The 288358-nt window shown below is 43.5% G+C and overlaps 2 protein-coding genes and 1 long non-coding RNA gene across 4 annotated transcripts; 2 read left to right on the plus strand and 1 right to left on the minus strand.

The window, feature by feature from the left end:
• Positions 1-28631: 28631 nt before the first annotated feature.
• On the minus strand, positions 28632-146777 carry LOC142499720 (uncharacterized). 2 transcript variants are annotated; one of them, XR_012802720.1, is made up of 4 exons: positions 146655-146777; positions 102737-102836; positions 37372-37540; positions 28632-28846 (listed from the first exon to the last, which is right to left on the minus strand). It is a non-coding gene; the product is annotated as an uncharacterized LOC142499720 (long non-coding RNA). The 2 variants fall into 2 exon arrangements; XR_012802721.1 differs by having other exon boundaries at positions 37292-37540.
• LOC142499714 (NADP-dependent alcohol dehydrogenase-like) lies at positions 46009-118190 on the plus strand. Its single transcript, XM_075609503.1, has 9 exons — positions 46009-46113; positions 48520-48621; positions 77364-77505; positions 78656-78743; positions 81082-81298; positions 101628-101888; positions 102713-102848; positions 104158-104296; positions 117705-118190. Exons 1-9 carry the CDS (start codon positions 46096-46098, stop codon positions 117727-117729), a joined length of 1128 nt encoding a protein of 375 aa, XP_075465618.1. The 5' UTR covers positions 46009-46095; the 3' UTR covers positions 117730-118190.
• Positions 146778-151978: 5201 nt separating the features above from the next.
• On the plus strand, positions 151979-241275 carry LOC142499723 (NADP-dependent alcohol dehydrogenase-like). Its single transcript, XM_075609529.1, has 14 exons — positions 151979-152612; positions 196541-196642; positions 204811-204952; positions 206303-206390; positions 216605-216821; positions 221256-221516; positions 222334-222469; positions 223818-223956; positions 230064-230207; positions 231883-232099; positions 236534-236794; positions 237612-237747; positions 239096-239234; positions 240795-241275. Exons 1-14 carry the CDS (start codon positions 152448-152450, stop codon positions 240817-240819), a joined length of 2172 nt encoding a protein of 723 aa, XP_075465644.1. The 5' UTR covers positions 151979-152447; the 3' UTR covers positions 240820-241275.
• Positions 241276-288358: the final 47083 nt, after the last annotated feature.

A 288358-nucleotide genomic window follows, 5' to 3' on the forward strand; every position in this document is an offset into this window, starting at 1 on the left:
ATTTAATAAGCACTGTTTTGGCTTCTAAATCAACTTGGCACATTTTTGAAGAGAGTAACTGCATATTGGAACCCATTTTGTTACAATAGATTTTTGCATGTTAATTACATATTTTTCTTCGAAGGCTAAAAACTGTGCAGTTAAGCTCTGGAACTATTTTTGTGACAGACTGAGGGAAGATATTACTCATTCTTGGGGCCATTCAGGGATATTAATGAGTCAGCTAGAGAGCTGTGTGCATTAGTACTTGTCACAAGGTGCACCACCTTTGGAAAGGTCCCGTTTGGGGACTGAAATGTTGTTTTTTGTAAAAAAAAAAAAATAACTAGAGTTCCAGCACTCTCTGACTCATAGAAAGTCCAAAAAACATAGGTGTATGCCATAAACATAAATAATTTAATATATGCACAAGATAATGTAGCACAACTTGGAGTAATGCGGCGCAAATGAATAAACAAACACGGTGGTAGGGGTGACAATAAACAGGGATAGGGAGTTTGACAGACACTAGGGGCCTCATGCAGTAAGCGCCGAAAATGTGAAATCGGCAAGCTTACCGATTAGCCATGTTGTTGGCGATTTTCCCTCTCCGTATGCAGTAAGTTCCGAATGTCTTACGAATCAAGTCGAAAACGATTCCGCCCACTCTCACGATGATTTGCCGATCACACACAGGTGTATCAGCGTGCATGGCGGACTGCTGTTAGGTTCGCCAATCAAACTTCTAGCTGAATCAGGCGAAGCAAGCGTGTTTTGGATAGTGCGCCATATTTAAAGGCAACGTGTACTGTTAATCATTCTCTGTGTTGTTGGGAGTGAGAGAGAGAGAGACGCACAGAGCTGGGCGATTTAATATTTGCATATTGACTGCGAGACTTGTTGTGTATTGTGAGTGCTTTGTCCTTTGTTGTTTTGTTTACATATTTGTCTTGTTTTGTATGTGGAAGTGTTTTGTGTGATTGGCTGTACATTTGTTTTTTGTGAGTGCTAGATGTATGGCCGCAAAGCGTGGGAAGAGTGATGCTGGTGTGAGTGGTAGTACTAGTCATGCGAGTACGCGTCGGAGTGAACGTACTGTTCAGGGGAGTGCTGTTGCTGGGAGTGCGAGTGCTGTTGCTGGGAGTGCGAGTGCTGTTGCTGGGAGTGCGAGTGCTGCTGGTGGCTCTGTTGCTGGTGCTGCTGGTGTGTCTGGTGGTGAGGTGCTTGCTGGGGCCGCTTTTGGAGTCTCTTCCATTGGAAGAAGGAGAGTCCAGTCAGCAGCAGGCAAACTCTGGGCGTAAAACTGGACGGAAGAAACGTGTGGATCAGCCACGTAATCCTCGCTACAATGACCAGGAAAATACATCTCTTGTCACTGGGATTCTGGAGCACTATGACAGTCTGTATGGCCATTTAGTAGGTAAGTGTACCTTTGCATTCATTCTTCAAATACATGTGATCCTAGGTCATGTGAGTTGTGTTAATATGCAAATATGGGTCCATAATATCTAGCAATGTTAATTATTGTGGAAACACATCTTTTATCATGCGTTACAACGACAAGAACACTCAGGCGTTCAATTTTCGCTAACTGCATACAATATTAATGCAAGCTTACTTACATGTCTAGGTTTAGAAGTGAATGCTCATGTGCTTCACATATTACACCTAAACCAGCATGTTTGGTATCTCTTGGAACAGCTAGCAGTGTAGGAAACTGGTGGTTGTATTATTATGAATTAACGTCATATATTTTGTTTGTATTTCAAGTGCTGACAAGTTCATCAAGCAAAAAAGAAATGTGGGACAAAATAATATTTGCTGTGAATGCGTGTGGGAATCGTGTCAGGGACAAGATTAATTGTCGCAAGAGATTTGACGATATTAGGGCTAAATTAAAAAAGAAAATACAAGACCAACGCTTGCATGCTTCTGGTACTGGAGGTGGGCCGCTAGCACAACGTCTCATCTTAACTCCATTGGAGGAGCAGCTTCGGGAAAAATTACTTCCCGTCGTCGTGGAGGGTTTGCCCGGTGACAGGGACATCGGAATTTATTCCTCAGAATTTCCACCAGGTGAGAAATGTTACTGTACTAGGCGTGTCGTTGGTTACAGTTATGTTACACATTTCCGCTGCTATTTATACTTTCTTCCCAATATAAGCATACCTACATCTATATATGTATATATGTCTCTGTCTCTATATATCTATCAAAATATATTTATATTTTGTAGTCCTACTAAAAGCATTACATAATATACCACATGGCATTGCGTGCTCATTTGCATGTCATTTCCCACAATCCTTTGCTGCTGTGGAAGCAATTTATGGTGGCCGAGGATGGGGAACAACAGGGTAGCACACATGTGTAAGACATGCTAATGAGAAAATATTACTATGTACTGGTGCAGAACATACATATATATAATATTAATGTGTATTTTATGTATTTAACTCCTACAAACACGACATTACTGCCTCTTCAAATCATGCATCGAATATATTGCATGCAACGGCCAACAAACATCACTTGCACTAACAAATGTGTGTTTGTTTTGAAAAAGGTCCTTTTTTGCTTCATGTCATATACAGAGAGCATAATGAGGCACACGTAGCATATGTTATCTCATTGTGTTCATAGCTTGCACACTTCAGACTACTATTTTGCTCATCTACCATTGTTAAAGCAGCTGCAATTAATATGTCATCACAGCATACACGTCAACACAGGGGGTGGGGTTCAGCACACAGCCAAATAACAGGGTCATGTTACGTTCAACTTTGTTGGCAGCATTTTTCACCTGCTTGAACTAATTGAAAGGTCTGGGTGATTAGTGTTTTTGGGGGAGGGACTGCCGTTCTTACAACCTGACTAGTAAAACAGAAGTTAATCACAGTCATTTGAAAGGTTAACTCTATGTACTAATTAACCCAACAAACCATTAGGTATCAAACCGTACGTCACACATTCGCTCAATCAGATCTATAGTTCAACTGATATCAACACCACATTATCACACACCTAGCATCTGTGAGCGACACACTGCATGTGTTGTGTTGTTGACTGGCAGCCACATTCAGGGCTGCAACAGCTTATATTAATGTACCACACATATCCTGTAACAAAAACTATTTTATTTCCAATATGAGCAACTTAATGATAATCATTGTGAAAGTTCATCTCATGATAGTTATGTACATTATTATTGTGATATGACTACACAACATAGACAGTGTAAGTCCAATATTAATAATATTATCGTAACGCATTACTGCATAAACATAGTATGTTGTATGTTACTGAACTCAAAAGTCCTAAGTACACTGGCATGTACATTGTTATAACAACTATTTATGTTCATTTTGCCACACACATTTTCAGTTCAGGAACTGATGGTGTTAGTTAGCCATAAATACTCCACATACACTAACTCTATGTTCACAATTTACATATGTCAATTAACAACTGATGTTATTGTTCTATATAGTTGCTCCTGGAGGACATGTGTCACCTGAGACGAAACAAGTGTCTTCACCTGGGTCATGCAGCTCATCGCACCTGTAAGAAGAGTGTATGAGGTGCAGGGCATATAATATGTTCACTTCTATATGTTATGTTGTCATGTTTCTTATTTATTTTAAACATGTTATTTAAATAGGATTACTTACTGTCAGTGAAAAGGAATTGTTTTAAGAGAAAATGTATTGTGTTTGTGATGTTAAGTATCATGTAGGAGTAGTGAGTTTTGAAATAATTTTCATTCATTCTTATTTCACACTGAGTCCAAACAGAATTCGTAAGTCAAGGTACATTTTAATGTGACGTTATAAAACGTATGGAAACATGTTAGGTGTTACTTATCACAGTGTATAATTACATAGTAAAACATCTGACATTAGCATGCCATTTCATTATGTGTACATTTATTTTTAGCACATGATGATGATGATGGCAAAGACACAGAAATGCAATCAAGTGTCCATCAAGAGGTTCCCATTCAAAGAGTTACACAGGCAATTACTCCAGCAACTAACACATACGCTGCAATAGTAGCTTCTGAAGAAAAAATTGTTGAAGCAGAAAATCTTCGACATTCAGATCTGATGTCAGTGCACGAAAGGATGATATCACTGCAGGAAGAAACGATATCACAATTGTCACATCTCCACAGAGTCTTCATTCAAGTGCCTAAACAAATGCAAAAAATAAACCCAACATTAGAAGCAGTAGTTGTTCAGCTAACCCAAGCTAATCACTTGAGAATGACTACAGCAGCACATCAATTCAGCTTTACACCATCAGAGGATGGATCTTTACATGCTGCTACTTTTTCACCCCATGCATCTGATCTTCATTCCCCAGGTCGGGATGTTACCGGTAAAGTAGCTGAAAGTTCTGTGCATGTTCCTGTCAACATCCTACCGCTGCCATCTGTAGAAAATCTGGAGCTGACACCTACAAAGGAGGCACCAAAAAGAAAAATGCACAAGCAGTTACTATTGACCAGTTTTTGGACACAAACAAAAAAAAACAAACATGAAACGGAGCAAGCATCAGTTGTGCAGTGTGTACCAACTTGTTCACAAGTGTCACAGCCCACAAGCCCTGCCCGTGAACTGTCACACGCCACAAGCCCTGCCCGTGAAGTGTCACAGGCCACAAGCCCTGCCCGTGAACTGTCACACGCCACAAGCCCTGCCCGTGAAGTGTCACAGCCAACAAGCCCTGCCCGTGAACTGTCACACGCCACAAGCCCTGCCCGTGAACTGTCACACCCCACAAGCCCTGCCCATGAAGTGTCACAGGCCACAAGCCCTGCCCGTGAAGTGCCACAGGGCAGTCAAAGTGGCTCTGTTTTGCTTAAAGTTGTAGCCAAACGCAAAAGAAAAATCCAAGAGACAACAGCAGGCCTGTGACTCGGTCTCAAAAGGAAAAAAAAGAATAAATGTTATAATTAAGAAAATCTGTATTTGGCCTTGTTTTGTTGACTTGAGATTATCTAATGACTATTGTATGTATGATGAAGACCTGTTGTTTCCAAACGTTCAAGTATGTCCTTGTACACGTGAAGGTTTGCAAATGTTCACAGTCCGAATGAATGCATAATGTAATTAATATTTATGTATTAATCATCTGTTCAGTAATGGTCCAACATTACCCAGTTGCTATGTTTAGATAAGCTGACATTCACTTAGCTGCTAAACATTGTATTTGGGTGTGTTTGATAGGTATTTTAGTTAGTCATTGCATGTTAATATTATTTACATGCAACTTAAATCAAACATCTATTTAACTACTAACATCTTAATTGTCCTTTTAGAGCAGGATTAAGTGTAAAATATGACTTACCTTCACCTTCCTTGAACCTTCTTAATGTTATCCTTTCATCATGTATGAGTACTGGTTTCAAGAACATATCTGTGAATGTTTAGTAATATATATGTAGTATGTATGGATTTATGTACACACACAGTGTATATATATATAGTTTAAATATCTAAAGTGGTATATTTTTATTTTCTCACAACATAGACTTGATGCTTCCTTTTGAAAACACAGTATTATAATAATACAGGCCTAATGTTAGTGAAATATACATAATCTGAGCCTATAACACTATGGGCCTAAAATTATTATTAATCACATAATTCACTCATCTTGATCAGCATTTAAATAGGTTTCATACAAGGGCTACTTACTGCCATCAATATGTTCAGTGTACAACTGGATTAAAAATATATATTATAGGTTACAACACTACAGGCCTTCAAAACTAACAAAAGGCCTTGTTTGATGGTAACTCTAAATTGGACACAGCTGACTGTAATAGGCCCTCAAACATACTAACCCTGTAATATTTAAACCTTTAAATAAGTCTGAGCAATATAAAAAAACCCTGTTGACATATAAGCCCTTAAATACAGTAATATACACACACATCTTTCAAGATTGTGTTTAGATATATATATATATATATATATAGTACAATATACATATGTATCTGTGTTTATGAGAGACATATATATATATATATATATATATATATATATATATATATATAATCAAAAAAATAAAAAAATAAATAGATGATACCGTTCTGTGGCTAACGAAATGCTTTTATTTGTGCGAGCTTTCGAGATACACTGATCTCTTCTTCCGGCGATGTTACAATGAATGAAGCAAAAGGTAAACTTAAAAACAGTGTCTCTTGGAATGTTATCTGTGCTGTTCCTTCCCCCGGTGTGGATGTGTTTTATGGCTAGAGGTGTTAAATGGTTACTGAAAGCAAGTGAAGAAAGAGTGTGTATGTGTATCAGTGTGAATAAAAATGAATGGAGAGCCCACAGTATAGACAGTGCTTTACACAAGGTGTGTGTGGAGTGGGACTGGATATAAATGGTGTGGGTGGGTGGGTGTGGAAATGTGAGAGTTAGTAGCACAACTAACAGTGTGTGTGGATACTTAGTGGTCCCTATTGGTGTATAGGGATGGAAAAACAAGGAGTATTAGTATGTGTGAGAGACAGCTGTGTGTGCATACATATAGCACAGTATGTACAGACATGGCCTTTAGCGCTTATGGGACGAGAGTTCACTACTGTCAGTAATGACTCATAAAATTTCGACTCTGTTTAGGCCACCGCTAAGTGTCCCAAACAGTTGCATAAATTTGTATTCATGCAACCGTCTCTCTTTCGGGGTTTTAAGATTACCTTTGAGTATGGCAACCCTCAGATCGTTCATCTTATGGCCAGAGTCAGAGAAATGTTCGCCAACAGGACTGTCTCTTGTACCGCGTGTGATGCTGTGGCGATGCAGGTTCATTCTCTTGTTTAGCCCCTGCCCTGTCTCACCTATGTAGTAGCAGCCCGCTGGGCATTTCATGCACATGATGAGGTACACGACATTGCTGGAAGAACAGGTGAACCTTCCTCTGATTTTGTATTCCCGATTCCTGTGTGGTATTTGTATTGTGTCCACTGTGTAGAGCATTGCGCAGGTTTTGCATCTTGGGTCCTGGCATGGTTTTGTCCCGCATTCAGTTGTACTGCTGAATACTTTACTCCTCACCATAATATTCTTGAGATTATGGGGTTGTCTGTATGATAATAAGGGTGCTTCAGGGAAGACCTGTTGCAGTCTTGTATCTTCCTGGAGGATGGGTTGTAGTTTCCTGGTGATCTTGCGTAGGGCTCCTAGGTGTGGGTTAACTCAAAGGTATATATATATATATATCTACATATACACACAGTTAAACTCAGTGAGTCAGACAGGGAGTTAACCAGACAGAAAGATACACAGTGAAATGTTGCAAAAAACAGAGACAAAAACATTAGCAGGTGTGTGTATATATCTCATTATATGTCTGTGTAAGCACTATTTTCATAATGACAACACTGTTTATTTTCTCACCCACATTCTGTTTTAATAAAAATCCATTAATTGGACTTTCACATTGAAATAGCAATCAGAACCCACAAATGTCTGCCAATTATTTCTACACAATCGAATTGGTGTTTGCTAAAAGGAGTGAAACATGTAACTTTTCTGCTGAACTTGAGTACAAACCCACAAAAAAGATAACATTTAAATTGTTTCACATTCACAAGACCAAACGTAGAACTCCACTCACATTATTTGAGAAGCTGCAATGGCAGAGGTTATAATGATGAACAGCCATCCACACAAACAGTATAAAGTTATGATAGCGGAGGCTATCATATCAACTGAACAAAACAAAGCAACGTGGGCCAGATCTATGATTTGATCAGAAGAAAATATCCTTATTACCAAGACCCTGGCCGCGCTGGAAATTTTAAATCCTCAGTAAGATTCACTTTATCAACAAATGAATGTTTTGAACGTGTGCTGGATAACCTACATGAAAGGTATGGATTTTGGCAGATTGCACCGCACTTTAAAATCACCATGGAACATGACACATATCTTCTGATAAATAGCATATTTATTCCTAATAACAATAGCAATATATTAGCTACTACTGTTCCGTGTGAATCGATACCTGCTGCAATATCTGCACCCTCCATTCCTGAAACACACATGCTACAAGAACATAACTACTATGATGTTTAACCAAGCCTTTGTGCTCCAAACGAATTCGAATGGCTAAACTAAGACATGTACCTACCTCCGGACCAATTGTTGGAAGAAGGCAGTGGCGATTCCTATGAGCGCCTCATGGAGATGTGTGTCCTACAGGATTCAGCGGTTGACTCAACCATGGATGCAAATGCATTGTCTTTCTGGAGCGACCAGTTGCAGCCAAACGAAGTGTTACTTCTACAAGAATGGTAAATATAACAATCGTTATGCGTTGCCTCACCGTTAAAAGTTTACACGTTTTTCTATCCACCATTTTTACTTTAAATATGTGGATACAGCGTAACATAGCAGACTGCATAACATGTTGCGTTCACAAACACATTGTTTCCTATTACAATATACTAGAACCAGAAAGATTAGTACACATTGGTCAGGGAATAAATATACCTACTTTCCTATCTGTTAAAACATATAATAGCAACATGTTACCATAACTGTAACACACACCTGTTTCTTTATCATGCAACATCTGGAAAAAAAAACGGGTCGGCCACATATGACGTGGGACCCTTGTAATGTGCCAAGTCGTCCTTAAAAAGGATTACGGATGTAAGCCCCGCCCCCAACTGACGTGTGCGCGTCAAAGCCTATTGGCTGTGTCGGTTTGTTAGAGTTACGGTCACTGCATTGTGTCATGCGCGCGCGTCTGTGTTTGTGGGCGTGCACTGTGCGTTAGGCCAATGTTAATTCTATGGTAGGAGTGTTTGTGTGCACTTCACGCTGCCTTAACATGACGTCACACGTATTGGATTCGCTCTTTGGGTGATCGGCCGTTGTTTCCGTCCACACACGTCTGTTTAAAAAGATTATTGAACTACGCGTTTAGAACGAATGTAGTTTCGCCTTCATTGTATTTGAAATAAATATTATATGGTTAATGGTAGTTACAACATGTATTGAACGCCCAACGTACACATTGTTTAGCGCATGCGCTAACACTTTGTCGACCCAATCGTGAAGTGCGTGCGCAAAGTAAGATGTGCGCGCACATTATTATGTATACAGCCCACGGAAAGATCATATACATAGTTATGCGTGCAACGCAATTAACAAAAGGATACATAATGATGTTTACTTGTAACCTTGTACTTCTAACATATAAGTGAATAACGCGTGCATATACACAATAATATAGAGATGTGTAACGCGTTGTCACGGCTACACATATATTAGGGTGCCATCTTTGACCATCATGTGTTTGCTGTATTTCAGAGATGTCGGGGAAGATTCAATGGGATCAATGTATGATTTCAGAAGAGTCTAACGTTATATGAGATGATTGTGAGGAGGACCAACCGACTAATATACTAAATATGGAACAATTTTTATTATGTTTGCAGTGCATATTAACAAATAATACAAAATGCTATCAAATTATGCCTATATTGCATAAGCACTTAATTAACATAATGATGTTGCTAAACAGTGCCTTTAGAAAGTTTAATGTGTGTTCTTAATTTTGTACAATCATTATATGCCATGATCTGTTTTATATATAACAACCATTCCCACTCAGCAAACACATTTGTGTAGTATATTGTCTAATGGAACGTATGACTGTAGAAACTATGTAAAGGAGATTTATAACCAAGTAGCCATTTCATGTAAAATTACGCTTTTAACATGGGGATGTTGTTAAAATGTTTTTGTACTGTTGCAAATAATGTTATTGGCAAGATGTAGTGGTCAACTAGAATGCATGATGTTATGAATATTAGGTCAACATCATGTAAACAATTATGTTTATGTGTATATTTCATGTACCAAACTAACTATACTTTTATTTGTTTATTAAACGTTCAACACATACATAGTAAAGTGAATATGATGATATAAGCTACCATAATAAACATGATTTAATCATTTGACGGTGTTATACATGCATCATACACAAATTGATACAGACAGAAACAGTTGTCTTGAAAAGTGTGCCTATGCAACTGTGCACATGTTTGACGTTCATATGTTCAGAATACTTGTAAATTATCATCATAATAATGATGAAGTGACGTGAATGACATTCCAACTATATTAACACCATTGTCATTGTGTGAAATTAATTATGCAAAATGACACATAAATTTGAGACACAATTGGGTTTGTGTTAACAGTTTGACACTTGTTACATGTAGGTCACATCAACACACATGTGTGACTTATACATACACATGTGACAATGTTAAAGTAATGTTTACAAATAATTTACACCATTACTAAGCACATACATTTCAACATATAAGATGTACAAAGCATTGGTGTGATTACAGGCATTCATGCATGGACTGTTATGAACACTCAATTGCATCCGTGATTAATCAGCTCCCGTTAAAAAAAAACTATCAGCATTTATCCCCTTCTCTCCACCCACCTCTATATTACAGTAGAGGCAACGTTTATTCTAACATTTGCTGTAAACTAGCCGGGTTACATTCTGGGTATGTGCTGGGTATGTTCTGGGCTAGTTTGAGGCACGTTTAAGGCATTTCTGCATTGACTAACGACCCATAGGATTAACACAGCAGGGATCCCTGGCAGTCCAATTCAGTTTAAATGGGACTGCCAGGGACCCCCGCTGTTAATCTGATAGGCCATTAATCAATGCAGAAATGCTGGGGCTAGTTTAAGGAAAGTTTAAGGCATGTATTCAGAATGTACCTAGGTGTACCTGGGTCTTTTGGGGAATTGCCACTGGTTTTTGTTAGAATAAGAGTTGCCTCTACTGTACATTAATGAAATATTTAATGGAACATACATTAAATGTGATGTCATGGCACTAATCATTTTCTAATACAATACTCATGAAACCTCTATAGTAGCTAAACGCATGTACATGATACAGAAACTACATGTATGTAAAATTTCACGTTTACCAATATGTTGGGTTTTTACATAGTATAATTAAACGTATATTGAGGTAGGCACATCATATGACAGATGTCAGTTAATATACATACCATGATCAGTCAGAGGAGATATACTTATAATACAATGGAACAATATATAAATTGCAAACATTGACATGACATCTTCACTAACGTAAGCAACACAGCAAAGTGTGTATTTGGTGTTAAATGTGAAACACCATGTATATTTTATCACTTAAAAAATGAAAAGAAGCCTGGTTAACACATCATATGGATGTGCATGTTACACTGTAACAATAACATTGTATGTAACCATACTGCAAGAATGAATGACTATGGCCATACTATGTGTATTGTGTTAGCATAATCAACAGCACAATGCTAAAAAATTACTCATTTGTTACACCAGTTGTATTCACATACACAAAACTAATTTACAATCGAAGAAGGATTATATAACCTGTGCAACAATAACATACCTGTGCCACATGGCTTTGTGCACACAGCAGAGAAGAGAAAGGAGTGCAACCCATATTCATCTGTGTCCTAACAGAAGGTTATGTAAATAAAAATTAGTGTTAATATAACATAATTTATATATAAAAGTAGTACTAGGAACATATATGTTTTTACTTACAAGAAAAAAACGAATTTATGAGATTCTGGCGTGTCTGGCCACCACTGGCTGTTTGTTGATTTTCAGCAGCTACATGGGTGGGATGCTCCTCTACCAAAGGCTCAGCTATGTCTGATTGTACATTATGTGTGAGTGCCACATTGTGCAAAATGCAACAGGCAAGGATAATATCAGACACTTTTTGTGGCTTGTATTGAAGAGCCCCACCAGTTCTGTCGAGACACCTAAATCTGGTCTTGAGTAGGCCAAATGCCCTCTCTATAACAGATCGCGTAGATATATGGGCTGCATTGTACCTCTCCTCTGCTTCAGTTTGAGGGTTTAGCACCGGAGTCAAGAGCTAAAGCCTAATTCCGTATCCTGGGTCACCTATAATGAATGGAGCATACATAAGGTAACATTAGTGATAACATTCTAAAATGAAATTATTCCTAAAGAAAAATGTGTTTTGTGTTACAACATCCAAATATGTACTCACCCAGCAGCCAACCATGTCCAAAATGGGCTTCTTCGAAAGCATGGAAGACTGAAGAGTTCCTCAGGATAGAGGAATCGTGACTGGAACCAGGGAATTTGGGTACCACATGCATTATCCTCATCGTGGCATCACATACCACCTGGACATTCAGTGAATGGTAGTGCTTACGGTTGCGGTAAACATGCTCACTCTGACTAGGTGGAATCAAAGCAACATGGGTGCAATCGATTGCACCCAGCACACATGGTATCCCTGCTATGTTATAAAAGCCATTCCGACTTCCAGCCACTCTGTCGCCTCTGTAGGAAAATGAATATAATTCCTAGCGCGTCTATTGAGTAAAAAACAGAGAAAATACTGTGCGCTACTATCTAACCAAAAATGTAGAATATAAATATAGTGCAGTGACTAAACCACATAAATAAGTGACCAAGAAATAAATCACAATAACCACAGTGAGGGTGTATATATGAAGAAATTATATCACATAACCGTGTATTTGTAGAGGCGTCTGCTGCTATAAACACAGGGGGTGGCTCAGCACCCCCCACACTCTAAGAAATGGAAACAAAAGAAACAGCGCACAACGCCAAATAGTGAAGCAAGTAATGCTATATATTAGTAATTACAGGGTAATAAATCTGCGTACATCAAAACAGTGGAATAGGTGCATTTAGTGTGTTTCACACAAGTTACCACTCAGCAACTGTTGTCAGAAGAGTCTGCAGCTTGCTTCTCTCAGCGGGGGCGCTACGTTGGTTCAGGAGCAGGATTAATGTCCATAACCCCTCATCCCGCAGTACATCGCTCCCAAGGGGATTTCCCTTTACAGCAACCAGGCGCCGTTGCAGGTATTGGTGCTTGGTGGGACCGCTCGAGCTTCCAGGCCGTCTGGTGCAGCTCGTGTGGCTCAGCGAGCAGATCCACTGTACGGGGGTGAGACCTCAGCTCTGCAAGGGTACACTCGGCGTGCCACGTTGTCGCTCCGTCACGGGATACTGCGTGATGACGTCACAGTCTACGCAGCAGCGAGGGAACCGGCAGGGAGGCAGTCAAAGTCTCTCAAAGTCTCTCATATGCCCAAAATTACCACCGGGAGTAATACTAACAGGGTGAAGCCAATGGAGGCAATGGCAATATTAAGGCACTAGATAAAAATCATCCAACATGTTTCGTAGAATAAACTACTTCTTCAGGGAATAATTTAGCCATTACCCAGAGGTCTTAAGTACCTAACAAAGATGTCTCATTGGTCAAACAATTAAAAATGGACCAATCATCTAGACTAGGTAATGGTTAAAGTGATAGGGAAGATGAAATCATTACTTTTAAAACAACAACTTTATTAACTACATACATAATAAAAAGATTTTATAAACATAAACTAAACCTAGCATAAATAATTAAAAGCATGCTGGAATAAAAGAAACACAATATTAGTACTAAAATAGATAGTATCATATAAAAGATGCAACTAAAAGTAACAATATAAATACGTATAGACAATAGAACAGAGCAGGGAAAACAGAGATACATAGATCAGTGATATCCCTTGGGTTTAAGTGGAGAAGGGGGCTAGAATTTTTTATTTTTTATTTTTTTTTTTAATAAAAATTCCTCTTAATAAAGTGCCCAGATGTCAACATCCTCATTAAACCCCTTAGGGGACATAGTATCTAACTTGTGTATCCAATATGTCTCCTTAGATGATAGTGTTTTAACTCTGTCCCCACCTCTTCTATTTACAGGAATAAACTGAATCCCCTTAAAAGTGAGACTGGACGGATCTTTGTTGTGGTGTAATAAAAAGTGTCTGGAAACACTGTGTTTTTCAAAACCGTTTTTTATATTTCTGACGTGTTCCTGGATACGAACTTTAAGGCTGCGTTTGGTTCTGCCTACATACTGATATCCACACGCACATTCCAATAAGTAAACAATGTGTGTAGATGTACATAAAATAAAGTCATCAATATTAAAAACTTCTTGTGTGTTTTTAGAATTAAATGTATTTTTGTCAGGATGTTGGTACTTACAAATACTACACTTACCACAAATATAATTGCCTTTTGGTTTAGGCCCTAACCAGTTCTTTTGTACTGTAGTTTTATTACTTAAAAAAACATCACTAGGTGCTAGCAAATTTTTAATGTTTTTGGCTCTCCTATAGATAAACCGTGGTTTAGTGTCTAGATGTGATCCCAATATGGGATCATTGCACAAAATACCCCAGTGTTTATAAAAAACCTTTTCGATGTCCCTATGTACAGAATTATAATCCGTAATGAAGGCCACATTTAAAATGTCATTTTTCATTATTGGGCCTATTTTATTTCTTGTCTTGGTTCTATTTTGAATTAACATATCTTTACGATCCATGTTACGTACCCTTATAATCTCTCTTTCGAGAAGTTCCTTAGGGTATCCCCTCTCTCTGAATCTCAAAAATAGTTTATTAGCCTGCTTGTCAAAAACCTCTAAACTACTGCAGTTACGTCTGAGTCTGACAAATTGCCCTCCTGGTATATTTTTTATCCATGTACTTTTGTGATTACTATTCGCCATCAGCAAATTGTTAGTATCCACCTCCTTAAAGAAGGTTTCAGTCTCCACAGTGCCATCCGCTCTGGAAGTAAGTCTTAAATCCAGAAAATCTATCTGGGTGGCATCCACCTTATGTGTAAACTCAAGGTTGAAATCATTCCTATTCAGGTTATCTACAAATGCACTGGCCGATGCATAATCACCGTCCCACACGCACAGGATGTCGTCTACGTAGCGTTTCCACACAACGACATTCCTGTGGTAGGGTTCCTCGGGCACAATGAACTGAGACTCCCACTTACCCACATACAGGTTTGCGAAACTGGGGGCAAACCTAGTACCCATTGCAGTTCCGCAAACCTGCAGGTAGAAAGTGGAAAGAAACAGAAAATAATTATGTTTCAATATGAAACTAATAGACTCGAGAATAAATTTCCTATTTAATGGGTGCATTGTGGGGTCTACTTCCAAAAAGGAGTTGACTGCATCCAACCCTTTCTGATGGGGTATATTTGTATAGAGGGATTTTATGTCACATGTAATCCATACATATGAACTCTTCCATTTGAAATCTTTAAATAAATTTAAAACTGCAGTAGAATCCTTCAAATAAGAGGTTAATTTACCAACATACGGTTGGAGAAAAAAATCCACGTATTGACTAAGATTGGCTGTCATAGATTGTATACCTGATACGATTGGGCGTCCGGGTGGATCCACCAAGGCCTTATGTATTTTCGGCAGGTGGTAAAATATGGGGATCCTTGGGAATTCAGAAAATAGGAAGGCGAACTCTTTTGTAGTGATGACGGATAGAGTGACTGCATTATCTAATAGCGCTTTTAGTTCCCTTAAAAACTCGGCTGTGGGGTCCCTCAATAATTTGACATAGGAAGATGTGTCGTTAAGAAGCCTTAAAGCTTCTTTTTCATAATCACACCTATTTTGGACTACTACGCCACCACCTTTGTCCGCCTGCCTTATAATTAGGCTTGCATCATCCTTCAATGTTTTAAGGGCTAGGGACTCGCTTACACTGAGGTTATGTTTAATGTTACCTGACTTAAAATTACGTGATAAAATGTTAAAATCATTGATGACCATATTAAAAAATGTATCAATATGATGACCCTTGGAATGTGTGGGATAGAACTTAGATTGGGTTTTGAATTCAGTATGTCTAATTTCTATTTCTTTATCAGAATTACTTGCAGCAACCATAGCAGCCTTACCAGGAATACGGTCCATATCTTGTTTCAGAAAATGTCTCTTTAGGGTAATATTGCGAGTGAACTTGTGTAGATCTTTGAACAACTGGAAGGAGCTTGGTCCACAGGTTCTGGAAAAACTCAAACCCCTTCCAAGTATGCTCAATTGATCCTTACTTAAAACTGTGGAGGAGAGATTAAAAACCCCTTTGTTTGCTAGGGTGTGCTTTCCCAAGAGTACTCTCTTCTTTTGTGCTCTGGTCCCTCCTCATGTTCCTCGTCTGATGTAACCCTTTTCTTCCTTTTCTCTTGGGGGGTATTCTGTATATCTTTCATTGTTATTACCTTCCTTTCTAGTCTTGTTCTTATCAAGTCTAAAAAAGAAGGTGAATCTGTAGTGGGTTCAGGTCTAACCGGGCGTTTGGGTGAGTATTTAGGGAAGTTCCTGGGTGAGTATCTAGATGTCCTCGCATGGGGGTCTTTGTGCTCATATTCATAATTTCTATGCTGTCCCTGTGGCCTTGAGCCATACCTAAAGCCCTCAATGTAATTTTTCCCTTTATAATTGGGATTGCGATACCCATTACCACGGTTAGAGCGTGAGCGATCTCTATCTGATCGATCATTTTTATTGGTTCTGCTCTCTCTCTTCTGTTCGTAGGTGTGGTAATTTTCTTGTCTGTTCTTTGAATGTACAGACCCCCCTCTTTCTTTTTTATGGGGGATATACTCATCGCCTACTACCCTTCCTCTATCTTTTTTAGCCCAGTCCCTCTGTCTTCCTTGCTGGTAATCTAATTTGTCTCTTAAAAATTTATTGTGTTTCGTTTTTAAAAGTTCATCTTCTTCATACTCTAATTTAACTTTTAAATCATGCTCAATCTCCGAGCAATCAGTTTCTATCACTATCGGTTCTAATGCTTTAATTGCTTTCAAAATCTCCTTTTCTAAGTCTTTGATCTCACGGTTCCTTTCATATATTATTAACCTAATGAGATCATTAGAACACTCGTCCTGTATTCTGTTCCACTCCTGCATAAATTTAGGGTTATCCTTACCGAAGGTAGGGCTTTTTGAAAACCTGAGACCTCTTGGTATTCTACCCACATCCAAATAACTTTGTAGGGTTTTGGTCTCAAGCCAATGTTTACCCTCGGTAAGTAATAGCCGTTCTAATATTTTAAATTGTTCTTTAGCTGTTAAATTGATTGGTTCATTGGGCTGACCATGTAACACTTCGTCTGTAAAGAGGAGTTTAAAGTGTTCCTCCCTTTTCTCCCTACAATTAACCAAGCTCCAAACCATATTGATATACTAACGATGTAAGCAGAAAAATATTACTAATAATGGGTGATAAAGATAAGATGTGCAGCAACAGTGAAGAGCAAAGACAGTAAAAAACAGAGAAAATACTGTGCGCTACTATCTAACCAAAAATGTAGAATATAAATATAGTGCAGTGACTAAACCACATAAATAAGTGACCAAGAAATAAATCACAATAACCACAGTGAGGGTGTATATATGAAGAAATTATATCACATAACCGTGTATTTGTAGAGGCGTCTGCTGCTATAAACACAGGGGGTGGCTCAGCATCCCCCACACTCTAAGAAATGGAAACAAAAGAAACAGCGCACAACGCCAAATAGTGAAGCAAGTAATGCTATATATTAGTAATTACAGGGTAATAAATCTGCGTACATCAAAACAGTGGAATAGGTGCATTTAGTGTGTTTCACACAAGTTACCACTCAGCAACTGTTGTCAGAAGAGTCTGCAGCTTGCTTCTCTCAGCGGGGGCGCTACGTTGGTTCAGAAGCAGGATTAATGTCCATAACCCCTCATCCCGCAGTACATCGCTCCCAAGGGGATTTCCCTTTACAGCAACCAGGCGCCGTTGCAGGTATTGGTGCTTGGTGGGACCGCTCGCGCTTCCAGGCCGTCTGGTGCAGCTCGTGTGGCTCAGCGAGCAGATCCACTGTACGGGGGTGAGACCTCAGCTCTGCAAGGGTACACTCGGCGTGCCACGTTGTCGCTCCGTCACGGGATACTGCGTGATGACGTCACAGTCTACGCAGCAGCGAGGGAACCGGCAGGGAGGCAGTCAAAGTCTCTCAAAGTCTCTCATATGCCCAAAATTACCACCGGGAGTAATACTAACAGGGTGAAGCCAATGGAGGCAATGGCAATATTAAGGCACTAGATAAAAATCATCCAACATGTTTCGTAGAATAAACTACTTCTTCAGGGAATAATTTAGCCATTACCCAGAGGTCTTAAGTACCTAACAAAGATGTCTCATTGGTCAAACAATTAAAAATGGACCAATCATCTAGACTAGGTAATGGTTAAAGTGATAGGGAAGATGAAATCATTACTTTTAAAACAACAACTTTATTAACTACATACATAATAAAAAGATTTTATAAACATAAACTAAACCTAGCATAAATAATTAAAAGCATGCTGGAATAAAAGAAACACAATATTAGTACTAAAATAGATAGTATCATATAAAAGATGCAACTAAAAGTAACAATATAAATACATATAGACAATAGAACAGAGCAGGGAAAACAGAGATACATAGATCAGTGATATCCCTTGGGTTTAAGTGGAGAAGGGGGCTAGAATTTTTTTTTTTTTTTTTTTTTTTTTAATAAAAATTCCTCTTAATAAAGTGCCCAGATGTCAACATCCTCATTAAACCCCTTAGGGGACATAGTATCTAACTTGTGTATCCAATATGTCTCCTTAGATGATAGTGTTTTAACTCTGTCCCCACCTCTTCTATTTACAGGAATAAACTGAATCCCCTTAAAAGTGAGACTGGACGGATCTTTGTTGTGGTGTAATAAAAAGTGTCTGGAAACACTGTGTTTTTCAAAACCGTTTTTTATATTTCTGACGTGTTCCTGGATACGAACTTTAAGGCTGCGTTTGGTTCTGCCTACATACTGATATCCACACGCACATTCCAATAAGTAAACAATGTGTGTAGATGTACATAAAATAAAGTCATCAATATTACACTGGCGACACACTTTATTCGAGCTCGGCTAGTCCCACGAATTCGGGTATACCCGGGTGTATTGAGGTTTGTGACTGTTTTCTGCCCGAGTGCATTGAGGTATTTTCCAGGCAGGGATTGAAGCATTTTATTCCCGCTGGCTGCAATACTGCACAGTATATATATATATACTGCATTACAATTCATGAATTTATGCCATCTGGTAGACACGCGAAGCATTGCAGCCTATAAAATCCTAATCATTATCATTTAACAAATCAGCCGCCCGTCAGCCAGGCATGAACCCAGGCTGGGAAGGCAAATGCAACGGGGCTTGTTAGAGGTGAGGAGCGGCGCATTCCAGGTATCTGCCAGGTACATACTGGGTATTTGCTCGAATAAAGTGTGTCGGTGCAGTAAAAACTTCTTGTGTGTTTTTAGAATTAAATGTATTTTTGTCAGGATGTTGGTACTTACAAATACTACACTTACCACAAATATAATTGCCTTTTGGTTTAGGCCCTAACCAGTTTTTTTGTACTGTAGTTTTATTACTTAAAAAAACATCACTAGGTGCTAGCAAATTTTTAATGTTTTTGGCTCTCCTATAGATAAACCGTGGTTTAGTGTCTAGATGTGATCCCAATATGGGATCATTGCACAAAATACCCCAGTGTTTATAAAAAACCTTTTCGATGTCCCTATGTACAGAATTATAATCCGTAATGAAGGCCACATTTAAAATGTCATTTTTCATTATTGGGCCTATTTTATTTCTTGTCTTGGTTCTATTTTGAATTAACATATCTTTACGATCCATGTTACGTACCCTTATAATCTCTCTTTCGAGAAGTTCCTTAGGGTATCCCCTCTCTCTGAATCTCAAAAATAGTTTATTAGCCTGCTTGTCAAAAACCTCTAAACTACTGCAGTTACGTCTGAGTCTGACAAATTGCCCTCCTGGTATATTTTTTATCCATGTACTTTTGTGATTACTATTCGCCATCAGCAAATTGTTAGTATCCACCTCCTTAAAGAAGGTTTCAGTCTCCACAGTGCCATCCGCTCTGGAAGTAAGTCTTAAATCCAGAAAATCTATCTGGGTGGCATCCACCTTATGTGTAAACTCAAGGTTGAAATCATTCCTATTCAGGTTATCTACAAATGCACTGGCCGATGCATAATCACCGTCCCACACGCACAGGATGTCGTCTACGTAGCGTTTCCACACAACGACATTCCTGTGGTAGGGTTCCTCGGGCACAATGAACTGAGACTCCCACTTACCCACATACAGGTTTGCGAAACTGGGGGCAAACCTAGTACCCATTGCAGTTCCGCAAACCTGCAGGTAGAAAGTGGAAAGAAACAGAAAATAATTATGTTTCAATATGAAACTAATAGACTCGAGAATAAATTTCCTATTTAATGGGTGCATTGTGGGGTCTACTTCCAAAAAGGAGTTGACTGCATCCAACCCTTTCTGATGGGGTATATTTGTATAGAGGGATTTTATGTCACATGTAATCCATACATATGAACTCTTCCATTTGAAATCTTTAAATAAATTTAAAACTGCAGTAGAATCCTTCAAATAAGAGGTTAATTTACCAACATACGGTTGGAGAAAAAAATCCACGTATTGACTAAGATTGGCTGTCATAGATTGTATACCTGATACGATTGGGCGTCCGGGTGGATCCACCAAGGCCTTATGTATTTTCGGCAGGTGGTAAAATATGGGGATCCTTGGGAATTCAGAAAATAGGAAGGCGAACTCTTTTGTAGTGATGACGGATAGAGTGACTGCATTATCTAATAGCGCTTTTAGTTCCCTTAAAAACTCGGCTGTGGGGTCCCTCAATAATTTGACATAGGAAGATGTGTCGTTAAGAATCCTTAAAGCTTCTTTTTCATAATCACACCTATTTTGGACTACTACGCCACCACCTTTGTCCGCCTGCCTTATAATTAGGCTTGCATCATCCTTCAATGTTTTAAGGGCTAGGGACTCGCTTACACTGAGGTTATGTTTAATGTTACCTGACTTAAAATTACGTGATAAAATTTTAAAATCATTGATGACCATATTAAAAAATGTATCAATATGATGACCCTTGGAATGTGTGGGATAGAACTTAGATTGGGTTTTGAATTCAGTATGTCTAATTTCTATTTCTTTATCAGAATTACTTGCAGCAACCATAGCAGCCTTACCAGGAATACGGTCCATATCTTGTTTCAGAAAATGACTCTTTAGGGTAATATTGCGAGTGAACTTGTGTAGATCTTTGAACAACTGGAAGGAGCTTGGTCCACAGGTTCTGGAAAAACTCAAACCCCTTCCAAGTATGCTCAATTGATCCTTACTTAAAACTGTGGAGGAGAGATTAAAAACCCCTTTGTTTGCTAGGGTGTGCTTTCCCAAGAGTACTCTCTTCTTTTGTGCTCTGGTCCCTCCTCATGTTCCTCGTCTGATGTAACCCTTTTCTTCCTTTTCTCTTGGGGGGTATTCTGTATATCTTTCATTGTTATTACCTTCCTTTCTAGTCTTGTTCTTATCAAGTCTAAAAAAGAAGGTGAATCTGTAGTGGGTTCAGGTCTAACCGGGCGTTTGGGTGAGTATTTAGGGAAGTTCCTGGGTGAGTATCTAGATGTCCTCGCATGGGGATCTTTGTGCTCATATTCATAATTTCTATGCTGTCCCTGTGGCCTTGAGCCATACCTAAAGCCCTCAATGTAATTTTTCCCTTTATAATTGGGATTGCGATACCCATTACCACGGTTAGAGCGTGAGCGATCTCTATCTGATCGATCATTTTTATTGGTTCTGCTCTCTCTCTTCTGTTCGTAGGTGTGGTAATTTTCTTGTCTGTTCTTTGAATGTACAGACCCCCCTCTTTCTTTTTTATGGGGGATATACTCATCGCCTACTACCCTTCCTCTATCTTTTTTAGCCCAGTCCCTCTGTCTTCCTTGCTGGTAATCTAATTTGTCTCTTAAAAATTTATTGTGTTTCGTTTTTAAAAGTTCATCTTCTTCATACTCTAATTTAACTTTTAAATCATGCTCAATCTCTGAGCAATCAGTTTCTATCACTATCGGTTCTAATGCTTTAATTGCTTTCAAAATCTCCTTTTCTAAGTCTTTGATCTCACGGTTCCTTTCATATATTATTAACCTAATGAGATCATTAGAACACTCGTCCTGTATTCTGTTCCACTCCTGCATAAATTTAGGGTTATCCTTACCGAAGGTAGGGCTTTTTGAAAACCTGAGACCTCTTGGTATTCTACCCACATCCAAATAACTTTGTAGGGTTTTGGTCTCAAGCCAATGTTTACCCTCGGTAAGTAATAGCCGTTCTAATATTTTAAATTGTTCTTTAGCTGTTAAATTGATTGGTTCATTGGGCTGACCATGTAACACTTCGTCTGTAAAGAGGAGTTTAAAGTGTTCCTCCCTTTTCTCCCTACAATTAACCAAGCTCCAAACCATATTGATATTCTAACGATGTAAGCAGAAAAATATTACTAATAATGGGTGATAAAGATAAGATGTGCAGCAACAGTGAAGAGCAAAGACAGTAAAAAACAGAGAAAATACTGTGCGCTACTATCTAACCAAAAATGTAGAATATAAATATAGTGCAGTGACTAAACCACATAAATAAGTGACCAAGAAATAAATCACAATAACCACAGTGAGGGTGTATATATGAAGAAATTATATCACATAACCGTGTATTTGTAGAGGCGTCTGCTGCTATAAACACAGGGGGTGGCTCAGCATCACCCACACTCTAAGAAATGGAAACAAAAGAAACAGCGCACAACGCCAAATAGTGAAGCAAGTAATGCTATATATTAGTAATTACAGGGTAATAAATCTGCGTACATCAAAACAGTGGAATAGGTGCATTTAGTGTGTTTCACACAAGTTACCACTCAGCAACTGTTGTCAGAAGAGTCTGCAGCTTGCTTCTCTCAGCGGGGGCGCTACGTTGGTTCAGGAGCAGGATTAATGTCCAAAACCCCTCATCCCGCAGTACATCGCTCCCAAGGGGATTTCCCTTTACAGCAACCAGGCGCCGTTGCAGGTATTGGTGCTTGGTGGGACCGCTCGCGCTTCCAGGCCGTCTGGTGCAGCTCGTGTGGCTCAGCGAGCAGATCCACTGTACGGGGGTGAGACCTCAGCTCTGCAAGGGTACACTCGGCGTGCCACGTTGTCGCTCCGTCACGGGATACTGCGTGATGACGTCACAGTCTACGCAGCAGCGAGGGAACCGGCAGGGAGGCAGTCAAAGTCTCTCAAAGTCTCTCATATGCCCAAAATTACCACCGGGAGTAATACTAACAGGGTGAAGCCAATGGAGGCAATGGCAATATTAAGGCACTAGATAAAAATCATCCAACATGTTTCGTAGAATAAACTACTTCTTCAGGGAATAATTTAGCCATTACCCAGAGGTCTTAAGTACCTAACAAAGATGTCTCATTGGTCAAACAATTAAAAATGGACCAATCATCTAGACTAGGTAATGGTTAAAGTGATAGGGAAGATGAAATCATTACTTTTAAAACAACAACTTTATTAACTACATACATAATAAAAAGATTTTATAAACATAAACTAAATCTAGCATAAATAATTAAAAGCATGCTGGAATAAAAGAAACACAATATTAGTACTAAAATAGATAGTATCATATAAAAGATGCAACTAAAAGTAACAATATGGGATCACATCTAGACACTAAACCACGGTTTATCTATAGGAGAGCCAAAAACATTAAAAATTTGCTAGCACCTAGTGATGTTTTTTAAGTAATAAAACTACAGTACAAAAGAACTGGTTAGGGCCTAAACCAAAAGGCAATTATATTTGTGGTAAGTGTAGTATTTGTAAGTACCAACATCCTGACAAAAATACATTTGATTCTAAAAACACACAAGAAGTTTTTAATATTGATGACTTTATTTTATGTACATCTACACACATTGTTTACTTATTGGAATGTGCGTGTGGATATCAGTATGTAGGCAGAACCAAACGCAGCCTTAAAGTTCGTATCCAGGAACACGTCAGAAATATAAAAAACGGTTTTGAAAAACACAGTGTTTCCAGACACTTTTTATTACACCACAACAAAGATCCGTCCAGTCTCACTTTTAAGGGGATTCAGTTTATTCCTGTAAATAGAAGAGGTGGGGACAGAGTTAAAACACTATCATCTAAGGAGACATATTGGATACACAAGTTAGATACTATGTCCCCTAAGGGGTTAAATGAGGATGTTGACATCTGGGCACTTTATTAAGAGGAATTTTTATTAAAAAAAAAAAAAATTCTAACCCCCTTCTCCACTTAAACCCAAGGGATATCACTGATCTATGTATCTCTGTTTTCCCTGCTCTGTTCTATTGTCTATATGTATTTATATTGTTACTTTTAGTTGCATCTTTTATATGATACTATCTATTTTAGTACTAATATTGTGTTTTTTTTATTCCAGCATGCTTTTAATTATTTATGCTAGGTTTAGTTTATGTTTATAAAATCTTTTTATTATGTATGTAGTTAATAAAGTTGTTGTTTTAAAAGTAATGATTTCATCTTCCCTATCACTTTAACCATTACCTAGTCTAGATGATTGGTCCATTTTTAATTGTTTGACCAATGAGACATCTTTGTTAGGTACTTAAGACCTCTGGGTAATGGCTAAATTATTCCCTGAAGAAGTAGTTTATTCTACGAAACATGTTGGATGATTTTTATCTAGTGCCTTAATATTGCCATTGCCTCCATTGGCTTCACCCTGTTAGTATTACTCCTGGTGGTAATTTTGGGCATATGAGAGACTTTGAGAGACTTTGAGAGACTTTGACTGCCTCCCTGCCGGTTCCCTCGCTGCTGCGTAGACTGTGACGTCATCACGCAGTATCCCGTGACGGAGCGACAACGTGGCACGCCGAGTGTACCCTTGCAGAGCTGAGGTCTCACCCCCGTACAGTGGATCTGCTCGCTGAGCCACACGAGCTGCACCAGACGGCCTGGAAGCGCGAGCGGTCCCACCAAGCACCAATACCTGCAACGGCGCCTGGTTGCTGTAAAGGGAAATCCCCTTGGGAGCGATGTACTGCGGGATGAGGGGTTATGGACATTAATCCTGCTCCTGAACCAACGTAGCGCCCCCGCTGAGAGAAGCAAGCTGCAGACTCTTCTGACAACAGTTGCTGAGTGGTAACTTGTGTGAAACACACTAAATGCACCTATTCCACTGTTTTGATGTACGCAGATTTATTACCCTGTAATTACTAATATATAGCATTACTTGCTTCACTATTTGGCGTTGTGCGCTGTTTCTTTTGTTTCCATTTCTTAGAGTGTGGGGGGTGCTGAGCCACCCCCTGTGTTTATAGCAGCAGACGCCTCTACAAATACACGGTTAGGTGATATAATTTCTTCATATATACACCCTCACTGTGGTTATTGTGATTTATTTCTTGGTCACTTATTTATGTGGTTTAGTCACTGCACTATATTTATATTCTACATTTTTGGTTAGATAGTAGCGCACAGTATTTTCTCTGTTTTTTACTGTCTTTGCTCTTCACTGTTGCTGCACATCTTATCTTTATCACCCATTATTAGTAATATTTTTCTGCTTACATCGTTAGTTTATCAATATGGTTTGGAGCTTGGTTAATTGTAGGGAGAAAAGGGAGGAACACTTTAAACTCCTCTTTACAGACGAAGTGTTACATGGTCAGCCCAATGAACCAATCAATTTAACAGCTAAAGAACAATTTAAAATATTAGAACGGCTATTACTTACCGAGGGTAAACATTGGCTTGAGACCAAAACCCTACAAAGTTATTTGGATGTGGGTAGAATACCAAGAGGTCTCAGGTTTTCAAAAAGCCCTACCTTCGGTAAGGATAACCCTAAATTTATGCAGGAGTGGAACAGAATACAGGACGAGTGTTCTAATGATCTCATTAGGTTAATAATATATGAAAGGAACCGTGAGATCAAAGACTTAGAAAAGGAGATTTTGAAAGCAATTAAAGCATTAGAACCGATAGTGATAGAAACTGATTGCTCGGAGATTGAGCATGATTTAAAAGTTAAATTAGAGTATGAAGAAGATGAACTTTTAAAAACGAAACACAATAAATTTTTAAGAGACAAATTAGATTACCAGCAAGGAAGACAGAGGGACTGGGCTAAAAAAGATAGAGGAAGGGTAGTAGGCGATGAGTATATCCCCCATAAAAAAGAAAGAGGGGGGTCTGTACATTCAAAGAACAGACAAGAAAATTACCACACCTACGAACAGAAGAGAGAGAGCAGAACCAATAAAAATGATCGATCAGATAGAGATCGCTCACGCTCTAACCGTGGTAATGGGTACCGCAATCCCAATTATAAAGGGAAAAATTACATTGAGGGCTTTAGGTATGGCTCAAGGCCACAGGGACAGCATAGAAATGATGAATATGAGCACAAAGACCCCCATGCGAGGACATCTAGATACTCACCCAGGAACTTCCTTAAATACTCACCCAAACGCCCGGTTAGACCTGAACCCACTACAGATTCACCTTCTTTTTTAGACTTGATAAGAACAAGACTAGAAAGGAAGGTAATAACAATGAAAGATATACAGAATACCCCCCAAGAGAAAAGGAAGAAAAGGGTTACATCAGACGAGGAACATGAGGAGGGACCAGAGCACAAAAGAAGAGAGTACTCTTGGGAAAGAACACCCTAGCAAACAAAGGGGTTTTTAATCTCTCCTCCACAGTTTTAAGTAAGGATCAATTGAGCATACTTGGAAGGGGTTTGAGTTTTTCCAAAACCTGTGGACCAAGCTCCTTCCAGTTGTTTAAAGATCTACACAAGTTCACTCGCAATATTACCCTAAAGAGACATTTTCTGAAACAAATATGGACCGTATTCCTGGTAAGGCTGCTATGGTTGCTGCAAGTAATTCTGATAAAGAAATAGAAATTAGACATACTGAATTCAAAACCCAATCTAAGTTCTATCCCGCACATTCCAAGGGTCATCATATTGATACATTTTTTAATATGGTCATCAATGATTTTAACATTTTATCACGTAATTTTAAGTCAGGTAACATTAAACATAACCTCAGTGTAAGCGAGTCCCTAGCCCTTAAAACATTGAAGGATGATGCAAGCCTAATTATAAGGCAGGCAGACAAAGGTGGTGGCGTAGTAGTCCAAAATAGGTGTGATTATGAAAAAGAAGCTTTAAGGATTCTTAACGACACATCGTCCTATGTCAAATTATTGAGGGACCCCACAGCCGAGTTTTTAAGGGAACTAAAAGCGCTATTAGATAATGCAGTCACTCTATCCGTCATCACTACAACAGAGTTCGCCTTCCTATTTTCTGAATTCCCAAGGATCCCCATATTTTACCACCTGCCGAAAATACATAAGGCCTTGGTGGATCCACCCGGACGCCCAATCGTATCAGGTATACAATCTATGACAGCCAATCTTAGTCAATACGTGGATTTTTTTCTCCAACCGTATGTTGGTAAATTAACCTCTTATTTGAAGGATTCTACTGCAGTTTTAAATTTATTTAAAGATTTCAAATGGAAGAGTTCATATGTATGGATTACATGTGACATAAAATCCCTCTATACAAATATACCCCATCAGAAAGGGTTGGATGCAGTCAACTCCTTTTTGGAAGTAGACCCCACAATGCACCCATTAAATAGGAAATTTATTCTCGAGTCTATTAGTTTCATATTGAAACATAATTATTTTCTGTTTCTTTCCACTTTCTACCTGCAGGTTTGCGGAACTGCAATGGGTACTAGGTTTGCCCCCAGTTTCGCAAACCTGTATGTGGGTAAGTGGGAGTCTCAGTTCATTGTGCCCGAGGAACCCTACCACAGGAATGTCGTTGTGTGGAAACGCTACATAGACGACATCCTGTGCGTGTGGGACGGTGATTATGCATCGGCCAGTGCATTTGTAGATAACCTGAATAGGAATGATTTCAACCTTGAGTTTACACATAAGGTGGATGCCACCCAGATAGATTTTCTGGATTTAAGACTTACTTCCAGAGCGGATGGCACTGTGGAGACTGAAACCTTCTTTAAGGAGGTGGATACTAACAATTTGCTGATGGCGAATAGTAATCACAAAAGTACATGGATAAAAAATATACCAGGAGGGCAATTTGTCAGACTCAGACGTAACTGCAGTAGTTTAGAGGTTTTTGACAAGCCGGCTAATAAACTATTTTTGAGATTCAGAGAGAGGGGATACCCTAAGGAACTTCTCGAAAGAGAGATTATAAGGGTACGTAACATGGATCGTAAAGATATGTTAATTCAAAATAGAACCAAGACAAGAAATAAAATAGGCCCAATAATGAAAAATGACATTTTAAATGTGGCCTTCATTATGGATTATAATTCTGTACATAGGGACATCGAAAAGGTTTTTTATAAACACTGGGGTATTTTGTGCAATGATCCCATATTGGGATCACATCTAGACACTAAACCACGGTTTATCTATAGGAGAGCCAAAAACATTAAAAATTTGCTAGCACCTACTGATGTTTTTTTAAGTAATAAAACTACAGTACAAAAGAACTGGTTAGGGCCTAAACCAAAAGGCAATTATATTTGTGGTAAGTGTAGTATTTGTAAGTACCAACATCCTGACAAAAATACATTTAATTCTAAAAACACACAAGAAGTTTTTAATATTGATGACTTTATTTTATGTACATCTACACACATTGTTTACTTATTGGAATGTGCGTGTGGATATCAGTATGTAGGCAGAACCAAACGCAGCCTTAAAGTTCGTATCCAGGAACACGTCAGAAATATAAAAAACGGTTTTGAAAAACACAGTGTTTCCAGACACTTTTTATTACACCACAACAAAGATCTGTCCAGTCTCACTTTTAAGGGGATTCAGTTTATTCCTGTAAATAGAAGAGGTGGGGACAGAGTTAAAACATTATCATCTAAGGAGACATATTGGATACACAAGTTAGATACTATGTCCCCTAAGGGGTTAAATGAGGATGTTGACATCTGGGCACTTTATTAAGAGGAATTTTTATTAAAAAAAAAAAAAATTCTAGCCCCCTTCTCCACTTAAACCCAAGGGATATCACTGATCTATGTATCTCTGTTTTCCCTGCTCTGTTCTATTGTCTATATGTATTTATATTGTTACTTTTAGTTGCATCTTTTATATGATACTATCTATTTTAGTACTAATATTGTGTTTCTTTTATTCCAGCATGCTTTTAATTATTTATGCTAGGTTTAGTTTATGTTTATAAAATCTTTTTATTATGTATGTAGTTAATAAAGTTGTTGTTTTAAAAGTAATGATTTCATCTTCCCTATCACTTTAACCATTACCTAGTCTAGATGATTGGTCCATTTTTAATTGTTTGACCAATGAGACATCTTTGTTAGGTACTTAAGACCTCTGGGTAATGGCTAAATTATTCCCTGAAGAAGTAGTTTATTCTACGAAACATGTTGGATGATTTTTATCTAGTGCCTTAATATTGCCATTGCCTCCATTGGCTTCACCCTGTTAGTATTACTCCCGGTGGTAATTTTGGGCATATGAGAGACTTTGAGAGACTTTGACTGCCTCCCTGCCGGTTCCCTCGCTGCTGCGTAGACTGTGACGTCATCACGCAGTATCCCGTGACGGAGCGACAACGTGGCACGCCGAGTGTACCCTTGCAGAGCTGAGGTCTCACCCCCGTACAGTGGATCTGCTCGCTGAGCCACACGAGCTGCACCAGACGGCCTGGAAGCGCGAGCGGTCCCACCAAGCACCAATACCTGCAACGGCGCCTGGTTGCTGTAAAGGGAAATCCCCTTGGGAGCGATGTACTGCGGGATGAGGGGTTTTGGACATTAATCCTGCTCCTGAACCAACGTAGCGCCCCCGCTGAGAGAAGCAAGCTGCAGACTCTTCTGACAACAGTTGCTGAGTGGTAACTTGTGTGAAACACACTAAATGCACCTATTCCACTGTTTTGATGTACGCAGATTTATTACCCTGTAATTACTAATATATAGCATTACTTGCTTCACTATTTGGCGTTGTGCGCTGTTTCTTTTGTTTCCGCGTCTATTGAGTGCATAGAGAAACTGGGTAAAGGCCCGCGAGAATGTAGATTGGGAGACCCCGCCCACTATGCCCACAGTTGTCTGGAATGACGCGGAAGCAAGATAATGTAATGAGCACAGCATTTTAACAAGCCCAGGGACTGCACGACTTCTGGCTGTCACAAAATCTAAATCTCCCCTTATCTCTTCATAAAGAGATAAGATTGCTGCTGAACTCAAACGATAGCGACTTACTATCTCCTCCTCACTCATCCCATCTAACAGGGTTCTCTCCCTGTACACACGCGGACGAGGCACTACTTGTCTTCTCTGTCTTCTCTGATCTCCTATCCCTCTACCTGTCCCTCGCCCTGTCCCTCTCCCTGTCCCTGTCGTATCCGCGTGCCTGTCCCTGTCACTGTCCCTGGCTCTGTCCTTCCCTTGCCCTATGTCATTCTCTTCATCTGCAAGCCACTCATGCAAAAGAATGTTCCGACGTCTCCTAAACAATCGCAACATTTTGAAATCAGTAGCTGTGAATGAGCAGGTAATGGGCGTCCTTTAAATAGGTATGTGATGATGTCAGGTGACATACTAAAATGCTACGTGTTACATTAACATATTAAAGTACTTGGCTCCCAAGCTGTCTCCATTTGATCTAAGAAATATTTTTCCTGTGTGTTCAGCAGGCAATCATGATATTTGACAATGATGTAACGTGAAGCTTTGTACAAGCATTCATTGTAAATTATTAGTGTAATGTGTAATGCATGTAACACTTCTGAACGCAACACTCAGTCATGTAATTAGGCAAAAAGCCTGAGATTGATGTAGAAAAAGTTTGCAGCAACATGTCTAAGTAGCCATGTTAGTGTCACATGTTCACAACAATGAATTCTCGTGTGCATATGCATTAATTTATGTCATGAGGATAGTTGCTATTGAATCAGTGTGAAATGTGTAACAATGATTAACTAGTGTAGATGTGTGTATAAGTTAGTATGAAGTGCTTGTAATGCAACGTTTACAATGTAAACATGCAATGTGATTGACTGTCCAATAACGGACGTCATGAAAAAAGGGAGGACCCAAAGTACATGTAAACATGAGACGAAAGATGTACATGAACGTTTAAACATGCGTTACACATTACAAGCATTGTGTTATGTAAAGCAACATGAACATACGGTGTATGTGTTACATGTGTGACATGGGTAACATCATATAATAAATTGTCGCACAGTTCATTAACATGTTTGATGTGATGTGATGCTCTCCTTTAAGAGTTGAGTATAGGTTTTTCCCTTGACACATCATCACATGATGAGTAATGTGACACGCAAATGATGAAAACATATAAAAGTTCTATGTTATACAAATAATCAGTGAGGTGTGACACAATGCAGTGAATGGCCCCCACACTGCTCAACACATTTGTATTGTGAGCAATCGAACGTAAACAGTACTATACTGTTATACGTCCCCACTCCATTGACTCCATTGATGTACAGATGAGTTTTTTTTTCTAAGTGCCGTTCCGGCAGCCTTAGCAATCGTTCTCCCCTCCAACTTGCCAACTTTATTTGGCGGGACAAATTGGCCATGAAGTCTCAATTTCTTAGTGCCGATCAGCCCCGATAAGCTGATTTTGCTACTAGAATACAGCCGAATTAAAAAAGTGGCGATAAGTGCCGAAAACCGGCTTATCGGCAGGCGACTGGCCATAACAAAATTATCGGCTACGAAAACTGGGGAAATCAAGCAATTATCGGCGCTTACTGAATCTTAAACCCAATTTTGGCAGTAAAATGGCGAAAAAAACCTTATCAACGCTTACTGCATAGAGCCCTAGGTAAGGAGAATGGAGACAACACAAATGGAAGGAGGGAGGAGGGTAATCAAGGGAGCAACGTTTCCGTGGGAGACCCCTTCCTCGGGCCCGTTCCCTCAGGTCTATAAAGACCACAAGGTACTCCTTTAACCCTTATACCCCAGCCACCAGAGCAGCAATCAATAAACACAACAAATGAAATTTGAAAGCTCAAATGGGCAAAGTCCTGAGTACACCAGAGTACATAAGCAATAAGAAAAAATGAGTCAAACCATTCGGTTCACCGACAACACGTTTCTCTTTCTCCCTATCCTTTCCCTGGAGGGCTGCTGCTGCGCACATAGCTTCTCCATTTTGGCTTTATTTTTGTTAAATAAATCATGATACAGTGTAATATGTCACGTGTTGTTGTTCATCTGAGGTTGTATTTACCTAATTTTAGGACCTGCCAAGGAACAGATGATTGTTATTATGTACTGATATGTAAAACCATAGAATTCAAAGAGGTGTACTTTATTTTTCACACAACTGTAAAAACAGGAACGGTTTATTCACTCTTCGCAGCACAGTTCACGACAGTCTTCTACCGGATACAGTCTGTCAGGTTAGCTATCACTGAAGATGGTCACTGGACCGTCACTACAGGCCAAGGGAACCCGGAGCTGTCCTAGCTTTTCCCCACCTTCCTAGCAGAGGCAGAGGTATGTCCACACTCACTCTCCCCGGAGGGAAGAGCACATGGGAAGGCCCAAATCTCAGGCTCCGAGTGGTGGGACCTGCCTTCCTCAGAGGAAAGGACAACCTACTAACTGCCAGTAAACTGGCTGGCAGTAAACCCTATACAATCAGGTTGCCAGTATTTGGTATGGGGTTCTCCCCCTCACCCTTGGTCCGGCCCTTAAGTATAGCTAGGAGGCGGCCACCCCGTTGTCCCAGCTACAACAGGATGTACCACCCTCCGCTGTCACTCAAGTGCAGTACCAAGGGGGAGGGGGAGAACCCCATACCAAATACTGGCAACCTGATTGTATAGGGTTTACTGCCAGCCCAAGGGCAGAATAGTAGCCAGGGAAGAAAGTCCAGGGCATTCAGAGTGAAAACCATATGCAGATAAAATTGAAAAAATACTTAACTTAAGCAGACAGGGTGCTTGCAGAGGGGCCAGGTCCCCCATCCAGCTCCAAAATAGATACAAACAAAAACAGGACTGCCGCACTCACTGAAGAAATAGTAGAGATTGTATTGCATCATAAAACAGGAACACATAAAAAATAGAGCGATGTTTCGGGCCTCCTGGTCCTTCATCAAACTCTAATTGCAGTGTACTGTATAAAACTCTGCTATTTTGTATAGAGATGTCAAGAAGCCTAATGTTGCACCTGAACAGCTTCACAAACAGCTGACTATGGTGGCTTCAATAGTTCAAAAACAGTAAAAAAAATGGTCAAAACTGAGCAAGAGCATCATGATAGGTTCTTGTTATTTCAGTCTGTTTGCTAGCACTGCGCAATGTGAACGCTTCCTAAGATCAGAACTGCACCTGCACATCATGGTGGATTCTTGTGGTTTCAGTCCGTGTGCCTGTACTAGGCTTGCCAATCGCATCATAGAATCAGAACTGCCCATGTGCATCATGATGGTTTCTGACGGCTTCGGTGAGAGCGCACGCGCATCGCATTGTGATCACATAGTAGTTATGCCACTCTCATGCATGTGCAAGACCCATCCTACTGGCTGTCATATTTGCATTAATAATTCTGGACGGGACACGCTGGAAGCCTCCCTGCTGTTTCTTGATGACCTAAATAGAGCTAGGTCAATGATTAAATGTACACTCCTACAAGAACTACAGGAGGTGAGCTTTCTTGATACCCAAGTGTATAAGCCGGATGATAGAATACAAATTGATCTATTCACTAAGGGCACTGATCGTAATACATTGTTGAAGTTTAGCAGTTTTCATCCACCGAGTACAATCTTCTCCCTCCCGAGAAGCCAGCTCTATAGGGTGAAGAGAAAAATCAGCCAGCCAGCAAGAGGTGGTTATGGAAAGATTGCTACAGATGACAGAGACATTTAATGTTAAGGGGTATCCTAGCAGTGTTCTGGATGACGAACTAACAAAGCTAGATAATCTGAGCTGGGAAACACTGCTTATACCGAAGCTTAACAGGATTCCATTTGATCACGTTCAGTACGTCTTGTCCTAGAATTGGTACGGCAATTCATAAACATTGGCATTTAATTGATTCTGATGCAAGTTGGCGACAAGTACTGAAAGCACCCGCTTTGATGGCATATAGGAAAGCTCCAACACTTAGGGCTGGGACCCGCTGCGCCCGGCGGCGCGGGCGGCCGCATGAGCGTTCCCACCAGCAGGGGAATCCTCCCGAGCCGGTCCCAGTCCCCCCTGGCTGCACAGCTCACTACACGCTGGGACGCGTCAGCTGCCAGGGGATTCAAGAGAATTGTAATCCCAAGCGGCGACGCGTCACATGGTGTGGCTGTGAGCCAATGAGGAGGGGAGGCTTCGGGGAGCAGGGAGGAGAGTGTGGGGGGAAAGCAGCGATTTTAAATAAACTGCAGCACCAAGGAAGTCCCCCCTGCTCCTTCCCACAGACTCTCTCCTCTTTGGGGGGGGGGTCCCCCTTCCGATTCTCCCCCTGCTCTGATCCCCCGGGCTCTGATTCACCCCCCACCCACCCCCCGTGAGTATTTGTGAGAGCGTGAGTGCCTGTCTGTGTCTGTGTGTGTCTGTGTGTATGCCTGTCTGTGTGTGCCTGAGTGCGTGTCTGTGTGTTAGGAGTTGAGGGGCTCAGCGACAGCGGTTGAGGGGTTGAGGAGTTGCGGGGCTGAACGGCTGACGGGCGGTCCCGCCCCCTCACGTCATGGCCGTGCCCCCCACGTCATGGCCGTGCCCCACCACCTGTTTTTGCCACGCCCCCCCGCTCGCAAAAATGGTCCCTTTGGACCGGAAAAAGGCCCAAGTGCCTCTCTATGTGCCACCTGTCTGCAGTGTGGGTGCGTGGTCTGAGGCAGCGGGGCCTTAGCCTTAGGGATTCCCTAGTAAGAGCTGACAGGTTCTGAGAAGACTGTTGGATCACAGTTCAAGGGTGTCTATATCCAGGGAACATTTCCCTGCTTATCCTGCACACAATGTGGCAATGTCCAAAAGGGGTCCACATTTACACACCAGGCAGAAGTTTAACATTAAGGGTTATGCAACCAGTAACTCAGATTATGTGGGTTGGCTTATGTTGGTGAAACAACACATAAAGCTAAGGAACGGATTAGCCAATATAAATCCACTATTAGGTGCAAAGTGTGGGACCAACCTTTGTCCGCTCACTTCCTACAGTCTGGGCACAATGTGAGTCAGCTGCAATAACAAATCATTGAAGTGGTTCCTAAACTACGGAGAGGGGCAATCTGGTTCAGGCCTTAAAGAGAAGAGAATCCTTCTGGATTTGTAAACTGGATACACTTCATCCAGGAGTATTTAAACAAGAATATAATCTCACTAATTTGGTTAAATTAATTTTACCGAGTGTTACCATGAGGATTAGTTCATCGAAGCTTTCTGGTCTCTACATATTCTCGTGATGAGTGACAGTTGACATTTACATATTTTATAGGAGACTCCGATTCATGTTATGTCTCATTTGCTCCACCCTTTACTGTATATATCCCTGCCTGCTCTTGTCCTCCCCTTGGAGACTTTTATACTAGGTCATTATTTTTTTATTTGATGTGGTTTATATAACTATCTTAAAGCTGCCATTGTCGCCCTTTCTTGGAAGTGATGAACGGTGGAGATCAGACTGTCCTGGTGTGAAATAGCCACCGCATATTCTGCTGTGTGGGTGAGTAATAATTACAAAGTGGTATATAATGACCATCCACCTATTTTGGCAGATCACTGGTGGCTATCTATATGTGAAGATTAAAGCGCAATTGAGAGAGAGTTGTTTGATATACAAACATATAAACCAATAAGGGCAATACTGTTAAGTAAATAAAGCACTCACAATAGTACTGGTGTTGGATGTATCTGCAATCTCCATGGTTCCTCAAAAGATACACATAGGAGAAAACATAGCATAATACGTTTTAATAACACAATACACTAAGCTGGGAGAAGAAACAAACTCACATTCTCCCAGTTGTAAGATGCATTAGGTGTGTAGCAGGGTTCCCCCTGGGCCCCCCTTACCTCCCCTAATTGGGGGAACCCCTGCGCGGTGTCAGGGAGCTGCAGGGGTGAGCGCTTTTCTGGGAGCTCTAGGCGGCATCTACAGCCAGGCACCGCCATTTTGTGTGCGTTCGCGCATACGTGGAAGCTCGCGTCTGCGCAGTTTAGCCTCAAGAGATGCAGCGACCATTACAGAGAGGGAGGCAGGTCATCGATGGTGCTCCGTAGTGCAGAGACCCCTAGAAGTCGCGCATGAGCATTTAGGGCGATGCGGCAGCCATTACAGAGTTGCGCAGGCTCAGTGGAGAGTAGCGGCGGCCATTACACATAGAGCATGCGGCCCCAATGCTAAAGAGGTCCTGATAGGACTACAAATCCCAGCAGCCTCTGGGGATTGCCCTTTCACACAGATCACATGCAGCCAGAACAGCCACTAAGGCTGACAGATTCTCATGCTGCATTTCCCCCTGCATACTAGGTTACCCCCCCAGGCAGGCCCTGAGCCATACCATAGATTGTGGTTGCGACAGGGACAGGCCCTAGGTAGGTGCACTGCCCCTTTAGTTATTTGTTAGGTTCAAGGACACAGCAGCAGTGCTGCGAGCCCCTGACAATTGTGTCTGGACACAGAACATCACTCAAGATAAAGACTATCTTCCTGGTGGGACTGTCTGGCGGGACGCCACCCCACGCATCAAGAGCGGAAGCATCGTGGATTACACTTTCAGATTCATCAGCCAAGTACAACATTTGCACGCCCGGTTGTGGACACACCCGGCAGGTACCATGAAGTCACCAAGTGCACCAACTACACACCTCATATTAGTGGGCAGTGCTGTTCCACACTTGGGTGGGGTTGTGGGACTTTTGAGACACTTGGGTGGATGGTGCTGGGGTTGAGGCCCAGTGAGGCCAGGTTAAAGGGTGACACTGCTGTGTTACCATTGTTGATGTATTGTGATGTGTTATGTGTTAGTGCATATAGTAAACTATTTTATCCATACCCTGGTGTAAGTACTTACTGTATGTGGTTCCTGTGTAAGGGGTTATTCTACACACTAGAATCCCTGTACAGGTGGAGGCGCTGTAAGCAGTACATTCCAGGATACACCCCAGGCTCCCAGTGGCGGAGGTTCAGGCCTCCAGTGAGCCTATCAGGTATTGCACCACACCTGGTAACATATATAGATTTCCCCACATGGCCCCTATCTGCGATTGGAGGGGTGAGGGGGTTGGGTTACAGGTGTATTAAGGGTACACCCATACCACTCTGGATGTCTTGTAGGATTCAGCCAACTTTTTAAGTCATTTTCTTCCACCTCAGTTGCCTCACTCGTCTGTTTCACCTGGTAGTAGCTCCTGGCACTTCCGCGTCTGCGTGCACTGCAGTACAGTGGCTCGATGGGGTCAGACATTTCAGTTCCTGAAATTCCAATCTACTGCTTCCTCAGGGGATAATCTCCATTGACTCTCCATGGACCATTTATAGAAGCAGTGGTCCAATCAAAGCAGTGTCTAAAAAATATTTTAAAATGCTCAAATTACATCCCCACTCTAATCTTATAGAAAGGCATTGCCATGGCAAAACAAATGCAAGTGAATAGAGCTACAGTTACATAACACACATATACTAATTTCTTTAATAACACAATACAAGTTAAAATATATTAAAACTACCTAAAATGCATAAATACAGACTGAATGCTTAAAATAAGCTTCACAGTCAAATGGAGCTAAACTATAAAAAGAACAGACAAATGTTAATGCAAAATTCAATAGTACATAATTACTTCCCATGTACTGTATATAAAAATGCTTGTTTGGCAGCCAAAAAGAATTGATATACTTTTTCATGTAATGCAATTTGAGTCTGATTAAACCAACCAATAGATATACACTGGCGACACACTTTATTCGAGCTCGGCTAGTCCCACGAATTCGGGTATACCCGGGTGTATTGAGGTTTGTGACTGTTTTCTGCCCGAGTGCATTGAGTTATTTTCCGGCAGGGATTGAAGCATTTTATTCCCGTTGGCTGCAATACTGCACACTACATATATATATACTGCATTACAATTCATGAATTTATGCCATCTGGTAGACACGCGAAGCATTGCAGCCTATTAAATCCTAATCATTATCATTTAACAGATCAGCCGCCCATCAGCCAGGCATGAACCCAGGCTGGGAAGGCAAATGCAACGGGGCTTGTCAGAGGTGAGGAGCGGCGCATTCCAGGTATCTGCCAGGTACATACCGGGTATTTGCTCGAATAAAGTGTGTCGGTGCAGTATTGTTATTGATATTGACCTTAGAGAGTCCACATGACCAGTGTAGTCCAATGAGATGTATAATCACAGTAACACAGGCTCCAGGATGCTGCCATGTTTGTAAACACTCTCTGCTCATACAGCTGCTTGCAATCCATTTAATTTTGGCACGATTTTTGTAATTATGATTCTCCCTATAAATGCTAGCTCTTTGCTCCCCTCACCACTCCCAGAAGAAGACAGTTTCCCGTCGAAACGCGTTGGAGTGGGAGTCCTGCTGAGGGGGGCCCCTACCTTTCCTATCTACAACATGGAGTATTGACCTAACTATTTGTGACAATCACCTGCTGAGTGGTAACGTATTTTTGCAATCTGTTACCTTCAATTCCTGTGTACCTCTATCATGTAATTATTGCATCAAATTATATGGCATAATATCCTTTACATGTGGTCACAAGGTCTCAGTATAGGTAGATTGTCACGTAGGTGTGCTTAGATATAGCCACCTACACCCTGTATGTGTCTTGATTTTTATCTTTACTTGACTCTTGCCTCCATGTCCAATATGTTTAGGTAGCGCTGAGCCCCCCTCTTCTTTTAAAATTTCATCCCCTGTTTTAATCAACTGAATAAAATACCATTTTTGTTACACTTTCATTCATGTCCGTGTGCTATTTAAAGGTTGCTTTCCTCTTGTTGTTTGCATATATATATATATGTTTAGCTGATGCTCTTAAACTGATGCAGTAGATACCTGACAACCCCTTGTAGGCTAAGAGCCTGAAAACAGAGATCACATGTATGTGAATACTACCAAGCAGTATTAAATTCAATGAATAATGTCATCTGATATGTACTAAATATCTGACAAACCATTGTAGGCTAAGAGCCTGAGAGCAGACAGCACATAAATGAAAATACTATTAATGAAAAACAGTCTGTGCAAGTAATGCAACAGTCACTACCAATGAATCACTAAGGCACAAGCAGGCAACAGTCTTTGGTCTGTGTCTCTGGTGTTTGTTGTACAGAGTCCCAAATGCTCGGTGTGTGCTGTAAAAAGTCCCAGGTGCTCAGTATCACAAGATCTCCTCTCACCGCTTAATCACAGTTACTGTATGCCTTGCAGCTTGGTGCAAGGAAAGTAAGCACAAACCTTAATATTATATTAATAAATAAACAAAAAACAAATAAATATCACCAAGAGGAGATGCAGCTGGTGTGAGAGATTTCTCAATCACTCAAAGTAACATCTGCGGGAGGACACAAAGCGCAAAAACTTCCTCTCCAGGGTGGAAAGAATCACAATGAATCATAAACCGATGTAGGCAGCATATGTGGGGAAAGAAGAAAAAATATAGTGCTACAGTACACAGTTTTAATTAATATAAAAATACTAGAGCAAGGAGCTCCAATATACTCACATGCTCCAGAACAAATAAAAGCAGTTTAACCACTCTGGGTTCAGACGCAGGTAGGTAAGGCTCTAGTCAGCTACAACACGTCCTCTGCTTCCGCACTCGGGTGGTGTCTGACATCACGGACCGGTTCTTCCAATCATCCAGCAGAAGGAGAAGTATCATCTGGCTCCGTTATAGTCAGCAACAGCGCAGGCCGTGTGGGCGGGAAGACATGAAAGCAACACAGCTGATGTCACAGCAGAGAGTCCGCAAAGAATCTCACTGCTTCACAGGTCAGAGCGTACAGGTAACCCTACGCGTTTCATCCGGTAGTTCGGACTTCTTCAGGGGTGTTTATGATTCCTTGTGATTCTTTCCACCCTGGAGAGGAAGTTTTTGCTCTTTGTGTCCTCACCCAGATGCCTTGCAGCTTGCAGTGCATCTCCAGGGCTGGTCAAGGGATCATCAATCAATGGTTCTGGCTCCACTTCCCTGTTATGGTTGGTTGAGAGTTCCTCACTGTTGGCACTGAACAGACACTTCTTTGTGTTATACAACTTCTGCATTGGGCTATCTGGATAGTCTATCATCCGCGTGATGAATCCTCCATTTTCTCTAGGCTGCAGGGCATCTCAGACCCCGTTTTTCTCCACGAGATCTGCGGACATGTCTGTCCCTTCTATGGTAAATGAAGCACCACTTTTCTTTTTCCTTTTACACCTTTTTGTTTTGGACGACTCCGTCCCATCAGAGATACTGGGGTCTCCGTCTTTATTTGAAACTTCAGCAGCTTCACTATATCTGCCAGGCTTTTCTTGCAGTTGCTTTAGCTAACAGGAATATTTGGTGTCATAGAGACCTGTTTTTTTGGTGTGTACCGAGTTTAGGCACCTCCACCATTCTTGTGGTGTTTTGGGGGTGTGACTCGGTTCGGGTTCCCCATATCTTCATCCTTATCCTCATAGGACCGGAAGGGCCACACTTCTGTGAGGTAGGATTCATTACAGGAATGCACATCTTGTCCTTCACTTTGGGGCTATCATGTGTATTTTTCTTTCTCACATCGGGAGGCGATATTGCAGCTGTTTTCACTGTTTTTGCTAGAACCCTAGCTGGTAGTCCTACAGGTGGGCACACTTTTCTTGCAGAGTTTGTAGCTTTCACAGGCATCTCTGTAAACTTTTTCTTCTTCTCTATTTTTGCAGATTCTGAGCCACCACAGTACTGTGTACACATTCTTTCTAATCAGTGATACTGGATGTGCACTTGCTAAGAAACACTTCTGTGTTTTCCTTATTACCACAGCACATTGCTTGCTGCTGCAGTTCCTTGGCACATTGAAAAAAATATTCCTCATGCTGCTGCCCTTTTTCTGGGGTCACATAGGAATCACCCTCATCATCCAAATTAGGCCTGAACGGACATTGCTCCATGTGGCGGGGCTCTTTACGCCAGGAACACAGATTCTTCCCCATTCTTGCAGAGTCTGGTGTTTGACTGGTGGGGTAGACTCTGGTCACAGCATCAGTCCCTTGGGTGGGTCACCGTCTGGTCTCTATCCTGCCTGTATGTGTAGCCCTTTAATTCTTGTCACTGCTGCAAGTGATTCTTTTTTTGTTTCTCAGGCTGTTGCAAGAACTGTATGCAGGCAAAAGCAAAAAAAATTCACAGGCAGTCTCTGAGGCACCTTTGAAATTCTAGGGCCACCTTTCTTACCACTTCTGACACCATATGTAAGAGATGTGTGCAGAGGTACATATAATGGAGACTGATTTGAGTGAAATTATATCCTGGCTTTATTGAGCCTGTTCCTTTATCCAGACAAACACATACAAAAACAACAAAATAACAAACCCCTTTCCCTTTGCAAGGGCTAAATTGCTTCCCCAGACCCTATCTGCAGGACTATCCCCCCAAAGTCTAAGGCGGTACCTTAAGCAGGTGGCCCTCCATGTCAGTCTCTGGCAGGATCCTGGGTTCTCTGTGTCGAGGAAATATAGGTCTCTGGGTGTCTGGATGTCTTGATCTCAGCACAGCCTTTGTACTCAAGACAGAGTCTGTGTGCAGACTTCTCTGTTCTACTATCAGCCCAAATGTGAGCTAAGGAATCTCTCTCCTGTTTATTACATCAGGCTTTTCTCAGAGTCCTAATAAGCCAGGTGGAGTCTCATTGATTGCCTCTGTGCAAAGAAAATTGGGACTGTTCTCAAGCACATTTGTTTCGAATCTGTATTTTGTTTCACTTTTTGATTAGCAGTCAAGACACTGAGGGGGTTATGCACAAAGCAGTAATAAGTGTTTTTAAGTAAGATAAATGCCTTTATTTCTCAATATTGCATGCAGCGTGATTCGCAAAGCAGTGATAACACTGCAGGATCGCGCTTAAAAGGCTTTTTATCATCAAAACACAGTCATTGCTAAAAAAAAATGCGCCATAAATTGCGCCATAAAGCACGTATCTCACTTAAAAACACTTATCACTACTTTGTGCATAACCCTCTTAGTGCCAATTTGTTCTTAAAATTGGGTGCCTTTGAGAATATTATTTGTGGCCTCACTGGTAAAAATTCCCCCTAAAAGTGGATCTTGTTGTAGGATTCTCCAGGGCTTGTTTGAAATATTTTTAATTTTCCCCGACTGGGTACTATACTGTGTTACAAATGGGATCCAATCGCCCTCAAACCTTTTCAGTTTGTTGTTAGATTCTTTTTTTGGTAATGAGATATCTTTCCTTTGTAATTTACTGTCTTTTAACATCGCATTGTCTAGTAAGTTAGGATCATATCTCTTCTCCAAAAAACAATTTTTTCAAGAACCAGAGATTGCTCCTGACATACTGTATATTGTCTGATGTACAATTTATTTTTACCCGCCTTGTTGCCCATAGGGAATGTCATTTAACCAGTCCCTATGTTGACAACTTGTCCGGTCTATATAAGTATTGCAATCTATGGACTTGAAGTAGGTTTTGCATTTTATTATACTTTCCTCTACATACAAATGCAAATCCAGGAACTGAATCTCTGTTCTGCTGAGATTGTATGTGAACTTCAAGTTCCAGTCATTGCAATTTAAATTGTTGATAAATTCTATAGCACTCTCCTGGGTGCCACTCAATATAAAAATTACATCATCAATGTAGCGGTGCCACCAGACCAGGCCCACGCCTGGAACACCCCCTGTCCAAACATGATCCTCTTCCCAGGCCCCCAGGAAAAGATTGGCGTAACTTTGCGCGAACCTGATGGCCATGCCACACAGTTGGAGGTAAAAATGCTTGCTAAACCAAATGTAAATATTTTTAAAAATATAATCTATACTTGAGATCAGAAAGTCTATTAGTTCTTTTTTTAAGGAATCATCTTTGTTCAGTCCCCTTTTTATTGCTTCCAAGCTTTTGTTATGATCTATGCTCGTATAGAGCGATATAACGTCACACGTTACAAAGACAACGTTTTCATCCCAATCCGTTCAGTCAAAAATATTAATAACCTGCATAGTGACTCTTAAATAAGAGGGAAGTTTAACAACATAATTTTGGAGAAAAAAATCATTATAGTCTGACAGGTTTTGGGATATTGAGTTTATCCCGGATATTATATGCCTGCCAGGGGGTTTATCTAAACATTTTTTAATTTTGGGGATAAAATTAAATAGCGGGAGTCTGGGAAACTTGTTCAAATATTGATATTATAAATAATTAATCCCTAGTGATTTCCCCTTTATGAGTAATTTTCTAGAATCTTTTGGAAATTAATTGTTGGATTACTTTCCAAAATTGTATACAGGCATACCCCGGTTTAAGGACACTCACTTTAAGTACACTCGCGAGTAAGGACATATCGCCCAATAGGCAAACGGCAGCTCGCGCATGCACCTGTCAGCATGTCCTGAGCAGCAATACCAGCTCCCTACCTGTACCGAAGCTGTGCACAAGCGGGGAGACTATAGAGCCTGTTACACATGTGTTATTTACATCAGTTATGCATGTATATGACGATTGCAGTACAGTACATGCATCAATAAGTGGGAAAAAGTAGTGCTTCACTTTAAGTACATTTTTGCTTTACATACATGCTCCAGTCCCATTGCGTACGTTAATGCGGGGTATGCCTGTATGTTGTTTTATCACCCAATATTCGATTGGCCTCATCCAAGAATTATTCCTTGGACTTAATTACTGTCCATCCTCTTTTATCGGCCTGTTTAATCACAATTTGCTTGATGGATTGCAGTTCTAAAATTGCTTGGTGTTCTTTCTAGCTCAGGTTAAACTTTTTCTTGTTTTCTACCTCTTGTTACTTCTCAAAATCACTTGTGATCAGTTAAAAAAAGCTGACTCTTCCTCCCTCCAAATCGAGTCCTCCGGTGTCAGGATCACTGCTGGGCTCCGCCTCCCGGATGCATCATGCAGCAATGCCTGCGCGCTCAGACCCTCTCTGCATGGGCGCGCCAACACAACAGTGCACCCACGGAGGCACGCTGTCGTCACATCTCCACAATGTCTACTCACATTGGCGATTCACTCGCTCCATGCCGCATCCTCCCTGCATGCGCACGCTGCTCAGCAGCTAATCCCAAAACACACATCAGCTATGTCTCACCTGCATCCAATCCTGCTTCCTCCTATTAGCGTCCAACCTGGGTCTGATGTCATCCTTCTGCTACCTCCTGATTGGTTCCTCCTCTTTTATTTACCTTCCTGATTCCTGTCAGGTAAGGGCAGAGTGAGGCCAGCGGTGTAATGGCAATGACTCTTCGCGTTTCGGAGGAACTGTAATGCTTGCGCTGCCCACGAACAAAACAGGACCACGTTACTGAGGTGGGGAAGTATTGAACCACGCACCCACAGCAGCGGAAGTGTGCATGGCAGGCGGAGGACATGATCCCCGATTCCTTACAGGAACAAAGGATTTGCCCTGCAGAGAGCTCGTCCCTGGACCTGATAATCAGACCTTCCCTGCTCGCTATTTGTTCAGGTACTTAGCTTCCCCAAGCCTTTGTCATGATCCTGCATTTGTCTGCAGACAGCACAGCTAATTGAATTGCTGGGTCTGCATACAGAGAAATGTTTACTTCCTGTTTTTTTAATGGAGATTTAAATGATTTTCCAACAGAAAGCCACAACCGTTGACATTGCAGCTTTCTATTGGTCTGAGATTTGGCTGTTGGTTTAGTATTCTCTGAATAAATCCTGAAAAAAACATTAGTGGTAAAAATAGAAAATGTTTAGGGGGGATTGTTGCTTTAACCTCTGTAGTATGCCTCAATACTGTAGTCTGATTATTTGTTAGTATACTGGAGCAGAAAAATGAATTGTTTATACCAGGGGTGTACAAAGTGGGGTGTGCTACATTTTCGCGGGGGGGTGGGGCCCGGCTGTTACAGAGGCCTGGCGCTTCGACGAAGGCATTTAAAATAAATGCTGTGGAACTGCTAAACTTACCTTGGTTCCAACCACACATTTCCATGGCAACCGGCGTCAAATGAAGTGATGTCACACGACCCCACAACGTCATTTGATGCCGGAGCTGTGCAGGTGGGGGGGTGCACGAGTAGGAGGGGATAGGAGAAAGGGGGGTGCATGAAGGTAAGTTTGCACACCCCTGGTTTATACATTTGCTCCTTCAGCAACAGAATGACCTACAGCATTAAGGGCCTCATGCAGAGAGCAGCGCAGTAACAAACTGGCGGATTGAAGTATTTCCACATAAAATGGCGAGATTTAGCCTCCGTATGCAGAAAGCAACGGTACCCGACATTAATCGCATGAAGGAATATGGAGCGTTGAAATTGGCGCGAATCGCGCTGTTTGAAAGTGCTTTGAAACAGCGCGAGTTTAAAGTTCCAAATTTTTTTTTTTTTTTGCCGCCCAACTGAGGCGCCAAGGGTTTGCCAACTTTTTCTGGCGTGCAGACTTGGAGAACATCTCTCCATTTCTTTGGCGCAACTCTCTCACACATGCTGTTCGCCCCTTCCTGCATATGGCGGCTTAAAAAAGTGTCAAAATGTAGGTATTCGCCAGCGGCGCGGCGCGTTTTAACAAGGTTAAAAAAAACTGGCGCTTTTTTCTCATTTTCCCTATTACGCGCCAATTCTTCTATTTCTACTTACAAATCTCTCTGAAAACTGGCGAAACCGCGAGTTGCGCTGCTCTCTGCATAGGCCCCAATGTATTCCAATGCAATACACTGCAGGTGCCTTGGCCCTGCGGGAGTTACAGAATGTTCTGATTACATTCAATAATTAGGCATGGAAAGTGATTGATTGAATGATAATCACAGGGTGTAGCCTTAATGCAAATACTGTTTGTTATTGTTAGTAAAGGCAAACGCATAGTCAGAAATAAAAGCAGACGGTTTCGTGTTTGGAAGAGAGCAGTATTACTACTGGACTACACATGGACACCGCAGGAAAAGTATCCAAATCTTATTTTATATACAGTATATATATATATATATATATATATATATATGCATCAGTTTAGAGAGAAAGGAAGGTTCTTTCTTTGTAAAATATAGAATTACAAATGTACTGTATGTCTATCTCTTGAATGAAAGTGCAGATCTAAGATTTTAGTAAATACATCCAATGGGGTAATTGGGTAATATGCATTTGTAGTGTCTGTGCTGTGTCATTACATTCTGTAGCTTGTGTGAAGGGTTGAACTATAATTATAGATTCTTTAATAAAAGTAAAATGTACATTTTTGCAATTTATTCTAATGTGTTAGGTATTTTTATTGCTGTATTGATAATATTACCAAAGTTGTATTTTGTTAAATAATCTGCAGTAGAATTAGATCGTTTTCTTAGCTATTCTTTTTACTTATAGTGATGTGTATTTTGTAAATTGTGGATCATTTTCTTGGTCTTAATACCTGAGTTTTTACTCAATTTGTAGATCAAATTAAAAATAAAAACATATGTATCACATTCTGTAAAGCAAAATGATTTATTTAAGAATATATTAAGTAATAAGATTAACAAAAGGCTGACAAGAAATATATTTTTTGTAAATGTACACTGAAATGCATTTGCCTTTTGTCATATACTATTAGCCTGCTGTATGCAGTGTAAAGACTGAAATGCATTTGTTTTCTGATAGGTTGATGGACTGCTCCATACAAGGTTATCATCTCTTTAAAAAAATATTAAAATAATAGTATATGCAGCATGCTATACTATTCCATGCTCAAGACAGTAAAATAATAGCAAACATTTATTGTAAAGGGAGGTACGAATGTCCACTAATTCCCAAACCGGGCAATGAATTATGTTGTAGTCTCCGGTCAAGCTGTAGGGCTGGAACTTACCGCATGTTTCTAAAAAGAAACTCTAGCAATATTTATAACATTTTCAGACTGGGTCGTTGTGAATCATATAATACAGAACAATGCTGTGATATTTAAGTGCAAAACAGGAACTGTGAATGTCCAGTGCTGTAGAGCCTAAAAAGCAATGTCGAAGTAATTTTCTTTGTATAAAATCACTGTGTGATGAGATAAATCTGCTGGAGACTATATTTGTCTGCACACACCAGTAGCAGGAGATTCCATAATATGTGTATGTGTACCTCCTATATGTGGGTCTGGAGACCTGGGGGAGATACATAGAGACCACGTGCAGCCCAGCTGGTAAGGACAGATGGAGGCAGGTCCCCTCCCCTCTTATTTGGTTAACCAGCTCTGGAGGAAAGATCTATGTGATCGTCAGTCAGTGGTTTCTTGTAATGAATCTGGTAAACAGACCATGTAAAAGGAAAGGATTCTCATGGCTTGGTGCAGAGCTAATCTTGATGTACAGAAAGAGATATCCCCCGCGGTAGAAATTTGCAGTACACTGCCAAGAAAACGGGCTATAGCGAAAAACTATTTCAAAATAATTTATTAACGTCGTGGCATGAATAATAGAACTGATCCAGGAAACCTCAATGGCCAGGTCCATAGTAGGCGCGCGTGCGACGTCACACGCACCTGCACTTGAGGAGATTTGTGTCCTGCAGGGTTACGCTATGGGGGCATGGTGAGGTTGTGTCTAAGGCCTGCCGGGGCCGTGGCCGTGACATCACCTGTGCGGTTCGCCCTCATTAGCTGAATCGCACACGTGATCCGGCCGTCGCGTGGCAAATACAAACAAGTTTCTGTCTTGCCATTAATCGACCACCTCGGAGCACATGTGCGGACTATAGACATGCGAAATGGACTTCATGGGTTCGAAACGACTATGGACGCAGCCTAACATGTTTCGTGCGGCCTGCACTATATCAAACAGTGATTATCTCTGGCGTCTGGGTTGTTAAGTAGCCTTCACTGAAGGAGGAGCCATTATGCACACGTGACAACCATCAGCGGCAGGTCATGGCGATGAGCGCGGCAGGTGAGGGCATAGAGGTGATGGCAAGCGGCCCCTCCAGGTCAGAGGACACTGCATTATACATAAAGTGATGTAAAACAAAATACAACAGAGAGAAACATAACATGAAAAATATAAATAAAATATGGTAATATGTGATATTTATTGTCTATTCTTATCATTTTATGCTAGTAACGACTGCTCCTTTAAATAGTTATACAGGGGTTAGGGGGCTGTTTTGCATTGTCTGATTAAGTTATCGTGAAATAACTTTACAACAGTAGCTGCATCACAAATTGAAAATGTTTTTTTTTATTTACTAGGCAACCTTTCTTTAATTATGCCAGACCAAATATGAATTGACGACTTGGTTTATCTTAGTTCTTTCAAGGCAGGGATTGACCATTTATATGCATTACATTATGCTGCTTCTTTTTATCCTTACAAGTGATATGGTTTTGTTTTTTTAGGTTATTAAATGTCGGGCAGCGGTTGCCTGGGAGCCTCACAAACCCCTTTGTATTGAGGACATTGAGGTTGCTCCGCCAAAATCTCATGAAGTTAGAATAAAGGTAATTACTGTATATTCAACATAATTGTATGCATCGATGACTAAAGAACAAATAGAATTATTTGTTGTGAAGTACAGTATTAGAACAGCGGTTCTCCACTTTGTTCGAAGGTGCATATCTGAAGGATTTTTACATCTCAGGGCACTACTGCTTTTAGACCTGACTCACTCCCTCCTTGTGTACGTGCCCTCACCTTCATTTTCACAAGCACACACCCCAACACTTACCCACCCTCTTCTGACTCATTACACACTCACCCATCATACTCACCCTTTTACTAAACACACACGTCACTTGTATCATCCCTTTTCACACGGCACACACCCTCTTTCTTAATCATAAACTCCACATTCAGCCCCCCTTCTGTTACTTATACCACATACCTACCCACACCCCCCCCCCCCCCCCCAAAAAATGCCTCCCTCACCCTCCTCATACAAAGCAATCACACATCTCCCACACAAAAAGTAATCACATATCCCACACACTTCAAACATGTCAGCTGCTCATCGCGTACATCCTGCAACGTATTGAGGTAAAGAGGCTTCTCTCTCCTCTGTGTCAGCTGAGATACTGTAGGAGAGACAGATCGCAGCCTCTACATGTCCAGGCAATGCAGAAGGTGCCAACTGAGCAGTCAGCTGATTTTTTCCCCTGGAGCAACCACACTCTTGACAGAGAGTCTCGATACAACAGGTTTCCCGAGCACCCTGGTTGAGAAACACTGTAATAGAGTAATATAGGTACACCTGTAAAAAAAAGTTACATGGTCATACTGTAAAAATCTAAAGGGTCACTTACGGGAACACATTTATTAAATTGTGTGCAATCGTGAGGCTATAACCGAAATACAACGAAGTCTACTTACGGCAAAATCAGAGCAAAACTATAGCAAAACAAGTGAGCCAAATTTATTAAAGCAAAAAATACTATTGCTTCCTATGGGGCTTTGTACTATAATAAAACTGGGCTGTTTATTTTTTGGGCTCCAGTTTTGCCCCAGGAGAATTTAATATGTATCTCTTTTATTTGATGTGTGGTTAGTCTGCCCTGCAGCAGTTACTGTAATCATCGAAACTTCTTACCATTGTAGCAGAATACAAAGATAACCATTCATTACTGTAGCTTCCAGATTGCTTATACTGGGAACCTAGGTCAGCTCTAGACTGATTTTTGCCTTCTCTACATAACCAATTATTTTGACTCTGCTGCCTTATTCTCCATGGATTCTGCATGCTGCCAGCTATGTCTAATCTGGTGTGGCAGGAAAGGCCTATAAAAAGACTGCCTTTTATATATACCAACCCTGGCACAACACCTTCTACCAGCACAAGCTGCTAATATCACACTTTGACATTCCTCCCCCTGTACCAAGTCAACATCTCTAATCTCTCGCTCTGTGCTTCATGTGAGTTTAAGGGGGTTTCCTGCTGAATCAACTCATAACTAGCAATACATAATTATTGTGCATTTTTTGATAAATCCATATTATGCATAACATTAGAATTGTGCGATTTTGAAAGTTACACGATTTAAAATGTTCTTCTTTAAACAACATTGTTATCATTTTTGTATACCTTTATATAATAATAATAATAATAATAACTTTATTTATATAGCGCTTTTCTCCCAATGGGACTCAAAGCACCTCACAGTTACAAATAGGGAAAATAATGCCTAGAAGAAAGCGCAAAGAAATGCCTCCATGGCGAAATAAGTTTGGGATTTAATGGATAAAATAATAATTAAAATACACCACATTTATTTTAAAGAATTATTATTTATTAAAAATAAAGCACTTAATATTAATCTACTCACCACCCACTACTAGCATTCAGGGGTATTTGAGTGCTGACTCATCTGGGATCATTTTCTCCTTTTTTGCTATAATGATCAGTTATCCCAGCTAGCACCTACCCAATATCCCAAAATATTTATTTCAATATAAGCAAAGCGAGGGTTCCCATTCCCCTTTACCCTAGTATACTGATTAATGTCATCATATCACCAGAAATTCCAAAATCTAAGTAGACCACAGAAACTGCATTCCATTGGTCTAAATTCCACATGTTAGGGTCATTAGCAAGTATGGATCACACTAGCATAAAATTAGACAAGCTACAAAAATGTTGGCATCTTTTATGGCAAGATCAGGAAGGATTTAAGAAAAGTGATTGGAGAGGCTGCTTTAAATGTAGCGACTGTTAAGCCTGTAAATATTGTGAATTTTGATTTGAATAATGAGAGAAGGTATAAGATTAATAAACTGTAAAAGTTGAAGCATTGTTTACATGTTTAAATGCCCCCAAAATAAGTTTCGCGGTGTATAATCCGCAAACGGATTTGGTCAGGTTCAAGCCGCGCGGATTCATCAAAATCAACCATTGGATATAATCTGTTGATGGATTTGTTGTATCATGTCCGCGGAGTCAGCAATCCGTTGGCGAATTTTTAGGAATCTGTCAACGGATTGCTGAATCCGCAGAATGGATTCTACAAATTCATCAACGGATTGCACAATCCGTGGTGTGTACAGTATTGGCAATAATAAAAATCTGCAAACCGCAAATCACCCTTTTTGAGATTGATCCGCGGACCAAAGAAATCGGCCAATTCGCTGCGGATCCAAATCTGCCAAACAAATGTGCCCATCTCTAGAGACCAGTAGTGTTGCTAGATATTTTAATACTGCACTGTAACAGGGACTTATCCCTGTTTAAATAAAGCAGATTCAGGGCTCTGAGAATCCAGCAGAGAGATAGTTAATTGCAGCCACTCAATTAACTAGTCTCCACCTGGACTAATGAGAGCTCTGTAAAAAGTCTCATGTGAGACACAGAAGAGAGATTTCCTTCGCTCACATTTGGGCTGACAGAAGGAGAGCAGAGAAGCCTGCACACACTGTCTTGAGCACAAATCTGTGGTGCGATCAAGACATCCAGACACCCAGAGACCTACTGTATATTTAATGGATACAGAAGACCCAGGCACATGCCAGAGACTGACATGGAGGGCCACCTCCTTAAGATACCTCCTGAGACTTTGGGATGATAGGATGGTAATGGGAATATCCCTCCCGTCCTGCAGGTAGGGTATGGGGAAGTAAGTTGGCACTTACAAAGGGATAGGGGTTTGTTATTTTGTTTTTTTTGTATGTTTTGCCTGGATAAAGGAACAGGCTCAATAAAGCCAAGATATAATTTCACCCAAATCGGTCTACATTATACTGTATGTACCTCAGCACACGTCTCTTACATGCACATGTACAATCTATATGGGGATTTAATTGTTTAGATCTTGAGTGGGTTGATGTGAGATTTAGACAAGGTGATCTTCATTAGACTCTTTTCCAACATTAAGCTAGATAGATTTACATGCTTGGCAGTCTGCCACCACATAGTTTAAATTGAAAGAGAATGTTTTCAATGTTTCTGTGAGTGCCATCTTTCTATTCCTCATGGTTTATATGTATTAATTAGTGTTGATTTGTTTGTTATTTATTATTTTTTTATTAGATAGCTTTTTTGGATAGAATAAATTAATAATAGGATATTTTGCCTCAGCTTCCTACATGGGGTCATATTTAATGTATGTGGGTCTTTCCTCATGGAAAAATCCCCCCTTAAGGGAACGTGTGTCACTAAGTTCCAGCGTTTCTCCTTGGAGCAAAGTCCACAGTTTGTGGCTGTCTAGCCTGTGTGTATTACTTTATTACTCCCCAGTTTAGGAGATGATGCTGATTTATCAACAGAGCAGATACAGTATAGAATTGATGGTGATGGAAGAGCATAAGGGAGCTGATAGTAGTTGGAGTGTGATGCTCAAGATTGCTCTGACCCAACTCCTGACATTTGTAGTGTGGTGATGTTTTAATTGGCCCCTTTGAAGCAGACAGCTTGGCTGAGCACACAACAGCTACTGGGGGTCAATGCATGAGAGTAAATAAGGCCCAAGAACAAAAAACAGGTTCAGCCCTTTGAATACCAGGGGGCCTATTCTAGTAGCTTTGATAACCCACTCAACAAGGATTTTGAGCAGTTGTCACAAAATTTTGCAAGCTTGCTTTTCAGAAAACCTCGATGAGTTAGTGAAATCGTGCCGGAAAAGCATTTTCTCGCAATTTCTAGCTCCTGGCCAAACATATCGTGCGGGAGCCAGCGATATACTGTACATGTGGTATATCTCGCCATTCCATTGGTTCCTTTACCATGTGATGGCAAAAAAAATTTTTTTTAAAGGATGTCACATCATCCCTTAAAGTGATGTTACATCCTTTAAGAAAAAAAGGGAGCATGTCACATAGAAGTGGAACCAATCGAATTGTCCCAAATCCGATTGACTGTAGTACCATGTGATGGCAGCCATGTAGTTTGAAGGATTTTTAAAAGCCTGTCACATGGTACAACGTCCAATAGGATTGGAGATGTACCATCTAACCCTAAAATGTGACATCACAGGCCTTATATAAGGTCTGTTCAGTCTCATTTTAGCTTGAGAAGCCGACGAGACAACATCTGATGATGGATTTAACATGGGGTTTCAATGGATTAAAAAGAAAGAAGATAGAAAATAGAAGATTTTTTATCCGATGCGAAGGATCTTGAACCATGCTGAGGATCACGGAGGATGATGTCGCCGATCGAGAGCTTCCTGATATGCCAGAATCGGTGGGTGGAGACTTCTAAAGGTAAGAAAAATATTGAATGTATGTAATTTTAATTTTTCATGTTTTTTTATTGTATTTTTTGTTTGTTATGTTTTTTCTTGAATTATTGACTGTCAATGTATTTATCTATGCCCCTTTAGGGTATAGATAAATACAGTGACAGGCAATTCATTTTTTGCCAAATGGTTGTTTTGAATGATTTGTTATGTTTTCTATTTCTGTTTGTTGTTGTGTTTTTGTATGACTTATTTTTATTACAGTTTAGGTGTTTAATTTAGTTAATTGTTCTGTTGGTTAGGGGTTTGATTCATTTTATTCTTTTGGTGATTTGGTATTAGATTAATTTTATTGATGTGTTGTTTCAACTTTTTAGTTCTTTTATTCTTCAGGTGTTTAGGTGCTTGTGTATTTCTTTTATTGCCGTGTCTTTTTGGCACTGTTGCTTTCTTTTAGGTTGACTGCTAGTGGCTTATCATGCCCATATTATATGGGCATGATGTACCACTGTGCTAATCAGTGGGTAGAGGATGGGGATACTGTATTTGCTCTGGGGTGGGTGGTTAGGCCTCCCAGGGTTGTAGCGGGGGAGGGTGGTTAACCCCTCAAATACTTTAGGGGTTAATAACCGCTACAGTGATTAAGTGGTTAGGGCCCTTAGATTGTATTTTTTCTTGTTGTGTTCCTGCCAACAGAGGACATGGTTGCGGAGGATGGTGATGAAGATAGCCTGCATCCTGGCAGGGGCACGTGCAAGATTTATTTACTTTATGCTGCTGGCTAATGTTTTATTTTAAATGGGCAAATGAGCTATTATCCATATCTGGATAATTGTTATTTTGCCCATTACTGTACTGTATGTGTTGGTGGGGTTGTTTGGGGTAGAGGAGGTGGGTATTAGTGTTGTTGTGTTTTTTAAGGTTTATTGGGGGTAGAGGGATTGGGTGAAGGGGTAGTTGCCCCCAAGGGGGGGTGGTTAGGCCTGCCGGATGGGTAGCGGGAGGGGTTAACCCCTTCTTTACCATAGCGGTTCTCACTGCTATGGTAGTGAAAGGGTTAACCACTCCTGCAACCTTTCCGGCAAGCCAAACCACCCACCCTGGGGCTACTACCCCCTTCATCCAATCCCTCTTCCCCCAATAAACAGGATATTCTAATTTTACCACTTCATTGCCTTAGCGGCTAGCCGCTAAAGTAATGAAGCATTTTTTTATTAAAATGTGAATACCAGTGTGTGTGATCAGGGGTCTCCAGAGCAGAACCGTGTTGATTTCAGGTCTGTGGACCCCCTGCTTCTAGAGATACAGGACCCGTTATGGGGTGCCGGTATCCCCATGCAATGTTTAAATGTCCCGTGTCATGTGACCGGACATTTAAAAGCATAGGGTCTGTATCTCGGGAAGCAGGAGGTCTCCGGACCTGAAATGAATGCAGTTCTGCTCCAGAGACCCCCTGCTCATGCACACTAGTATAAAAATTTTAATAAAAACACTTTGATCGCTTGCAAGAGATATGTAGGGAGAGGCGGCTCTCTCTGTGCAGCTCTCTATGCAGCTTTACAGCCAGATCGTATGGGGGAGAACTTTGAGTGAGGCTGAGATCTCATTGCTGCTGTCCCGAGCGGTTTAGGCATTTTCCTGCCACATGGTTTGAGAGGGTTTCAGATTTTTTCTGAATACCTTGATAACTCAACTGACAAACCATTGTCGAGAACATGCCAAACCTTGCGAGATAGCAGAAAACTCATCGAGGCCAATAGAAGAGGCAGCCCTGGCACCAGATGAGTCCATCTACTGTGCCTGGTTATCTTGGAGTTCAACATCAGCACCTAAAGGGTTATCTACTGCACCGACACACTTTATTCGAGCAAATGCCCGATTTGTACCTGGCAGATACTTTGAATCCGCCGCTGCTCACCTCTTGCATGCTGCGTTGCGTTTGCCTTCCCAGCCACGGTTCATGCCTGGCTGACGGGGGATCTGATCTGTTAAATGATAACAGAAGAATTTACTAGGCGGCAATGTTTCGTTTGTCCACCAGATGGCATAAACTCATGACTTAAGTAATGTGTGGACTTTGCAAGTTGTTTCGTTTACTATACCAAAAAAGATACTTTATCCCAGTACAGTATGCTACAGTATTGTAACTTGTCCTTGAGACTGAAGGAAGAGTTGCAAAAAATGTATCAATTTAGGCTTTACATACAGTACTGTATTAAATAAAGACAAAGATCATTTTCGCTTACACTATTCTACAGAGACATGAGTGTTCAAGTGGAGCCCGCTTTCCAAAAACCTGACAGAAGTTATGCTTATTTGATATGGGCCGCTATTAATGCAACAGAGGATAAGATGGCAACAGTTGTTCAAATTTATCAGTATTTTATCGAAAATTATGACTTTTACAGATTTTCGCCAACTCCTCATTTGTGGAAGCGCGCAATAAGGAAAAGGTTATGTAGTGACCCCTGTTTTCACCGTATTGAGCCCCAATTTGTTGGAGGGTATTGGTGTGTGGCACCGGGTTTTTCCCGTATCTATGATAATGGAGGCGGCAAAAGGCGAAGGGTCGTGTTAAAACGAAATAAGAAGCGACAGTCCCTGCCAAGCAATGCGCCAGAACCAGAACCAGAACCAGCAGCAGCACCAGCTTATCATGATGCCATCTCCATCGGTGACAACTCTGAGATGGATTTCGCAGCCAGTTTTGATGAAGCTTGCATGTACCTAAGCGATTTCCCGCTGACTACAGGTGGGCTAGTCCCTCTGCAAACTATCGACGTGGGTGATGATGAAAGCTGGACTGGAAGTGGGCCGGCGCCGGCGCAAGCTGAATGGGAAATTCAGTAATACAGTATGGTGAGTACTATTATTTTGGTGGGGCTGGCTGGGTACTTCTTTAGGGGGCTGACCATTACTGTACATTAAAACTTTTCATTTTGTTTTTCCTCAGAAAAGAAAAGAAAACGGCTAATGGGGGGATTTCGATGGATACAGTAATATTGTGCTGTACAGTATGCTGATGTTTTCCAGCCGAACAGTATACTGTGTAATAAACCCGAATAAATAAAACTATGCATTTATTCTACAGTACATGTTCAGTAAATTACTGCACATACTGTACTGGGGGCGAGATGTGTTTGCAGCAGAGAGAGATTTAATAATATTGTACAGTGAGCAGGGGGCTCCCTGAGCCAGAAATTAATGCTCAGGGAGCCCCCCCCCCCCTGATCCTGATCAATATTATTAAAAAAATACACACAGCAGCCGCCAAAAAATAAATGAATAAATGACAATAAATACATTTGAAATACATTTTTATTGATAGTGTAGATGTGCAGGGGGTCTGCGGAGCTGAACCGCGTTGGTTTTAGGTCTGGGGACCCCGTGCCCCCCGAGATACAGGCCCCTTTAGGGGGTGCCGGTATCCCTCTGCGTTTAAAGATCCCGATCACGTGACCGCGGCCTGTAAACCAAGCAGAGCAGAGGGATACCGGCACCCCCTAAAGGGGCCTGTATCTCGGGGGGCACGGGGTCCCCAGACCTGAAACCTGTGCGCTTCTGCTCTGGAGACCCTCTGCACATGTACACTATCAATAAAACACATACAATATACAGTATAAATAAACACTCGTTCTTTACCTTAGCGTCTATGCGCTATGGTAAAGAAGCATTATTTTAATAATATATTAAAGTGAGCAGGGGGTTCCCTGAGCCAGAAATTAATGCTCAGGGAACCCCCCCCCCTGCTCCTGATCAATATTATTAAAAATACGGAAAATGCTGCGTCATTACCATAGCGGATAGCCGCTAAGGCAATGAAGGGGTTAACCCACCGTGCCCGCTTTATTGTGTGTAGTGGGGATTGGTGAGGGGGGTATTTGGCCCTTGGTGTGAGTTTAGGACTTGCGGGAGGGGGGGGGGGGTTGCGGGTGCACTTAACCCCTTCACGACCGTAGCAGTTAATACCGCTACGGTCATGAAGGGGTTAAGCCCTCCCGCTACCCCCCCCCCCGCAAGCCCTCCCCAACCATCGTTGGGGCGAATACCCCATTCACCCACCCTCCCGCAACCCACAACAATAAAATACACACAGCAGCCGCCAAAAAATAAATAAATAAATGACAATAAATACATTTGAAATACATTTTTATTGATAGTGTAGATGTGCAGGGGGTCTGCGGAGCTGAACCGCGTTGGTTTTAGGTCTGGGGACCCCGTGCCCCCCGAGATACAGGCCCCTTTAGGGGGTGCCGGTATCCCTCTGCGTTTAAAGATCCCGATCACGTGACCGCGGCCTGTAAACCAAGCAGAGCAGAGGGATACCGGCACCCCCTAAAGGGGCCTGTATCTCGGGGGGCACGGGGTCCCCAGACCTGAAACCTGTGCGCTTCTGCTCTGGAGACCCTCTGCACATGTACACTATCAATAAAACACATACAATATACAGTATAAATAAACACTCGTTCTTTACCTTAGCGTCTATGCGCTATGGTAAAGAAGCATTATTTTAATAATATTGTAAAGTGAGCAGGGGGTTCCCTGAGCCAGAAATTAATGCTCAGGGAACCCCCCCCCCTGCTCCTGATCAATATTATTAAAAATACGGAAAATGCTGCGTCATTACCATAGCGGATAGCCGCTAAGGCAATGAAGGGGTTAACCCACCGTGCCCGCTTTATTGTGTGTAGTGGGGATTGGTGAGGGGGGTATTTGGCCCTTGGTGTGAGTTTAGGACTTGCGGGAGGGGGGGGGGGGTTGCGGGTGCACTTAACCCCTTCACGACCGTAGCAGTTAATACCGCTACGGTCATGAAGGGGTTAAGCCCTCCCGCTAACCCCCCCCCCCCCGCAAGCCCTCCCCAACCATCGTTGGGGCGAATACCCCATTCACCCACCCTCCCGCAACCCACAACAATAAAATACACACAGCAGCCGCCAAAAAATAAATAAATAAATGACAATAAATACATTTGAAATACATTTTTATTGATAGTGTAGATGTGCAGGGGGTCTGCGGAGCTGAACCGCGTTGGTTTTAGGTCTGGGGACCCCGTGCCCCCCGAGATACAGGCCCCTTTAGGGGGTGCCAGTATCCCTCTGCGTTTAAAGATCACGATCACGTGACCGCGGCCTGTAAACCAAGCAGAGCAGAGGGATACCGGCACCCCCTAAAGGGGCCTGTATCTCGGGGGGCACGGGGTCCCCAGACCTGAAACCTGTGCGCTTCTGCTCTGGAGACCCTCTGCACATGTACACTATCAATAAAACACATACAATATACAGTATAAATAAACACTCGTTCTTTACCTTAGCGTCTATGCGCTATGGTAAAGAAGCATTATTTTAATAATATTGTAAAGTGAGCAGGGGGTTCCCTGAGCCAGAAATTAATGCTCAGGGAACCCCCCCCCCCCCTGCTCCTGATCAATATTATTAAAAATACGGAAAATGCTTCACGTCTGTGTTAAAACTCCCTGCCTTCTCTCTAATCTATGTAAAACCCCCTCCCCCTATTCTCGCTTTTAAAACGCCCTGCCTTCTCTCTAATCTATGTAAAAAACCCTCCCCCTATCCCCCTATTGTGTGTGTGCGTTAAGCTTCCCTGCAAGCTATGTAAAAAAACCTCCCCCTATTGTGTGTGTGTGTTAAATCTGCCTGGCCTGTGTTTCTGATTGCTGAGTGCTCTGCGTTTAAAGGTCCCGATCACGTGATCGCGGCCTGTAAACCAAGCAGAGCAGAGGGATACCCGCACCCCCTAAAGGGGCCTGTATCTCGGGGGGCACGGGGTCCCCAGACCTGAAACCTGTGCGCTTCAGCTCCGGAGACCCCCTGCACATGTACACTATCAATAAAAATGTATTTCAAATGTATTTATTGTCATTTATTTATTTATTTATTTAGATGTATTTATTAATTGTGCTGCTGCTGCTGCTGCAAGTCGTAAACTCACACCAAGGGCCAAACACCCCCCTCACCCCCAATAAAAAAAATTCACGCACAGCAGCCTCACAATTAATAAATAAATCTAAATAAATAAATAAATAAAGACATGAAGAGAAATAAATATATACTGTACAGTATATACTTTGTATATATACTGTATATACACTGTATATATATATATACAGAATACTGTACATATAAACACTGTGTATATATATATATATATATATATATATATACAGTATATATATATATATATATCATACAGCTATATTTGTATATATATATATATATGTATATATATATATATACAGTATATACAGTATATATATATATATATATATACATACATACTGTATGTGAGTGAAAAGAGAAAAAAGTAACCCGTATGGGAGCACTCAGGTATGCAATTGATATATTTGTTTATTTATTTGACACAGTGCAAAAAGGGATGAATAAACAGTACATGATTTAAAAACACTTAAAAAAGAGGCATGGACCCTTAAACACTAATGAACAGCACTAGGGAACGACACACACTGTCGACCCTAAACATGAAAAGGATAGTGACTCAAAAAACACTAGGGAGAATCAAAGTGAATCACAATAGGTTACTGGGTTCAAAGGCACCTACAGTATACAACGCTAAGGATAATGCACACTACACACCAAAAGGTAGACTTGTCAAAGTATAAATGACAGTCTCAAAGCATCACACATCTGCATTAGCAGACAGTGATATAACCAATGCCTACAGCACAAATCATGTGTAGGAAAGGTGGTAAGGTGGAATGAAATCCCTAGATGTGTAGAGCAATGAAGTTAATGAATAGCATACAGTATAAAACATAACATTACAATCCACACAGTACATTGCATTTACAGTACATTGTACACTACCGACACACTTTATTGAAGTGTGGTCGGTACCGCAAGCCGGGAAATCTCCCGGCTTGCTAGTGGCCGCCCCTCGGCGTGCCGCGCGTCATAGACGCGCGGTCACGCGTCATCGGGAGCATGCGCCCCCTGCACGCGTGTCCAGGGGCTCCCCGAGGGTGCCCTGGTGTCCCGCGATCGCGGGACAGCGGCAGGGGGTTCCGGGGGACCCGGCGGACCCGGCAGCGGTAGGGAGAGCACCCCGATCGGAGGGCGCTCTTCCGCTGCTTCGGCGCGCGCCCGTCACACTCGGGCGCGCGCCAGGCTACTGCTGCGGCACAGAACGGGCAAATGCTCGAATAAACTGTGCCGCAGCAGTATACTGTAAATGATGCATAGCATTAAATCTATGCACCATATACAGTACTGTACATTCTGCAAATGAATGTTAACAATATAATTGCAAGCTACTCTACCAGTAAATACTGTACAAACACTTCCAAACAAGTCAACTACAGTATTTTAACCAATCAATTAAACCAAAATCAATATATACTGTAAGTACCAACCAGAAAAGACAATTTAAAACCAAACTAACCCTTACAATACCAAGGATTACATCTATCTAATTGTAAAAAACCTTATACATTATACATTATACAGTACACAGCATTGTTTAAAGCCCCCTCCCCCCTAATGTTTCTGTTAAGCAGATTACACTGAAGGGAGAGAGATATAAAGGCCTAAAGCCCCTTCCCCCCTAATGTTTCTGTTAAGCAGATTACAATGAAGGGAGAGAGATATAAAGGCCTAAAGCCCCTTCCCCCCTAATGTTTCTGTTAAGCAGATTACAATGAAGGGAGAGAGATATAAAGGCCTAAAGCCCCTTCCCCCCTAATGTTTCTGTTAAGCAGATTACAATGAAGGGAGAGAGATATAAAGGCCTAAAGCCCTTTCCCCCCTAATGTTTCTGTTAAGCAGATTACACTGAAGGGAGAGAGATATAAAGGCCTAAAGCCTTACCTGCATTGGTAAACCCTCCCTGCATTGGTAAACCCTCCCTGCATTGATGTCGTGCAGTGTACAGTATGTAAATGTGGGGAGGGGGGGGGCCCAATGTGCATAATGTAGTGTGAGGTCTAACCACCCTCACCCCCTACCCACATACTGTACCGTTACCCCCCCCCCCCCCATCCTGGCCATGGCCCCTCACGCACAGCAGCTCCACAATTAATAAATAAATCTAAATAAATACATGAAGAGAAATAAATATATACTTTATATATAAATGTGAGTTTATAAATAAAATAAAGAATATTATTTCTAGGGGCCCTAGAACAGAAGTTCCCACGCCAATTTCGCGCTCATTGCTCTTTTTTTGCTCTTTTTTTACAATGTTGCTGGTCTTGCGGCTTTGCAGTCTGCAAGCAAAAAGCGCAAAGTGTACAGTATGAAGTCTGGGTGAGCGCTTTCCACATTTGATGCCTACGGCACCTTCCCATTTCTACACACTTCAATACCTGCACAGTTGGTAGCGCTTTCCATCCCAGCTACCATTCTGGATATTCACCTCTCACAGGCCATTCTTGCCCGAGTCTGTCCTATCAGACAGGGGCATTAACCTGTATCCACACCACCTGGACAATTTCTCTCTGTCAGAGACTTGTGCTATTTATTTTTTATATTTTTGTGTAATTATTCATGCAAATTTATGCTCATTTCATACTGTATGTGGTTTTCAACATAAAGTGGCTGCTGGGCCTGATCCTAACTCATACAGTATAGCGCTTCCCTGTTTGTTTGTTTATTGCAAGCAAAAAGCAGTTTGTAGTACTGAGTGTGAGATAAATTACTGTATTTATCAGTGTTGATCAAAGAGAGTTGATCAGAAGGATTCCCCTTATATACAGTACGTAGAATTAATAAAATTGTATTATTTTCCGATATCCGCAGTGATTCTGGTCAACCTGACAGATTTTTAGTAATACAGTATACTGTACTGCAAGACCATGTGTTGTCTACCTTTTACTACAGTATACTGTACTGTATGAATGACAATAGAGTGCTGTATACTTTATAAGGGGAATCCTTCTGATCAACTCTCTTTGATCAATACTGATAAATACAGTATCATATTTATACCCCTTTAGCACCTGTCGTTCCATCCTATGCACCCATTTACTGTACAATGGTGATTGCGGTCGTATTCACGTACTTTATGTGAGATAAATTAACCAGTTCTTTTATTGCTGAAGTCGCCACAAAATACTTTTATTTACAAATACAGTACAATACAATGGTGAAACTTTTCAAGTTAACAGCAATTCAAAACATCAACACACAATAATACATACTTTACAGTACTGTACAGTATACTGTACTAGTATATTTGGGCCTTGTCTTTGGGGGTTTATTCATGCAATTATTAGGGTGACCTGGCGTTGGAAATACTGACACAGTACAATCCTACAGCTACACCACCCACCCCCTCCCTTAGAGTTTTTAATCCCGCCCTGGCCAAGCATCAATCGTCTGGCTAATCCAATCCAAGCCATTGTTTTGTTAATCTGGCCCTGGGCTGTTCAGAACAGCCACTGCTTCTAAATTACTGAAAATATACAGGATAAATATACAGTGATGTGAAATAATCCTTTCTGTGTGTCTGAGAGGGTTGAAAGTCACCAGGTCCTCATCTAGTAGAGTACATTCTCGAATACCTTTAGAATAAAAATACAGTATATATAAATATACAGTATAAATATTGCACAGTATACTGTAATGTTAAATAACCCATCCTGTTCTTTTTCCCTTCATACTGTAACAGTATCCTCATTGTGTCTGCGGTACAGTAGTTCATTGAGAGAGGAGAGGTTTTGTGTACATCATTACTGCTGTTTATATACTGTACATTTGACTGCACAAGCAGATTTGACAAACACAAGGCCCCCCCTCCCCCCTGGTGCACCCTTTTTCCTGGAACGACAAGAAAACAAAAACTTTGTTCAGTTACTGTACTGTACTGTATGTGTGTACTGTATTATGGTAGAACTACTGTACAGAAGGTGGCTGGTGCAGCTTTCTCTGGAAAGAAAAAAATGGAGCAGTTAGTAGGCACTTACTGTAGTATGTCAAACTAGTCTACTGTACTGTATACTGGAACTACTGTATACTCTGACTATTGGGAAAGCTAAAATCTGTGCCATACTTACCTGTATCATACTGTACCTACTGTACAATACTACAGCACTGTACTACTTTCCTGATGCTTGTCCATTGCGCGCGATGACAATGGGCAACACAGTGGCAATATGGTCTATATATTTATTGCATCGTTCCTCGGTGAGTACATCGTTCCAAAAACTCATTATGGCTGTATACAACTCGTCCTTCTTGGAGGGTTTCGCCACTTTACGGATGTGGTCCTTCAGCTGATGCCAGACCATTTCGATCGGATTGAAGTCTGGCGATCTGTGTTTGGAAAGAAAGGACAATTAGTTTAAGAGATACAGTACACAGTACAAACAGTGGGGAACATAAATGGGACACGGTCTACTGCACTTACTCCGCTGGCGTCTTCAACCAGTTGATGCCGCGCTCAAGGATATGCGCCGTCGACGCGGTGTGCTTGGGATCATTGTCCTGGTAAAAGCGATGACCATTGGGAAAGTCTTGTGTGATGTATTGCACTATCACGGGCACAATGTTGTCTTGGAAGAAATCTTTATTCATGATTCCTATAGCAAGAAAAGAAAAGTGCTCAATAGTACAGTACAGTGCATACGGTAAGGCAACACTAGTCAAGTACAGTGCATTAGGCGGCATTATATTTGAGAAATTGTACCTTCAAAGACGACAATGCATCCCGGTCCACGCCTAGAGATGGCACCCCACACATGCAGCTTCACAGGGTGTTTTGGCCGCGGCTTCAAAGTTATGCGGCCTTTTTTTTGGAACGCAAATCTTGCAAATCTCTCCAGCGACACAGTAGACTCATCAGTGAAGATGCAATCCTGGAAAGTCTCACCGCTGTCGATCCATGCTTGGGCCTGGAGCACTCTTTTGATTTTGTTTGCGTCCCGTATCATGGGGTATGCTCTGTAATGACAATGAATAAAAAAAGTTAGCGTCACAGCGCAGTACAGTTTGCAAAACAACACTTTTACTTTACAGTACAGTACCTCCTGTACTGTCCACTACTAACCTCACACGTCCATATTTCCATCCAATTCTGCGTCTCATCTTCTTTATGCTGCTCTCGGATACAGTCAGATTGTGGTTTTCCTGAAGAGTGTTTTTAACCCTTAATGCGCTCCTCTCATCATTCTCCTCACTTATTCTGTCCACCAGAAGAGTAGTCTCCCTACAATGCAAAGAAATTATATTGTGTTATTAATATGCAGCAATATAAAATGTATACTGTATACTGTACATGTAATGTTGTAATATACAGTAAATATAAATATACAAAAAATGTATACTGCTGTACTATAAATATAAATAGACAAAATATACAGTATACAGTACTGTTGTAATATAAATATACTATATAAATATACTGTTATTATATCATAATAAATACACATCATACTGTATACTGTATATTCCGTTGTCAGATGAATTGCAATATACCAAAAGTGTATACTGCTGCACAAAAAATATAAATTGACCACACATACAGTACACTACAGTATATACTGTTGTAATATAATAAATATACTATATAAAAACGGTATACTGTTGTTATATCATAATAAATACACATCATATACTGTATATTCGTTGTCAGATGAATTGCAATATACCAAAAGTGTATACTGCTGCACAAAAAATATAAATTGACCACACATACAGTACACTACAGTATATACTGTTGTAATATAATAAATATACTATATAAAAACGGTATACTGTTGTTATATCATAATAAATACACATCATATACTGTATATTCGTTGTCAGATGAATTGCAATATACCAAAAGTGTATACTGCTGCACAAAAAATATAAATTGACCACACATACAGTACACTACAGTATATACTGTTGTAATATAATAAATATACTATATAAAAATGGTATACTGTTGTTATATCATAATAAATACACATCATATACTGTATATTCGTTGTCAGATGAATTGCAATATACCAAAAGTGTATACTGCTGCACAAAAAATATAAATTGACCACACATACAGTACACTACAGTATATACTGTTGTAATATAATAAATATACTATATAAAAACGGTATACTGTAGATGTACACTACAGTTTTCTATATTTTTTTTGGTTAAGTTTTATAAATACAGTATACTTACGCATTTGTTATCTTTGGTGCCTTTTTGCGGTCTCTGTTTTTTCCTTGTGCATGATAGCACACGGTGCTTGATGGCACAACGAGGCCAGAAGCAGTTAACCAGCGCTGGATATCTGCAATTCGTTTTCCGCTCGTGTACATGTCCTTCATTCTCATGCTGAGATCCTTTGAAATCTTCTTAACAGGCATTGCTGCGAGTACTGTAGAAAGAAATACAAACACAAGAATGTATATTCGATGTTTAGTCGATGTGTATTCAATGTGCAGTGAATCCACAAAATGGATGGTGTATTTATATGTTAATGACTCACATAACAGACCACCCACTTTCAACACCTGTACCTGGCAGCCATGCATAAAAGGTTGTACACGTTGCATAGCCCACCACTTGCTGATCTTTATCTGAGCCATTGTCCAGATACTGCATTGTGTCTCCCGCTTACATGGAGCAGCCCCGGTTCTATGGACGAAAGAATCATCTCACCTCTGCTGTGCCTGCCACACTGAAAAAGAGAAAGGCAGTTACCGTTTCCAAGCCAAAGGCAAAGCGACAGGCTAAGGCCAACAAAGAAAACCTTCTGCTGACCCCAAAGGCTAAGGCTTTTAAAACACGTCAGCCTTATTATGTGAAGAAGAAATACGGTACTGTGCTCGGTACGCAAGACGCATGGCAGCCAACTCACCGAATCCGCAGACCACTTCCCATAAGCTTCGACGACTCTGCTGTAGCTGTCCCGGAAATCTTCAGCCCGGCTTCTCCACCCCCATCTTCTCCGGTTCCATCTGAAGATGCTGCTGCCTCTGAAATCAACGGGTCACTGTCTCCTTTGCTCTTGGACGACTCTGCTTCTCGCCCGGAAATCCAGCGGTCACCTTCTCCATCCCTCTTCCACCACGCTGCAGCTTCTCCTGTACCGGGCATCCCCAGGTCACCTCTTCCACTCTCCATCGATGCCGCTTCTCTCCAGGGAACCCCCATCTCATCCTCCGTTGCACCCATCCCCCCAGATCTCCAGATGCCATGCACAAGCAGCTCGTTGGACCGGATCCTGAATGGGCTAAGTGTGGATCTCCCCGGGAATTCTAGTGTGCTGGCAAAGCTAGATCTGCTTCTGGAGTCGGTGCTACATATGGAGCAAGGGATGCTACAAATGGAGCAGCGGCTGGATCAACGGATGCTACATATGGAGCAACGTATGGATCAACAGATGCACAAGATAGAGGCAGACATAGCGGGCATACATTATTTGCTCGGTGTTAATGCCCCTGTTTCCCCGACGCTGGAGCAGGGGGGTGACATGGATGTGATGCATGGTACCTTCGACCCCCTTCCATCACCAAGCACACCCCCTCCACCACAAGATACAGTGTACTATGCTATTGAGGAGGACATGACAACCCCGTCAAGACCACGCCAGGAGACAACCCGGCGACCACTACCGGAGGAAAGCTTCCTCCCAGACACCCTACCATTGCCCATCGCCTCAAGTACACCCGCTCCCAAAAGACTTCCTACACCCGCTCGCATACAAACAGTGCCCGACATCTCCCTGTGCGATCTGCCACCGGCGCTGAGGGAGAAGTATAGGGTGAGGAGTGCTGGTATACCACACAAGTATGCCTTGATCATATTTAAACACCATGTTCCCTACACATTGTACTGCGAGTGGGTGTTCAAAGTGAACTATGATGGGAATCGCCAAAAAAATGCCCTTCCTGACAATTTAAGGAAAAAGATTGTGGAAGAAATGCAGCGCTATTACCCTGTTACAGATCCTGTAATGAGAGGCGTTAGAAACTGCATTAATGGCGTTTTGCGCCATGCAAGGCATCGGCCATGGCTGGAAAATGGGGAGAACTTTCAGTGAAACCATACTGTAATATTGTGCTGTACTGTACAGTACATGTTTTACCCTATAGTACCTGCTGTACTTAAACAAAGGATACTGAATGTTGTTGTGTGTTGCACGGTTTTTGTACTGTATTTGTAAATAAAAGTTTTTGGTGGCGACTTCAGCAATAAAAGAACTGGTTACTTTATCTCACACTCAGTACTACAAACTGCTTTTTGCTGCCAGACTGCAAACCCGCAAGACCAGCAACATTGTAACAAAAGAGCAATGAGCGCGCAATTGGCGTGGGAACTTCTGTTCTAAGGCCCCTATAAATAATATTCTTTATTTTATTTCTAAACTCACATTTATAAACCCCGTCACCCACCCCCGCTAAACACAATAAAAAATAATCACACACAGCATCCCCGCAATAAATAAAAAAATAAATACAAATAAATACATTTGAAATACATTTTTATTTATAGTGTAGATGTGCAGGGGGTCTCTGGAGCTGAACCGCACTGGTTTCAGGTCGGGGGACCCCGTGCCCCCCGAGATACAGGCCCCTTTAGGGGGTGCCGGTATCCCTCTGCGTTGAAAGCCCCGATCACGTGACCGCGGCCTGTAAACCAAGCAGAGCAGAGGGACACCGGCACTCCCTAAAGGGGCCTGTATCTCGGGGGGCACGGGGTCCCCAGACCTGAAACCTGTGCGCTTCAGCTCCGGAGACCCCCTGCACATGTACACTGTGAATAAAACACACATCATTAAAGAATCATTCTTTAGCTTAGCGGCTATGCGCTATGGTAAAGAAGCAGCATTTCTGTCTTTTTAATAATATTGTACAGTACAGTGAGCAGGGGGTTCCCTGAGACAGAAATCTAATCTCAGTGGACCCCCTGCTCCTGCACAATATTATTAAAAGTTCAGAAACGAGGCTTCATTAGCATAGCGTATAGCCGCTAAGGTAATGAAGGGGTTAAGGCATAATAACCAATAAATACATTCAATACACTACCCACTACCCATGGCAACCTCCGCTGCTGTACAGTAAAACAGAGAAAAAAAATAACACTTTCAAAGTAATGTCCCCTAACCCCTTAATCACCATAGCGGTTATTAACCGCTACAGTCATGAAGGGGTTAACCCACCCTCACCCACCCACCACTCGGGATGCCTACATACCCTCCCACACTAACCCCCCCCCACCCGTGAGGCCTAACCACCCAGTCAGTACCCACAAGGGAGGCCTACCCACATACCGTTGGGGAAACACCCCACCCCCACCCCAGTACCCACAATAAAAACAGTACAATGACCCACAATAAACAGCATTCTATTTATTAAATACATTACCCACCCCCTGTGCCCCCCCCCATAAATACAAGATTTATTCTTTTACATTCAGGGTCCATAACGCAGCCCCACGCTAGTCCCCGGTGGGCTGGCAGGGCACCTGGACAGACCTACAGTTTACCAGCAGCATTCCACAGGTTCTGGAGGCCTGCTGGTGGATCCTGCCTGCACCATGGCGCCCAGGTGGTCTCCTTGGGTCACCGTGAGCCACAATTGGGTCCACACGGTAGGCCCAAGGATGTCTGGGAGCCCCGGGTCAAACCCACAGGTGTCTGCGGGGCCTCGGGTGGTTCCCATGGGGGTCTGGGGAACTCATGGGTGCTCACTACGGGTCCGCGGTGCCCCCACAGAAGTGGGACCACACATCATCATCCCCGCACCTACGGGTCGGAGGTGCCCCCACAGAAGTGGGACCACACATCGTCATGCCCGCAGACTACGGGTCCGCGGTGCCCCCACAGAAGTGGGACCACACATCATCATCCCCGCATGTGTCACCCGTGGAACCACCAGCCTGCTACCCTTTAGGATACCCGAGGATTCCCCGCGGGTGGTCTCCAGAGGTCCCACGCAAAACCACGGAAGTAACCCTGAATGTAAAAAAAATAAACCTGGCCTATACATTCAATACATACACCCTCCCCCCCAACACCTACAGTACAATAATGTGCAAAATAACTATTATCCAGATATGGATAATAGATTAATTGCCCATTATTAAAAACATTAACTAGCATATACAAATAAATAAAGTACTACTGACCTCATCAATACGAAGTGTCCGACGCCAGCGCCTTCCTTCTCTTGCCCACACAAAACATAGCCAAAACCAAGCCAATACATTGCAATTACATTCAGATATCAATTAACCCCTTAAACACCTTATCGGATAATAACCGCAAAGGTAATTAAGGGGTTAAGCCACACAGGCACGATACCCACCCTTCACCCATGAATTTGTACTGTGGCTTCATCATGCAACTATATATATATATACACTGTATATATATATACAGAGAGACAGAGAGAAAGAGAGAGAGAGAGAGATATATATACAGTATGTATATATATATATATATATATATATATATATATATATATATACATATATATATACACACACGTTATATACACACCCATGATAAACCAATATACAGTACAAATAAATGTAGAAGGGTTATCAAAAGCATACTGCCCTACAACCAAACACGTCTCCATACAGACACTACATTAAAATCAATTTCCTTTAAAAATCCTAACTGATCTCACAATCTACTGTACTGTATATGATCACAAACCAATGAAAAAAGTCACATTCCAAAATGCATAAAATCTATGCACCATACTGTATACATTCTGCAAATTAATCAACGTAAACAAAAATCAATTAGCAATCATTATTTAGATCTCTAAACATTTCACACTCAATCATGAACAATGAAACCATTAACAGATTCACGCCTAGAGCAGAACAATTAAGCCTTTGAAAAAATATAAGTACCGACAAAAATACAACCTTTCCAAACCAAGCCTACCTACAGTATCCCTGACCTTCCTCAAACACACAATACAATACCAAGGAATACATCTACAGTATCTAATTTTAAAATACTTTAAACTCACAAAATAATTAAAAACACATCTAATCCAGCTTTTAAAACATCATCATTTCTTACCCTGAATGTATACTGTACAGTATATCTCTCTAGACATATATATTGTACTGTACATACATACATACAGTGGCAAGAAATGATATACCACAAAAAAAAAAAATACACATGTTAAAAAACCTTTTGAAAAAATTAACAAGTTAAATAAAATACATTTCTTTACTGTAGTTCACTTACCATTACTTGCCCCCACCGACTCCCGTTGCCCAGCTTACTCACGAACCAATCCACGATCAGGAACCCATAAAATAATAAACCATTGAAAATAATAAACATTAAACTAAAAATCCAAACCAATCCACGGGTCTTCTACTTGTAATACATCTTCATCTGTATTCTTCTTTCTTCTATCTCCTTCCGGGCGGGGCAGGGCGTGGTCTTCTTTCCATCATCGGCCACGCCCTTGTCTTTTTTCTTCTCCGGAGGTCCTTCCTCCGCGGCGTCTGGCTGCAAAATGAGACGACATAGGCTTTTAAAGACCTATGACGTCACATTTTGCGTCATGGTTCCCACGGTCCTGATTGGGCCGTGAAAACCATGTGTTTTGGCCGATAAAAAAAAAATGATGACGTCACTTAAAGGGAATGAAAGCACAGCCAATCAGAATGGCTTTGCTTCAATTGCCTTTAAGTTGACGTCATGAAAAGGCACATGGCCGTGCACACATGGTACTAGAGCCAATCAGAGCGTGGGAACTTTATCCCTACTCTGATTGGCTCTGGTATACCATGTGTCAGGGGCTTGGGGGAGAAAGGATGTGACGTCAATGAAAACCTGTCACGTGGTACGGTAGCCAATCAGAGCGTGGGAACTTTATCCCTACTCTGATTGGCTCTGGTATACCATGTGTCAGGGGCTTGGGGGAGAAAGGATGTGACGTCAATGAAAACCTGTCACGTGGTACGGTAGCCAATCAGAGCGTGGGAACTTTATCCTTATTGACGTCACATCCTTTCTCCCCCAAGCCCCTGACACATGGTATACCAGAGCCAATCAGAGTAGGGATAAAGTTCCCACGCTCTGATTGGCTCTAGTACCATGTGTGCACGGCCATGTGCCTTTTCATGACGTCAACTTAAAGGCAATTGAAGCAAAGCCATTCTGATTGGCTGTGCTTTCATTCCCTTTAAGTGACGTCATCATTTTTTTTTTATCGGCCAAAACACATGGTTTTCACGGCCCAATCAGGACCGTGGGAACCATGACAAAAAATGTGACGTCATAGGCCTTTAAAAGCCTATGTCGTCTCATTTTGCAACCAGACGCCGCGGAGGAAGGACCTCCGGAGAAGAAAAAAGACAAGGGCGTGGCCGATGATGGAAAGAAGACCACGCCCCGCCCCGCCCGGAAGGAGATAGAAGAATACAGATGAAGATGTATTACAAGTAGAAGACCCGTGGATTGGTTTGGATTTTTAGTTTAATGTTTATTATTTTCAATGGTTTATTATTTTATGGGTTCCTGATCGTGGATTGGTTCGTGAGTAAGCTGGGCAACGGGAGTCGGTGGGGGCAAGTAATGGTAAGTGAACTACAGTAAAGAATTGTATTTTATTTAACTTGTTAATTATGTCAAAAGGTTTTTTAACATGTGTATTTTTTTTTTTTTGTGGTATATCATTTCTTGCCACTGTATGTATGTATGTACAATATATATGTCTAGAGAGATATACTGTACAGTATACATTCAGGGTAAGAAATGATGATGTTTTAAAAGCTGGATTGGATGTGTTTTTAATTATTTTGTGAGTTTAAAGTATTTTAAAATTAGATAGATGTATTATTCCTTGGTATTGTATTGTGTGTTTGAGGAAGGTCAGGGATAGATAGCCTTGGTTGTACTGTAAAGGTTGTATTTTTGTCGGTACTTATATTTTTTCAAAGGCTTAATTGTTCTGCTCTAGGCGTGAATTTGTTAATGATTTTACTGTTCAGGATCTAGTGTGAATTGTTTAGGGATGTAAATAATGATTGCTAATTGAGTTTTGTTTACTTGGTTGATTACAGTAATTTGCAGAATGTATATGGTGCATACAGTAGATATTTATCATTCATTTATATTGGAATGTAAGTTCTTTAAATGGCTTTTCAGAGGTTTAGTGATGATTTACAGTAGATTGAGAGATCAGTTATGAATATTAAAGGAAATTAATTTTAATTTAGTGTGTATGTATGGAGAAGAGTTTGGTTGTAGGACAGTGCTTTTGATAACCCTTCTACATTTATTTGTACTGTACAGTATATTGGTTTATCATGGGTGTGTATATAACGTGTGTATATATATATACTGTATATATCTCTCTCTCTCTCTCTCTTTCTCTCTGTCTCTCTGTATGTATATATATACAGTATATATATATAGTTGCATGATGTAGCCACAGTACAAATTCATTGGTGAAGGGTGGGTATCGTGCCTGTGTGGCTTAACCCCTTAATTACCTTTGCGGTTATTATCCGATAAGGTGTTTAAGGGGTTAATTGATATCTGAATGTAATTGCAATGTATTGGCTTGGTTTTGGCTATGTTTTGTGTGGGCAAGAGAAGGAAGGCGCTGGCATCGGACACTTCGTATTGATGAGGTCAGTAGTACTTTATTTATTTGTATATGCTAGTTAATGTTTTTAATAATGGGCAATTAATCTATTATCCATATCTGGATAATAGTTATTTTGCACATTATTGTACTGTAGGTGTTGGGGGGGAGGGTGTATGTATTGAATGTATAGGCCAGGTTTATTTTTTTTACATTCAGGGTTTGATTCCGTGGTTTTGCGTGGGGCCTATGGAGACCACCTGTGGGTATCCTCGGGTATCCTAAAGGGTAGCAGGCTGGTGGTTCCACGGGTGACACATGCGGGGATGATGATGTGTGGTCCCACTTCTGTGGGGGCACCTCCGACCCGTAGTCTGCGGGCATGACGATGTGTGGTCCCACTTCTGTGGGGGCACCTCCGACCCGTAGGTGCGGGGATGATGATGTGTGGTCCCACTTCTGTGGGGGCACCGCGGACCCGTAGTGAGCACCCGTGAGTTCCCCAGACCCCCATGGGAACCACCCGAGGCCCCGCAGACACCTGTGGGTTTGACCCGGGGCTCCCAGACATCCTTGGGCCTACCGTGTGGACCCAATTGTGGCTCACGGTGACCCAAGGAGACCACCTGGGCGCCATGGTGCTGACAGGATCCACCAGCAGGCCTCCAGAACCTGTGGAATGCTGCTGGTAAACTGTAGGTCTGTCCAGGTGCCCTGCCAGCCCACCGGGGACTAGCGTGTGGCTGCGTTATGGACCCTGAATGTAAAAGAATAAATCTTGTATTTATGGGGGGGGCACAGGGGGTGGGTAATGTATTTAATAAATAGAATGCTGTTTATTGTGGGTCATTGTACTGTTTTTATTGTGGGTACTGGGGTGGGGGTGGGGTGTTTCCCCAACGGTATGTGGGTAGCCCTCCCTTGTGGGTACTGACTGAGTGGTTAGGCCTCACGGGTGGGGGGGGGGTTAGTGTGGGAGGGTATGTAGGCATCCCGAGTGGTGGGTGGGTGAGGGTGGGTTAACCCCTTCATGACTGTAGCGGTTAATAACCGCTATGGTGATTAAGGGGTTAGGGGACATTACTTTGAAAGTGTTATTTTTTTTCTCTGTTTTACTGTACAGCAGCGGAGGTTGCCATGGGTAGTGGGTAGTGTATTGAATGTATTTATTGGTTATTATGCCTTAACCCCTTCATTACCTTAGCGGCTATACGCTATGCTAATGAAGCCTCGTTTCTGAACTTTTAATAATATTGTGCAGGAGCAGGGGGTCCACTGAGATTAGATTTCTGTCTCAGGGAACCCCCTGCTCACTTTACTGTACAATATTATTAAAAAGACAGAAATGCTGCTTCTTTACCATAGCGCATAGCCGCTAAGCTAAAGAATGATTCTTTAATGATGTGTGTGTTTTATTCACAGTGTACATGTGCAGGGGGTCTCCGGAGCTGAAGCGCACAGGTTTCAGGTCTGGGGACCCCGTGCCCCCCGAGATACAGGCCCCTTTAGGGGGTGCGGGTATCCCTCTGCTCTGCTTGGTTTACAGGCCGTGATCACGTGATCGGGACCTTTAAACGCAGAGCACTCAGCAATCAGAAACACAGGCCAGGCAGATTTAACACACACACACAATAGGGGGAGGTTTTTTTACATAGCTTGCAGGGAAGCTTAACGCACACACACAATAGGGGGATAGGGGGAGGGTTTTTTACATAGATTAGAGAGAAGGCAGGGCGTTTTAAAAGCGAGAATAGGGGAGGGGGTTTTACATAGATTAGAGAGAAGGCAGGGAGTTTTAACACAGACGTGAAGCATTTTCCGTATTTTTAATAATATTGATCAGGAGCAGGGGGGGGGGGGTTCCCTGAGCATTAATTTCTGGCTCAGGGAACCCCCTGCTCACTTTACAATATTATTAAAATAATGCTTCTTTACCATAGCGCATAGACGCTAAGGTAAAGAACGAGTGTTTATTTATACTGTATATTGTATGTGTTTTATTGATAGTGTACATGTGCAGAGGGTCTCCAGAGCAGAAGCGCACAGGTTTCAGGTCTGGGGACCCCGTGCCCCCCGAGATACAGGCCCCTTTAGGGGGGGGCCGGTATCCCTCTGCTCTGCTTGGTTTACAGGCCGCGGTCACGTGATCGGGACCTTTAAACGCAGAGGGATACCGGCACCCCCTAAAGGGGCCTGTATCTCGGGGGGCACGGGGTCCCCAGACCTAAAACCAACGCGGTTCAGCTCCGCAGACCCCCTGCACATCTACACTATCAATAAAAATGTATTTCAAATGTATTTATTGTCATTTATTTATTTATTTTTTGGCGGCTGCTGTGTGTATTTTATTGTTGTGGGTTGCGGGAGGGTGGGTGAATGGGGTATTCGCCCCAACGATGGTTGGGGAGGGCTTGCGGGGGGGGGGGGTAGCGGGAGGGCTTAACCCCTTCATGACCGTAGCGGTATTAACTGCTACGGTCGTGAAGGGGTTAAGTGCACCCGCAACCCCCCTCCCCCTCCCGCAAGTCCTAAACTCACACCAAGGGCCAAATACCCCCCTCACCAATCCCCACTACACACAATAAAGCGGGCACGGTGGGTTAACCCCTTCATTGCCTTAGCGGCTATCCGCTATGGTAATGACGCAGCATTTTCCGTATTTTTAATAATATTGATCAGGAGCAGGGGGGGGGGTTCCCTGAGCATTAATTTCTGGCTCAGGGAACCCCCTGCTCACTTTACAATATTATTAAAATAATGCTTCTTTACCATAGCGCATAGACGCTAAGGTAAAGAACGAGTGTTTATTTATACTGTATATTGTATGTGTTTTATTGATAGTGTACATGTGCAGAGGGTCTCCAGAGCAGAAGCGCACAGGTTTCAGGTCTGGGGACCCCGTGCCCCCCGAGATACAGGCCCCTTTAGGGGGTGCCGGTATCCCTCTGCTCTGCTTGGTTTAAAGGCCGCGGTCACGTGATCGGGATCTTTAAACGCAGAGGGATACCGGCACCCCCTAAAGGGGCCTGTATCTCGGGGGGCACGGGGTCCCCAGACCTAAAACCAACGCGGTTCAGCTCCGCAGACCCCCTGCACATCTACACTATCAATAAAAATGTATTTCAAATAATTTTTAATGTGCGGATGTTTGCGCAGAGAGAGAGCAGCGGATCTCTCTCTGCTGCAAACACATCTCGCCCCCGCCGCCCATACAGTAGTATCATTTATGTATGTGCATATACAGTACAGTACTGTATGTTAGGGCTTACAGGGGTTGTTGTTATACAGTATATACAGTATATAGTATACAGTATACAGTATACTGCATTACAATTCATTATAGGGGACGGCTTCACAGAGAATAGCTCGCAAGCGCCACCATGTGTATTTTGACGGCATTGCAGTATTGTAACCAGCCGGAATAAAAAGCTTAAATTCCGACCGGAAAATAACGCAATGTACTCTGGCAGAAAACTATCAGAAACCTGAATACACCCGAGTATACCCGAATTCGCGGGACTAGCCGTGCTCGAATAAAGTGTGTCGCCAGTGTATATGATTACTGTACCATAGACACCCTGTTTCTTCTGTATCTAACAACATCTGGTTGTTATACCAGGCACAGCCATTTGGAACTGAGAGTGAGCATTTACAATTTCAGCACCAACATTGGAGCGGATGAGCATATACTCTGCTTGTAGTAATAGTGCGTTTAGTGCTTCTATCGACCATTATTTACCTTTGTTAAGCTACTATGTCTCTGTTTGCAAACTTCTAAATTTATGTGTGATTAAGCTTTATTTTGGAAAAACATATGAGGTATGAGGAATAATATTGTATGATGTATCGATGCAATGTTTTTATGATTTGCATACTTTATATGTGGCGGTAACGTTACCAATTTATTTATGTCTTTTTAGGCCCTGGCACTTTTGTTTTTTGTATATATAAATATATATGAATTTGTTTTAGGGCTTAATGTCATATCTTATATAAAATTTTATATATATCAAAAAATAAATAGATGATACCGTTCTGTGGCTAACGAAATGCTTTTATTTGTGCGAGCTTTCGAGATACACTTCCGGCGATGTTACAATGATATATATATTATTATTTTTTTAATACATTCATTTTGGCTTAAAATATTTATGTTGAGATTTTTTGTGTTGGAAGTGCGCGAGGCTTTTCTTTTTTTTTTTTTCATTTTATTGGTACCACCGCCAATATTTACGATTACAACCCTGTTAATTGGTTGGACTTACAGTAGAGTGGTTTGTTTGCTCTTTATGTATAAACCTGTGTAAGAAGCCTTATTCCATCACCCAGCCTCTCCCACATATTAAGAAATCCACTCTGGCGCTTGCATGCTTCACTTGAACGGATCATGGCCAATTGGTAAGTGAGTGCTACTGGGGTTTTGTGAATAACACTCAGTATGTTGGTCTGTATTTATATTTCCCATTTTTAGTTTTTCCATTGTAAATAAGTATTATTTCTTTTTCATTTTAACATTTTATGTTGTTTTACCTTTTTAACACAGATTGAGGCTTCTGGTATCTGTGGTGCAGACAACTGGGCACTTAACACAGTCTTAAGCAATATTAAGTTTCCAGTGATTTTGGGTCATGAAGCTGTAGGAATTGTGGAAAGTGTTGGTGAGGGAGTGACTCAGGTAAAACGAGGTGAGTCTAATAATATTATTGTTACGTAATTTTATTATTGTAATATTTCTATGCATGTGTCCTTTTGAGGAACAATATATAGTATAGACATTTGGGTAAACTGAAAGGCCTGATAACTAAAGTCAACCATAAGCAGTACATTTGAGAAATATCTCACTTAAAGTGTATTATGTCTAGGTAGGTGGCAGATGCACTACAAAGCAATAATGGCTGAACCTTGTAGCACCACAGGGTAGATTGAATATCACAAATATGGTCCTATTTGCTAAGTGGTGATATTCCATCCGACAGCTTCCAGCACCATAGGACACCATATGGTCCATTCACCAAATTGGGATGTAAGGTGTCTTTTGGAACCGGAAGGTGTAAATATAGTAAATATGGTGCTAAGGCCTAGATACATCAAGCTCCATATTAACTTTTAAACTTAAACAAAACATTTCTAACATTAACAAATTGATTGTCAATGGTGGCCACCTAGACCCTCTCAATGAGAGCCTAGATGGCCACATTGGCACTCACCGGCAACCTTTAATAAAGGTTTCACTCTCATTCCGACCATTATGAAGCACCCCAAAACCAATCCTAAAAAAAGCAGATGCCCAACCATAAAAGAGTCCCAAAAACACAATCAAGGCCCTATACTCTTCTCCCCCCCCCCCCCCCAAAAAAAATTAATTCCAAACAAAATCAATCCATGTCTGTTGGCATATTTGTACTCCAAATTCCTGATGGCATATTTTTAGTTTGGCCCCATACATGGGCCTGCGATGCGGAAACCCCAATTTAACCCCACACGCTTGATTCTCCATCAATAATATTCTTTAAGTTCTGTAAATACAGTATTTCTTGTCTTCTTTCCAAGTCGTTTTCTTCTTTAATCTTCAGCCATCCGATGTGGCTTCTCAGCGTACTTCTGCGAGGGCCCTGGCCTTTAATACTGGCTAGGCCCATCACAGAAGACATAAATAAAGACATACAATACAATACATGGTACCATTCCATCCATTTTGGAGCACACATTTTGCCAACCATGGGGGGCTTGGCCATTATATACATAGGCAAGATAGGCATAGTATCGTATTAGAATTAATTGTGTGGCAATTTTAATGTTTTCTGGTTTCGTAAAACGTGATCTTTGTTTCTTTAGGTGACAAAGTCATCCCACTTTTCGTTCCTCAATGTGGTGATTGCAGAAGTTGCCAGAGTCAAAAGAGTAACCTGTGTCATAAAAATGAGTTTGTTTTCAATTTTTTTCATTTCATAAATAATTAGCATGATAAAATATTCACTATAATAGAACTTTTGTTTAAGATAACTGCAACATGGCCAAAATTAAGCAATTAGAGCTAAACTTAATTTGTCAAATTACTGTCAATTTTAAGTCATATTTTGCAGTTCTGCACTGTTGGACTAGAATCTGTAGAACATTCAAAGCAAACCTTGCACTAATCTGAAGCAAAAATAGGATGATCAGAAGACCAGCTGCCCCTGATAGAAACTGAACTCACCAGCAAAAAAGTGATAAAAAAAACTTTTATTAAACTACATAAAACGGATACTGATCCACAGACAAAAAAGTGACCTCCTCCCACGCGTTTCAAGCAACAACTGCTTTTCTCAAGAAGTATGGTAACAGAGGGGGGGAGGTAGTATTTAAACTTCTCCTCCAATAATTCTAATCAGTGTCAAACACCTGCAAAAACTTAACACATAACAAAGAAAATACATAATTTGACATAATTTGTAACATAAGATGTTAAGGAATAATAATAATAACGATGATGATGATAATAATAATAATAATTGTTATGACTGGTGGATGGGGTGAATAATGACACTGACTGAAAAATATATTGTATAAAGTTTATACGGTATAGGTACAATCAAAAACCTCATTGAGGGGTGACAAGCACCATTCATGAAGTTAATGTTGTCCACGTAATATAGTCAGAAACCATTAGACCACCCAGTGACCACCTGTCAAACCTGCAGCAGTTTTACCATCAATCTAAAAAATTAGTGTGATATTGCTGCAAATGAAATAATATAAATGGCTGATATAAACATGAATAGAGATAGTAAATTAATGAAAAGAGTTAACATAAGGTATCAATGGATATCAAATCCTAGATAATCAAAAACCGAAATAAATCTTTCAGTGTACAGAACAGAAATTAAGCTATAACAAATCTACTGATGGATAATACAAATTATACAAATGTATACAGTAGACCAGGCATTTATGAGTTTATAAAAATTAAAATATCAATTTGGTCTATTTGGCCCAAAGAGATGCAACTCATATACTTAACATGTAAAAGTCCAACCAAAACCAGGAGGTGCGGTGGGGAGGAGGCAGAGGGGGAAGAGGAGGGAAGGAAATGAGGGGGACAGGAATGCCTGGTTTACTGTATGCATTTGCGTAATTTGTATCATCCATCAGTAGATTTGTTATAGATTAATATCTGTTCTGTACACTGAAAGATTTTTTCGGGTTTTTGACTATCTAGGATTTGATATCCATTGATACCTTATGTTAACTCTTTGCATTGACTCCTGTGTTAATTTACTATCTCTATTCATGTTTATATCAGCCATTTATATTTTTTCATATTGCAGCAATATCACACTAATTTTTTAGATTGATGGTATAACTGCTGCAGGTTTGACAGGTGGTGACTGGGTGGTCTAATGGTTTCTGACTATATTATGTGGACAGCATTAACTTCATGAATGGTGCTGGTCACCCCTCAATGAGGTTTTTGATCATACCTATACCATATAAACTTTATACAATATATGTTTCAGTCAGTGTCATTAGTCACCCCATCCACCAGTCATAACAATTATTATTATTTTTATTACGATTCCTTAACATCTTATGTTACCCATTATGTCAAATTAAGTCTTTTCTTTGTTATGTATTAATTTTTTGCAGGTGTTTGACACTGATTAGAATTATTGGAGGAGAGGTTTAAATAGTACCCCCCCCCCCTCTGTTACCATACTCATTAAGAAAGAGCATTTGTTGCTTGAAACGCGTGGGAGGAGGTCACTTTTTTGTCTGTGGATCAGTATCCATTTTATGTACTTTAATAAAAAAAATCATCACTTTTTCGATGGTGATTTCAGTTTCTACCAGAGGCGGCTGGTCTTCTGATCATCCTCTTTTGGCTTCGTTTTGCCGATCGGAGAGACGCCATGGAGGGACGCTGAACACCTACAGTAGATTAGGTGCACCGCAAAGCAAGGAGGCAAGGGGAACGGTAATCTATTGTGAGTACATGGTGTACTCCATACCGGACATTTGGTTGGAACAGGGTATTTATTGCAGCCACAGCTGATTTGCCGTAGATCATCCTCTCTCCACTGGCTTCACCGTCAGGTAGTGCGGGTCTGCACCCGATTCCACCCTTACATATACCTCCGTATTAGGCATGTTAAACTCCATTTATGCTCCTTTTCACACTCTACATTATAATGGATTATGCACTTGTTGCTTTGTGTGTCCTTTAGAGCTTATAGACTGTTTCTGCATGCACTAATCTGTTTTATAATATGTTTGTCTAACAGTATTTGTAACAAAACGGGGCTTATGGATGACAACACCAGCAGGTTTACTTGTAGAGGCAAGAAGATCCACAACTTTCTAAGCACCAGCACTTTTACGGAATACACTGTCGTAACTGAAATGTGTGTCACCAAAATTAATGCTGATGCCCCTATGGAAGTCTGTCTTATTGGTTGTGGATTTTCAACTGGATATGGTGCTGCAATTAATACTGCCAAGGTAATTAATAAGATAATCTCACAACTTGAAAATCTATGATATGTCAAACCAATTAAATTTATACGAAAAATTAATATTCTGTAATTCGTATTTCACAAATTATGCCCATAGATCTCTTAGCAAAAATATCCTTTACATTCTACATTGTATTTTATAAATATAGAAAGTTATAACATATTAAAAAAACTGTATAGACAGAAAGAATAGAGGAGCACAGGGTCAGATCATACAATAGATGATATATATCATGTGTTAATACAAGGGTTGAATTTGGTTTCTTTGGGTTGCTCCTTGCCCAGCTTTCTCTCTGATTTTCTATAGATGACTCAGTCATTGTATGCCGTTGGTCTTATCCAGGCTCACGTGCGGTACCACAGTTCAAAAAGCACAACGCGGAGGACATTTTTTGTCCCATGCCACAGGAGAGGGCTTTAAGATTAAGCATGTATTAATTACAGAACAACATTTGTTGTATATCTATTGGAATGCCCATGTGGACTCCAGTATGTGGGGCGTACCTCAAGTCTATTGAGGGTCCGCATACTGGAGCACATGGGCAGCATTAAGAAGAAATTTCTCACGCTTAATGTGTCGTGACATTTCGGTTTAGTGCATGCAGGTTATCCAGCAGGACTAATTTACAGAGGAATTGAGGTTGTACCTGCTAGTTGGAGAGGAGGTGGAAGACTTTGAGATTATGCCAGAAAGAGACATTCTGGATTTATACGCGGATGACTTTAGTTCCAAATGGACTTAATATAGATATCGATTTTGGGGCATTTAACTAAAGAAAATTGTGAATCCATGAGTTATACACTCCGATTATAGATGATTACAAACACTCCATGTTATTATTGCCACAATTGCTTACATGGACTCATTGATATTTGATCTTTTATAGATCATTGCCATCCAAGACACAAGTTGCAGCACCATGCTCACAACGATATTTATTGTATGGATGAATGTTAAAAACAACTGATACTGAATAAAGTTCTGTGTTTGAGAGCTCTATGAAGGTGTAAAAAAGTTCATGTAGTTTGTACTGAAAAGATTCTGTATATGGATAGCACGTGTCTCCAATCCTCCCCCTCTCCTGGCAGTTATTAGATTGTATCTGTAGATTACAACAATCTTTAGGAATTTTCTATTGAATATATACATACTTAGGGGGCGATGCACTAAGCAGTGATAACTGCTTTTAAGAGTGATAAGTGGCTTTTAAAGTTGATAGAGCCTGTTGCGCGACTCACTAAGCAGTGATAACAGTGCTTCATCGGCCTAAAAAGGCATTTTTTCTGCCCTGTGAAAAAAACACGTCCGTCAGGCAAAAATCGGTAAACGTGCCGTTTTTTGCCAGTCCACGTGATTCACTAAACAGTAATAACTCAATCGCGCTTTAAAAGCAGCTATAGGCTGGCGCAAAAGAAATGAAGAGAGTCAAAAAAGCATTGTTTACATTTTTTCAGGGACACCATCATACAACAGGAAGGCGGGTGTCCCCGGGTGATCCCCGCGGGATTTATATTAAATAAATAGAAACCTAACACATACAGTACAATAATGGCCCAAATTACTATTATCCATTTAAAATACAACATTAAGAAGCATAAATAAAGTAAATAAATCTTGCACCACATCTACAACTTGCAAACAACTACCCAAATTTCTACTCATACTATTACTCTCTTTAGCAGGTGATATTGAACCTAACCCAGGTCCTCCCATTTCAACTCTGTCCCATGCCCCTGAGAATTCCACGTTTAAATTCCAAAAAGGGCTATCTGTCGCCCATATAAACATCCAGAGCATGATGCCCAAACTGGACGAACTAAGGGCATGGTGCCTTATGCATAAACCCAAAGCCATCATTCTTACAGAAACATGGCTAACCCATAAAACCCCTGATGCAAATAACGCCATTCAGGGATACTCTATTTTTAGGAGAGATAGGTCAAAGAGAGGAGGAGGGGTGTTATTTTATATTGCAGACACCTTATAATTTACACTGTTAAATTGCCTCCCATGCCCACCCTCTTTTGAAATTCTAGTTGGCAAAATCTGCCTCCCCTTTTCTAAGCCCATCTTGCTCGCTGGCACCTACCGCCCCCTTAAAGCCCCTCTACAATCCCTGACTGATATCACCCAATTTCTTTGCTCCATTTCCTCTCTGAATGAGAAGAGTGAGCTGCTAGTTCTTGGGGATTTCAACTTCAATTGGCTTGACCCTAAAAACCACAAAATCCAGATACAACTCAAGTCACTTAACCTATCACAACTCATTTCCCAACCCACACGGACAAACCTGAAATCGCATAACCATTCCTTGCTAGACTGGATTCTCTCCTCAAACCCTAGCAGAATCCAATCCTCTGGTATCATTCCTGATATTTTCAGTGACCATGCAATAGTGTACTGTGTAAGGAAAATTAAACTGCCCCATTCAAGCCCTAAAGTTCTCCTCACTAGAACATTTAAAAACTTTAACCCACAACAGTTTCTGGATGACCTTACCAACTGCCCATGGCACAGAATCGATTTAATTCCCGACCCTGATTCTGCGCTCGACTATTTCCAATCCGAGTTCTTAAAACTCTGTGATACCCATGCTCCACTACGCAAAATAAGGGTACGGGGGGCCCACCTTCCATGGGTTACAACTGACCTTATTGCACTTTACTAGCTCAGGGATACCTTGTGGAAAAGCTACAAAGTTACTGACACTACCAAGGATCTCAATCACTACAGATGCCTGCGGAATCTGTGCACAAGGCAAACAAGGCACGCAAAAGCACAATATTACTCTGACAATCTCCACCAAAATACATCAAACCCAGCTAACTTCTGGAAGGTTATCAACAATATATTCCAGCCTCCTAACCATCAACAACCAAGTAATATCACTAAGGGGGATATTACTCTGACAAACCCCACTGACATTGCAAATGCATTCAATGATTACTTTGTGGGGTGTGCCACTAACTTATTAGCGAAACGTAGCCCAAACCACAAATCTGAATCTCATCCTGGGAGTACACACATAGCCCCACCCCCTCCCAACACTGGCCACAATTTTCAATTTGGCCCAGTATCTGAAGAGGAGATTACACAAGCGCTCCTCAAACTAAAACTAAGCAGCCAATGCGGACCTGACTTACTACAATCTAGGTTCCTACGACTTGGTGCCCCAGCCATTGCCAAACCAATTGCTTCCATAGTCAACTCTATCCTGTCTGCAGGCCATATCCCTAAGACCTGGAAAACTGCCACAGTTGTCCCAATCTTCAAAAGTGGGGACAACAATACTGTCTCAAACTACAGGCCAATCTCACTTCTCCCAATTCTATCCAAAGTCATGGAAAAATGTGTCCACTCTCAATTAAGCGATTTCTATACCAAGACAAATTTCCCTAGCCAATTCCAATCTGGCTTTCGTCCCAAACACTCCATCGTAACTACCCTGCTAAAAGTTTGCAATGAAATCCAGTGTGGAATGGAACGGGGAAAACTCACTGGTGCAGTATTCCTAGATTTTGCAAAGGCTTTTGACACAGTTGATCATGCTATCCTGCTTAACAAACTCCAGAGCTCTGGAATAGGGAAGCATGCTTTAAACTGGTTTCAGTCTTACCTATCAGGAAGAGCCCAACATGTGTCCATTTCAGGCTCTAACTCCAACCCCCTGGATATCACCTGTGGTGTCCTGCAAGGCTCTGTTCTGGGGCCCCTACTCTTCTCAGTGTTCATTAATGATCTTCCCACAGCTTGTAAGGAAGCCTCAATACACATGTATGCAGACAACACAATCCTCTATGCACACAGCCATAGCCTCTCTGACCTTCAACACATACTTCAGTCTGACTTTTTGAGACTCGAAAACTGGATTTCCCAAAACAAACTGTTTAAACACTGACAAGACTGTAACAATGGTATTTGGGACCAAGACTAAATTTTTTAAGCTTCCAGCGACTGAGTGTCAGGGTTCTGCTCGCCACAAACCAGGGTCGGACCGCGAGGCTGAGGTGGGGTTGTAAAAGCACCGACCTGAGACCGCGCAGACTGATCCGGATTGCGCAGTTCGTAGTCATATGTCGCAGGATCAGGATTGGAGAAGACAGCGTCGTCGTTGTACAAGCCAGGGTCAGAACAGGAGACGTCAGGATAAACATTGTCCATGCAGGAGTTCGGCAATAAGGAGATAGGAGAGACCCGCTTCAGCTTAGGAGCGCGGGGTTGGCCTTTGCGCGAGCGACGACCATGGCCCATGGTGCTGGTCACAGGAGATGGTAGGCAGACCAGAATAGCACACCGTCTTGCTGCACGGGTGCACCAGTGCTACAGCGCAAAAGTCCTGAGCGGGCAAGGGAATCCACTGTTTCAGCGCAGGAACCAGGACACGGCCTCTCTATATTAGGGAAAGAGTAGGCCCCAGGAACCAGGAAGCTGTAGATACAGGGAAACCTCCGCTTCAGTGCAGGAATCCAGGAGACTGCAGAACGCAGGGACGAAACCTCTACTTTAGTGCAGGAATCCAGGAGGCTGAAGGACGCAGGGACGAAACCTCTGCTTCAGCACAGGGGAACAAGCGGCTTGAAGGGAGCTGAAGGATGCAGGACGTAACCTGGAATCAGCATTGGAGAACAAACGGCTTGAAGGAAGCTGAAGGACGCAGGGCGTGACCTGGTATCAGCAAAGGGGAACAAGCGAGAGCTTGTGGCAAAACAGTTGACATCCAGTTAGGACTATGCTCGGCAAGGAGCATTATGGGCAAGCAATACTTAAAGGCCAGCGGGCCAATCCCCGGCGGGGGTGTGAAGGTACTGCCCCTAATGAGTGAATGCAAGTATAGTTTGCAATGAAAGGCTGCACAGCTGCAGTAGATACCAGAGGGAGTGTGTATTGCTTTGAGTGAATCCAGGCTGCAGCAAACCTCAGGAAAGCTGTTCCAGAACTGCACTGGTCTGCAAGGTAAGGTAACCAGTAAACCGTGGAGCGGATTCCTTACAGTACCCCCCCCTTCACGCGAGACCTCCGGGCGAACATGAGCACTCATAGAGTTGGAGGCCCGGGAATTGTTGCTGAACCGTCTAGGATTGGGGGTAGAGTCGTGGTCCAGAGACTCGTGATTAGTCCTTAGTGTACCCCCACCCCCCGGTGAGAACTGTGGCCAGACAGGACCATCCATGGGCCTTGGGGACATTGAGTTGTTCCTAAAATTCTTTAGGTAGAAAGGGCATCCGTAAACGAGCAGTTCTTTGGTGAGTACAGTTCTAGGATATAAGATTGATGGAGGAAACATCCTTGGTACATGGCTTGCCTCGCAAAATGTCTTGGAAATCCAGGGCTGTGAAGAACCAGAGAGTTCCAGAGCAAAAACGGTAGAAGAACCCCCACTGAAAGCCCAGTCCTTAATAAAGAAACCTGAATCTAGGATCCGCGGCCCTGATAGTTGATCGAATACACCAGGAGAAACTTTGTAACAGAAAAAGTCTTGGCTGACCACTGCATGTTGGAATTTGCGAGGAATTTTTCCTCTAGAAGGCTCCCAGGTAATGGTTAGTAAGGGTATAGGCTGGTTAGAAGCATCTCCCGGTATTGGTATGGAAGGTGACAAGGCAAGCAGTAAACCAGGCATAGGGACCGAAATCTTGGGATACGTACAGAGTATTTCCAACTGAGAGGAAATAACAGGGGCAACCGAAAATTCCGAGGGACAAAACCATGGTTTAGCAGGAGCAGAGAAGCAAACAACAGTAGAGCTCTCCAATACTGGGAAATCTTCATTGGGAGATAATATTGTCAGTGAATCAGGAATAGTCCTTGGGATCTTCAAATCAGTAGCTTGAGAAAAAGGCAGAGCCAGGGTAGTGGTGGGAGGGAAGCTAACATCAGAAGCTGAAGTCTGTACCTCAGTGACAGGGCCCTGAGAATCAACAAGCAGCAAGTATGAACTATGAAAACTCTTAATGACATGCACCTTAGGAGTACAAAGAGTCTTCTCTAAAACTGCAATGGCCCTAACCACAGGGGTACCTAACCTGACAAAAACATGAATTGGTGTGTTTTCTAGTGCAAAATCTCTGATCACAGGACTCCTAACCAATAGTGAGGGTATCTGGGTTTGATTAGAGACAAAATCAGATGTATTGATAAGTGACATAGAAACACTTACTGAGATTCTAAATTTGCTGGACATGTGAGAAAAAATACCCTTTAAGACAGGAGCTTTAATCTCCCCCCCGAGTAACCCCATGTTTGCTGGGACATATTTAGACACAGTACTGAGGGACTGGGTTTCAGCAAAGGCAGGACAGCTAAAAAGCTCAGATTTAAACCCCGGGACTTGTAATAAGTGCATGGTGTCCACAGACAGTACTAAGGGAGTGACCGCAGATATGCTGATCCCCAAAGGATTAGCCTGGAGAGAGAAATCAGGAGAGCCCCCAGACAGGATACCCCTTATAGAAAGAGCCACAGAATCAGAAGGAGAGTCATTACCTCTCAGAGTCTCAAAACTAGTAAGACACAATTCAGCGAAAAGGGAAACAGTATGCAAGCTTTTTACTGATCTATATGAAAAAGCGTCACTTTTGGGAGAAAACCGTGCGTCCGCAAACATTCCTGGGAACACAATATGAACCCCAGGAGAGACATACAGACTACTGTATGCCTTTAACCCTAAGCTTAAAGAGGAGGAGAACTCAGACAGTACACGGGGGTTAATCATAACTGTACTGGTCTCTGAAGTAGGTATTTGGTAAGGAATGTCTGGGAAACCAGAACTTACTGCAGACTCCATAATGTGGGAACTATGCGCTGAAGCAGGGATCACCGCTATGTGGGCGACAGGCTGGTTCAGTGAAATACCCGGGAGAAGGAACTCTGCGACTAAGCTTAGGGAAAAACCTGACTCCTGAATACATTTAACAGGAACCAGAACTTTAGCCGAAGTCTCCGGAGACGATACTGCGGAAACTTGAGCTGAAGCAGGGAATTTATAGCAAAGAATATCTAGAGACTCCGTACGGTTATGGGAATCCCTCAATGCAACCTCTGCTGTCTGACTTGTGGACACATTCTCTGAGGCTACAACGAAGGCATTAACTTGGAGGCAGCAAGAATTTACAGGGATTAATGCAGACAATGCCTGAGAGTAATACATAGGTAACCTTTTCTCTGTATTAGAAGAGAGCAGGAATCTCTCGTCTGAAGCTAGGGGCGTGACCGTGGCTGACAGAGAACAGGGATTTACCAAAGGAAACTCAGAGAGCTGCCCCACAGAGGTTAATACAGAAATAACCCTGGGAAGAGAACTTAGGGATTCTTTCTCTGACGGGGAAAGCGCGCAGGACTGTCTAGCAGAGTTTAAAGCTGGAAAACCCTCAAGACCTAGAGCGAGGGATTTAAAGCTAGAAATAGGAGAACTAAGGGACTTATTCTCTGATACAAGAACCTTAGTGTTAGTTAGTGACACATATGTGTTCTCCAAGGGGACCTCACAGGACTGATCGGCAGGGGTTAATGTAGACATATCATTAGTGTCAGGGAACCCGGGCATACAATCGGAGCTTGGGACTGTGGCAGTTACTACGTTGGGAGATATTGGTAATAGTTCTGTTTGGTCATCTCCCGGAGAGAGAGATACGTCCCCTGGTTTAGCAACAGGACTGGTAGCCGAGGGATACCGCCAAACGACGGCGTGAGCGGCTAAGAGACGATCCTGTTTTAACAAGCAATCATCCAATGCACGGGAAAGTAAATGCAGCGTCTCGTGAGCGAGAGCCACCATGACGGAAGGTTCCGGGAATACTATAGGAATGTCCAAAGATAAAGTCAGGGCATTGAGTGTATTAAAGGCGTTGACCAGTTCCACAGGACTCAGCTCCTCCCCAGTTAAAGGGGAATCAGGGGAGCAAGCAATGTTAGCAATGGCCAAAACACTGGCCAGATACTGTTTTAAGTCTCTGAGGCAGTAAGCCTTATAAACCAGATTATTACGGCATTTCTTTTGCAAGGGAGTCAAGCCCTCCAACATAAACGGATCTTCCATCAGAGGTATTATATCGCACAAATAATTATTCTCAAACTGGGACTGGTCTACAGGCTGGGACAGGTTTTTAGGAAAAAAACTTACCAACCCACACCTCAGCGGGGTCTGAGTTTGTAGGGCCGAGCATACTGTCAGGGTTCTGCTCGCCACAAACCAGGGTTGGACCGCGAGGCTGAGGTGGGGTTGTAAAAGCACCGACCTGAGACCGCGCAGGCTGATCCGGATTGCGCAGTTCGTAGTCATATGTCGCAGGATCAGGATTGGAGAAGACAGCGTCGTCGTTGTACAAGCCAGGGTCAGAACAGGAGACGTCAGGATAAACATTGTCCATGCAGGAGTTCGGCAATAAGGAGATAGGAGAGACCCGCTTCAGCTTAGGAGCGCGGGGTTGGCCTTTGCGCGAGCGACGACCATGGCCCATGGTGCTGGTCACAGGAGATGGTAGGCAGACCAGAATAGCACACCGTCTTGCTGCACGGGTGCACCAGTGCTACAGCGCAAAAGTCCTGAGCGGGCAAGGGAATCCACTGTTTCAGCGCAGGAACCAGGACACGGCCTCTCTATATTAGGGAAAGAGTAGGCCCCAGGAACCAGGAAGCTGTAGATACAGGGAAACCTCCGCTTCAGTGCAGGAATCCAGGAGACTGCAGAACGCAGGGACGAAACCTCTACTTTAGTGCAGGAATCCAGGAGGCTGAAGGACGCAGGGACGAAACCTCTGCTTCAGCACAGGGGAACAAGCGGCTTGAAGGGAGCTGAAGGATGCAGGACGTAACCTGGAATCAGCATTGGAGAACAAACGGCTTGAAGGAAGCTGAAGGACGCAGGGCGTGACCTGGTATCAGCAAAGGGGAACAAGCGAGAGCTTGTGGCAAAACAGTTGACATCCAGTTAGGACTATGCTCGGCAAGGAGCATTATGGGCAAGCAATACTTAAAGGCCAGCGGGCCAATCCCCGGCGGGGGTGTGAAGGTACTGCCCCTAATGAGTGAATGCAAGTATAGTTTGCAATGAAAGGCTGCACAGCTGCAGTAGATACCAGAGGGAGTGTGTATTGCTTTGAGTGAATCCAGGCTGCAGCAAACCTCAGGAAAGCTGTTCCAGAACTGCACTGGTCTGCAAGGTAAGGTAACCAGTAAACCGTGGAGCGGATTCCTTACACTGAGCTCCTGATTAGAACCAACGCTAACACCACCCTAACCCCTGTCACTAGTTTTAAATACCTGGGCTTATGGTTTGACTCCCACTTAACATTCGGAATGCACATTGATACCCTGACAACCAAGACCTATGCCAAACTAGGGGTACTTTACAGGAACAAATCCTCCCTAAGTCTCCTGGTCAGAAAGCGTATCGCACAGCAGATGCTAATGCCAATTATTGACTATGGAGACATAGTATATGGCTCGGCACCTCATACCCACCTTAGCAAACTTGACACCCTCTACAATTCAATTTGTCGTTTTGTTCTCCAATGCAACTACAACACACATCACTGCAAAATTCTGAAAGAACTAGATTGGTCATCACTAGAGTCTAGACGCAAAGTTCACCTTTCCTGTCTTGCCTTTAAATTCTTCATGGGCAAGCTACCAAGCTATCTGAACAAGCTCCTCACCTCTACCACTTGCAGCACTTATCACCTGAGATCAGACTCCAAAAGACTGTTCATGGTCCCAAGGCTCAACAAAGTATCCGGACATTCCTCCTTCTCCTACCGTGCACCCCAAAACTGGAACAACCTACCAGAGACTCTCACATCCACCACCAGTTTAAGTTCTTTCAAATCTAAGGCTGTCTCACATTTTAATCATGTCTGTAACTGTTTCATATGCCCATAATATATCTTTTCTTTAACTGTGCATGCAATGTCTTGTATATAATGTATACCCTGTTCATTTATGTAACTGTATTTGTAACCATGTATTATTTGTCTTACTCTGTGCCCACGGCATACTTGAAAACGAGAGGTAACTCTCAATGTATTACTTCCTGTTAAAATATTTTATAAATAAATAAATAAATCTATGACTGCTTTGATAGTTTTATGACGTGTATGCAACATGAAACATGTGCAGAATACACTAATATTTACATACATTGTCAAATCTCATTGGCTTTGATAGAGTTTATTGTGGACCAATTCTGTTTATAACATGGCAATAATAAAACGTTGCAGATTAAATAGTAGACAGAGTAAAGCAGCAATCCTGCCTTTATAACACACACACACATATATGTATATATGTATATATGTATAACATGGCTGGTCCAGATTGCCTCGCTGCCTCCTGTCACGTAAGTCCTTTGTAGCCACAGGGAGAGCAAAGCAGAAGTGATCTGCTACCAGTGCTCAAGGGCCAAAAAGCGTAGGAATATCCTGTGTATTATAACACACGGATGAGGCACTAGCATGAGCAAATGAACAGTTCTCAGCGGACAAAATAACGCAGGTTGGGGGAGGGGTGATAAGGGGTGACAATAAGAATCGCCGACTGACTTCAATGAGAACAGCCTGGCTAATGCTACGTCACCCTCAACCCACTCTGCCAATGAAATACCTGCTATCACGATGCTAGTATCCAGTATATCCACGCTGAAGAGGAGATAATCCACCGGTGTAAGTGCCTCCAACTGTGTGTATATAGAAATCCACGTGCCACCAGCAGGAGTAACGGAACAACGAGAGGAAGGAGCGGTGCACCGAGGTAAGTAGGTAAACCAAATGCAGCTCTAACAAAAATGACTATTTATTGAAAAAAGGGACAACTATCACAAAGCTAGAAACCTCTGATGCGTTTAATCCCACAGGGGACTTTGTCAAAGCCCCCTGTTGGATGAAACGCGTCACAGGTTTCTAGCTTTGTGATGTTTGTCCCTTTTTTCAATAAATAGTCATTTTTGTTAGAGCTGCGTTTGGTTTACCTACTTGCACCGCTCCTTCCTCTCTTTGTAGCTACAGGCTTGACAGGAAATCCTGTGGGCTTTCAACCCCCCTCATGCTACTCTGAGTGACAGAAGTGGTGGTAACTCAGGGTCTGTGTACAGCCTATCAGGGTACAGACCTTGAGCCCTCTCCTTCTGGAGCTCAGGGAGGGTGTCAAATTGTAGGAATGCTCATCCAACCCTCCTAAGAAGTGGAGGTGTGTGGACGGTCTCCTCCCTGCTGGGAGAGGGACAGGCCAGTCAGTCGCTCATGGCTGGCTGGCCAGGAAAGATCAAGAGTCCTCCATTAACAGAGAGCCAGCACCATCCAGAGGCCAGGGATCCTCTAACCATCATGCATCCGCTGTGTAAGAACATATACAGTGTCTGCAAAATACCCACCATCTGGAGCTGGTCCCGGAGATTCTCCGTGCTTGCTCTGCACCTGAATTGCTATCACCACTCCAAAGAGGCCCATTAATGTCATGTGTAACACCAGTAATTATCTCTGGATTCAGTTGGCCACTGGAGCTAAACATAACACGGGTCAGACTCCCCGATGCAAAACTGGTGCAATCCTGGAGTAAAAAAAATAACTGCACAAGATTCATCAAAAGAAAACTTCTTTATTGCTTTCAATTGGATGTCATTTCTTTAACAAATTTACTGCTTTCTTTTTAGTGGCACCAATTTTGTTCTAGTTTTATAACCAGAAGATAAATAGGCTCCAAAGCTTAATTGCAACTTATTCTAAACTGAGCTAAATTACAGTATCTAAAGTATAAAACATAGTAGAAATAATACAAGCCACTTAATTGCAAAATAATGTCATAAAAATATGTGATAGAAACACATGCATAACGGTCATCAATCCCTTTTTTCAGGGCAATGGCGCCATTTTCTTAGGCCCAGAGTTATAGTGCTGGCTTTTATTCTTGTGGTAGAAACAATGTATACAATTACCCAAAGCATGTAATTTGTAATTGTTTGGAATTTATTATGTACATATCAGATAGAAAGGTGATTTCAAACACACAGATAGTGAAAGGTGATTGTGTACTTCAGGGAATGTAGTCAATATGACACACCTTCAAATTAGCCTATATCTGGTAAGTACTGTATGTGATCGATTCAAAGGACATAAATCTGAGAAATATGTTGCTTTTTTGCTTTGAAATTGAGTTTCAGGGACTCCAATGTGATAGTAATGTTCAAGAGAAAAGACAAAGCATTTGAATCAATATGCCCCTATGTACAGATGTAGGGCCTCATGCAGTAAGCGCCGATAAGCCGTTTATCGCCATTTTTTCGCCAAATTTGCCCTCCCGATTCAGTAAGTGCCGATAAGTGGGAAAAATCTGCAATTTTTGTTGCCGATAAAATCTTATCGGCAACTGGGTGCCGATAAGCCACTTATCGGCACTTTTTGAACTCGGCTGAATTCAGGTAGCCCCGATCAGCTTTTCGCTGCTGATCGGCACTCCAGAATGGAGAGTTTTTCGGCAATCCAGCCCGCCAAATAAAGTTGGCAAGTTGGTGGAGGAGAAGCATCGGCAAGGGCGACACTTAGAAAAAATCAGCCCTTTTTCCTGTCTGTGATTGATGCCGGGGGTCTCCGGAGCTGATACCCATTAATACCAGAACCGGAGCCCCCGGCATGCATCTGAGGCAGGAAAAATGCATGTACAGCCCACTTCATTACCTTAGCGGCTAACCGCTAAGGCAATGAAGGGGTTAACCCACCGTGCCAGCTTTATTGTGGGTAGCGGGGGTGGGTGAAGGGGATATTTGGCCCTTGTTGTTTGTTTAGGGCTTGCGGGGGGGTTGCGGGTGCACTTAACCCCTTCACGACCGTAGCAGTTAATACCGCTACAGTCATGAAGGGGTTAAGCCCTCCCGCTACCCACCCGCAAGCCCTAAACAACCACCGTTGGGGCTAATACCCCCTCACCCACACCCGCTACCCACAATAAAAAATAATCACACACACCAGCCCCACACTAGATAAATAAATATATCGACATAAATAAATAAATGAATATAAATAAATAAATATATATAGATAAAATAGATATATAAATATATATAGATAAAAAAAAATATATATATATATATATATATATAACCCCAACAATCCCTAACATACACATATATGCACATCAATGATACTATAGGCCGGCGGGGGCCCTCGGGTGTTACCCCCATGCCTGCAGTACCAATTATGTCCCCTCCCCAAATTAATGTCAAAACACATACATACTTCTAAAGAAATAACCCCCCCCCATTAACACATACAGTATACTAATGGCCACAATTACTCTTATCCACAAGAGGATAATAGTGAATGTGCCCATTTGAAAAACATAAACACCAATAAATATATTAAATTCATATAGTACTCACCCATGTCCGGCTGCCACGATGAAGACCATCCTCATCTTCATTCTGCCCATGCCCCATCCGCTGCAGCAAAACAGACACAAGAATGAAAACATCCAATGTAAAGTCCCCTAAGTCATTAAGGGGTTAACCCACCCTCACCCACCACTCGGGAGGCCTACATACCCATCCATACTAACCCCCCACCCCGTGAGGCCTAACCACCCTCACCCACAACCCACAAGGGAGGCCTACCCACACACCGTTGGGGCCAATACCCCTCCCCCACCCCCAGTACCCACAATAAAAACAATACACTGCCCCACATTAAACATCATTCTATTTATTAAATACATTACCCACCCCCTGTGCCCCCCCATAAATACATCATTTATCCTTTTACAAACAGGGTTCATAACCCAGCCCCACGCGAGTCCCCGGCAGGCTGGAGGGGCACCTGACAGACCTACAGGGTACCAGCAGCTCGTTTCAAACAGGTTCTGGAGGCCTGATGGTGGGTCCGGCCAAGCGCCATGGCCCCCAGGTGGTCTCCTTGGGTCACCATGGGCCACAATTGGGTCCCCACGGTAGGCCCGCGGATGTCTGGGAGTCCCGGGTCAGACCCACAGGTGTCTGCGGGGCCTCGGGTGGTTCCCACTGGGGTCTGGGGAACTCACGAGTGCTCACTACGGGTCCGCGGTGCCCCCACGGATGTGGGACCAGCGCTTCATCCCTGCAGACTACGGGTCCGCGGTGTCCCCACAGATGTGAGGCCACTGCTTCATCCCCGCAGGTGTCACCCGTGGAACCACCAGCCTGATACCCATGAGATACCCGAGGAGACTGCAGGTGGTCTCCAGAGGTCTCACGCAGAACCAAGGAACAAACCCCGAATGTAAAAAAAATAAACCTGGCCTATACATTCAATACATACACCCCCCCCCCAACACCTACAGTACAATAATGTGCAAAATAACTATTATCCAGATAGGGATAATAGATTATGTTCCCATTATTAAACACATTAACTAGCATATTAAAATAAATAAAGTTCTACTGACCTCATCAATAAGAAGCCCCCGTCGCCAGCAACATCCTTGTCTTTCGTTGCCCACCAAATACATAGCCAATACAAAGCCAATACATTGCAATTACATTAAGATATCAATTAACCCCTTAAACACCTTATCGGATATAAACCGCAAAGGTAATTAAGGGGTTAAGCCACACTGGCCCGATACCCACCCTTCACCCATTCATTTGTACAGTGGCTTCATCATGCAACTATATATATATATATATATATATATATATATATATATATATATATACACACACAGATATATATATATATATATATATATATATATATATATATATATATATATATATATATATATATATATATATATACACTCATGATGAACCAATATACAAATAAATGTAGAAGGGTTATCAAAAACATGCTGTACTACAAATAACACTTCTCCATACAGACACACTACAATAAAATCCATTACATTTAATAATCCAATCTAATCTTCCAATCAAAATTCTCAAATGCCAATCAAAAACCTCAAATGACAAACAAAGCATTGCATTTACATTGTATATATGATGCATACAATCTATGCACCATATACATTCTGCAAATGAATGTTAACAATAACATATTAAAAACAAAATACCAATACATCCAAACAAGTATACTATTTAAACCAATCCAGTAAACATAAATCAATTAGCATTCATTAATTACATCCCTAAAGCATTTACATTCCATCCCTAACAATTAAACAATTAAGTAATTCAAGCGTTGAACAGGACAACTTAACCTGTGAAAAAATATAAGTCCCAACAAGAATACAATATACAAACGTGAAAATTAGATAAATGTAATTGTTGCTATTGTATGGTGTACTTTAGGTCAGGGTGAGGCTTGCTTTTGTATATTGTATTCTTGTTGACACTTATATTTTTTCACAGGATAACTTGTTCTGTTCAACGCTTGAATTACTTAATTGTTTAATTGTTAGGGATGGAATGTAAATGCTTTAGGGATGTAATTAATGAATGCTAATTGATTTATGTTTACTGGATTGGTTTAAATAGTGTACTTGTTTGGATGTATTGATATTTTGTTTTGAATATGTTATTGTTAACATTCATTTGCAGAATGTATATGGTGCATAGATTGTATGCATCATATATACAATGTAAATGCAATTTTTTGATTGTCATTTGAAGTTTTTGATTGGCATTAGAGGTTTATGATTGGAAGATCAGATTGGATTATTAAAAGTAATGGATTTTATAGTAGTGTGTCTGTATGGCGAAGTGTTATTTGTAGTACAGCATGTTTTTGATAACCCTTCTACATTTATTTGTATATTGGTTCATCATGTGTGTGTATATATATATATATAGTTGCATGATGAAGCCACTGTACAAATGAATGGGTGAAGGGTGGGTATCGTGCCAGTGTGGCTTAACCCCTTAATTACCTTTGCGGTTATTATCCGATAAGGTGTTTAAGGGGTTAATTGGTATCTTAATGTAATTGCAATGTATTGGCTTTGTATTGGCTATGTATTTGGTGGGCAACGAAAAACAAGGATGTTGCTGGCGACGGGGGCTTCTTATTGATGAGGTCAGTAGTACTTTATTTATTTTAATATGCTAGTTAATGTGTTTAATAATGGGCAAATAATCTATTATCCCTATCTGGATAATAGTTATTTTGCACATTATTGTACTGTAGGTGTTGGGGGGGGCGGATGTGTGTATTGAATGTATATTCCAGGTTTATTTTTTTTACATTCAGGGTTGGTTTCTTGGTTCTTTGTGAGACCTCTGGAGACCACCTGCGGTCTCCTTGGGTATCTCACGGGTATCAGGCTGGTGGTTCCATGGGTGACACCTGCGGGGATGAAGCAGTGGCCTCACATCTGTGGGGGCACCACGGACCCATAGTGTGTGGGGATGAAGCGGTGGTCCCACATTCGTGGGGGCACCGTGGACCCATAGGTGCAGGGATGAAGCGGTAGTCCCACATCCGTGGGGGCGCTGCGGACCCGTAGTGAGCACTCGTGAGTTCCCCAGACCCCCATGGGAACCACCCGACGCCCCGCAGACACCTGTGGGTCTGACCCGGGGCTCCCAGACATCCGCGGGCCTACCGTGGGGACCCAATTGTGGCCCACGGTTTCCCAAGGAGACCACCTGGGGGCCATGGCACTTGGCGGGACCCACCAACTGGCCTCCACAACCTGTTTGAAATGAGCTGCTGGTACCCTGTAGGTCTGTCAGGTGCCCCGCCATCCCACCGGGGACTCGCGTGGGGCTTGGTTATGAACCCTGTATGTAAAAGGATAAATCATGTATTTATGGGGGGGCACAGGGGGTGGGTAATGTATTTAATAAATAGAATGATGTTTAATGTGGGGCAGTGTATTTTTTTTATTGTGGGTACTGGGGGTGGGGGGAAGGGTATTGGCCCCAACGGTATGTGGGTAGGCCTCCCTTGTGGGTAGTGGGTGAGTGTGGTTAGGCCTCACGGGTTGGGGGGTTAGTGTGGGAGGGTATCTAGGCCTCCCGAGTGGTGGGTGAGAGTGGCTTAACCCCTTAATGACTGTAGCGGTTAATAACCGCTATGATGATTAAGGGGTTAGGGGACATTACATTGGATGTTTTTATTCTTGTGTCTGTTTTGCAGCAGCAGAGGGGGCATGGCCAGGATGAAGATGAGGATGGCCTTCATCGTGGCAGCCGGAAATGGGTGAGTGCTATATGTATTTAATGTATTTATTGTTGTTTATGTATTTTAAATACACAGGGGGTGTTGTTTATTGCAATGTTTAGTGGGGGCAATTGTCCCCAATAAACATGCTATTCTGCCTTAACCCCTTCATTGCCTTAGCAGCTATACGCTATGGTAATGAAGCAGCATTTATGTATTTTAATAATATTGTGCGGAAGCAGGGGGTCCTATGAGCTGAACCGCATTGATTTGTGGCTCAGAGACCCCCTGCTTCCTGAGTTACAGGCCCCGGTTTGGGGCTTCGGTTACAGTGTCGCCGCCATATTTATAGCGGACACGGCGCGAATGGGAAGCTATAAAGATGGTGGCGACACTGCCACCCGATGACACTATTATTAAAAATACATTCATGCTGCTCCGTTACCGTAGCACAGGGCTGCACAACATACGGCCCGCGGGCCGCATGCGGCCCGCCTGGCCTCTCTCTCTGTGTGGCCCGCGATGAGTCCGGCCGGGCGCCAGTTAATTAATTAAATAAATTAAAAAAAAAAAAAGTTTAAAAAAATGGCGGCGATTCATCCTCCCCTCCTCCTCCACACCTCCCCGTCCCCGGGTTTTGCGGTGCGCGGGGGCAGCAGCAGCATGAGGAGGATGTGGCAGCCGTGAGTATTTTTTTTTTCAATAGCAGGATGTCGGGGAGGTCAGAGCATGCCGGGGGCGGTGCTTAATACCTGGGAGAGGATGTGCTGATCTAAGAGGTAGGTGTGTGTGTGTGTGTGTGTGTGTGTGTGTGTGTGTGTGTGTGTGTGTGTGTGTGTGTGTGTGTGTGTGTGTGTGTGTGTGTGTGTGTGTGTGTGTGTGTGTGTGTGTGTGTGTGTGTGTGTGTGTGTGTGTGTGTGTGTGTGTGTGTAAAAAATGGGCTGGTGGGGGGTGGGTGTGAAAAACGGGCTGGTGCAGAGGTGGGGGGGTGGGGTGCTGACATGTGAGGGGGGGTGGGTGCTGACATGTGGGGGGTGGGGTGCTGACATGTGAGGGGGGGTGGGCTGCTGACATGTGAGGGGGGGTGGGCTGCTGACATGTGAGGGGGGTGGGCTGCTGACATGTGAGGGTGGTGGGCTGCTGACATGTGATGGGGGGTGGGCTACTGACATGTGAGGGGGGTGGGCTGCTGACATGTGAGGGGGGGTGCGCTGCTGACATGTGAGGGGGGGTGGGCTGCTGACATGTGAGGGGGTTTGGGCTGCTGACATGTGAGGGGGGGTGAGCTGCATGACATGTGAGGGGGGGTGGGCTCTGACATGTGAGGGGGGGTGGGCTGCTGACATGTGAGGGGGGGTGGGCTGCTGACATGTGAGGGGGTGGGCTGCTGACATGTGAGGAGGGGGTGGGCTGCTGACATGTGAGGGGGTGTGGGCTGCTGACATGTGAGGGGGGGTGGGCTGCTGGCATGTGAGGGGGGGTGGGCTGCTGGCATGTGAGGGGGGTGGGCTGCTGGCATGTGAGGGGGGTGGGCTGCTGGCATGTGAGGGGGGGGCTGCTGGCATGTGGGGGGTGTGGGCTGTTGGCATGTTGGGGGGAGGGGCGGGCTGCTGGCATGTGAAGGGGGGCTGCTGACATGTGAGGTGCATGGGGGGAAAGTGATGTGAGGTGCAGGGGGGGAGAGAGTGATGTGAGTTGCAGGGGGAGGGTATGATGTGAGTTGCAGGGGGGGAGAGAGTGTCATATTGAGAGGAGGGTGAGAGTGTCATATTGAGAGGAGGGGGAGAGAGTGTCATATTGAGGGGAGGGAGAGAGAGAGTGTCATATTGAGGGGAGGGAGAGAGAGTGTCATATTGAAGGGAGGGAGAAGGGAGGGAGAGAGAGTGTCATATTGAGGGGAGGGCAGAGAGTGTCATATTGAGGGGAGGGGGAGAGTGTCATATTGAGGGGAGGGCAGAGAGTGTCATATTGAGGGGAGGGGGAGAGTGTCATATTGAGGGGAGGGGGATAGAGTCATATTGAGAGGAGGGGAGAGGGTGTGATTTGGGGAGGGGGAGAGAGTGTTATATTGAGGGAAGAGAGACATGGGGGGGATGCTGACTTGTGGGGGGGGATGCTGACATGGGATGCTGACATGGGATGCTGACTTGGGGGGGGTTGCTGACATGGAATGGGCTGGGGGGATGTGGAGGGGGAATTGTGTATTTGATGTGGAGGGGGGTATTGTTTGGGTGAGGGGGAGAGATGGGGGTATGAGAGATAGATGGGGAGTATCGTAAAGGTTGATAGTGAGGGATTCTGGGGGAGATATGAGGATGTTGAAGGAGAGATGATGATGATGATGATGATGATGATGATGATGATGATTTAACCCGTGCGGCCCAAATTTTTTTTCCTTGGAGCAGTTCGGCCCTTCTCACTTTGAGTTGGGCAGGCCTGCCGTAGCACATAGCCGCAAAGGTAACGAACGAGTGTTTATTGATATGTGTGTTTTACTGATAGTGTAGATGTGCAGAGGGTCTCCGGAGCTGAACCGCTTTGGTTTTAGGTCCGGGGACCCCCTGCTTCCTGAGATACAGGCCCCTTTAGGGGGTGCCGGTATCCCTCTGCTTTGTTTACATTCCGCGGTCACGTGATCGGGACCTTTAAATGCAGAGGGATACCGGCACCTCATAAAGGGGCCTGTATCTCAGGAAGCAGGGGGTACCCGGACCTGAAACCAATGCTGTTCAGCTCCGGAGACCCCCTGCACATGTACACTAGGAGTCAAAGTTGTTTATAAATAATTTTGATTTTGCCGATGTTTGCGCTGAGAGAGCGGCTGGTCTCTCTCTGCTGCAAACACTTATCGGCAGAAACGGCCTATCGGCAGGTTATCGGGAGCCAAGCTGTTTCGGCACAGGCTCATCGGCAGTTTTGCTTTCACAGTGATTCGGCAGGGATCGGCATGGATTCGGCCCATACTGAATACAGCGAGGGCAAATCGCCAAAATAAGGCCTATCGGCAACCCTTCGCGATTGCACTTTTTCGGCGCTTACTGCATAGAGCCCGTAGTCATGTTACAGCAGCTCTCATAATGCAGAAACGATGCCCAATGTTGGCAAGCAGTCAATTCAAATAAAGAGCCCCCACCATGCAACGCGTTAGGCATTTCCAGACATATCGTGTTTGTGGCTGAAATTACACCTGTTACGTTCTGAATCCAAGATATTTCTATAAATGTATATCTTCTCAGGTTACGCCTGGTTCTACCTGTGCTGTGTTCGGATTAGGTGTTGTCGGACTTTCAGCCATAATTGGTTGCAAAGTCTCTGGAGCTGCTCGTATCATTGGGATTGGCTTCCACAAGGAAAAATTTCCAAAAGCCATGCTATTAGGAGCTACTGAGTGCTTGAGCCCTAAGGACTACGATAAACCCATTCAGGAGGTCATTAGGGAAATGACTAATGGGGGAGTGGACTATTCCTTTGAATGTGCTGGACAAATTGATATAAAGGTAAGAAAAAAAGTTGATTGAAAGGCTAGTGTAAAATCCACATCTATCTGGGAATAACCACAGATTACTTTGTCTTTACATATATCCAAATTATATTGCAATACTCTTGTGACCCTTCTTCTATAAATAAAATACATTCTAATTGTGCACCTTTGAAAACCTCGTTGAACAGCACTGGTGTGAATGATAATTTGAGATCAAATGGCTTATTTGTTATAGTATGTGTTTTGCTGTACATTTGACCAAACTCTTTTTTCTATTCTTTGTTAGACATATTTTTACCTGAATTTGGAATTCACTGTTTGTCGGTCTACTCACCGAAAACATTACATATGTTTACAATTCTAAATATTTACAGGTGACTTCTTGGAATGGTTCATATTACAAAAAGCAGCAAATAATATTCTTTTTATGTACACCATTTGGTTCCTCAATGTTCCCTATAAAGCACACATCATATTTATTAATACTTCTTTGTTTCTATTTTTTTTAATAAAATATTGTTTAAGGCAATAACATTATAATCCTCATAGCTACTTCCTGGTTCTTTACATTAATAATTTGTTCATCATAAAATGAAAACTTTACAAGCCCAACTTTATGCTGAGCTCAATTGATTCCTCTAAAAAGTGTACTTGATTTTCTCCCTGTATAGTGCATGCAGTAATTGTATTGCTGTGATCTAGTGCACACATTTACATGCACTGTTATCAAACACCTATCACGTAGAACAAAAAGAAATGCAATAGAAACCCAATTAATGTGTACAAATCTTTATAATGATGCAGTAGTACATTTCATAATCTTTTGACATTTGTCTTCAGATGACTGCGCTTGAATCCACATACTTTGGAAGTGGGGTCACTGTGTTACTTGGGTTGACTCATCCAACTGAAAAACTCTCTATTGATCCTATGATATTACTCACAGGACGTACCTTGATGGGATCTATATTTGGAGGTACGACATAGAGAATAAAATGTCATTTATTTAGACATCACTGCTCTGAATTTGCAACTAGATACTGTACACTACAATAATGAGCAACAAATATTGCAGGTTTATATAAAAATGTATACATGCAACCCGGAAGCTCGCCTATTGGTTAAATGTCATTATAAAACTACCCATAAGCCTTACTTAAAGATTCCACTCTTCTCTAATATGATCTGTGCTAGACACACTGCTTTGTAAGGAACAAGATAGACAACACCCTTTTGTTTGTTTAAAGTTAAATAAAGACTATATACAAAAAGAGTATCAATTCTAGAGATTTAGCTGAATAATTTATTATTTATATAATGTTTTACCAGGAAGTAATACATTGAAAGTTGCCTATCGTTTTAAAGTATGTCCTGGGCACAGAGTTATGATAACAATACTTGGTTAGATTAAATGAGGTTATACATTCAATTCACAGACATTTCATGGACAGTTACAGATATGATTATGGGCATACGTAATATTTACAGACAAGTTTAAAATTGTGTTAGAAGAGGTAGGATAAGCCTGTAATGTTTTTAGAAGCGGCCCTGCCTCAAGGAGCTTATAATCTATAAGGCCAGGTAAATTGGAACATTAGGTACAGGCGGTGAGAGGGCTGGGGAGTTTCCACCATTAGCAGCAAATGGCTCATACCCTTTGAATACACATCAGCTGCACCAAAGGCTGTCTGCTTTTGGGGGACACAGATGTAGACTGAAGGGGTTCAGATTATTTTGACTGTAGTTTCAAAGACCTTTGTCCTCCTGGGTCATTACTATTCCAGTGGGCGGGGTTGACGAAACACATAGCAGAAAGCAAACGCAGACATTAACCGATAGCACGCTGGATCTGTGCAGAGGCGAGCAGCTCTAGGGGAACCCTTTCAAGCAGCTACCTGAATATTGCTTTTTTTAGAAAGATAAACAGATGGGTAGACAGGTAAAGTTGCAATGGGTTGTCTCAGGAGAAAGGAACTCTACAGGAAAAAAATGCATTGTTGTGAGAGAACAGAGTGAGGAATTCTGAAGGTAAATGACGGTATGGAAGACATGTTTGAGCATAACATACGACAACTCTGATTGTAATGTGCCCTTAGCCAAGATGGTAATGAGCAAGACAGCTCATCCACTTGCTCTAATATCCACTAGTAGAAAAATGTGTCAGTCCTAACTAGAAACCTTTTTACTTCTTTTATAGAACTGTACACCATTTCTAACCATAATATTATATTAACAAACCAGCAAAGAGATATTGTAGTGATGGAGAACTGTCATCCATTATCCAGGTTGGAAAAGTAAAGATGATGTTCCCAAGTTAGTTTCTGATTACATGGCAAACAAATTTGATCTTGATTGCTTGGTGACCCAAAGAGTTCCATTAGAGAAAATTAATTACGCATTTGAACTGCTCCGCAGTTGTACAGGGTAAGTAAATTTTTATTTATAAACTAGCTGAGAGACCCGGCGTTGCCCGGGATGTAAATGTGTAATAGGTATTATTATGTATAAATCGTGGAACAATAGGTTGAGTATTTGTTCAAAAGGTTGGATAATAACGTTGAAAAGAAAGATGGAAGAAAATGTAATCCGATGTTGTTTCAAAATGGTTTATTGTAATCCCACCACAGTACAATGTATATTTTGGTGACATAAGTGATATAAAAATGTGAGGCGTCGTATGGGTGTTCAGTACGGGTGGCGCGTGGGTAGTGATTGTTGGTTGTGGGTGGGGGTCCTGCTAGGGTGTGAGGCAGCGGGTGTGTGTTGAGTGCTGGCGGCGGCTGGTCAGTGATGTCGGTGTGTAGGGGTGTGAGTGCGGTGGGTGCGTGGTGAGTGCGGCGGCGGCTGGTCAGTGATGTCGGTGTGTAGGGGTGTGAGTGTGGCGGGTGCATGCGGCAGCTGGTCAGTGATGTGGGTGCATAGGGGCAGGAGGCGGCAGGTGTGTGTCGAGTGTGGTGGGTGGGTGAGAGGTGTCGAGTGTGGCGGGTGGGTGAGAGGCGGCGGGTGTGTGTCGAGTGTGGTGGGTGTCTGTTTAGTGCGTGCGGCGGCTGTGGGGGGCAGGGGTGTGATGCGGTGGGTGGGTGAAAGGAAGAGGCGGCGGGAATGCGGGCGGGCGAAAGGCAGAGGCGGGCGAGCGAAAGGCAGAGGCGGGCAAAAGGGGGGTTGAGGGGAGGTGAAGGGGGGGATTGAGGTGAGGTGAAGGGGGGTTGAGGGGAGGTGAATGGGGGGGTTGAGGGGAGGTGCAGGGGGGGTTGAGGGGAGGTGAAAGGGAATGAGGGGAGGTGAAAGGGGTTGATTGGGGGTGAAGGGGGGGTTGAAGGGAGGTGAAGGGGGGGTTGAGGGGTGGTGAAGGGGGGGTTGAGGGGAGGTGAAGGGGATGAGGGGAGGTGAAGGGGGGTTGAGGGGAGGTGAAGGGGGGGGATTGAGGTGAGGTGAGGTGAAGGGGGGTTGAGGGGAGGTGAATGGGGGTGGTTGAGGGGAGGTGCAGGGGGGGTTGAGGGAGGTGAAGGGGTGGGTTGAGGGGAGGTGAAAAGGAATGAGGGGAGGTGAAAGGGGTTGATTGGGGGTGAAGGGGGGGTTGAGGGGAGGTGAAAGGGGGGTTGAGGGGAGGTGAAGGGGATGAGGGGGGTTGAGGGGAGGTGAAGCGGGGGTTGAGGGGAGGTGAACGGTGGTGTTGAGGGGAGGTGAAGGGAGGGGTTGAGGAGAGGTGAAGGGGGGGTTGAGGGGAGGTGAAGGGGGATGAGGGGAGGTGAAGGGGGGGTTGCGGGGAGGTGAAGAGGAGGAGGGTTGAGGGGAGGTGAAGGCGGGGGGTTGAGGGGAGGTGAAGGGAGGAGTTGAGGGGAGGTGAAGGGGGGGAGGTGAAGGGGGGGGTTGAGGGGAGGTGAAGGGGGGTTGAGGGGTGGTGAAGGGGGGGAGGTGAAGGGGGGGGTTGAGGGGAGGTGAAGGGGGGTTGAGGGGTGGTGAAGGGGGGGTTGAGGGGAGGTGAAGGGGGAGTTGAGGGGAGGTGAAGGGGGGTTGACGGGAGGTGAAGGGGGGGTTGAGGGGAGGTGAAGGGGGAGTTGAGGGGAAGTGAATGGGAGGATTGAGGGGAGGGGGGTTGAGGGGAGGTGAAGGGGTGGGGTTTTGAGGGGAGGTTAAGGGGTGGGGGGTTGAGGGGAGGTGAAGGGGTGGGGGGTTGAGGGGAGGTGAAGGGGGAGGGTTGAGGGGAGGTGAAGGGGGGGGTTGAAGGGAGGTGAAGGGGGGTTGAGGGGAGGTGAAGGGGGGGGTTGAGGTGAGGTGAAGGGGGGTGGTTGAGGGGAGGTGAATTGGGGGGGGGTTGAGGGGAGGTGAAGGGGTGGGTTGAGGGGAGGTGAAAGGGGATGAGGGGAGGTGAAAGGGGTTGAGGGGGGGTGAAGGGGGGGTTGAAGGGAGGTGAATGGGGGGTTGAGGGGAGGTGAAGGGGATGACGGGAGGTGAAGGGGGGGGTTGAGGGGAGGTGAAGCGGGGGTTGAGTGGAGGGGTTGAGGGGAGGTGAAGGGAGGTGTTGAGGGGAGGTGAAAAGAGGGGTTGAGGGGAGGTGAAGGGAGGGGAGGTGAAGGGGAGGGGTTGAGGGGAGGTGAAGGGGAGGGTTGAGGGGAGGTGAAGGGGGGGTTAAGGAGAGGTGAAGGGGGGGTTGAGGGGAGGTGAAGGGGGATGAGGGGAGGTGAAGGGGGGGTTGCGGGGAGGTGAAGAGGAGGAGGGTTGAGGGGAGGTGAAGGCGGGGGGTTGAGGGGAGGTGAAGGGGGGTGAGGGGAGGTGAAGGGGGGGAGGTGAATGGGGGGGGTTGAGGGGAGGTGAAGGGGGAGTTGAGGGGGGGTTGAGGTTGGTTGAGATAAGGTGAAGGGGGGGTTAATGGGAGGTGAAGGGGGGGTTGAGGGGAGGTGAAGGGGGAGTTGAGGGGAAGTGAATGGGAGGGTTGAGGGGAGGGGGGTTGAGGGGAGGTGAAGGGGTGGGGTTTTGAGGGGAGGTTAAGGGGTGGGGGGTTGAGGGGAGGTGAAGGGGTGGGTTGAGGGGAGGTGAAGGGGAGGTTGAGGGGGAGGGTGAAGGGGGTTGAGGTGAAGGGGGGGTTGAGGTGAGGTGAAGGGGGGGTTGAGGGAGGTGAAGGGGGGGGTTGAGGGAGAGGTGGAAGGGGGGGTGAGGTTGAGGGAGGTGAAGGGGAGGGGGGGTTGAGGGAGGTGAAGGGGGTTGAGGGGAGGTGAAAGGGGTTGAGGGACGGTGAAGGGGGTGAGGGGGGGTGATGGGGGAGTTGAAGGGAGGTGAAATGGGGGGGGTTGAGGGGAGGTGGGTTGAGGGGAGGTGAAGGGAGGTGTTGAAGGGAGGTGAAAAGAGGGGTTGAGGGGAGGTGAAGGGAGGGGAGGTGAAGGGGAGAGGTTGTGGGGAGGTGAAGGGGAGGGTTGAGGGGAGGTGAAGGGGGGGTTAAGGAGAGGTGAAGGGGGGGTTGAGGGGAGGTGAAGGGGGATGAGGGGAGGTGAAGGGGGGGTTGCGGGGAGGTGAAGAGGAGGAGGGTTGAGGGGAGGTGAAGGCGGGGGGTTGAGGGAGGTGAAGGGGGGTGAGGGGAGGTGAAGGGAGGTGAAGGGGGGGAGGTGAATGGGGGGGGGGGTTGAGGGGTGGTGAAGGGGGGGTTGAGGGGAGGTGAAGGGGGAGTTGAGGGGGGGTTGAGGGGGGTTGAGATAAGGTGAAGGGGGGGTTAACGGGAGGTGAAGGGGGGGTTGAGGGGAGGTGAAGGGGGAGTTGAGGGGAAGTGAATGGGGAGGTTAAGGGGTGGGGGGTTGAGGGGAGGTGAAGGGGTGGGGGGTTGAGGGGAGGTGAAGGGGGGGGTTGAGGGGTGGGGGAGGGTTGGGGGGAGGTGAAGGGGGGGGTTGAAGGGAGGTGAAAGGGAGGGGGTTGAAGGAGTTGAAGGGAGGGTTGAGGGGAGGTGAAGGGGAGGTTGAGGGGAGATGAAGGGGGGTTGAGGGGAGGTGAAGGGAGGGGTTGAGGGGAGGTGAAGGGGGGTTGAGGGGAGGTGAAGGGGGGGTTGAGGGGAGGTGAAGGGGGGGGGGGGTTGAGGGGAGGTGAAGGGGGGTTGAGGGGGGTTGATGGGGAGGTGAAGTGGTGGGGGTTGAGGGGAGGTGAAGGGAGGGGTTGAGGGGAGGTGAAGGGAGTGAAGGGGTGTGGGGGTGAGGGGATGGGGGTGTGGGGGTGAGGGGAGGGGGGGTGAGTGGAGCGGGAGGTGAGTGTGATGGGAGGGGGGGAGAGGGGGAGGGTGGTGGAAGGGTGAGGGGGTGAGGGGTGCTGGGGTGAGGGGGGGTGAGGGTGAGGGGGTGGTGTGAGGGGGTGGGGTGAGGGGAAGGGGTGAGGGGAAAGGGGGTGAGGCAGGTGAGGGGGGTCAGGGGAGGGGGGGAGTGAGTGGGGGGTGAGGGGAGGTGACAGGGTGGGGGGAGGGGAAGTCAAGGGGTGGGGGGGAGGTGAAGGGGTGGGGGGAGGTGAAGTGGTGGGGGGTAGTGAGTGGGTGAAGGGTGGGAGTGAGGGGGGTGAGGGGAGGTGAAGGGGTGGGGGGAGTGAGGGCAGATGAAGGGGTGGGGGGAAGGGAGGTGAAGGGTTGGGGGGGAGGTGAAGGGGGAGGGGAGGTGAAGGGGTGTGGGGAGGGGAAGTGAAGGGGGAGGGGAGGTGAAGGGGGGGAGGTGAAGGGGTGGAAGGGGTAGGGGGATGGAAGGGGGAGAGGAAGGGGGGAGAGGAAGGGGGGAGGGGAGGGGAAGGGAGGGTTGAGGGGGTGTGAAGGGGGGGTTGAGGGGATGTAAAGGGGGGGTGAGGGGAAGGGGTGGGGGTGAGGAGAAGGGGTGGGGTGAGGTGAAGTAGTGGGGGAGGGGTGTTGAAGGGTTGGGGGAGGGGAGGTGACGGGGTGGGGAGGTGAAGGGGTGGGGTCAGGAGGGGAGGTGGGGGGATGGGGTGAGGTGAAGTGGTGGGGAGGTAGGGAGGGGAGATGAGGGAGTGGGGGTAGGGAGGGGAGGTGAAGGAGTGGGTGGGAGGGGAGGGGTGGTGAAGGGTTAGGGTTGAGGTGAAGGTGTGGGGCGGAGGGCTGGAGGGAGGTGAAGGGGAGGGGGAGGGGTGGGGGAAGGGTGGGTGGGGAGGTGAAGGGGTGGGGGGAAGGGTGGGTGGGGAGATGAAGGGGTGGGGTGGGCGGGAAGTGAAGGGGTGGGGGGGAGGTGGAGGGGTGGGTGGGGAAATGAAGGGGTGGGGGGAGGTGAAGGGGTGGGGGGAAGTGTGGGTGGGGAGATGAAGGTGTCGGGTGGGTTGGTGGTGGGGGAGGTGAAGGGGTGGGGGGAGGTGAAGGGGTGGGGGTAAGTGACAATTAATGTATCCCCCGTCCGGCCGTTCCCCCGCTGTCTTGGCCGGTTGGTCGTTCGTTCACCCCCTCCCCCCAGTAACCTTCCGTCTACTGGGGATGTTCAGCAGACGGAGGCGCGTGCAAGCGACGGGCGCTCCCTCACCCATCGCCCGCTCCCCTGCGGATCTGAGGCTGGAGGCAGCCTGTTTGCAATTGGTGTGATACGGGTGAGGGGTGTGTGGGCTGCCCACTCCCCCCTCCCGGCCGTCCGCTTCCCCGCTTGGTCCCGGCTGCTCGCTCCTACTCCTACGTTCGCCTGCTCCCTCTACCGGTCGTCCGTTCCGCCGCTTGGTCCCGGCCGTCCGTTCCGCCGCTTGGTCCTGGCTGGTTGAGGCGGGAGGCGCCGGGGTGTAAGGCGGCGGGAGGCGCCGGGTGTGAGGTGGTGGGGGGCACAGGGTTGTGAGGCGGCGGCCCTGCGGCAGGGTTTGTGAGCTGGGAGGCAAGGCGGGAAGAGAGGCCAGAGGCGCAGGGGTTTTAGGCCCCGGCGGCAGGGTGTGAGCTGGGAGGGGAGGTGCAGGGGTCTGAGGCAGCGGCCCGCCGGCAGCGGTGTAAGCTGGAGGGGAGGCTGGAGGCACAGGGGTGTGAGGCGGTGGTTTAGTTACTTACCTGGGCGGGCGGCGGCTGGTGCACATCGTGTGGTAGCCAGTCTTTGAGAGGCGCACGGGGTGTGAGGGTGGTGTGTGTGTGTGTAAGAGTGGGTTCCACTGTTAGACCACACCGGCCAATGAGAGCCGTGGGGGGGCAGGGGGGGGCTGATGGAGCAATCTGATTGGCCAGAGGCTGAGTGACAGACTGACGGACCAATCAGATTGCCCATAAGCACAGCCAACATACAATGTTTTCAAAAATATATATATATAGATACTGTAATAAATTGTAGATTTTTTTTTCTTTCCTATAACAAACATGTTTTTCTTGGTACCTTTACCTGTATCTAATGTCCTTAGTAATTAATGGCAAAAAGAAAATGTTTTAAACAAAATATTGTTACATACAGGTGCGCCGACGATTATTCTAAAACTTGCCTTAAACTTGCCTTGGAAAATCTGGGGCTATCACCAACAAGATCCAGGTACATGCTAGGTATATGCTGCAGTCAAATGAACAGTGATATGCTGCACACCATTAGTCAAAAACAAAACAGTATTACCGGTGCTGCTGGTTCAAAGGGATACCTGTCACAAATATCCAAGCTTGAACTGTGAGAAGGAACGATCCAGCGCTCCACGGAATTGCAAAAGTATCAAATTTATTGCGCCATGCACAATGACCATTTCGACTTAGTAGGTCTTTTTCAAGGGAAAAGGCATGATGCCAAAGACAGGAACCAGGCTATATCTATACACACACCCCACAATCAATAATAAAGTGATAAACCCCAAACAGCTGAACAAATAGCAATCAGCACATATAGAAACTTAGAAGAAACTTCAAAGAATTGAAGCAGTGCCATAATCTAGCGAGATTTCGGCCGAAGGACCAACCAAGTGAGGAGGATCGACGCTGGAACGCGGAAAGGATTGCATGGAACGCACGAGGACGCTTGCGCGTGACGCACTTCCGGGTTCATCCGGAATCAACATGGATCTGCAGCAGCAGTGGGGATTCTAAGGAAAGTAGTGAGATCAAGTCACAGCCAATCGGAAGCCTAAAGATAAGACTGTCAATTGGAAATATATGTGCTGATTGCTATTTGTTCAGTTGTTTAGGGTTTATCACTTTATTATTGATTATGGGGGGGTGTATATATATATATCCTGTTTCCTGTCTTTGGCATCATGCCTTTTCACTTGAAAAAAACCTACTAAGGTCGAAACGGTCGTTGTGTATGGCACAATAAATTTTATACTTTTGCAAATCCGTGGAGCTCTGTATCTTTCCTTTTCACAGGTACATGCTGCAAACATTTCAGTGACATTTCTGCAGAGACTAATGGCCCATACGATTAACACCGCAGGGGTCTCTGGCAGTCCCATTCAGTTTGAATAGGACTGCCAGGGACCCTCGCTCTTAATCTGATTGGCCATTAGTCTGTCTGCAGAAATGTCACGGAAATGTTGCAGCATGTACCCAGCATGTACCTGGGTCTTGTTGGTAATTGCCCAAGATTTATTTTAGAATACTCATCGGCACTACAGTATCAAGACGGTCAGACTATGGATCTTATTCTATAAATTGTGATAGCGCTGATTCAACATAACAACACACAAAACCCCTTTGAAGTAAATAAGGTATTCTGTGTGGCAGCGCCAAATCTGTCCCAATATTGTACAATTCAAGTAGGCAGACAACAACCAATATAATTGTAATGGGTTTATCCCCCCCCAATCTCACATTGGCCCGGGTACTCTTAATAACCAACTCCCATTACGTGTGTGTGTGGTGGTGCACCTGTAGGCAACAGAACTCCTGAGTCTCCCGCTTGATGGTAGTAGGGGATTATCAACAGGCAGGTAGCTGAGGTAGTGGGTGCGAGTTCAACTTACATCATGTGCAGCGCCTCCACCTCATCAGGATCTATGCTTCCGCAGGGAGATGGTCCTGGTGAGGAACTCCTTCTTGATGGTGCCATCCACTTGCGAGTAATTTCACACTCACACAGTGGAGGTATCTTTAAACAGGGCATCTTTATTGCAGACGGTGATGTGGTAGACTGCCACATGCAGCTACCGGCTCTAGCCGCACATTCTTCCGTGCTGTCCCTTCGCCAGGTACACCCTCCTGAATTGAAGTGGGGTTCCCTCTTCTCCTAGGGAGACCCTCTCTGTGCCAGGTCCCTGGACACAGAGTGGCTAGACAGGCTGATTGGTCAACCTGGACCGCTAGTTACTTCACTAGGGTCACAAAGTATTCCCACAATCCTTTATGCAGGCCATACAATGTGCAAACAGCTTTCCACAGCTGCCAGAACACTGCTAGAACTCTTGCAGAACACTCTGTAGGACACTTGTAGAACCACTCTAACTAACTGTGTTGTGCCTTATATACTTCAGGAGGCAGTCGCATCCCTGATGTCACTATCCAGGGACTCAGAGCATACGGCCACTCCCCTCCATACACAGGGCACCTCACCATTGGATGAGGGGAAACCTCCATAACTACTGCTGGCATACCTGTTCTTACCAGGACTTACTGCCAACAGAGAGGAAAGCAATATACCATTATTATGCATGGCTATATACTCCCCCTGGTGAATCCCCACCGTCCCGGCTGGGTCCTAAATTTAGTGTACCTTGCTCCAGGAAACACTGAAAAAGAACACACAACTTAGAATTAAAACATTATCACTTCACATAATAATGATATAACACCCGCTCCCGACCAGCAGTAAGCAGCAAAGAATAAAGGCAGACCACTCGTTGCGGACCTAATAATAGTGTCGAGGGTCTGGCTTCTTTACCTCCCGCCCCTCTGCATCATGAACAGTTACACTGTATTCTCGTGGTAACCCCCGCTCGTTACAGTATACCAACTTGTGCATATACACACTGCGTCCTATCTTCCAGACCCGCATGAGTTGGGACACCCTCTGCTCGGCCTGAATCTCCTTAATGGCCCCTCCCTTATTAACAATATAGTACTCAATATCGTTTTTGAGCCACCTTTCTCGGTTCTCCTCAATTTCTTTCATTAGAGGTTCGGGTACATACGGGTTATCGAGCCCATGCGATCGCTTATACTGAGCTGCGATAGCCCGTTCAGCTCGGCAAGTCCTGGTCAATTTACTTTTCCCAGCCGCGCCTGGCAACACCCATGACAGGGGCTCATCTGATTCTACCGGGTCATCCAACCCTGCTGATCCCTTTGGGGTAATAAGGCCTTCCTGAATGCGATCCCACCTTACCCTTAGGGCCCTAAGGTATGCCTCATCATCAAAATCTCCAGGAGCCCACCAGTGATCAACCACCCCCTCCCTCTCTAACAGGAAATGAGTGCGGTCGATCCAGGCGACATACCCCTCGTATAATGGTGCCCACCACCTAGTCTCCCTTGCTTCCTCGGAGCTAGGTTCTATCGGCTCCTCCTCATCATCAGGACCGCCCGAGGATACCCCTGAAGTACCCTCAGATCGCATAACCCTTTCTTTGCGCTGCGACCAGTGTCCGCCCTCACGACTCAGCGCGCTAACAATGGAACCTCGGGGTGAAACTCTCCCTCCCCCCTCCGATCCATCATCAGATGTTCCCCAGTCCAGGCTTCCAGTCCGTTCGGTGATAGGACCCCGGGAATCCCCTGACATACCCAGACTAGATGCCGACCCAAAGGGACAGGTGACAGGGACGGAGGTTTGAACTAGGGCCTGGGGGCTAACCCTGGGAATGGACGGGGTTGGAGGACGGCAATGGATGGTAGGTGCCGGCAGGGTCACTGCCTGCTCTTCTGTAACACCGGACTCACGTGCACCATAATGTCCATTCGATTCATCAGTAGCGGGTCCTCTCGATCTCCGATTCAAGCGCCCGCTCCGTCGACTGTCCGTAGAGGATCGACTTCCCCTGGTCGACTGTAGAGGCGCCACTGCCTCCCACTTGACACCGCTCTGGTCGTCCGGAAATGCCTCGGGATCCGCACGTGCTGCGACGCCATCTTGGGTTGGGTCCCCAAGCAAGACCTCTTCCTCCACGAGGATATCCGGCAACGCCCTTCTGCTGTGCGGTCCAGCTTGACCCTGGTTCCGCTCTTCGCACGCTTTTAACTCCGGGATCTGCAGTGAGCACGGCGTTAACCTGCTGCTCCGCGGGGTCGGGGTGGATCGACCTCCTTCCGATCCGCTAGTCACCACGGCAGGGGGACTCCGGCGATCGGGTGGTCGCGGCACTGGAGACACGGCTTCGTGTCTCCACACCACGGGGAATGGCGTCTCGCCATGGAATACCAGTAGCATGGTACTCCTCCAGCAAGTCCTGTGCCTCGGCCAGCCTGGCACACTCCTCGTCCGAGGACTCTATTTTGCAGTTCGGTCGGGGTATTCCAGTAGGGGACCGCCTAGGGGCTCCTTTCCGGTCACCTTTGCGATGACTGGGCTTCCCCGGCTGGAGAACCCGGTCGGGTTCCGGCTCCACGGAATCGGTATTCTCCCTCCACAGGGCACCTGGAAGCTCCGCTGCCAACGTCGGGGTAGGATGTTTCATCCCCACAGTTTGTATCGGCATAAACGTTGTCATGGGCCACATGTACTGCAAGCTACAGTGAGGGCATCGGGCCTCACTGCCCACGGCTCCACCAGGCAGTATGCACTGCAGGCAGAGACAGACCACTGTCTCCACACCTTCCACTCGGATGACCAGGAAGCCTCCTGGAGCCGAGTAGGGGTGGGTGGATATTAAGGGACTCTGTTCCACTTTCTCCGCTTGCTCAGCCATGGTCACCAACGGGAGCACTGTTCCTAGTGGTCTGTAGTGATCGATGGCTCTTCGCAACTGAAGTGCAGGGGATGGGTGATCTGTCCTTCCCCCCACTTCCTCTATTAACATCCGGGGGAACTTTAGACCACTCCCCCTGGTTGAAACTAGGGGGATGTCTCTCCTCTTTGTAGGCTGACCCAGCACTGGGGCTGAGTGAGTCATCGTCCATGAGGGCGCGGCTCCAGCTTTCGCGCCAAACTCCCCAACTGGGTGGAGTTTCCTCGTTGCCGCCAATCCTGGCCAACAATTTGCAAACTGCAGAGTTGCAAGGCTTTCTGCAGCTGGCCCACGCGGTGTCCCGGGAATGCGGGAACCGCCATTTTGGTAAGTACTGTCCTTTTTTCCATTTGAGGTAGCGTCTGGCTGTTTGTTAATTGGTGTGTAACAAAGTCCATTTCGTTCCTCCCATCGCGCAAGACTGTCGTTCTCACTATTCTCAGGGGTATCATCCTGAGAACAAAAACATGACAAACACGGCGCAGCCATGGCTTTCACGCCATTCCATAGCAAACACACAAGAGTCTCTCCTGTAGCTTGTTCTCCTTCCTCTTCCCGACATCCTGGACCTTCTGCTCCTTGCAGATCCTCCATTCCGACGGTCACTTCTTGCTCACGGTATACTGAGTTACTGTACATGGAGCTCCGCTCTGCTGGGCAGCTACCACATCCGTACAATAAACATGCCTTGTGCACCACCTCGTGTACCTAACATATGTCTAACTCGTGTTGCACTAACTCAGGCTAGGCTCATTCTCTCAGTGTCTACTGTATCTCCTTCCTCCCAGTCTATGCTCCCTTCGGTAAGTGATCTGGAATGGCTAGAGTACTCTGGGGCTCCCATGCAGTACTTGGGCGTCTACCTCTCTTAGTCAGCCTAGTGCAGACCCTCTCCAGGATTCCTGACAATTAGTTAACAGTCTACCCCTTCAGGCGTCCTACCCCTAGCGCGACCTCAAGGTGACTCGGAAAGCTATAGCCCCTCTCCAGACCCACTCACTCCTCTCAGGTTCCCAGGGTATACCATCCCTGTGGTCCCTGCCCAACGCAGCACAAAGTGGCAGTATACACTTTCCCTGTTTCCAAGCGTGCCTAGAAAAAGCCTGTCCTGTTGATAGGTATATATATAAATCTCAGCAGCGCCTCCAAAATGTAACGAGTTTATCCCCCCCAATCTCACATTGGCCCGGGTACTCTTAATAACCAACTCCCATTACGTGTGTGTGTGGTGGTGCACCTGTAGGCAACAGAACTCCTGAGTCTCCCGCTTGATGGTAGTAGGGGATTATCAACAGGCAGGTAGCTGAGGTAGTGGTTGCGAGTTCAACTTACATCATGTGCAGCGCCTCCACCTCATCAGGATCTATGCTTCCGCAGGGAGATGGTCCTGGTGAGGAACTCCTTCTCGATGGTGCCATCCACTTGCGAGTAATTTCACACTCACACAGTGGAGGTATCTTTAAACAGGGCATCTTTATTGCAGACGGTGATGTGGCAGACTGCCACATGCAGCTACCGGCTCTAGCCGCACATTCTTCCGTGCTGTCCCTTCGCCAGGTACGCCCTCCTGAATTAAAGTGGGGTTCCCTCTTCTCCTAGGGAGACCCTCTCTGTGCCAGGTCCCTGGACACAGAGTGGCTAGACAAGCTGATTGGTCAACCTGGACCGCTAGGGTCACAAAGTATTCCCACAATCCTTTATGCAGGCCATACAATGTGCAAACAGCTTTCCACAGCTGCCAGAACACTGCTAGAACTCTTGCAGAACACTCTGTAGGACACTTGTAGAACCACTCTAACTAACTGTGTTGTGCCTTATATACTTCAGGAGGCAGGCGCATCCCTGATGTCACTTTCCAGGGACTCAGAGCATACGGCCACTCCCCTGCATACACAGGGCACCTCACCATTGGATGAGGGGAAACCTCCATAACTACTGCTGGCATACCTGTTCTTACCAGGACTTACTGCCAACAGAGAGGAAAGCAATATACCATTATTATGCATGGCTATATAATTATTACAGATTAATTCTACTGTTGCTCTGCGACATTTTGGCCGCAATTATTTGCAAATGGGAAGTACTGTAACACAGGCCAAATTAAATAACAAATAACAGAGCTTTGTTGTTTCACTTTTGAGAAATGTGATGTAAATTGGATGTGGGGAAAATATAACACACCCTACTCAGGCTTTTCTATGTACTGTATCATCACTGTAGGTTTCTGATACCTTCTAGAGTACTAACATACCGTAAGAGTTCTTTATAGCTGAACCTCTCATTTTTCTACTAAAAGGCTTCACAATCTATTTTAAACACTGTTTATTTTCAATTAAAAAACGTAATCTCTGTATGTGTATGTTATCAAACATTTTAATAGGAAGCAGGAATGAAACCCCAAGTATTGAAGAACTGAATTATTTAAAAAAGTTAAATGTTCAACGTTCTCTATGGTATCTTACCACAGATTAAATATTAAATAAAGCTGTTGCTCATACAATGAGTGATACCGATGACTGCAAATGGCTATAATAGTATACTATTGTATTAATATATTGTGTCCACAATCTTTTTCAACTCTTATGAAAACACATTTCCTCAGACCTCAAACATTTCTTTGGTGAATATCTGTTGTAAAAATCTTTACAACAGTTATCTAATTGCACTCTTATTCTAGCATACAATCCTTCTAGCCACAGTAGTTATCTAATTGCACTCTTATTCTAGCATACAATCCTTCTAGCCACAGTAGTTATCTAATTGCACTCTTATTCTAGCACACAATCCTTCTAGCCACTGTACTACGGTACAGTTTATAAAAAGCAAATTGCACAGTAAACTAGCAGACGACTAACACTGACCCCCCACAGGTCTCTACCCATATTTGACCATGTTTTGAGACAAGTACATTCTCTAGGTAAACCTAAATTGTGTGGAGGAAAATAGAAGTCCTAAGTTTCCATTTAATAATTGAATTCTTCATGTTAATCAGGGGATTCTACGATTTTTAATTAATCTTTTTTTTTTTTTATTGTTCCTTTTCTTTTAGTGCTTGTAACATTGTGCTGTTCTAAGTTCCCTACCAGTAGTCCTGTGATGTCCGCTGGTGTGGTGTTCCTTTTATTTGCTTCTTTATCATTCATTCTCAATCATTTTACCAACAGAAAATGAACAGAGTCTCTTGTTAATCCCAAACTGTACAACTCTTGGAAATTTAAGATTTATATTAAATTTACTATAATACTCAGAATAAACAACGAGTGTTTAGGATCATTAAAGTAGTCTTAATATCAGATCCCAGTCCATCTCATAATAAAATAAGTTTGGTTGTATAATTTCGGTATTTTAGCGTAACTATAGTAGTTTCAGTAAGCCATAGTTCTATGTTTCATACACACATTTATCCTGCCAGTACATTTTATTTTAATTTGTCCAAAACATGATTTTTTCTATATTGATTCTGTTGTAAAAACAAGATTAAAAAAAAAAGTTATCTTTTGTGTTGTAATGCTAATGGTAAAGTGAATTAAGGAAAATAAAGGAAATACAAATGTCTCCCTGATTATTATTTCTCCTTATGGTCTTATTTTAATGAATTAAACCAGATTCTCATCATCTCATCACCATTCTTGTCTTATATCCCAAACAGGTAGAATTTTAAGAACCAAGCAATGACTATAAAACATCACACTACTTTTATAGTCACCATTGAGGGGAGGTGAAGGGGGGGGTTGAGGGGAGGTGAAGGGGGGGTTGAGGGGAGGTGAAGGGGGGGGGTTGAGGAGTGGTGAAGGGGGGGTTGAAGGGAGGTGAAAGGGAGGGGGTTGAGGGGAGGTGAAGGGGGGTTGAGGGGAGGTGAAGGGGGGTTGATGGGGAGGTGAAGCGGGGGGTTGAGGGGAGGTGAAGGGAGGGGTTGAGGGGAGGTGAAGGGAGTGAGGGGGGTGTGGGGGTGAGTGGACAGGGGGTGAGTGGAGGGGGAGGTGAGTGTGAAGGGATGGGGGGAGAGAGGGAGGGGGTGGGAGGGTGAGTGGTTGAGGGGTGGGGGGTGAGGGATGGGGTAGGTGGGGGTGAGAGGAGGGTGAGGGGAGGGTGTGAGGGTGAGGGGAAGGGGTGAGGCGGGTCAGGGGAGGGGGGAGTGAGTGGGGAGTGAGGGGAGGTGATGGGGTGGGGGGAGGGGAAGTGAAGGGGTGGGGGGGAGGTGAAGGGGTGGGGGGGAGGGGGGGTGAAGGGGTGGGGGGAGGTGAAGTGGTGGGGGGGAGTGAGGGTGGGTGAAGGGTGGGAGTGAGGGGGGTGAGGGGAGGTGAAGGGGTGGGGGGAAGGTGAGGTGAAGGGTTGGGGGGAGGCAAAAGGGGAGGTGAAGGGAGGAGGGGAGGTGAAGGGGGGAGGGGAGGTGAAGTGGTGGGGGGAGGGGAAGTGAAGGGGGAGGGGGTAGGGGAGGTGAAGGGGTGGGGGGAGGTGAGGTGAAGGGGGGGAGGTGAAGGGGGAGGGAAAGGGGGAGAGGGGAGGGGAAGGGGGCAGGGGAGGTGAAGGGGTGGAGGGTATGTGAAGGGGGGTTGAGGGGATGTGAAGGGGGGGTTGAGGGGATGTAAAGGGGGGTGAGGGGAAGGGGTGGGGGTTGAGGAGAAGGGGTGGGGCGAGGTGAAGTGGTGGGGGGAGGGATGTTGAAGGAGTGGGGGGAAGGGAGGTGAAGGGGTGGGGTGGGGCGGGGAGGTGAAGGGGTGGGGTCGGGAAGGGAGGTAGGGGGATGGGAGGAGGTGAAGTGGTGGGGCGGTGGGGAGGGGAGGTGAAGGGTGGGAGGGAAGGGAGGGGAGGTGAAGGAGTGGGGGGGAGGGGAGGGGTGGTGAAGGGGTGGGGGGAAGGGGAGGGGTGGTGAAGGGGTGGGGGGAGGGGAGGTGAAGGGGTAGGGGTGAGGTGAAGGTGGGGGGCGGAGAGGTGGGGGGAGGTGAAGGGGAGGTGAAGGGGTGGGGGGAAGGGTGGGTGGGGAGATGAAGTGGTTGGGTGGGGGGGAGGTGAAGGGGTGAGGGGGAGGTGAAGGGGTGGTGGGAGGGGTGGGTGGGGAGATGGAGGGGTGGGAGGGAGGTGAAGGGGTGGGGGGGAGGTGAAGGGGTGGGGGGGAAGTGTGGGTGGGGAGATGAAGGTGTCGGGTGGGGGGGCGGTGGGGGAGGTGAAGGGGTGGGGGGAGGTGAAGGGGTGGGGGTAAGTGACAATTAATGTATCCCCCGTCCGGCCGTTCCCCCGCTGTCTTGGCCGGTTGGTCGTTCGTTCACCCCTCCCCCCAGTAACCTTCCGTCTACTGGGGATGTTCAGCAGACGGAGGCGCGTGCAAGCGACGGGCGCTCCCTCACCCATCGCCCGCTCCCCTGCGGATCTGAGGCTGGAGGCAGCCTGTTTGCAATTGGTGTGATACGGGTGAGGGGTGTGGGCTGCCCACTCCCCCTCCCGGCCGTCCGCTTCCCCGCTTGGTCCCGGCTGCTCGCTCCTACTCCTACGTTCGCCTGCTCCCTCTACCAGTCGTCCGTTCCGCCGCTTGGTCCCGGCTGTCCGTTCTGCCGCTTGGTCCCGCCGTCCGTTCCGCCGCTTGGTCCAGGCCGTCCATTCCGCTGCTTGATCCTGGCTGGTTGAGGCGGGAGGCGCCAGGGTGTGAGGCGGCGGGAGGCGCCGGGGTGTGAGGTGGGGGGGGCACAGGGGTGTGAGGCGCCGGCCCTGCGGCAGGGGTGTCAGCTGGGAGGCAAGGCGGGAAGAGAGGCCAGAGGTGCAGGGGTTTTAGGCCCCGGCGGCAGGGTGTGAGCTGGGAGGGGAGGTGCAGGAGTTTGAGGCAGCGGCCCGCCGGCAGGGGTGTAAGCTGGAGGGGAGGCTGGAGGCACAGGGGTGTGAGGCGGTGGTTTAGTTACTTACCTGGGCGGGCAGCGGCTGGTGCACATCGTGTGGTAGCCAGTCTTTGAGAGGCGCACGGGGTGTGAGGGTGGTGTGTGTGTGTGTAAGAGTGGGTTTCACTGTTAGACCACACCGGCCAATGAGAACCGTGGGGGGGCAGGTGAGGCTAACGGAGCAATCTGATTGGCCAGAGGCTGAGTGACAGACCGACGGACCAATCAGATTGCCCATAAGCACAGCCAACATACAATGTTTTCAACAATATATATATAGATACTGTAATAAATTGTAGATTTTTTTTTCTTTCCTATAACAAACATGTTTTTCTTGGTACCTTTACCTGTATCTAATGTCCTTAGTAATTAATGGCAAAAAGAAAATGTTTTAAACAAAATATTGTTACATACAGGTGCGCCGACGATTATTCTAAAACTTGCCTTAAACTTGCCTTGGAAAATCTGGGGCTATCACCAACAAGATCCAGGTACATGCTAGGTATATGCTGCAGTCAAATGAACAGTGATATGCTGCACACCATTAGTCAAAAAACAAAACAGTATTACCGGTGCTGCTGGTTCAAAGGCATACCTGTCACAAATATCCAAGCTTGAACTGTGAGAAGGAACGATCCAGCGCTCCACGGAATTGCAAAAGTATCAAATTTATTGCGCCATGCACAATGACAGTTTCGACTTAGTAGGTCTTTTTCAAGGGAAAAGGCATGATGCCAAAGACAGGAACCAGGCTATATATATACACACACCCCACAATCAATAATAAAGTGATAAACCCCAAACAGCTGAACAAATAGCAATCAGCACATATAGAAACTTAGAAGAAACTTCAAAGAATTGAAGCAGTGCCATAATCTCGCGAGATTTCGGCCGAAGGACCAACCAAGTGAGGAGGATCGACGCTGGAACGCGGAAAGGATTGCATGGAACGCACGAGGACGCTTGCGCGTGACGCACTTCCGGGTTCATCCGGAATCAACATGGGTCTGCAGCAGCAGTGGGGATTCTAAGGAAAGTAGTGAGATCAAGTAACAGCCAATCGGAAGCCTAAAGATAAGACTGTCAATTGGAACTATATGTGCTGATTGCTATTTGTTCAGTTGTTTAGGGTTTATCACTTTATTATTGATTATGGGGGGGTGTATATATATATATATCCTGTTTCCTGTCTTTGGCATCATGCCTTTTCACTTGAAAAAAACCTACTAAGGTCTAAACGGTCGTTGTGTATGGCGCAATAAATTTGATACTTTTGCAAATCCGTGGAGCTCTGGATCTTTCCTTTTCACAGGTACATGCTGCAAACATTTCAGTGACATTTCTGCAGAGACTAATGGCCCATACGATTAACAGCGCAGGGGTCTCTGGCAGTCCCATTCAGTTTGAATGGGACTGCCAGGGACCCCCGCTGTTAATCCGATGGGCCATTAGTCTGTCTGCAGTAATGTCACGGAAATGTTGCAGCATGTACCCAGCATGTACCTGGGTCTTGTTGGTAATTGCCCAAGATTTATTTTAGAATACTCATCGGCACTACAGTATCAAGACGGTCAGACTATGGATCTTATTCTATAAATTGTGATAGCGCTGATTCAACATAACAAAACACAAAACCCCTTTGAAGTAAATAAGGTATTCTGTGTGGCAGCGCCAAATCTGTCCCAATATTGTACAATTCAAGTAGGCAGACAACAATCAATATAATTATTACAGATTAATTCTACTGTTGCTCTGCGACATTCTGGCCGCAATTATTTGCAAATGGGAAGTACTGTAACACAGGCCAAATTAAATAAGAACAGAGCTTTGTTGTTTCACTTTTGAGAAATGTGATGTACATTGGATGTGGGGAAAATATAACACACCCTACTCAGGCTTTTCTATGTATAATCACTGTAGGTTTCTGATACCTTCTAGAGGACTAACATACCGTAAGAGTTCTTTATAGCTGAACCTCTCATTTTTCTACTAAAAGGCTTCACAATCTATTTTAAACACTGTTTATTTTCAATTAAAAAACGTAATCTCTGTATGTGTATGTTATCAAACATTTTAATAGGAAGCAGGAATGAAACCCCAAGTACTGAAGAATTGAATTATTTAAAAAAGTTAAATGTTCAACGTTCTCTATGGTATCTTACCACAGATTAAATATTAAATAAAGCTGTTGCTCATACAATGAGTGATACCGATGACTGCAAATGGCTATAATAGTATACTATTGTATTAATATATTGTGTCCACAATCTTTTTCAACTCTTATGAAAACACATTTCCTCAGACCTCAAACATTTCTTTGGTGAATATCTGTTGTAAAAATCTAACAGATGGCAAATCCAAATAAATTACTCAAAATATTTACAACAGTTATCTAATTGCACTCTTATTCTAGCATACAATCCTTCTAGCCACAGTAGTTGACTACGGTACAGTTTATAAAAAGCAAATTGCACAGTAAACTAGCAGACGACTAACACTGACCCCCCACAGGTCTCTAGCCATATTTGACCATGTTTTGAGACAAGTACATTCTCTAGGTAAACCTAAATTGTGTGGAGGAAAATAGAAGTCCTAAGTTTCCATTTAATAATTTAATTCTTCATGTTAATCGGGGGGATTCTACGATTTTTAATTAATCTTTTTTTTTTTTATTGTTCCTTTTCTTTTAGTGCTTGTAACATTTTGCTGTTCTAAGTTCCCTACCAGTAGTCCTGTGATGTCCGCTGGTGTGGTGTTCCTTTTATTTGCTTCTTTATCATTCATTCTCAATCATTTTACCAACAGAAAATGAACAGAGTCTCTTGTTAATCCCAAACTGTACAACTCTTGGAAATTTAAGATTTATATTAAATTTACTATAATACTCAGAATAAACAACGAGTGTTTATGATCATTACAGTAGTCTTAATATCAGATCCCAGTCCATCTCATAATAAAATAAGTTTGGTTGTATAATTTCGGTATTTTAGCGTAACTACAGGCATACCCCGCATTAACGTACGCAATGGGACCGGAGCATGTATGTAAAGCGAAAATGTACTTAAAGTGAAGCACTACCTTTTTCCCACTTATCAATGCATGTACTGCACTGCAATCATCATATACGTGCATAACTGATGTAAATAACGCATGTGTAACAGGCTCTATAGTCTCCCCGCTTGCACACAGCTTCGGTACAGGTAGGGAGCCGGTATTGATGTTCAGGGCGTGCTGATAGGCGCATGCGCGAGCTGCCGTTTGCCTATTGAGCGATTTGTACTTACTCGCGAGTGTACTTAAAGTGAGTGTCCTTAAACCAGGGTATGCCTGTATAGTAGTTACAGTAAGCCATAGTTCTATGTTTCATACACACATTTATCCTGCCAGTACATTTTATTTTAATTTGTCCAAAACATGATTTTTTCTATATTGATTCTGTTGTAAAAACAAGATTAAAAAAAAAAGTTATCTTTTGTGTTGTAATGCTAATGGTAAAGTGAATAAAGGAAAATAAAGGAAATACAAATGTCTCCCTGATTATTATTACTCCTTATGGTCTTATTTTAATGAATTAAACCAGATTCTCATCATCTCATCACCATTCTTGTCTTATATCCCAAACAGGTAGAATTTTAAGAACCAAGCAATGACTATAAAACATCACACTACTTTTATAGTCACCATATATAACACAACAATAAAAAATGTATAAGCATTACAATAGTTGCCATTTTAAAATGTATGCTATTTTCAAGAGGAAACTATTTGATCTGTGTTTCCCAATATGGCCCAGGTCAAGAATCTGGCTAAACAATCTGATTTTGGGAATTATCTCCATTCCAGGTATTCAGCATTCTCATTTCACTTAGCAATGCAATTGTACAGAATGCTACTGAGAAAGACACTTGCCCTATATGCAGCACTGACCATAAGACTGCCTATGGCTGATGTGCTTGGAGGGTGTTTCCTGTCTTCCCGTTTTATATCTTTGCTGAGGAACTGCTTTTCAGCCAAGACCCTCATTCTGTGGAGAGCCTTGATATTGTAATGTCTGACTACCAAGGACTAACTTTTGACTGCTGTCTAATGTTCATCCTGCCTCAATACCCTTGATGTAGTCTTGCTGCTTAGAGCCTGGGCATTAACATGTATTTGCATGTCTTTCACAAGTCTTAAAAACCTTAATTTGTTCCATTGTCACCTGTCATACAAAAAAAGTATTCTGGGTAGGGAGATACAAATGAGCACACAGGGACAGAGCATTTGCCTGCTGAAGTGCATACTGTAGTCTGTGCAGTTAAAAAAGAAGTAAAGAATCAATGCATTAAAAAAATAAGTAATGTAATCGGTTTGAGCTTGATAACGAATGCTGCTTGATTTTGTAAAATGCTAATAGTCTCTTAAAACAGAAGAACATGTACAGATGCAGCGGCCGTTATTGAAACACTTCACGCGGTGTATACCTCGGAATACCCATGTCATGGCGCGGGATTTCTTCCAACCGTACCGCCTTAAGACGCGCGTGCAGGCGAGTGCAGAAAATGGCATTTTAGTGTTCTGGCTTTTAAACACCTGAAATTGACACAGTAGCACAGTAGCACAGTACTGTACACATTACAATTCATTCATTTCACTGCATTTAATTGCACACAATCCATGAAATTCAAAGAAAGCAACCGTGATAAACACATGTGCCTGTGGCGATTAGTGGCATTAATGCCGTGTGGAGAACAGCAGCGCACACGAAAATGGCGCCGTGATTTGTTCGAATAACGGCCGCTGCATGATTTGATTAATATTTTTTTTTTAATTACAGGATTGAACTGCATTCATTTCAGCTCCAGGGACCCCGTACTTCCAAAAATACTTACCTCCATGGGGGCGCCGGTATCTGCAGCCAGGGAACTAGTGTGCCTAACAAAATGGCGATGTTTAAATGCCTTGCATCATGTGGGCCAACAGGAAGTCGCAACGTAATTTCTTGCGGCTTCCTATTGGCCCTTGTGAACTCCACTGAGATACCGACAGCACCTACAGTGGTAAGTACAGGTAAACCCTGTTATAACGCGGTCCTCGGGGTCCACCCCGAGACCACCGCGTTAGTAACGGGGTCGCACAAAAAAAATGGCCGCCGCATCGGCGTATCATCACCCTCCCCCCGCAGCACCCTTCACCCGCGGGGCAGGAGATGGGAGCGGGGATGTCCCTCTGGTCCCCGCTTCCCCCTGTCACCGCGTGACAGCCCGCGGGGCAGGAGATGGGAGCGGGGATGTCCCTCGGGTTCCCGCTTACCTCTGATCCCCCCCACGTGCCCGGTGCTTCCGCTGCCTGCATGGAGGTGGTAGCTGGGGGTTTCTTCTCCCCACCGCTGTCCCCGGCGCTCCCGCTGCCTGCGCGGGAGGAGGGGGGGGAGCGGGTGGTGGTGCTGCTCGCGGCCTTTCCTCTGTTCCGACCCCCCCCCCGTCTGTGTAGAGTGAGAGAGTGTGTGTGTATGTATATATGGGAGAGAAACTGTGTGTGTGTATATGGGTGTGTGTGTATGTGGGTGTGGGTGTGTATATGGGTGTGTATGTGTGTGTGTGTGTATATGTGTGTGTGTATATGGGTGTGTGTGTGTGTGTGTGTGTGTGTGTGTGTGTGTGTGTGTGTGTGTGTGTGTGTGTGTGTGTGTGTGTGTGTGTGTGTGTGTGTGCAGTGAGTGCACTGTGCAGTGTGTGCAGTGAGAGTGTGTGCAGTGAGAGTGTGTGCAGTGAGAGTGTGTGCAGTGAGCAGTGTTTGCAGTGAGCAGTGTGTGCACTGTGCAGTGTGTGCAGTGAGAGACTGTGCAGTGTGTGCAGTGAGAGTGTGTGCAGTGAGAGTGTGTGTGTATATGGGTGTGTGTGTATGTGGGTGTGTATATGGGTGTGTATGTGTGTGTGTGTATATGGGTGTGTGTGTGTGTGTGTGTGTGTGTGTGTGTGTGTGTGTGTGTGTGTGTGTGTGTGTGTGTGTGTGTGTGTGTGTGTGTGTGTGTGTGTGTGTGTGTGTGTGTGTGCAGTGAGTGCAGTGAGTGCACTGTGCAGTGTGTGCAGTGAGAGTGTGTGCAGTGAGAGTGTGTGCAGTGAGAGTGTGTGCAGTGAGCAGTGTTTGCAGTGAGCAGTGTGTGCACTGTGCAGTGTGTGCAGTGAGAGACTGTGCAGTGTGTGCAGTGAGAGTGTGTGCAGTGAGAGTGTGTGCAGTGAGCAGTGTGTGCAGTGAGCAGTGTGTGCAGTGAGCAGTGTGTGCAGTGTGCACTGTGCAGTGTGTGCAATGAGAGTGTGTGCAGTGAGCAGTGTGTGCAGTGAGAGTGTGTGCAGTGAGCAGTGAGCAGTGTGCAGTGTGTGCAGTGACCTGTGTGTGCAGTGAGCAGTGTGTGCAGTGTGCTGTGTGCAGTGAGCAGTGTGTGCAGTGTGTGCAGTGAGCAGTGTGTGCAGTGAGAGTGTGTGCAGTGTGTGCAGTGCGCAAAAAAAATATTAATTTAAACATTTATTTATTTATTTTTAAACGGGAGCCACGTGAAAACTGCGTTATAACCGATTTCGCGGTATAACGGGGCGCGCTATAACGGGGTTTACCTGTATCTCTTGAAGCAGGCGGTCCCAGGAGCTGAAATTAACACTTTTCCGCTCCGGCGACCCCCTGCTTCAATCTCGTAATACATTTTTTTTTCAATCGCGCAGTGCTACTATTCCTGCTTTATTGATATATCCACAAGTACACATAAGTACTGAGATGTACTTTGAATGGTTCCTAAACTTCATACATTATATGGGGGTCATGTATCCACTTTAACTTACTGCATAACAGTTATCATAACATGATCTCATCTGAAATAAATTATCAAAAAACAGATTACTTGTTTTCAAAAAAAACCTTAAACTTTAGAAACGTAGATTTTAATAAACTGAGGACTAATCTAAAAGTAATACACTGGGATGATGTTCTTGCAGGGAAAAATGTAGGCGATAAATGGGCAGTCTTTCAACCATTGTTGGAAAAGCACACTTATCAGTGTATACCCATGGGTAATAAGAATACAAGAAATAAGTAAAAACCAATGTGGCTAAATAAACAGGTAGGGGAGGAAATGGAAAAGAAGAGGCAGACATTTAGATTATTGAAGTCAGAAGGGACGGAGGCATCGTATCAGAATTATAAGGCATGTAACAAAATTAAAATAACAATTGCCAAAGCGCAATCAAATTAGCAAAAATGGATAATGAAAAAGGATTGCAATAGAAAGTAAGATCAACCCTAAAAAGTTCTTTAAGTACCTTAATAACAAAACAAATAAATAGAAAAGAAAATATAGGACAATTTCAGTGTGAGATGGGCAGGCAGATAATTGGAGATAAGGAAAAAGTAGAGGTATTAAACAAATTATTTGCTTCTGTGTTTACAAGGGAAGAATCAATTTCAATAGTAGTGCCACAGGAGGAAGCCACAACAACAATAATAAAGGTAACCCTAAACCGTGTTGGGGCAGAAGGGGTTAAAATGTGTGGCAACCATTAGCCTATATTTTCTCCTACACTACCTTTATTGTCCCTATTTTGCAGCTAAGAAGCTATCTGCGGTTACAATGAATGAATGAACTATGAGCTAACTGTATTTGCGACACAAGTGGGAGTTGCTAGTGCTGTGCCAAGCACTGATTGAAGAAGTGTGCCCGTGAATAAGTAGCTGCTTTCAAGATAGGTATCAGTTTTCAGACCACAGTGTCACGGTTGTGCTCGCCACAAACCTGGGTCGGACCGCGTGGCTGAGGTGGGGTTGTATAAGCACCGACCTTAGACCGCGCAGGCTGATCCGGTTTGCGCAGTTCGTAGTCGTACATAGCAGGGTCGGGACTGGAAAAAGCAGCATCATCAGTGGACAAGCCAGGGTCAGGATTGGAGACTTCAGGGTAAACGTTATCCAAGGGGAGTTTCAGCAACAGGGAGTCAACTACGTCCCGCTTCAGCGTAATAGCTGCAGGGCGGGAGCAGGTTCTGCGTGTGCGGTGACCACGGCCCATGGTAATGGTCACAGGAAGGGATAAGCAGACCGGAGTGGTCACACCGCCTAGCAGCACTGGTAAACCAGAGTCCAGAGTGGGCCTGTGCAAGAAGAGAGAGAGCTACAGACCTCAGGACTCATAGACCGGCCTCTGCTAAGGGAAGGGCAGCAGGCCTCAGGAAACAGGGAGCTGAAGTATACACTGGAGGTGCTCCACTTCAGCACAGGAAACAGGACATGGCCTCTGCAATGGAGAGAGAGCAGAAGGCCCCAGGAACCGGTAGACAGGCCTCTGCTATGGAAGGACAGCAGACCTCAGGAAACAGGGAGCTGAAGTACACACTGGAGAGTCCTCCGCTTCAGCACAGGAGTCAGAACAGGCCTCTGCGTGAAACTAGCAGCAGGCCTCAGGAACCAGTAGATAGGCCTCTGCTATGGAAGTACAGCAGGCCTCAGGAAAGCAGGCCTCTACGTAGAGAGTAGTAGCTGGTTTCAGGATACTCAGGGAACACAGGCCCCTGCATGAAGACTAGCAGCAGGTCTCAGGAACTAGGGAATGAAACTAGAGAGGTTAATACACAACGGAGCCAAGCCTAGGGCTTGTGGCAGAACACGTGTGACATCCAGGAAGGATTATGCTCGGCAGGGAAGCATTGTGGGAAGGCTGTATTTAAAGGTCAGTGAACCAATAGCAGAATTGGCGTGTAACAGAATTGCTTTAGTGAGTGAATCAAGGCTGCAGTAAATATCAGGGGAAGTGTTCCATGACTGCACAGGTCTGTAAGGCAAGGTAAGCAGTAAACTAAGGTGCGGATCCGTTAAAGTACCCCCCCCCCTTCACGTGAGACCTCCGGGCGAATACGACCACTCATAGAGTTGGGGGACCTGGAATTGTTCCTTAACTGTCTAGGATTGGGAGTAGAGTCATGGTCCAGAGACTCGTGGGCACTCCTTTGTGTACCCCCACCCCCTGGTGAGAACTGCGGCCAGACAGGGCCATCCATGAGTTTAGGGGAGATTGAGTTGTTCCTAAAGTTTTTTAGGCGGAAAGGGGATCCGTAAACGAGCAGTTCTTTGGCGAGTACTGTTCTAGGATATGAGAGTGGTGGTAGCGACAACATTGGTACATGGCTCGCCACGCGAAATGGCTTGGGAATCCAGGGTTGTGAATAACCAGGGGTTTCCGGAGCAGAAACGGCAGAAGAACCCCCACTGGGAGCCCAGTCTTTAGTAATGGAAACAGAGTTTAGGATAAGCGGCATCGATAGTTGATCGAATATACCAGGGCAACCTTCGGGACAGAAAAAGTCTTGGCTGACCACTGCATGTAGGAATTTGAGAGGGTCTTCTCCTCCAGAGGTCTCCCAGGTAGTGGTCAGTGAGGGTATAGGATGGGTGGGAGCATTTCCAGGTATTGGTATGGAAGGTGACAAGGCAAGCAGTAAACCAGGATTAGAGACCGAAATCTTGGGATACGTACAGAGTATTTCCAACACAGAGGAAATAACAGGGGCAACAGAAGGTTCCGAGGGGGTTAACCATGGGTTCGCAGAGGCAGTGAAGCAATCGGCAGTGGAGCTCCCAAATACTGTTGAACCCTCAGTGGGAGATAGTATTGTCTGGGGAGTAGGAATAGGCATTAGGGCTTTAATATCAGGAACTTGAGAATCAGACAGTGAGAGGGTAGCGGAGGGAGGGGAGCTATCATCAGAAGCTGAAGTCTGTACTTCAGTGACAGGGACCTGAGAGACTACAAAAGCAACTGCGAGTAGAGGAATCGACTCCGGAGCTGGAGGCTCAGAATCCATAACAGGAACATCTAGCAATGCAGGGGTACTGATAGGAGAACTAGCGTCTGGAGCTGGTGCCTGGGAGTCAGTGACGGGTAATGGGGGAATAATGATGGGAGTTAAAGAGACAATAAGCGATAAGTTGGAACCGTGGAAACTCTTAATAGCAGAAACCTTAGAAGTAAAAGGAGTCTTATCCAAAACTGCAAGGGCCCTAACAACAGGGGTGCTTGTCATGACAAAAACAGAAATAGGCGTGTTTACTAGTGCAAAAAGTCTGATAACGGAACTCCTAGCCAGTGGTGAGGGTGTCTGGGTTTGACTAGTGAGAAAATCAGATATAGTGATAAGTGACTTAGGGGTCTATGCACTAAGCAGCGAAAAAATGCATTAGCCAGTTTTGCAATTAGCCATGTTTTTGGCGTGTTAAACTCACTGTATGCTGTAAGGGGCGAATCCCTGGCGAATGAATGCACCACCACCATTTGATATAATGGCGAGTAACCGGTGGCGAGATGGCTGCCTGGCGAGAAGCTGCCGAGAAGCCGTCCCCTGCCGAGTTGTGTTTGCAGCAGAGAGAGATCCGTTGCTCTCTCGGCGCAAACATCGGCATATTAAAAATTATTTTATATTCAATTTTATTCATAGTGTACATGTGCAGGGGGTCTCCGGAACTGAACCGCATTGGTTTCAGGTCCGGGGACCCCCTGCTTCCCGAGATACAGGCCCCTTTATGAGGTGCCGGTATCCCTCTGCATTTAAAGGTCCCGATCACGTGACCGCAGAATGTAAACAAAGCAGGTGAAGTGGTGGGGGGAGGGATGTTGAAGGAGTGGGGGGAAGGGAGGTGAAGGGGTGGGGTGGGGCGGGGAGGTGAAGGGGTGGGGTCGGGAAGGGAGGTAGGGGGATGGGAGGAGGTGAAGTGGTGGGGCGGTGGGGAGGGGAGGTGAAGGGTGGGAGGGAAGGGAGGGGAGGTGAAGGAGTGGGGGGGAGGGGAGGGGTGGTGAAGGGGTGGGGGGAAGGGGAGGGGTGGTGAAGGGGTGGGGGGAGGGGAGGTGAAGGGGTAGGGGTGAGGTGAAGGTGGGGGGCGGAGAGGTGGGGGGAGGTGAAGGGGAGGTGAAGGGGTGGGGGGAAGGGTGGGTGGGGAGATGAAGTGGTTGGGTGGGGGGGAGGTGAAGGGGTGAGGGGGAGGTGAAGGGGTGGTGGGAGGGGTGGGTGGGGAGATGGAGGGGTGGGAGGGAGGTGAAGGGGTGGGGGGGAGGTGAAGGGGTGGGGGGGAAGTGTGGGTGGGGAGATGAAGGTGTCGGGTGGGGGGGCGGTGGGGGAGGTGAAGGGGTGGGGGGAGGTGAAGGGGTGGGGGTAAGTGACAATTAATGTATCCCCCGTCCGGCCGTTCCCCCGCTGTCTTGGCCGGTTGGTCGTTCGTTCACCCCTCCCCCCAGTAACCTTCCGTCTACTGGGGATGTTCAGCAGACGGAGGCGCGTGCAAGCGACGGGCGCTCCCTCACCCATCGCCCGCTCCCCTGCGGATCTGAGGCTGGAGGCAGCCTGTTTGCAATTGGTGTGATACGGGTGAGGGGTGTGGGCTGCCCACTCCCCCTCCCGGCCGTCCGCTTCCCCGCTTGGTCCCGGCTGCTCGCTCCTACTCCTACGTTCGCCTGCTCCCTCTACCAGTCGTCCGTTCCGCCGCTTGGTCCCGGCTGTCCGTTCTGCCGCTTGGTCCCGCCGTCCGTTCCGCCGCTTGGTCCAGGCCGTCCATTCCGCTGCTTGATCCTGGCTGGTTGAGGCGGGAGGCGCCAGGGTGTGAGGCGGCGGGAGGCGCCGGGGTGTGAGGTGGGGGGGGCACAGGGGTGTGAGGCGCCGGCCCTGCGGCAGGGGTGTCAGCTGGGAGGCAAGGCGGGAAGAGAGGCCAGAGGTGCAGGGGTTTTAGGCCCCGGCGGCAGGGTGTGAGCTGGGAGGGGAGGTGCAGGAGTTTGAGGCAGCGGCCCGCCGGCAGGGGTGTAAGCTGGAGGGGAGGCTGGAGGCACAGGGGTGTGAGGCGGTGGTTTAGTTACTTACCTGGGCGGGCAGCGGCTGGTGCACATCGTGTGGTAGCCAGTCTTTGAGAGGCGCACGGGGTGTGAGGGTGGTGTGTGTGTGTGTAAGAGTGGGTTTCACTGTTAGACCACACCGGCCAATGAGAACCGTGGGGGGGCAGGTGAGGCTAACGGAGCAATCTGATTGGCCAGAGGCTGAGTGACAGACCGACGGACCAATCAGATTGCCCATAAGCACAGCCAACATACAATGTTTTCAACAATATATATATAGATACTGTAATAAATTGTAGATTTTTTTTTCTTTCCTATAACAAACATGTTTTTCTTGGTACCTTTACCTGTATCTAATGTCCTTAGTAATTAATGGCAAAAAGAAAATGTTTTAAACAAAATATTGTTACATACAGGTGCGCCGACGATTATTCTAAAACTTGCCTTAAACTTGCCTTGGAAAATCTGGGGCTATCACCAACAAGATCCAGGTACATGCTAGGTATATGCTGCAGTCAAATGAACAGTGATATGCTGCACACCATTAGTCAAAAAACAAAACAGTATTACCGGTGCTGCTGGTTCAAAGGCATACCTGTCACAAATATCCAAGCTTGAACTGTGAGAAGGAACGATCCAGCGCTCCACGGAATTGCAAAAGTATCAAATTTATTGCGCCATGCACAATGACAGTTTCGACTTAGTAGGTCTTTTTCAAGGGAAAAGGCATGATGCCAAAGACAGGAACCAGGCTATATATATACACACACCCCACAATCAATAATAAAGTGATAAACCCCAAACAGCTGAACAAATAGCAATCAGCACATATAGAAACTTAGAAGAAACTTCAAAGAATTGAAGCAGTGCCATAATCTCGCGAGATTTCGGCCGAAGGACCAACCAAGTGAGGAGGATCGACGCTGGAACGCGGAAAGGATTGCATGGAACGCACGAGGACGCTTGCGCGTGACGCACTTCCGGGTTCATCCGGAATCAACATGGGTCTGCAGCAGCAGTGGGGATTCTAAGGAAAGTAGTGAGATCAAGTAACAGCCAATCGGAAGCCTAAAGATAAGACTGTCAATTGGAACTATATGTGCTGATTGCTATTTGTTCAGTTGTTTAGGGTTTATCACTTTATTATTGATTATGGGGGGGTGTATATATATATATATCCTGTTTCCTGTCTTTGGCATCATGCCTTTTCACTTGAAAAAAACCTACTAAGGTCTAAACGGTCGTTGTGTATGGCGCAATAAATTTGATACTTTTGCAAATCCGTGGAGCTCTGGATCTTTCCTTTTCACAGGTACATGCTGCAAACATTTCAGTGACATTTCTGCAGAGACTAATGGCCCATACGATTAACAGCGCAGGGGTCTCTGGCAGTCCCATTCAGTTTGAATGGGACTGCCAGGGACCCCCGCTGTTAATCCGATGGGCCATTAGTCTGTCTGCAGTAATGTCACGGAAATGTTGCAGCATGTACCCAGCATGTACCTGGGTCTTGTTGGTAATTGCCCAAGATTTATTTTAGAATACTCATCGGCACTACAGTATCAAGACGGTCAGACTATGGATCTTATTCTATAAATTGTGATAGCGCTGATTCAACATAACAAAACACAAAACCCCTTTGAAGTAAATAAGGTATTCTGTGTGGCAGCGCCAAATCTGTCCCAATATTGTACAATTCAAGTAGGCAGACAACAATCAATATAATTATTACAGATTAATTCTACTGTTGCTCTGCGACATTCTGGCCGCAATTATTTGCAAATGGGAAGTACTGTAACACAGGCCAAATTAAATAAGAACAGAGCTTTGTTGTTTCACTTTTGAGAAATGTGATGTACATTGGATGTGGGGAAAATATAACACACCCTACTCAGGCTTTTCTATGTATAATCACTGTAGGTTTCTGATACCTTCTAGAGGACTAACATACCGTAAGAGTTCTTTATAGCTGAACCTCTCATTTTTCTACTAAAAGGCTTCACAATCTATTTTAAACACTGTTTATTTTCAATTAAAAAACGTAATCTCTGTATGTGTATGTTATCAAACATTTTAATAGGAAGCAGGAATGAAACCCCAAGTACTGAAGAATTGAATTATTTAAAAAAGTTAAATGTTCAACGTTCTCTATGGTATCTTACCACAGATTAAATATTAAATAAAGCTGTTGCTCATACAATGAGTGATACCGATGACTGCAAATGGCTATAATAGTATACTATTGTATTAATATATTGTGTCCACAATCTTTTTCAACTCTTATGAAAACACATTTCCTCAGACCTCAAACATTTCTTTGGTGAATATCTGTTGTAAAAATCTAACAGATGGCAAATCCAAATAAATTACTCAAAATATTTACAACAGTTATCTAATTGCACTCTTATTCTAGCATACAATCCTTCTAGCCACAGTAGTTGACTACGGTACAGTTTATAAAAAGCAAATTGCACAGTAAACTAGCAGACGACTAACACTGACCCCCCACAGGTCTCTAGCCATATTTGACCATGTTTTGAGACAAGTACATTCTCTAGGTAAACCTAAATTGTGTGGAGGAAAATAGAAGTCCTAAGTTTCCATTTAATAATTTAATTCTTCATGTTAATCGGGGGGATTCTACGATTTTTAATTAATCTTTTTTTTTTTTATTGTTCCTTTTCTTTTAGTGCTTGTAACATTTTGCTGTTCTAAGTTCCCTACCAGTAGTCCTGTGATGTCCGCTGGTGTGGTGTTCCTTTTATTTGCTTCTTTATCATTCATTCTCAATCATTTTACCAACAGAAAATGAACAGAGTCTCTTGTTAATCCCAAACTGTACAACTCTTGGAAATTTAAGATTTATATTAAATTTACTATAATACTCAGAATAAACAACGAGTGTTTATGATCATTACAGTAGTCTTAATATCAGATCCCAGTCCATCTCATAATAAAATAAGTTTGGTTGTATAATTTCGGTATTTTAGCGTAACTACAGGCATACCCCGCATTAACGTACGCAATGGGACCGGAGCATGTATGTAAAGCGAAAATGTACTTAAAGTGAAGCACTACCTTTTTCCCACTTATCAATGCATGTACTGCACTGCAATCATCATATACGTGCATAACTGATGTAAATAACGCATGTGTAACAGGCTCTATAGTCTCCCCGCTTGCACACAGCTTCGGTACAGGTAGGGAGCCGGTATTGATGTTCAGGGCGTGCTGATAGGCGCATGCGCGAGCTGCCGTTTGCCTATTGAGCGATTTGTACTTACTCGCGAGTGTACTTAAAGTGAGTGTCCTTAAACCAGGGTATGCCTGTATAGTAGTTACAGTAAGCCATAGTTCTATGTTTCATACACACATTTATCCTGCCAGTACATTTTATTTTAATTTGTCCAAAACATGATTTTTTCTATATTGATTCTGTTGTAAAAACAAGATTAAAAAAAAAAGTTATCTTTTGTGTTGTAATGCTAATGGTAAAGTGAATAAAGGAAAATAAAGGAAATACAAATGTCTCCCTGATTATTATTACTCCTTATGGTCTTATTTTAATGAATTAAACCAGATTCTCATCATCTCATCACCATTCTTGTCTTATATCCCAAACAGGTAGAATTTTAAGAACCAAGCAATGACTATAAAACATCACACTACTTTTATAGTCACCATATATAACACAACAATAAAAAATGTATAAGCATTACAATAGTTGCCATTTTAAAATGTATGCTATTTTCAAGAGGAAACTATTTGATCTGTGTTTCCCAATATGGCCCAGGTCAAGAATCTGGCTAAACAATCTGATTTTGGGAATTATCTCCATTCCAGGTATTCAGCATTCTCATTTCACTTAGCAATGCAATTGTACAGAATGCTACTGAGAAAGACACTTGCCCTATATGCAGCACTGACCATAAGACTGCCTATGGCTGATGTGCTTGGAGGGTGTTTCCTGTCTTCCCGTTTTATATCTTTGCTGAGGAACTGCTTTTCAGCCAAGACCCTCATTCTGTGGAGAGCCTTGATATTGTAATGTCTGACTACCAAGGACTAACTTTTGACTGCTGTCTAATGTTCATCCTGCCTCAATACCCTTGATGTAGTCTTGCTGCTTAGAGCCTGGGCATTAACATGTATTTGCATGTCTTTCACAAGTCTTAAAAACCTTAATTTGTTCCATTGTCACCTGTCATACAAAAAAAGTATTCTGGGTAGGGAGATACAAATGAGCACACAGGGACAGAGCATTTGCCTGCTGAAGTGCATACTGTAGTCTGTGCAGTTAAAAAAGAAGTAAAGAATCAATGCATTAAAAAAATAAGTAATGTAATCGGTTTGAGCTTGATAACGAATGCTGCTTGATTTTGTAAAATGCTAATAGTCTCTTAAAACAGAAGAACATGTACAGATGCAGCGGCCGTTATTGAAACACTTCACGCGGTGTATACCTCGGAATACCCATGTCATGGCGCGGGATTTCTTCCAACCGTACCGCCTTAAGACGCGCGTGCAGGCGAGTGCAGAAAATGGCATTTTAGTGTTCTGGCTTTTAAACACCTGAAATTGACACAGTAGCACAGTAGCACAGTACTGTACACATTACAATTCATTCATTTCACTGCATTTAATTGCACACAATCCATGAAATTCAAAGAAAGCAACCGTGATAAACACATGTGCCTGTGGCGATTAGTGGCATTAATGCCGTGTGGAGAACAGCAGCGCACACGAAAATGGCGCCGTGATTTGTTCGAATAACGGCCGCTGCATGATTTGATTAATATTTTTTTTTTAATTACAGGATTGAACTGCATTCATTTCAGCTCCAGGGACCCCGTACTTCCAAAAATACTTACCTCCATGGGGGCGCCGGTATCTGCAGCCAGGGAACTAGTGTGCCTAACAAAATGGCGATGTTTAAATGCCTTGCATCATGTGGGCCAACAGGAAGTCGCAACGTAATTTCTTGCGGCTTCCTATTGGCCCTTGTGAACTCCACTGAGATACCGACAGCACCTACAGTGGTAAGTACAGGTAAACCCTGTTATAACGCGGTCCTCGGGGTCCACCCCGAGACCACCGCGTTAGTAACGGGGTCGCACAAAAAAAATGGCCGCCGCATCGGCGTATCATCACCCTCCCCCCGCAGCACCCTTCACCCGCGGGGCAGGAGATGGGAGCGGGGATGTCCCTCTGGTCCCCGCTTCCCCCTGTCACCGCGTGACAGCCCGCGGGGCAGGAGATGGGAGCGGGGATGTCCCTCGGGTTCCCGCTTACCTCTGATCCCCCCCACGTGCCCGGTGCTTCCGCTGCCTGCATGGAGGTGGTAGCTGGGGGTTTCTTCTCCCCACCGCTGTCCCCGGCGCTCCCGCTGCCTGCGCGGGAGGAGGGGGGGGAGCGGGTGGTGGTGCTGCTCGCGGCCTTTCCTCTGTTCCGACCCCCCCCCCGTCTGTGTAGAGTGAGAGAGTGTGTGTGTATGTATATATGGGAGAGAAACTGTGTGTGTGTATATGGGTGTGTGTGTATGTGGGTGTGGGTGTGTATATGGGTGTGTATGTGTGTGTGTGTGTATATGTGTGTGTGTATATGGGTGTGTGTGTGTGTGTGTGTGTGTGTGTGTGTGTGTGTGTGTGTGTGTGTGTGTGTGTGTGTGTGTGTGTGTGTGTGTGTGTGCAGTGAGTGCACTGTGCAGTGTGTGCAGTGAGAGTGTGTGCAGTGAGAGTGTGTGCAGTGAGAGTGTGTGCAGTGAGCAGTGTTTGCAGTGAGCAGTGTGTGCACTGTGCAGTGTGTGCAGTGAGAGACTGTGCAGTGTGTGCAGTGAGAGTGTGTGCAGTGAGAGTGTGTGTGTATATGGGTGTGTGTGTATGTGGGTGTGTATATGGGTGTGTATGTGTGTGTGTGTATATGGGTGTGTGTGTGTGTGTGTGTGTGTGTGTGTGTGTGTGTGTGTGTGTGTGTGTGTGTGTGTGTGTGTGTGTGTGTGTGTGTGTGTGTGTGTGTGTGTGTGTGTGCAGTGAGTGCAGTGAGTGCACTGTGCAGTGTGTGCAGTGAGAGTGTGTGCAGTGAGAGTGTGTGCAGTGAGAGTGTGTGCAGTGAGCAGTGTTTGCAGTGAGCAGTGTGTGCACTGTGCAGTGTGTGCAGTGAGAGACTGTGCAGTGTGTGCAGTGAGAGTGTGTGCAGTGAGAGTGTGTGCAGTGAGCAGTGTGTGCAGTGAGCAGTGTGTGCAGTGAGCAGTGTGTGCAGTGTGCACTGTGCAGTGTGTGCAATGAGAGTGTGTGCAGTGAGCAGTGTGTGCAGTGAGAGTGTGTGCAGTGAGCAGTGAGCAGTGTGCAGTGTGTGCAGTGACCTGTGTGTGCAGTGAGCAGTGTGTGCAGTGTGCTGTGTGCAGTGAGCAGTGTGTGCAGTGTGTGCAGTGAGCAGTGTGTGCAGTGAGAGTGTGTGCAGTGTGTGCAGTGCGCAAAAAAAATATTAATTTAAACATTTATTTATTTATTTTTAAACGGGAGCCACGTGAAAACTGCGTTATAACCGATTTCGCGGTATAACGGGGCGCGCTATAACGGGGTTTACCTGTATCTCTTGAAGCAGGCGGTCCCAGGAGCTGAAATTAACACTTTTCCGCTCCGGCGACCCCCTGCTTCAATCTCGTAATACATTTTTTTTTCAATCGCGCAGTGCTACTATTCCTGCTTTATTGATATATCCACAAGTACACATAAGTACTGAGATGTACTTTGAATGGTTCCTAAACTTCATACATTATATGGGGGTCATGTATCCACTTTAACTTACTGCATAACAGTTATCATAACATGATCTCATCTGAAATAAATTATCAAAAAACAGATTACTTGTTTTCAAAAAAAACCTTAAACTTTAGAAACGTAGATTTTAATAAACTGAGGACTAATCTAAAAGTAATACACTGGGATGATGTTCTTGCAGGGAAAAATGTAGGCGATAAATGGGCAGTCTTTCAACCATTGTTGGAAAAGCACACTTATCAGTGTATACCCATGGGTAATAAGAATACAAGAAATAAGTAAAAACCAATGTGGCTAAATAAACAGGTAGGGGAGGAAATGGAAAAGAAGAGGCAGACATTTAGATTATTGAAGTCAGAAGGGACGGAGGCATCGTATCAGAATTATAAGGCATGTAACAAAATTAAAATAACAATTGCCAAAGCGCAATCAAATTAGCAAAAATGGATAATGAAAAAGGATTGCAATAGAAAGTAAGATCAACCCTAAAAAGTTCTTTAAGTACCTTAATAACAAAACAAATAAATAGAAAAGAAAATATAGGACAATTTCAGTGTGAGATGGGCAGGCAGATAATTGGAGATAAGGAAAAAGTAGAGGTATTAAACAAATTATTTGCTTCTGTGTTTACAAGGGAAGAATCAATTTCAATAGTAGTGCCACAGGAGGAAGCCACAACAACAATAATAAAGGTAACCCTAAACCGTGTTGGGGCAGAAGGGGTTAAAATGTGTGGCAACCATTAGCCTATATTTTCTCCTACACTACCTTTATTGTCCCTATTTTGCAGCTAAGAAGCTATCTGCGGTTACAATGAATGAATGAACTATGAGCTAACTGTATTTGCGACACAAGTGGGAGTTGCTAGTGCTGTGCCAAGCACTGATTGAAGAAGTGTGCCCGTGAATAAGTAGCTGCTTTCAAGATAGGTATCAGTTTTCAGACCACAGTGTCACGGTTGTGCTCGCCACAAACCTGGGTCGGACCGCGTGGCTGAGGTGGGGTTGTATAAGCACCGACCTTAGACCGCGCAGGCTGATCCGGTTTGCGCAGTTCGTAGTCGTACATAGCAGGGTCGGGACTGGAAAAAGCAGCATCATCAGTGGACAAGCCAGGGTCAGGATTGGAGACTTCAGGGTAAACGTTATCCAAGGGGAGTTTCAGCAACAGGGAGTCAACTACGTCCCGCTTCAGCGTAATAGCTGCAGGGCGGGAGCAGGTTCTGCGTGTGCGGTGACCACGGCCCATGGTAATGGTCACAGGAAGGGATAAGCAGACCGGAGTGGTCACACCGCCTAGCAGCACTGGTAAACCAGAGTCCAGAGTGGGCCTGTGCAAGAAGAGAGAGAGCTACAGACCTCAGGACTCATAGACCGGCCTCTGCTAAGGGAAGGGCAGCAGGCCTCAGGAAACAGGGAGCTGAAGTATACACTGGAGGTGCTCCACTTCAGCACAGGAAACAGGACATGGCCTCTGCAATGGAGAGAGAGCAGAAGGCCCCAGGAACCGGTAGACAGGCCTCTGCTATGGAAGGACAGCAGACCTCAGGAAACAGGGAGCTGAAGTACACACTGGAGAGTCCTCCGCTTCAGCACAGGAGTCAGAACAGGCCTCTGCGTGAAACTAGCAGCAGGCCTCAGGAACCAGTAGATAGGCCTCTGCTATGGAAGTACAGCAGGCCTCAGGAAAGCAGGCCTCTACGTAGAGAGTAGTAGCTGGTTTCAGGATACTCAGGGAACACAGGCCCCTGCATGAAGACTAGCAGCAGGTCTCAGGAACTAGGGAATGAAACTAGAGAGGTTAATACACAACGGAGCCAAGCCTAGGGCTTGTGGCAGAACACGTGTGACATCCAGGAAGGATTATGCTCGGCAGGGAAGCATTGTGGGAAGGCTGTATTTAAAGGTCAGTGAACCAATAGCAGAATTGGCGTGTAACAGAATTGCTTTAGTGAGTGAATCAAGGCTGCAGTAAATATCAGGGGAAGTGTTCCATGACTGCACAGGTCTGTAAGGCAAGGTAAGCAGTAAACTAAGGTGCGGATCCGTTAAAGTACCCCCCCCCCTTCACGTGAGACCTCCGGGCGAATACGACCACTCATAGAGTTGGGGGACCTGGAATTGTTCCTTAACTGTCTAGGATTGGGAGTAGAGTCATGGTCCAGAGACTCGTGGGCACTCCTTTGTGTACCCCCACCCCCTGGTGAGAACTGCGGCCAGACAGGGCCATCCATGAGTTTAGGGGAGATTGAGTTGTTCCTAAAGTTTTTTAGGCGGAAAGGGGATCCGTAAACGAGCAGTTCTTTGGCGAGTACTGTTCTAGGATATGAGAGTGGTGGTAGCGACAACATTGGTACATGGCTCGCCACGCGAAATGGCTTGGGAATCCAGGGTTGTGAATAACCAGGGGTTTCCGGAGCAGAAACGGCAGAAGAACCCCCACTGGGAGCCCAGTCTTTAGTAATGGAAACAGAGTTTAGGATAAGCGGCATCGATAGTTGATCGAATATACCAGGGCAACCTTCGGGACAGAAAAAGTCTTGGCTGACCACTGCATGTAGGAATTTGAGAGGGTCTTCTCCTCCAGAGGTCTCCCAGGTAGTGGTCAGTGAGGGTATAGGATGGGTGGGAGCATTTCCAGGTATTGGTATGGAAGGTGACAAGGCAAGCAGTAAACCAGGATTAGAGACCGAAATCTTGGGATACGTACAGAGTATTTCCAACACAGAGGAAATAACAGGGGCAACAGAAGGTTCCGAGGGGGTTAACCATGGGTTCGCAGAGGCAGTGAAGCAATCGGCAGTGGAGCTCCCAAATACTGTTGAACCCTCAGTGGGAGATAGTATTGTCTGGGGAGTAGGAATAGGCATTAGGGCTTTAATATCAGGAACTTGAGAATCAGACAGTGAGAGGGTAGCGGAGGGAGGGGAGCTATCATCAGAAGCTGAAGTCTGTACTTCAGTGACAGGGACCTGAGAGACTACAAAAGCAACTGCGAGTAGAGGAATCGACTCCGGAGCTGGAGGCTCAGAATCCATAACAGGAACATCTAGCAATGCAGGGGTACTGATAGGAGAACTAGCGTCTGGAGCTGGTGCCTGGGAGTCAGTGACGGGTAATGGGGGAATAATGATGGGAGTTAAAGAGACAATAAGCGATAAGTTGGAACCGTGGAAACTCTTAATAGCAGAAACCTTAGAAGTAAAAGGAGTCTTATCCAAAACTGCAAGGGCCCTAACAACAGGGGTGCTTGTCATGACAAAAACAGAAATAGGCGTGTTTACTAGTGCAAAAAGTCTGATAACGGAACTCCTAGCCAGTGGTGAGGGTGTCTGGGTTTGACTAGTGAGAAAATCAGATATAGTGATAAGTGACTTAGGGGTCTATGCACTAAGCAGCGAAAAAATGCATTAGCCAGTTTTGCAATTAGCCATGTTTTTGGCGTGTTAAACTCACTGTATGCTGTAAGGGGCGAATCCCTGGCGAATGAATGCACCACCACCATTTGATATAATGGCGAGTAACCGGTGGCGAGATGGCTGCCTGGCGAGAAGCTGCCGAGAAGCCGTCCCCTGCCGAGTTGTGTTTGCAGCAGAGAGAGATCCGTTGCTCTCTCGGCGCAAACATCGGCATATTAAAAATTATTTTATATTCAATTTTATTCATAGTGTACATGTGCAGGGGGTCTCCGGAACTGAACCGCATTGGTTTCAGGTCCGGGGACCCCCTGCTTCCCGAGATACAGGCCCCTTTATGAGGTGCCGGTATCCCTCTGCATTTAAAGGTCCCGATCACGTGACCGCAGAATGTAAACAAAGCAGAGGGATACCGGAACCCCATAAAGGGGCCTGTATCTCGGGAAGCAGGGGGTCCCCGGACCAAAAACCAAAGCGGTTCAGCTCCGGAGACCCTCTACACATCTACAGTATGAATAAAACACATATCAATAAACACTCATTCCTTACCTTTGCGGCTATCTGCTGTGGTAACGAAGCAGCATGAATATATTTTTAATAATACTGTACAGTGAGCAGGGGGTCCCTTGAGCTGAACCGCATTGCTTTGTGGACCAGGAACCCCCTGCTTCCCGAGTTACAGGCCCCGGTATGTGTGATCGGGTGGGCAGTGTCGCCGCCATGTTTATAGCGTCCCATACGCTACGTGCCCGCAATAAAGATGGCGTCGACACTGTAACCGATGCCCCAAACCGGGGCCTTTAACTCGGGAAGCAAGGGGTCTCTGAGCCAGAAATCAATGCGGTTCAGCTCAGGGGAACACCTGCTCCCGCACAATATTATTAAAATACATTAATGCTGCTTCATTACCATAGCAGATAGCCGCTAAGGCAATGAAGGGGATAACGCTTAATAGCATGTTTATTGGGGACAATTGCCCCCAATAAACATTGCAATACACAACATACAATACAGTCATTGGCAACATTACTATTATCCACAAATCGATAATAGTGAATGTGCCCATTTAAAATACATAAAGAACAATAAATACATTAAATACATATAGCACTCACCCATGTCCGGCAGCCACGATGAAGGCCATCCTCATCTTCATCCTTCCCATGCCCCATCTGCTTCTGCAAAACCGAAAAAAGAATAAAAACATCCAATGTAATGTCCCCTAACCCCTTAATCACGTAGCGGTTAATAACCGCTACAGTCATTAAGGGCTTAACCCACCATCACCCACATGCCCTACCCCACAACCCCCCCACCCCATGAGGCCTAACCACCCTCACCCACTACCCACAAGGGAGGCCTACCCACATACCCTTGGGGCCAAAACCCCCTCCCCCCATCCCAACACATACAGTTCAATAATGTGCCAAATAACTATTATCCAGATAGGGATAATACATTATTTGGCCATTATTAAACACATTAACAAGCATAGTAAAATAAATAAAATTCTACTGACCTCATCAATAAGAAGGCCCCGTCGCCAGCATCATCCTTGTGGTCCGTTGCCAAAATAAAACATAGCCAATACATTGCAATTACATTCACATATCAATGAACCCCTTAATCACCTTATCGGATACTATCCGCAAAGGTAATTAAGGGGTTAAGCCATCATGGCCACATACCCACCCTTCACATATTCCTTTGAACAGTGGCTTCATCATGAATTTTTTTTTTACAATAAATTTAAAAAAAAAAAATAAATAAATAAAAAAAAATATATATATATATATATATATATATATATATATACATACATATATATATACATGATGAACCAATATACAAATAAATGTCTCAGGGTTAACAAAAACATGCTCCAATATAAATACCACTTATCCCTAACATCCTCAATGAAATACAATGCTATTTCCTAAACAAATCAAATGTAATCATCCAATCTAAAGCATCAAATTCCAATCCAAAGCCTCAAATGCCACTTAAAACATTGCATTTACATTGTATACATGCAGCATAAAATGTAAGCAACATGTAGACGCAGCAAATCAATGTTAACAAAACAATATTCCAAAGAAAATACCATTACATCAAAAGAAGTATACTATGTAATACTATAAAGTCACCATCAATTTGCATACATTAATTACATCCCAAAACAATTAAAATACCATCCATACCAATTACACAATTAACTATAGCAACCGTTAAAGAGAACAAGGTACCATCATACAAAATAGGACACCAAAAATTAAAATATACAAAAGCAATCCTCACCATGACCTAAAGTACAACATGGAAGCCCAAAAATTACATCTATCTAATTATAAAATACATTGAACACACATCTATGCATAGCATCATAGCCAAAATCATTTAACATAGTGCAAAGCAAGCTTTACAAACACTATCATTTCTTACCCTGTATGTATATATCTCTCTAGACATGCATACCTAAATACATACAGTGGCAAGAAATTATGTACAAAAAAAAAACCAACACATGTAAAAAGCAAAAAAAACAAAGTAACATAACATACATTTCTTTAGTTCACTAACCATTACTTGACCCACTCACCGACTTACAGCTTACTCACAGCTTAAGCTTACAGCTTACTCACGAACCAATCCACGAACAGGAACCCATAAAATAATAAACTTTAAAATAATAAATCAAAACAATCCACGGGTCTTCTACTTGTAATCCATCTTCATCTGTATTCTTCTTTTTTTCAGCTGCGGCTCTCTTCCGGGGTCTTCTTCCCGTCTGCTGCCACGCCCTGGTCTTCTTCTTCTTCGGGAGGTCCTTCCTCCTCGGCGTCTGGCTTCAAAATGAGACGACATAGGCTTTTAAAGGCCTATGACGTCACATTTTCGTCATGGTTTCCACGGCCCTTATTTGGCCGTGAAAACCATGTGTTTTGGCCGATACAAAAAAAAATGATGACGTTACTTAAAGGCAATGAAAGCACAGCCAATCAGAATGGCTTTGCTTCAATTGCCTTTAAGATGATGTCATGAAAAGAAACATGGCCGGCCTCACATGGTACGGTAGCCAATCAGAGCGTGGGAACTCCATCCCATATACTCCAGGGGAACCTCACAGGCTGATCGGCAGGGTTTAACGTAGACATATCATTGGGGTCAAAGTAACCAGAGGTACAATCAGGGTTGAGGACCATGGCAGCTTTTACGTTAGGGGGCAGTGACAGTGGGACGGTTTGGTCATTTCCTAATGATAAGGCCAGGGCATAGAGTGCATCTTGGGCGTCGGCCAGTTCCGTAGGATTCACATTATCCCAGGTTAAAGAGGAACCAGGGGAGCGAACACAAGCGGCCAGAGACTGTTTTAAGTCCTTGAGGCAAATAGCCTTACTAATGAGATCATAACGGCATCTTTTTTGCAAAGGGGTTAAACCTTCATACATATACAGACCTTCAATCCGAGGTAGTATTTCGCACAGATACTGGGACTGGTCTGCAGGCTGGGACCGGATTTCAGATAGAAACATACCAACCCTTACCACAGGGCGGTCTGAGTTTGTGGAGCCGAGCATACCGTCACGGTCGGACCGCGTGGCTGAGGTGGGGTTGTGTAAGCACCGACCTTAGACCGCGCCGGCTGATCCGGATTGCGCAGTTCATAGTCGTACATAGCAGGGTCGGGAATGGAGAAGGCAGCATCATCAGTGTACAAGCCAGTCAGTATTGGAGACTATATAAATATATATATATATATATATAGTCATGGTATGGAGATTTGCACTCATGTTTTGTTAGAAGGCAGGTGCTTGTCCCATATGTAGCATATAGACATGTAGTAACCAGGGGGAGCCTGATGACAAAAAGACAGCACACCGCAATGATAATTCAAAAATGTGTATTGTGAAACACAGGGCCGCCAACGTTTCGGTCCTCGTAGAGGGACCTTCCTCAGGGCGCAACGGTGACTGATACAAGCACCCATATATACCCCTAATCCCATACATAAAATCACCTGAAACCAATGATGAAAACCCAAATTGCAGTCCCAGGTACAACCCACTTCATATTGCAGCCAATAAAAAATACTAATACTAACCAGCACCAATGGAATCCCGGCATCTAGAGCCTGGCAGGCATAGTCATATGATAAACTGTCGTCCATGTTGTGACGTCACTGGGCAACCAGATCGCGTATATAGCAACCCGAAGGGAACTCCCATCAGTTGGCGGCCCTGTGTTTCACAATACACATTTTTGAATCATCATTGCGGTGTGCTGTCTTTTTGTCATCAGGATCCCCCTGGTTTCTTCACGTCTATATGCTACATATGGGACAAGCATCTGCCTTCTAACAAAACGTGAGTGCAAATCTCCATACCATGACTATATTTTTCTAAGAGCTTTTTTGCACCGCTTCACATATTAATCACCCTGACTTTAGCTGAAGTTTTGGGATTTCAATTGTATACAGCTTATTGTATTTTTTATGACTGTACTTGAGTCCATCTTTAATGGAAGAATTTGCAGACTTTGCTGGTATCTTCACTACATTATCAGACACTGCCAGTTTTAGCGATGCTGAGATAGCTAATATACGGTACACTGAGTCATTTGAATCTGTTTTGGGACCAGGCAAACCAGTGGATATTTATAATGACCTTATAAAACTCAAGAAACGAGAAGTAGATTTCTTTCTTCACGGTGTGACATTATCACACTATCACAAGGAAAAGCTACTCCCACGTGGTTTTAGAATCAGGAATCAGCCCACCATTGGACGTAATGATCCAGATTTTTGTAAAAAATGGATTGCCATTCTCAATAAGTGCTCTAGTGACCTTATGATTCTGGTCATAGAGCAATCCAGTAAGGAAACTGCAAAAATCTGACACGAGATAGATCTGATCCAAGGGAAGCAAGGTGATATGGATACTAAGGAGGTGGGGGGTCTGGCTGTCCCGAGCATTCTGTCCTATTACAAAGCGGCGCAATTGTGCCAAATCACGCAATGGCACGGGGACCCGGAGCTTCGGAGGTGGGTGGCACTAGAGAGGGAGGCGTGCGCCCCACTGGAGCTTGGGGACCTAATCTGGTACCTGAGGATACGGGTAAAGGACATAAAGAAGCCTCTAACCTCTGTGCTCAACTCCATTTCGGTCTGCGAGGCGTCTAAAAGTAATCGCTCGCTAACTTCCAAACACACACTAATGGCTCCTTTGTACGGCAACTTAGATTTTGCTCCGGGGCTAGCGTGTAAGAGTTTTCCGCTGTGGCGCAAATTAGGGATTAGAAGATTGAAGGACCTGGAGGGTAGTAACACCATTAAATCGTTTGAGCTATTAAAGTCAGAAACGGACATCCCTAACACAGAATTTATTAGGTACCTCCAGGTTCGGGCATTTTATAATACACACCCGGTGAGACGGCCGTTAACGAATTTTGAAAGGCTCTGCGTGAGAGGTACAGACACGCGGGGACTGATTTCTACTCTGTACAGAGATGTGGTCGGTGCTGACAAAGGCAACACAAATAGACCCAGATTTATGACCCAATGGGAAACAGAGTTACAGGGCACCCTAGAGGACGAGGACTGGACAGCAATATTCAAGGCCGCAGCCAGTAGCTCCATCTGCACGACATTAAAGGAGAACTCATATAAGGTTATGTTAAGATGGTATCTCACCCCAGTTAGATTGGCTAAATTTGTATTGGGCTCTTCCCCACTCTGCCCTCGGCAGTGCATGGAACAGGGGGATCTGGTGCACATGCTGTGGTCTTGCCCGAATATAGTAGCTGTTTGGATCCAGATCAAAGATTGGCAACAGCGGATTTTGGGCCTCCAAATTCAGCTTGACCCGTGGCTGTTCTTGTTAAGCAAACCCACAAATGATGTATCACGCACGGGGAACAAATTAATAGCACACTTTGCGACAGCTATGAGGTGCGAGACCGCAGCATTGTGGAATCAGAACGCAATTCCATCAATAGCAAAGATCAGAAACAGAATTTGGTTTGTATGCCAGATGGAAAAGTTAACGAGTTTAGTTAATGACTCTGGCGATAAATTCCAAAAAGTCTGGCTGCCATGGCTGGCCCAGACAGATATCCAAGGGATGAATGATGCCACAATTTGGCTGTTATTGATGCAAGTGAGTTCTCCTTTGACGGGCGGCCTGAGTTAAGACGAGAAGGGCTGACTAGACGGTGGGCTCCCCCTGGTAGTACCGGTAATACGGGAGCAATACCGCTCAAGTGGTTACATGAGCGCTGCAACGCAGAAGTGGCTATCAGCTGGTGGATGCGGTTCGAGAATGAACGGATCGACACTCTTCGCCTGACACTCTTCGCATGACCCCCTTCCACCCCAATTCTTCCCTCCCCACTCTCCTTTGTAGTCCTGGTCTTGTTGTTGTGTTGTCTTGTTGTCTCCCCATCATGTGGTCTGTTCTATGTCGTACGTCCCGGACAGACTGTCGTTGATATTCTTTTTTATGTACTGCACCGACACACTTTATTCGAGCAAATACCCGGTATGTACCTGGCAGATACCTGGAATGCGCCACTCCTCACCTCTGACAAGCCCCGTTGCGTTTGCCTTCCCAGCCTGGGTTCATGCCTGGCTGATGGGCGGCTGATCTGTTAAATGATAATGATTAGGATTTAATAGGCTGCAATGCTTCGCGTGCCTACCAGATGGCATAAATTCATGAATTGTAATGCAGTATATATATATATACTGTGCAGTTTTGCAGCCAGCGGGAATAAAATGCTTCAATCCCTGCTTGGAAAATACCTCAATGCACTCGGGCAGAAAACAGTCACAAACCTCAATACACCCGGGTATACCCGAATTCGTGGGACTAGCCGAGCTCGAATAAAGTGTGTCGCCAGTGTATATAAAAACCAATAAAAAGAAAGTTTAAAAAAAATAAATACATAAATCGGCCACTAAGCCCCCTGGAAGGCCCATTATTTCCGCCAGAGGATCTCTGTGCCATCCGCTCTCTCAGTTTATTGATTTTTTTCTTCAGCCTATGGTCATTGGCATGAGCTCTTATGTTAAAGATACCACCGATTTCATTTTACAGATTGGAGATATTAAATTGGAAAAAATGGATTACATTCTAGTTACTCTTGACGTTGGTAGTTTGTACACCAATATACCTCATAAAGAGGGTTTAGATGCTGTCAGATCTAAGTTTAGGGCCTATACATCACATATGGGTCCACCAGTGGAATTTTTATTGTTGCTTATGGAAGTCATCATAAACAAAAATTACTTTAGATTCGAGAGAAATACGTTTTTGCAGCTCAGTGGTACTAATATGGCCCCCGCCTATGCTAATTTGTATATGGATATATGTGAACACACCCATATTTTACATGATGCTCCCCATGCAGGATGTATCAAAAAATATCTACGATACATAGATGATATCTTTTTAATATGGGACGGGCCAGAGTCTGCGCTCTTAGAATTTATTGAATATCTGAATCAAATTCCATCTACGATTAGATTTACAGCACAATTCAGCAACACTGAGATCTCTTTTCTTGACACCATTGTATACAAGGCCAAGGAGGCCTGGCTACTAGACTTTATCATAATGATACGGACAGAAATACACTTTAGTACGCTACCAGCCATCATCCAACACCACTCAAGAAGGGACTTCCTTTTTCCCAATTACTTAGAGTGAAGAGGATTATCTCAAATCCAGATGAAGTGGAACCTGCACTTTTGGATACGGCACAGCGTTTTCGTGATAGGGGCTATGGTCATAAAGACATAGAAGATGCCCTTAAAAAAGTAAGATGCATTGACAGAGAAGTTTTGTTACAACCACACGACAACAAATCCACGCAGGCATGATGTCACTTTGTCAGCACTTTTTCCACCGCATCTAATCGTATTAAACGCAGCATATATAAAAACTGGCATATTTTATCTAATGATAATAGAATTGGAACAATCTGCAAAAATCCCCCTTTGCTCTGTTATAAACGGGGCCGGAATTTAGGGGATATGCTGACGCAACCAGACCCGGTCGACAAGTATGCACTTGCTAAATCTTGGCTTAATAGAAAACCTGGATCATATCGTTGCCATGGATGCACCAATTGTGGTTTTATGCAAACAGGTTCCAGTTACTCTCACCCTCATAGTGGGGCTCAAATCAGGGTCAAACATTTTCTCAACTGTGAATCGCGCTTTGTTGTTTACATGATCAAATGCCCCTACGGCCTTCACTACGTGGGCAAAACCTCACGTATGTTAAAAGAAAGGATCGCGATCCATTGTTCTACTATCAGAAAGGCATTGAACAGTACTGATGATAACACTGAGCTTAAATATCTGCCTGTTGCTAGACACTTTAGAGAAATGCGGCATTCTTTGGCCACTATGCGCTGTATGCCCATTCTTCAAGTGCAGCCACCGACACGAGGTGGTGACAGAAATAAGATACTTTTGCACCAAGAAGCAAGATTAATTTATGAGTTTAAGACTATTTCACCATATGGACTTAACGAGGACCTAAAGCTGGGCTGTTTTTTGTAAAATTGTTTATTATTTTTGTAGCATTTTATTGCATATGATCACCACAGTACTGTTTAGTTCTTTCCATGTTCCCCCTCCCTGTATGTTTTATTTCATTCACATTCTTCACACTTTGGTGTCTTTATCACTTGGTGACCCTGGTCTGACATCTATCAGTATTACATCATACAGGCTGGCATGGAGTTAGCACTGAGTGTTATGATGTCCATTGTTGAGAGATATTCTTGTCTTTTTAAAGTTATGTATATACCACGTTCACATATTTTACCCAGTGTGCTCTTAGTTCAATTTTTTGTATTAGTATAGCTAGTATGCTTAAGATTGCATGGATATTTTGTTAGTATCTAATCTGCATATTCTTGTGTATTATCAGAGACATTGTGGCTCAGTATTTATACATAGATACCCATGTAGTGGGCAGCGAATATTGTGATGGTTGAGGTGTGCATTGTATGGATCCTTTAAATAGTTACATTATGTGCCAACTGCGGTATTTATTGTATTAACAGTTATTGTTATTGAGACAAATCCCTAGAGGGAATATTCATTTATGTGGTTGGTTCAGTGCCATCGGGACAGATTGCGTATGAATACCTCCCCTCATCACTATAAACGCTGTCGGGTTGTTAGGGGCTAGGCGTAGAAGCTCATGTGAGGTCTTACAGGGAGGATTTATTCATGTGATTTGTGTGGTGAGATCGGGACAGATTGCATGCATACACCTCCCCTCATCACCATGGACGCCGTCGGGTTGCTAGTGGCCAAGCGTAGAGGCGCATGCGCGGTCTGAGAGAGGATTTATTTATTTATTTATGCGACGTGATCATGATAGAATGCGTGCGCATACCTCCCCTCATCACCATAGACGCTGTCGGGTTGCAAGTGGCCGTTTACAGAGGCGCATGCGCGGCCTTAGAGAGAGGATCCTGTTATGTTGTTACTGCAGCACGATCGGGACTCACTACATGCGCGCACCTTTCCCTAACACCACAGACGCTGTCGGGTTGCCAACAGCAAGGCATAGAAGCGCATGCACGGTTCCTAACTATACATATTATGTTCTAACTGATGGGAGTTCCCTTCGGGTTGCTATATACGCGATCTGGTTGCCCAGTGATGTCACAACATAGACGACAGGGTTATATCATATGACTATGCCTGCCAGGCTCTAGATGCCGGGATTCCATTGGTGCTGGTTAGCATGGGCGTCCGCAGGGGGGGGGGGCAAGGGGGGGCGCTTGCCCCCCCCTGGATCCTCGCAGTCGCAGCATTAATTTAATAAAATATGCTGAGGGAGGAAGAGGCAGCTGAGCCGCGGCCCGGGATTGGATGGGAGGCGGGACTAGCAGCAGTCACGCAGGGGTGGGGGCCGCCACGTGCTCTCCCGCGCTGACCGCTGTAACTCCCCATCCGGACCGGCACCCAGACTCTCCCTCTGGCCCTGCTCCCTCGTGCACCCCGGCAGACTGCAGTGTGGCCGCATTATCGCATAAGGTAGGGAGTGGGACACGTGGGACCAGGGAGAGATGGCATGGAGATGCGGGGGAGAGACTGAGATTGGGGGGGCAATTTGGCAAAGAAGCTTGGGGGGGGGGGGCGAGGGAGATTGGGGGTGGGGGGAGGTTGGGGGGGCAAAGAAGCTTGGGGGGGGGGCGAGGGAGATTGAGAGATGGGAGATGCAGAGAGGGGGGGGGGGGAGAGATGGGAGATGCAGGGTGGGAGAGATGGGGAGATGCAGGGGGGGAGAGATGGGAGATGCAGGGGGGGAGAGATGGGAGATGCAGAGGGGGGGGAGAGATGGGAGATGCAGAGGGGGGGGGAGAGATGTGAGATGCAGGGGGGGAGAGATGTGAGATGCAGGGGGGGAGAGATGTGAGATGCAGGGGGGGGAGAGATGGGAGATGCAGAGGGGGGGGGGAGATGCAGAGGGGGGGAGAGATGGGAGATGCAGAGGGGGGAGAGATGGGAGATGCAGAGGGGGGGGGGAGAGATGGGAGATGCAGAGGGGGGGGAGAGATGGGAGATGCAGAGGGGGGGGAGAGATGGGAGATGCAGAGGGGGGGAGAGATGGGAGATGCAGGGGGGGGAGAGATGGGAGATGGGGGGGGGGGAAGATGGGAGATGCAGGGGGGGGGAGAGATGGGAGATGCAGAGGGGGGGGGAGAGATGGGAGATGCAGAGGGGGGGGGAGAGATGGGAGATGCAGGGGGGGAGAGATGGGAGATGCAGAGGGGGGGAGAGATGTGAGATGACGGGGGGGAGAGAGATGGGAGATGCAGAGGGGGGGGAGAGTGTTTGTATGTGTATATGTGTATGTGTCAAATATAATAAATAAAAATATTTTTTATTTGCAATGGTTTTTTATTTTATTTAAAAAATACATTATACACACGCATACACACGCAAACACACGCATAAAAACACACACACAACACACATGCAGGGGGGGAGAGATGGGAGATGCAGAGGGGGGGGGGAGAGATGGGAGATGCAGAGGGGGAGGAGAGAGATGGGAGATGCAGAGGGGGGGAGAGAGATGTGAGATGCAGGGGGGGGGGAGATGGGAGATGCAGGGGGGGAGAGATGGGAGATGCAGAGGGGGGGAGAGATGTGAGATGCAGGGGGGGGGAGAGATGGGAGATGACGGGCGGGGGAGAGAGATGGGAGATGGTATTTAGAGGAACCCCAGCAGTGAGACCCGGAAGTGAGTCAGTGAGATCTTCCGGTGTCTGCTGCCAGGGCCCAAGATGGCTTTCCCTCCACCCATGCTCCACCGTGCCAGGTAGTGTCCATAATGGGGTGAGAGAGACACAGAATAGGGAGAGAGATGAGAGAGAGAGACACAGAATAGGGAGAGAGAGACACACGCAGAATAGGGAGAAAGAGAGAGACACAGAATAGGGAGAGATAGAGAGACACAGAATAGGGAGAGAGACACAGAATAGGGAGAGAGAGACACGCAGAATAGGGAGAGAGAGAGAGACACAGAATAGGGAGAGATAGAGAGACACAGAATAGGGAGAGAGAGACACACAGAATAGGGAGAGAGACACCGAATAGGGAGAGATAGAGAGACACAGAATAGGGAGAGAGAGCGACACAGAATAGGGAGAGAGAGAGAGACACGCAGAATAGGGAGAGAGACAGCATGGGGGGGAGAGAGAGAGACACGGCATGGGGACAGAGAGACACAGCAGATAATGGGGGAGAGACAGAATGGGAAGGGGGCAGAGAACGGAGGGAGGGATGGGGATATAGGGAGAAAGAGAATGGGAGTGTGGGGGGCAGAGAGAATGGAGGGTGGGAGGGAGAGAATGTGGGGGGAGGGTGAGAGAATGGGGAGGGTGAGAGAATGGGGGTTGGGGGAGGGTGAGAGGATGGGGGTTTGGGTGGAGGGTGAGAGAGAATTTGGGGGGGTGGGGGCTTAGAGGAATGGGGAGTGAGAAGGGGGACAGAGGGGCGGAGAGGCATAAAGGGGAAGGGGCGCAGTTGATGATGTAATTTGTTTTATTAATTTTTTTTTCATGTGTCCCGGTTTTTATTTTTGTTAATCTGGTCACCCTACTTAAAGGGATCCCATAAGTGTTTTTGTGTGTGTGTATATATTATTTTATTTATTTATTTTAAATATCAAGGTATAAGATAACATTTGTTATTTGGGCTCTGTAAATGAGATTGGTGTTTGTTTTGTGTTAACAGCCCCTCTGGCAGGATCTGGAAGTCGTCAGTGTCTGGCGTGATAACAGCAGCCTGCTTCCGAGTTGACCACAGGGTAAAGGTAGAAGCAGCCCGGACCGTCTGTCTTCGTCTCCCACATACAGCGCGAGTAGTAGGTTCAGGCACACGTGGCGATAGTCCCGGGCGCGGTCTGCTCAAACGCTGCACAGCGTGAGGAATCAGTCCCGGTAGGCGCGCGCCAATGACTCGCGCTGTATGTGGGAGACGAAGACAGACGGTCCGGGCTGCTTCTACCTTTACCCTGTGGTCAACTCGGAAGCAGGCTGCTGTTTTCACGCCAGACGCTGACGACTTCCAGATCCAGTGGGGGACAGGCCAAGCTGCAACCTCCTTGCCATCCACCTTGCTGTGTGGTAACTCTCGTGGGGGGTAACACGCAAATGCGAATGTTATATATTTTAAATGTACGCACAATACTTACCATTTTCATTTAAATATCAAGTTTGATATACTTCACTATTTTTAAATTTGCTTGAAAATTCACCATTTGCCCACTTTTTTTTCAAAATTTTCTCGGGGGGGGGGGAGGGAAACCCCCTTATGCTGGTCGGGCTCGCACGCCACGGTGCACTCACCACCACTTTCACGCCGGGCACTGGCCGTTAAAATTATGCCCCCCCCTGAAAAAATTTCTGCGGACGCCCATGCTGGTTAGTATTAGTATTTTTTATTGGCTGCAATATGAAGTGGGTTGTACCTGGGACTGCAATTTGGGTTTTCATCATTGGTTTCAGGTGATTTTATGTATGGGATTAGGGGTATATATGGGTGCTTGTATCAGTCACTTGTGCACTGCCCTGAGGAAGGTCCCTCTACGAGGACCGAAACGTTGGCGGCCCTGTGTTTCGCAATACACATTTTTGAATCATCATTGCGGTGTGCTGTCTTTTTGTCATCAGGATCCCCCTGGTTACTACACGTCTATATATATTGTGATGCTGACACCACATTGCAGTCTCTTTTATCCCAAATGAGGCAGGAAACACTGTATATATTTATACTTGGGTTTATTTACAGGGATAAATAATATGAATAGGCCAACCGTCCTTTTAAGAAAAACCAAATAATAAAATCAAATCCTATTTCCATTAGGAAAGCTAACTGACTTCTCGGCTCCAACCCTTACTAACCCGGCTGCCAGCTAAGCCAGTTGTCAGCCCAAAACATGCCCTAGCATAAGCAACAAGGTAACAGCAGTCTTTGTAAACAATAGAAAGGGTTGTGCTTATCTTAGTCCATCTGGTGATGTCCCTGCTTCAGCACAGTCTATCGTCCTTCCTTCTTCTCTTTGGGATTCCACCCCACGGGAGCTCAGGGAAACTCCTGTGTTCTTCTGTAACCAGCCGTCACAGCTTCAGCACAGCTCTCTCAGCAGTGTCTCTCAGCAGTGTCTCACAGTTCTTTAGCCAGCTCCTGGTTGCTGGGAAGATCCTCTGTCTCCCCCCTTCTCTGGGGAAAACTGTCTCTCAGTGCCTTGCTGCTTCCATACTCTTAAGGCACTCCCTGATTAATCAGCCAGCAGGTGAGCAGTCATGCCCGAGAGGATTAACGCTCTGTGGTGAAAAAGTCCAATAGCTGCTCCATTCAACGCCTAGAGGACAGTGATGGCTCCACATATCCCTCACCCCAGCGAAACATTATCCTGTGAGCGGCCTGTGCACTATTCCTGTGCACCCACCTCTTTGTCAGACTTCGGCCCTTCCCTCCCCCCTTTTTTTTTCTTGCCTTCCAATTTAGGTATTTTCTTTTTGGGGTAATTACCAGGCCACCTGGGCCTGAAGACTGGTACCTCACTATCTCCTTGTCTTGTACCAGTTTCAGTTTAAGGTTTGTGCTCCGCTTTTGTTGTGTCTCTTCTTGCAAAGGTTCCTGAGCATCCGGCTGTCTATTAGTCCTCTCTGCCAGGACTCTACGCCACTCTGTGACCTTGATCTGCAAATCCTGACGATGCATCTCTGTCTTTTCCCTCTTGTGCTCAGAGTTTCCCTTACTCTGTAGAAGAGCCTTGACCTTGGTCAGCTCATTGCATACACTTGCCAGTGACTGTTTGGCCTTTTCCTGTGAAGACAGCAACTCCGCTTTAGCGGTGATGGCTTTTGGACCTTTTTCCATCAGCATACCTTCAGTGTTGGGTTTCACATCATTTATCTTCAGAACTTCAATTTGGGTGGGGGTCTTTTTAACCCCAAGTGCACCCCATGATGCCTCTCTTTTACAGTCGACAGACTCGTAGGCTTGGGCCTGTCTTTCTTGTCCCCTTAACTTACTCCATTGGGAGTGTTGCTGAACAAACTGTGAGGTCTTTCTCATCTTACAAACATGGACACTCTTTAGTCCCATTCTCGAATGTCTCTTCACAGCGGCTGCCTTCCTTGCAAGGAATCCACTATGGGTCCCATAGTACAACTGGCTTCTTACTGTGCTACTACATAGCACCTTGGTCTTCCCATCCCGTGCCTTGTGAAAAGTAGACTGTAACACTGCAACGGTATTTCAGTCACGCTTCCTGGTGCGCCTCACTTGCTTTATCTCTACCACCCTTTTTCCCATGGACTGCTTCTGTGACCAAAGGGTCTGTCTTGGGGGTATAACCTCTTTCTCCAACTTCAGCTGAGGAATCTCCTGCTGGGCAGCATTAGAGTCCAACGTAGCATCCTGCTCAGTCTTCAGAGCCTCGAGTATCTCATCCAGGTCACGCTTTTGTTTCTCTGCCAACTTGCGGCCAGCACGCTCAGACTCCAGGTCCTTCCTCAGGTCATGAAGCTGTCCTTCTGCATTTCTTTTTTCACTCAGTGCAGCTGCCAGTTCATCTTCTTTGGCGTCGAGTCGCGATTCCACATCTCCTAGCTGGTTCAGCGCAAGTCTTAAATCTGTTTCTTTTCCTCTATTTCTGACCTGCAACTGCCAGTGCTCCTCCCTTGTCCAGCTCCAGCTGCAGTCGGGCCATCTCATTGGCCGTTTGGTCCAGAAGCTTGCGGGTATCAGCCATCTCGGTTTCATAGCGCAATGTCAGGCAAGCCACCTGATGGACGGTCACCTTCTCCCGCTCGGCGAGCTGCATCTTGCGCTCAGCAACCTGCGTTTGCAGCTCTTCAATTTGATCCTGCAAGTCCCCTCTCAGGGCCTTCACCTCTTCCTGGTGCTTGCTCTGGGCCTGCGTCAGCGCCTCTTTCATCTTTTGGAGCTCTGCAGTTTTGTCGCCAGTATCGCCGTTGCTTCTGTCTTCCAGGCTTCTTTCTCCTTGGCATACTGACTCATGGAGATGGAGTTGCCTCTCTGCTTCTCCAGCTCTTGCTCCAGTCTCTGGACCTTCTCGCACTCCCTCTCATACAGAATCACCTGGCTTCCCAGCTCTGCCCCTAGCGATGCTCTTGTGGCGTACAGCGTGGCCCTCAGCTCCTCATGCTGTTCTGTGGGGACATACTGGGTACTCAGCCGTTCCTGTAGCACTTGCTGCTTCTCCTTGGCCGCTTGCAGACTTGCATGTAGCTCTTGCAGCTGGCTCTGCCATAAGTGCGTTGCCTGTGTGTACTGCTCCAGAGAGACACATTGCATCCTCTCTGCAGTCTGCAGTGCTTCCTGCACCTCTAGCTTTTCCTGGATCAATTGCTTCTCCACTTTCCCTGCTTGGTGGAGCTTCTTATCACCTTTACTGATTTGATCAGTCAAGTCTGAATTTTTCTGTGTCAGACTTACATTCTCCTTCTTTACAGTCTCTAAATCCCTCAGGGCATTCTCGTGGGTTTCCTTCAACATATCCAGCTCTGTGTTTAGACTGTGGCCCTCTTGGTGTGAGTGTTCCACCTCTGTGCTGAGAGCGTGAACCTCTTGTGGAGCCTTCCCATATTTCTGTTTGAGGTTAGCAATCAGTTTGTCCGATTTGTTCTGCTTTTCCTCCATGGTAGCAATTGAGGCGTTGGCATTTTCCAGAATAGTCGTCACCTCCTCCAACTCACTCCGTAAGAGACGCTCTGTTTTCTCCAAAGCCGCGTACCCTTGTAAAGCTGGGAGTATACACCTCTGTAACTCGGCGTTCACTTCTCGCTCCTTATTGTTAGATTCTCGCTCCTTCATCAATCCCTGCAACAGGACTTCATAATCATGGCGGGCAGTTTGGAGTTCAGAAATTAAAGCCTCTTTATCCTGGATCAAGGATTCGGCATCCCTTTGCTCCTCCTTTTCATTTGCCACCGTTCCCATGACAATTCTGCCGGTCACTCTGGTCTGCAGCACATCTCGGCGCCTTTCGGACATATGTCCTGACAGCGCAGATTCAGGTGGTTCGGTCACTTCCTCTGTGACTTGAGGAACAGGTTTCTTTTTCTTCTTCTTTCTTTTTGTTTTATTAGCTCCAGAGACATCAGTAGTACTGAGCACATACTCTCTCTCATTATCACCGTCATCATCATCATCGTCATCACCATCCTGCCTGAAGGGACAGTCTTTGGTATGGTTCAGCTTTTCACACCATAAACATCTCTGGTGCGGCTCCTTTTGCGGGACCACGCCAGGATACCCATTCCTGAAAAGACATTGTTTTGTGTGGCCAGGCATATTACACATGAAACACATTGTATCCTCCATTTTCTACCTTTAGGTGAATTCTTCAACTTGAACTACTGGAGGCGCTATTTCATTTACACACAGCACTTGCTAGCTGCAATTTCACTCGCTTCAGCAAAAAGCATCAACTTTACATACAGCACTGCAATCCTTTTCATACCCGACCGGCAAACTTTACACTTTCTTCAGAATTTTTTTTCTTCTTCTGCTTGAGTTCAGCACCTTAACATATCTTCTGACCTCTGGGTGCTATTGCATCCACACTTTGCTGTAAGCACAACTGATCACTCATAGTGGGACAGGCCTTGCTTGCTTTTTACTTCAGTTGGGTGGCCATTTTAAATCCCCGCATTTATCTTCAAACCCACAGTTTCCGCTGCTTGGTGCCTTAGGGACTGCCCGCATTCTCCACCATATTGTGATGCTGACACCACATTGCAGTCTCTTTTATCCCAAATGAGGCAGGAAACACTGTATATCTTTATACTTGGGGTTTATTTACAGGGATAAATAATATGAATAGGCCAACCGTCCTTTTAAGAAAAACCAAATAATAAAATCATTCCTATTTCCATTAGGAAAGCTAACTGACTTCTCGGCTCCAACCCTTACTAACCCGGCTGCCAGCTAAGCCAGTTGTCAGCCCAAAACATGCCCTAGCATAAGCAATAAGGTAACAGCAGTCTTTGTAAACAATAGAAAGGGTTGTGCTTATCTTAGTCCATCTGGTGATGTCCCTGCTTCAGCACAGTCTATCGTCCTCCCTTCTTCTCTTTGGAATTCCACCCCACGGGAGCTCAGGGAAACTCCTGTGTTCCTCTGTAATCAGCCGTCACAGCTTCAGCACAGCTCTCTCAGCAGTGTCTCTCAGCAGTGTCTCACACTTCTTTAGCCAGCTCCTGGTTGCTGGGAAGATCCTCTGTCTCCCCCCTTCTCTGTGGAAAATTGTCTCTCAGTGCCTTGCTGCTTCCATACTCTTAAGGCACTACCTGATTAATCAGCCAGCAGGTGAGCAGTCATGCCAGAGAGGATTAACTCTCTGTGGTGAAAAAGTCTCTGTGGTGAAAAAATCTCTGTGGTGAAAAGTCCAATAGCTGCTCCATTCAACACCTAGAGGACAGTGACGGCACCACAATATATATATATATCTCCAATAAGTAATTTATTTATTACATTGTATATATATAAAAAATATGTAAAAAGCGGCACGCTTTTCTGCCCAATGAACGAACAAATCTCTGATTATCCATGTGCACGCGGCAACATAACATAAATATGTCAGAGGTGAAAATAAGAAAAACAACACCTAAACTACAGCCATCTTACCATAGCTACAGTAGCGGTTCAACTCCCAATGCCAGATACTTTGTATTACGTCCGCTCCTAAACCAGCCAGAGCTGCCTCAGTTGCCACCCCTATGCGGAAGGAGAGGGTGCCAAACTGGGAACTGTCAAACCCAAAACTCGCTAGGCATAATTGGACTGCTCACTGCAATTGAAAGCCAAGTAGGGCCTCACCACTGGCATGTACAAACAATGTGCTCAGGATAGGAGGTCTAACCTCCATGTACACACTATTCTCATGGCCAGGCATATCGGGCTATTAAACAAGCCCCTCTACGTGACCAAAGCACTACGGTTCAGCTGGTCAAATTTTGTATGACGCATCAAAAGCCAAGGAACCAAGCTCCATGAACCACATTGTCAACTAACAAATTACCCCATCCCCATTTGGTTGCGCAAACTAGCTTGCTTATGCGCAAAGTCCCAAAAAATTTCAAAACGAAGGCTTAATTAAATAACTTTTGCCTCAAACTGAAACACACACACACCTTCCCAGTCGTCTAGACAGGACTTTCAAGCACATAATGGGGGACCAGCTTCCTGGCATTCTAAACTGTTGAAACCTTCGTCACTAGTAGGATCCTGTAAGGAGAATGGCGTTTTGTGTTTCTGATGGCCTAGGTGTGTATTGGGTTAACTTTTTGTCTCTCATTAAAATGTCTGAAAATAAGTTGCTTTTGCTGTAATATGCTTATTATGAAAGTACTAGTTTAGCTGGACTCCCCCATTTTCCATAGCTGGGCTGTTGGCTGGCTTCCTGAATGTGTTTCTTTTTAGATTTGTCCAGCACAGAAAATTAACAGACCTTCAACTGCGGCTGAACCAACTAGTATACTCAGTACTTCACGCAGTACAAACGTGATCACAGAAATACAACTAACAGGCCTAGATCTTAACTGATGTGGGGGTTCCCCTGGATGATATTGTCAAAGGAGACCAGGCAGTTTATACCTTTTTACCAGGATCATTCATTGAGCAAAACAGGATAGTGAAATAAATTGTAGTTTATGCGCTAAAAATCGCTTACACACAGTGAAACACAAAATACAGACAAAAAGCACACGTACAGTGGGTCTGGGGGTTGAAAACTAGACTCTCCTATGTGCAGGGAACTCTAAATAAGAGTTTTCCCCTGACCGGGACTTAGCTCGAAATCCTCTGGTTCCCAAATCGGTGTCAAGTTCCACACGCCACCGCTCCCTTCTCTTGTGAGAACTTGGACTTTTCTTGAACGGTGTTAGTACCAAACTCCTGGAACTAAAATCGGCTACCAACCCCAGCCATGACCGCTACGTTCGATTATTAGAACTTGGGTGCAAAAAGTGGGACTTAGAATATTTCAGGCAGGCTTTTCAGGCTCAAAATCGAAGCCAGTTGCTTTTTGCGAAGGAACAACTTTGAAAAGCCCACCCGCGCTCTTACTACTGGAGATCTACAATTTGATTGGCTCACGGCTTCTTATAGTAATTCTGAGCTTCATTCACAAAATAATGCAACCAATCACAGCATGGGAACTTTCTCAGTAGCCAATCAGAGCGAAGCCGGTATGGAAAGCCAGGTCTCTGGGAAATCTGGAATTGCCAAGGACATGCGCAAGTTTGCCACCTCTGTCCCATGCTATCTCCTGCCACCAACTGGATCAGGCTCCCCCAGGTCTGGCAGAACAAATGGCCACATGATCAAGAAGTGCAACAGAAGTGGCAGGATCCTCTGGCACTGAAGGGTTTCAAGTGGATTAGAAGCATAAAGTGACTCACAATGGGGGTTATTCACCTGAACGGCATCAACACACATTCAAGTAACTGGGGGGGGGGAGTAAGTCTTGCTCAGTTGCTTTAACCCTTAACGGAGATAGATGAATCTGGTGGTATGAATTGTTTGCAGACAGTCAATTTCACAGCGAATGTGGCATTTATTCACAGGCTCAAATGTTCGCGCCTTGGTTTCATTGTCATTGGGGTTATCTTTGCTCCCATTGAGGGCATAGGTAACCGCACTTGCAATCAATGGATGAATTGGCAAGTATTGGGGTTTGCATTGTGTTCTAATGTTTGGTAGTGAAGGTGAGGTGAAGGAGGTAGGTGAAGTTGGTATATAGCCCATGGTGGGTGTTTATGCATACCGGGTGGGTAGCTGTAGTAACCGCCATGGTAACGAAAGGGTTAACTCCTCCAGAAACCCTCCCGGTACGCATAAACAGCCAACACAGGCTACATAGCACCTTCACCCATGCCCTCTAGCCCCAATAAACCAGGCACTGGTATTTAACCCTTTCATTCCCTTAGCGGTTAGCCGCTAAGGTAATGAAGCATCATGTAAATTTATTTTTATTACATATGATGGAAGCAGGGTGTCTCCGGAGCTGGAATTAATGTTTGTCAGCTCAGGAGACTCCCGGCTTCAATCCGATGCAGTAAAAATATATATTTTTTTCTAAGTCACATCGTGGATTCCATCAGAAACTGCGAGCTGCTTGCAAGTTGCAGCCACAATGTGCATATCGAAGCTACCGGAATAGCGTGATATCTCTAGAAATGCGAGTTTGAGCATTTTTTGCGCTGCCGGCACGGTTTGTCTGTGCGGCAGGGCTACCGCTTGCGGAGAAGCACTTCTGAATAACTACACTTGCCAACTCGTTCGAGAAGTGCCCAAATTGCTCAATGAGTTACTTATCGAAGCTACTAGAATAGGCCCCTAAATGTGTACATATCTAGAATTCTAGTAGCTTTGATAACCAACTCATCGAGGATTTTGGACAGCTACCGCAAAATTTTGCTAAGTAACTATTCAGAAAGGCATTTTTTTGCGATTTTTTGCGCTCTTGGCCAAACATATCACACGGGAGCTGCGAAAAAGCTCAAACTTGCATTCTATCACAAAGTAACTATTCTGGTTCCAAAGAGATTATCGAAGCTCTGGAATTGCGAGTTTATCAAAGATTTACTTCGCCAGCTTAAGGGTGACGAGATGGGATCTGAGAGCAGGACTTAGAAAAAAATGCATTTTTACTGCATCGGATTGATGCCAGAAGTATCCAATGCAATAAAAATAGATTTCTAGCCAGCTTCATTACTTTAGTGACTAACCCTAAGGCAATGCAGGGGTTAACTGCCAGTGCCCGCTTTATTGTGGGTTGCTGGGGTCGGTGAAGGTGGTATTTGGCCCATGGTGGGTGTTTAGGCCTTGCGTGGGGGGTTACGGGAGGAGTTAACCCCTTCATTAATAGTGGTTAGTACCGCTAAGCTAATGAAGGGGTTAACCCCTCCCGCTACACACCCAGTAGCCAGAAACACTCACCATGGGCCAAATACCCCCTTTACCCACCCCCGCCGGCTGCACCTGCCTGTAAGAGATGTGCAGTAAGAGTGAGACTGAAACCTCTAACAGGTGATCGTGCGGCTTTAATTTTATTTTGACCAGTATGGAAGCAGGTGGTCTCCGGAGCTGGAGCTCATTCATTTCAAGCTTGGGGCCCGACCATGTGACTGCGTAATGCTAAAGACCCCAACAGTAGGATAAATGAATGAATGAATAACCAGATACTTGTGGGGGGGCCCCCTAAACATAAACTTGATAGAAGACAGGTACTGGGTTGCAGTCCCGGATGGTAAGCTCACTAATAAGTGACACTGTTGTTAACAATAACACCAGGAAGATTGAGCATTATAACACCCTATAACGTACCAAATGTCTTAATAAAGTCCTGAACAGGAAAACATGTAGCAAGCGATTGACTCACTCTGAGTGCTGCACAGTCCATGCGATCCAAAGGTGAGGGTCCCCAGGTGTGCTTCCGTCCAAGGGGTAGGCTAGTAGAAAAGGAGAAAAACTTGAAGAGCACTACTGTAGGTATCAAAAAAGTAGAAAGGAGGGTGCGTATCCCATAAAAAGATTATTTATTGGTCATGGAAAAACAGGGCAATGGAGAGCCCTACCAACGTGTCACGCTTCACAGAGCGCTTTCTCAAGGTATACATATCACAACTTTATTAACATATATATAGACACAAACTGACATAACCAGCCAATACTCACAGCTCACATGCGGTCCACCCACTTTGATTGCTAATGGTCTTCTACACCTAATCAGTATATTCAGACACAGAGACGACAGTGACTAACTCTGCCCCCAACTACCAATCCGGAGACATGCGTGGTCTAGCAACCCCCAGTAGTACACGCTTGCGCAGTAACCAAATGAGGGAGAGTCCTCAATGTCAATGGAGGCCGTGGGGCGTGGGGAGAGCGTGTCATCAAATGGCCTTACTGTATACCTCACTGGGGCTCTATGTGAGCGCGCTATCTGCGCTCTGCAAGACACTAGTCCCTCCCCGCAGTGGGAGCAGACACAGTGACCTCTGGACCATCGGTGGAGTGCGCTTGCACAATACCTACCGTCGCGTCAGATGCTCACAGAATACCCTAAGTGCGGGGTGGGAGAATAAAAAGCCAGAGCGCAGAATTATGCGCAGCAGAGGGTGAACACGTAGTGTGCTGTGAAATACAAACACATAACATTATTAAAATCAATAAACTTAAAATATATATTAACAAAGAAAACATATTTTTAGAACCCCCCTGTCTTAATCTCTTCTAAATGATGTTAATCGACCAGAACATCGAATATACATTCTTGTGTTTGTATTTCTTTCTACTCGCAGCAATGCTTGTTAAAATTTTTTCAAAGGATCTCAGCATGAAAATTAAGGAGATGTACACAAGCGGACAACGAATTGCAGATGTCCAACGCTGGTTAGCTGCTTCTGGCCTCGTTGTGCCATCAACCACCGTGTGCTATCATGCACACGGAAAAACCAAACAACGCACGAGAACACCAACGGTAACTAACGCGTAAGTATATTTATATAACTATATAATACAGTATACAGTGGCGGCCGCCAGTATCCTAACGCGGCCGCCACCGCGGGAATTTTAAAACTGTGGATGCGCGCGGCTTCTTTTTGGCCAGTTTCCCGCACCTCGGGCGCTTTCAATGATAAGCGCCATTAGCGCTTATCTGCTGATGCGGCCGCCGCGCAGGAAACTGCAATACAAAACGGAGAAAAGCCGCGCATTTATCCGGGTAAGCTTTAGAAAAAAGGCGGCCAAGACAGAATCTATTATTGTTTATATTGATGCATACTAATATAACTATATAGTATAGATCTATCTAATTTTATAGTTATTTCGGTATATTTATATAACTACAGTATATAATACAGTATATCTATTATTGTTTATATTGCTGCATATTAATAGAACTATATAGTATAGATCTATCTAATTTTATACTATTTTTTACTGTAAATGATGTGCTGTACTTGTGGCCTACTGCACTGTAACTTACCGGATTGTTGTTTTTCTGTACACTCTAGGGAGACAACTCTTCTGGTCAACAATATAAGTGAAGAGAATGATGAGAAGAGTGCCTTAAGGGTCAAATACACTATGCAGCAAAATCACAACCTCACTGTATCCGAGACCAGCATAAAGAAGATGAGATGCAGAATTGGATGGAAATATGAACGTGTGAGGTTAGTACTGGACAGTACAGGAGGTTAAAGTGTTGTTTAAGAAACTGTACTGTATAAAATTATTCCTTGTCACTACAGAGTGTACCCTATGATAAGGGACGTTAACAAGATCAAGAGAGTGGTCCAGGCCCAGGCATGGATCGACAGTGGAGAAACCTTCCAGGATTGCATCTTCACTGACGAGTCTACTGTATCGCTGGAGAGATTTGCCACCTTTGCATTCCACAAAAAAGGTTGCATATCTATGAAGCTGCGTCCAAAACACCCAGTGTGGGGTGCCATCTCTAGGTGTGGACCTGGATGCATCGTCATCTTTGAAGGTAAAATAAGTCACACGCTTTTGCCTTATGCACTGTACTGTACTATTGTGCAGTTTTTTGAGCACTTTTCTTTTCTTGTTATAGCAATCATGAATAAAGCTTTCTTCCAAGAGCAAATTGAGCCTGAGATTGTGGAATACATCACATGTGAGTTCCCGGATGGTCACCGTTTCTACCAGGACAACGATCCGAAGCATACCGCGTATACAGCGCATATTCTTGAGCGCGGTATCAACTGGGTGAAGATGCCAGCAGAGTAAGTGCGGTAACCGTGTCTCATTTTTTCCCATTTTTGACTGTGTAATGTACTGTATCTCTTTAACTAATTGTCCTTTTATTCCCCCTCCAATGACAGATCGCCAGACTTCAATCCTATCGAAATGGTCTGGCCTCAGCTGAAGGATCATATCTGAAAAGTCGTGAAACCCTCCATAAAGGATGAGTTGGCGCAAGGCATAATGAGTTTTTGGAACGATGTACTCACCGTGGAATGATGCAATAAATATATTGACCATATTGAGACTGTGTTGCCCATTGTGATGGCGCATAATGGGCAAGCATCAGGAAGGTAGTATGGTATAGTACTGTACTGTAGTATGGTAAGTACAGGCACACCAAGTACAGTACTGTATGATACAGGTAAATATGGCACAGATTTTTCCTTTCCTAAGAGAGCAGCACTAGCCATCTGGTTACAAAGTATTTAACAGCAGTCACAGTATACAGTAGTTCCAGTATAGACTAGTTTGACAGTACTAACTGCATACTGTAGTCCAATATGGAGTAACTATACAGTACACAATGCCATTATAAAGTATGCATATAACTGCACTAATTTTTTCTTTTCTTGTCTTTTCAGACTGGGGGAGAGGGGGGTATCGTGTAAAGTTTGTGAACTGTTTGTACAGTTAAGTGTACAGTATCTAAACTGCAGTCATGATGTACACAAAACCAATCCTCTCTCAATGAACTACTGTACTGTACACAGAATGAGGAAGAAGATAAAGACAGAAAAAATTATATTATTATATATATATTATTATATATGATATATTATTAATTAATATTATTATCAATGTGCATTATTCATGATTATCCACCGGCCCACAATTTTCAACTGACAGAAGAACTGAATAAAGACTGCAGTTTGTATTATTCATGATTATTTGTATATTTGTATTTTTTTCCTGATAAAATAAAATAAATATTTCTTTACATTCATGATAATCATAATCATTGACCCCCGCCCACCCCCTACACCAAAGAAAAAGAAAGAATGACAAAAAGTGGTAATTTACTGCACCAAAAACATGAATCAGATTATGTTTTTTTTAACTCTCAATTTCACAGTGCTGTGCAAATCAGATTTACATACACTGGCGACACACTTTATTCGAGCTCGGCTAGTCCCACGAATTCGGGTATACCCGGGTGTATTGAGGTTTGTGACTGTTTTCTGCCCGAGTGCATTGGGTTATTTTTCAGGCAGGGATTGAAGCATTTTATTCCCGCTGGCTGCAATACTGCACAGTATATATATATATATACTGCATTACAATTCATGAATTTATGCCATCTGGTAGACACGCGAAGCATTGCAGCCTATTAAATCCTAATCATTATCATTTAACAGATCAGCCACCCGTCAGCCAGGCATGAACCCAGGCTGGGAAGGCAAACGCAACGGGGCTTGTCAGAGGTGAGGAGCGGCGCATTCCAGGTATCTGCCAGGTACATACTGGGTATTTGCTCGAATAAAGTGTGTCGGTGCAGTATCAAATTCGAGAAGGGATTATCACAAGCATTACCGTAAACAAAGCCTCAAGGGGTTGGGGTGTGGATGGGTGAGTCACGCGCAGTAATCATCAGCTAGATCCCTTCCCAAAGAGGATTACAGAGAGGTGACTCAAAGCCAATAATAGGAAAATTAATGAATGGTTTTGAGGATTACACGCAGGTGCAGAGAGGTGATGCTCGGCTAAGGATGATTAAAAGCACAATGACAAGCTTTAGAAACGGAATGGTTCTGGAGAGGTGTCGATAAGAGGTTCAAATCCTTGAGCGAGCCTTGTGTGTGTGAGTGGGGGAGGGGGGTACAGGGTACAGCTGCATGAAGGATTAGCTGTACTGTAGTTAAAAGAAATGACATATTTTCAAAAGGCAGGTCATCATAATAATTTGAACGCCACACCCCTAAATACATAAAAAGCACACAAATCAACCACGTGCAGTCAAATACACAGTGTCGCAGTCAAAAGCTACAGCACAGATTGAATATCGTAATATCAAAATGGTTTAGGCAAGCTTGGGGAAAAAATAAAAAATGACGAGAAAAAATGTTGTTTTTTTTTTGGTCACTCACTCTTGAACTTCGCAAGCAAGCAGCAGTGGTGAAGTTATAGATGCATGTGCAGTAACCATCAGCTACAGCTGCGGCCGCCTTTACCCTAGTGCAGCCGCAGATGCATTTTTTTTTGTCCGGAGTGTATTGTGGTATTTTAGCGCTCGTAATATTAGCATTTTATTATCGCTGTCTGCAATACCGTCTAAAAACTCAGGGGGGGCGTTCGCGAGCTGTTGTCTTCGAAGTCTAATACTTTAGCAGTTCAACCTTCGTCAGTACACAGTCTGCGTGTGCGCATGCAGTAATTGTAAATTTGCATATTTATACATGCATTTGCAGTGCTGTATGTCTCATTTGAAAATCGTTGAAATGCATAGGCGTGTACAGTACTGTAACAGTATCACATTTAGGCATATACAGCGCTCTCCCCTCTCTCGCCCCAGCACACACACAGGATAATTTACTGCACTGCAGTATTTCAACTTCTTATCTTATCTACAGTACAGTGCACCTCTCCCACACCATTCCTTTGAATGTGTGTCTCTCTGGTTTCAATCACATTCCTGCTTGATAGCTGATGATTACTGCGCATGCATCTGTAAGTTCACCACTGCTTGTTTGAGAAGTTCAAGAGTGAGTGACCAAAAAAAAAATATTTTTTTTCTCCTCATTTTTTATTTTTATTTTTTCCACAAGCCTGCCTAAACCATCTTGATATTACGATAATCAATATGTGCTGTAGCTTTTGACTGTGACACTGTGCGTTTGACTGCACATGGTTGATTTGTGTGCTGTTTATGTATTTGGGGGTGTAGGGATCACATTGTTATGATGACCTGCCTTTTGAAAATATGCCATTTCTTTGAAATGCAGTACAGCTAATCCTTCATGCAGCTTTACCCTGTACCCCCCTCCCCCACGCACACACACAAGGCTCACTCAAGGATTTGAACCTCTTATCCACACCTCTCCAGAGCCATTCCGTCCCTAGCCAAGCATCACCTCTCTGCGCCTGCATGCCTAATTTTCCTATTGTTGGCTTTGAGTCACCTCTCTGTAATCCTCTTTGGGAAGGGAGCTAGCTGATGATTACTGTGCATGACTCACCCATCCACCCCCCCCCCCCAACCCTTTGAAGCTTTGTTTACGGTAACGCTTGCGATAATCCCTTCTCAAATTTGATATGTAAATCTGATTTGCACTGCACTGTGAAATTGAGAGTTTAAAAATATGTTATCTGAATCATGTTATTGATGCAGTAAATTACCACTTTTTGTCATTCTTTCTTTTTCTTTGGTGTAGGGGGGCGGGGTCAATGATTATGATTATCATGAATGTAAAGAAATATTTATTTTATTTTGTCAGGAACAAAAAATAAAAATATACAAATAATCATGAATAATACAAAATGCAGTCTTTATTCAGTTCTTCTGTCAGATGAAAATTGAGGGCCGGTGGAAAATCATGAATAATGCACATTGATAATAATATTAATTAATAATATATAATAATATATATATAATAATATTTTTCCGTCTTTATCTTCTTCCTCATTCTGTGTACAGTACAGTAGTTCATTGAGAGAGGAGAGGTTTTGTGTACATCATGACTGCAGATACTGTACACTTAACTGTACAAACAGTTCACAAACTTTACACGATATCCCCCCTCTCCCCCAGTCCATCCTTTTTTCTGAAAAGACAATAAAACAAAAAATGAGTGCAGTTATGTGCATACTGTATTATGGCATTGTGTGCTGTATAGTACTGTCAAACGAGTCTATACTGGAACTACTGTATACTGTGACTACTGTTAAATACTTTGTAACCAGATGGCTTGTGCTGCTCTCTCTGGAAAGAAAAACATTGAGCAGTTAGGTGCATACTGTATGATGGCATTGTGTACTGTATAGCTACTCCATATTGGACAACAGTATGCAGTTAGTACTGTCAAACTAGTCTATACTGGAACTACTGTATACTGTGACTACTGTTAAATACTTTGTTACCAGATGGCTGGTGCTGCTCTCTTAGGGAAAAAAAATCTGTGCCATACTTACCTGTATCATACTGTACTTACAATACTACAGTACAGTACTATACCATACTACCTTCCTGATGCTTGCCCATTACGCGCGATCACAATGGGCAACACAGTCACAATATGGTCAATATATTTATTGCATCATTCCACGGTGAGTACATCGTTCCAAAAACTCAGTATGCCTTGCGCCAACTCATCCTTTATGGAGGGTTTCACGACTTTCGGATATGGTCCTTCAGCTGATGCCAGACCATTTCGATAGGATTGAAGTCTGGCGATCTGTCATTGGAGGGGGAAAAAAAGAATAATTAGTTAAAGAGATACAGTACACAGTAAAAACAGTGGAAAAAAATGAGACACGGTTACCGCACTTACTCCGCTGGCATCTTCACCCAGTTGATACCGCGCTCAAGGATATGCGCTGTTGACGCGGTGTGCTTCGGATCGTTGTCCTGGTAGAAACGGTGACCATCCGGGAACTCACGTGTGATGTATTCCATAATCTTAGGCACAATTTTCTCTTGGAAGAAAGCTTTATTCATGATTCCTATAACAAGAAAAGAAAAGTGCTCAAAAAACTGCACAGTAGTACAGTACAATGCGTAAGGCAAAAGCGTGTGACATACATTTTACTGTACCTTCAAAGATGACGATGCATCCTGGTCCACACCTAGAGATGGCACCCCACACATGCAGCTTCACTGGGTATTTTGGACGCAGCTTCATAGATATGCGACCGTTTTTGTGGAATGCAAGGGTGGCAAATCTCTCCAGCGAAACAGTAGACTCATCAGTGAAGATGCAATCCTGGAAAGTTTCTCCATTGGCGATCCATGCCTGGGCCTGGACCACTCTCTTGATCTTGTTAACGTCCCTTATCATAGGGTACGCTTTGTAATGACAAGGAATAATTTTATAGGTACAGTACAGTTTCTTAAACAACACTTTTACCTCCTGTACTGTCCAGTACTAACCTCACACGTCCATATTTCCATCCAATTCTGCGTCTCATCTCCTTTATGCTGGTCTCGGATACAGTGAGGTTGTGATTTTGCTGCAGAGTGTATTTGACCCTTAAAGTACTCTTCACATCATTCTCTTCACTTATTTTGTCGACCAGAAGAGTTGTCTCCCTACAATGTACAGAAAAACAACAATCCGGTAAGTTACAGTGCCGTAGGCCACAAGTACAGCACATCATTTACAGTAAAAATAGTATAAAATTAGATAGATCTACACAATATATACTGTAGTTCTATTAATATGCAGCAATATAAACAATAGATATACTGTAGTTATATAAATATAACGAAATAACTATAAAATTAGATAAATCTACACAATATATAGTTCTATTAATATGCAGCAATATAAACAATAGATATACTGTAGTTATATAAATATACCGAAATAACTGTAAAATTTGATAGATCTACACAATATATTGTTCTATTAATATGCAGCAATATAAACAATAAATATACTGTAGTTATATAAATATACCGAAATAACCATAAAATTTGATAGATCTACACAATATATTGTTCTATTAATATGCAGCAATATAAACAATAGATATACTGTAGTTATATAAATATACCGAAATAACTATAAAATGAGATAGATCTACACAATATATAGTTCTATTAATATGCAGCAATATAAACAATAGATATACTGTATTATATAGATATATAAATATACCTACGCGTTAGTTACCGTTGGTGTCCTCGTGCGTTGTTTGGTTTTTCCATGTGCATGATAGCACACGGTGGTTGATGACACAACGAGGCCAGAAGCAGCTAACCAGCGTTGGATATCTGCAATTCGGTGTCCGCTCGTGTACATCTCCTTAATTCTCATGCTGAAATCCTTTGAAGTCTTTTTAACAGGCACTGCTGCGAGTAGAAAGAAATAAAAAACATACAGGACACCTACAAGCTCATATTGAACCCACAAAATAACCACAACATATAAATATAAGCATATAAGTGTCACAGATGAGTGCTACTGAGCATGGCAATATATATTTAAAACCAGAGAACGAACATAAAACACAGACAGAGCTCAGTGCACATCCAGTGAAACTTATACACGGTACAGTGCCTAAGTACAGGTAGTGGGTAAGGAGGGGTCAAGCCGCAAGGGCGTGGCCCCCAATTCCTTACAATGAGCTTGTAGGTGTCCTGTATGTTTTTCAATTCTTGTTCAGCTAGTCTTAGCTGATTGGAGGTGGCAACCTCCTACCTAATTGAAGCTCACCCCCTCCCACATTTGAATGGGTAAAAGCTCACTCCATAGCATCTCCCACTCTCAGGGGAACTTGCTTGCTTGCAGTATGTTTATGACAAATCTCATACCGAGTGCTTTTCCTGGTAATGTACAGGTTAATAAAAGCTTCAATCAGACTTAGAACTATGCAACTAATTTTGACAGATTTATTATAAATCATTCTTCCTGGTTATGCACAGGTTATTAAGAATTTATATTAATGTTAGGGACCCTTGAGATGTGGTCTGCCGTGTAGTGGCTCAGGGGCTTGCAACAATTTGGCCAAAATGTTAAACTAAAAGACCATTTTATTTAATAGATATCTATACATATATATTTAGGCACTGTACCATGTATAAGTTTCACTGGATGTGCACTGAGCTCTGTCTGTGTTTTATGTTCTGTCTCTGGTTTTAAATAGAAAGAAATACAAACACAAGAATGTATATTCGATGTTTAGTCGATGTGTATTCAATGTGCAGTGAATCCACAAATGGATGGTGTATTTATACGTTAATGACTCACATTAGAGTATGCCCACTTTCAACACCTGTACCTCATCGCCATGCATAAAAGGTTACACACTTTGCATAGCCTCCCACTCAATGATCTGTATCTGAACTTGCCCTTGTCCAGATACTGCATTGTGCCATCTGCTTCCATGGATCAACCCCGTTTCTACGGACGTAGGAAGCCACTCGCCTCTGCCGTGCCTGTCACACAGAAAAAGCAAAAGGCGGCAGCCGTTTCCAAGCCAAGGCCAAAGCAACAGGCTAAGGCCAATAAAGAAAACCTTCTGCTGACCCCAAAGGCTAAAGGTTTTAATACACATACAGTAAGCCTTATTATGTCAAGAAGAAAAGAGATGTTGTGTGTTTTAACTTGTATTAATAAAGAAATGTTTTTACTTACTGTACACAATACCTGCACAATTCCAGCCCGCCAGGGCCGCAAACAGGCCCGGTTTTCAAGGTTTGCTGAAAATTGGCCTGTTTGTGGCCCTCGAGGACTGGAGTTGTGCAGGCCTGACTGACTGTAAATGTTTTGACTTTCTGTACATAAATGTTTTCACTAGCAGTAAACCATACACCTGTTGATGTTTTGAATTGCTGTACACGTAAAATGTTTTTACATTGTATTTGTAAATAAATGATTTTGTACTTCACCAATAAAAGAAAATGTTGATTTGTTTTAAATTGTTCCATTGTCTCCTTTTATACTGTAATAAAATACAGTGTTTCTAGAATGTACAGTACTGTCCAGGCATACTGCACTCTATACTGTAGGCATGCCCAGTACTGTACATCACAAGAGTATTACAACAATACATGCTGTACGGGTATAGAATACACATATGTACTGGAATACATGTAGAATAAATGCATACTTTTTATTTTTTTGGGTTTATTATAAAGTATATATAAAAAAGTATTGTATACGGTCTGAAAACAACAGCATACTGTTTTAGGTTTTCTATGAAGCTCTCAGTGACAGTATTCTATCCTAATCAATAACAACTGCCACTAAACCACTAAACTGTAGACTCCGGTACGTGTTTTTTTAAATCAGATTCAGCAATGTGCAGGCATTGTAACACAAAGCGATATTATCCATCGAAATCCCTACATTTGCCGTTTTCCGCATGAGATGACAAAGTTTTCTTTTCTGAGGAACAAAAAAAAGTAAACGTTTTACTGTAATGGTCAGTCAGTCCCCCAAATAAGTTCCCACAGTCAGTCCCACCAATAATTTTCTCGGGGGGCGTCTCCTGTTCACATGCGCATGTACCTACCGTCGAGTGATGACACGCATATGCGTTTCAAGAAGGTTCCAATGCGCATGCGCCTAGCTTTTCACCAATTGTGCAGTATCTACTGTAGAATCTGCTCAGCCAATGATATTGCTTACAGGAGAATCGCTTGACTTTTGAATCGCATTGATATTTTCAAAATAAAAAAAACAGAATAAAATACGGCAACATTACTCACCATAGACTTTCCCTATCAGCTGGTGCCGAGCCACTGCCAGTCCCGTATTCTTGATCATACACGTCGTTGACAGGTGACAGCGGGACTACTACACCTGTAGTCAGCTGATGAGGCTGGAAATCGCTTAGGTACATGCAAGCTTGCTCAAATCTGTACGCGAAATCCGGCTCAAGCTGCAGGTATCCAGGCGGGAACAGACAGCAAGGGTTGCCGGTCACCAGGTTTTCACTGACGGTCGGACCGTTATTGGAAGCTGCCGCACTGCTTGCCAGCGACTGACGTTTCTTAGTTGGTTTAAAGATTTAAAGTTTAAAGTGCGTGGCATTCGGAAAAAAATCCCCAAAAAATTCGGAGATGTTGGAGAATAAAAGGGGCCATCCCAAAGAGGATTACACGCAGGCGCAGAGATGTGATGCTCGGCTAGGGACGATTAAAAGCACAATGACAAGCTTTAGAAACGGAATGGTTCTTGAGAGGTGTCGATAAGAGGTTCAAATCCTTGAGCGAGCCTTTTGTGTGTGCGTGGGGGAGGGGGGTACAGGGTACAGCTGCATGAAGGATTAGCTGTACTGTAGTTCAAAGACATGACATCTTTTCAACAGACAGGTCATCATAATAATTTGAACACCACACCCCCAAATACATAAAAAGCACACAAATCAACCATGTGCCGTCAAACCCACAGTGTCGCAGACAAAAGCTACAGCACAGATTGAATATCATAAAATCAAGATGGTTTTTTTTTTGGTCACTCACTCTTGAACTTTGCAAGCAAGCAGGAGTGGTGAAGTTATAGACGCATGCGCAGTAATCATCAGCTATCAAGCAGGAATGTGATTGAAACCAGAAAGACACACATTCAAAGGAATGGTGTGGGAGAGGTGTACTGAACTGTAGATAAGATAAGATAAGAAGTTGAAATACTGCAATGCAGTAAATTAGCCTGTGTGTGTGTGGGGGCAAGCGAGGGGAGAGCGCTGTAAATGCCGAAATGTGATACTGTTACAGTACATGCCTATGCATTTCAACAATGTTCAAATGAGACATACAGCACTGCACATGCATTTATAAATATGCAAATTTACAATTACTGCATGCGCACACACACAGACTGTGTACTGACGTACTGTAGGTTGAACTGCTAAAGTATTAGACTTTGAAGACAACAGCTCGTGAATGCCCCCCTGAGTTTTTAGACGGTATTGCAGTATTGCAGACAGCGCTAATAAAATGCTAATATTACGAGCGCTAAAATATCGCAACATATTCCGGAAAAAAACTGCATCTGCCCACGGTTATCAGAGTTGCGCCGCTACGGTCGCACTAGGATAAAGGTGGCCACAGCTGTACACCACCCTAAAGTATGTCTTGCATATGGTGCAGTGTAACAAATGCAAAAAGAAAAATTATTTTGACAAAATGTGCAAGGCCGAGTTTCCCAAAACAAACAATGGCAAACCTAGCACGGTTATGGACACTGCTGGTTGCAACTCTCGGAAAAGAGAGTTATACAACTAGAAAAGATTATTAATGATAAACAATACTGATATTAAAGAAATACATTTTAAATTATACACTAGAGCTCAGCTAAGGCAAACATCATGCCAACTAACATCCTGTTTCAAATGCAGATTGATGTGCTAATGTAGTAAAACCCATAAACACTATTCTAATTGCTTATGGTGGAGAACGCATTAATCCTGAAGGGGTTGCCACATGACACACACAAGCTCACCACAAGATATTGGACTTCAGATTTTTATGTTTCAGACGTTTCTCTCTTAGGAAAGAAAGCCTGTCTGCAGCAATATTTAGTAAGAAAAGTCTGTGATCTCAGTAAGGCTGAGTCCCCGCTGGCGTTGACCACGCTTGGTGCGGTTACCTGTTTGACTCTTGATCCTCCCGTCCATGCTCACGCGGCGCACCCGCACTCATGCGCAGGCACGCACACTCTCGTGCTTGGGGAGACAAGGGAAAGAGTCTTTTGAGCGCAGAGCGGGGTCACATGACCCCGCTCTGACCAATGGGGATTGGGAGGCAGTATAGTCTGTATAGAGAGAGGTGGAAGTGGGGGGGATGAGCAGAGAGAGGTGGAAGCGGGGGGGCTGAGCAGAGAGGTGGAAGCAGGTTGCTGAGCAGAGAGAGGGGAAGCGGGGGACTGAGCAGAGAGAAGAAGCGGGGGCTGAGCAGAGAGAGGTGGAAGCTGGGGACTGAGCAGAGAGAGGTGGAAGCAGGGGGGCTGAGCAGAGAGAGGTGGAAGCGGGGGGCTGAGCAGAGAAAGGTGGAAGCAGAGGGCTGAGCAGAGAGAGGTGGAAGTGGGGGGCTAAACAGAAAGAGGTGGAAGTGGGGGGCTGAGCAGAGAGAGGTGGAAGCAGGGAGCTGAGCAGAAAGAGGTGGAAGCAGAGGACTGAGCAGAGAGAGGTGGAAGCGGGTGGCTGAGCAGAGAGAGGTGGAAGCGGGGGGCTGAGCATAGAGGTGGAAGCAGAGGGCTGAGCAGAGAGAGGTGGAAGCAGGGAGCTAAGTAGAAAGAGGTGGAAGCGGGGTGCTGAGCAGAGAGAGGTGGAAGCAGAGAGAGGTGGAATCACAGGCTCCCAGTGTTACAAAGTGTTTTATTTACACACACACACTCCAGCCAATGATGTGCATCCTCCCTGCATAGCCACGCCCCCCGCTCCTGCTCTAAAATTAGTGCAGGACAGCAGAACGCTCATGCTTGAAGAGTTGGTGACATCACCACTCTCAAGCATGAGCGTGGTCAGCGCCAGCGGGGACACAGCCTAAGAGTGCACCCACCACTAAAGATCAGCTACTGTACTTGAACCATTCAATAATTTGTTGGAGGGGCCGGGAGAATTTCCAGGTACACATTTTTACAGACCCCACGAGACCTCCAGTAATATATGGTTGTCCCCAGGTTTTCCACCACTCCGGGTTTGACCCTGAGTCTACGGGTTTTGGCAATGTATCTCCGAGATATGGGTTGAGATCTGAAATCTCCAAGTTACTGCAGGGCCGGCTGGGATTTTCAGTGCAGGGTCATGTGAGGGGCCTCGACTCTTACCTTTTCCGACGGCAGCAAAATTCGGTGGCGTCTTCCCCTTCATAGAGAATGTAACAGAGTTAAAAATATAAATAAAAACCCTTTAAAAAATAGTCTAGTTATAACTCAGATGAAAAATTGACATTTTCAACTGTGTTTGGACCCCAAAGATCGCAATCAGGCTATTTTAAAAAAACACATTGTTTTCCATTCTAACACCTAAAGATGTCCAAAGCAACCTAGCAGGGAAAAAACTGTTCACAATCCTAGATGAGAAAGATAATTATTAGCAAAAAAAGCTTGACAGTGTATCCGCTGAGCTAGTAGTAAAAAAGGAGGGAGAGGGATTAGGTGATATGATACCTCTTAATGGACTAACAAACTTATGAACCTCTCAGGGTCCTTCATCATGTATGGCAGAAATACCACGGCTACCCACCATTCTTTACTTCTCTGACATATGTACTTTTAATACATCCTGGGGTAATTACAATTTTTATTGGCTTCCATTTGGCATAAAGTCAGCTAGTAATGGTTTTCAGCAGAAAAATGTTGAATCTTTTGGAGACATTGATGGTGTTCATATAATAGCTGATGACATGATTATTGCAAGTAACACAAAAGAGGAGCATAATGCCATACTTAAGAGTAATGGACAGGGCGCATAAACTGCACACGTAATTTAACACAGAGAAACTTCAATACCAAATCGCTAATGTAACTACACATGGCACATTTTTCTGCAGATGGTGTAATGCCTGATAATGCCAAGGTGAAAGCAATCACGGAAATGAGTGAAAAGATTGTTAAGTATGACAAGATATCTAGCACAGTACATTTGAGATGAAGCAAATGTAACTGCACCTCTTAGACATTTTCTTTGCAAAGATATGTATGGGGATTGGCACCCGGAGCATCAGCAAGCCTTTCAGCAGTTAAAGGAATCAATATCAAGTGCACCAGTTCTTATTTTCTTTGACCAAAAAGAACCAGTGGATGCATCTAAAGATAGACTTGGAGTATACCTTATGCAAAAGAGCAAACCCCCACGATTAAAGAGAATGTATACAAATTCTTGTACAGGTGGTATTTTACACCAAAGCATCTCTTGAGGATGTTTCCTGGCAACACTACTCTTTGCACAAGGTGTTGCGATCAGCAGTCAGGCATGCTGCATATGCGGTGGTCTTGCCCTTGAGTGACCCTGGTTTGGACCAGAGTACATAAATTATCTCAGATAGTACTATGACTGCCATTCTAACTACAGATGCAACTGCCGGTTTTAGACTGCTTGCCAAGGAAAATCTGTGACCATCTCACAGAAACTCGTGAGATTGTCCACAGCAGTATGTAATGGCCCATCGGATTAATACAGCGATGGCCCCTTACCTGCGTTTGAATGGGACTCGAAGTCCGGAAGGATTTACACAGCATGAGTCCCATTAAAACATGGACCCACACTGTGTTAATCCGATGGGCCATTAGTCTGGCTGCAGGAATCTCGCAGTGTGGGATGGGTTTAAGTGCAGAATTCTCAAGGCAAGCAGTCTACAACTGGCAGTTGCAGCTGTAGATCCATGGTCCTTTGTATTAAATAGGCTGCTTCAGACCCTGGGCAGGAGTTCTAACAAACTCTTAGCACATATAATGACCGTGACCAGATGCGCAATTGCGTTGCACTGGAGGGGGAGTGAATTACCCACAACGCATGGAAAAACTGACCCGTTTACTTGCTTGATTTATAACAGTATGACCAACACTGGAGGACTGGGTTGACTTGAAGACCTGCCCCCTTCCTCCCCCCTCATCCCCATTTCTATACAAGAGGATGCCCTAAATGATGAAGACCCTTAGTTCTAAATACAAGAAAATATATGTACGTGTAAAGACTGTGGAATTCTCCCCCCCCCCCTTCCTCCCCTTACCTTTTCTCTTTGTGTATACCCTCCCCCCTGTTTAATTTGCAAAAACAATAAAACATGTATTAGAGAGATTCATATTGAGGATGGTTTGTTAATGACATTAAATAAATTCATCATACTGTATCCAAGAGCTCCAGAGCACATATGCTAGAAAAGCTACATATTGCACATCAAGGTCTGAGGGGAATGAAATGGGCCAGCTTAGAGAACCGGTCGACCACCACCAGGATGGTGTTGTTACCTTTGGATATAGGTAGTTCCACGATGAAGTCCATGGAAAGATGAGTCCATGGACAATCCAGAATTGGAAGGGTTGTAGCAACCCTGGATGTCTGTTACGGGGAGTTTTGTTCTGGGCACAAGTGGTACATGCGGTGACAAATTCCTTAATGTCCTTGCGCATCCCTGGCCACCAAAAGGTCCTTTCCAGAAGATCAAAATTTCTCCTTGTACCTGGATGTCCAGAGCTTTTCGATGAATGACCCCATTCCAAAACCTTTTGCCGATAGGCTGGTGTGGTGAAGAGACGTCCCTCTGGAACTTCAAGACCCTCCGGAATATCAGACTGAGCTCTCGTGATGTCCTCAATAGTATCAAATGTGTTGGCAGAGATGATGGGGGAAGTATGGTTTCCTGTCAGTCCTCAGCCCTGTCTTCTACAAGAAATTGGCTGGAGAGGGCGTCTGCCTTCACGTTTTTAGAACCTGGTAGATTGGAAATAATGAAATTGAAGTGAAAGAAAAAAAGGGACTATCGAGCTTGTCGCAACCCCAAGCGATGAGCATCTTCGATGTATAGGAGGTTTTTATGGTCCGTCAGGATTTTTGGTGTCCTCGAGCAAATGCATCCATTCATCCAAGGCCATCTTCCAATTCTGTTTGGCAGGCGAGAATTTTTTTAAAAAGAACGCACGGGGTGTAGCTTGGCTTGTGGGGTTTTCCTTTGGGACAAGATGGCCCCAGCCCCAACATCCGAAGCATCCACCTCGAGCATGAAGGGTAGTCCTGGATCAGGATGCACCAGCACGGGGCTGACACAAAGGCTGTTTTTAGCTTCTCGAATGCTTGAATATATCCAGAAATGCAGAGTAGATTTGAGGCAGATGAGAAGTTACCTGCTCTGGTACTGAAACCCCACATAGACCATTGGACAGCATAGAGCAGTTCTGTAGGCAGTATGAACTCCATTGAAAAGGCTGTTCTGTTGTCCAGTCGATCCGATGGTTATGTAGTTGAAGCCATGGGAGGCCTAGGATGACATCGACGTCAAATTGGATCCTTTCAATATGAACCTCTCCTTTCTGCAACTGGAAAGGGATAGTCTGAAGACAAATAATGGTGGGTTGTAAGGGTCGACCGTCAATCGCCTCAAACCCAACCGGTTGTCTTTTACGTGCCAAAGGGATTTTGTTTCTTTCCATGAACCCCTGGTTCATAAAATTTCCCCCTAACCCAGAGTCCAGAAAGGCCCGAGTTGTGGCCTTGAGGGTGTCACCAGTTAGGGTGATAGGTATCAAAAGCCTGGTCGGCATCTTGGGAGGAGACGTAGCTAATGTTCCCAGTGTGAGCCTACCAGTTCTCGCTGGGAACTTGGCATTTCCCAACTTCAGGGGGCAAGCAGTTACCTGGTGTCCAGCATTACCACAATAAAGGCAGAGTCCAGCATAACATCTGCGTTGTTTCTCACTGGGCGATAGCTTGTTCCTCCGAGCTGCATGGGTTCTTCCAGATCCGGAAGAGGAGCGTCCAGGACCTCTGTGTAGTGGTAGAGGAAGGACTCCATACCTTGCTTGCATCGATTTCTCTCGGTCCCTTTCTCCTAAAATCTTAAATCCACTCAGATGCATAGGCCAATGAGCTCCTCCAGGTCCGTGGGGCATTCCTGCGCAGCAAGTTCGTCCTTAAGATTCTCGGAGAGACCTTGCCAGAATGCTGTCGCCAATGCCTCATCGTTCCAGCCGGTTACGCGTGTCGAAAATGCTGCAGAACTCCTTGGTGAACGGCCTATGTCGCACGTGAGGTCCAGCCTTTGTGTCCAGGTGGGTGAAGCCCACACCAAGGCGCCATCAACTAGCAGGGATATGACATAGGTCACCTTAGATCGCTGGGATAGAAAACATGACGGCATCAATTCAAACTGAATAGAACACTGGTTAAGAAACCAACGACAACCAAGAGGTTCGCCGCCATAGTGGTTGTGTGTAGGGAGTCGGGGTTCGAAGGCTCCATTCATGGGAACAGTTGTGGGAGCAGACACAGCTGAGGAGACAGGGTCCACATGGGAACTTTTAGCCTGGTCAGTCAAAGTTTTTTCTGTAAGTAGACGTTGCTCCATTCGCCGACTATTCTGGTCAAGCTGGTTCCCTATTTGGTTAAACATGTCAGAGTGCATGTGCAGGACTCAAACCACTGCAGCGGGGTCCATGTTTGTGGGGCTGAGCATATTGTAATGGGTGTTCACCACAAACAGGACCGCAGGGTTGAGGTGGGGAAGTATGAGTACACCGACCAACAACCACGCAACTGCATCCAGTTTGCAGAGTCGAAGTCGTGTAGCTGGGTCAGGGTATGAGAGGTCAGATTAGTCGTGAAATTCGCCGTGGTCTAGGGTTGGAGAAGTCAAATGGTCGTTTTGCATATCCGGGGTCCAGGAGTAGAGAGATCAGAATGGTCATTGTGCGTAGCCGAGGTCCAGGGGTCAGAGAAGGTAGAGGTCCGGGTACAAGCTGAGGTCAAGGTACAAGAGAGCAAGACAGAATGCACAGAACAACAGCAAGGCAGCAGGATGCTTGAGGCAAGCACTACGTACATAAACATAAGTTTATGCTCAGCCAATTTGCCTAGGAGCTGGCTGAGCATATAATGCACAGAGAGCCAATAGGAAGGCTGCAGGCAGTGAATCATCACACATAGACTGTGTACTAATAGGCAGGGGCGGAGTGTATCCCAGCTGTGGAGTAATGAAGAGAATTAGCATTAACCCCTCGAGTGTTTCTGGTCATTCGACGCCAACCTGTAGAGACAGGAGCATCACAGTAGGCTACGGGGCGGAGCCTATGTCCAGTACCGGCAGGAGTACTGCGGCTGTCACGTGCAGTGCACGCACGAGGGGCATCACCTAATGCGTCACAGGACACATCCCGGGGGCAAGGTCAAATCCTCAAAAAAACTTCCTTTGAGACACTTATTGCAAATGTATTGTAAAATACTTAATAAAATATCTTTTAAAATATCTTTTAAAACACCCCATTGCATTACAAAGGAACCAATCAATTAATAATAGGCACTTCAACTTAAGAAAGAGCTACGTTCAAAATCTACATTCAAACCTAATGGTTTTAATGTTTTAAGCCTATAGATCCAAAGGGTCTCTCTTCTTGACAGATCTTTTTCTCTGTTCCCTCCTGTAAGAGATGTGTGCAGAGGTACATATAATAGAGACTGATTTGGGTGAAATTATATCTTGGATTTATTGAGCTTGTTCCTTTATCCAGACAAAACATGCAAAAACAATAAAATAACAAGCCACTATCCCTTTGTAAGGGCTAACTTACTTCCCCAGACCCTATCTGCAAGACTAGAGGGATATTCCCATTACCAGCCTATCACCCCAATGTTTCAGGATGTACTTTAAGCAGGTGGCCATCCATGTCAGTCTCTGGCATGTTCCTGGGTCCTCTGTGTCCAGGAAATATAGGACTCTGGGTGTCTGGATGTCTTGATCTCAGCACAGCCTTTGCGCTCAAGACAATGTCTGTGTGCAGGCTTCTATGCTCTACTTCTATCAGCCCAAATGTGAGCTAAGGAATCTCTCTCCTGATTATCACATCAGGCTTTTCTCAGAGTCCTAATCAGCCAGGTGGAGTCTGGTTGTTTGCCTGTGTGCAATCAACCAGCTCGCTGCTGGATTTAGAGGCAGTTTCTCTCAAACAGGGATAAGTCCCTGTTACACCTCCTCTCCAATGTTTCGGAACAAAGTCTATGCCTTTGAAGCGTAGACCACTTGGATCCAATTGATGATGTAGCTTGAAATGGATGGAAACGTTGTGTGTCTCTAGCCCTATTTTAATATTGCGTATGTGCTCAAAAATTCTTATTTTGAGGGATCTTATCATGCGGCCTACATATTGTAGGCATTGTTAAAGATAAACTACAAGTTAGTGTTGCAGTGTATCAAATTTCTTATTGAGAACACCTCTCCAGTAATATTAGAATTAAAATCTTTAGCTCTGTTAATTCCATATGTATATGCTTTACAATGTAAGCATGTAAAAAAAAACATTTGGATTGTTCTCAAGCCACATTTGTTTCCAATCTATATTTTGTTTCACATTTTGATTATCATTCAAGGCACTCAGTGCCAATTGTTTCTTCAAATTGGGAGCCTTATAGAATATTATTTGTGGTCTCGCTGGTAAAAAAAATTCCCCTAAAAGTGGATCTTGTTGTAGGATTCTCCAGTGCTTGTTTAAAATATTTTTAATTTTCCCCGACTGGGTACTATACTGTGTTACAAATGGGATCCAATCGCCCTCAAACCTTTTCAGTTTGTTTTTAGACTTTTTTGTTAATAAGATATCTTTCCTTTGTAACTTACTGACTTTTAACATTGAATTGTCTAGTAAGTTAGGATCATATCTCTTCTCCAAAAAACAATTTTTTCAAGAACCAGAGATTGCTCCTGACATATATTGTCCGATGTACAATTTATTTTTCCCGCCTTAGTTGCCCATAGGGAATGTTATTTAACCAGTCCCTAATGTGACAACTTGTCTTTTCTACATAAGTATTGCAATCTATGGACTTGAAGTAGGTTTTGCATTTTATTATACTTTCCTCTACATACAAATGCAAATCCAGAAACTGAATCTCTGTTCTGCTGAGATCGTATGTGAACTTCAAGTTCCAGTCATTGCAATTTAAATTGTTGATAAATTCTATAGCACTCTCCTGGGTGCCTCTCAATATAAAAATTACATCATCTATGTAGCGGTGCCACCAGACCAGGTCCGCGCCTAGAACGCCCCCTGTCAAAACATGGTCCTCTTCCCAGGCCCCCATGAAAAGATTGGCGTAACTTGGCGCGAACCTGATCCCATGGCCGTGCCACACAGTTGGAGGTAAAAATGCTTGTTAAACCAAATGTAATTATTTTTAAAAATATAATCTATACTTGAGATCAGAAAGTCTATTTATTCTTTTTTTAATGACTCATCTTTGTTCAGTCCCATTTTTCATGCTTCCAAGCCTTTGTCATAATTTATACTCGTATAGAGCGATATAAAGACACATGTTACAAAGACAAAGTTTTCTTCCCGATCCATTTGGTCAAAAATATTAATAACCTGCGTAGTGTCCCTTAAATAAGAGGGAAGTTCAACTACATAATGTTGGAGGAAAAAATCATTATATTCTGACAGGTTTTGGGATATTGAGTGTATTCTGGATATATAGGACTGATAGTGGGTTTATCTAAACATTTGTGAATTTTGGGGATAAAATTAAATATCAGGAGTCTGGGGAACTTGTTCAAATATTGATATTCTAAATCATTAATTATCCCTAGTGATTTCATCATTATGAGTAATTTTTCTAGAATCTTTCGGAAATTAATTGTTGGATTACTTTCCAAAATTGTATATGTTGTTTTATCCCCCAATATTCGATTGGCCTTATTCAAGTTGTATTCCTTGGACATAATTACTGTCCCTCCTCCTTTATCGGCCTGTTTTATCACAATTTGCTTGTTGGATTGCAGTTCTAAAATTGCTTGGTGTTCTTTCTTGCTCAGGTTAAACTTTTTCTTATTTTCTACCTTTTTGTAACTTCTCGAAATCACTTCTGATCAATTGAAAAAATCTGATTCTGCCTTTCTCCAAATCAAGTCCTCCAGTGTCAGGATCGCTTCTAGGCTCCGCCTCCCGGATGCGTCACGCAGCAATAGCCAACCCAATAGTGCACCCATGGAGGCATGCTCTTGTCACGTTGCCACGGCGTCTACACCTGTTGGCAACGCACTCGCTCCACGACCATACTCCCTGCGCACGCACATCGTGCAGCAGCTAATCCCAGAACACACACCTGCATCCAATCCTGCTTTCTCCTATTAACTTCCAATTTGGGTCTGATGTCATCCTTCTGCTACATCCTGATTGGTTCCTCCTTCTTTATTTACTTTCCTGGTTCCTGTCAGATAAGGGCAGAGTGAGGCCTGTGGTGTACTTTGTCAGGAGTCAGGGCACACGCCGCCCTCGGTGCTGCCCATCCCTGCCTGCCCGTTCAGCTGCGGTTCCCTCCACTCCTACCTCGCACCATGGAGCGCCCCCCCGCTCCCCTGTGGCTCTCGTATACGCCACCGTCTCTACCACTGAGCACGCGCTTGCTCCATTTACCGAGCACGTGTCACACAGTCTAATTTATTCACTACACTGGCCATGTAGCTCCTCCCACCGGCTGTCTCAGAACCCAGGCTCACGCCTCCCTGCCGTCCACCTGCAACAAAACTGCTCGTCACCTCCTGCCCTATTACAAAGGGCTCCTCGCCTCACCTCTGCCCTGCCTCCTCCTCTGATTGACTCTCTGCGCTTTATTACCCCGGCGACTCCAATACAACCTCCCTCTGCATAGCTTTATTTGCCTTGTGCTTTTGGATTCTGTGCCCAGCTCCTTCTTATGTTTCAGATCTTGTTACCGAACCGGCTTGTCTTCCTACCCTCTCTGACTCCTTGACCCTGGCTTCCTTTCAACCTCGCTTACCTCCCGAACCCCTCGAACTCGGCTCACGGACCCCTACGACTCGAACCCCTCCTGCCCTTGACCCTCAGCATCGGATTTCACTACGGTACCTTCTCTATGTCCGGATCTGGCAAGTACTGTGACAAGTCCCTTGTAACCCTGGCCTTGGCCACGCTACCAAATCCACACTCCGGGCATGCCCTCTCTACTGGGGTGCGTGGTTACTCACTCTCCACCTCAGTACTGGGGGTTAGTCTGGTCTGGGGGCAGCACAGCGTGACATACTGGCAATGACTCTACGCGTTTTGGAGGAACAAAGGATCTTCCCCGCTGAGAGCTCGTCCCCGACCTGATAATCAGCCCTTCCCTGCTCACTATTTGTCCAAGTACTTAGCCGCCCCAGCCTTTGTCATGACCCTGCATTTGTCTGCAGACAGCCCAACTCAGTGAATTGCTGGGTCTGCATACAGAGAAATGCTTAATTACTTTTTTTTAACGGAGATTTAAATGATTTTCCAACAGAAAGACACAACCGTTGACATTGCAGCTTTCTATTGGTCTGAGATTTTGTAATGCTTGGCCTGCCCACAAGCCAGACGAGACCCCGGGACTGAGGTGGAAAGGACAAATACCACACCTAACAGTAAACGGGGGCGCGGCCGGAGTGTGTTAGTAGCGTAGCTGGTCCAGGCAACAAAAATAGAAAGAGTTCAGTACTTGCCAACTCCGGCATAGAAGGGTTAAGTCCATAAGCCAATGGTCTAGGTGATGGGAGATCAGCGTGGTAGAGTGTCCATAATCCTGGGTCAAGGAGTGGAGAGAGCTGCGTAGTAGGGGTCCATTTGCCGAGTCCAAGGGATATAGAAGACAGCGAGGTAGAGAGTCCAAAGCCAAATCCAAGGGGTTCCAGAGAGCAGCGTGGTCAAGTCCAAAGCCAAGGTCGAAATCCAGGGAGGTCAGCAGAGTATCGAGGAACAGGAACGGACTGAAACACAAGAGAGCAAAGCAGAAGCAGACAGCACCAAGGTACAGAAGCTATGCAGAGCAAAGAGGAAATGGAGAGACCAGGCTAAATAGTGGGCTGGAACCTATCAGGGGAAAGGGAGGAGCGGAGGTGCGGTCCAGGGGTCAGACCTGATAGGAGAGAGAAGCCGGGGGGCGGACCGGATGGAGCAGGGGCAGGAAAGTGCGCCGGTGCGCGCAGGAATGGAAGAGGCGGAACCAGGCTCCAAGCGCCGGTAAATATAGGCCTGGGTCCGCACGCGCCCGTAAGGGTGACAAGCGCGACCCGGAAGTGATGAGACAGCCGTTGGGGAGATGCCGACGACCGGGGAACGCCGCCGGGGGTTAGAGGCAGCGGGGGGGAAAGGTAAGGAAGCACCGTGAGCGGGAGTCCCCGCAGTGCGGGTCCTTACAGTACCCCCCCCCTTGAGGGTCGGACTCTGGACGATCCATCCAAGGTCTGAGGGGAATTTTTTGGGTGGAATCGTTTGGGTAGGGACGGAGCGTGGACATCAACATGCGAGACCCAAGAACGATCCTGAGGTCTGTATCCTTTCCAGTGGACCAAAAACTGGAGCTTGCCCCTGGAGATGCGAGAGTCAATGATGGACTGAATTTCAAATTCCTGTTGTCCTGGTACAATGGCGGGAGGAGGTCGAAGTGAAGGATGAGCGAATCGTATGCCTGGATTTGAGGTTTCAAAAGCGAGACATGGAAGATGGGTGAAATCTTCATGGAGGGGGGCAACCGAAGTTGATAGGCCACAGGATTAATTTGTCTCAGAATGGAGAAAGGACCCAGGAATCTTGGAGATAGTTTAGGGGTTGGGGCCTTCAGTTTAATGTTTTTTGAAAAAAGCCAGACCTTCTCTCCAGGTACGAACTTGTGAGCCTCCCGACGAAGCCTATCTGCTTGTCTCTTCTGTCTTAGGACAGATTCCTGTAAAGCCATTTGAATCCTCCTCCATGACTCTTGTAAGGTGGATACCCTATCATCTGCTGCAGGAACCCCGGACCTGAATGAATGCATAGGTAGGCGGGTGGGGTGAAATCCATAGTTTACAAAAAACAGTGATTCTTGAGTGGACTCATTCTTGAGAGAGTTAATGGCAAATTCCACCCAAGGAAGTAATTATGCCCAATTATCCTGAGAATCGGAAGAAAAGCAACGCAAATACTGTTTGGGGATGATAGCCAGAGGAAAAAAAGGAGAATAATGCCCAGCCTCTGGGAAAACGCACGCCAGAACTTCGAAACAAATTGAGTACCATGGTCCGAGACAATGGACAGAGGAATGCCATGAATACGAAAACTTTCTTTTACAAATATATCAGCTAGATTACTAGAATTGGGTAAAGCCTTGAGGGGGACAAAATGAGCTTGCTTGGAGAATCTGTCGATGACCACTAGGATAGTAGGCATACCATTAGAAGGGGGAAGATCCACAATGAAATCCATGGCAATGTAACTCCAAGGACGGTCCGGGACCGGGAGAGGTTGTAGTAGACCGGAAGGCTTTTGATGGACTGATTTATTTTGGGCGCAAACTGGGCAAGAGGACGTGAAAGCTCTAATGTCCTTTACATATTGGGCCACCAAAAAGTTTGCCGAATCAGATCCGTAGTCTTCTTAAAGCTGAGATGGCCGGCAGATCTGGAGGAGTGACCCCATTCAAGAATTTTACGATGAAAATGTGGGGTGCGTAAAGACGTCCATCAGGAACCTCTAGTCCTTCGAGGACCTGTGCTTGAGACTCCAAAATTTTATCCAGTATGTCAAAGGAAGCGGCAAAGATAAACAATGGAGGGGGTTGAATACTCTCCGGGACGTCCAGTGACTTCTCCTCAGTGATGAATTGACGAGACAATGCATCCGCTTTGATATTCTTTGTCCCAGGAATATAAGAGATGATATAGTTAAACCTTGAGAAGAACAACGCCCAATGGGCCTGACTGGATCCAAGGCGACAAGCACCCTCAATGTAGGAAAAAATGTTGTGGTCCGTGAGGATAAGAATGGGTTCCTTGGTTCCTTCTAGAAGATGTCTCCATTCTTGTAATGCCATCTTGATGGCCAACAACTCCCTATTCCCCACGTCGTAATTTCTTTCTGCTGAAGAAAACTTCATGGAAAAGAGTTTATCTTCAGGGGTGGTTCTTTGAGAGAGAACCGCATTGGCTCCCATGTCGGAAGCATCAACTTCCAGGGTAAAGGGGAGGGTGGGGACAGGATGTTGCAGAATGGGAGCCGAGACAAAGGTATTTTTTGAGAGACTCAAAGGCACGAATGGCCTCCAATGGCCAAGAGGAAGGATCGGCCCCTTTTTTAGTAAGGGCCGTAATGGGTGCAACCAAAGTAGAAAAACCAGCAATATATTTCCTATAATAAGATGCAAAGCCAAGGAAACATTGGATTGCCTTCAAGGAGTTGGGTTGTGGCCATTCGAGTATGGAATTGGGCTTCTCTGCGTCCATGGTGAACCCCTGGTCCGAGATAATGTATCCCAAGAAAGTGGTTGAGGACTGATGAAAGAAACATTTTTCCATCTGGGCGTAGAGCTTGTTGGCCCGTAGACGAGAGAGCACCTTCTTAGTATGGAGAATGTGTTCCTCGAGGGTCTTGGAAAAGATGAGGATATCATCCAAGTAGATAATCACAAATGAATTCAATAGATCACAGAAAACCTCACTCATAAAGTCTTGGAAAACTGCAGGGGCATTGCACAACCTAAGCGGCATCACCAGGTACTCCTAGCGACCACTGAGTGTGTTGAACACGGTCTTCCACTCGTTGCCACAGAGGATGCGAATCAGGTTATAGGCCCCCACTAAATCAAGTTTAGAAAAGATCGTCGAGTCTTGAAACCTATCGAAGAGCTCGGGGATAAGAGGCAAAGGGTAGCTATTCTTGATGGTAATATTATTTAGCCCGCGGAAATCAATGCACGGGCGAAGCGTCCCATCTTTCTTTTTTACAAAGAAGAATCCTGCTCCAGCGGGAGAGGTGGATTTCCAGATAAAGCCTTTTTGAAGGTTATCCGTGATATACTCGGCCATGGCCTCTGTTTCATGCAAAGATAGTGGATAACATCTGGCTTTGGGAAAAGGGGCTCCCGGAATTAAATCAATCGGGCAGTCGAAAGGGCTATGAGGGGGAAGCTCATCGGATTTGGTCTTACTGAAGACGTCCAGGAACTCCGAAAAAACCTCCGGTAGGGTGGCGTCTTGCGGGGGTAAGGTTTCCAAGACGGCCAATACCATAGAGGACGGACGGGGCACTTCCACCTTGGGAGATCTCCATTGAACGGGAAACTCGGCAGTCCAATCGATAATCGGATTGTGTAATTGTAGCCACGGTAGGCCCAGAATGAGTTGAACCAAAGGGGAATGGATGACATCAAAAGAAATTAGTTCCAAATGTTCATCCTTCATAGAGAGTTCAATGGGAAGTGTCTCCAAGGAAATAAAGGCTGGCTGAAGGGGTCGACCATTGATAGCCTCCAACCCGACCGGAATGACCTTCTCCCGGAGGGGAATGTTGCACTCGATAGCAAAAGCATGATTCAAAAAGTTCCCTCCGGATTCAGAATCGAGGAAGGCCAAGGCAGGGATTTGACTGCTGACGTACTTAAGGAAGACAGGAAGTGGGATGCGCTTAGGGAGATCCTGTGCGGGAGAGGGGAAAGAAGAGATAGTACCCAGTGAGATCCCCTCATACCTCACTGGGTGTTGGCGTTTCCAAGCCTCAAGGGACAATGTGGCAGGATGTGCCCAGGGGATAGAAGCATAGACCCTCATTCCTCCGACAAAGTCGCTCTGAAGATGAAAGTTGATGGCTGCCCAATTGCATGGGTTCAGGTGCATCCAATGCCGGTAGAGAAGGAACAGAATACCTGGAAGCGGAAGGCAAAGAAACAGTAATACGAGGATGTTGACGTTCAGCCTGCCTTTCCAGAAGTCGTTGATCCACCCTGATGCACAAAGCGATCAAGGCCTCCAATGAGGATGGCCTCTCACGAGCCGCCAGTTCATCCTTTAAGGATTCCGAAAGACCCTGCCAGAAATCCACGGAAAGTGCCCCATCATTCCAGTCAGTCTCAGCAGCGATTGTCCGGAATTCTAGAGCGTATCGTGGGGAAGCGAGAAGGTGACAGTTCGAATTGTATCTCACACTGATTTAAATACCCACGGCATGCCAGCGGTCTCCAGCATATTTACTAGACGTAGGAATTCGCAACTCCGAGGAGCCTGTTCCTTCTTGTGAAGTAGTGGGAGGGATAACGGAACTGGAGACATTAACTTGAGAGGTTAAGGTAGCAACCTGTTGGTTAAGAGTGGTAACCTGGTTGTCCAAAAAGGTAAAGTGTTTGGAGATAGTGGTCAGGGTATCTTCCACCTCAGGGGGGGCTGGGTCTGATGGGCTCTGCATAATGTAACGCTCAGCCTGTCCACAAGCCAGACGAGACCCCGAGACTGAGGTGGAAAGGACAAATACCACACACCTAACATTAAACAGGGGCACGGCCAGAGAGCGGAAGTAGCGTAGCTGGTCCAGGTAACAAAAATAAAAAGAGTTCAGTACTTGCCAACTCCGGTGTAGAAGGGTTAAGTCCATAAGCCAATGGTCTAGGTGATGGGAGATCAGCGTGGTAGAGTGTCCATAATCCTGGGTCAAGGAGTGGAGAGAGCTGCGTAGTAGGGGTCCATTTGCCGAGTCCAAGGGATATAGAAGACAGCGAGGTAGAGAGTCCAAAGCCAAATCCAAGGGGTTCCAGAGAGCAGCGTGGTCAAGGGAGGTCAGCAGAGTATCCAGGAACAGGAACAGGGACTGAAACACAAGAGAGCAAAGCAGAAGCAGACAGCACCAAAGTACAGAAGCTATGCAGAGCAAAGAGGAAATGGAGAGACCAGGCTAAATAGTGGGCTGGAACCTATCAGGGGAAAGGGAGGAGCGGAGGTGTGGTCCAGGGGTCAGACCTGATAGGAGAGAGAAGCCTGGGGGCGGACCTGATGGAGCAGGGGCAGGAAAGTGCGCCGGTGTGCACGCCGGAATCGAAGCGGCGGAACCAAGTCTCCGAGCGCCGGTACATAGAGGCCTGGGTCCGCGCGCGCCCTTAAGGGTGACGAGCGCGACCCGGAAGTGATGAGACAGCCGCGGGGGAGATGCCGACGGCCGGGGAACGCCGCCGGGGGTTAGAGGCAGCGGGGGGAAAAGGTAAGGAAGCGCCGCGAGCGGGTGTCCCCGCAGCGTGGGTCCTTACAGATTTGGTGTTAGTTTAGTATTCTCTGAATGAATCCTGAAAAAACATTGGTGGTAAAAATATAAAATGTTTAGGGGGGATTGTTGCTTTAACCTCTGTAGTATGCCTCAATACTGTAGACTGATTATTTGTTATTATACTGGAGCAGAAAAATGCATTGTTTATACCAGGGGTGCACAAAGTGGGGTGTGCTACATTTTCTGGGGGGGGTGCGGCTGTTTCAGAGGCCCCACGCTTCCCCAAAGGCATTTCAAATAAATGTTGGGGAACTTCAAAACTTACCTTGGTTCCAACCACGCGTCTCCATGGCAACCGGCATCAAATTACGCCGTGGGTCATGTGCCGTCACGTTGACATGGTAACGTGATGTCACACGACCCCACAACATCCTTTGATGCCGGAGCTTTGCATGGAGGGTGAGGAGAGGGGAGTGTGTGAGCAGGAGTGGAGAGGAGAAAGGGGGTGCATGAAGGTAAGTTTGCGCACCCCTGGTTTATACATATGCTCCTTCAGCAACAGAATGACCTACAGTATTAAGTATTCCAATACAATATACTGCAGGTGCATTGGCCCTGCGGGAGTTACAGAATGTTCTGATTACATTCAATAATTAGCATGTAAAGTGATGGATTGAATGATAATCACAGGGTTTAGCCCTAATGAAAATACTGTTTGTTATTGTTAGTAAAGGCAAACGCAAAGTCAGAAATAAAAGCAGACTGTTTGGAAGAGAGCAGTATTACTGCTGGACTACACATGGACACCGCAGGAAAAGTATCCAAATCTTATTTTTATATATATATATAAATATACACACATCAGTTTAGAGAGAAAGGAAGGTCCTTTTTTTGTAAAATATAGAATTACAAATGTACTGTATGTCTATCCTTGAATGAAAGTGCAGATCTAAGACTTTAGTAAATACATCCAATGGGGTAATGGGGTAATATGCATTTGTAGTGTCTGTGCTCTATCATTGCATTCTGTACCTTGCGTGAAGGGTTGAACTACAATTATAGACTCTTTAATAAAAGTAAAATGTGTATTTTTGCAGTTTATTCAAATTTATTAATTATTTTCATTGCTGTTTTGATAATATTACCAAAGTTGTGTTTTTTAAAATAATCTACAGCAGAATTATATCGTTTTCTTAGCTTTTCTTTTTCCTTACAGTGTTGTGTATTTTATAAATTGTGGATAATTTCCTTGGTCTTAATACCTGAGTTTTTGTATTTGTATTTTGTAGATCAAAATTTAAAAAAAAAATCATATGTATCACATTATGTAATTCAAAATTATTTATTTAAGAAAATATTAAGTATTAAAATTAACAAAAGGCTGACAAGAAAGGTGTTTTTGTAAATGTACACTGAAATGCATTTGCATTTTGCCATATACTATTAGCCTGCTGTATGGAGTGTAAAGACTGAAATGCATTTGTTTTCTGATGGGTTGACGGACTGCTCCTTACAGGGTTATAAACTCTTAAAAAAATACTAAAATAATAGTATATGCAGCATGTTATTCTATTCCATGCTCCAGACTGTAAAATAATAGCAAACATTTCTTGTAAAGATAGGTACGAATGTCCACTAATTCCCAAATTGGGCAATGAATTATGCTGTAATCTCCGGTCAAGCTGTAGGGCTGGAACTTACCGCATGTTTCTAAAAAGAAACTCTAGCAATATTTATAACATTTTCAGACTGGGTCGTAGTGGATCATATAATACAGAACAATGCTGTGATATTTAAGTGCAAAACAGGAACTGAGAATGTCCAGTGCTGTAGAGCCTAAAAAGCAATGTCGAAGTAATTTTCTTTGTATAAAATCACTTTGTGATGAGATAAATCTGCTGGAGACTATATTTGTCTGCACACACCAGTAGCAGGAGATTCCATAATATGTGTATGTGTACCTCCTATATGTGGGTCTGGAGACCTGGGGGAGATACAGTAGAGGCAAAGTTTATTCTAACATTTGCCTTAAACTAGCCGGGTTACATTCTGGGTATGTGCTGGGTATGTGCTGGGTATGTTCTGGGCTAGTTTGAGGCACGTTTAAGGCATTTCTGCATTGACTAACGACCCATAGGATTGACACAGCAGGGATCCCTGGCAGTCCAATTCAGTTTGAATGGGACTGCCAGGGACCCCCGCTGTAAATCTGATAGGCCATTAATCAATGCAGAAATGCTGGGGCTAGTTTAAGGAATGTTTAAGGCATGTATTCAGAATGTACCTGGGTGTACCTGGGTCTTTTGGGGAATTGCCACTGGTTTTTGTTAGAATAAGAGTTGCCTCTTCTGTACATAGAGATCGCGAGCAGCCCAGCCTGTAAGGACAGATGGAGGCAGGACCCCTCCCCTCTTATCTGGTTAACCAGCTCTGGAGGAAAGATCTATGTGATCGTCATAGTAGGTCCATAGTAAGCGCGCGACCGTGACGTCACACTTGCCTGCACTTGAGGAGATTTGTGTCCTGCAGGGTTGCGCTACTTGTCATGTGAGGGCATGTCGAAGGCATGCCGGGGGCGTGGCCGTGACATCATATGTGCAGTTCACCCTCATTGGCTGAATCGCACATGTGACCCGGCCGTCACGTTGCTCTCGCCATGAATCAGCCACCTTGGCGCGCATGTGCAGACTATAGACATGCGAAAGGGACTCCATGGGTTTGTGTCAGGCGCAAGCTACATCGCTCGCACCATCGAAACTACTAAGGATGCAGCCTAACATGTTTTGTGCGCCCTGCACTTAAATAAACAGTGATTGTCTCTGGCGTCTGGGTGGTTAAGTAGCCTTCACTGAAGGAGGAGCCATTATGCACACGTGACAACCATCAGCGGCAGGTCATGGCGATGAGCTCTGCAGGTGAGGGCATAGAGGTGATGACAAGCGGCCCCTCTAGGTCGGAGGACACTGCATTATACATAAAGTGATGTAAAACAAAATACAACAGAGAGAAACACAACATGAAAAATATAAATAAAATATGGTAATATGTGATATTTAAGGTCTATTCTTATACTTTTATGCTAGTAACGACTGCTCCTTGAAATAGTTCTGCAGGGGTTAGGGGGCTGTTTTGCATTGTCAGATTAAGTTATCTTGAAATAACTTTACAACAGCAGCTGCATCACATATTGAAAATGTTTTTTTTTCCATTTACTATGCAACCTTTCTTTTATTATGCCAGACCAAATATGACTTGAAGACTTGGTTTATCTTAATTCTATCAAGGCAGGGATTGACAATGTATATGCATTACATTATGCTGCTTCTTGTTATCCTTACAAGTCATATGGTTTTGTTTTTTTAGGTTATTAAATGTCGGGCAGCGGTTGCCTGGGAGCCTCACAAACCCCTTTGTATTGAGGACATTGAGGTTGCTCCACCAAAATCTCATGAAGTTAGAATAAAGGTAACTACTGTATATTCAACATAATAATTGTATGCCTCAATGACTACAGTGCAAATAGAATTATTTGTTGTGAAGTACAGTGCTAGAACAGTGGTTCTCCACATTTTTTTAGAAGGGGCACACCTGAAGGATTTTTACGTCTCAGGGCACTGCTGCTTTTAGACCTGACTCATTCCCTCCTTGTGTACGTGCCCTCACCTTCCTTTTCACAAGCACTCACCCAAACACTCACTCACCCTCATCTTACTCACTATCACCCTTTTACTAATCACACACTTCACGTGTATCATCCCTTTTCACACAGCATACTTACACTCTTTCTTAATCATAAACTACATTTAGCCCCCCTTCTCTTACTTATACTACATACCTACCCACACCCCACAAAAAAAAAACACTAGTCTCCCTCACCCTCCCCACACAAAGCCATCACACATCTCCCACACAAAAAGCCATCACATACCCCACACACAAAGCTCTCGCTCCCTTTTGCCTCCCACCTTCCCACACACTTCAAACATCTCAGTTGCTCATCGGGTACATCCTGCAACGTCTTGAGGTAAAGAGGCTTCTCTCTCCTCTGTGTCAGCTGAGATATGAAAGACAGATCGCATCCTCTACGTGTCCAGGCAATGCAGAAGGTGCCGGTCTGGTAACCACAGGATGCGGCAATGCAGAGCACAGCGGAACAACAGGACTCCACAGGACAGCAGCGGTGAGATAAAAAAGATTCTTTATTGACACATCTGCACCATGACGTGTCAATAAAGAATCTTTTTTATCTCACCGCTGCTGTCCTGTGGAGTCCTGTTGTTCCGCTGTGCTCTGCATTGCCACAACCTGTAGTTACCAGACCGTCTACTCAACCCAGCAGAAGCACGCACATCAGAAGAAAACGGGCATGGTTCACGTGAGTCTTTGCATTGCAGCAATTACTGGGAGGTACACTACAGGTGTTCATAGGCGGTTGTAGACTTGGTCCCTATTGGGAGTGATGTGGTGGGGCTTATATATACCTCCGCTTACAACACTCACCAGGACTATATATATGTCTTTATTTTATGCCCACCTGCATACCCCAGCACTCATTTGTGTATAATACCTACCGTTTACTAGTCTTCTTCAATCAAGATTATTTATACCTTCTATATCCTTGGTCATTAGTAGCACTATTATAGAACTTTGTTCTTCTACCCTGCATTAATGCAGAAGGTGCCAACTGAGCAGTCAGTTGATTTTTTCCCCTGGTGCAACCACACTCTTGACAGAGAGCTCGACACAACAGGTTTCCCGAGCACCCTGGTTGTGAAACACTGTAATATAGTAATATAGGTACACCTGTAAAAAAAGATACATGGTGATACTGTAAAAATCTAAAGGGTCACTTACAGGAACACATTTATTAAAGTGTGTGCAATCGTGAGGCTATCACCGAAATACAACAAAATCTACTTTCGGCAAAATCATAGCAAAAATATAGCAAAACAACTGAGCCAAATTTATTAAAGCAAAAAATACTATTGCTTCTTATGTGGCTTTGTACTTTAATAAAACTGGTGCTGTTTATTTTTTTGGCTACAGTTATTCCCCAGATGACTTTGATATATCTCTTTTTTTTTGGTGTGTGGTTAGTCTGCCCTGCATCAGTTACTCCTGTAAATTAATCTCAACTTCTTGCTAGCAGAATACAAAGATAACCATTTATTACTGTAGCTTCCACATTGCTTATACTGGGAACCTAGGTCAGCTCTAGACTGATTTTTGCCTTCTGTACATTAATTATTTTGACTCTGCTGCCTTATTCTCCATGGATTCTGCATGCTGCCGGGTACTGTATGTCTAATCTTGTGTGACAGGAAAGGGATATAAAAAGACTGTCCTTTACACTGTATATACTAATCCTGGCACGACACTTTCTACCAGCACAAGGTGCTTATATCACACTTTGACATTCTTCCCCCCCCCCCCCTGTACAAAGTCAACTTCTCTAATCTCTCCCTCTGTGCTTCATGTGGGTTTAAGGGGGTTTCCTTCTGAATCAACTCTTAACTAACAATACATAATTATTGTGCATTTTATGATATATTTAGATTATGCATAGCATTAGAATTGTACGATTTTGAAAGCTACGCTATTTAAAATGTTCTTCTTTAAAAAACATTGTTATAATTTTTGTATACTTTTATATAATAATAATAATAACTTTATTTATATAGCGCTTTTCTCCCAATGGGACTTAAGCACCTCACAGTTACAAATAGGGAAAAGAATGCCTAGAAAAAAGCGCAAAGAAATGCCTCCATGGTAAAATAAGTTTGGGATTTAATGGATAAAATAATAATTAAAATACACCACATTTATTTTAAAGAATTATTATTTATTAATAATAAAGCACTAAGTATTAACCTACTCACAACCCACTATTAGCATTCAGGGGTATTTGAGTGCTGACTCATCTGGGATCCTTTTCTCCTTTTTTGCTATAATGATCAGTTATTCCAGCTAGCACCTACCCCATATCCCAAAATATCTATTTCAATATAAGCAGAGAGAGGGTTCCCCTTTACCCTAGTATACTAATTGATGTCATCATATCACCAGCCTTTGCCAAATCTAAGTAGACCACAGTAACGGCATTCCATTGGTCTAAATTCCACATGTTAGGGTCATTAGCAAGTATGGATCACACTAGCATAAAATTAGACAAGCTACAAAAATGTTGGCATCTTTTATGGCAATATCAGGAAGGATTTAAGAAAAGTGATTGAAGAGGCTGCTTTAAATGTAGCGACTGTTAAGCCTGTAATATTGTGAATTTTGACTTGAATAATGAGAGAAGGTATAAGATTAATCAACTGTAAAAGTTGAAGCATCGTTTACATGTTTAAATGCCCCTGTCCAAAAAAGTATGAGGGAAAGGAAATAAGTTTTGGAGCTTAATAATAATAATAGCATGTTTTTGTATAGCGCTGCTAGTTATACGTAGCTCTTTACAGAGACATTTTGCAGGCACAGGTCCCTGCCCCATGGAGCTTACAATCTATGTTTTTGGTGCCTGAGGCACAGGGAGATAAAGTGACTTGCCCACGGTCACAAGGAGCCGACACCGGGAATTGAACCAGGCTCCCTCAAACTCTCAGTGCCAGTCAGTGTCTTTACTCACTGAGCCACTCCCTCTCCCTAACATAGCAAAATGCAATGGCATCGAATAAGGTGGAGGAGACCAGAATCCATTTCCTGGATTTTCGCGTATGTTGCCCCCAAAATTCATCTTGCGGTGTAAAATCCGCAAACGGATTTGATCAGTTTCAAGCCGTGAATATTTGTCAAAATCAACTATTGGATATAATCTGTTGATGGATTTGTTGAATCCAATCCGCGAAGTCAGCAATCCGTTGGCCAACTTTTAAGAATCTGCCAACGGATTGCTGAATCCGCAGAATGGATTCTACAAATCCGTCAATGGATTGCAGAATCCGTGGTGTGTACAGTATTGGCAATAATAAAAGAAATCCGCAAACCGCGAATCACCCTTTTTGAGATTGATCGGTGGACCAAAAAATCGGCCAATTCACTGCGGATCCAAATCCACCAAACAAATGTGCCCATCTCTAGAGACCAGTAGTGTTGCTAGATATTTTAATACTGCACTGTAACAGGGACTTATCCCTGTTTAAATAAAGCAGACTCAGAGCTCTGAGAATCCAGCGTAGATAGTTAATTGCAACCACTCAATTAACTAGTCTCCACCTGGATTAATGAGAGCCATGTAAAAAGCCTCATGTGAGACACAGGAGAGAGATTTCCTTCACTCACATTTGGGCTGACAGAAGGAGAGCAGAGAAGCCTGCACACAGACACTGTCGAGCACAAAGGCTGTGCTGAGATCAAGACACCCAGACACCAAAAGACCTATATTTCCTGGACACAGAGGACCCAGGAACCTGCCAGAGACTGACATGGAGGGCCACCTGCTTAAGGTACCTCCTGAGACTTTGGGGTGATAGGCTGGTAATGGGAATATCCCTACAGTCCCACAGATATGGTCTGGGGAAGTAAGTTAGCCCTTGCAAATGGATAGAGGGTTTGTTATTTTGCTGTTTTTGTATGTTTTGCCAAGATAAAGGAACAGGCTCAATAAAGCCAAGATATAATTTCACCCAAATCGGTCTCCATTATATGTACCTCTGCAAACATCTCTAACATATGGTGTCAGAAGTGGGGTGAGAGATGGCCCTTGCATTTAAAAGGGTCCTGGAGACTGCCTGTGAATTTTTGTCCTTTTGCCTGAATACACTTCCTGCAAACAGACTGAGCAACAAAACAAAGAATCACATGCAGAAGTGACCAGATTTAAAGGGCTACATATTAAGGCAGGAAAGATACAACTGTTCTGAGAAACCACAATGCCACAGTTTGGCCGGCGAGGACTGCAACAGATAGTGACTCACACAAGGAAATGTGACCAGAATCTACCCCACCACCGGTGAAGAAAAGAAAAATGAAAAACCCATGGGATTTTAAAATGGCCGCCCAGCTGAAGTCAAATACAGACTCTGCAAGAATGGGAAAGAAATGTGTTCCTGGTATAAAGAGCCAAGCCACATGGAGCAGTGTTCCTTCAGGTCTTATTCGGATGATGAGGATGAGCCCTATGAAAAAGGGCAGCAGCCAGAGGAATATTTTTTTTTCAACATGCCAAGGAATTGCAGCAGCAAGCAATGCACTGTGGTAACAAGGACAATACAGAACTTTTTATTAGCAAGTGCACATTCAGTATAATACAACTCATCAAGGATTTTGAGCAGTTATCAAAAAAAATTGCAAGGTTGCTTTTCAGAAAGCCTCGATGAGTTGGTGAAATCATGCGGGAAAAGCTTTTTCTTGCGATTTCTAGCTCCTGGCAAAACACATCGTGCGAGAGCCGGCGATATACTGTACATGTGGTACATCTCGTAATCCCATTGATTCCTTTACCATGTAATGGCAACATTTTTTTAAAGGATGTCACATCATCCCTTAAAGTGATGTTACATCCTTTAAAAAAAAAAAGGGAGCATATCACATTTTCCCAAATCCGTTTGACTGTATTACCATGTGATGGCAGCCATGTGGTTTGAAGGATTTTTAAAACCCTGTCACATGGTACAACGTCCAATAGGATTGGAGATGTACCATCTAACCCTAAAATGGTCAAACTCTAAACCATTTTAGTTTTAGAAGCCGACAAGACAACATCTGATGATGGATTTAACATGGGGTTTCCAATGGATTAAAACGAAAGAAGATAGAAAATAGAAGATTTTTCTACCCGATGCGAAGGATTGTGGACCATCGCTGAGGATCACAGAGGATGGTGTCGCCGATTGAGAGCTTCCTGATATGCCAGGATTCGGAGGGTGAAGACTTCTAAAGGTAAGAAAAATATTGAATGTATGTAATTTTAATTTTTCAGGTTTTTTTATTTTTTTGTTTGTTATGTTTTTGCTTGAATCATTGACTGCCAATGTATTTATCTATGCCCCTTTAGGGTATTGATAAATACAGTGACAGGCAATTCATTTTTTGCCAAATGGTTGTTTGAATGAATTGTTATGTTTTCTATTTCTGTTTATTGTTTTGAGTAAGTTGTTGTGTTTTTGTAAGGCTTATTTTTATTACAGTTTAGGATTCTTTAGGCATTTCATTTAGTTAATTGTTCTGTTGATTAGGGGTTTGATTCATTTTATTCTTTTGGTGATTTGGTATTAGATTAATTTTATTGATGTGTTGTTTCGACTTTTTAGTTCTTTTATTCTTCAGGTGTTTAGGTGCTTGTGTATTTCTTTTATTGTCATGTCTTTTTGGTGCTGTTGTTTTCTTTTAGGATGACCATTGACTGCTATAGTGGCTTATCATGCCCATATTATATGGGCATGATGTACCACTGTGCTAATCAATGGGTAGAGGATGGGGATATTTGCTCTGGGGTGGGTGGTTAGGCCTCCAAGGTTTGTAGCGGGGAGAGCGGCTAACCCCTCAATTACTTTAGCGGTTAATAACCGCTAAGGTGATTAAGTGGTTAGGGCCATTAGATTGTATTTTTCTTGTTGCGTTCCTGCCAACAGAGGACATGGATGCGGAGGATGGTGATGAGGATAGCCTTCATCCTGGCAGGGGTAAGTGCAAGTTTTATTTACTTTATGCTGCTGCCTAATGTTTTATTTTAAATGGGCAAATGAGCTACTATCCATATCTGGATAATAGTAATTTTGCCCATTACTGTACTGTATGTGTTGGTGGGGTTGTTTTGGGTAGAGGAGGTGTGTATTAGTGTTGTTGTGTTTTTTAAGGTTTATTGGGAAAGAGGGATTGGGTGAAGGGGGTAGTTGCCCCCAAGGGTGGGTGGTTAGGCCTGCCGAATGGGTAGCAGGAGGAGTTAAAATTTTTATTACAATAGCGTTTTTCACTGCTATGGTAGTGAAGGGGTTAACCACTCCCGCAACCTTCCCGGCAAGCCAAACCACCCACCCTGGGGCTACTACCCCCTTCATCCACTCCCTCTTCCCCCAATAAACAGGATATTCTAATTTTACCCCTTCATTGCCTTAGCGGCTAGCCGCTAAAGTAATGAAGCGGTTTTTATTAAAATGTGAATACTAGTGTGCGTGAGCAGGAGGTCTCCGGAGCAGAATCGCGTTGATTTCAGGTCTGGGGACTCCCTGCTTCCAGAGTTACAGGATCCGTTATGGGGTGCCGGTATCCCCATGCAATGTTTAAATGTCCCGTGTCATGTGACCGGACATTTAAACGCATAGAAGATACCAGCACCCCATACCAGGGTCTGTATCTCGGGAAGCAGGGGGTTCCCGGACCTGAAATTAATGCGGTTTTTCTCCAGAGACCCCCTGCTCATGCACACTAGTATTAAAATTTTAATAAAAACACTTTGATCGCTTGTGAGAGATGTGCAGGGAGAGGAGGCTCTCTCTGTGCAGCTCTCTATGCAGCTTTACAGCCAGATCATATGGGGGAGAATTTTGAGTGAGGCTGAGATCTCGTTGCTGCTGTCCCGAGCGGTTTAGGCATTTTCCTGCCACATGGTTTGAGAGGGTTTCAGATTCTTTCTTAAAACCTTGATAACTCAACTGACAAACCATTGTCGAGAACATGCCAAACCTTGTGAGATAGCAGAAAACTCATTGAGGTTAATAGAAGAGGCCCCCAGAAGTGGTAGCCCTGGCACCAGATAAGTCCCTCTACTGTGCCTGGTTATCTTGGAGTTCAACATCAGCACCGTAAGGGTTATCTATATGACTACTGTACCATAGACACTCCGTTTCTTCTGTATCTAACAACATCTGGTTGTTATACCAGGCACAGCCATTTGGAACTGAGAGTGAGCATTTACAATTTCAGCACCGACATTGGTGCGGATGAGCATATACTCTGTTTGTGGTCATGCTGCTTTTAGTGCTTCTATCGACCATTATTCACCTTTGTAAAGCTACTATGTCTCTGTCTGCAAACTTCTAAATGTATGTGTGATTAAGCTTTAATTTGGATAAACATATGAGGTATGAGGAATAATATTGTATGATGTATCGATGCAATGTTTTTATGATTTGCATTCTTTATATGTGGCGGTAACGTTACCAATTTATTTACATCTTTTTAGGCCCTGGCACTTTTGTTTTTTGTATATATAAATATATATAAATTATTATAGGGTTAAATGACATATTTTATATAATATTTTTGAATATATATATATATATATTTAATACATTCATTTTGGCTTAAAATATTTATGTTGAGATGTTTTGTGTTGGAAATGTGCGAGGTGAGGCTTTTCTTTTTTTTCATTTTACTGGTACCACCGCCAAAATTTACGATTACAACCCTGTTAATTGGTTGGACTTAGGGTGGTTTGTTTTCTCTTTATGTATAAACGTGTGTAAGAAGCCTTATTCCATCACCCAGCCTCTCCCGCATATTAAGAAATCCACTCTGGCGCTTGCATGCTTCACTTGAACGGATCATGGCCAATTGTTAAGTGAGTGCTACTGGGGTTTTGTGAATAATACTCAGTATGTTGGTCTGTATTTATATTTCCCATTTTTAGTTTTTCCATTGTATTATTTCTTTTTGATTTTAACATTTTATGTTGTTTTACCTTTTTAACACAGATTGAGGCTTCTGGTATCTGTGGTGCAGACAACTGTGCACATAACACAGTCTTTAGCAATATTAACTTTCCAGTGATTTTGGGTCATGAAGCTGTAGGAATTGTGGAAAGTGTTGGTGAGGGAGTGACTCAGGTAAAACGAGGTGAGTCTAATAATATTATTGTTACGTAATTTTATTATTGTAACGTTTCTATGCATGTGTCCTTTTGAGGAACAATATACAGGATAGACATGTGGGTAAACTGAAAGGCCTGATTACTAAAGTCAGCCATAAGCAGTACATTTGAGAAATATCACACTTAAAGTGTATTATGTCTAGGTAGGTGACAGATGCACTACAAAGCAATAATGGCTGAACCTTGTAGCACCACAGGGTAGATTGAATATCACAAATAGGGTCCTATTTGCTAAGTGGTGCTATTCCATCCGACAGCTTCCAGCACCAAAGGACACCATATGGTCCATTCACCAAATTGGGATGTAAAGAGTCTTTTGGAACTGGAAGGTGTAAATATAGTAAATATGGTGCTAAGGCCTAGATACATCAAGCTCCATATTAACTTTTAAACTTAAAAAAAAATTGTAAACATGAATACATTGATTTTCACTGGTGGCCACCTAGGCCCTCTCAAAGAGAGCCTACGTGGCCCCATTAGCACTCACTGGCAACCTTTAATAAAGGTTTCACCCCATCCATTATAAAGCACCCCAAAACCAATGCTAAGAACAAGCAGATGCCAGCCAACCATAAGAGTCACCAAATCACAATCAAAGACCCTATACTCTTCCCGCCCACCCTCCCTCCCCCCCCCGCCCCTGCCCCCGCCCCGACAAGGCACTAAGACAGAAGAAATCACAATCCCAGTAATTAATGTGAAGCTAACAGCGCATTCAGAGCATCCTCCTGTAATGGAATAAGCCAATTTTCATGCTTTGCATGACTAAGCGATCTTCAAGTTGTTTCTTAAACGTATTGATCTCAGTTGTTGGAAATGTGTTTCATTTATCCTGATCCACCTGTTGCACTTTATTGCGTTGTTAGTGCCACAATTTTTTCAATACACACTGATTTTTCTTTTATTAGACATTTGTGGCATATTTCTTTATTGGAGTGCTGGGAACACTCACTGTATCATACAGTAAAGGGGGCTGAAACAATATAAATCCAGAATCCACACTTTGTAATGCTCTTCCAATATACAGTACTGAGCAGCTTAGAGTAAAACCACAAAGATGCATCTGTTCAACATTGTTTGTTTGTTTGGAACGGCAAATGGAATACAAAATAAAGTGATTTTGAAAGCAATAATTGAGAATAGAGTTAAGGAAACAATGTTCAGGTAGCTGAGTTTTTTCATCACTTATCAAAGATGAAATGCAAAATGTACGCAACAGAATGTGATCATTATTAGGCATAGTACTGTATTAGAATTATTTGAGTGGCAATGTTAATGTTTTTTGGTTTTGTAAAACGCGATCTTTGTTTCTTTAGGTGACAAAGTCATCCCACTTTTCATTCATCAATGTGAAGATTGCAGAAGTTGCCAGAGTCAAAAGAGTAACCTGTGTCATAAAAATGAGTTTGTTTTCAATTGTTTTAATTTCATAAATAACTAGCATGATAAAATATTCACTATAATAGAACTTTTGTTTAAGATAACTGCACCATGGCCAAAAGTAAGCACTTAGAGCAAAACTTAATTTGTCAAATTACTGTCAATTTTAAGTCATATTTTGCAGTTCTGCACTGTTGGACTAGAATCTGTAGAACATTCAAAGCAAACCATGCACTAATCTGAAGCAAAAATAGGATGATCAGAAGACCAGCTGCCCCTGATAGAAACTGAACTCACCAGCAAAAAAGTGCTAAAAAAACTTTTATTAAACTACATAAAACGGATACTAATCCACAGACAAAAAAGTGACCTCCTCCCACGCGTTTCAATCAACAACTGCTTTTTCTCAAGGAGTATGGTAATAGAGGGGGGGGGGTACTATTTAGACCACTCCTCCTATAATTTTAATCAGTGTCAAACACCTGCAAAAACTTAATACATAATAAAGAAAATACTTAATTGGACATAATGGGTAACATAAGATGTTAAGGAATCGTAATAATAATAATTGTTATGACTGGTGGATGGGGTGAATAATGACACTGACTGAAAAATATATTGTTAAACGTTTATACGGTATAGGTATGATCAAAAACCTAATTGAGGGGTGACAAGCACCATTCATGAAGTTAATGCTGTCCACGTAATATAGTCAGAAACCATTAGACCACCCAGTCACCACCTGTCAAACCTGCAGCAGTTATACCACCAATCTCCAAAATTAGTGTGATATTGCTGCAATATGAAATAATATAAATGGCTGATATAAACATGAACAGAGATAATAAATGATGTCATGGAACAAGAATCACATCCCTGTTTCACCCCCATCTTTCCTTTGCAGCTTCTGCCTGCCAGTTCTTATTTCAGCTGCATGGAGTTTGCACACACACACTGTGCCTGGGTGATATGTAACAATGTTGCATTTCTTGCCTCTGGGCATGTAATCAGTGAGTTGCTACTGCAGCCTCTGAGATCCTTACCAGAATGGGCTAGTCTGCCCTCCCCCCTGTTTTGTTCACAGATAGTCTGTCCCAATACTATTCCTTTTACCCACATTGCTCCTCACTTCCTTTTCCACCCTGCAGACAGTGAGTACAACACCCATCTCTGTTACTCTCCTATGGCAAGGCCATCTCTTTCTACCTGTTTCTAACTACAAATCACTACTACACACCATCCACAAGTGCCTGTATTTACTACTGCTTTTCCAATAAAGTGAAGGAAATATTATAGGACTTGGAGTGATTTGGAAAGGGAGCTGAGTTAATGCTATCTGGGGCAATTCACACATCACACGTGACCCTGGCTTCAGAATAGTAGAAAGAGGACTTTGGGGACACACACAGAGGAGCTGCTACCGACAGTCTTTATGCTTTAGAAACAAGCAAGAAGCTTACACAGCAAATAACAGCAGTCTCTCACCACCACTGTACAAACATACTGCTCCACATTGCTACACAGAGCCACCAGCCTCTATACAGCAAACAACTACAGCTTTATGCAAAGACAAGCGAGCAGCTTTACATTGCTAATAAGAGCACAGACCTTCTACAGCAAAAGCCTGCACACAGCCAGCACACAGCAAACAACCTTGCACACAAGGCAGCAGCTTTGCAGACAGACAGTGCATCTTACACACAGAGCCTTGATTGCCTTCTCTGTCTTTTTGAGTCCACCCTCTGCACAGCTCCATAGTGAGGAGCCACCATCTCACCTACCTGCGCACGTCCCCATCAAGGGCCATGCTACCGGACACCCGCCAGGACACGGGTCAGAGCCACCGGATACCTGTGAGTACAGCTACCCTTACGCTGAACGCTGCAGGACACCGCTCGGCATCATCTGAGACAGTCGCCCATCGCTGACACAGGTAAAAGACCGCACGCCACACGCACTGGCAAAAGACCTACACACACCTACAGCATGGCAGAACTCAGAGCCTCACCAGATATTACGCAGGAGAGTGATCACTCAGACACAGAGACCGCTGCGCAACTGCAACAGGCGCAGGCGGACACAAGGCCTAAACGGACAGTCACACTGACACAAAAGGCCCGCGAAAAATATGAGACTGACATTGAAGCGCACCGCGCTAAATTAGAGTTGGCCTGCGACACTACCACACTTGGGATACGCAATGTCGCCGGCGCCGGCAAATCTGTACAACAGTTCGAGCAGGCAATAACTCAATTAAAGATAGACCACTCATGCTACCAAGGGCTGTCAGAGGCATACGTCACTTACCTGGCCAGGGCTAACACCGGAGAAAGCCTGCAAGAAAGGGACTTACAGCACAATATTGACATGACATGTGACAGCCGCGTGTGAACCGCCATCGCAGACGCCCAAAGCGAGAGAAAAGAACTCCTCCTGGAAACCGCATCGCAGCACTCATGCACATCCAGGCATTCAGCAAGATCAGCGCAATCTAACGCATCCAGCGCAAGCACAAACGCTATCAAGGCGCTAGCCGCCGCAGAGGCCGCACGTGCCAGGGTCGAATATAGTCGGAGAGAGGCAGCCGTAAAAGCAGGAAGAGCGCGCATAGAAGAGGAGGAGCAGACAGCCGCCGCTAATGCCGCCGCCGCTACCGCCGCTACTGCCGCAGCCACTACGCGTAGGAAAGCCGAATTTGATGCGGAACTAGAGGCACTTAATCAAGAGAAGGAAGCCGCCGCCACCATAGCCCAAGCTGAAGTCATAGAAGCAGCCGCGCAACAGGACGGCGGGGAGCAACCGTACAGACGGATAGCCTCAGCCGATCCAATCCAACGCACTGAAGACCACGTAAGGAGCCTCTTCAGTGTAAATAGCAGCACACCATCTCAACACGGAGGGAGTGACTCCACAGACACCAAAAACTTGCTAGGTCCACGAGGAGAAGACGCAGTTCCTTCAGTGGTACATGCTTCCTGGGATAGCTACAGCCACAACAGTGATCCACATGCCAGCACGCACACGGATGCACAACAACAGGTTCGCTATCCAGGTACATCCACACGGGAGAACACAGCCCCTCACACTGACCAGCAGTCACCACGCGTTCACGCCAAGGAAGAGGCAACCGCACGGACCCTCCCAGAAACTACCTCAGAACGGGACCAACACGCCGATGCCTCAGGCCTGACAGACATAGCCAAGTACATGATCCGGCGTGAGCTGGTGCAAACAGGACTCATCAGCTTTGACAACCGCCCTGAGAACTACCGGACGTGGAAGTTCACGTTCATGGACGCAATCAACAGCTTGGACTTCTCAGCAAGGGAAGAGCTCAACCTGCTATCCATATGGCTGGGAAACTAATCCAGGGAGCATGCGAGGAGGCTTCGGACGGCAAACGCGAACCACCCCCAAGTAGGCCTTGACCTAGTGTGGGAAAGGCTAGAAGAGTGCTACGGTAGCCCAGAAGCAGTTAAGGATTCACTCTTCAAAAGAATCGACAGCTTTCCCAAGATCAGAACTAGAGACTACTCGAAGCTACGAGAGCTCGGAGACCTGCTGCAAGAGCTGGAGGTCGCAAGAAAAGACCATTCCTTAACAGGTCTCAACGTCCTAGACTCAGCTCATGGAGTGAGACCCGTCCTGGAGAAGCTACCCTTCAACCTCTAAGAAAGGTGGATTTCACAAGGCTCCAAATACAAAAGGGAGAAGCAAGTCGCCTTCCCCCCATTCCCATTCTTCTTGAGCTTCATCCGCGAAGCGGCAAGGACAAGGAACAATCCCAGTTTCATCTTGGGTACGCAAACCACACACAGTTCAAGCAGCCTGAGGAATGAGAGACCAGTGGCGAGATACGGTAACACCCAAACACCCATCTCGGTCCACAGGACGGACGTGCCTCCCACGACCCAAACTACTCCCGATCAGTCGGTCGCCGGAGACGAGGAACCAAGGGACCCAAACAGGGAATGTCCCATACACAAGAAGCCACACCCACTTAACAAGTGCTTTGGGTTCAGGATGAAGTCCCTAGAGGAACGCAAGAGGTTTCTTGGAGAATTCAGAGTTTGCTTCAGGTGCTGCGGTTCCACGACTCACCTAGCCAAAGACTGTAAAGAAGATATCAAATGTACAGTGTGCAAAAGTGACATCCAGAGGAGCTGACACTCCACCAACTCAACAACCCATCCTCCGTAGCGGAGCATGGCGGGGAGGAAGGAGAAGGAGAGCCAACATCACCGAGGTTTGCGGAAAAGAAAGCGACAAAATGTCCTGCTCCAAAATATGCCTTGTCGAAGTGCACCCCCAGGGACAACCTGAGAAGGCTATTCGGATGTATGCAATCCTCGACGACCAAAGCAACAGATCATTGGCGAAGACGGAGTTCTTCAACTTGTTCAACTTACAAGACAATGACTCACCCTACACACTCAGAACCTGTGCAGGGTCAACTGAGTCAACAGGGAGAAGAGCAAGCGGTTACGTCATATGTTCAGTGGATAACAGAGTGAAGATAGCTCCCCCCACACTCATCGAGTGCAACCACATGGCCACAAACAGGGACGAGATTCCCACACCAGACGTGGCACACCATTACCCGCACCTCAGAGGAATAGCCAACTACATCCTGCCGGTAGAAAAAGGCGCCAAGATCTTGCTGCTGCTCGGTAGGGACATCATGAGGGTACATAAAGTCTGTAAACAGCATAACGGGCCCCACAACGCACCATACGCCCAAAGACTTGACCTAGGATGGGTGATAGTGGGCAGCGCATGCACTGACAAAGGGCAAGGACAAGACTATGTTGACGCCCGCAGAACTGTGATAACAGAATGTGGACACACATCCCTCTCTGAACCGTGTCTTGGCCTTCTCCAAGTGACAGGAGGGCCAAGTGAAGAGAAGAGACAAGGTCATACCCCTGAGATCAACAAAAACATCCTCACATCAGGGGGATGTGACAATGGCCTAGGATGCTTAGTGGTTCAGACAACCAAGGATGATGAGTCGACTCCACTGAAGGAAGAAAGTAACCTCCCAAAGGTGACCGACAAAGGGATCGTCCAAAAGACAATAAACAATCGGACGCTCCTCCCGCGAGCAATGGCACGGCTAAGACGTACAGTTGTTCCTCTCCACAGAGTATCAAGCGACAAAGCAGCCAGCTGTCACGGCTGGCATAGCCGCAAAAGATTGCGACCTACAGGTGAAGCCACAGTGTCAAAAAAACTGTCCTCTCACACGTCTAAAAAGAGACAGTCACAGAGACATTTCATAAAGGGATTTACTAGGGCAAAAGAGACTGTTCTTCGTTACGTCCCGGGAGAAAATAACCTCCTGATGGCAGTTAACAAAGAGACACAAAAGCGTTTCACCAAACTACGGGGAGATGTTCTCGTGCAAGAGGAATGCACCGATGACCTACGGTGCACAGCGTTCCAGACAACAAGGGACGACGACAAGCAAACACCATCGAGGGAAGATAGAGGATTCCCGAGGTTAACAGTCAAGGAGCTCTCCAAAGACGGACCAGGCAGTTGGGTGACTCCACTACAATTCCATTCATCAAAAGGACACCTCCCGAACAATAGAGAACCTGCCATCTCTAGGCTCACTTCGCTCTGCCGCAACCCACAAAGGGAGCCGGAGACCAAGAATCAAATTGTGGTCTTCACGTGGAAGAGATTTCTTAGCGGACACGCAGAGCCAGCGCCTTCACTGAAGGAAGGTAAAAATGCCGGCACCTCCCATCATCTGGTGTTCACCACCGTCAGAAACCCAGCCAGATCTGGGTAATGTTCAGCTCCAATGCTCAGCACCAGGAAGCCTCTCTAAACGGGGCACTACTCACTGGACCAGACTTGATAACCGGTATTCCAGGGGCGTTGATCCGCTTCTGCAAGGAGCCAAAGGCCATCTCCTTCCACCAAACGCCAGGTGATAGGGTGACAAACTACCACGACTGGCACATCCACGAGGTGATGCACTCTGTAGAGAAAACTACAGAGTCAAAGGGACTGTTCTCTCAAAAGTAGAAAGAAAACAGTGCAAGAGACCTTTACACAAAGACATTGTGGTGCATCAAGTTAACCTAGAGCTGTGCATCCACCTACTTCCCTTACCAAGATGGCGAAGGACTTCTAGCTGGGGGTACCGGCCAGTATCCCATCGTTATGTGGATATCATCTTTGCATTGTTATGTTGTTATATTGCACATATGTTCCACATACACCTAGAATATAGTGGTATCTCCAGATACCAGACGGGGAGTGTCATGGAACAAGAATCACATCCCTGTTTCACCCCCCTCTTTCCTTTGCAGCTTCTGCCTGTCAGTTCTTATTTCAGCTGCATGGAGTTTGCACACACACACTGTGCCTGGGTGATATGTAACAATGTTGCATTTCTTGCCTCTGGGCATGTAATCAGTGAGTTGCTACTGCAGCCTCTGAGATCCTTACCAGAATGGGCTAGTCTGCCCTCCCCCCTGTTTTGTTCACAGATAGTCTGTCCCGACTATTCCTTTTACCCACATTGCTCCTCACTTCCTTTTCCACCCTGCAGACAGTGAGTACAGCACCCATCTCTGTTACTCTCCTATGGCAAGGCCATCTCTTTCTACTGCTGCGACACACTTTATTCGAGCAAATACCCAGTATGTACCTGGCAGATACCTGGAATGCGCCGCTCCTCACCTCTGACAAGCCCCGTTGCGTTTGCCTTCCCAGCCATGGTTCATGCCTGGCTGACGGGCGGCTGATCTGTTAAATGATAATGATTAGGATTTAATAGGTTGCAATGCTTCGCGTGTCTACCAGATGGCATAAATTCATGAATTGTAATGCAGTATATATATATATACTGTGCAGTATTGCAGCCAGCGGGAATAAAATGCTTCAATCCCTGCCTGGAAAAAAACGCAATGCACTCGGGCAGAAAACAGTCACAAATCTCAATACACCCGAGTATACCCGAATTCGTGGGACTAGCCGAGCTCGAATAAAGTGTGTCGCCAGTGTACCTGTTTCTAACTACAAATCACTACTGCACACCATCCACAAGTGCATGTATTTACTGCTGCTTTTCCAATAAAGTGAAGGAAATATTTTAGGACTTGGAGTGATTTGGAAAGGGAGCTGAGTTAATGCTATCTGGGGCAATTCACACATCACACGTGACCCTGGCTTCAGAATAAATGAACACCAGGAGGTACTGCAAAGAGTTAACATAAGGTAGCAATGGATATCAAATCCTAGATAGTCAAAAACCTGAATAAATCTTTCCGTGTACAGAACAGATATTAAGCTAAAACAAATCTACTGATGGATGATATAAATTATACAAATGCATACAGTAGACCAGGCATTTAAGAGTTAACATAAGGTATCAATGCATATCAAATCCTAGATAGTCAAAAACCTGAATAAATCTTTCCGTGTACAGAACAGATATTAAGCTAAAACAAATCTACTGATGGATGATATAAATTATACAAATGCATACAGTAGACCAGGCATTTATGAGTTTATAAAAATTTAAATATCAATTTGGTCTATTTGGCCCAAAGAGATGCAACTCATATACTTAACATGTAAATGTCCAACCAAAACCAGAAGGGGGTAGGGGAAGGGGTAGGGGAGGTGGGAGGGGGCAGAGGGGAAAGGGGAGGGGAAGGAAATTAGGGAGACAGGAATGTCTGGTCTACTGTATGCATTTGTTTAATGTGTATCATCCATCAGTAGATTTGTTATAGCTTAATATCTGTTCTGTACACTGAAAGATTTATTCGAGTTTTTGATTATCTAGGATTTGATATCCATTGATACCTTATGTTTACTCTTTGCATTAACTCCTGGTGTGAATTTACTATCTCTATTCATGTTTATATCAGCCATTTATATTATTTCATATTGCAGCAATATCACACTAATTTTGGAGATTGGTGGTATAACTGCTGCAGGTTTGACAGGTGGTGACTGGGTGGTCTAATGGTTTCTGACTATATTACGTGGACAGCATTAACTTCATGAATGGTGCTTGTCACCCCTCAATGAGGTTTTTGATCATACCTATACCGTATAAACGTTTTACAAGATATTTTTCAGTCAGTGCCACCCCATCCACCAGTCATAACAATTATTATCATTTTTATTACGATTCCTTAACATCTTATGTCACCCATTATGTCAAATTAAGTATTTTCTTTGTTATGTATTAAGTTTTTCAGGTGTTTGACACTGATTAGAATTATTGGAGGAGAGGTTTAAATAGTACCCTCCCCCCTCTGTTACCATACTCATTGAGAAGAGCAGTTGTTGCTTGAAATGCGTGGGATGAGGTCTCTTTTTTGTCTGTAGATCAGTATCCGTTATATGTAGTTTAAAAGTTTTTTCATCACTTTTTCGCTGGTTAGTTCAGTTTCTATCAGGGGCGGCTTGTCTTCTGAGCATCCTATTTGTGCTTCGTTTTGCCGATCGGAGAGACGCCATGGAGAGAAGCTGAACACCTACTACAGGTGCACCGCAAAGCAAGGAGGCAAGGGGAGCGGTAATCTATTGTGAGTACATGGTGTACTCCATACCGGACATTTGGTTGGAACAGGGGGGGCTGTGCACTAAGCTCAATGGGTTTGCTTTCTGATGTTCAAAAAAAGCACGTCCGTTAAAAAGTGAGGTCAGGGACGCGATTTACTAAGGCCTTGAGCCCATTTTTTAACGTACGTGCTCAAAACACCCACAGCTAGCGTTCTTAAACTTCACGTACGCTAGCTGAAAGAAAAATAAGCCGCATGTAACATTTGCATGGAGATTTGCCATCTCCATGCAAGGCTGTTACAGGCGATCATACACTAAATAAATACATTTGAATTATAGTGTACATGAGCAGGGGGTCTCAGGAGCTGAACAGCATTGGTTTCAGGTCCGAGGACCCCCTACTACAGGAGATACAGGCCCCGTTATGGGGTGCCGGTATCCCCTACAGAATTTCAATGTCCCGGTCACGTGACGCGGACGCTTGAAAGTGCATGGGATACCGGCACCCAATAACGGGGCCTGTATCTCCTGAAGTAGGGGGTCCTCGGACCTGAAACCAATGTGGTTCAGCTCCGGAGACCCTCTGCACATCTACACTATGAAACACATGTATATTAAAAAAAGATTTAACAAACATCAATACACGAACCCCCCCCCCCCCCCCACCCACCCACCCCTCCGCCCTAGTAATTCATTGGTTTGATTGGTTAGTGTTACTATTCATTTTGAGTTGGTTTAGGAATTAATTGGTTTCATTGGTTAATGGTTTAATTAACTCATTGTTGATGTTGTTACTGCTTTAATTCATTGGATTAGCTGGCTACTGTTTTTATTGACTTTATTTAGGTATGCTAATGCAGTGTTTAATAATAATGGGCAAATACTCTATTATCCATATCTGGATAATAGTTATTTTGCACATTATTGTACTGTATGTGTTAGAGGGGTGTATTTAGTTAGAAATAATGTTTAGTATTTTTGTAGGCACAACATTGGTACCGCAGGCCCGCGGTACCCCGGGACGGCCGCGGGGTCAGCCGGGGACACCCGCGCGACCCCCGCCTCCCTCGGGGACCCCCGCGGGGTCAGCCGGGGACACCCGCCAGCCTGTTGTATGGGTGTTGCGCATGCAAAAATGTAAAGCAAGACATTTTTCAAAGTCCAGCTTTTTTTGCTTCTACCTTGAGCTGACGTGTTCTGTTGAACGCAACTTTCGTGTACGCTAAGGTTACGTAGCTTAGTGCATCCCGCTTAAGTGCAGTATTTAACGCAAACAGGGTAACGAACAAGCAAAGTTGGACTTAGAAATATTTCTTGAAAAAAGTCTGTTTATGAACGCAAAGTGCCTGTTTGTGTGGCTTAGTTCATCGTGTTCAGCGCAATATAACGTTCTAAGAGCACTTTGTTTGAAACGACTTAACGGAGCTTAGTGCATGACCCCCAGGGTGTTTATTGCAGCCACAGCTGATTTGCCGTAGATCATCCTCTCTCCACTGGCTTCACCGTCAGGTAGTGCGGGTCTGCACCCGATTCCACCCTTACATATACCTCCGTATTAGGCATGTTAAACTCCATTTATGCTCCTTTTCACACTCTACATTATAATGGATTAGGCACTTGTAGCTGTAAGTGTGTCCTTTAGAGACGGATTTTCTGTTTCTACATGCACTAATCTGTTTTATAATATGTTTGTCTAACAGTTTTATTAACAAAACGGGGCTTATGGATGACAACACCAGCAGGTTTACTTGTAGAGGCAAGAAGATCCACAACTTTCTAAGCACCAGCACTTTTACGGAATACACTGTCGTAACTGAAATGTGTGTCACCAAAATTAATGCTGATGCCCCTATTGAAGTCTGCCTTATTGGCTGTGGATTTTCAACTGGATATGGTGCTGCTATTAATACTGCCAAGGTAATTAATACGATAATCTCACAATTTGAAAATCTATGATATATCAAACCATAAGAAAAATTAATATTCTGTAATTCGTATTTCCCAAATTATGCACATAGATCTCTTAGCAAAATATCCTTTACATTCTACATTGTATTATATAAATATAGAAAGTTATAACATATAAAAAAAAACTGTATAGATAGAAAGAGTAGAGGAGCACAGGGTCAGATCATACAACAGATGATATATAAACACAAAATATACTTATGATAAATAGACAGGATATCCAACAAGATATCACAGATGGTAGTGTAGCTGCAGTGATAGCGATATAATGATACTATTGATAATACTCACACGGCCATGTGTAAATAAAAGGGTTGAATCTGGTTTCTTTGGGTTGTTCCTTTCCAAGCTTTCTATCTGATTCTCTGTAGATAACTCAGTCTTTTAATGCCGTTGGTCCTATCCAGGCTCATGTGCGGTACCACAGTTCAAAAGGCACAACAAGGAGGACATTTTTTGTCCCATGCCACAGGAGAGGGCTTTAATATTAAGCACTTATTAATTACAGAACAACATTTGTTGTATATCTATTGGAATGCCCATGTGGACTCCAGTATGTGGGACGTACCTCAAGTCTATTGAGGGTCCGCATACTGGAGCACATGAGCAACATTAAGAAGAAACTTATCACGCTCAATGTGTCGAGACATTTCAGTTTAGTGCATGCAGGTAATCCAACAGGACTAATTTACAGAGGAATTGAGGTTGTACCTGCTAGTTGGAGAGGAGGTGGTAGACTTTTGAGATTATGCCAGAAAGAGACATTCTGGATTTATACGCGGACGACTTTAGTTCCAAATGGACTTAATATAGATATCGATATTGGGGCATTTAACTAAAGAAAATTGTGAATCCATGAGTTATACACTCCGATTATAGATGATTACAAATTATCCATGTTATTATTGCCACAATTGCTTACATGGACTCTTTGATATTTGATCTTTTATAGATCATTGCCATCCAAGACACAAGTTGCAGCACCATGCTCACGACGATATTTAATGTGTAGATAGATGTATGTTAAAAACAACTGATAATCAATAAAGCTCCATGTTTGAGAGCTTTATGAAGGTGTAAAAAAAGTGCATATAGTTTGTACTGAAAAGATTCTGTATATGGATCAGAGTGGGAGTTAGCACGTGTCTCCAATCCTCCCCATCTCCTGGCAGTTATTAGATTGTATCTGTAGATTACAACAATCTTTAGGAATTTTCTATCGAATATTTACATACTTAGAGGGCGATGCACTAACCTGTGATAACTGCTTTAAAGAGCGAGAAGTGGCTTTTAAGGCCGATACAGCCTGTTGCGTGATTCACTAAGCAGTGATAACAGCGCTTTATCGGCCTTAAAAGGCATTTTTCTGCCCTGTGAAAAAAACACGTCCGATCAGGCAAAAAGCGGCAAACGCGCCGTTTTTTGCCAGTCAGTGTGATTCACTAAACAGTGATAACTCGATCTTGCTTTAAAAGCACGCCAGATTTTCGTGCCAGCTATAGGCTGGCGCAAAAGAAATGAAGACTGTCAAAAAAGCATTGTTTACATTTTTCAGGCACACCATTCATACAAGGAAGGCGGGTGTCCCCGGGTGATCCCCGCGGGGATTTATTTTAAATAAATACTCCACCCCCCACCCGCCCCCTAACACACACAGTACAATAATGGCCCAAATTACTATTATCCATTTAAAATACAACATTAAGAAGCATAAATAAAGTAAATAAATCTTGCACTACATCTATAACTGTTTTGATAGTTTTATGACGTGAATACAACATGAAACGTGTGCAGAATACACTAATATTTAACATTTTCAAATCTCATTGGCTTTGATAGAGTTTATTGTGGACCAATTCTGTTTATAACAGGGCAATAATAAAACATTGCAGATTAAATAGTAGACAGTTTAAAGCAGCAATCCTGCCTTTATAACACACACACACACACACACACACACACATATACATATGTATATATATATATATGTATATGTATATGTAACATGGCTGGTCCAGATTGCCTCTCTGCCTCCTGTCACGTAAGTCCTTTGTAGCTACAGGCTTGACAGGCAATCCTGTGGGCATTCGACCCCCCTCCTGCTACTCTGAGTGGTGACAGAAGTGGTGGTGACTCGGGGTCAGTGTACAGCCTATCAGGGTACAGACCTTGAGCCCTCCCCTTCTGGAGCTCAGGGAGGAAGTGCCAAATTGTAGCAGTGCTCATCCAACCCTGCTAGGGAGTGGAGGTGTGTGGCCGGTCTCCTCCCGGCTGGGAGAGGGACAGGCCAGTCAGTCGCTCATGGGCTGGCTGGCCAGGAAAGATCAAGAGGTCTCCATTAACAGAGAGCCAGCACCATCCAGAGGCCAGGGATCCTCTGACCATCATGCATCTGCTGTGTAAGAACATCTACAGTGTCTGCAACAATAAACTGTGAACTCATCAAAAGCCTGTCCTGGTTTCCACTACAACGCAGACTACTCAGCATCTCCTGGGCCCTTGCAGGTTTCCCAGCACAACAACACATGTAACACAGCAACATCCTCCAGAGTGGGGAGGGGAGTGTGTTACACATATATATTGTATTAATTTATTATTATTATTATTTATTTATTTACAGTATTCAGCGCTAAACAGCATTCATATTTGATTCAGTGACACCCAAATTACAGAATTACTTACCACTTATCTGTATTTTTCCTGGACATTTAAATGGCCCCCCAATAGGGAACAACAATGGATTATGTTGTGACTTAATATTAGCCCACAGGACCTGTAAGATTTGGCGATCATTTTTAATTTCCTGGAGGAAACATTAACACAGATAAATACATCATATATTAGAACAGAATAGGAGCACTCCTCTCAAATGGTATAGGGGGTGGGGCGGGGGGAAGGAAATAACACAATATAGTGCAACACAGTATACTCACAATATTAGAGAAACCAGTAAACCAGTGTCAGAGGCACTCACACATTCCCGGCCCTTTTCAGCATTAGTGAATCAGAATGGGCAACAGATGTTCATGTGATGATGTATAGAAGGGTCAGGATATTCCTCCAGGAAATTTACACATGAAAAAGATGAAATGGCAATTTAGTGTAATTCTGTCAAATACTTTACGTAAATGAAAAGATTAAATCAATGCACTCACAAACTATGCATCGATTAATAGACTTTTGAGCTCACAGGCTCCAGAAACATGGGTACAAACAATTCCCTTTCTCAACTGTCTTCCACATGGAATCCACAAATCCTATCTCCGGTCACAATCAGGGGATGAAGATTCCAACTGGACAATCTCCTCCATAGCTCAACAACAGGGATGCGAAATACTCACCATCTGGAGCTGGTTCTGGAGATTCTCCATGCTTGCTCTGCACCTGAATTGTTATCACCACTCCAGAGAGGCCCATTAATGTCATGGGTAACACCAGTAACTATCTCTGGATTCAGTTGGCCACTGGAACTAAACATAACACGGGTCAGACTCCCGGATGCGTAACTGGGGCAATCCTGGAGTAAAAAAATAACTGCACAAGATTCATCAAAGGAAAACTTCTCTAATGCTTTCAATTGGATGTCATTTCTTTAACAAATTTACTGCTGTCTTTTTAGTGGCACCAATTTTGTTCTAGTTTTACAACCAGAAGATAAATAGGCTCCAAAGCTTAATTGCAACTTATTCTAAACTGAGCTAAATTACAGTATCTAAAGTATAAAACAAAGTAGAAATAATACAAGCCACTTAATTGCAAAATAATGTCATAAAAATATGTGATAGAAACACATGCATAACTGTCATCAATCCCTTTTTTGAGGGCAATGGCGCCATTTTCTTAGGCCCAGAGTTATAGTGCTGGCTTTTATACTTGTGATAGATACAATGTATAAAATTACCCAAAGCATGTAATTTGTAATTGTTTGGAATTTATAATGTACATGTCAGAAAGAGAGGTGATTTCAAACACACAGATAGTGAAAGGTGATTGTGTACTTCAGGGAATGTAGTCGATATGGCACACCTTCAAATTAGCCTATATCTGGTAAGTACTGTATGTGATCGATTTAAAGGACATAAATCTGAGAAATATGTTGCTTTTTTGCTTTGAAATTGAGTTTCAGGGACTCCAATGTGATAGTAATGTTCAAAAGAAAAGACAAAGTATTTGAATCAATATGCCCCTATGTACAGATGTAGTCATGTTACAGCAGCTCTCATAATGCAGAAACCATGCCCAATGTTGGCAAGCAGTCAATTCAAATAAAGAGCCACCACCATGCAACGCGTTAGGCATTTCCAGACATATCGTGTTTGTGGCTGAAATTACACCTGTTACGTTCTGTATCCAAGATATTTCTATAAATGTATATCTTCTCAGGTTACGCCTGGTTCTACCTGTGCTGTGTTCGGATTAGGTGTTGTCGGACTTTCAGCCATAATTGGTTGCAAAGTCTCTGGAGCTGCTCGTATCATTGGGATTGGCTTCCACAAGGAAAATTTTCCAAAAGCCATGCTATTAGGAGCTACTGAGTGCTTGAGCCCTAAGGACTACGATAAACCCATTCAGGAGGTCATTAGGGAAATGACTAATGGGGGAGTGGACTATTCCTTTGAATGCGCTGGACAAATTGATATAAAGGTAAGAAAAAAAGTTGATTGAAAGGCTAGTGTAAAATCCACATCTATCTGGGAATAACCACAGATTACTTTGTCTTTACATATATCCAAATTATATTGCAATACTCTTGTGACCCTTCTTCTATAAATAAAATACATTCTAATTGTGCACCTTTGAAAACCTCGTTGAACAGTACTGGTGAATGATAATTTGAGATCAAATGGCTTATTTGTTATAGTATGTGTTTTGCTGTACATTTGACCAAACTCCTTTTTCTATTCTTGTTTAGACATATTTTTACCTGAATTTGGAATTCACTGTTTGTCGGTCTACTCACCGAAAACATTACATATGTTTACAATTCTAAATATTTAAAGGTGACTTCTTGGAATGGTTCATATTACAAAAAGCAGCAAATAATATTCTTTCTATTTACACCATTTGGTTCCTCAATGTTCCCTGTAAAGCACACATCATATTTATTAATCCTTCTTTGTTTCTATTTTTTTAAGAAAATATTGTTTACGGTAATAACATTATAATCCTCATTATCTACTTCCTGGTTCTTTACATGAATAATTTGTTCATCATAAAATGAAAACTTTACAAGCCCAACTTTAAGCTGAGCTCAATCGATTCCTCTAAAAAGTGTACTTGATTTTCTCCCTGTTTAGTGTATGCAGAAATTGTATTTCTGTGATCTAGAGCACACATTTACATGCACTGTCATCAAACACCTATCACGTAGAACAAAAAGAAACAGAAACCCAATTAATGTGTACAAATCTTTATAATTATGCAGTAGTACATTTCATAATCTTTTGACATTTGTCTTCAGATAACTGCGCTTGAATCCACACACTTTGGAAGTGGGGTCACTGTGTTACTTGGGTTGACTCATCCAACTGAAAAACTCTCTATTGATCCTATGATATTACTCACAGGACGTACCTTGATGGGATCTATATTTGGAGGTACGGCATAGAGAATAAAATGTCATTTATTTAGACATCAATGCTCTGAATTTGCAACTAGATACATTACAATAATGAGCAACAAACATTGCAGGTTTATATTAAAATGTATACATGCAACCCGGAAGCTCGCCTAATGGTTAAATATCATTATAAAACTACCCATAAACCTTACTTAAAGGTTCCACTCTTCTCTAATATGATCTGTGCTAGACACTGTGCTTTGTAAGGAACAAGATAGACAACACCCTTTTGTTTGTTTAAAGTTAAATAAAAACTATATAAAAAATAGTATCAATTCTAGCTATTTAGTTGAATAATTTATTTATTTATACAATGTTTTACCAGGAAGTAATACATTGACAGTTGCCTATCGTTTTAAAGTATGTCCTGGGCATAGAGTTATGATAACAATACTTGGTTACATTAAATGAACAGAGGTTATACATTCAATTCACAGACATTTCATGGACAGTTAGAGATATGATTGTGGGCATACGTAATATTTACAGACAAGGTTACAATTGTGTTAGAAGAGGTAAGATAAGCCTGTAATGTGTTAGAAGTGGCCCTGCCTCAAGGAGATTACAATCTATAAGGCCAGGTAAGTTGAAACTTTGGGTACAGGCGGTGAGAGGGCTGGGGAGTTTCCACCATTACCCTTTAACATTACCAAACATCAGCGAATGGCAGCAAATGGCTCACACCCTTTGAATACACTTCAGCTGCGCCAAAGGCTGTCTGCTTGGGGGTGGGGGGGGGCAGATGTAGACTGAAGGAGTTCAGATTTATTTTGCTGTAGTTTCAAAGTCCTTTATCCTCCTGGGTCATTAATATTCCAGTGGGCGGAGTTGACGAAACACATAGCAGTAAGGAAATGCAGTCATTAACCGATAGCACACTGGTTCTGTGCAGAGGCGAGCAGCTCTAGGGGAACCCTTTCAAGAAGCCACCTGAATATTGCTTTAAAAAAAAAGGATAGACAGGTGGGTAGACAGGTAAAGTTGCAATGTGTTGTCTCAGGAGAAAGGAACTCTACAGGGAAAAAATGCATTGTTGTGACAGAACAGAGTGAGGAATTCTGAAGGTAAGGGATGGTATGGAAGACATGTTTGAGCATAACATACAACAACTCTGATTGTAATGTGCCCTTAGCCAAGATTGTAATGAGCAGTAGCAGGAAAGCTCATCCACTTGCTTTTATATCCACTAGTAGAAAAATGTGTCAGCCCCAACTAGAAACCTTTTCACTTGTTATATAGAACTGTACACCATTTCTAACCATAATATTATATTAACAACCCAGCAAAGATACTGTGGTGATAGAGAACTGTCATCCATTATCCAGGTTGGAAAAGTAAAGATCATGTTTCCAAGTTAGTTTCTGATTACATGGCAAACAAATTTGATCTTGATTGCTTGGTGACCCAAACAGTTCCATTAGAGAAAATTAATTATGCATTTGAACTGCACCGCAGTTGTACAGGGTAAGTAGATTTTTATTTATAAATAAATAAATTGTAGATTTTTTTTTCCTTCCCTATAACAGACATGTTTTTCTTGGTACCTTTACCTGTATCTAATTTCCTTAGTAATTAATGGCAAAAAGAAAATGTTTTAAACAAAATATTGCTACATATCAAGCCGGTCAGACTATGGGTCTTATTGTAATATTGTAAAATTCAAGTAGTCAGACAACAGACAATATAATTGTTATAGATGAATCCCACCGTTGCTCTGCGACATTTTGGCCACAATTATTTGCAAATGGGAAGTACTGTAACACAGGCCAAATTAAATAACATAGAACAGAGCTTTGTTGTTTCACTTTTGAGAAATGTGATGTAAATTGGATGTGGGGTAACAATAACACACCCTACCCAGGCTTTTCTATGTATCATCACTGTAGGTTTCTGATACCTTCTAGAGGACTAACATACCGTAAGAGTTCTTTATAGATGAACCTCTCATTTTTCTACTAAAAGGCTTCACAATCTATTTTAAACACTGTTTATTTTCAATTTAAAAAAGTAATCTCTGTATGTGTATGTTATCAAACATTTTAATAGAAAGCAGGAATGAAAATCCAAGTACCGTAGAATTGAATTATTTAAAAAAGTGAAATGTTCAACGTTCCCTATGGTATCTTACCACCGATTCAATAGTAAATAAAGCTGTTGCTCATACAATGAGTGATACAGATGAGTGCAAATGGCTTTAAAAGTATAATATTGTTTAATATATTGTGGCCACAATCCTTTTCAACTCTTACGAAAACAAATTATATTTTGGACTACATTGTAACACCTAATGTTACTCTTGTAGTAAATGGCAAACACTGGTGATTAGAAGCACATTTCCACAGACCTCAAACATTTCTTTGGTGAATATCTGTTGTAAAAATCTAGCAGATCACAAATCCAAATAAATGACTCAAAAAATGTACAACTGTTATCTAATTGCACTCTTATTCTAGCACACAATCCTTCTAGCCACAGTAGTTGACTACGGTACAGTTTATTAAAAGCAAATTGCACAGTAAACTAGCAGAAGAATTAGGCAGCACTTATAGTGCGCGCGATGGCGACGGCCAAGTAGGCCTTGACCTAGTGTGGGAAAGGCTAGAAGAGTGCTACGGTAGCCCAGAAGCAGTTAAGGATTCACTCTTCAAAAGAATCGACAGCTTTCCCAAGATCAGAACTAGAGACTACTCGAAGCTACGAGAGCTCGGAGACCTGCTGCAAGAGCTGGAGGTCGCAAGAAAAGACCATTCCTTAACAGGTCTCAACGTCCTAGACTCAGCTCGTGGAGTGAGACCCGTCCTGGAGAAGCTACCCTTCAACCTCTAAGAAAGGTGGATTTCACAAGGCTCCAAATACAAAAGGGAGAAGCAAGTCGCCTTCCCCCCATTCCCATTCTTCTTGAGCTTCATCCGCGAAGCGGCAAGGACAAGGAACAATCCCAGTTTCATCTTGGGTACGCAAACCACACACAGTTCAAGCAGCCTGAGGAATGAGAGACCAGTGGCGAGATACGGTAACACCCAAACACCCATCTCGGTCCACAGGACGGACGTGCCTCCCACGACCCAAACTACTCCCGATCAGTCGGTCGCCGGAGACGAGGAACCAAGGGACCCAAACAGGGAATGTCCCATACACAAGAAGCCACACCCACTTAACAAGTGCTTTGGGTTCAGGATGAAGTCCCTAGAGGAACGCAAGAGGTTTCTTGGAGAATTCAGAGTTTGCTTCAGGTGCTGCGGTTCCACGACTCACCTAGCCAAAGACTGTAAAGAAGATATCAAATGTACAGTGTGCAAAAGTGACATCCAGAGGAGCTGACACTCCACCAACTCAACAACCCATCCTCCGTAGCGGAGCATGGCGGGGAGGAAGGAGAAGGAGAGCCAACATCACCGAGGTTTGCGGAAAAGAAAGCGACAAAATGTCCTGCTCCAAAATATGCCTTGTCGAAGTGCACCCCCAGGGACAACCTGAGAAGGCTATTCGGATGTATGCAATCCTCGACGACCAAAGCAACAGATCATTGGCGAAGACGGAGTTCTTCAACTTGTTCAACTTACAAGACAATGACTCACCCTACACACTCAGAACCTGTGCAGGGTCAACTGAGTCAACAGGGAGAAGAGCAAGCGGTTACGTCATATGTTCAGTGGATAACAGAGTGAAGATAGCTCCCCCCACACTCATCGAGTGCAACCACATGGCCACAAACAGGGACGAGATTCCCACACCAGACGTGGCACACCATTACCCGCACCTCAGAGGAATAGCCAACTACATCCTGCCGGTAGAAAAAGGCGCCAAGATCTTGCTGCTGCTCGGTAGGGACATCATGAGGGTACATAAAGTCTGTAAACAGCATAACGGGCCCCACAACGCACCATACGCCCAAAGACTTGACCTAGGATGGGTGATAGTGGGCAGCGCATGCACTGACAAAGGGCAAGGACAAGACTATGTTGACGCCCGCAGAACTGTGATAACAGAATGTGGACACACATCCCTCTCTGAACCGTGTCTTGGCCTTCTCCAAGTGACAGGAGGGCCAAGTGAAGAGAAGAGACAAGGTCATACCCCTGAGATCAACAAAAACATCCTCACATCAGGGGGATGTGACAATGGCCTAGGATGCTTAGTGGTTCAGACAACCAAGGATGATGAGTCGACTCCACTGAAGGAAGAAAGTAACCTCCCAAAGGTGACCGACAAAGGGATCGTCCAAAAGACAATAAACAATCGGACGCTCCTCCCGCGAGCAATGGCACGGCTAAGACGTACAGTTGTTCCTCTCCACAGAGTATCAAGCGACAAAGCAGCCAGCTGTCACGGCTGGCATAGCCGCAAAAGATTGCGACCTACAGGTGAAGCCACAGTGTCAAAAAAACTGTCCTCTCACACGTCTAAAAAGAGACAGTCACAGAGACATTTCATAAAGGGATTTACTAGGGCAAAAGAGACTGTTCTTCGTTACGTCCCGGGAGAAAATAACCTCCTGATGGCAGTTAACAAAGAGACACAAAAGCGTTTCACCAAACTACGGGGAGATGTTCTCGTGCAAGAGGAATGCACCGATGACCTACGGTGCACAGCGTTCCAGACAACAAGGGACGACGACAAGCAAACACCATCGAGGGAAGATAGAGGATTCCCGAGGTTAACAGTCAAGGAGCTCTCCAAAGACGGACCAGGCAGTTGGGTGACTCCACTACAATTCCATTCATCAAAAGGACACCTCCCGAACAATAGAGAACCTGCCATCTCTAGGCTCACTTCGCTCTGCCGCAACCCACAAAGGGAGCCGGAGACCAAGAATCAAATTGTGGTCTTCACGTGGAAGAGATTTCTTAGCGGACACGCAGAGCCAGCGCCTTCACTGAAGGAAGGTAAAAATGCCGGCACCTCCCATCATCTGGTGTTCACCACCGTCAGAAACCCAGCCAGATCTGGGTAATGTTCAGCTCCAATGCTCAGCACCAGGAAGCCTCTCTAAACGGGGCACTACTCACTGGACCAGACTTGATAACCGGTATTCCAGGGGCGTTGATCCGCTTCTGCAAGGAGCCAAAGGCCATCTCCTTCCACCAAACGCCAGGTGATAGGGTGACAAACTACCACGACTGGCACATCCACGAGGTGATGCACTCTGTAGAGAAAACTACAGAGTCAAAGGGACTGTTCTCTCAAAAGTAGAAAGAAAACAGTGCAAGAGACCTTTACACAAAGACATTGTGGTGCATCAAGTTAACCTAGAGCTGTGCATCCACCTACTTCCCTTACCAAGATGGCGAAGGACTTCTAGCTGGGGGTACCGGCCAGTATCCCATCGTTATGTGGATATCATCTTTGCATTGTTATGTTGTTATATTGCACATATGTTCCACATACACCTAGAATATAGTGGTATCTCCAGATACCAGACGGGGAGTGTCATGGAACAAGAATCACATCCCTGTTTCACCCCCCTCTTTCCTTTGCAGCTTCTGCCTGTCAGTTCTTATTTCAGCTGCATGGAGTTTGCACACACACACTGTGCCTGGGTGATATGTAACAATGTTGCATTTCTTGCCTCTGGGCATGTAATCAGTGAGTTGCTACTGCAGCCTCTGAGATCCTTACCAGAATGGGCTAGTCTGCCCTCCCCCCTGTTTTGTTCACAGATAGTCTGTCCCGACTATTCCTTTTACCCACATTGCTCCTCACTTCCTTTTCCACCCTGCAGACAGTGAGTACAGCACCCATCTCTGTTACTCTCCTATGGCAAGGCCATCTCTTTCTACTACTGCGACACACTTTATTCGAGCAAATACCCAGTATGTACCTGGCAGATACCTGGAATGCGCCGCTCCTCACCTCTGACAAGCCCCGTTGCGTTTGCCTTCCCAGCCATGGTTCATGCCTGGCTGACGGGCGGCTGATCTGTTAAATGATAATGATTAGGATTTAATAGGTTGCAATGCTTCGCGTGTCTACCAGATGGCATAAATTCATGAATTGTAATGCAGTATATATATATATACTGTGCAGTATTGCAGCCAGCGGGAATAAAATGCTTCAATCCCTGCCTGGAAAAAAACGCAATGCACTCGGGCAGAAAACAGTCACAAATCTCAATACACCCGAGTATACCCGAATTCGTGGGACTAGCCGAGCTCGAATAAAGTGTGTCGCCAGTGTACCTGTTTCTAACTACAAATCACTACTGCACACCATCCACAAGTGCATGTATTTACTGCTGCTTTTCCAATAAAGTGAAGGAAATATTTTAGGACTTGGAGTGATTTGGAAAGGGAGCTGAGTTAATGCTATCTGGGGCAATTCACACATCACACGTGACCCTGGCTTCAGAATAAATGAACACCAGGAGGTACTGCAAAGAGTTAACATAAGGTAGCAATGGATATCAAATCCTAGATAGTCAAAAACCTGAATAAATCTTTCCGTGTACAGAACAGATATTAAGCTAAAACAAATCTACTGATGGATGATATAAATTATACAAATGCATACAGTAGACCAGGCATTTAAGAGTTAACATAAGGTATCAATGCATATCAAATCCTAGATAGTCAAAAACCTGAATAAATCTTTCCGTGTACAGAACAGATATTAAGCTAAAACAAATCTACTGATGGATGATATAAATTATACAAATGCATACAGTAGACCAGGCATTTATGAGTTTATAAAAATTTAAATATCAATTTGGTCTATTTGGCCCAAAGAGATGCAACTCATATACTTAACATGTAAATGTCCAACCAAAACCAGAAGGGGGTAGGGGAAGGGGTAGGGGAGGTGGGAGGGGGCAGAGGGGAAAGGGGAGGGGAAGGAAATTAGGGAGACAGGAATGTCTGGTCTACTGTATGCATTTGTTTAATGTGTATCATCCATCAGTAGATTTGTTATAGCTTAATATCTGTTCTGTACACTGAAAGATTTATTCGAGTTTTTGATTATCTAGGATTTGATATCCATTGATACCTTATGTTTACTCTTTGCATTAACTCCTGGTGTGAATTTACTATCTCTATTCATGTTTATATCAGCCATTTATATTATTTCATATTGCAGCAATATCACACTAATTTTGGAGATTGGTGGTATAACTGCTGCAGGTTTGACAGGTGGTGACTGGGTGGTCTAATGGTTTCTGACTATATTACGTGGACAGCATTAACTTCATGAATGGTGCTTGTCACCCCTCAATGAGGTTTTTGATCATACCTATACCGTATAAACGTTTTACAAGATATTTTTCAGTCAGTGCCACCCCATCCACCAGTCATAACAATTATTATCATTTTTATTACGATTCCTTAACATCTTATGTCACCCATTATGTCAAATTAAGTATTTTCTTTGTTATGTATTAAGTTTTTCAGGTGTTTGACACTGATTAGAATTATTGGAGGAGAGGTTTAAATAGTACCCTCCCCCCTCTGTTACCATACTCATTGAGAAGAGCAGTTGTTGCTTGAAATGCGTGGGATGAGGTCTCTTTTTTGTCTGTAGATCAGTATCCGTTATATGTAGTTTAAAAGTTTTTTCATCACTTTTTCGCTGGTTAGTTCAGTTTCTATCAGGGGCGGCTTGTCTTCTGAGCATCCTATTTGTGCTTCGTTTTGCCGATCGGAGAGACGCCATGGAGAGAAGCTGAACACCTACTACAGGTGCACCGCAAAGCAAGGAGGCAAGGGGAGCGGTAATCTATTGTGAGTACATGGTGTACTCCATACCGGACATTTGGTTGGAACAGGGGGGGCTGTGCACTAAGCTCAATGGGTTTGCTTTCTGATGTTCAAAAAAAGCACGTCCGTTAAAAAGTGAGGTCAGGGACGCGATTTACTAAGGCCTTGAGCCCATTTTTTAACGTACGTGCTCAAAACACCCACAGCTAGCGTTCTTAAACTTCACGTACGCTAGCTGAAAGAAAAATAAGCCGCATGTAACATTTGCATGGAGATTTGCCATCTCCATGCAAGGCTGTTACAGGCGATCATACACTAAATAAATACATTTGAATTATAGTGTACATGAGCAGGGGGTCTCAGGAGCTGAACAGCATTGGTTTCAGGTCCGAGGACCCCCTACTACAGGAGATACAGGCCCCGTTATGGGGTGCCGGTATCCCCTACAGAATTTCAATGTCCCGGTCACGTGACGCGGACGCTTGAAAGTGCATGGGATACCGGCACCCAATAACGGGGCCTGTATCTCCTGAAGTAGGGGGTCCTCGGACCTGAAACCAATGTGGTTCAGCTCCGGAGACCCTCTGCACATCTACACTATGAAACACATGTATATTAAAAAAAGATTTAACAAACATCAATACACGAACCCCCCCCCCCCCCACCCACCCACCCCTCCGCCCTAGTAATTCATTGGTTTGATTGGTTAGTGTTACTATTCATTTTGAGTTGGTTTAGGAATTAATTGGTTTCATTGGTTAATGGTTTAATTAACTCATTGTTGATGTTGTTACTGCTTTAATTCATTGGATTAGCTGGCTACTGTTTTTATTGACTTTATTTAGGTATGCTAATGCAGTGTTTAATAATAATGGGCAAATACTCTATTATCCATATCTGGATAATAGTTATTTTGCACATTATTGTACTGTATGTGTTAGAGGGGTGTATTTAGTTAGAAATAATGTTTAGTATTTTTGTAGGCACAACATTGGTACCGCAGGCCCGCGGTACCCCGGGACGGCCGCGGGGTCAGCCGGGGACACCCGCGCGACCCCCGCCTCCCTCGGGGACCCCCGCGGGGTCAGCCGGGGACACCCGCCAGCCTGTTGTATGGGTGTTGCGCATGCAAAAATGTAAAGCAAGACATTTTTCAAAGTCCAGCTTTTTTTGCTTCTACCTTGAGCTGACGTGTTCTGTTGAACGCAACTTTCGTGTACGCTAAGGTTACGTAGCTTAGTGCATCCCGCTTAAGTGCAGTATTTAACGCAAACAGGGTAACGAACAAGCAAAGTTGGACTTAGAAATATTTCTTGAAAAAAGTCTGTTTATGAACGCAAAGTGCCTGTTTGTGTGGCTTAGTTCATCGTGTTCAGCGCAATATAACGTTCTAAGAGCACTTTGTTTGAAACGACTTAACGGAGCTTAGTGCATGACCCCCAGGGTGTTTATTGCAGCCACAGCTGATTTGCCGTAGATCATCCTCTCTCCACTGGCTTCACCGTCAGGTAGTGCGGGTCTGCACCCGATTCCACCCTTACATATACCTCCGTATTAGGCATGTTAAACTCCATTTATGCTCCTTTTCACACTCTACATTATAATGGATTAGGCACTTGTAGCTGTAAGTGTGTCCTTTAGAGACGGATTTTCTGTTTCTACATGCACTAATCTGTTTTATAATATGTTTGTCTAACAGTTTTATTAACAAAACGGGGCTTATGGATGACAACACCAGCAGGTTTACTTGTAGAGGCAAGAAGATCCACAACTTTCTAAGCACCAGCACTTTTACGGAATACACTGTCGTAACTGAAATGTGTGTCACCAAAATTAATGCTGATGCCCCTATTGAAGTCTGCCTTATTGGCTGTGGATTTTCAACTGGATATGGTGCTGCTATTAATACTGCCAAGGTAATTAATACGATAATCTCACAATTTGAAAATCTATGATATATCAAACCATAAGAAAAATTAATATTCTGTAATTCGTATTTCCCAAATTATGCACATAGATCTCTTAGCAAAATATCCTTTACATTCTACATTGTATTATATAAATATAGAAAGTTATAACATATAAAAAAAAACTGTATAGATAGAAAGAGTAGAGGAGCACAGGGTCAGATCATACAACAGATGATATATAAACACAAAATATACTTATGATAAATAGACAGGATATCCAACAAGATATCACAGATGGTAGTGTAGCTGCAGTGATAGCGATATAATGATACTATTGATAATACTCACACGGCCATGTGTAAATAAAAGGGTTGAATCTGGTTTCTTTGGGTTGTTCCTTTCCAAGCTTTCTATCTGATTCTCTGTAGATAACTCAGTCTTTTAATGCCGTTGGTCCTATCCAGGCTCATGTGCGGTACCACAGTTCAAAAGGCACAACAAGGAGGACATTTTTTGTCCCATGCCACAGGAGAGGGCTTTAATATTAAGCACTTATTAATTACAGAACAACATTTGTTGTATATCTATTGGAATGCCCATGTGGACTCCAGTATGTGGGACGTACCTCAAGTCTATTGAGGGTCCGCATACTGGAGCACATGAGCAACATTAAGAAGAAACTTATCACGCTCAATGTGTCGAGACATTTCAGTTTAGTGCATGCAGGTAATCCAACAGGACTAATTTACAGAGGAATTGAGGTTGTACCTGCTAGTTGGAGAGGAGGTGTTAGACTTTTGAGATTATGCCAGAAAGAGACATTCTGGATTTATACGCGGACGACTTTAGTTCCAAATGGACTTAATATAGATATCGATATTGGGGCATTTAACTAAAGAAAATTGTGAATCCATGAGTTATACACTCCGATTATAGATGATTACAAATTATCCATGTTATTATTGCCACAATTGCTTACATGGACTCTTTGATATTTGATCTTTTATAGATCATTGCCATCCAAGACACAAGTTGCAGCACCATGCTCACGACGATATTTAATGTGTAGATAGATGTATGTTAAAAACAACTGATAATCAATAAAGCTCCATGTTTGAGAGCTTTATGAAGGTGTAAAAAAAGTGCATATAGTTTGTACTGAAAAGATTCTGTATATGGATCAGAGTGGGAGTTAGCACGTGTCTCCAATCCTCCCCATCTCCTGGCAGTTATTAGATTGTATCTGTAGATTACAACAATCTTTAGGAATTTTCTATCGAATATTTACATACTTAGAGGGCGATGCACTAACCTGTGATAACTGCTTTAAAGAGCGAGAAGTGGCTTTTAAGGCCGATACAGCCTGTTGCGTGATTCACTAAGCAGTGATAACAGCGCTTTATCGGCCTTAAAAGGCATTTTTCTGCCCTGTGAAAAAAACACGTCCGATCAGGCAAAAAGCGGCAAACGCGCCGTTTTTTGCCAGTCAGTGTGATTCACTAAACAGTGATAACTCGATCTTGCTTTAAAAGCACGCCAGATTTTCGTGCCAGCTATAGGCTGGCGCAAAAGAAATGAAGACTGTCAAAAAAGCATTGTTTACATTTTTCAGGCACACCATTCATACAAGGAAGGCGGGTGTCCCCGGGTGATCCCCGCGGGGATTTATTTTAAATAAATACTCCACCCCCCACCCGCCCCCTAACACACACAGTACAATAATGGCCCAAATTACTATTATCCATTTAAAATACAACATTAAGAAGCATAAATAAAGTAAATAAATCTTGCACTACATCTATAACTGTTTTGATAGTTTTATGACGTGAATACAACATGAAACGTGTGCAGAATACACTAATATTTAACATTTTCAAATCTCATTGGCTTTGATAGAGTTTATTGTGGACCAATTCTGTTTATAACAGGGCAATAATAAAACATTGCAGATTAAATAGTAGACAGTTTAAAGCAGCAATCCTGCCTTTATAACACACACACACACACACACACACACACATATACATATGTATATATATATATATGTATATGTATATGTAACATGGCTGGTCCAGATTGCCTCTCTGCCTCCTGTCACGTAAGTCCTTTGTAGCTACAGGCTTGACAGGCAATCCTGTGGGCATTCGACCCCCCTCCTGCTACTCTGAGTGGTGACAGAAGTGGTGGTGACTCGGGGTCAGTGTACAGCCTATCAGGGTACAGACCTTGAGCCCTCCCCTTCTGGAGCTCAGGGAGGAAGTGCCAAATTGTAGCAGTGCTCATCCAACCCTGCTAGGGAGTGGAGGTGTGTGGCCGGTCTCCTCCCGGCTGGGAGAGGGACAGGCCAGTCAGTCGCTCATGGGCTGGCTGGCCAGGAAAGATCAAGAGGTCTCCATTAACAGAGAGCCAGCACCATCCAGAGGCCAGGGATCCTCTGACCATCATGCATCTGCTGTGTAAGAACATCTACAGTGTCTGCAACAATAAACTGTGAACTCATCAAAAGCCTGTCCTGGTTTCCACTACAACGCAGACTACTCAGCATCTCCTGGGCCCTTGCAGGTTTCCCAGCACAACAACACATGTAACACAGCAACATCCTCCAGAGTGGGGAGGGGAGTGTGTTACACATATATATTGTATTAATTTATTATTATTATTATTTATTTATTTACAGTATTCAGCGCTAAACAGCATTCATATTTGATTCAGTGACACCCAAATTACAGAATTACTTACCACTTATCTGTATTTTTCCTGGACATTTAAATGGCCCCCCAATAGGGAACAACAATGGATTATGTTGTGACTTAATATTAGCCCACAGGACCTGTAAGATTTGGCGATCATTTTTAATTTCCTGGAGGAAACATTAACACAGATAAATACATCATATATTAGAACAGAATAGGAGCACTCCTCTCAAATGGTATAGGGGGTGGGGCGGGGGGAAGGAAATAACACAATATAGTGCAACACAGTATACTCACAATATTAGAGAAACCAGTAAACCAGTGTCAGAGGCACTCACACATTCCCGGCCCTTTTCAGCATTAGTGAATCAGAATGGGCAACAGATGTTCATGTGATGATGTATAGAAGGGTCAGGATATTCCTCCAGGAAATTTACACATGAAAAAGATGAAATGGCAATTTAGTGTAATTCTGTCAAATACTTTACGTAAATGAAAAGATTAAATCAATGCACTCACAAACTATGCATCGATTAATAGACTTTTGAGCTCACAGGCTCCAGAAACATGGGTACAAACAATTCCCTTTCTCAACTGTCTTCCACATGGAATCCACAAATCCTATCTCCGGTCACAATCAGGGGATGAAGATTCCAACTGGACAATCTCCTCCATAGCTCAACAACAGGGATGCGAAATACTCACCATCTGGAGCTGGTTCTGGAGATTCTCCATGCTTGCTCTGCACCTGAATTGTTATCACCACTCCAGAGAGGCCCATTAATGTCATGGGTAACACCAGTAACTATCTCTGGATTCAGTTGGCCACTGGAACTAAACATAACACGGGTCAGACTCCCGGATGCGTAACTGGGGCAATCCTGGAGTAAAAAAATAACTGCACAAGATTCATCAAAGGAAAACTTCTCTAATGCTTTCAATTGGATGTCATTTCTTTAACAAATTTACTGCTGTCTTTTTAGTGGCACCAATTTTGTTCTAGTTTTACAACCAGAAGATAAATAGGCTCCAAAGCTTAATTGCAACTTATTCTAAACTGAGCTAAATTACAGTATCTAAAGTATAAAACAAAGTAGAAATAATACAAGCCACTTAATTGCAAAATAATGTCATAAAAATATGTGATAGAAACACATGCATAACTGTCATCAATCCCTTTTTTGAGGGCAATGGCGCCATTTTCTTAGGCCCAGAGTTATAGTGCTGGCTTTTATACTTGTGATAGATACAATGTATAAAATTACCCAAAGCATGTAATTTGTAATTGTTTGGAATTTATAATGTACATGTCAGAAAGAGAGGTGATTTCAAACACACAGATAGTGAAAGGTGATTGTGTACTTCAGGGAATGTAGTCGATATGGCACACCTTCAAATTAGCCTATATCTGGTAAGTACTGTATGTGATCGATTTAAAGGACATAAATCTGAGAAATATGTTGCTTTTTTGCTTTGAAATTGAGTTTCAGGGACTCCAATGTGATAGTAATGTTCAAAAGAAAAGACAAAGTATTTGAATCAATATGCCCCTATGTACAGATGTAGTCATGTTACAGCAGCTCTCATAATGCAGAAACCATGCCCAATGTTGGCAAGCAGTCAATTCAAATAAAGAGCCACCACCATGCAACGCGTTAGGCATTTCCAGACATATCGTGTTTGTGGCTGAAATTACACCTGTTACGTTCTGTATCCAAGATATTTCTATAAATGTATATCTTCTCAGGTTACGCCTGGTTCTACCTGTGCTGTGTTCGGATTAGGTGTTGTCGGACTTTCAGCCATAATTGGTTGCAAAGTCTCTGGAGCTGCTCGTATCATTGGGATTGGCTTCCACAAGGAAAATTTTCCAAAAGCCATGCTATTAGGAGCTACTGAGTGCTTGAGCCCTAAGGACTACGATAAACCCATTCAGGAGGTCATTAGGGAAATGACTAATGGGGGAGTGGACTATTCCTTTGAATGCGCTGGACAAATTGATATAAAGGTAAGAAAAAAAGTTGATTGAAAGGCTAGTGTAAAATCCACATCTATCTGGGAATAACCACAGATTACTTTGTCTTTACATATATCCAAATTATATTGCAATACTCTTGTGACCCTTCTTCTATAAATAAAATACATTCTAATTGTGCACCTTTGAAAACCTCGTTGAACAGTACTGGTGAATGATAATTTGAGATCAAATGGCTTATTTGTTATAGTATGTGTTTTGCTGTACATTTGACCAAACTCCTTTTTCTATTCTTGTTTAGACATATTTTTACCTGAATTTGGAATTCACTGTTTGTCGGTCTACTCACCGAAAACATTACATATGTTTACAATTCTAAATATTTAAAGGTGACTTCTTGGAATGGTTCATATTACAAAAAGCAGCAAATAATATTCTTTCTATTTACACCATTTGGTTCCTCAATGTTCCCTGTAAAGCACACATCATATTTATTAATCCTTCTTTGTTTCTATTTTTTTAAGAAAATATTGTTTACGGTAATAACATTATAATCCTCATTATCTACTTCCTGGTTCTTTACATGAATAATTTGTTCATCATAAAATGAAAACTTTACAAGCCCAACTTTAAGCTGAGCTCAATCGATTCCTCTAAAAAGTGTACTTGATTTTCTCCCTGTTTAGTGTATGCAGAAATTGTATTTCTGTGATCTAGAGCACACATTTACATGCACTGTCATCAAACACCTATCACGTAGAACAAAAAGAAACAGAAACCCAATTAATGTGTACAAATCTTTATAATTATGCAGTAGTACATTTCATAATCTTTTGACATTTGTCTTCAGATAACTGCGCTTGAATCCACACACTTTGGAAGTGGGGTCACTGTGTTACTTGGGTTGACTCATCCAACTGAAAAACTCTCTATTGATCCTATGATATTACTCACAGGACGTACCTTGATGGGATCTATATTTGGAGGTACGGCATAGAGAATAAAATGTCATTTATTTAGACATCAATGCTCTGAATTTGCAACTAGATACGTTACAATAATGAGCAACAAACATTGCAGGTTTATATTAAAATGTATACATGCAACCCGGAAGCTCGCCTAATGGTTAAATATCATTATAAAACTACCCATAAACCTTACTTAAAGGTTCCACTCTTCTCTAATATGATCTGTGCTAGACACTGTGCTTTGTAAGGAACAAGATAGACAACACCCTTTTGTTTGTTTAAAGTTAAATAAAAACTATATAAAAAATAGTATCAATTCTAGCTATTTAGTTGAATAATTTATTTATTTATACAATGTTTTACCAGGAAGTAATACATTGACAGTTGCCTATCGTTTTAAAGTATGTCCTGGGCATAGAGTTATGATAACAATACTTGGTTACATTAAATGAACAGAGGTTATACATTCAATTCACAGACATTTCATGGACAGTTAGAGATATGATTGTGGGCATACGTAATATTTACAGACAAGGTTACAATTGTGTTAGAAGAGGTAAGATAAGCCTGTAATGTGTTAGAAGTGGCCCTGCCTCAAGGAGATTACAATCTATAAGGCCAGGTAAGTTGAAACTTTGGGTACAGGCGGTGAGAGGGCTGGGGAGTTTCCACCATTACCCTTTAACATTACCAAACATCAGCGAATGGCAGCAAATGGCTCACACCCTTTGAATACACTTCAGCTGCGCCAAAGGCTGTCTGCTTGGGGGTGGGGGGGGGCAGATGTAGACTGAAGGAGTTCAGATTTATTTTGCTGTAGTTTCAAAGTCCTTTATCCTCCTGGGTCATTAATATTCCAGTGGGCGGAGTTGACGAAACACATAGCAGTAAGGAAATGCAGTCATTAACCGATAGCACACTGGTTCTGTGCAGAGGCGAGCAGCTCTAGGGGAACCCTTTCAAGAAGCCACCTGAATATTGCTTTAAAAAAAAAGGATAGACAGGTGGGTAGACAGGTAAAGTTGCAATGTGTTGTCTCAGGAGAAAGGAACTCTACAGGGAAAAAATGCATTGTTGTGACAGAACAGAGTGAGGAATTCTGAAGGTAAGGGATGGTATGGAAGACATGTTTGAGCATAACATACAACAACTCTGATTGTAATGTGCCCTTAGCCAAGATTGTAATGAGCAGTAGCAGGAAAGCTCATCCACTTGCTTTTATATCCACTAGTAGAAAAATGTGTCAGCCCCAACTAGAAACCTTTTCACTTGTTATATAGAACTGTACACCATTTCTAACCATAATATTATATTAACAACCCAGCAAAGATACTGTGGTGATAGAGAACTGTCATCCATTATCCAGGTTGGAAAAGTAAAGATCATGTTTCCAAGTTAGTTTCTGATTACATGGCAAACAAATTTGATCTTGATTGCTTGGTGACCCAAACAGTTCCATTAGAGAAAATTAATTATGCATTTGAACTGCACCGCAGTTGTACAGGGTAAGTAGATTTTTATTTATAAATAAATAAATTGTAGATTTTTTTTTCCTTCCCTATAACAGACATGTTTTTCTTGGTACCTTTACCTGTATCTAATTTCCTTAGTAATTAATGGCAAAAAGAAAATGTTTTAAACAAAATATTGCTACATATCAAGCCGGTCAGACTATGGGTCTTATTGTAATATTGTAAAATTCAAGTAGTCAGACAACAGACAATATAATTGTTATAGATGAATCCCACCGTTGCTCTGCGACATTTTGGCCACAATTATTTGCAAATGGGAAGTACTGTAACACAGGCCAAATTAAATAACATAGAACAGAGCTTTGTTGTTTCACTTTTGAGAAATGTGATGTAAATTGGATGTGGGGTAACAATAACACACCCTACCCAGGCTTTTCTATGTATCATCACTGTAGGTTTCTGATACCTTCTAGAGGACTAACATACCGTAAGAGTTCTTTATAGATGAACCTCTCATTTTTCTACTAAAAGGCTTCACAATCTATTTTAAACACTGTTTATTTTCAATTTAAAAAAGTAATCTCTGTATGTGTATGTTATCAAACATTTTAATAGAAAGCAGGAATGAAAATCCAAGTACCGTAGAATTGAATTATTTAAAAAAGTGAAATGTTCAACGTTCCCTATGGTATCTTACCACCGATTCAATAGTAAATAAAGCTGTTGCTCATACAATGAGTGATACAGATGAGTGCAAATGGCTTTAAAAGTATAATATTGTTTAATATATTGTGGCCACAATCCTTTTCAACTCTTACGAAAACAAATTATATTTTGGACTACATTGTAACACCTAATGTTACTCTTGTAGTAAATGGCAAACACTGGTGATTAGAAGCACATTTCCACAGACCTCAAACATTTCTTTGGTGAATATCTGTTGTAAAAATCTAGCAGATCACAAATCCAAATAAATGACTCAAAAAATGTACAACTGTTATCTAATTGCACTCTTATTCTAGCACACAATCCTTCTAGCCACAGTAGTTGACTACGGTACAGTTTATTAAAAGCAAATTGCACAGTAAACTAGCAGAAGAATTAGGCAGCACTTATAGTGCGCGCGATGGCGACGCGACGGGTGATGTCACCCATCGCCGTCGTCACCCGCAAAAGTTATAATTTAACTTTCTGCGACGTCGCTGGCGAACTGGCCATTGATTGGTTCAGAGGCTGTCACGTGTGGCGACAGCCTCTGAAAAATCACATTTTATCGGCTTCCAAATTTTTGGTCTCCGCCGTCACTGCTGTCACGTTGCGCTTACTATAAGCGCTTGCGACGGTGTCAATGCTTTTGTTTTCAGGCGACGTCGCGTCGCCGGCACTATAAGCGCAGCTTAAAACTGATCCTCTGCAAGCCTCTAACCATATTTGACCATGTTTTGAGAGAAGTACATTCTCTAGGTAAACATAAATTGTGTGGAGGAAAATAGAAGTCCTAAGTCTCCATTTAATAATTGAATTCTTCAAGTTTATCATGTTAATTCTACGATTTTTAATTCATCTTTTTTTTTATTGTTCCTTTTCTTTTAGTGCTTGTAACATTTTGCTGTTCTAAGTTCCCTACCAGTAGTCCTGTGATGTCCGCTGGTGTGGTGTTCCCTTTATTTGCTTCTTTATCATTCATTCTCAATCATTTTACCAACAGAAAATGAACAGAGTCTCTTGTTAATCCCAAACTGTACAACTCTTGGAAATTTAAGATTTATATTATATTTACTATAATACTCAGAATAAATGAGTGTTTAGGATCATTACAGTAGTTTTAATATCAGATCCCAGTCCATCTCATAATAAAATAAGTTTGGTTGTATAATTTCGGCATTTTAGCATAACTATAGTAGTTTTAGTAAGCCATAGTTCTACGTTTCATACACACATTTATCCGGCAGTAAATTTTATTTAAATTTGTCCAAAACATAATTTTTCTATATTGATTCTGTTGTAAAAACAAGTTTAAAAAAAAAAGTTATCTTTTTTGTTGTAATATTAATGGTAAAGTGAATAAAGGAAAATAAAGGAAATACAAATGTCTCCCTGCTTATTATTACTCCTTATGGTCTTATTTTAATTAATTAAACCAGATTCTCATCATCTCATCACCATTCTTGGTCTTATATCCCAAACAGGTAGAATTGTAAGAACCAAGCAATGACTATAAAACATCACACTACTTTTATAGTCACCATCTATAACACAACAATAAAAAATGTATAAGCATTACACTAGTTGCCATTTTAAAATGTATGCTAATTTCAAGAGGAAACTACTTGATCTGTGTTTCCCAATATGGCCCAGGTCATGAATCTGGCTAAACAATCTGATTTTGGGGTTTATCTCCATTACAGGTATTCAGCATACTCATTTCACTTGCCCTATATGCAGCACTGACCATAAGACTGCCTATGGCTGATGTGCTTGGAGGGTGTTTCCTGTCTTCCAGTTTTATATCTTTGCTGAGAACTGCTTCTCTGCCAAGACCCTCATCCTGTGGAGAGCCTTGATATCGTGATGTCTGACTACCAAGGACTAACTTTTGACAATCCACATCACAGAGCCCCTTCAATTAAGTGGATAACTTGCGTTAGGAAAGAGTTAGCACTCTAATTTTTGGAGTGCAGCTAGGTAAAAAGAAACCATAAACAAAAATAAGGTTTATAATTGTTGCCTAAGCAGAACATACATTTATAAATAAACTGTATTGTAATGGTGTTTTAATATGTACAGGCAGGAAACCTTTCCTGTCCTGAATCCATTAACATGCCCATATGTTATGGATGAATGAGCTGAGGGTTTTTTCATCTCCGAACTTCAAAAGTCACCCTGCTATGGTAGTGCCCCAGTGTCCATGAGAAGTTCAGAGTTGAAAAGCCTCAGAGTCCCTAGGTGTTAGGGTGGCCAGGATATTGTTAAGTGCCAGATACCTGTGTGAACTATGGGCACTTCACACTTGATAGCCAGACACCAGACTTACTGTCACCAGGTAAGGGGTTGGGCCCAGTATGCTAAGCAGCTCAGGGGTGAGGTTAGCACATGCTCTGTGCAAACCAGGAAGCAACTTCTGCCCTCTTTGTAAGGTACTGGCAAGTTGGGGATAGGTGAGGAAAATTATTCCCATGAGAGGGTTGGGTGTATATGTTAGGTATAGGACCTTTAACTCTATAAAAATGCCTGCAGCCCAGTCCCAGTCAGATTCATCTCAGATTTTACAAAGAAGCGTCCAAGTACAGCGTCAGTGGTTCCGGAGTGTGAGGGTTTAACTACACTGTAACGAAGAATTGCACCCCTCTTCCAGAATTCGTTTGAGCTAAGGATTCCCGAATGAATCCTGTAAGGACATTCCGAAAGACTTTCTTTTGGCGGAGATAGCGGGCTGGCAAGTTGTGCCCCTAGCCAAGGGCTGTCGCACGGCTTACACTACCGACACACTTTATTGAAGTGTGGTCGGTACCGCAAGCCGGGAAATCTCCCGGCTTGCTAGTGGCCGCCCCTCGGCGTGACGCGCGGTCACGCGTCATCGGGAGCGTGCGCCCCCTGCACGCGTGTCCAGGGGCTCCCCGAGGGAGCCCTGGTGTCCCGCGATCGCTGGACAGCGGCAGGGGGTTCCGGGGGACCCGGCGGACCCGGCAGCGGTAGGGAGAGCGCCCCGATCGGAGGGCGCTCTTCCGCTGCTTCGGCGTGCGCCCGTCACACTCGGGCGCGCGCCAGGCTACTGCTGCGGCACAGAACGGGCAAATGCTCGAATAAACTGTGCCGCAGCAGTACATCGCACACCCACTTGCATGTGTGCAGGGGTGCCCAGAGACTTTGTTTCGTTCCGTGGACATTTTATTTTGTTTCCCCATCCCAGTAAGTGTATATTGACTGTAATTGTGAAGTATTGTGTGTTTGTCTTAAAAGGAAAAAAATTACAATTTATTTTACTCATTTGTATGCTCAGTCCAGAATCCCGGTATTAATTTGTTGGTAAGCCCTTGTCTACCGTGGCAGGCTTACATCCAAGAGTTCTCAAGGAGTTAAATTCAGTAATAGCCAAACCATTACATTTAATATAAAAGGACTCCATTTCCACAGGCTTAATACCCCAAGATTGGCGTAAATCAGATTTGGTGCCTATATTTAAAAGGGGAGCTAGATCACAACTGGGGAATTACAGACCTGTAAGTCCTACTTCAATAGTGGGAAAACTACTTGAAGGTTTAATACAGGATAATATTCAGGAATATCTAATGGAAAACAAAATTATTAGTAATAGTCAGCATGGATTTATGAAGACAGATCTTGCCAAAATAACCTTATTTGTTTCTTTGAGGAGGTAAGTAGGAATTTAGACCAGGGTAATGCAGTTGATGTGGTCTAGTTAGACTTTGCAAAGGCTTTTGATACGGTTTCACACAAGAGGTTGGTGTACAAAATAAAGCAAATTGGACTCAGTAAGAATATATGCACCTGGATTGAAAACTGGTTGAAGGATAGACAACAGAGGGTTGTCATAAATTGAACTTTTTCAGGTTAGGCTAGGGTCGAGAGTGGAGTACCTCAGAGACTTTGAATTTTGCATCCAGAGAAAAGTCTCCATCTTTGCTGATGATTCTAAATTGTGTAAGGTAGTAGAATCAGAGCAGGATGTAATTTCTCTCCAGAAGGACTTGTAGAGACTGGAATCTTGACCAGGTAAATGGCAGATGAGGTTTAATACAGATAAATGTAAAGTTATGCATTTGGGAAGCAAGAATAAACAGGCGACTTACACATTAATGGGGATAAATTGGGGGAATCCTTGATGGAGAAGTATTTAGACGTGCTTGTAGAGAGCAGGCTTAGCAATAGTGCCCAAAGTCAGGCAGTAGCTGCAAAGGCAAACAAGATCCTATCTTGCATTAAACGGGCAATGGATGGAAGGGAAGTAAGCATAATTATGCCCCTTTATAAAGCCTTAGTAAGATCACACCTTGAATATGGAGTATGATTTTGGGCACCACTCCTTAGAAAATACATTATAGAACAAGAGAGAGTGCAAAGAAGAGCTACCAAATTAATAAAGGGGGTGGACATTCTAACATGAGGAGAGGCTAGCTAAATTAGATTTATTTACATTAGTAAAGATGCATTTAAGAGGGGATATGATAACTTATTCGGGTACAGTACAAGGAGCTTTCAAAATAACTATTTATCCCAAGTACAGTACAAAGGACTCAGGGTCATCCCTTAAGGTTTGAGGAAAGGAGATTTTACCAGCAAGAAATGAAAGCATTCTTCACAGTAAGGGCAGTTAAAATGTGGAATTCGTTACCTATGGAGACTGTGATGATGGCAGATACAATAGATTTGTTCAAAAAAGGTTGGACAACTTTTTAGAAAGGAAAGATGTACAGGGATATACTGTACCAAATAATTAAACATGGGAAGGAAGTTGATCCAGGGAGTAATCCGATTGCCAATTCTTGAAGTCAGGAAGGAATTTATTTTTCCCCTTATGAGATATCATTGGATGATATGCCATTGGGGTGTTTTGTTTGCCTTCCTCTGGATCAATAAATAAGTATAGATATAGGATAAAGTATTTGTTGTCTAAATTATGCATAGGTTGAACTTGATGGATGCATGTCTTTTTTCAACCTCATCTTCTTGTAACTACTGTATGTAACATACTGTATCAGCAGAAAAGTAGGTGGGGGAAAAGTGCATCAGATATATCAAAGAAAATCCCTTGACAATCCAGATTTCACACAAATAAAACCTTAAAATATGGCCTTTGAACTATAACCAACCAATGGAAACAGTTTTTTCTCTTGGCCGCAAAGATAAATTTGGGTCTACTCGTTTGTCTAGTGGATCCTAGTCTTGCCACTCCTGAACTGGGTGTCCTCAGAAGTCAGGCATTGACGGTTATTGCAGGTCAATGTTGACTTTAATAGATAAACTCTTTGAGGTCAGGACTTTCTAAAAACTTTCTAAATGGTACATTCTTAAGATGTTATATGAGCATGGGCTAAATTGTTGCAAGCCAATAGCTGGTATTTTATATGTGGAGGAGTAGAGTTTTTCAGTCGGCCATGCTGCGGTATGCTAATTAATATCTCAAAACTGATCATAGCCTTCTGTCTATCCAGGCATTTCCCAGCCTGGACAAATCAGAATCTAGCCCTTCTCTTTGATGCACTTTCACACTACTATTATACTGAACCCAGCCTTTTGCACTCCCTAAGCCTGGTTTGTATGTAGCTGTTAAATATGACTTCCTTAATTTCGCATATGTCATCTACTCCGACCCTGGTGTATCTACTCTAGACCTTCAGGTTTTCTCTTTAGCATATCCCAGTAAAATAATTTTCTATGCATATTCTCAGCATTTACTCTCCCTATTCAGTTTTCACTGCTCTTACCGATGACTTCAGACATTGGAGCATTTGCTCCATGTGGTTATGGAAAGCGTGAATACATATATAAACTGATTGGTTGATATATCATATGCATGCCTAACGTGTTATGTAGCATGACATACCCTATATAAGTGACATGTAATTGCATAACACCTCAGTTGACAGTGGGGGTAGGAGTATGGGCATGTGAGGAAGGGCATTCGTTATGAAGAAATCCCACCAATCAGATTTTGCTCGCTCTACTGAAACAGCACTTACCAAAGTAGCAGATGACTTCCACATTGCTAAATACCAAGATCATTACTCCTTCTGATTCTACCTGACTGCTGTGCCCCCTTTGATACTGATTACCACCACTTCTCCTTTACACTCTCTACTCCCTTGGAGTTTGGGACACAGCCCTCTCCAAACTTTCTGATTACTTCTCTAATTGTTTCCTTAGTGTATCTGTTGCTAACTCATCTGCTTCCTCTAATATATCTGTATGTATATGGCACACAACTGTATCAACACTGAACCTCACATCTGCAGTACAGTCCCAGGTCTCCAACTGTCTCCCCCTGATGAAGTATGTTGCACATTTGATACGTGTAGAGGTTACTACATAACTATGTTAATCCACGACCAAATTGGATACTCACTGACAGTAGATTCAATTACCCTGGGTGACTCAAGTGAGCCTTGTCCCTTACAGAATGCAAACTGTGTTATTGCCCAGATTATAAAGATGTGCTCACTAAAATGTATTATATCGTAAGTGATTGATATTTGTGCTTATTAAATTATTTAGTATTTTTACTGCTCTCTGTTACACAACTTTCTACCTTCTTTATTTTCAAGACTCCATTGAGGGGGATTGATTTTGGAGCCTGCGATGGAGTTCCCTCCCCCGGCTGTGGTGTAACTTTTGTTTAAATACAATAGTTTCTGGTTTACTTTATGCAGTGTGCTGTCTCTTTTTACTGGTCTTTGGGCTGGTAATTATGTTTCTTTGGATTTCTATGGGATGAGCATCTGTTAGAGTGCTGACTGGCTTCATGTGGATATATATATATATATAATCAAAAAATAAATAGATGATACCGTTCTGTAGCTAACGAAATGCTTTTATTTGTGCGAGCTTTCGAGATACACTGATCTCTTCATCCGGCGATGTTACAATCAATGAAGCAAGAAAAAGGTATACTTAAAAACAGTGTCTCTTGGAATGTTATCTGTGCTTGTCCTTCCCCCGGTGTGGATGTGTTTTATGGCTAGAGGTGTCAAAAGGTTCCTGAAAGCAAGTGATGTAAGAGTGTGTGTGTATCTGTGTGAATATAAATGAACGGAGAGCCCACAGTATAAACAGTGCATTACAAAAGGTGTGTGTGGAGTGGGAGTGGATATAAATGGTGTGGGTAGGTGTGGAAATGTGAGAGATTGTAGCACAACTAAAAGTGTGTGAGGACACTATGTGGTCCCTATAGGTGTATAGGGATGCCTTTTGCTTGCTTCATTCATTGTAACATCACTGGAAGAAGAGATCAGTGTATCTCGAAAGCTCGCACAAATTAATATCGCCACAGAACGGTATCATCTATTTATTTTTTGATTATTGAAGCTCGGCTAACACGGTACTGATACCTCTACATACATATATATATATATATATATATATATATATATATAGTGCAGAATAAATGAGTTCTTCAGTATTAGGTGATACCTTTTTTATTGGACTAACAATTTATGTCATAGGACAAGCTTTCGAGAGTTCTCCTTTCTTCCTCAGATCAGCCTATTACATAAATTGTAAGTCCAATAAAAAAGGTTTCACCTAATACTGAAGAACTAATTTATTCTGCACTATTGCAACTGGACTAACACGCTATATTCTGCTATATATATAGTGAGTGGGATGTATCGCAGAGGGGCCCCTGATGAAGTGACTGATGTCACGAAACATGTAGGGTGGTTTTTTATCTGGCTGAGTTTTGTATCATCCCCCCCGTGTGCGCACTGTCCTCTCAGACTTTGCCTCAGCTCCTCTGAGTCTTTCTGCCTTCCTGGGTGTTCCCCCTGCTCTCGCACTGAGGTGTGACGTCACCCACACATCGCGCGACCTGATGGTCTGTGTGCTTGGTGCCAGGTGATCCCTCCACAGCGTGCAGCTCCGGTTCCCCTCTGCGATACATCCCACTCACTCCAAGGTCTATGTGTGGTTTAGCAGCGGTTGTTCCAGCGGTGTGGATCCCTGAAGGCTGCAGTTTCCACCTTTGCAGAGGATTTGGTCCGAATTTAAAGACAAGTTGCTCTACGGGCTTTTACTTTTCAGCATTGCTGTAAGTAGGTTTCCAATTTTACCCTTACCGGATGTTACAGCCTTATTAGTGTCTCTAGCCCACATACATGTATATGTTGTTTCATTTATTTTACATTGTATTAAATTTGTAATAATCCTTTTATCAATCCTTTCAGTGCTTTTTGTTTGTTTTGTAAGTTACACTATGATCTTTTTTCTTTTGTACTTTTTTAACTTTGTCTTATATGTTTGTCTGTCCCGATTGAGACTTCGTTGAAGATTCCTCCCAGGACTCCTCTTCATTCTTGTTGGACTTTATATTTGGTCAGATTTTATAATTTAGAGGAGCCGGTTCTCCCCCTTTTTTTTGTATGCTTATTATGAGAAGTACTAGTTTAACTGGACACCCCCATTTTCCATAGCTGGGCTGTTGGCTGGCTGCCTGAATGTGTTTCTTTTTAGATTTTTCCAGCACAGAAAATTAACAGAACTTCAACTGCGGCTGAACAAACTAGTATACTCAGTACTGCACGCAGTACAAACATGATCACAGAAATACAACTACCAGGCCTAGATCTTAACTGATCTGGGGGTTCCCCTGGATGATATTGTCAAAGGAGACCAGGCAGTTTATACCTTTTTACCAGGATTATTCATTGAGCAAAACAGGATAGTGAAATAAATTGTAGTTTATGCGCAAAAAATCGCTTACACACAGTGAAACACAAAATACAGACAAAAAGCACACTTACAGTGGGTCTGGGGGTTGAAAACTAGACTCTCCTAGGTGCAGGGAACTCTTAATAAGAGTTTTCTCCTGACAGGGACTTAGCCCGAAATCCTCTGGTTCCCAAATCGGTGTCAAGTTCCACACGCCACCGCTCCCTTCTCTTCTGAGAACTTGGACTTTTCTTGACCGGGTGTTAGTACCAAACTCCTGGAACTACGTTCGATTATTAGAACTTGGGTGCAAAAAGTGGGACTTAGAATATTTCAGGCAGGCTTTTCAGGCTCAAAATCAAAGCCAGTTGCTTTTTGCGAAGGAACAACTTTAAAAAGCCCACCCGCGCTCTTACTACTGGAGATCTACAATTTGATTGGCTCACGGCTTCTTATAGTATTTCTGAGCTTCATTCACAAAATAATGCAACCAATCACAGCATGGGAACTTTCTCAGTAGCCAATCAGAGCGAAGCTGGTATGGAAAGCCAGGTCTCCAGGAAATTTGGAATTGCCAAGGGACATGCGCAAGTTTGCCACCTCTGTCCCATGCTATCTCCTACCACCAACTGGATCAGGCTCCCCCAGGTCTGGCAGAACAAATGGCCACATGATCAAGAAGTGCAACAGGGTCCGTGGCAACAGAAGTGGCAGGATCCTCTGGCACTGAAGGGTTTCAAGTGGATTAGAAGCATAAAGTGACTCACAATGGGGGTTATTCACCTGAACGGCATCAACACAAATTCAAGTAACTAGGGGGGGTTAAGCCCTGCTCAGTTGCTTTAACCCTTAACGGAGATTGATGAATCTGGTGGTATGATGTGACGATTCAGGGGATTCCTTCCCCTCCTTGTCCCTCTGTCCCATCTCCTGTCAGTCCCTCTACCCTTCCCCACTCCTGTCCTGTTCCATCTACCTCTCTCCCTCTGCCTCAGCGCATGCCCCGCAGGTCTCGCGCGCCCGCGTGGTCTCCTGCAATGACGCTCCCCGCTCCCTGACTCCCGCGGTGCCCACCTTACCTTCCCTGGCTGAGCCGTGCACTCCCCTGCCTTCCTCCAGTGGGGTGCCTGTGGCACGGCGCTCCGCGTGCCTGGTGACGCGGCCTGTGCGCACGCTCCCTCAGCCCATGGAGGGCGCACGCACATGCTCTCCCTCTGGGCTCTGTCACCCTTCTGCTCCTCCTCTCAGTCCCTACGGTCCATCTCCATGTCGCAGCCTGTGCGCGCGCACCCCCAGCTTACAAAGGGCGCGCGCACACGCTACTCTTATCTGGCCGGTCATGTTCCTGACTCCTCCTCCCAAACCCTGCAGGCCTTTCCCCTTACTGCCCCTTCTGTCTCATCCTCTTCTCTCCCTGACCTATCTCTATTGTCTCCCACTTCTCTCTCTGCTCCTCCCCTCTCTCCTATTGGTGTGTCTTCCTTTATAACCCGTTTGTCCACTTCTTCCTCGCTCTGCATAGTTCCTGTTTCACTGTGTGTACTGACCTATGCTGTGCTCCCTCTGTGTCCCTGCTGTATCCTGCTCCTGTGTTGTACTTTGGATTTCCCTGGCTTTGACCCCTGCTCGTCCTGGACTACCCTGCTTTCTGTACCCCTTGAACCTTACGAACTTTACCTTGCTTTTCTCAGGAACCCTCGGACCTGGCCTTGTACTCTGATGACTCTACACTCTGGACCCCCTGGATATTGGCACACGGACACGACCATTCTACTCTATTACCAACGGACGTTGCAAGTATTAATAACTACTTTCTCTACAGGCCCAGCAACGCTATACCACACTCGGGGCTTGCTCCCACTGCTGTGGGTGTGTGGTATAATACCGTTCCACCTCAGTACTGGGGTCTTGCCAGGTCTGCGGGCATACAGGCGTGACATATGAATTGTTTGCCAACAGTCAATTTCACTGCGAATGTGGCATTTATTCACAGGCTCAAATGTTCACGCCTTGGTTTCATTGTTATTGGGGTAATCTTTGCTCCCATTGAGGGCATAGGTAACCTCGCTGGCAATCAATGGATGAATTGGCAAGAATTGGGGTTTGTATTGTGTTCTAATGTTTGGTAGTGAAGGTGAGGTGAAGGAGGTAGGTGAAGTTTGAATGTAGCCCATGGTGGGTGTTTATGCCTACCGGTTGGGTAGCTGTGGTAACCGCTAAGGTAACAAAAGTGTTAACTCCTCCAGAAACCCTCCTGGTATGCATAAACAGCCAACACAGGCCACATAGCACCTTCACCCATGCCCTCTAGCCCCAATAAACCAGGCACTGGTATTTAACCCTTTCATTCCCTTAGCGGTTAGCCGCTAAGGTAATGAAGCATCATGTACATTTATTTTTATTACATATGATGGAAGCAGGGTGTCTCCGGAGCTGGAATTAATGTGTGTCAGCTCAGGAGACTCCCGGCTTCAATCCGATGCAGTAAAAATATATATATTTTTCTAAGTATACTCTGGATCCCATCAGAAACTGCGAGCTGCTTGCAAGTTGCAGCCGCAATGTGCATATTGAAGCTACCTGAATAGCGTGATATCTCTAGAAATGCGAGTTTGAGCATTTTTGGTGCTCCCGGCACGGTTTGTCTGTGCCGCAGCACTACCGCTTGGGGAGAAGCACTTCTGAATAACTACACTTGCCAACTCGTTCGAGAAGTGCCCAAATTGCTCAATGAGTTACTTATCGAAGCTACAAGAATAGACCTCTAAATGTGTATGTAGCCTGGAGCTCCCGTGGCTCCTGGAGACCCCCCTCCTCTTCTGCAGCACGGTCACGGGTGTCGACGGACCCGACGGCTGTTTCCAAGGGTGGGGGCCGGAGCAGGGAGCAGCGCGTCTTCCCCTGCATGCGGCCGGTTGCCGGGGACGCGATCGGGCCGTTGCTAAGGCCGCGGTCGCGTCGCTAGGGTCCCGGCGGATAGTGAAGAGGGCGCAGGCGCAGGGCAGTGGATAGAAAGCCCGCGAAGCCCTAGCCTACCAGGGAAGGCTCTGAGCAGGGACTACGAGTCCCATGAGCTTGGCTAGGGAGGGATTAAAAACTCTGGAGGTGTGTGGCTGAAATAGTTAACAGCAGTGTAATTTCAAAAGGCAGTTCATCATAATAATTTGATGAATAAACCCCAAAAGACAACCCCCAAATACAGTACATAAAAAGCAAGTCACTTTAACTCCCTGTGCCCCATGCACCAAAAATGTTTTGTGGCAGGCAGAAGAATTTAATAAAGGCTGCAGAATGTATTATTGTGTGTTGATGGTTAGAATTGCTGTGCACTTTAAATGTTTCAATATTGTAAATAAATGACTCCACCAATAAAAGACCATGTTGAATTGCCTCACATTGTTTCCATTTGCTCCTTTGCCAGTGTAACAAATGTACTGTAGAGGCTTGCTGCACTATTTTTTAACTGGCTGGTCGCACAATTGGCGTAGGAACTACAGCAATTGGCGTGGGAACTAGGTCAATTGGCGTGGGAACTTCTGTTCTAGGGCACCTAGAAATAAAATTCATTTTGCCCCTAGATGTTAGGAACCTCCTCACTTGACCCCAACAGGGTCCCAGCAGTAATGGCGGCGAGAAAGGGTCACGCCGGCGAGGAGGGTCCTACCATTGAGCGGAATGGCGGAGAAAGCTTTGAACTTGCATGGCAGAAAAAAAGCCACTTTGGTAATGTGCTTTTAAACTGTCTTTTTGTATCTCCGGTTTCGGGGGTCTTGGAAGGCTGATATTTTGCCACTATGGCAAGGGTCCTCCCGCATGGGGACCAGGTAAATTTCAACCCGCTCAGACCCACAGAACGGGTTATTTTACATATATTCACGCAATTGGCGTGGGAACTACTTAGGGCCGCGGTCAAGTTCACGGGCAATTGGCGTGGGAACTTCTGTTCTAGGGCACCTCGGAATACAATTCTTTTTGCCCATAGATGTTAGGCACTGTATACCACTGTACAGTATACTGTGAAGACACATAATGAAACGATACTGAATATGTAGAATAAATGCATAGTTTTATTTATTCAGGGTTTATTACACAGTATACTGTACGGCCGGAAAACATCAGCATACAGTACAATATTATCCATCGAAATCCCCCCATTAGCCGTCTTCTTTTCTGAGGAAAAAAAAAGAAAAGTTTTAATGTACAGTAATGGTCAGCCCCCTAAAGAAGTACCCAGCCAGCCCCACCAAAATAATACGGCAACAAGACAGTACTCACCATAGAATTAAAATTCATTTTCCCCCAGATGTTAGGAACCCCCTCACTTCACCCAACAGGGTCCGAGCATGTACAGTAATGTACTTTAAAATAAATTAAATATGCAATTTTACTATTACAGACAGTGTACTGTAGGTTGAACCGCGAAGGTATTAGACTTCAGAGACAACAGCTCGCAAACGCCCCCAAGCATTTTTACATGACATTGCAGTATTGCAGCCAGCGGGAATAAAATGCTTAAATCACAGCCGCGAAAATAACGCTATACACCCCGGGAGAACCCGACACAAAACCGCACATCACCGGGATCTTCTGAAATTCGCGGAGCTAGCCAAGTAAGAATAAAGTTGGTCGCCAGTGTACTTATCGAAGCTACAAGAATAGGCCCCTAAATGTGTACATATCTAGAATTCTAGTAGCTTTGATAACCAACTCATCGAGGATTTTGGACAGCTACCGCAAAATTTTGCTAAGTAACTATTCAGAAAGCCTCGATGAGTTGGTCAAATCGTACAGGGAAGGCTTTTGCATTTTTTTGTGCTCTTGGCCAAACATACTGTATCACACGGGAGCTACCAAAAAGCTCAAACTTGCATTCTATCACAAAGTAACTATTCTGGTTCCAATGATTATCGAAGCTCTGGAATTTCGACTTTATCAAAGATATACTTCGCCAGCCCAAGGGTGGCAAGATGGGATCTGAAAGCAGGACTTAGAAAAAAAATGCATTTTTCCTGCATCGGATTGATGCCAGAAGTATTCAATGCAATAAAAATACATTTCTAGCCAGCTTCATTACTTTAGTGACTAACCCTAAGGTAATGAAGGGGTTAACTGCCAGTGCCCGCTTATTGTGGGTTGCTGGGGTGGGTGAAGGTGGTATTTGGCCCATGGTGGGTGTTTAGGCCTTGGGGGGGGGGTTGCGGGAGGAGTTAACCCCTTCATTAATAGTGGTTAATACCGCTAAGCTAATGAAGGGGTTAACCCCTCCCGCTGCACACCCAGTAAGCAGAAACACTCACCATGGGCCAAATACCCCCTTTACCCACCCCCGCCGGCTGCACCTGCCTGTAAGAGATGTGCAGTAAGAGTGAGACTGAAACTTCTAACAGGTGATCGTGCGGCTTTAATTTTATTTTGACCAGTATGGAAGCAGGTGGTCTCCGGAGCTGGACCGCATTCATTTCAAGCTCGGGGCCCCCCTGCTTCGGGAATTGCAGGCCCCGGTATGGGGTGCCGGTATCTCCCTGCATTGTTCCCGGTAACTTGGGCCGTGATGTGGGAGAATTTAAACATGGCAGCGATACCAGCAACCCATATCAAGGCCTGTAACTCGGGAAGCAGGTGTCCCTGAGGCTGAAATTAATCAGCTCTGGAGACAACCTGCTTCAATACTGTGTTATTAAAATAAAATAAAAGCCACGTGATAGTCTATTTGAGGCGTGCAGTGACTGATTCAGTCTCATTCTTACTGCGCATCTGTTTCAGACAGGTGAGGCTCGAAAGGATTCACACAGCGCGAGTCCCATTCGGACACACGGACCCCCGCTGTGTTAATCCCAATTGGCCATTACCGCCTGCTATGTGGTGCGCCGCGGACAGTCAAGGCTTTGCACATTGTGCACCAGCACATGCACAACGGCATCTGATACATACAATATACTACATCTTTATGCCTTTGAATAGTCACCGGTGGTCAGGGCCGCCAACAGGGGGGGACAGAGGGGCCTGGCCGCCCGGGCCCCCTGCGCAGTCATGCCTGTTAAATTTTGAAAAAAATTAAATGGTAGCGATTCTCCCGCGCGCATGCGAAGGGCAAGCAGGGTGTCCGACCTGCTGCCTGTGGGCCCGCCTGCTGACTGTGGGCCCGCCTGCTGACTGTGGGCCCGCCCCGCTCCCAACATGGGACGGAGGGGAAGTGCCAATTGAGATTCCCCTGCGTGCGCGCCTCAACCTAACTTCACCCGCGTGCCCCAACCCAACTTCCCCCGCGCGTACCTCCTGCACCGGGCATCAGCCGCGGGATTATCCAGCCAGTTTTGCCAGCTGCTCCCCGAGCCCATCTCTTGCGCCCCATGCTCCCCTCCCCCCAAGACCCCCTCCCACAGCCGCCGCGGGGATATCTAGGACAAGGGGATACTCTCTGAGCAGCAGGACTCCTGTCTGTCCCTGCCTCCCGGCACTGTTCTCACACACCCCTCCCCCTGCTCCCCAAAAGGCAACCTGCCGCCGGCTGCTCCTCCAAGGCACTGCTGCATTCCTCACGGCTCTCTTAGTGGCTCAGGCTAAGGCCTCGTTCAGGGTGCCAGCTGCAGGACTTGGAGGGAGGGCGTGAGGGAGGCAGTGCTGCAGTTTGCTGGGCGATCTGTGTTTATCCCCCAGCAGACATTTCAGCGTTGGGGAGGGTGCGGGGTTACACACAGCAGGGTAAGTATCCAAGTTGCAGTCATGAAATCATTCTGAAGAATGATTTCATTGGCTGCCTAGGTCCCTGTGACGCTGGTGCAGCTCCAAAAAACGAAATTTTCGTTTATTGAAACTGTAGTCAGCTTCAACTCCTGGCCTCGGAGACAGGGCGGTTGCTACCCTGACAACCAGTATTCAAATTGAATACTTTGTTTCTCACGGCAGCACGCACGGCAGCACACCCTCCCTCCAAAGCCAGCACCCTGAACGAGGCCTAAAGCTCCCCGCCAAAAATAAGCCCAGGTGGGGAGCCGAAAACAGCTGACCACTGCCATTCTGGCCCCTCTGACTGCACCCTCAACAACATCTCTGGCGAGAGGGCAGGTGCACGGACCCCCACAGTGCTGCCAGGATGCTACCGCCACCCCCCCCCCAGCACCGCCATCCCCCGTGGTTGGCCCCCTTCCCGCAGTACCACCAGCCACCGGCCCTGCCCCCCGCAGAACCGCCCCCCCCCCACAGCTATGGGCTCCGCCTCCCCCGTCCCCCAGTACAGCCAGTCACTGCCCCCCCAACAACCAGCCCTCTGCAGCCACCGACACACCGCTCCCCCACACCACCATGCCTCACCTGAGACCACCCCCCAGGTGTCTGATTTTTATATATTTGGGGGGTTTGGGGTATTTTATATTTGTATTGGGGGGGCTGGGGTATTTTATTTATGTATTGGGGGGCTGGGGTATTTTATATATGTATTGGGGGGCTGGGGTATTTTATATATGTATTGGGGGGGCTGGGGTAATTTTTATATGTATTGGGAGGGCTGGGGTATTTTATATATGTATTGGGGGGGCTGGGGTATTTTATATATGTATTGGAGGGGCTGGGGTATTTTATATATGTATTGGGGGGGCTGGGGTATTTTATATATGTATTGCGGGGGTTGTGGTATTTTATATATGTATTGCGGGGTTTGGGTATTTTATATATGTATTTGGGGGGCTGGGGTATTTAATATATGTATTGGGGGGGTTTGGGGTATTTAATATATGTATTGAGGGGTTGGGGTATTTAATATATGTATTGGGGGGTTGGGGTATTTAATATATGTATTGGGAGGGGTTGGGGTATTTAATATATGTATTGGGGGGGTTGGGTATTTAATATATGTATTGGGGGGGTTGGGGTATTTAATATATGTATTGGGGGCGTTGGGGTATTTAATATAGGTATTGGGGGGGTTGGGGTATTTAATATATGTATTGGGGGGGTTGGGGTATTTAATATATATATTGCGGGGTTGGGGTATTTTATATATGTATTGTGGGGGGTTTGGGGTATTTTATATATGTATTGGGGGGGCTGGGGTATTTTATATATGTATTGGGGGGGCTGGGGTATTTTATATATGTATTGGGGGGGTTGGGGTATTTTATATATGTATTGGGGGGGCTGGGGTATTTAATATATGTATTGGGGGGGTTTGGGGTATTTAATATATGTATTGGGGGGTTGGTGTATTTAATATATGTATTGGGAGGGGTTGGGGTATTTAATATATGTATTGGGGGGGTTGGGTATTTAATATATGTATTGGGGGGTTGGGGTATTTAATATATGTATTGGGGGCGTTGGGGTATTTAATATATGTATTGGGGGGTTGGGGTATTTAATATATGTATTGGGGGGTTGGGGTATTTAATATATGTATTGGGGGTTGGGGTATTTAATATATGTATTGCGGGGGTTGGGGTATTTTATATATGTATTGCGGGGGTTTGGGGTATTTTATATATGTATTGGGGGGGTATTTTATATATGTATTGGGGGGCTGGGGTATTTTATATATGTATTGGGGGGCTGGGGTATTTTATATATGTATTGGGGGGGCTGGGGTATTTTATATATGTATTGGGGGGGCTGGGGTATTTTATATATGTATTGGGGGGCTGGGGTATTTTATATATGTATTGGGGGGGCTGGGGTATTTTATATATGTATTGGGGGGGCTGGGGTATTTTATATATGTATTGGGGGGGCTGGGGTATTTTATATATGTATTGCGGGGGTTGGGGTATTTAATATATGTATTGCGGGGGTTGGGGTATTTAATATATGTATTGCGGGGGTTGGGATATTTTATATATGTATTGCGGGGTTCGGGTATTTTATATATGTATTGCGGGGGTTGGGTTATTTAATATATGTATTGCGGGGGTTTGGGTATTTAATATATGTATTGCGGGGGTTTGGGTATTTTATATATATGTATTGCGGGGTTCGGGTATTTTATATATGTATTGGGGGGGCTGGGGTATTTAATATATGTATTGCGGGGGTTTGGGTATTTTATATATATGTATTGCGGGGGTTGGGGTATTTAATATATGTATTGCGGGGGTTTGGGTATTTTATATATATGTATTGCGGGGTTCGGGTATTTTATATATGTATTGGGGGGGCTGGGGTATTTAATATATGTATTGCGGGGGTTGGGGTATTTTATATATGTATTGCGGGGGGGTTGGGGTATTTTATATATTTATTGGGGGGTTTGGGGTATTTTTTATATGTATTGGGGTTGTCGAGTACTTTTTATATGTATTGGGAGGGTCGAGTACTTTTTATATGTATTGGGAGGGTCGAGTACTTTTTATATGTATTGGGAGGGTCGAGTACTTTTTATATGTATTGGGAGGGTCGAGTACTTTTTATATGTATTGGGAGGGTCGAGTACTTTTTATATGTATTGGGAGGGTCGAGTACTTTTTATATGTATTGGGAGGGTCGAGTACTTTTTATATGTATTGGGAGGGTCGAGTACTTTTTATATGTATTGGGAGGATGTATTTGGATTCTTTGCTACTCATTCCAGCAGGAGCACACCGAAGCAGCCAGCGTCACATTATCCAAACAGTGAGTACTTCATTCATTCGGTCCCACCCATACAAGACTTCCTCACATCAGAGGCTATTGGGGGGATTGCTACACTGTTATTCATTGGTTATGTGGATTTTCTATTTCTCTATGCTACGCTGATGGCTGTTTGCATTTCAGGATTTTATCATTGATATATTATGACATTCGGCTTGCATTAAGAAGCGCCACTAGGGGGTGCGAGACTCCCATTTTTTCCACAGTATGTATTGGGAGGGTCTCGCATATTTTAGCATTGTGTCCAGTATTTTTGGACAGGCCACCTGGCAACCTTAGCCGCCGTTCCCCCCCCTCCCAGCAATCCTGCAGCCACCAGCACCCCCCCCCCCAGTAGCAGCGGCGCCCCCCCCCCCCAGTAGCACCACCGGCGCCCCCCCCCCCCCTCCAGTAGCAGCCACCGGCCCCTTATCCACAAGGTAAGTCTGATTTTTATTTGTATTGGGGGTATATTTTTTATACGTATTGAGTGGTTCGGTAAAAGTTGCGCGTTAAAAAAAACTTCCGTGGCCGGTGCGCTATGGGTTGGTGGGGAAAGGGAGGGGGCCTGCTCCTTCCATTTGTCCCGGGCCCCATGATTTCTGTTGGCGACCCTGCCGGTGGTCCTGGTTCAAGGAATCCCTGTCTACACTCCAAGATCATCATTCAGATAAGAAGCAAGGCTAAAGATTTCGGCAAAAATCTACTTAATGAGCCAATGTAACGACGTGACGTTTCGGCAGACACTTGAGAAAGGCAGTTGTGTCTGCTAAAAAAAGCACGTTGTTATATAAGCTCATTAAGTAGCTTTTTGCAAAAATCCGTCGTTGTGCCTTGCTTCCTAACAAATCACGGACTGCCATCCGATCCTTACTATTTATTTTAAACTTGTACTGTACGCTGTCACCTTTTGAGGTCTTTATTGCCTATATTTTAATATATATATATATCAAGATATATATATATATATATATATATATATATATATATATATATATATAAATAAACTTTATGTATTAATTTGCTCAAAACACAAAAACACAACCTTCATAAAATACCTCTACCAAGGGATTGAGTGCTAAAAACTGACAGTTTGTTCTCTTCTTTTGCTATTTATGTACCATACACAGTTAGAGAAAGCAAATGATTAGAATTAATTACAAAATCAATCCAAAGAAAATAACCCAAACTAATTAATAAACAAAATCAATCCAGCACAATGACATTGCACAGTATTCTTTGTAGTGTTTTATACTTAGTATGTTATAGTATGTTGTTGACGACAAGTAGTGCACATGAAATACAAGTATAAATGGTCATTAAATTTGAGAGGCAACTCCAACTTCAATACTTAGGTGGTTGTGTATGCCCAAATATTCTTGCCTTTAATCAGAGCAAAGAGGGTAATATGTATAAAGTTTATCTTGTTGCATACACGTATGTATATAATTCTGTGTTAAAAAAAGCAAACCAAATGTCTCTAAAAACCAAAAGGACTCTTTAAGTGATACATTTGCTATTCCATGTTGCTTTGCTACAGTAGCTTGCTCTTCTTTCTTCAGCAAGTAGTTTCAGGAGTGACTTTGTGCTCTAATACAAAGACTATTGGATGCACACATGATAATAAAATGTTAAAATACAGGTATATACTTTTTCTAAATATTGTATTAAATCTGCCAGATATCAGTTTGCATCTAATGTAACCAATTTGAGAAATGTTGACTCAATGAGAACAGTCAGCCTAATGCATGATCTCTACTTCATCATTGAGTTAACATACTGTAGATATGTTTTCTCTACCTATGTGTAAGTCCAGTCTGCCATCTTGTGGTTTTTTCACAAAGTTGCATTCAGGTAAGTTTGGCATGCCCAACATATAAAAATACATGGGCTTGAATTATCAAACAATGATATACCAAAATTCAGGTTTTATCGCAAAAAAAAAAAAGGCTTTATTTTTAGTGGGAAAATCATCATCTTGTTACCGCATAGAATAGTGCATTTTTTTACTGCAAGTGTTAAAAATTTCAGAACTGACCATCACAATGAATATACAGTATAACAAATTGTAATGCTAGCCTTCAACTTTGCAATATTTTGACGTAAATGACTAATGGCTAAAAGTACTGAAATTGTATCCCCTATGCAAGCTAGCTTTAGGCCTATCTTGCCTATGTATATAATGGCTGTGGGTTCATATACTAGCTGACCACTCAGGGATACGATGAGGATTATATGTCATAACACTACCCTACCTACCTCATTGGCTACCTAATAGGATAGTAAATCATTGCATGTCAATGCTTTACTAACCACTAAAGCAAGCAAGGGTTAACTGCCTACCATTCCTAAATGAACGGAATGTGTGAGCTGTTCAATAGCACCCTGAAACAAATGCTGTGGGCATTTGTTGAAGCTAAAGGTTGGGACTTAGAAGCTAATTTTCAGCACCTCCTGTTTGCCTATAGACAAGTTCCGCGTAGACTACCAGCTTCTCACCCTTCGAGCCTCTATACAAGTGCTGGGTATATGGACCACTCAACCTGTTCCATGAGGCATCGGATGGGGAGATCGCCACAACTGATACTTCAGTGGTGTAGTATGCGCTGGAACTCAGAGAACGATTAGTACATCTTATGGGGTTGGTACAGGTCAAACTCAAGGCAACTCAGACAAAGCAGAAGCACTGGTATGATTGGAATTTCTGTACCCAAGAGTTCATCCCTGGGCAGCAAGTACTTGTGCTGAAGCCCACTCAGCAGAAAACACACCTAGCTGCCTGGGCCAGACCGTAGACGGTCATCCGGCTGGTGAACAACAACAAATATGTAGTGGGTCTATATGAGGACTAGGTCAGGACCTATCAAATAAATATATTAAAAGCCTTTTTTTCTTGATGCTGCAGGTCGTGATCAGATTCCGACTTGCAACCTCCCAAAGGGAGCTGGCAAGAGAATGTTTAAGGTCTGCTCATGGACAATCGGGGCATAACTCACTTCGCTGATCATCCAGTCAACACCGGTGATCAGCAGCCCTACCCAAGAATGGCCACAGGGTGTCGGCCGAAGTGAAGAGAAACATTGAGGGGGATATCAAGGAAATACTGGCCTTTGGGGTTTTCTCTCATTCACAGTGTCCCTGGGCAGCATAACGCCAAAACAGTCATGGATGCCAGTGGTACTTGCCTTCTCCCAAAATGGGACCTATGGCCAAATTTAAAGATGGCGCATTGGAGCAGCGGTGATTGGACTAGGGGCAGTGGGTGGCCATGTGCAGCATCGGAGAGGCCAAGGAGCCATGTGAGGACTAAGAGCGGTGGTCACCAGAAGTTCATTGTACAGCAGTGACCTGCCCGGTAGCGAGTTGGCAGAGGACCACCGGCGGCGCTTTTGTCCTTTTAATACTTCATCATAAACATGCACCGAATGTTGAAATATCTGTTGATAAATACATAAAATACAAATAGAAGAAACTTCTTTTCAATAGAAAAAGGGGAATTGTGTGATATGGAAATGGGTGATATATAGTTACGATGAGACCAATGATGGATGATGGATTTAGATGGAGAGAACATTTTTATATTGTTTTCACAATCTCCCTTTGCTGGGTTAGCTGCTGCTTCACTGGATGATAACCACATCCAAGATAGACATCTAAGAAAAGAAAAAAAGCGCGTGCTCCCACAGTGCGGTCAAATTTTATTAAAACAAGTTTCTTCCCCATCTGTGCACAAGCATGCAGTTAATGACAATAAAGCTTTACAAAATTAGCATATCCAGCGATCTGAACTTTGAAAGATTTGCCCCTAATTGATATCATAAGACTTGGAAATTAATGGATAAAAAAGGCTATTAAACATAAAAAAACACTTTAGAACAAAAATGCCAAAAGTAACATGTCCAACAACATGGACTTATAGATTTTCTGTATGTCTCTAGATCAAAAGCATGATCGCTGCTGGTTTCTTTACAATCCCCAGTGGTCTGGCTTCTCAGTGTCTTTGTGGTGTCTCCTCCAAATGACACACAGGGTAGAGCCCTCGCTTCACATGGCCTGGGGATGTGGTGACGTCAGCTGCATAACGCATAGTGCATAGTTAATAATTCCAATGCATTTCATTAGGTAGGTAAGGGGACTCTGAGCACTGCTTGATGATATCAGGCTGGTGGAGGCAACGTGCGGTGAGAAAAAACTTTATTATGGCATGAAAGCCTGATTAAAAAACACGAGAGACAATTCTCTGACGCGTTTCGTCTTGCGACTTTATCAAAGAGTGCTTTGTGGCAGCCAGAGACGTACCCTAAATAGCCCTGAGTTCCCGCGTGAGGATGGGAATCCCACCCCCCTGTGACATAGTCCCCGCAGCTGATGTGATGTATGCATAATGAAGGAGTCGGCTCTCACAGCGTAATGAGGGGAACTTAACTCATATGTTGCTGATGGACTATGAAACCCCCTAAGAAAAGTATAATACTAATAACTTAATAATAAACAAGAACACTGCTAGCGAAATGGACACTTAGGTTCAGGTTTTACACATTCATCTATTGGACTAGTAGGCAAAAAGCAAAATCGTTCTATTTAAAAGTAACCCCCTAGCTGCCACAGCAAACTGGCATATAGAAAACAGAAGATAAACAAAACATATTGACACCTAGAAAATACATAAGGGAAAAAATTAAAAAAAACTAGTATAAGAATATAACTAGACTACTATAACTATACATTTTTATAATAACATAGGAAAGAGTAAAAATACTAACTATAAACTAATCTATAAATATATAAAGAATCAATATACACCTAATGTGTTCCTAAAACAACATATATAAAAACACCAAATGTAAACAGAATCCCATGTCTATTAAAACAGGAATGGTGTATAGGAACTGATTTGTGAGGATATATAAAGTATTACATTAGCAGGTTATTGGATACAAACATAACCATATAGAACACCAATATCATATTCAATACTGCAGATGCTGAAATATATGATATTTGTAATATTTATAATATACACAATATACATTTAGCGAAATTGATCCGCATAGTTTATCATAATAACAGTGATCCCCCTAAATGATCTAAAGGGGTATACAGTCAATACAATGTATGTATAATATCTTGTGAATATTCACTTAAATACTGCAGATATAAAAAATTATATTAAATGACCTATACTTATATGCATTGATCAGTTAAGGTTGAAATAATTTTAATATACATTTAGCAGAATAGATCCGCATGGTTTATTATAATAGCAGTAAATACCCATACATAATCTAAAGGGATATACAATCAATATGGCGAATATATGGTGTCTTCTAATTATTCATTTTAGAAAAATGAGTGCTATGTGTAATAGTGAAGACTACAAAAAATGGGCACGCTCCCAATCCACATTGATACCTTGTGGATGGAGGCTGTCCGTGCAAAAGATCCAAGACATCTCTTTTTGATTAAGGATTTTTAGTCTATTTCCGCCTCTTTGCATAACGGGCACATGTTCAAGCCCCATAAAGGAAAAACCCTTTATACCTCCTAAATGACATGAGGAAAAGTGTCGGGGGACCGGATGTAATAAATCCTTTTTCTTTATCAGGCGCACGTGTTCTTGAATTCTTATTTTTAATGCTCTTATTGTGCGCCCAATATACGTCTTATTACACCCACATCTAATGAGATAGACAACATAGCTGCTGTTGCAATTGATGAACGTCTGTATTGTCTTTTGCGTTTTAGGTTTAAGACATTCAATCTTTTTGGTGGGTCTAGCATATTGACAAATATTACATTGTCCACACTGGAAGAAGCCTTTAGGGATGTTACTTATCCTCACTAGACTTTGTGACGAAAAAAGGCTGGGTGACAGATGTGTCGCAAGAGATTTAGCTCTGCGAAAAAACTATTTGGGCCTTATGTCTGTGATGTTATTTAAGTCAGAGTCCAGCTTAAGGGTGTCCCAATGTTTCTCAATGATTGAGCGAATATTTTTTGACTGACCACTCTGTTGTGTGATGAACAATGGTACAGGTTTAGATTTGTCCCCCCTCCACTTGTTTTTTTCACTAATGTTTGTGGAAAGAAGATCTTCTCTTGACATGGCTTTTACCAGGGTATAGGTCTCTACAAGATCTTTTTCTAGATATCCCCTATTTTTGAACCTGGTGATCAATTGGTGGGCCTGCTCTTCGAAGTTATCCTCAGTTGAGCAAAGCCTCCTAAGGCGCATGAACTGTCCCTTAGGTATTCCTTTTTTAAGGGGTAAAGAGTGGTTGCTATTAGCCATTAGGTAAGTATTCCTGGAGTTGGGCTTTCTGTGTACACATCAGTCTGTATCTCTCCCCTGATATCAATATAAATAAGGATATCCAAGTAGTGAATATGGTGACTATTGTGCTCATAAGTGAAGTGTAAATTATAATCATTAGAGTTTAAAGTCTGGATAAAAAGATCCAGAGTATGTGCATCACCCTCCCAAATGAAAAACAGATCATCGATATACCGTCGATAGAATAAAATGTGTTGCCTAAACAAATTCAAATCACCATAAATGAAAAGTGATTCCCAAAACCCCATAAAAAGATTCGCATGGTGCAAAGGACGTGCCCATAGCTGTGCCTGTGAGTTGTAAATAATATTGTGAATCATAACAGAAATAGTTGTGCGTAAGTAAAAAAGTAATAGATTCAATAAGAAACACACAAAGTACAGGGGAGAGATCAGATCTATTCAAAAAGTGTTGTGCAGCCTCAATGCCTTGTCTATGGTCAATGATGGAGTACAAAGATTGCACATCCATCGTTACCCATATACAATTTGTATTCCATTTTATTGTTTTCAGATCTTCAATCAAATTTCTAGAGTCTTTAATAAATGATGGTAGACTTAGCACCAGAGGCTGCAAAAAGAAATCAACATAACGTGATAAAGCATCTCCCAAAGATCCAATACCCGACACAATTGGCCTACCCGGAGGCTGTGTCAGGGTTTTATGGACCTTTGGGAGATGATAAACAATGGGTGTAATTGGATTTGGTGTGTACAGAAAGCCCAACTCTTTTGGAACAAGAATGTAAAGAACCTCCCCTAATTCAAGATGGGATTTTAATTGTTCGAGGAACTTATGTGTGGGATCTGCCTTAAGTTTTTTATATGAAGACTCATCTCCCAATTGCCCGAGTGATTCTTTGTTATAATCTTCAGAGGACTGAACGACAATCGCCCCCCCTTTATCTGCTTTTTTGATAATAAGGGATTTATCTTTTTGGAGCTTTATAAATTCTTGTCTTTCAGACCTCGACAGATTATCCACCCTTGGGCGGTCAACCATAATGCCTTCCGCCAAAATTCTAAGGTCCCTCTCCACCAATTTCTCAAAGGTAGAGATGAAGGGACCCTTAGAATTATTGGCACAGAAGATTGATTTCCTCTTAAATTGTGTATGCTCATGTTGGAAAAAATCAGTTGAAAGATCATAAGGTGGTAAACCACTAGCTTGTTCATCAAAAAGACCCTCCAGGTCTGCAACAGCACAATGTTCTCTATAAGAGAGAGACTGTCTATGTATGCCCACATCACATGTACTCATATTATCTGCCATAGTGTTATCAGGATCCTCTGCTGGCTCGTCTGCTGAAGCAACACCTGGAGAAAAGAATTTTGTTAGGGCCAATTTACGTGTGAAACACTGCAAATCTATTATAGTATCAAAGAGGCTGAAGTTGCTTTGTGGGGCAAAGTTAAGGCCCTTATTAAGCTGTTTAAGTTGGTCCAAAGTCAACGTAGCATTTGAAATATTAATAACATTGTCCTCCATTAGTTGTACTTCTTCCTCTTTGTGGCCCCTCTTTGAAAGTCCCCTCTTCCTTTTGGGCCTCCGCGTCCTAAAAAAGCGGGTGAAGATAACTATGTGAGAGTTAATAGGATACCAAGGGGGTTGCGGATAAAAAAATCTCCCACCTTCGGTTTTGTCAATAAGGACTTTGAGAATAAATGGAGGTCGGTTCTAGATGAATGCTCCTTTAAGCTAATAGGATTAATTATAGCCCAGAAACAAGAAGAGAGATCTGTCTTGGAAAAAGAAGTTAACGAGTTGAAAACTAAACTGAAATCCTTAAACAAAATGGAACATTTCACAAATAATGATATGATCTTGTCCCAGAACATAGATGAGGTGGAGAAAACAATTTTGGAGAAAAAGCAGTCCAAATTCGAGAGGGATAAACAAGACTATCTAAAAAAACAAGTGTATTATTGGGAAAGACCCCCAAACCCAAATATTAATCGATCCAGAGGTAGATCAAAATCCCCACAGAGTAAAATCAGTGATAGAAGTAATCAGGGGAAGGGTTTTGTCCATCCTACCCCCAAAAAATCAATACTTAAAAACAAATATGCAGAAGTATCCAGTGCAGACTCCGATAACTCGGAGGGGGGAAATAGAAATACCTCAATTTCGTTTGAAAAAGATAAAAATTAGGACTTTTGGAGGAAGAAAAATACGGGAGGGGTCTATCGTGACACCGCAAACCCAGATCGAATAAATGCTGCTGTTCATACCTATACGGAGGATACAAGACATCCACCTCTTCCTCTTCACCCGCTTTTTTAGGACGCGAAGGTCCAAAAGGAAGAGGGGACTTTCAAAGAGGGGCCACAAAGAGGAAGAAGTACAACTAATGGAGGACAATGTTATTAATATTTCAAATGCTACGTTGACTTTGGACCAACTTAAACTCCTTAATAAGGGCCTTAACTTTGCCCCACAAAGCAACTTAAGCCTCTTTGATACTATAATAGATTTGCAGTGTTTCACACGTAAATTGGCCCTAACAAAATTCTTTTCTCCAGGTGTTGCTTCAGCAGACGAGCCAGCAGAGGATCCTGATAACACTATGGCAGATAATATGAGTACATGTGATGTGGGCATACATAGACAGTCTCTCTCTTATAGAGAACATTGTGCTGTTGCAGACCAGGAAGGTCTTTTTGATGAACAAGCTAGTGGTTTACCACCTTATGATCTTTCAACTGATTTTTTCCAACATGAGCATACACAATTTAAGAGGAAATCAATCTTCTGTGCCAATAATTCTAAGGGTCCCTTCATCTCTACCTTTGAGAAATTGGTGGAGAGGGACCTTAGAATTTTGGCGGAAGGCATTATGGTTGACCGCCCAAGGGTGGATAATCTGTCGAGGTCTGAAAGACAAGAACTTATAAAGCTCCAAAAAGATAAATCCCTTATTATCAAAAAAGCAGATAAAGGGGGGGCGATTGTCGTTCAGTCCTCTGAAGATTATAACAAAGAATCACTCAGGCAATTGGGAGATGAGTCTTCATATAAAAAACTTAAGGCAGATCCCACACATAAGTTCCTCGAACAATTAAAATCCCATCTTGAATTAGGGGAGGTTCTTTACTTTCTTGATCCAAAAGAGTTGGGCTTTCTGTACACACCAAATCCAATTACACCCATTTTTTATCATCTCCCAAAGGTCCATAAAACCCTGACACAGCCTCCGGGTAGGCCAATTGTGTCGGGTATTGGATCTTTGGGAGATGCTTTATCACGTTATGTTGATTTCTTTTTGCAGCCTCTGGTGCTAAGTCTACCATCGTTTATTAAAGACTCTAGAAATTTGATTGAAGATCTGAAAACAATAAAATGGAATACAAATTGTATATGGGTAACGATGGATGTGCAATCTTTTGACTCCATCATTGACCATAGACAAGGCATTGAGGCTGCACAACACTTTTTGAATAGATCTGATCTCTCCCCTGCACTTTGTGTGTTTCTTATTGAATCTATTACTTTTTTACTTACACACAACTATTTCTGTTATGATTCACAATATTATTTACAACTCACAGGCACAGCTATGGGCACGTCCTTTGCACCATCTTATGCGAATCTTTTTATGGGGTTTTGGGAATCACTTTTCATTTATGGTGATTTGAATTTGTTTAGGCAACACATTTTATTCTATCGACGGTATATCAATGATCTGTTTTTCATTTGGGAGGGTGATGCACATACTCTGGATCTTTTTATCCAGACTTTAAACTCTAATGATTATAATTTACACTTCACTTATGAGCACAATAGTCACTATATTCACTACTTGGATATCCTTATTTATATTGATATCATGGGAGAGATACAGACTGATGTGTACAGAAAGCCCAACTCCAGGAATACTTACCTAATGGCTAACAGCAACCACTCTTTACCCCTTAAAAAAGGAATACCTAAGGGACAGTTCATGCACCTTAGGAGGCTTTGCTCAACTGAGGATAACTTCGAAGAGCAGGCCCACCAATTGATCACCAGGTTCAAAAATAGGGGATATCTAGAAAAAGATCTTGTAGAGACCTATACCCTGGTAAAAGCCATGTCAAGAGAAGATCTTCTTTCCACAAACATTAGTGAAAAAAACAAGTGGAGGGGGGACAAATCTAAACCTGTACCATTGTTCATCACACAACAGAGTGGTCAGTCCAAAAATATTCGCTCAATCATTGAGAAACATTGGGACACCCTTAAGCTGGACTCTGACTTAAATAACATCACAGACATAAGGCCCAAATAGTTTTTTCGCAGAGCTAAATCTCTTGCGACACATCTGTCACCCAGCCTTTTTTCGTCACAAAGTCTAGTGAGGATAAGTAACATCCCTAAAGGCTTCTTCCAGTGTGGACAATGTAATATTTGTCAATATGCTAGACCCGCCAAAAAGATTGAATGTCTTAAACCTAAAACGCAAAAGACAATACAGACGTTCATCAATTGCAACAGCAGCTATGTTGTCTATCTGATTAGATGTGGGTGTAATAAGACGTATATTGGGCGCACAATAAGAGCATTAAAAATAAGAATTCAAGAACACGTGCGCCTGATAAAGAAAAAGGATTTATTATATCCGGTCCCCCGACACTTTTCCTCATGTCATTTGGGAGGTATAAAGGGTTTTTCCTTTATGGGGCTTGAACATGTGCCCGTTATGCAAAGAGGCGGAAATAGACTAAAAATCCTTAATCAAAAAGAGATGTCTTGGATCTTTTGCACGGACAGCCTCCATCCACAAGGTATCAATGTGGATTGGGAGCGTGCCCATTTTTTGTAGTCTTCACTATTACACATAGCACTCATTTTTCTAAAATGAATAATTAGAAGACACCATATATTCGCCATATTGATTGTATATCCCTTTGTATATCCCTTTAGATTATGTATGCTATTATAATAAACCATGCGGATCTATTCTGCTAAATGTATATTAAAATTATTTCAACCTTAACTGATCAATGCATATAAGTATAGGTCATTTAATATAAATTTTTATATCTGCAGTATTAAAGTGAATATTCACAAGATATTATACATACATTGTAATGACTGTATACCCCTTTAGATCATTTAGGGGGATCACTGTTATTATGATAAACTATGCGGATCAATTTCGCTAAATGTATATTGTGTATATTATAAATATTACAAATATCATATATTTCAGCATCTGCAGTATTGAATATGATATTGGTGTTCTATATGGTTATGTTTGTATCCAATAACCTGCTAATGTAATACTTTATATATCCTCACAAATCAGTTCCTATACACCATTCCTGTTTTAATAGACATGGGATTCTGTTTACATTTGGTGTTTTTATATATGTTGTTTTAGGAACACATTAGGTGTATATTGATTCTTTATATATTTATAGATTAGTTTATAGTTAGTATTTTTACTCTTTCCTATGTTATTATAAAAATGTATAGTTATAGTAGTCTAGTTATATTCTTATACTAGTTTTTTTAAATTTTTTCCCTTATGTATTTTCTAGGTGTCAATATGTTTTGTTTATCTTCTGTTTTCTATATGCCAGTTTGCTGTGGCAGCTAGGGGGTTACTTTTAAATAGAACGATTTTGATTTTTGCCTACTAGTCCAATAGATGAATGTGTAAAACCTGAACCTAAGTGTCCATTTCGCTAGCAGTGTTCTAGTTTATTATTAAGTTATTAGTATTATACTTTTCTTAGGGGGTTTCATAGTCCATCAACAACATATGAGTTAAGTTCCCCTCATTACGCTGTGAGAGCCGACTCCTTCATTATGCATACATCACATCAGCTGCGGGGACTATGTCACAGGGGGGTGGGATTCCCATCCTCACGCGGGAACTCAGGGCTATTTAGGGTACGTCTCTGGCTGCCACAAAGCACTCTTTGATAAAGTCGCAAGACGAAACGCGTCAGAGAATTGTCTCTCGTGTTTTTTAATCGGGCTTTCATGCCATAATAAAGTTTTTTCTCATCGCACGTTGCCTCCAGCCTGATATCATCAAGCAGTGCTCAGAGTCCCCTTACCTACCTTCTGCATTCAGCCGCCAGGATGGACGCACGCGACGGAGCAGCTTAGCTTTCTCCCCACAGCAGCAAACCGGCATCAGGGCAGCTATGTGAGTACAGACACTCTCTGCCGAGAAGACCCGCTGGGATTGTGAGACCCGCCAAAGAAGGAACCGCCGGGTGGGACCAACACACCGGTTAGGTTAGAGGTTTCCCTCCCTACAGTGGTATGTCTACAGTGCTTTAAAGATTTCGCTGCTATTATATGATGGAGTTCATCGTTTTATTGGGGATAGAAAACCCTGCTCCCAGATCATTATATATCCTGGACCCACCAATTGATTATTGTATGCATATAAGCCCTCACAGATGTTACTTTAGAGCACCCAATTAGGAATTGGTTTCCCTTATTAGTTTGCAATGCATTTCATTGCCTAGCAACTTCATCAGTTTTATTCATAACAGGATGGATAGATCCTTATTTAGCAATAAATTCCCATGGAAACAGTGTATATATATATATATATATATATATATATATATATATATATATATATATATATATATATATATATATATATATTTACACTGTAGTTAGACAAAAGAACACAATAAAAAACATTAGAATAAATAAAAACATCTTGCTATATGAACAGTCATAACATTCAAACATAGGGCCTCATGCAGAGAGCATCGAATTTTCAATTTGGCGAATTCCATAAAAAGTATCTTTTTTGGAGAGTTTTATTCTCCATATGCAGAAATGTTCGAATTCTGCTATGTTTAACATGGATGCGTGTGGCGAGTTTAAATGGGAAAGATGCGCGCTTCAGAAATGTGTAAACAAAAAATCGCGCATTTTTTGTCCCCTTTACTATAGGCGGCGAGCGCCATCTTCTTGCCAACTTTTCCTGGCGCGGCAAAAATGAGAAAATCGCACCATTTTCTTGGCGCGAACAGCCGCTACATGCCGTTCGTACCTCTCTGCATTCGGAGTATTTTAAAAATGGCGAGATGAAGGTTCTCGCCAGCCGCGCGGCGAGATTTTGAAATAGGAAAAAAAAAATGGCGCGTTTTCCGTAACTCGCCATTTTCTGCAGTTTTCTGCGCGAAATTCTACAAAAAATGGCGAGATTTGAAATAACGATGCTCTCTGCATGAGGCCCATAATTTGTTAAATAGAAATGTGTTGGTAGAGATAAATAAGAAGTTTAAAAATTAGGTACTATAATGTTTTCCTTAAATATATAGTGTATGAGTTTGAAAGAAAGAAAGCAAAGACAACAAAAACGGATCCTATTTTCTGATAACTAATGACAAAATAGCCCTTAATATGTTCTTATTTTATATCTCAAAGTTAATATATCGATATAAATAGAACAAGCATTATACAAAATTAGAGTGTTTTCAACTATTGAAATTTTTTGTTAAATAATCTGGGATGTCTAGCAACCCAATATGAAAGGCATTTATACTGTAGATGTACAGTATCTAGGCATGCTAGTATGTAAAATGTACGTGGGTGTGTAATATATATACACAAACACAACCACATCTATCAATAGATAATGGTCTCTGATAGTTGAGATGCATAACCACATAACCAAATTATACTAAGATATATGTACTAAGGGTGGAATTATTCATCAAAAATAATTTTTTGTTAATTGTTCTTTAAGATGATATTTATGAAAAGGTAATAACATCCAAACTCACATTAAGACCATCCGGATGTAAGGTGCCCATATTAAAGATCTACATGTCATTTCTGGACAGATTATTTTGTATACTGAGAAGGAATTGTTCCTCAGAAACTCCTTGTTATTACACATCTCGCTGTAGTAATGACAGCCTCCGCAGGGGAATCGGAAGGTTCTCTATTGGTTTTGCAAGAAGGAAAAACAGGGGTTTAAATTCTATTTGACATTCCAGAGTTGATTCTAGAAAAATATGCATGGATGCCCAGTAACCTTTAACCTTCGGACACATCCACCAAATATGAACCATTTCTCCCTTCATCCCACACCCCTTCCAGCATTTGTGTGTGTTTCGCAAGTATATCTAGCTCAATTTCCAGGATGTCAGGTACCACTGGACCATAATTTTGTACAGTATATGTTTTATTTTATGTTGGTGCAAATTGAGGATTTGGAGGCTCCCTCCCAAATGTCCTCCGAGTTCTCCAAGGTCATATCTTAAGACTTAGAAGCCTTAAGTTTTTTACTGTTTCCCTTAGCTCATTGTCTGATATTTTAGAATTTAAGGCTTTAAATTCCTCCTGGGTCAGAGTGCGGAGGGAACAATCCGCCACACATTTGTGTACTCTAAAATTTGCATTGGTATTTGCAGTCTTGTATTGGTCTAAATTGTTTAATGCCGTTTAATAATTTTTGAATTCCCTGGCAATCACCCCCAGACCAAAGGAAGGCTGGCCAAGCTTAGTCATAATTACTGCAATAATTGATTTGGATTATTAATAGTCAAAGCCCATCTGCTTTATCACCTTTGTCATGGAATTTTTGCCTTGTCCAGGTCAGGGCTTTTTCCACCTCTTCTATTTGTAACTCCTTTAGGCTTTTTCGCACACAGACCCACATTCTGTCCTGTCTCGGCTACTGTAACCCCCTTCTATCTGGCCTTTCTGCCTCCCACCTATCTCCCCTACAATCTATCCTAAATGCTGCTGCCAGAATCACTCTACTATTTCCTAAAATCTGCTGAAATCACTTTCCTGGCTTCCTATCAAATCCTGTACCACACACTCAATTCTCCTCCTCACTTTTAAAGCCTTACACTCTTCTGCTCCTCTTCACAGCTCAGCCCTAATTTCTCGCTATACACCATCCCAACTCTTGCGTTCTGCTTAAGGATGTCTTCTCTCTACCCCTTTTTTATTTAAAGCCATCTCCCACCTTAAACCCTTCTCACTGACTGCCCCACACCTCTGGATTGCCCTTCCCCTCAATATCCGACTAGCACCCTCTCTATCACCCTTTAAGAAACACCTCAAAACACACTTGCTTAAGGAAGCATATGAGTAGCTCCATTGCAGATAATTAACACCTCATACATACCTTGGCCCCTTGCAGATGCACTTACCAGAATGACTTCCTACTGTCTCTGTACGTTTTCCCTACCAACAAATTAGATTGTAAGCTCTTCGGAGCAGGGACTCCATTTCCTAAAGGTTACTTTTATGTCCAAAGCACTTCTTCCCTTTGTGTTATTTGTATTATTTGTTATGTATATGATTGTCACGTATATTACTGCTGTGAAGCGCTATGCACAATAATGGCGCTATATAAATAAAATAAAGATAATTTCTGCACATCAAAAAGCAAAAAATGAAAAAATGATGATACAATTACCGGTGCTCCAACGAATGGATCATTGCCTGCAGTAAATTCAAGGAATACAGAGAAAAAGGCAAGGCACAAATGGATTTGAATTATTCACTTGAAAAAGACCTTAGGGTCGAAACGTTGTGTTTTTCGCTTCAAATAAGTTAGAATAACTCAAATCCGTTTGTGCCTTGTGTTGCCTTTCTCGCTATATAAATAAAGACATACAATACAAGGTCCACTAACCTCTTAAGAGCTGCCGGACCTGGGGAGGCCTTATGTTCCTGTTCTGTATAATTATTTTATAATTGCGTCTCTCTCTTTAAGCCACATACGCTTCCTGTGCATTGCCAGGGTTTGAGTGAGCCTCTCATACAGGCTTTATGTGCCTCCAATAGCAAGGTCAGGGAGCTAACTCTTCCTGAATTTAGTTCAAAACAATTTTTTAAGGAATCCCTCAACTGTGTATCCACCTCAGGGTAGAGCAATAGAGATTCTCTCCATGTGGCTTGCCCGTGCTTATACATGTCACAAGTAATGACTGGAAATGGCCAGAAGGAGGAAGAGACAGAGCCTCGAGATTTACCAGAGCTTTCTCTCCTTGATTTTCGCCAGTTGAAGAGGGAAGACCCAGTTCTTACCCAACAGTATGGAAAGGTGGTAAAAATCGATGACAATTTATTGAATACACAAGGTGTAATGGTATTCTCTCATTTTGAATTGTTGAATTATATTCTGTATAAGGTGAACAAGCAGATACAAAAATGAGAGGTCCCCAAACAAATCGTGGTCCCTAAGGTCTTTTTTAAAGCTGTATTTACCCTAGCCCATACTATCTCTTGGGGTGGGCAACTCGGTAGAGACAAAACCATGGACCATATTTTGTCCCAGTTCTATTGGCATGGGATGCATAATGATATTGCCAAATTAGATACAGAATTTCTTGAATGCCAGCTAACCAGTCAGAAGGAATAAAAACCAACCACATTGGCTCCTCTTCTCTTGGTCTTAGTCCACTTTGAGATGATTGGGGTAGACCTGGTAGAACCTCTAGAACCATCTGTGAAGGGGCACAGGTTTGTTCTAGTGATAGTGAACTATGCCATAAATTACCCTGAGGCATTCCCTCTGAGGACGGCAACCGCTAAGTAGTTAGCCAACAAGTCTTTGAAGCTGTTCTCATGGGTCAGATTTCCCCTGGTTATGTTGATGCCTAAATTTATGCAGGCTGTCTTGAAGATACTACAAGTCGAGTCAATTCAGACATTGATCTACTGTACCATCCACAGACTGATGGACTTAACCAAACTCTTCCAGCGGAGCGCTGCCCTACACCTCTGGAATACCCTTCCCATCAATACCTGACTAGCACCCTCTCTATCCACCTTCAAGACCCACCTTAAGACACACTTGCTTAAAGAAGCATATGAGTAGCACCGTGGCTATTACTATACACATGATACATAAAGCTTGGCCCCCTGCAGACGCACTTACCAGAATGCCCTCCCACTGTCTCTGTACGTTCTTCCTACCTACCAATTAGATTGTAAGGTCTTCAGAGCAGGGACTCCTCTTCTGAAATGTTACTTTTATGTCTGAAGCACTTATTCCCATAACCTGTTATTTGTATTATTTGTTATTTGTATTATTTGTTATTTATATGATTGTCACGTTTATTACTACTGTGAAGCGCTATGTATATTAATGGCACTATATAAATAAAGACATACATACATACATACAAACATACATAAAGAGCATATTAAGGAAGTTTGGAGACTCTGAAAAGAGAGCTTGGGATGAACTTCTCCCCTTTCTGCTGTTTGCAGTGCGGGAAGTTCCCCGGGTCTCCACAGGTTTCTCCCCATTTGAGCTCCTATATGACCTAAATTCCAAGGTATACTGTACTAGACCTCCTAAAGGAGTCCTGGGAGGAACACCGGTCCCCTTCTAAGCATATCTTCAGTATATGTTAGACCTCAGGAACCTCTTAGACATTGTTGGCCATTTTGCAAGGAAGAACCTTAGATCAGCTCAAGATAGTCAGGAGAGACATTATAACTAAAATGCTCACATGAGGGTTTTTCAAGCTGGGGACTACGTGATATTGCTTTAACCTAGTTGTGAGAGCAAACTCCTAGCAAAATGTCAGGGCCCATTTAAAGTACTCCGCTGCATGGGTGACGTGGATTACAAGATCTCTCAACCAGGGTCAAGGAAGGGCACATTTATCATGTAAACTTACTGAAACCCTGGAAGGTGCAAAGTTCTATATTCATCCACCCGGTGCAAGAGGAAATGGATCTGGGTCCTCATATTCCACAGGGAAACACCTTTGGTGACAATCAAATCCCTATGGGAAGCCAGTTAACCTCTGAACAGAAAGGGGACTTGTTAGAGGTATTTAACCAGTTCAGGGATGTTTTTTCCCAGAGCAGATCAATTTAGTTTCACATGTGAAAGAGCCAGAACCAGGTGTAAAAATACACTCTTGTCCTTACAGGTTGCCTGAAAGCTGTAAGGCTCTTAAAGAGAAAGAGTTACAAGAAATGTTAAATCTAGCTGTGATTGATGAATCCTACAGTGAATAGGGTAGCATAATAGTAATGGTCTCTAAACCAAATGGGAAGGTAACGTTTTGTGTTGTCCTCTAAAAGATAAATACAGTAACCAGGTTTGATGCATACCCGATGCCAAGAATTCATGAATTGCTTGACACGCTTGGTACAGCGGACCTCACAAAAGGATATTGGCAAAAACCTTTAGAAGAGGAGTCCAAGTGCAAAACCACATTTGCCACTTCGATGGGTTTTTACCAATTTTAGTCAATGCTATTTGGTCTGCATGGAGCTCCAGCCATGTTTCAGAGACTCATGGATAAGGTGCTGAGACCTCAAAGGGCTAAGGCCACATCATGCCTGGACAACATTGTCATCATCTACAGTAAACACTGGCAGGCCCATCTACACAGGCTAAAAGCTGTTCTAAAGTCTCTGAGAGAGGCATGGCTCACAGACAACCCTAAGGACAAAGCCACAAGCATGCCTCCTGTTATTACCAGTGTTTATCCCAAATTACTGAACAATAACGGCACCCCTAACAGACCTCACAAAAGAATGTGTCCCTACTCAAGTGCTATGGTCAAGAGAGTGCAGAGAGCCTTCGAGGAGGTAAAAAGGTGTCTGAGGGTCCAGTTCTTAGAAGCCCAGATTTTAATGAAGCCTCTGAGATAGTTCTATGGGCAGTTCTGTCACAACAATTTTAGGGCATAGAACACCCAATCCTTTTCCTGAGCCAGAAATTATTTCCAAAGGCAAATAACTACACAGTGATTGAAAGGGAATGCCTGGCAGTGGAGTGATTAAGCCCTAAGGCATTACCTGGCGGGAAACCATTTTAACCTGGTGATGGATCACTCTACACTAAAGTGGTTAAATTCTGTGAAGGAATCCAATGCTATGCTAATCAGATGGGACATGGCCCTCCAGCCCTTCTCATTTGAGAATCAGCACAGGCCTGGGGAGGAAAATGCAAATGCTGATTTCCTGTCTCGAGAAGGTGTGGCTCGTTTGCCTTCAGCTATGTGGGACCCTAGCCACACACAAACAGGGAAGAAATGTGACAGGGTGGATTGCCTATTTGATTCTTATGCATAGGAGACCTATGTTTAAAGGTTGAGCATAGCACTGAGCAGGTTTAATCTCAGTCTGAGAACAGACTGATTTGATTAGCCTGCTCACCTGGCTCGTCAGAGCGTCCTTAAAAGTCTGAGACGTTCAGATCTCTGGTTTTGCTGTCTGAACCAGGGGGACACACACGCTGAAGCTCTGGAGGGAGAGAAGCCTGCACAACAAGTTCTGTTTATTTTGGAACTTTTGCTCTTATGTATGCTGGACTGGAACTGCCTTTGCTGGGAAAAGGGCAAAGCACTTATCAAGGACTTATGTTTTTGTTAACTGTTTATATGCTGAAGATAAGCTCTGTTTTATTCCACCCTTTTTGTGGCCAAAAAAAAAGGCTCTATTCAGACAAACCCTTGTCGTTGCATTGTAGCTGCAACAATGCTTAATAGCATTTTTTGTCCAATCATATCCATTAATGGCACATCTTTCAATGTCCAGATAGTTGGATATGCAATTTTTTTTTAGCTTTATTGTCATTAAGTGCATGTTTGTGCCCGGATGGTAAAGAAACCTGTATTAATAAAAATTTACCGCACTATGGTAGCACACGCTTTTTCTTTCCATCTTAGTTGTCTTCATATTCACCATATTTTTCTAAAAGAAAATTCTGTTTTGTCCATGAAATGTCTCCGAATCCCAGAGACATATAGAAATGATTTAATATTTTTTGGACAACACTGACATTTTATCTCACTTGTTTATGGTTGCCTGTCCCATTTAAAATGTCATTGTTATACAGTACATAAAGTACATAGCCAATATTATTGCAACCCATAGCATGCTTCCACAGCTGAAATGGGTGGTAATTCAAAACAATGTCCACTTCTCCCACTGGTGTTGTGTATATCCCGCTGCAGCACGTAATAGGTTGCAAAAGGCTGGTTAAATCTGTAGAGGTTTTCTTACATTTATTTATATTCCCTTCCTCATTTATGTATTGTGTAATTGTCATGGTTAGAGATATATAGTGTAAAGAGTGGTGCTCAAAAAATCACATATGGCTCTGTGATCAACTTGATGATGATTTATATAAATGTCCAGATATTAGTAGAATGTCAAACGAGAAAAATAAATTGCTAACATAACATGAGTAAGATATCTGCCTAGCGGTGTCCACCTGACAACCACAAATAAAGACACACCAGTATACACCTAATGTCAAGGTAATATATGTATAAAGCAAATTGAATCTGCTGACAGGATATATATAAGGGCACTATGGCCCATTACCTGCCAACTTCCATGAGCATCCAGATAGCATCCGCGGTTGTCATGGTCACAGACCCAGCATTTCTGAGGAGCAGCCAAATGCGGTATCAGTGCAGTGATGTCACTGCGTGCGCAGTACGTGGTGGCTACCTATGGTACCTTGTGGTTTTAGTCTCCTCTGCACACACACAGGTGGCAATCATTTTGTTTTATTATTTGGGTTATATATATATAAAAAAGTATTACCCAAGATTATATATATATATATATATATATATATATACAGTGTTCGACAATCCTATACATTTACACGCCCGGGGCGGGTGGATTTAACCCCCGGGCGAGTAACTATTGGCCCAAGCAGCACACGTGTTTTTTTTTTTAAATTCCCCCGTTCGCGCTGAAATTTCGCCTGCTCGCGCTAAAAAAAAAAAAAAAACTCCCCCTACCTGACTGCTGATTGGCGCACGCTCCAAGGCTTTGTGGGCGCGCGGCCAGGCTCTATATGAGCCTGCCCCCAACGAGCGGCCATTCTTTCTCTGCCAGGGGATCTGTTGGAGGGTAAGTACTCTCCATGCTGCGGCCCCTCTGCTCCTTCCCTGCGATCCCCCTGGTCCCCACATGGCTCCCTACTCCCCACCGCGGCAGCTCTCCTGTCCCCTGCTCCTGTCCCCTGCTCCTGCTCCTGTCCCCTTCCCCTCCTCCTGCTACTGTCCCCTTCCCCTCCTCCTGTCCCCTTCCCCTCGATCCATCGATCGATGCCCGGGGCGGGAGGTCCCCGCTGCTGCAGCCCAGTTGGCTTGCGTGGGGGGGCCTCGGCCCTCACCACGTGCGTCCCATGTGCCAGCTACCTTCATGATGGCACAGCCGCCGCATGAGGTGGGGGGATGTCGGCCTGGGCCCCCCACCACCCCCCCCCCCCCACGAGCTTCATGCCGCCGCGGGCTGGGGGGGAATAAGCAGCCTGCAAAGCTGCTTGGCCGTGCACTGTGACATGCCGGTGAGGGGAGCAGGGCAGTGGCGGCCACGGCGGGGCTGACTGTCCCTGGGACGCCCGGTGGGGGATACCTCACCACGTGCCTCCTACCCACCCTGCTGATTGGGGGGGGGGATGTCGGCCTGCCCTCCCCCCCCCACACGAGCGGGAGATGGGCGCGGGTGGGTGGGGCAGGAGCGTGGTGCTGGTCAAGGCCTTTCCGTGTGTGTGTGTGTGTGTGTGTGTGTGTGTGTGTGTGTGTGTGTGTGTGTGTGTGTGTGTGTGTGTGTGTGTGTGTGTGTGTGTGTATGGGAGTATGTGTATGTGTGTGTGTCAGTGTCAGTCACCCCTGCCCCAGTCAGTGTCAGTCACTCACCCACCCACCCAGTCACCCCTGCCCCACTCAGTCACTCACCCAGCCAGCCACTCACCCAGCCAGCCACTCACCCAGCCAGCCACTCACCCAGCCTCTCTCTCTGTGTATCACCCACCCTCTGTGTGTGTCACCCACCGTTTCTCTCCTCTGTCTCCCCCACACTCTCTCTCTCCCCCACACTCTCTCCCCCCACACTCTCTCCCCCCCACACTCTCCCTCCACACTCTCTCCCCCCACACTCTCTCTCCCCCCACACTCTCTCTCTCCCCCCACACTCTCTCTCTCCCCCACACACTCTCTCTCTCCCCCACACTCTCTCTCTCTCTCCCCCACACTCTCTCTCTCTCCCCCACACTCTCTCTCTCTCTCTCCCACACTCTCTCTCTCTCTCCCCCACACTCTCTCTCTCTCCCCCACACACTCTCTCTCTCTCTCCCCCACACTCTCTCTCTCTCTCTCTCCACTACACTCTCTCTCTCTCCCCTACACTCTCTCCCCCACACTCTCTCTCTCTCTCTCTCTCCCCCCCACTCTCTCTCTCTCTCTCCCCCACACTCTCTCTCTCTGTCACTCACACTCTGGATCTGGATTTCTTATTTACCCTATATATCTTAACTGCCCTATACTACACCGAAATCTTAACTGCCCTATACTGCTTTCTTCCAGATCTGGCTCAAGCTTCACACGGAAGACATCGGAACCCCCCCCCCCCCCCTAACCCAGAAGACAGGTAGGGAACACCTCCCCTCCAATGTATAACATTGCGGGAATGAGGGTACCTGAACATTGAGGGACTGCGGATCAGGTAAGATCCCAGGTGGGATTGCTGCTTTAGATATTGTGAAGCGGGGGCATCCAGACACTGGTTAAGGGGTTCAGGAAACTAGTCATTCACACCTGGCTTTTAATTCTAGATCCGACATTTACACACACACACGTAACAAGGACTAATTGTAGTATAATGTAAAACAATATATACATTTGTCAAAAACTAATGTTGTTCTGACTAGGAATTTATTAAATGTATTTTATTTATATATTTTATTTTAAAGCGGGGTTGGGGGCGGGACTAGGGGCAGGGTTGGGGTGGGACTAGGGGCGGGACTAGGTGGCGAGTAGATTTTTTGGTTGGGCGAGTAGATTTTTGGGTGATTTGTCGAACACTGTATATATATATATATATATATATATATATATATATATATATATATATATATTTATAATAAATAAAATAAATAAAAAATAAAATATATATATATATATATATAATCTTGGGTAATACGTTTTTAATCCTTCTATGTTTTGAAAAAGACCTTGGTGGATTGAAAAATCAGCTATTTTTAAAAATGTTTTGAAAGAAAATATACTTTTTAATTCAGTATTTGCTGTTTGATTAATGGGCCTTGGTGGTGGATAAACTATAAGTGGAAATCCTACCTGTTAGTAAATCTTAAAATTGTTGTCCTAAATGATAACAGGTCTCCACTTAAAATCTTTATGTTTCACAGGTTGTCACAGATTAGGTTTCCATTACAGTCATAAAATATCTGTATGGTATAAAGCATTTAGAGATGCAGCATATTTTTCTTTTTATGAGGTAATACTGTAGCTGAGTGTGTGTTTTACTCCAGGCTCCTGAATTGAAAACAGCTTAACCTTTCACAGCACATTAAATGCAGAATTGTATACTATTTACTGTACCCTTTGACACTTTATGAATAGTGTGCTCAGAGTTTATGGTCCAATAACTGAATGTATGCTCATGTCTCGCCTTTTACTGTTTTAACACTTGTCACCATTACTCTCTAACTTTTATCTTGGACACGTAGAAATATACAATTTTTACAATGTATAATCCACATTCTGTTTACTACATTTTTACTTGTTGGTACTTTAGAACTGTAAAGAAATAAAATGTAAAAAAGTAAACAAGAAGTATGTGTATAATTATATCAGTTTTGAAGATAAGCAGGGTTAGTAGCGTGCAACCATTTTTGCCAAATCCTCCTATTTAAAAAGGGCCAACACAAGAATTGTACCTGCTTAATAATCTCACATATGCCCTTCGAAGTAATCCAAAGCATACAGTATAGATATTTCATGAGTAACCCAAATAAATAGACCAATAGGAATCCTCCCAATCATTATTATTGACATTATCACATACCAATGTACTGTATGGCAAAGTTTCGTATCCAATGTATCCAAAGATGGGACAAAAAGCTTGTGAATGTTGGTTGGGATGTTATACAGTATAACCAAAACACTTTCTAAAATCAAATCAGAACTTTTTTGGGCACAGCAATTTACAAAATGTTATTTAAAAAAGAAACTTTAACCCAACCTTGTTATTAAATTGCTTGGGAAAAGAATGGGCTAAAATTTGGCCGAATACCAGCAAATGACCTACTGTATCACTACTAAAATATTAGAAAAGTCATCCAAAATTTTATCCAGATGGTATTTCACTATCCAAAGTGAAAACAATATATATCCTAGCTCCTCTAACTTATTTTGAGGAAAATGTGGACAAATACTGTCAATTATATGATTGCCCAAAAATTTCCCTTTTTTGGCAAAAACTTGACGGATCCGATATCTGTCACTGGTCAGATGATTCTGCTTGACCCTTGCAATTTTATGATCACTTTTCTGTAACAAAATCCTTAATTGCCCAGATCCTTTCTGTTGCAAGGTTTTCTATTGCATTGAATTAGAAACAGCTAATTCCCTCACCAATTGATCATTGACAGGGCTGTGTATGGAACTCCAAGAAGATGGGTATAGAGGGTATTGTGAAAAAAATTGTAAATACCTGGCAACTTTAGATCCAATAACAAGAGAGCCAGTGGTATCCTTCCTCCATCATATGGTTTCTAGCTTATAATTATATAATTATTTTCCCCCTTTTTTCTCCTCTTTGATTTATGTAATGCATTTTATTTCTCAGTTTCTTTTTTTCATTTATGTACTCTATATCTGTTTTATACAAAGCAACAGGTTTAAAAAGACAACGACAAAAAGGGTACAAATACCAAGGCTGACTCAATACATATGGGGAGCTATAACTTCTATCCAGAAAAGAGCCCTTCTCTTCATTCTCTAGTATCCCAGCCAAGCTTTCTATAATCCTCTCTCCCCACTACACTATATAAAAGAATATTGAGTAGGAAGACGGTTTCATGGGTTAAAGGTCAGTCACATGTAGGACCGACATGACCCATTAACAGTGGTATGTTTGGGACATCCAGGATGCATTCCTTCAAGGTGGTCACCTAACACCAGAGCTCTCTGTCTGACTATTCTTAATTCACAGACATCCTCCTTTTACCAACTTAAATAGTTGGTTTCACCGACTGTGGACTGTAGGCCAAGCTAAGGGTTCTTTTTTGAGACCCGTAATACTAAGAATCTCCCCCTTAAAGTCAAGATATATATATATATATATATATATATATATACATAAATGACATAAATTGTTAGTCCAATAAAAAAGGTATCACCTAATACTGAAGAACTCATTTATTCTGCACTATCGCAACTGGACTAACACGGCTACTTTCTGCTTTATATATATATATATATATATAATATATATAAAGGGGAAATAAAGTAACGCCTAAGTGATTGTGCTGACAAAATATAAATGAAATATTAATATCAAGGGATAAACCAAACAAGAATAACAATGTATAAGTGTCAAATAATTAGTGAAATTACCCTAATGGTGCTAAAACAAATGTGTATAACTAAAATAGATAAGGAAGAAATAAGAACCAGTCCTTTCAAAATGTCCAACAGATGATGCAGATATGATGCTGGTGTGGAGGTCTCCTGCTGCTCTCAAAAGGGATGAACCACATCCGATGGAAATCTACAGAAAGAAAAGAGGAGAGAGCACACGCCCCATAGTGTAAAACCGTACATTTAATGTTGGGAAGGAGGGAGGAGGGGAAGAAAATCACTCACAAGGATAAAATTATAAAAGGCAATTTGTGAATTATCACCACCATCCGGTAAGTCTGTGATAGGATCCGCAGTCCATCAGCCTCAATGATGTAAAGGGGCAATGATCCGTCACAAATCCAAAGGTGCCTCGGATACTTCACAAAATGTCCCTAGAGTCCCAGAGAATGTCTCCTATGCTGGACGGCCGCACTGCTATTCCGCACTCGATCCGGCCTGTTCGTGCGCATGCGTGATGACGTGATGTCGGTGCGTATTGCGTAATGACGCTCCCTGACGTGTTTCGTCGCACACGGGCGACTTTTTCAAAGGGTAATGGAGGAGGGAAGCCAAGCTATGTATATATACCCTTATGGTAGCCTAGCAACCCATATGACCAGCTGAATGTAAAATAACTAATAGGTAACACACTAATTGCATGATCGTAAATTATCAGGAACTGAGAAATTAGACCAAAAAGCTAAACTATGCAGGATGTAAACATGAGACCACTAAAAACTATTAAATAAAAGAATAAAGCAATGTAAAATATATGTGAATAAAAATACATATACAGTATAAATCAATATGTGTATACATGTACAAACCAATAATACATATATAAACCAACATAACAACACCTCAAAAGATATAAAGAAAAATAAATCAAAGAAAAAGATGCAAAAGGAAATAATGATGGTACTAGGCAATGGGGGAGGAGTGCCTAATATGGGTGAAAAAATATATATATAAATAAATAAAATGGGTGAAAAATATATTGGGTGATTTTTTTTAAAATTATTTATATATATATATATATATATATATATATATATATATATATATATATATATATATATATATATTATATATATATATATATATACTAAACCAGCCGACCAATTTATTCCATACAGGGATCACTAGGACCCCGATGGAGATAAAAAATGAAAAATGAAGAAAATGTCAAAATGAAAAAATTGCCCTAACATATTACAAATAAGACTGTGGGCTAATTGTAGGCTATATGCCTGGGTGGAACTGAATGTATATTTTGGGATGGAGAAGCTAGATCCCAGGATCAATGAGATGTATGAGAAGGAACCTGATGAGCAGGATACAGAGGACGCAGAGGAACCAGTGTATAACCCTGGATGTATAAGGGCATGTGGATCCAGAACGTTTCCCATCGACAGAGGGTTTTGAAGCGGTCGCCCCCCAGAGCACATGGAGAAATGCCCTCAAGCCCCATAACAGTCATGGACTTGGGGTCCTGGTTATGTGTAGACTTAAAATGTCGGGAAATACTATGAGTATTTAGACCCTTGATGACATTTCTCCTGTGCTCCAGGAAGCGAGTGCTAAGGGACCGAGTCGTGCGGCCAACATATTGTTGACGCAACCACACTGAATAAGATATAATATATATGTACTCTGACAATTTATAAAGCTATTAATAAGATGTGTGGTACCTCTGCTTGGGGAACAAAATTGTGACTTAATTAACAGATGTCTGCAAGTAATACACCGGCTACATCCACAGTTATGATTGCCCATAGAGACCCCAGGGAAAGAGGATGTGGATGGTTTTACTGACTTAAAAACGCTCTTAATGCTTCTAGCCTTCCTATAGACTATAGAGGCTTTCTCTGGAAGAATGGAACCCAGGTGGGGGTCGCACTTGAGGATGCTCCAGTGATTATTAAGGATTCTATTAATAGATCTATAAGACTGGTTATATGTAGTTATAAACCTCACAATTGAGGAGCCAGTGTTAATAGAATCCCTTGGAGCATCATAACTCAAGCGCGATCCCTTTTTAGATTTAGAATGAGATTTACTTAATAAAACAGACCTATCCAGAGACTTAACCTTGCTGAAGGAGTCGGAGACCAAAAAAGGATCATAACTTTTGGACAGAAATATCTGCCCACGTGTATCAGACTGGCAGAGAAAATCCCTATCTCTAGTACAGTTTCTTTTCTTTTCTGTGAAACTGGCCTAGAGGGATATTATTGAGCCATTATTTACGGTGATTACTGGACGCATGAACATAGCTCTTAACAGAAACAGACTTAAAATGCGTAGTTGTAATAATATTAGAGTCTGAATCCGAAGTCAAGACTAAATCAAGGAACACTGTAGACACAGCATTAATATCAAATGTAAATTTGAGTCCTAGATAATTATTGTTGAAGGAACTTACAATACTAGAAAAAACTGCCTCCTCAACGTCCCAAATAATAATGATATCATCTATGAAACGGCCATAGTACACGAGGCCCGTCCCAAGCTCCCCATTTTGCCACACAAACCCCTCCTCCCAATAACCCATGAAGAGATTTGCATAGCTGGGGGAGAACCTCGTGCCCATGGCCGTTCCACAGATCTGTAAGTGATAGGTGTCTTCAAATAAAAAATAATTGTGCGTTAAAATGAAATGAATACTTTGCAAGATGAAGTGCTTGTGTTTATCTGGGAAAGATACGTCCTTGTCAAGCCAGTATCTAATAGCTTCAATTCCCCTGGCATGGTCAAGGCAGATGTACAAAGAGGCCACATCACATGTGGCCCAAAGGTAAGTGGACTTCCACTTAATATCCGAGATGGAGTCAAGGACGTGGAGCGTATCCCTAACATGTGACCTGAGCTTAGCCCAGTGGGGGATTGCTCTCTCAATCCCGTGCAGAGTTGAAAAAGTGGTGGTCGTTGGGAAGCGCAAACATGTGAAAACAGAAAATAATACTGTGATAGTGCAATATTGTTTAAATAAAAATGAGGATTTCTTCTTAAGGTCTATATATAGAATATATACATAACTTGTGATCTACCGCTCACCCTGATATCATTTGTATATTAATGTTTAAAGTATAAATATACTTATAGTGCCTGCCGGTGCAAAGAGGATGGAGTTAACGAACAAAGACATACAGAGGAGGCATAGAGTCCTCCCCAAAGATCCTCATTAACTGCACACAAGGCTAGGGTGGAATACCAAGGTTTAAATACCAAATATATACATGTGGTTCAGTCAACCATTCAGTACAGGTAAGTAATTGCTCTCATCACTGTGAGTGGACAATTACCACTAAAACGCCAAATATAACAAATATTTTATTAGTATATAAAGGACAAACAACATGAAGCGCTCGCTCTAAACTAACTAAAACCAATTAAAATGTGAACGTAACGGGCACAGTCACAGTTGTGGCAGTCAGGGTGAGTTACCATCAAAACAAAAGGTGAGTATATACAGCACACTAATGGTTAATAAATATCAGATAAATGGGTGGTCTGATAGCAATTACTTACCTGTACTGAATGGTTGACTGAACCACATGTATATATTTGGTATTTAAACCTTGGTATTCCACCCTAGCCTTGTGTGCAGTTAATGAGGATCTTTGGGGAGGAATCTATGCCTCCTCTGTATGTCTTTGTTCTATATATAGAATACTCACAAATGTGAGGATGGATGTGTATATGTAATGGTATCTTTAAGTGATGATCCGCCAGCTGCGGTAAAGATGGGTGTCTGCCTCAATAGGAATATGCACTCTGGTAACCTTTAGTAACAAACAAAAGAACCGGGCATAATGCAGACTGTAGAAAATTTATAAAAAGGTAAGTATAACACAATACACTCACATGGTATCAGATGGTAACACGCATTTAGATCACACAATCGATCTCGGCTGCAGTGGAGATAAACTTTCTGCTTCCCCTGGAGTTGCCTCTCTTTTTGGCGTGCGTCTCACGAATGCGTCTAAGCGATTCCGGACGTGACGTCAGTGAGATCCAGGGGTTCCAGTCGGCGATGTGGTTTGTCTGTCAGCATCACTCTACGCATTTCACCTTCCTTGGTTTCATCAGGAGTGTCGATGAAGAGATAGTGTGGACTTATATACTCTAAACTTTCATCTAATGGGTTTAGAATTGATTGGATCATCAGTCTTAAAGTGGTATAGTGAATGAGTATGCTAAGAATTGCTGATAAGGTTACATAATTTCTCCACATCACACATATGAGGAGATCAAATGGAGGATACAGAATAACTATTTATTAAAATACAAATTAAGATAAAATGAGTTAAAACATTATTAAGTACAAAATTAGATAATGTACATATTAAACACATAACATATTAAGTGATCTGGCATATTTAGAAAGTAATAGCTAGTACATATAAGGTTAATGGTGGATAATTGCGGAATCTAAGAGGGGAACAAAGAACTGTAATTAGGTCACATGTTAAAGAAATGCATTACAGAAACGGTTTAATGTC

Source organism: Ascaphus truei, chromosome 1 (genome assembly GCF_040206685.1).
Source record: "Ascaphus truei isolate aAscTru1 chromosome 1, aAscTru1.hap1, whole genome shotgun sequence".
NCBI lineage: Eukaryota > Metazoa > Chordata > Amphibia > Anura > Ascaphidae > Ascaphus > Ascaphus truei.

Bases quoted from the DNA above. Each gene is read 5' to 3' on its own strand.
- LOC142499714 (XM_075609503.1), top strand. The intron at 78,744-81,081 runs GTTTGTTTTCAA...TTTGTCTAACAG, and splicing joins AACCTGTGTCATAAAAATGA to TATTTGTAACAAAACGGGGC. The intron at 81,299-101,627 runs GTAATTAATAAG...ATATCTTCTCAG, and splicing joins CTGCAATTAATACTGCCAAG to GTTACGCCTGGTTCTACCTG.
- LOC142499723 (XM_075609529.1), top strand. From the start codon at position 152,448: ATGGGAGGCGGGACTAGCAGCAGTCACGCAGGGGTGGGGGCCGCCACG. The intron at 232,100-236,533 runs GTAATTAATACG...ATATCTTCTCAG, and splicing joins CTGCTATTAATACTGCCAAG to GTTACGCCTGGTTCTACCTG. The intron at 237,748-239,095 runs GTACGGCATAGA...TCCATTATCCAG, and splicing joins GATGGGATCTATATTTGGAG to GTTGGAAAAGTAAAGATCAT.